The sequence below is a fragment of the Eumetopias jubatus genome, unplaced genomic scaffold, assembly GCF_037043125.1.
Source record: "Eumetopias jubatus isolate StellerSeaLion01/CBP00866 unplaced genomic scaffold, mEumJub1_p1.0 scaffold_1, whole genome shotgun sequence".
In the NCBI taxonomy this organism is placed as follows: Eukaryota; Metazoa; Chordata; class Mammalia; order Carnivora; family Otariidae; genus Eumetopias; species Eumetopias jubatus.
Genome location: NW_028274807.1, coordinates 85,283,493 through 85,527,285, shown reverse-complemented (window position 1 = coordinate 85,527,285; position 243,793 = coordinate 85,283,493). Strand labels below are relative to the sequence as shown.

The following is a 243,793-nucleotide window of genomic DNA, read 5'->3' as shown; positions in this document are numbered from 1 at the left end:
AAAGGGAATGAATTTGAAATTATTTTACAAAGTTGAAATCATGTGTGTGCATGTTTAATAATTTCTAAAATATGAGGCCTCAAAAAGATGGCACACGAATTAAGCCTTCAGAATACCCTGTTTCTAGAGTGCTTTTAGAGTCATTTCAAGGCATAAAACAACAGCAACAACTAACTTAAAGTGCAGTCCAGTCTTGTGGAATGATTTCAGGGGCAAATGAGGAAGGGACACAAAATGACCATCTTGTTTTCTCTCTATTCCCAAAGAACTCATGGATAAAGGTTATGGGACAAAGTTTAGGAGCTCCTGTTATATGTGGGACTAGCTATAGTTGGGTTCAAGTCTTGCTTGGATGGCAAGAATATGCCAGAAAGATTTCTCTAGTTTGAGTATCTAGACATGGACTCAAGATTCAACACAATAGTTCTCTTTACAGTAAAGAAGAGTGGCATAAAACTCTGAAAGTGAGTGTGTCCTGGACATTCCAACCTGGTTAAGTATCACTAATTGGCCATTCTAGTTGAAAGGCAGATTGGCTGAGAAAGCAGAGCTCCTAGTTTTCGGTTAAAGTTTCCTGGTGGACAAGATCTGCCTTTCTTTCCAGGAGTCGTGGGAAATGATCTTCAGAGAAAGCAAAGGGAATGATGACTCAGTGTGACAGACCCAGTAGGGGGAATGCTTTACTCCTTCTTCTCTTCCTTATCCCTCTAGCTCCTCCCCACTGTTAAGGTACAGCAGCAGCACATGGAAATAGCGCACTAGACATAGCTATAACATATTTTGAAATTCAGCAACGAGCACTGGCTTTCTAAGCCACTGAATGGCCATTCTAGTAAAAGAGTAGCACCTCTAAGACATCTTGGGCTTGCTTACTTAGTAATACAAGAAAAAAGAAACTCCGAGCATTCCCAGGTGCCTCAGAAAGGAATCCAGGACACCTTGCCCTTTGAAATGGAAAGAAGTAATTTAAATGTCAATTTCACACCACCGGGGTGAAATACCCAAAACAGTTCTGCCTTAAAAGAATGTGTGTATACTTTAAAAACGTATACAATAAAGACTGTTCTATAATCTTACTAATTTTTGGTGGTGCTCTGATTTCTATAAACTTTCACTTGCTTTTTAGTAACTGTTTTTACTTAATTTTATTTGAAAATATTGTTGATGTTGAAAAACGTGTTGGGCAATAGCTCTGCACTTCCTGACAGGCAACTGACTATGAAAATCTTGGTTCCGATGGATACTAGATATACCGGACAAAGTCCTACTGAATGTTCTGCAAATTATCAAATTATGATGGGAATGGAAAATTGTCTACTCTCCCCTGAAGTCACTTGGTCTTCTGACAGCAAAATAAAACTCAGTCTGCTAAATTTTCCACCATCTTATCGACAATCAAATTAAATCAAAGTATCCTAAGAAAAGAAAGTTACGAAAACAGCCTGTTGTTACTACTGCAAGTTCAGTTACTGTTGAAAGTATAGAACAGCATCATAAACAGAAACCTGTAAAGTTTCCTTTGAATCCTGTGTTCGGAGGCTCCTAATGGACTATGATGGATGCCAATCAGCTCGCCAGCCAGTGAACGCACAGAACTTGGGAGGACGAACATGCAGAGAATGGATGCTCTTCTACTGGGGATATCTAAGCAGGCAGCTGCCATGAACCTGGAGGCTGGCCCCCAGAGTCCTTCCTAGACTGAATTCTAGGATTCTAAAATTCTAAAGAATATTCTTGAAAATACAGTTGAACTTTGCTTCTGAGACTGGAGGGAAGTAGGCAAAGGCTGGGTTGTCACTATTGCCCCATGGTGGATGCCTTAATGTGTCTCTGCCTCCTGCTGTCCAGCCGGGGGCATCACTTTGCCAAGTGAGTGTTGACAATGAAGACGAAAGCTTGGCACACCATTGGACCCTCAACTCTTTGTCCTTATAAACTTTATAAACTCCTTGTCCTTGTAAGCTTTATAAAAACTCTCTGTTGTTATAACGTACTAAACTTCAAAGACCTGTGGCTTTGTGTTTCCTCAAGGCCCCTTCCTACCCGAGGGACTTGGAGGTAACAGAGGAGAAGATTTCCACCTGCACATTTCCGCCCCCAGGCGAAGCTAACTCCCCAGTCAATTAAACCGTCTTGACTCAAATGCTGTTTGCTTGGTAACTATCATCATGAGAGTAATCAGCTACTACTAACCAAAGACCGTGAAGAAAACTTTGGGATCAGATTGCTTTCTGGAGGAAGGAAGGAGAAAAGACAAGGAGGAGTGGGACCACTTACTAGGACCAATTGTTAGAATTGGACACTGCTGATACTATATTTTGGTTAGCATTTTGCAAACACTTTTTCTAAATCTTTAAAAAATGATATCATTCCAAATAATCACCAAGCCCCAACAGGCACAACACACTGTGAAGTGAGCAGAATGTAATCAATTAAATAAAAACACCACCACCAAGAGAAAATTCCTGATCCTTGATAAATATTCAAAATGAGAGCCAAAGGGGCATGCATCTTTCATATTAAACCTCCGACATTCAGTGAGAGAAAATATTGATCTTTTATCACTTAGAATGCAAAAGGGTGAGCAGTGCAGATTATTATGGAACTAAGAAAACACTTAATTTTTAGGAAAAAAATGTATCACTCTTATGAAATACTATTTAAAATGTTAATGGTTTAAAAGGAATATATTGGTGTGCAGGGCAGTTAGAAAGCAAGTAAAATATGACATTTAAGCAAGTTAATGTTAACTCTATAGAAATCACATTATCATCAAAATTCCTCCCTGCAGAGAATGCATGACAGGACGGTACGTTTTCTCTTGCTTAAGTTCATACAGTCCCAGAAAGCATGTGAGTAAGATCTGTGTTTGACATATTTACACCCTATGTCATACCTGCTTTGAGAAAAACTCCTTCAAAACTCTACACTATGAAAAACTATTTTCAGGAATTTTTATTTGGTCCAGGGATCTAGCAAGGCCGAGTTCTCAAGTCTTTTACCCCTAAGTTAAAAATTGGAGCAACGAAACAAAACTCCAGCAAGGCATAAATAAGATATTAAAGTGCATATATACAGTCCCAGAAAAGTTTTGATTGGGAACAGCAAAAATTTCTAGTGCAAAAACTGCTTTTGCCAGCAAAGCTCCCTCTCTGGAATCGAAGGGCTACGGTAGAAGTTAAAATTGGAATAGGTTTAAGCAATGCCTCTCTTTAGTCAAGAGTTAATATACGTGCATGCACCTTGGCCCAAACTATGTTGTAAAAGGGGGAGTTGCAGGGGATAGTTCAGAAACAGTCAGAATTCCCTGATCAGAGGCAGTGCTTTCTTTCTCCACGTGTCCCATGAGCAAGGTCCTTATATGTGTATCAGCTGCCAGTGGGGACAAAAACCCCCAAAGGACATGTTTTGAATATGCGTGCAGCTCGTGAAGAGTATTCACACACAGTTATTTCATCTTGGTTTGTCCTTGTGTCTCTCAGTTCTTCTTTCGAGCCCAACCTTGACTCTATATACAACATTTTGTGCTTTTGGAATCTGAACAGAGCCTGGGCATTGTCTGTAGGAATTCCCTGTGTTATCTCACCATGGCCTTTTGGACATCTGGTTTGTCCTTTTCTTTTTGGAATTCATAATAAAATAGTTTTGTGTTTCTCAGTACAATTACACAGACAGGATTTATTATTTTTAATTGTTTTCTTTTCCTTCAAGGATCCAAGTTGAAAGCTCGTAGGAGGACATCCAGGTCACCGAGATTAGCCGCCTGGAAGAGTTCCGGTTGGTCCATCAGAGAGAGTGCGATTCTGAGGGCGGCCCAGATGTTCCCGGAGATCGCAGGATGAGGGACTTGCTGTTGATTCCTGCTCTTTCTTTGCAAACTGAGGGCAGTGAGAAAATTGCTGACCGCTTCTCTAAGAGGGTAGAAAAACAGACATTTAAAAATGCCACAAATTTCAGAGTTAGCAACTTAAAAATAAAACGAAAATGGATTAATCTCTCTTAGTCGTAAAAGCTAAATCACCCCTCTGTGGTGCTTTAGATCATCGGGTGAACAACCTTCTGAGTCTTTCATTATTCTTTTGTGAAAAAAATCATTGTTCAGCATAGTGAAATCAGAAAGAAAAAGGAAAGCAAATTTTATTTTAGGACTGTGTTGTGGGACAGAAAGTAACAGCGAAACCATTGCTAACTTATTAATGCATCTGCTTTCCTCCACCTTCAGGGATAATTTAAAGACTTAATCCTTTTGCAAATGTGATTTATATAATAAAGGTTGAAGAAGAAGCATCTGGCCCTACTCAGAAACAAAGTGGTTTAAGGGACGCCTGGTGGCTCAGTCGGTTAAATGTCTGCCTTCGGCTCAGGTCATGATCCCGGGGTCCTGGGATGGAGCCCTGCATCGGGCTCTCTGCTCGGTGGGGAGTCTGTTTCTCCCTCTGCCTGCCGCTCCCCTTTCTGGTGCTCTCTCTCTGACAAATGAATAAAATCTTAAAAAAATAAAGAAAATAAATAATTTGAGAGAAAATAAGAAAAAAACAAAGTGGTTTAACTTTTTGCATTGGTGATAGAAATATGAGAGGTTGCTGGGACTGAGTTGATTTGTTACCAGAGCATCTGGGCTTAAATCCTAATCATTTAGCCTGAGGCGAATTTCTTATCTTTTCAACCTCAGTTTCCCCAACTGTGTAATAGGGAGAATAGAAGTCATTTTAAAACCTTGTAGTGTAAGGTGCAGTTGGATCAATTTATGTGAAAGCTCTTATTAAGTTAGATCAATAGTTCTCCAAGTGCAGTCTGGGGAACTCCGGGGGTCAGTGAGGTCAAAATCATTTCTACAATAATCCCCAGATGTTATTTTACCTTACTCTCATTTTCTCACAAGCGTACAATGGAATTTTCCAGTGATTACACGACGTATGAAATCCCAATAGGTTAAATGCGGAGGCACATATGAGAATCTGTCTCTACTAAGCAAGATACTTAAAAGATTGGCAAAAATGATAAAACAATACCACTCTTCTCACTAAGCACGTTTTTGTTTTGGGGAATCATTATTTTTCATAAAATAGATAATGTCATCATGTGGTTAATTCTTACGTTTAAATGAATCTTTTAAACTTTTCTCAGTTTAACATCTAAGAGGGTAAATATCGGTAGAACCCACATAAAAGCCTCTGGAGGTCCTCAACAATTGTTAAAAGTGTAAGGGAGTCCTGAGAACACGAAGTCTGAGACCTGCTGAGTCAGATGCTGTCCACAGGCCTTCCCGCTTCTCCCGGCCCCAGCTTGCTTGTGGGTCCCCAGGGGCTGCTGGGTCTGCCCTCTCAGGACCCCTGCACTGGAAGCACGTATTCTGTATCTGACAAACTGGGCTTTGCTGAGAGTAATGACACTGCTTTCATTTGTATCTGCTTCACTCTTCTTAAAAGCTTCTCACACATTCGATCCCACATACTCCTGCGAGGAGGTCATTAGTAAGCATCTGGTGAGAAGATTTCAGGTGAAGCTGGACTTCTGAGTCCACTGCACATAGTCCAAGCATTTGTTCATCTGTAGGGTTAGACCCACTGGGAAATAAAGGGCGATCGGGGAATGGTGGCACTGTGCATGGTGACCTGGCTGATTGATGGAAGGCAGTGGGGTTCTAACGGTCCTCTCTTCTGGGTGGTTAATAATCAAGCGAGAGAAGAGGGTTTATAAAGAGATGCACGTGTGGAGTTTTCTTTGGAGGCCCTTTCTGGCTTCCTTGTCACAGGGTGCCCGCTTAAATGATAATGACTCCCTTTCCTCTCGTCATCCTAGGCCTGTTAGAACTCCGAGGGGAGGAAGATCCTGGAATCCCCACAGGCACAGGCTGCTCCACGCTCCCAAGTGTGTGGCAGTGGTCTCTGAGGGACATGGAGCGCAAGAGAGTAGTCTCACTAGCCAGCCCTGCCAAGCAATGTGAGGTTTTCCCCATGAAGTGAGTCTAAATCCGTTCTCCACCTTGGGAACACAGAGTCCTTTTGGGGAACTCAGAAGATTTTGCATGTAGATGTTTTCAACTGTTTCACACATATGTGTATGAATAAGCTGTTTGTGTATGTCTTGATTAATAATGTGCATTCACGTAAAAGCATTCCTTATTTTATAGTATCTTTCCCTCATTATATTAATACTAACAAATTACCACCAAAGGGGATGTGATCTATGTTTTCATTAAAAAGAGGTCCTCATTTTTTTAAAATTCACTTTTTATTTTTTAAAGATTTATTTATTCATTTGAGAGAGAGAGAAAGCCGGGGGTGGGGGGCAGGGGCAGAGAGAGGGAGGGAGGGAGGGAGGGAGAGTCTTAAGCAGACTCCACACTGAGCAAGGAGCCCTACTCGAGGCTCAATCTCAGGACCCTGAGCCGAAACCAAGAGTCAGTTGCTTAACCAACAGCACCACCCAGGCGTCCCATGAGGTCCTCACTTTTGAAAAGGTTAAGATTCTTTGGTCTAAATTCTACTCTGGAGCTTCTACTGACAGAAGGGTAGCATCTTATGCTACACCCAGGTTTCACGCCAACAATTTCCTCTCCTTATTTCAATGGTATACAATACTGGGGAAGGGCTTGCCTTTGACTTTTTATAGAAAATGTGCAATGACAAACAACCAGGGTTATAGCCACATACACAGACATCTGCGGTTCTTGAGGGAGCTCTCCCGAGACTCTGGTGGACCTGAAAGTATATGAACCAGCTCATGGCTTTTTTCTGAGTCACAGCTCTACTGAGGGTTATTATTTCCTAACTATCCATTTACACCTCAAGTTAAACTTATTTTCAGAATTCATTTAAAGTTTATGTCTCACTCGATGGTCTTTTTTCCTCAGGAAAAAAAAAAGCAAAATATTTAGTACTATAATAAGATTTTCCACATCTGGCATGACAATAAAAGACCCACAAATCTCAGCTGAGATGTTTTGAAACTTTGAAATAGTCATGCGGTCAAGGTTGCCAGATTTACCCAGTAAAAATACAGGATGTACAGTTAAATTTGAATATCAGATGAACAGTTCAGTATGAGCATGTCCCATGCAATATTTGGGAAATACTTATCCTGAAAGTGTATTTGCTGTTTTTCTGAAATTGAAATTTAACTGGGCATTCTGTATGTTATTTGGCAACTCTAAAATTGACTTGCGCCTGTACAGGATTAAAATTTCTCCCTCAGTAGATGTGCCCATTTCCACCTATCACGGGCCTTCCCGGCCTCCTGCAAACGGTTGCCCTACTGAGCCTTACACCTGTGAATGCCAAGAAACGATTTTATTGGCCTCTCAAGTATTGTTTTCTGCACTGTAATGAGGAGTTCCAGTTAAGAAAGACTCACCTAGAAAGATGTATATCATATGATCTCACTGATATGAGGAATTCTTAATCTCAGGAAACAAACTGAGGGTTGCTGGAGTGGGGTGGGTAGGAGGGATGGGCTGGCTGAATGATAGACATTGGGGAGGGTATGTGCTATGGTGAGTGCTGTGAATTGTGTAAGACTGATGAATCACAGACCTGTACCTCTGAAACAAATAATACATTATCTGTTAAAAAAAAAAAAGAAGAGAGAGAAGATAGTAGGAAGGGAAAAATGAAAGGGGGGGGAATTGGAGGGGGAGATGAACCATGAGAGACTATGGACTCTGAGAAACAAACTGAGGGTTCTAGAGGGGAGGGGGGTGGGGGAGTGGGTTAGCCTGGTGATGGGTATTAAGGAGGGCACATATTGCATGGAGCACTGGGTGTTACATGAAAACAGTGAATCATGGAACACTACATCAAAAACTAATGATGTATGGTGACTAACATGACATAATAAAATTAAAAAAAAGACTCACCTAGAAGCTTTATAAAAGCCTCCTTTAATTGAATTTATTTACTTATTTATTTTTAAAGATTTTATTTATTTATTTGAGAGAGAGAATGAGAGAGAGAGAGAGCACATGAGAGGGGGGAGGGTCAGAGGGCAAAGCAGACTCCCTGCTGAGCAGGGAGCACGACGAGGGACTCGATCCCGGGACTCCAGGATCATGACCTGAGCCGAAGGCAGTCACTTAACCAACTGAGCCACCCAGGCGCTCCCTTTAATTGAATTTAATATGTCTACATGTACATACGTGTTTATTTCCATCTCTCCTTGTTCCAAACAAAGAACGTACGGTATATCATAAAATACATACATACAACATAGTGAGAAAATAAGTGACTAAAAGGGGTGAAGATAAAATCAGTTTAGGAAAATGAGACGAGACCAGGAATGAACTTAGTATACAAAACGGACCTGGTCAGCCTTAGCCAGCTGGTGTGGGGGTGGCTGCGCAGGCTTCCCTGGGCCCTCTGCGGGCTGGTGTAAGGCCGGCCTCCACAGAGGCTCCCTTCACAAGGTCCAGAAAATAAAGCAAATCAACTGCTCCGGAGTCACTCAGCTATTCCCGGCTTTAGCCTGAGCTAAGTCCTCTTAGAGGACTGGTGTAGTCCAGTGACTAATGTTCTTTCTAAGATTCTTTTAGTATAAACGAAGCAACCAGTTTCTGAAACCTCAATATTTGCCAGTGGCACAGCCCCCAAATGCAGTTCAGAAACAGCGGCTCTTCAGATGTCAAAGGGATGCTCTCTGATGACTTATCTGAATAAATAATGATAAGGATCCTGATGATGAAGGCACTGATCATAATCATAATAACAAGTGCCTACTACTGCTCCGTGCTTAGGCAATTTACATCTAATCTGTGCAATGATCCTGCAGGCTAAATATTATTTTACCACTTCTTTTAAAGCAGGTGAAGAAATTGAGGCTCAAATGTACGTGCCCAGAGTCACAAAACCAGTAAATGGCAGAGCTGTGATTTGAACCCAAGCTTTTCTGATTCTAAAAGCCTGGTTCTTTTTGAGAATGAGAAAAGGTTTATGTTTTTTGTGGGATTTAAAACTAACAGTTTTCTTTTTTCCAATTGTGAAAGTAATACCTATTTAGAAAGTATAAAAAGAAGGAAAAATTACCTATACTTTCTTTCTTCTTTTTTTTAAAGATTTTATTTATTTATTTGAGATAGAAGAGAGAGAGAGCGAGAGAGAGCACGAGCAGGGGGAGGGGCAGAGGGAGAGGGAGAAGCAGGCTCTCTGTTGAGCAGGGAGCCCGACATGGGACTCAGTCACAGGACCTGGAGATCATGACCTGAGCAGGAGGCAGACACTGAACCAACTGAGCCACCCAGGCGTCCCTTACCTATACTTTCATCACCCCCCAAAAATAAAGGTCGTTCATGGGTTCTGTTGATGAGGAAAAAATAGGATATAGGATATAGACCGGATGATGAGGAATAATGAGAAAACAAGAAAGACGTTTTAAACCATAAACCCACCATTTAAAAATTTTTTTAAAGAAAAATTTTTTTCTTTAAAAAAATTGTAACTAACCTTACAGGCAAAGTACTTTTAGACAACCTGGACTTTTGGTTGTGCTTTGCCCAAACCTGGCCCTAGACCTTCTTAAGTCATTTTGTTGGGTCCTCCTGCCCCACCCAAGGTTCTCTTTTTCTTTACCTGGGAAATGAAGGGTTGGATTGTTCAAGTTTCTCAAAGAGTTGCCCCAACCCAGGCTGACTGAATGGACATCTCAGGGGGAGGGGCCTGGGAATCTGTATTTCACACGATGCCACCACAATTGCTGCTCTCCAAAGACTGAGAAACACCAAAGCACTGTTCCCGCTTCAACAGGCCTCAGGATGCAATGGTTCAAATGTTCCCTTAACAAGAGGAGGAGGACTACTCCTACAAAAGGTGGTATTTTCACTCGCAAACCATCTTTCAGGTTATTTCACCTCAGCCCTGAGTGTGGCTCCTGGTTCTCAGCCTACAACCATACCGCACCTGTAGGCGCCCAGATTGATGCAGCTGATTCCCAGGTTGTATCTGGATCGGATGAAGCCTGGCTGAATCTCCAGGGCACGGGTGTAGGCCTCCACGGCTTCCTCACTGCGGTCTCCGTTCGCCAACGTTGCCCCGAGCCGGTTCCATAACGAATAGTCCTGAGGACAAAATCAGAGCTAACAACCGGCACGAGCCACAGTGACCGAGCATTCCCCTACTGCTTGCAGAAGAAGCATGGTGTGGCTAGAAGTTTATCCAGGGCTCATGGATAGGGACAATGACAGTGGAGAATTACTCAAAAAATAGTGTGGACGACTTTGTGAAATGACTTTTCGTTCATCAAAGAGCCGCTACCAGTGGATGCTGTCAGGCAATTCATGTTTCTGTTTGAGGTACTTGAGGATTAACAGCCACAGTAGCATATTATTAGTACTGATCACATTAAGCCATCGGATGCAGGGAATTAAGACGTAGCAGAAATGTGCAAAGTGTAGCCTGTGAGAAATTTTTAACAGAGAACCTTATGGTTTCTTGTTGTGCACTTACCTCCGGCCGAACAGTTAAGGCAGCGTTAAATGCATCTATTGCTCTATTAAATTCTCCGCTCAGGTGGAACAGTACCCCCAGACCTGTCTGTAGGTCTGGGTCAATCATATCTCCATTTTGGTGGGCGGCTTCCAGATATAATTCCTTAACTCCTTCCAAAACAGAGCTACAAGGGAAAAAATGGAGATGTGTATTCCAAATAGTCTGAACATATTTACTATTATGTCCTCTGTTCCAAGAGAACATCAAAGACTGGAAAAATCGTGCTTAAAATATCTTCGCTTAATGAGAAGGACTATTAATACTGCATATTAAAAAATACCTGCTGATTTTCATGAATTATTTCATCATACACAGAAACATACTGTGCTAAGTAAGGTCTTCACAAGGAGAGTTCCATTGACCCTATGAGTGCCAGTGTGGAAAACCCCAGGGTTCCCTGAGAATGAATTAAACATCGTGATTTATTGCTGATAGAAACAAAATCCCTAGAAGGAAGGACTTCCGTTTTCACTCATAGCCAATTCTCAGGCTTTATGAAACGTGGTGCATTTTATAATTTATTTGAGGTTAATTATATGTCCACAGCCTTTTGCTTTCAGTTATGGTACTTCAGTAAAATGTCTGTGAGTGCCCACAATCTTGATCATGTGTCCAGTCATTGGTTCTGGTCTCAGTATCAATCTTTGTCATCAGAGTGCTCTTCTAGCAGGAATGCATCCCGGAATGGCTGCTGGTGAGGCTTGTTTTTTTATTTTTATTTTTTTAAGATTTTATTTATTTTTTCAACAGAGAGAGAGACAGTGAGAGAGGGAACACCAAGCTGGGAGAGTGGGTAAGGGAGAAGCAGGCTTCCTGCTGAGCAGGGAGCCCAATATGGGAATCCATCCCAGGACCCTGGGATCATGACCTGAGCCAAAGGCAGACGCTTAACGACTGAGCCACCCAGGCGCCCTGGTGAGCCTTGTTAATTACCCTTAAAGTGCCTAATCATGTAAATGGGTGTTTACCGCCGACTGTAACTTAATTAGAAGGATACCTATCAACTGGAGACTTGGACATCCTCCGGGTAAGGCCTGGAGATCCCTTCTTGCTCTTCACAAGGTATTTGTACTTTGGATTTTGCTTAATCCAATTCTTTAGAGCTTCACAGGCATCCTGCTGATGGCCGGTGTTAGTGTAACTCACGGCCAGAGCCATCAAAGCTTTCAAGTTGTTGGGCTGTAATTCTAAGCACCTGCAAGAAGACATAAGTAAATAGGTAAATAAATAGCCAATTTCAGATTTTTTTCTGAGCCAGAATCTAACAGTTCTTTAGGAAATTTGAGGTCTTTATTAATTAAATGGTGCAAAAGCATGGCTAAGTTTATGTTAAGTCCTTGGAAAATACCATATTTATCTGTGTGAAAATTGGGACCTAAGTATGTTGGTAAGAAAGTTAAAACTCCTCTCGATGAGCGCTAGGTCTGGTTATTTAGTAAATTGTTTTAAGATAATAGAAAAGGTGGCTAATCCTTGCACAAGATTTATTAGGAGTTTATTTCATGAGGGGCTAGCATTGTTTTAGCGCTGCTCTATTATTGATGTATTAAATGTATCGGATCCACAAAGCAAACTGACCAGAGGTAAATTTGGATATGCAGAGATGAAAGTCTGTACAGTGTTTTATAAAGGAGAGGGAAATTCCTGTGTTTCTAGACTACCGATGTGGGTTTACACGAGGCACAGGCTATAGCTGCTTCCCCTCATGCTATCCCTCTGGCCTCTAGCAGGGGCCTTTCAAACTTTGAGGTGCCTGAGAATCATCTGGCATCTGGAAGTCGACTTGGTAGGGCTGATTTTTCCAGGGTTTACAGAGGGGCTTTAATGAAGTCAAGTGTGATGCTACATCCACCCAAAGCAGTCTAGACCTTTAGTCACAGGCTCACTAGTTATACTTGTAGGTCACTGAAACTATCTCAGGAGATTCTCTGTAGACACAAGGAGCTAAAATTACACTGAGGTTATTTTGAGCATGTTTTTCCTGATGAAAACTTTCAAATGTTGCAGAAGGCTGAAAGTTAAAAGGAACTATATATGTAATGAGTCTATTTTATGACCGCTTTTGACGTGGACACTTTTGTGCCAATGAAGGTCAACCGATTTGCGGATGACGAAACACTGCGATTTAGGAATATTATTTCTTTAGATTCTTGTTTCCTACAGGTAAGTAATATGTGGCCTCTCAGCACTTATCCTGGCCAAATTCTTTACAATGTACCTAAGGATCAAAAGACAAGATAAACAGGAAGTCTGCTTGGCCCATAATTTTGCACTTAGCTTCATCTACCTCTGGAGGGCGACAATAGCTGCTTGTTCGTTTTCATTCTCTGCCTGGGTTATCCCGAGGAACTGCCATGCCTACAAAAAACAACCAAGGTCAATATTGCAAGAGGAAGCAGATTTACTCTTGTGCTTTAGATCCCTCCATGCAGAACAACCTGTCTCGGATGCGAGAGTCTTGTAAAAGGGAAAAATATCACAAGCATTTCTTTATTCAAAGGCTCTTCTGACATCTGGGTCAAGATCCTCTGCCATTATTGACAAATTCTCAGTCTTTACTCTCCTGTGACACATGGAAACATTTGAGTATCTGAGATTTCATGGTATTAGGTGTCTTAAAACCAAAAGATAAATATATAAAAGTATGCATTTGTGAGGAAAGGGGATGGAAAATAACCCAGAAATGTAGCTAAAGAGTGCAGACTTTATATAGTAAGGAATCTCAAGATGTACAAAATGAAACCAGTTTGTATAGATGCAAGTCTGACTGTTACTATAAGAGCTAACAGAAAATTTAGGAACTAGGGAAAATAAAACAGAATCCTCCACTCTAATGAGCCATGAACATGGCTCTAATATCACTGTTAAAATGCATAAAGCACATATAAAATGCAATATAATACATACATAATTTTATAGCCTACACTTATACTTTATATTGCATCATGAGCACTTTTCATGTTTTTACAAAATCCTCATACTTATAATTTTTAATTTAAATTCTGTTGAGTGGATATCCTATTATTTACTCAACCAATTCCCTATTGCTCTCAGGTTGTTTCTAATCCTTTGCTATTGTCGACAATGTGAAGAATATCTTCAAGCAGATAACATTTTTCATATCTAGAACGAAAGTTTTTAATATAACAAATTTCTCCCTATATACTTAGAGGAACAATAATTCTCACACCATTACAAGAACAATCCACACGAACAAAACCTCTCATTACATACACTGTCCTCAAATTTGCTGGGGATGGGGGTATATCAGTCTTACGGATTTAAAAGGGTTTGGGGATTTTGGGGTGCCTGGGTGGCTCAGTTGTTAAGCCTCTGCCTTCGGCTCAGATCATGATCCCAGGGTCCCGGGATCGAGCCCCGCATCGCGCTCCCTACTAAGTGAAGAGCCTGCTTCTCCCTCTCCCACTCCCCCTGCTTGTGTTCCCTCTCTCGCTGTCTCTCTGTCAAATAAATAAATAAAATCTTTAAAAAAAAATAAAAGGGTTTGGGGAGTGCATATCTCTCCCACCCACAGACATTTTAAAGCAAAATTATATGAAGATACATAGAATCATCCTCAAGTGCTATAAAAATTGTATTGGCTTCATCATCCTGAGTTATTATTACCCATGCCATATAAACTCATAAAAAATACTGATTATTTTCCTCTCAAATATCAGTGATTCTTTTTATTCGTTCAAATGTACACAGAGCAGCCCCATCTTGATTTCACCTTCTACACATCTTAGAATGCTTCTTAAGTTTGATGAAACATTCCTTCTCTGGGGGCTTCTCACTAGCTGGCCTTTGAGCATGGTGTCATTTTCACTGTTCACAAATCGTCCTTTACCTGAATTTTGGGGTCTCCAAGATTCAGAAGCCCTGCGTCCTTGGTTGGGATCCATTAGTTACCCAGTGTCCTAATCTCTCATTTATGAATCTGATATAATAATGTATACTTCTTTTTTTAAGCTTCCAGGGTTGTTGTGTCAAACTATATAATACACATGAAAACATCATAGCATTTAGAAATGTAAATGATATTCTTTTGGGGGTTGGTCTACAGTTTTCTATTAATGTAATGACTTTCTCTTCCATAGTGATTCATATATCCTCTTAAAAATTCCAATATTTTGGTTCACATTCCAATTCTCAGCTCAATCTTGTTTCACTATCAACGTTTTGACTGACAAGATACCAGGGCTTTGACCTAGTGATCAGTTTACTCATCCTTCCTATACAAACTTTAAGTACAACCAGTAATAATAATGAAGGCTAATTATTGATGCACCAGGTACTGAACTAAGCACTTTATTTATATGAACTAATTTAATCCTCACAACACCCAATGAATAGTTATTATAATTGTGACTTCTGTTTTATGTATGAAGAAATGGAACTGAGACGGTTTAAATGACTTGTCTCTGATCACATGGCTCATGGCTCATGAGTGGTAGAGCAGGGATTTGAACCCACACAGTTAGGATGGCACAGCCCAGAACTTAACCACTCCTCTATACTGGCCTCTCAGCACCGTATATACCACTCCCTAAAATTTCTGCCAATTCCTTATGAGGAATATTCCTTATATAAAGATGATTCCTGAAAATTACTCCCAAACTAAAAGAGAAGACTTTACACCTGCCACTAACTTATTACAGGCCTCTGCAGGTTTAGAAACATAGTGGACCAAAGGAGGATGGCGAAGCCTCTCTGGGTGGTTTCCTGGCCTCAGGCTCCATCACCTTCCACACCTCAGAGAAAGGGGTTTTTCGAGGCAAATCGGATTGAATCCCTCTGCTGAGTAGAGTCCCCCTAGTGGTTCCCCTGGCTTTCATGAAGTTCAGACTCTTACCCACCTCTTCCTGCCTCCTCTCCCACCATTGTTTCCTCCCCTCTACCCTCTGGAACAATGTTTCATGGCCCACTGTCCACACACAAACCACTTGTTCTTTAACGCCTCTGCCTCCCCTGCTGTCTTTCTTTAAGCCCCGCCTCCTTCAAAACTCAGCTTTGGATTTCACTGTAGGGGAAGGCCCGCTCAGGAGCCTTGCTCTCTGCTCTCCTAGCATCCTGTGCATACTCTGACATTGCATTTATTACACTTGTCTTTCCAGGTAGAACACAAATATATCTTTTCAACAGTTCCATTTTCCCAGCTCTTCAATATTTGAAGCCAGTGCCTGGCACAATTCTTAGGACCCAGTATGCGCTCAGTAAACGTTGAGTGAGCGAACCAAGGGTGAGACACGGGGTGGCTCTAGTCCTAGACAAAACTATACACTGCCCCCTGAAAACTACTGCTGAGCCTCCAGGTTGACAATTTTGGTTTTTCATTTCTTGTCTTTTATCTTTGGGCACATTTGATTTGGTTAGCGAATAGGTACCTATATGTAACTTTTGAACACATAGCAGAGTAAGCCAGGTTAACGCCTTTGCGAGTCTTTCCTTGATGCAAATGCAGCTGAGGGGAGCTCTGTGGCGCCCCCTGTCGCTCACTCACACGCAGCCACTTTGTGAGCCGAGCAGGAAGAAGGGAAAATGTTACCTCTGCATCTCCAGGGTCCTGAAGAATCGCTGCTTCCATGAACAGGATGGTGACAGGCAGGTCCCCTTCCTTCAGTCTTTTTAAGCCTTCTTCAAATGCTCCAGGCCAATCCTTGAAGGGATTTTCAGTGTGAAAGTAATATCCCTACAACACGGAGAAGGGCGCTATGAGATCCGTCCATTTATCTCTTCCTTCTGATATTCAGTAAGCTCTTTTTGAATTTGAATTTGAATTTATTTGTTTAAGTTATTTAAATTAAATTGAAATTACTGTTTTTTTCCCCTTCCTATGAATGTAGGACATTTTCATTGTATAAATTTTGGATGATATTATTTGTTATTGAATAATACAAAAAGAAACAAAAGTTACCCATCATGCCACAACCCCTATCACTGCTAATATTTTGGAGTTTGTTTTCTGTCTATTACTCTTTTGCTCTTTTTGTTTTAGCCATTTCCCCCTGAGATTTAAAAAATGCAGGGTTTTAGACGTATTTTTGCTAAGTGCTACCATCCATTCCCCTGAAATGTTAATGCCACATTCTGTACATCTGTTTATGCGCTGTGACCCTCTGGAGGACTACAAACCATTCTACTATCTACGATTTTTTTTTACCTTCCTGCTCCTTGAACCAGTTTCTGTCCCATTGAGAATGCATGTTTTAAACTTATAGGTCTTTTCTTTCAAAAATTTAAATCGTACGTAATGTATAAATAATCTTTTTCTATGAATATATAAATTAAACAAATAAGCTCATACCATATGTGCAGTTTTGTAGCTTAAGCCCCACTTAGTTTTAGTTTTTAAAATTATTTGCATTGTGCCAAAACTTACTTAACCAAGCTCCTACTGATGGGCATTCAGGCTACTTTCCATTTTTTTGTCCTCATAAATAAAGTTACAGAGAAAACCTTGCGCTCAAATCTTTGTGTATGATTATTAACTTAGGATAGACTTCTAGAGGGCTTTTTTAGACTAAAGGCTATGAACTATTTTGAGGCCCTTGATATGTATAACTGAATTGCTTTTGAGAAAAATTTGTCCCAAGTTAAACTCTAATTGGAAATATCTGAGAGAAATGATTTGTTGCAACCTTACCAGCATAGATCATCATAATATCCTTCTAATTTGATAGATACAAATAAGCTAGTCTGTTAATGATGCTACTAAGGTTTAAAAATAGGTTAAATGGAGACTTTCATTCTCCGTTGTTGCTGAGAAAGACAAACCTGCTTATCAAAGCCACAGGGTATGACCAGTTTGAAACTGTGTAGTGCTGTTACAGGTATGGGGGTCCCAGGGGCGAGGAGCTCAGGGCCCCAGCCATGCCTCAGGCGCATGAATTACAGCCTAGAGTCGGCCAATCTATATCAATGTTTTCTCTTCTTGCCTAGCTTCGATTTCTTTGTAGAAGAGGGTTATATTTAATAAGATAGTTACTCTAATTTTATGAGATTGCCTGGCCTACTGAAGGGCAGAGAATACTGGCAGGAAGACATTTTAATGACTATGTAGATTGAAAATCCTCTAAGATTGGAGATTATTCATCATCATATCTATTGCTAGGCAGGCATTCAATAAATATTTGTTGATTGAACCAGTGGAAGTTATCCAGAACTGAATATCATTGAGACTTCCTCTACCACAAAAAATCCGTAATACACACATATTATATGTATATACATATACACATATATATAGTTTTCCCTTCAGTAAGAAAATTCCATATCTTTTTCTATCTTTCAAGTCCTTTAAATTTATTTCTCAAAAGTGTCCCTCCCCTCTTCACCAAGTGTTTTTATTTTTTATTATTTATTTATCTGTTTTTATTATTTTTTTTCACCAAGTGTTTTTAAAAGCATAAACCCAAGGGCAACTGGGGCTTCATGGGTAATTTGGCCAGTTGTTGACTGAACTCACACATTTGCTGGGGCTCCTTTCAGGGGAGTATCTTGGGATTGGGACTTGTCCCTGGTACTTGACCTGGCTGCGTGAAGCGTATCTTTTCCACCGTGTTTCTTTGTCAGCTGTGTAAGGACCACCCGGGAAATACAGCCCTAAGCCCCACCTCATTCCCCTGTCCACTGATACCATTTCTCTTAGCTCGTCCACATGGCTCACATGAATGACTGACAAAAAGCATTGTGAGATTAGCCAGTTCTTGTTCCAACCCACCCTGCACGCCAGTTAGTTCAGTAACTTGCCCAGCAGTCAAGAACGCAAGCTCTTGTTGGCTGTCAAACAGTATAAACATTGATAAAAATATTTAAGGATATTTCATTCTAGCTTTGCTGTCTTCACACATTGGATGATTATATTGTTTTCATCCACCAGAATTTCTTCTAGGTCAGGCTGACAGTAATTTGTCTACTTAATTCTCGAATTTTTTGCAAAATAGTTAATGACTAATTTATAAAAATATGATGCAAAGAGGTTGAGAAAACTGGTCAGCATATATAAGAACAGACTCAGTCACCTTCTCGCTAGCTGAGATTGTAACTTGGTTCTGAGCTTCTTGGTTCTCTGATATCCAGTTCCTCCGGGCCATTTCTTCCCATTCTGCTTGCATCTTATCCCAAAACTCTGTATCTGACTAGGAGACAGGAAAAACGAAGAAGAGAGATGGATTTAAGACCATGTTATGTCACCTGGTTTATTTCTAAAAAGACAGTTTTCCTCATAGATCAGAATGAGTTCTGAGGAGGAATAAAATGTTCACACTGGCCACATCCAATGACACTCATGGTTGAAGAGCTCCTGGAGGGTACTTAAGTGGTCAGAGTGTTAAATTGGATTAGTTGTGACTTTCTCCAGCAGGAAAATAGTTATCATCTGAAGGACGAGGATCATATATGCCAAATTCAGCTCAAAATCCATTACTTGAGCAGTTTCAAGTCTGGGCACCGGGCACATATGTTAGGAAGGATGGTCTTAGAGTTGCTCTCAGGATATGAGGAATTACAGCAATGGCTTTGGGACTGAATGGGTAGTGACTTGGGGAAGGAGCCGACCATGGACAAGGGAAAATATTAGTTGACCCTGCTCTGTGCCAGGCACCTTGCTAGGAGAAAACTGAGCATAGAGGATTATGGTCACAAAGCTAGGATTGCATAGCATCAGAACCCCAGTCTGGCTTCCAAGCCCTTGCTCATCACCTATGGCAAACATGGCCTCCTGGAGCTAAAGAATGAAGGACCTTGGCTTTTGGTGTGAACTTAATTGAGTCCTCTTAGTCAAGGTCTTGTCTATGGCAGGATGGTTTTTTGAAAAATATTACTTTGTGTTTTTCTCCTTATAATTTGCCTTTATGTTTTCCAAAAGGGAAACCAGGCCATTTGCTGCCTTTTACCTCAGGGGAGGACTGAAACGGAAATTTTCTGCAAGATCTGTCCCTGGTTGGCTTCTATTTTGTTAAGCCTAAAGAGAGTACTTTGGGTGTCCTGGTGTGAGGAAAAAGGGGCAAATATTTTAAAGAACTTAAGGGAGGAAGGAGGAAGGGGAACTTTCCAGGGGCGGGAAAGACAAGGAGGGTGGTGGATTCTGAGATGAGTGGGAGACTGGTGCTTAGCTTTTAGGTTTTTCCCTGCAAACTGGCCTAATTTCCAAGAGCGTGGCAGAGGGTATGACTGGGGGGCTGACTTCCACTCTTTTTCTGACATGGCAGGGACAGACAGAAACTGGATTTCAGTTGGGGCTTGTTGGCTGTTAGCCGTCAACATGACAGACAAGAGGGTAGAGACTCTGCCCTTGATTTCTGGCACCACATAATCCTTCCATATTTGGTGTCTGAGTCTAAGTTGGTAAGAGAGATGCTTGGAAACTACTTAATTTTCTTTAAAGAAAACAAGGGATGTTATTGCTTGAACACCTGAATCTGGGACTGAGATGCGTACTCTTATCTGCAAATCTCAATTTCTATGATTCTAAGTGCCGTGACTTGCTGACACGCCATCAAGGTTGTCCTTCACCTTTCCATCCTTCTAGTCTTACCTTCTACTCTATCCTCATGCCTGGTGGTGGTGGTTCTATGGGGGGAACTCCTCAAAGTTGCTCTGAATGATAACTATATGCTTATTTCTTCTGGATACAAATGTTCAAGAAATAAGGGCCAGCCCAATGTGATTAATCCTAGGCGGCTAAATAAATAGTAGGTCTTGTTATTCTCCTTTATTATGTCCACAATACTCCTTCCTACAACAGGAGTGGGTCCTGTCCCCTCAGCAGAGGCCTCCCCTTGATGAAGCCTCAGGGTAGCAGGCACCTTGATAAATCTGTGTTTGAGAGGCTAGAAGCACACGGAATGGCCACCACTTATCCAGGTTAAGGTTAGGAATAAAACTCAAAGTTTCTTTTTTAACAAGTCTTTTTAGCAGAATACCAAATTATGCAAAAGAGTGATCTCAGATATACAAAAGCAATGGCTTGATAAAAAACCAGAAGGAAATATGCTGCCACGTTAAGAGTAATCTGTCTTTGAATGAAGGGATGATGGGTGGTGTTTTTCCTGCTTCTTTATACTTTTCTGCACTTTCTGCATTTTCTATGAGTATGCATTGCTGTTCTAATTTTTAAAAAGGTTCAAAATGACAATAAAAGAGAACAATTATCTGTCCTTTTTTAAATACCATAAACCTGAATATTTAGATGCTGAGGAATTTGGAAAAAAATTTTTGAAAAAAATTTTTGGAGACTCGTTTTCTTGAATAGCTTTTCACAGTTCAGCTTGTCTGCATAGAAACTAAGATAAATCTATCGAGTGAATATAATTACTGATTTTCCCAGTTCTTCTGAATGAAAGAATGAAGATCACTTCATAACATGTACATCTGGATTACAAAAGGATGCATCACCTTTCCTGCAGTTTCAAATTAGAGCGTGGATGCAGAAACCAGACTGCTGTAGAAAACAGGACCTCAGTGGAGATGAGGCTGCCAGGCTCTTATTTAATGAGATACACCAGGACTTACTGTTACCACTTAGAATAAGTTCTGCTGACTAATTAAAGTGCACAGCACAGATTCATTTAATTACAGATGACTACTTTTAGCACAATCAATTTTCATCCAGTCTCAGAATCCAGATTTCATTCACATAACTGCAATTAACACTGCTTCTTTTTTTCTATTTCTAATCAATTTTAGAGAAACCTGAAACAAATCTGAATTTTAATGAATTGTAGACACGACTGAGGGGATTTTATGTATTGATGATTTTCTTAGCTGTTCTGGGATTTTGTAGACAGTTTTTTTTACACTCTACAGGTAATAAGTTATGTGCTTACACCAGAAATGAGCTATCTGCCATCCATTTTCATTTTTAAAAATAGCTTTCTGATTATAACAATGGTAGATATTCATAAGAAACTTGGGACATGTGGTAGAGTGGTTAAGAACAACAGCTCTCTTCTCAGATGGGCCTGGGAACAAATGTGGCTTCATCACTGACCTTTGGCAAGACCCTTGACTCCTCTAGGTCTCATTTTCCTTATCTTTAAAATGAACATACAGTAGTGATCTTGGTTAGTCATTATGAGGATTAAATAAGAAAATATATCTGTGGTAGGAAACATATGGAAAATGTTCAGTAAATGTAGGTGTGCTTATTAGTGTTTTTGTATCACTGAGAAAAAGGTAAAGAATGAAACAAAGATCACCTACAATCTCAAAACACAAATATACATCTAAGAGTATCTTGGTGTTTTAATTTGCTGTAAATATATATCCTCTTCTAGATACCTTTCCTCTCTTTATTTAAATCTTTCGCTTCTACCTAATTATTCAAAAATTGGACCAAAGTTAAGAAGATTATGGACAAAACAGACTGTTGTGTAGCCTAAAATGTTATTTAAGAAGAGTTATTACAACATGGAGCAGGCCTTGGGTTATACCAGTTCTTTATAAGTACTATGATCACAGTGATAGACAACAACAACATATAACGTGTTGGGAAAATAATGACTGTAGAAAAATGCACCAATAGCATTACTTTCATGGGATGGGATTATGAGTAATTGTCCCATCACGGTTCCTTGTATTTTACAGCATTTCCCAAATTTTCTATTGCTAACATGTTATTTTTGTGAAAATAAGATTTGGTTAAAAATACTTACTTCTGGGGTGTCTGGTTGACTCAGTCAGTTAAGTGCCCGACTCTTGATTTGGGCTCAGGTCATGATCTCAGGTTCGTGAGATCAAGGCCCCGACGGGCTCTGAGCTCGAAGCAGAGCCTGTTTGAGATTCTCTCTCTCCTGCTGCCCCTCCCCCAACTTGCACATGCTCTCTTACTCTCACTCTATCTAAATAAGTAAATAAGTAAATAAGTAAATAAGTAAAATAATAAGTAAAACCTTAAGAAAGTAAAACCTTAAGTAAACAAGTAAAATAAATAAATAAATAAGTAAAACCTTAAAAACATACTTCTTTTCAATTTCAATTCCTCCATGATGTTTCTCCAAAAACCCTAAACTAGAAGCATCTCTTGCTTCTCTCTGTTCCTTTGAACGAACATTGTGTAGTTAGGAAGAAGAGAGATATGTGCTAGAAGCTTCTATTATCCCTATAAACTTGAATAAGTCATTCAAACCCATCTGAACATTGTTTTTTGTCATTTGTAAACTAAGAAGACTAAATTGGCTACACAATAGCTCAGGTTTCTTTACGCAGATTGACTCAGAAGATCAGAATAAGTGGGATGGGAAGTGGGCTTCTAGCCTAAAAATTACATCTTAAAGCGTTTTCCTAAGAGTAAAACTGACATTTTCTCTTTACTTTTTGATTGTAAAGCTAGAAAATAAAAATTTCTATAAGAACCATGACAAAATTAAATACTAATTAAATTAAAATATAAAGAATAAAAAAATAAACAATTTAATTTAGAACCAGGGAATTTTAAGGAAGAACAGCATATTGCTAGTTCCCACTCACCAGTCTATTTTGGTTATCCTTGAGTTAAAATAGAGATACTTTCTATTTTGTGGCCAAACATAATTGTTGAGTAGAAGGATCCTGGGGTTGTGCTGTGAAAGAACTGTTTGATGTGAGATGATTTGCCCCTTGTGCCTGTGAGGAGTCTGACTTTCTTTTTGCTTCTTTAGACATCCATTGATTAACTGTCACTGGATCAAAACTTAAACAAACAATCCATTCTGTATATGCAAAAGAAAAAAGAGTAGCCCTTGCATGGCAAGGAATGAAAATCACTGTGCAAGTTTGGACAAAATATTTGCCACAACAGACAATTTTTGTTGAAGGGAAATTATGTGTAGATCAGTTAGACAGCTTATTGCCCAGGGACCCAGTAGCCCAGGCTAGCAAAACGTGGCTGAAACATCTCCACTCACATCTCGTATTGACGAAAAGCTAATATTAGTCAAAGATTCCATGTGGCTGCCCAAAGAACATATTCAACCTGGGGCTGTAAGAATAGATGTTCAGCACCCTGTTCAAGGACTGGATAGAATTTTGATGGGTCAGAATTAGTTTGAGCTCTGGGTGAGGTTCCGGGTGTCCCACGTAGTGACGGTCATTGGCAAACTGGAGTCTATTCAGGCAAGAGTGAATGGGCAAGAGTAACCCAGTTTATGAAGTGATTCACTGGTACAGCAAGGCTCAGAGGGGTGGTGGAGCTGGGCAGGAAGCCTTAGCCTTATCTTGCAGACAGAAGAACTAGGGTGAATGAATGGCAGTTCCTGGGGGACAGATTTTTATCAAATGCCTAAAAATGTAATGGGCTGTTTCCTCCTCAGGAGGATGGGTTCCCCAACATTAGAAGTCTTTTATTTTTAGAGGCAGGGCTGGGAGGTGGAGGTGGAGGGGTAGAGGGGTGGAGGAAGAGGGAGAGAGAGAATCTCAAGCAGGCTCCACGCCCAGCACAGATCCTGACCTGGGGCTCGATCTCACAACCCTGAGATCATAACCTGAGCTGAAATCAAGAGTCGAACACCTAACTGACTGAGCCACCCAGGTGCCCCAACATTAGAAGTGGAACGACCAATGTGAGGAGTGCTTGTAAAGATGATTCACAGATTAGTTTGACCGATGAATTCTATAATCTCTTATGACCCCGAGTATCAGATTACAACATGATTAATGAGTTGATTTATTGAGTCAAACAGGAAGGCTCAAAATATATAAAATCTCTGTGCGATAAGAAATGGGTCTGTCAAGCATGCCTCCTTCTCAATCTAAACAATATAGGGAAGAAGACTCACGGACTTTGGCGTCAGGTATAATGGGCCGCAATACTGGCCATGTCTCCTGTCACAAGACCTTTGACAATTTCGCTCACCTCTTTAACTTGGTTTCCTCATTTGTAAAATGTAAAAGTCTTGTAGAGTAGTTGTGCAGATGAAGGAAAACAATGTATGTAAAGTGCTTAAAACTTGTAACATTAAGAATGAAGGAATTGGGGACGCCTGGGTGGCTCAGTTGGTTAAGCGTCTGCCTTCAGCTCAGGTAATGATCCCAGGGTCCTGGGATTGAGCCCCGATTTGGACTCCCTGCTCAGTGCGGAGTCTGCTTCTCCCTCCCCCTCCACCCCTTTCCCTGCTCATGCTCTCTCTCAAATAAATAAAATCTTAAAAGAAAAAAAAAGAATGAAGGAATTGGCAGTTAATGTAATTTTATATTTGTAAATGAAAAAATGACTTTTTAGGATAGAGAGAGATTGCCATATCATAACCTGTAAACTGTGTGGTTCAGAAGTTTTGAAAAACAAAACTATTGGTACAAGCACTCAGCACAGATTTTCTGGTTGCCTCTGGGTTAGACATGCTTCCTTGTTTAATGAAATCGGACATCACTGCCCAAGTTGGCAGGCACCTGGGCAAATAGTCCGAGGCTTTCACCAAACAACATGGTAGCAGGTTGGTTGCAAAAAGTGGGGAGAAAAAATTGGAAATGATGGTAAGGAGAGAAAAGGGCACAGGAGTCTGGAAATAATACAATACAAGGCTTGAGCAGGATGTCAGAAGGCAACCAAGAGCCATTTCTAACAGAATCTAAGATATTTTCCTGTTCTTTCTCTTCTTCCTCCCAGGGCAAGGAGCAAAAAGGAATGGGGTATTAAAGCACAAGGAGCAAAACTTGTTGTGCAAATGGGCAGGGGTCATTTTTGAAAGAGCTTTTTAGCATATTCATTAGCAAATGAATGCCTTTGTGGAGCCAGAGTTTCACATGATTATAACCACGTGGCTCCTGTGGGGTCTGCATTCACAATGGAGAACTGCTCTCCAGGGGTACTGGGCCTGGAGGTTTGGAGACCCAAGTAATGGGTTTGCTGCTGCTTTGGGGATAAAGTTTTGTGGGGCCAATTTCTCAGCAGCTGTTTATGTTTTGCAGGCCTCCTGACTGCTCCCTGGGCAGCTGGTGACCGAGGGCTACAGGGCACAAGGAGATGGGAGGGCCCTTGGGTTTGAGCCTTGCCTCACATCCACGTGGTAACAAGCCCTGTGATAAAGGAAGTGGCTTGTGGCTAGTGGTAGTGGAAGCCCTGGCAGGTGGCTTTCTTTTTGTAAAAGGCAAGTGTGTGACTTAGGTTTTGATTGATGAGGCATCCACGTCAAAGATGGCTACCTTGAATAACCACATTGTGCCACTCACCCTAGATAAAGAGCCAGGTTGTGCGTGCCCTCCTCCTCCCCCCATTTTAGAGATCTTGGTTGATTTCAACAACTGACCATTTGGGTTGCTTGCTTTTTTCTCTTCCCATGCTTTAAATTCTTGCACTTACGTGTTAAATTCACCAATGAGGAGTGAGCCCACAAAACCCTAGGCCCCCACCCTCAACCCCCATAAAAACAGAACCCCAGGCCTGCTCTCTTTCTCTCTACCCATGACCTCACTGTGTGGCCCCAGGTGGGCCATGTAATTTCCAGGACTTGTAAGTAATACACTTTTTCTTTTTCAGAGTTTCCTTGTGGTTCTTGCTGAGAGCATCTTGAAATCATAATAAGAACCACAAGGGCCGGTCCAACCACAACACTGGTTCTTGATAGGCTGAGACCAACACAGAACAACCATGAACAACAGGCAGTGCGATTCAGTTCCAGAGGGGCTTTCTTCTTCTTTAGCCATGGCCACACGTGGTGAAAGTTACTGAGTAACTCCCTACTAGCTTTAATAAAATAAAGTATTAGAAATATTTACTAAACCCAAACTATGTGTTTGTGCTTTGCATTATAGCTATATTAAAGAATAAAACCAAACAAAACACCTAGATGTGGGTACTACTCTCAAGAAGCTCACTCTCCAATGATAAAATAAAAATCAAGGCAACCATAATTCAGGATAGGGTGAACAAATGATGTAAAAAGAGATGAAATTACTTGTTAAAGTCACACTAATTTTGGTAAATAAAAGAGCCACAATTCAAGATACTTCATTCTTTCTTTTTATGACAGATTGCATCTTCTAAGACGGCTAAAACAGTATTTTGGGCCCCTCATCCTCTCCAGAACCTTGCCACACTCCATTAAGAGGTGGAGTCCCTTGCCCATCTTTGAATACTTGCCTTGACAAATAGAATGCAATGGAAATGACCTGCTGTGGCTTTTGGGGCTAGATCCTACAAGGTGATATGGTTTCTGCCTGTCTCTCCCTCTTCCTCTCAGGACACTCACTCCTGGAATCTAGCTATCCAGATGGCTATCCATCTATCTAGCAAGGAAGCCCAGGCCACAAAGAAAGGCCACATATAGGCGTTCTAGCTGTCTGTTGCAGCTAAGGTGTCAGGTGACTACTGGCATAAGCCATCTGACATGGGAGTGAGAATGCCTTTGTTTTTGTTTGCTTTTTAAAGATTTTATTTTTAAGCAATCTCTACACCCAACGTGGGGCTGGAACCCACAACCCTGAGATCAGGAGTTGCATGCTCCATGGACTGAGCCAGCCAGGTGCCCCGAGAATGCCTTTGGATGACTCCCACCCCTCACCATCTCCGTGAGCCATTGAGCCACACTGACACATGGTGCAACAAAGATGAGCCATCCTCTCTGAGCCCTACCCAAATTACATATTGTTTGAGCAAAATAAATATTGCTTTTTAAAGCCACAAGTGTTGGAGTAATTTGTTACACAACCATAGTAACTGGAGCATACTTTAGGTTTGAAGATTGGAACACAGAAGGAAGACTAGGTGTAGAGAAAGGATCTTGAAGGATTGACAGGATAATGAAGTATGGTAGCATTTCCCCAAAGAGTATTCTAGAAACAAAGAGTTCTGTGGTCAAATGAGCTTAAGAAACTGTAGGTTAAAGCAGAGGCTGCGAATCGGTGGCCTATGAGCCTGATCTAGCCAAGAGACATGTTTTTGACCCCTCAAACTGGATGCAAAATTTTCCATCAAAACCCAGATTTCAGATATCTCATGAAGATCTGTTAATATTACATGACTAGAAGCAGCAACTCTCAGGTGATATGTGTGGCCTCCATCTCATCATGGCCATCGCCAGATCATTATCTTTATCTCCTGGAAGTAACTAGTTTGCAACTTCTGGACAAAAGTGAACATGTTCCTTACTGCATGACTTCCCAGGCTCTTCATATGTTAATGTATATTTTAAATCTCTGAGTGGGGATGTAAACAATAGTCCTTAAATGTATTCACCTTGAACCTCTGAGTGTGCATCTGTCATCAGGGTTCTCTAGAACACAGCTTGGAAAATGCTGATATAGAGACTCGGGGCATCTGAAGTTCCACAAAAACAGAACTCTTTGGTGGGATAAATTTGATGTATCCTGAGAAGCTACCAGGGACAGGAATTTACCACATATAGTTTGTTTTCATGTGATTGTTTCCAGTGAAACTCATCTCCAATTAGCCAGCAGGTTCTCTAATCCTCACATCTGTTGTGTGAGTCAGAATTCTTCAAGAATCTGTTGTTGTTATTGTTCTAGAAAAGGAAATGAAACCCAGAATGTGGAGGGAAGAATTAAAATAATTTTTGTAGGTTTTTAAGAAGACAACTCATTTGATGAATTTATCTTGTCAATGCTAGCTAGTCATTTAAAATGGCTTTGAAATTACATATAATTATGTATACAGATCGGACAAAGAATGGAAGAAACATTAAAAAATGAAAACAGTTAATTTATTAATGTCGTGGGAATTCTGGGTAATTTCTAGCCTTTCCTCCCCCAACTTTCTGATTTCCCTTATTGTTGTTGCCTTTAAAATAACTTTTAAAATTCTCTTAAATGAGAGAAAACCTTTGATAAAGGAATTATTTTTCTGGTGACCAACAACTTTTAAGTTCTGTGATTGGTTCAGGGTCTGCAAAAAATGTAAACATCCTTAGTATTAGAAATAGTGATTAAGAGCAGAAGTTTTGGAGTTAGTCTTGGTAGGAATCCCAGTCCTATCACTTAATTGTGGTGTGACCTTGAACAAGTGACAAAATCTCTCTATGTCCCAGTTTCTCCACATTAAAATGGTGTTGTTGGAGGAGGTAATTGAGAGGCTGTGACTACCGGGGGGCCCTCGAGCTAAACATGGGTAATTAGAGGCACCTCACCTCCTCCCCCAGTCTTTGAATGTCTGATCTGCCTACTGTTCCCACAGTGAAAGCTTTCTAAGGATGCAGCCTTGAGAGAGGAAGGTGTTGGGGAGACCATCTGGGTGGTATATGTGACTGAACCCAGTGAGGGCCTCTGTATAAACATTTTAAGATTCTGGTGGGCAGGTGTAGAGATCTCATCTTGCAGCCACAGAAGACAAGCCTCATATGTAAGTTCCCTTGCTTAAGAAACCTGCCACCTACCAATATGGTGTGGTGTGCCGCTTTCCTAGGTCTCTCCTTGCCTTCTGTGTATGGGCCCAGTTTATGAACCAACAACCGGCAAGCCAGCCAGGAGACCAAAGTAATGGGCCTTGGGAAAGTTAGGCATTCTCGGGGGCAATCTTGCTTTGGCCACTGACCTCTGTGTGGAGAGAGGTGGCCCCTATGTTAGATGCTTGTGGCTCACCATGCGAGTCTCGGGACATCCTGAAAACGAAAGCAGGTCTGATACACTTGTTTGAGAAACTACACATAGCACACTGTGACAAAGAAGGGAAATGGGTGGCTGCCCCCGAGGGCCCGCCTCTCATGTGGGCAGCTCATCTGGCCACTGATGCCCAGCTAGAGGCTGAAGCTCCAGTTAGAAAGTTGGAAGAACTGAGGCCACAGAAGGACATGCAGTTGTCCACTATTCCTTTGGGGCTGGCAGAGAGGATGGGAGAGCAAGATAATAGGTTAGAGGACTTAATGGTCAATTTTGCAAAGCTCTGAGGGTGCAAGATGCTTGCACCTTGGGTTAAGATCCAACAGCTTGTGACAAAGCCTGGTTGGGACCGTGGGAGGTGAAAGAAATACCTGGGAAAGTGAAGAGAGCCAAGAGCAAAGAGGGGGATGTTGTGATTGACAGTGACAACTGACAGCCTCATGCAGTCTGACCCCTAGCACAAAGGGAGAATTTAAATAGTAACTACCCCAGATTTCCGATAATAAAGAATGATACCCCAAAACTCTTAGTAGGAGAAACTTGCATTCTTTTTCTGTCTCTTGAAGTTGTAAATCTTATGTCCTTGAAATACAAGTACCCCAGGAGACAACGAAAGCCCTGCCGATTGCCTGATTCCGAAGGAAAAGAAGGGGAAGGGATGCTTTTTTAAAATACAGATTGTTGTAGAAGCTTCCTTGCCCCAACTCCTGTCTACAACCTCCATAAGATTACTAATAAAGGGCACATACAAATCTTAAAAGTCTTCTCTACAAATATTAATAAAAAGCTTTAGCCATGTGAGTGGGTAACCTTCACTTGTTCCATCTGCCAGAGACACATTTGGATTTAACTGTTTCATAAGCCAGTGAATTTTATATTGTACCAGATTAATGGCTAAAATTTTGGAATGAAAGCTATGGCATCTCTGTTTGTGTATGTTATGTATGCTTATAGATAAATATTACTTATGTGATGTTTTTCTTCCTCTGGAGGGTATTACCAAAATTAATTTGCAAAAGAGCTCCATTTAATTGGCTTAAAGAAAACTAAGCTTTGGGGTGCCCAGGTGGCTCAGTCGGTTAAGCATCTGCCTTCAGCTCAGGTCCTGATCCCAGGGTCCTGGGATAGAGCCCCGCATCAGGCTCCTTGCTTGTTGGGGAGCCTGCCTGTCCCTCTCCCTCTGTCATTCCCCCTGCTTGTGCTCTCTGGCTCTCTCTAGCTCTCTGTCAAATAGATAAATAAAATCTTAAGGAAAAAAAAAGGAGAGTAAGCTTTAATATCAATAGTGCACTTAGTTAAAACTGAAGCTTAATTTCTTTCATCCATTACAAGGACTATTGGTTTGTTCTTGATGAGATTATGAAAGGTTTTTCTCTACCTTTTAAGTAATCTGCCTAGAAAACAAAGATTCTGTGTTTTATCAAAATAATTTCCTGTGCTTTATACTGTCTTTATCAGTTCTTTGATTACTTATGGAAAACTGAGTCTTTTCCATTAAAAGAGATATGTTTTTTAGAACTATATAACTTTCTGTACTTGCCTTTGAAGTCTTTGTCACTTTGGTTACACTGATAATTAAGTATTGTTTCACAGTGACATTTTCAATCAAGTGTTTTAAACCTTTTGATATTTTTGACAAACTTCACCAAAATCAAATTTAATTTTTATTTATTTATTTATTTATCCAAAATCAAATTTTAAATGAGGGCTTGTGGACCTTGTCCTAATTTTGGGATTTTTCAGATTCCTGGAGCATCTCAAAAGATGTGTTCTCCCTCCTTATAAAGGAGAGATACTAAACTAATTAGACTTATTTGATATGTTAAATTAAAAAGAATGCATTATCAGATAAACTTTCCTTAGGGTATCTTTATATGGAATTCCTAAAAATCTGATAGGTCCTGGAATAATGTTATCAGTCATAATTTTAAAATGTATGCCACAGAAATAACCAAATTTCCTTGTCGATTGCATTGTAGTGAACTCTCATCGGATCTTTAGCTATGGTCACTTTCAAAGTCTTTTGTCATTTATAGACAGTTATTATCTTACTCTGATGCTTTTGCAAAAATCTTGCTGCAAAAGTGCTTCATCTTCAAAGACATTCATGGAAAAGACTCTGACAAGTACAGGGTTCTAATAATGGAGATTAATTTGCCTTCATGTGGGAGAGAAAAGAATGGACCTTTTAAGTGCTTCCCTAAGGCTACGGGCAAAGCTTCACACTATGTCATGGGATGGTAGCCCAAGATTTGTTACTGTTCTTCCCCACAGCAATACAATGGGCCCATTACACTGATGACATATCATGTTAACATACGAAGACCTGCTTCTGCTGTGGGACACTTTATAGGCTTTGCTGGAACATCTGTGAGGGAAAGACAGGCAGTAAACAGCCAGAAAATTCAAGGCCCAGGTGTTGCTGTAACATTTTCGGAAATTTTTTGGTTGCATAAGACCCACGTTATTCCAAAAGCTGTGATTGACAAGATGCAAGCCTATCCAACCCCTCAAAACATGAGAGAGAGGAAAACATTTGCAGGGATTTTGGGGTTTTGAAGGACTTTTATTCCCATCTGGCATAGTGCCTCTGCCTTTTATACCGCCTGTTAAGGGAAAGGATACATATGGACCTGGGGATCAAAACAATAAGTCACCTTTGAGAAGGCAAAAATACTAGTAAAGCGGATGAAAGCTCTGGACATTTCCCACACAGGGCTACCATTTAAATTAGATGTGTCTGTGATACCAGAAGGTAGGGGTTGGGCACTATGGAGGAAACAACAGAAGGTGAGAATCCCCCTAAAATTTTTGTCCCAGCTTTGGAAGGGGGCAGAAACCTGACGTACCCCATAGAGCCGCAGCTCTTAGCAGTGTACACAGTGCTCCTTCAGGTCGCGCCTCTCACAAAGGAACAGCATATCACGATGAGAACTGCCCTTCCTACCAAGGGGTGAATTAAAAATAGATTTCACTGACCTACCTCTGCCCTGGCTCAAATTCCCACTTTGACCAAATGGTATACCTATTTACAGCAGAGGAGCACCCTGTCCACCGGCCACTATCTCTAGAAATGGAGGTGCTACTGGGCCTCTTAGGGGATGTAGATCCTCCAAGTGCCCTGCCCCTATTCCTGTGAGGCCCCTGTGGCCTGTAGAGAGAGAATGGGGGACATTCTCATTGACACCTAGTATACAGATGCCTAGAAACAAGAATGAATCACAGCATCCAGTGGGCTGAACTCAGAGCATTCTGGGTGGTGATCACTCAGGAGCCCTGGCTGTTAAACCTTTACACCGACACTTGGACTGTTCTAAAAGGATTAACCCTATGGCTTAGACAACCAGAAGCCAGAGGATGGATGACCATGAATAAGCCCTTGTGTGGTCAAGGTATATGGAAAGACATTTGGGTTCATCTGCAAGAGCGTGAGGTGGTCCTCACTGTTATCCATGTCTTATCTCATAAGGCACTGATTCCCACTTGCAATCAGGAAGCTGATGCCCTAGCCTGGGTGCAAGTGCTAGCAACTAATTCTTTTTTTTTTTTTTTTAAGATTTACTAATTTATTTATTTGAGAGATGGCAGGGAGGGGCAGAGGGTGGGGGAATCTTTAAGCAGACTCTGTGCTGAGTGCGGAGCCCGACACGGGGCTTGATCCCACTACCCTGAGATCATGACCTGAGCTGAAACCAAGAATCAGATGCTTAACCATCTGCGCCACTTAGGCACCCCACAGCTGACTCTTTAGTAGATAGAAAAGATTGGAGGCATAGAAAAAATGGTCACTACAGCACTCAGGTGGAATGACATAGTGCCATGGATGCAGGATTGCCCTTGAAATACATTGACTTGGTTAATGCATTAATAGCATATCTTGTGTGTTCTAAATAATGCCCAAGGCAATTGCCAGAGAAGTCTGGGACCATCCACGGGAGTTCCCAACCTGTGAAAGATTGGCAAATTGATTATACTGGTCCCCTCCCTCAGAGTGAGGGTTCTAAATATGCCTTGTTTATGGGGACACTGCCTCTGGCCTAACCCAAGTTTTCCCATCACTGTGCAAACCAGGCTGCCACCAACAGGGAATTACCTTGTACAGATGAATACCATGCTGAATACCATGTACAGATACCCTTGTCGAAAAGACAGTGATCAGGGGTCACATTTCAAAGGTGATAATATGCAAGACTGGGCAAAAAGAATGTGACATTGAACAGAGGTTCCATGTCCCCTATAACTCACAAGTGGTAGAGTTAATGGAAAGGAAAAATAAAGTATTAAAACAAAGGTTAAATTACTTATTTTAAAATTATCTTGGCTGGATAGACTAGAGTACTGTTCCAGGCTTTAATTCATTTGAATGATCAACCAATAGGGCCTGCTGCACTCTATGTCAAACTGGGGACCCCAGTTTTATATCTTTACAACAGTTGTAAAGATATAAAAGTCATGGGAAACAACCATTCCCCCGACTTTCACCATCAATCAATGTGCTACACTGCCCAGAACACCAAGCCCCATCATGCCTGGGAAAGGTGCCATCTATTGGACTTTGCAATGTCCTACTGGAATGGGTAAGTGACTTTGCGCCCCTGAGTGAGGGGGACTACTTCATCTCCACTGGGATCCATTGTCCTGTTATAAGCTGAACCTGTTGAAATGCACTATACCTGGAATGGAACATGCATCATTGGAAGAGGGGGAAAAAGGAGGGTTCTGTCTAGTATATCCCACCCCCAGTCTACCTCTTCATGCCTGACAGTGCTGTCTCCTTTGGCCAATATTTACGGTATTTACAACTGGGTCCAGTTTCTAAAGCTGCCAATCTCCCTCTTCTCAAGGCCAGGTGGGGAGGTTCTGTTTTCCACTGATAAAATCATTTGGTTGCCTTCTTTGTTTCCTCCATTGGCCTGGAGGACATTAAGGCACACACAGGAGCTCTTACTAAATCCACCAAACCAGAGGTTAAGTGATGGCTCGCAAAGCCTCTCCTTAATGAATATTGAAATGTCTCTAGTGAAAAAAAGCTGTCCTCCAAAATAGGATAGCTTTGGGCATTATTATTGCTTTGCAGGAAGGCACCTGTGCCATTATCCAAAGAAAGTGTTATATGTTCATACCTGATGAGTCTAGTATGTACCATTTCTATTAAATCACATAAAAACACAAAGGAATGCCCTGAGTGATCCGAACCCCAGTCTAGAGGACTTAGTAAGTCAGGGGTTTGGATCACGGGGTTCTTAATGGAGAAAATTGTTACTTATTTCGGGAATCATCTTAATCTACTTTCTTTTACATGTGCCTATATTGTTGCTATAGTATCTGTCTCCAGTGCAGCCAGACAACCACCAAACAAGCCACCTCCATGTTTAGTAACACCCTTTGCTGACCACTCAGGGTACATGGCAGAAGAGGGGGACACATACGATTGTGAGAGCCCATCAGGAGAGATAAAACATTTGAAGGGGTCATTAGGAGGAAGTGACCGCTGGTTAACCCTTGAGTTGGACCCAGGCAATTGGAGGCTCCTTACCGCTTCCCTTGTCCTTGGCATGTACATTCTGCCTACAGCTCCCACTGTGGGAGCCACTTTCATGGACGTAGCCTTTAGATAGTAAGGTTTTATTGCAATCTTCTGCACTGAATATGTGACTGAACCCAGTTAGGCTCTGGGTAAGGTAATGTGAAAAGGTAAACTCTTCACATTTGGCAGGTTGGTGGGGAGATCTACTCATCTTGCTGCCAAAGATAAGCCCCGGAATGAAGTTGCCTTGCTTCTTCTTCTTCTTTTTTTTTTTTGTAAATTTTTTAAAATAATTTTTTATTGTTATGTTAATCACCATACATTACATCATTAGTTTTTGATGTAGTGTTCCATGATTCATGGTTTGTGCATAACACCCAGTGCTCCATGCAGTACGTGCCCTCTTTAATACCCATCACCAGGCTAACCCATTTCCCCACCCCCCTCCCCTCTAGAACCCTCAGTTTGTTTTTCAGAGTCCATCGTCTCTAATAGTTCATCTCCCCCTCCGACTTACTCCCCTTCATTCTTCCCCTCCTGCTATCTTCTTCTTCTTTTTTTTTCTTAACATATATTGCATTATTTCTTTCAGAAGTACAGATCCGTGATTCATCAGTCTTGTACAATTCACAGTGCTCACCATAGCACATACCCTCCCCAATGTCTATCACCCAGCCACCCAATCCCTCCCACCCCCCACCACTCCAGCAACCCTCAGTTTGTTTCCTGAGAAGAAACAGTCAACAAAACCAAAAGACAACTGACAGAATGGGAGAAAATATTTGCAAATGACATATCAGATAAAGGGCTAGTATCCAAAATCTATAAAGAACTTATCAAACTCAACACCCAAAGAATAAATAATCCAATCAAGAAATGGGCAGAAGACATGAACAGACAATTTTCCAAAGAAGACATCCAAATGGCCAACAGACACATGAAAAAGTGCTCAACGTCGCTCGGCATCAGGGAAATCCAAATCAAAACCTCAATGAGATACCACCTCACACCAGTCAGAATGGCTAATTAACAAGTCAGGAAACGACAGATGTTGGCGGGGATGCGGAGAAAGGGGGAACCTTCCTACACTGTTGGTGGGAATGCAAGCTGGTGCAACCACTCTGGAAAACAGTATGGAGGTTCCTCAAACAGTTGAAAATAGAGCTACCATATGATCCAGCAATTGCACTACTGGGTATTTACCACAACGATACAAATGTAGGGATCCGAAGGGGTATGTGCACCCCAAAGTTTATAGCAGCAATGTCCACAATAGCCAAACTGAAGTTGCCTTGCTTTTTAAACCTGCCACCTGCCAATCTGGAGTGCTCTGACTCTTTCTTCAGTCTCTCCTTGCCCTCCTTGTACAGAGGTCAGTTTGCAAACCAACAAATGGGAGTAATGCTCACCTGATAGGGCTGCCGTCAGCACTGAGTGAAATGATGAATGGCCCCCGGACATAGAGCCCACCAGGGATAGCACTTATAGTTGCAACTAAAGCAACCTTAGAATGTCTGAGCATGGAGACAGGTTCTTTCCTCCTCTCCTTTCCTTAGCTAGAGGGCAAGGCCACCAGGGCATTGGTTTAGAAGCAGTTCCTTTGTAACATTTTTTCCTGGTGATAAAGAATTTAACTGCTATGTCTAATAACCATGTAGACACTGCTTTCCATGGTGAAAATCTTCCTCCTCTCACCCTTTAGGGATATTTAAAGGAAAAAAATGGGTCAGTTGTTTTTGCAAATTCAGAATAAAAAAATCCTTGGTATCATATTGATCATACTGTACTGATATTTTTGACTTTTTCCTTTTTCTTTTTGACTACATGATTGTTACAATGGTTGACCAGGTGTGAAGAGGGTCTAGATCCAGTTTGCTATCTGAGAGTATTGGGAAAGAAAATGGTTGAAGTTGTTTTCTTTGACACTGGAATCAAACTAGCTGACTCAGTGGTCAGACAAAGATTCTGAAAAGCCGTCAGGAGCTCCCCCGCCCTGGATCAGGTGCTGGTATCACATGGGGAGGGGAAAGTGCTCATGCTATCTTGAGCTAAGATCCAGATGTTCATTGCTACTGTGGAGCTAGGTAGTTTCTGCTATGTCCATCAATGCCTCAGAAAAATTCCAGATGGTCCAAATCATCACACATTCTCCTTGTGTAGTGATTTATTGGCCTGTGAGGATTAATTTGGATGGAACTGGAGAAATATTTTCTCTGCCAAGGATACTAGGCATTGAATCTAGTTTCTTGGCAGTGGCTGCCTAATTCCCAGTATCAAAACACAGAAGAGAAGCCCAATATAATGGCAGGCCAGAGACTCCACTGGCCCAGGAAAAAAAATCCACTGTTGGAACACTCTTTTCTACAGAACCTAACAAAAAATGGAAAGGAGGCTACGGATGGATTGACATTCCTCTATTTTCAATTGTTAGACTGTAGTGGCAAAATTTGCTGACTTTAACAAATGACATAGACCTGTACTGGTATTTGGAGCTATGTTATAATTAGAAACACATTTTGAAAAGCTGGCTACAATACTTTTAAAAGGAAATACTTAGATGTACAAGAGAGTAGTGCTTTTCTAATGTCTTTATAAAATGAATATTTTCCATACAGAATCTCTTAAAATCTTTCATAAAATTTGAAGGGTAGTATTTTCTCAAAATAATTTATTCTATATGCTTACACATTTAATACACTCATTTAGCAAAATTATTAACAAGCCTACTATGTAGCAGGCAATGTTCTAGTCACCAGGGTATAGCAGTAAACAAGACAGATGCTGAACCTGCCACTGGAGTGTGCAGTGTGGTGGGGGCAATCCAGTCCTGGAAGAAAGGGAGCAAAGAAGAGGGGAACCCAGCCTAAACTTGGGAGTTCGGGGATCTTCCTAGAAGCAGAGAAAGCCAACTGAGACTCTAAGGGTTAACAGAAGTTAGCCAGATAATGGGGTGAGGAAAGAACATTTCTGATAGGAGGAACAGCATGTGCAAAAGCTAGGAGGAAGATTACATAGCCTATTCTGGGAACTGATCATTTATTATGGTGCCAGTGTAGACATCACGGTGGGAGTCAGAGTTGAGGATGTAGAGGCAAGAATGGTCTAGACCATGAAGGACCTTATAAGGCTAGGTCAATGAGTTTGGACTTTATTCTAAGGATAAGTGGGAACTCATTACTCAGATCTGTATTTAAAAAGATTACTCTGACTGAAATGAAAAGAATGGAATAAGTAGGGCATTCTATCCACTCTGGAGGCAGCAAGACAAGTTACAAGGCTGTTAGAGTTGTCTGTATAAGAGATGATGGTGCCCAGAATAGAGTGTTGGCAGTGGAGGTGGTGACAAATGGGTGGATTCTAGAGCTAGAACAGGAAAGGTGAAGTAGTGTCATGGTAAAGACCTCAGATCTGGATATGTTCAGCCCGAAGTGCTTCTGGTGTATGTTTGAGCACAGATGTTGAGTAGGCTCTTGGCTACACGGCTTTGGTCTCAAGAAGAAAATCACAGCCAGAGCTGTGGATTTTCTGATTGCAGTGGTGACTGGAATCGCAGGAACCAGTGAGAGTGTGTCAGGAGGGAGAGCAGGCCGCCCGGCGTTGTGCTCTGGGGAACATCAGCAACAAGTCATAGGCAGAGGAGGAAGAACTCACTGGAGAGAAACTCCAATGGAAGAGGATCCTGAAGTGGAAGAAGTGTTTACCAGTGTGGAGTGTGTTGTGGCGGCAGCACCTCTGTGAGCATGAACAGCAATGGAGATGGGATGATTTTGTCCACAGCAACATCCGTGGGATAGAGATAGAAGTCAGGTTGCCACGGATTGAGGACAAATGAGAATAAAAAGACACTGTCGTACACTGTAACTGTAAACACAACCATCTTTGGAGTGTTTGTGGAGCTGCTGAAAGTATCTGAAGTATCTGACACATCTTGATCTTCACTTAACTGGCTCTTCCTCCTCCAATTTCATGCTTTTACCCCTACCCACCCACTTTCCAATCTACTTACCTATCTACCTAATCTTTAACCGATAAGCCAAGTGTCGTATTTGAATCTTAGCCAAGGCTAAGGATGGCAGTGGGGTAGGGAAAGGAACAGCCATGTTTTCTTTTCCTGTTCCTTGTCTGAAGGAATCTGAGCATCGCATCAAGAAGGAAGAGGCCTTACTTGCATTTGGTACAACCTCTCCCTGTGGGGATGAATTGTGGGGGTGGGGCAGAAAAGAGATAAGTTAGGAGGCTTTTGCAATAATCTGGGTTGAGACCAGGGTGATTGCAACAAAAGCAGAGAGAAAAGAGTGAAACAGAGATTTTCTGAGTGAAGAAATAAGAGGATTTAGTGGCAAAACTGAATTGCTTCTTACTAAGAGCAACAATGCTGTCACTTTGATTATGTATAACTTTTAAAGAGCTTTCAAGTGCATTAATTTATTTGACCTTCATAAGTGAGTTTTCCAAGGTCACCAGATAGTTAATAACTGAACCAGGCCCAGGCCCACACCTCCTAATTCCTGCTTTTTATAGCCTTTTCATTAATGCAGCCTTGTTTCCCTTGTCCCACTCTGCAGCTCTAACCTATCCTTAGCTTTAAGAATCAGTCAGTGTTGTTGCTTGGCAAATATTATCTTGGTAGGAGGAAAGAGCAGAACAGAGCCCTTCTGCTTGTCTTCTGTCACTTAATTTTCTGAGACAAACCAAGTTCATTCTGTTTAGAAATACAAGGTCATTGATACTGCTCTCAACTTCTTTTTTATCAGGAATGAAGGCAACTAGAGTGGAATGTTAAAATGGGAGTCTTTCAGTTTAAGCATTGGCTGCAGTTCCAAGAAAAGGAAAAAGGAAAGAAAAAAGAATGAACAATAGGTGCCTGACTATATATATAGGATTTGTTAAAAGAATGGTATATATGTAAATACATTTCCAACATTTTGCCTATCTCCTTATAAAACGGCTAACGTTGAAGGTGCCAGAGGAGAGCATTTCTAGGCAGTGAGTGGTCAAGGATGTGTGTTTCTCATGACCAGGTTTGAACCACCAAGGGGTGAGCCCACCTGGAGTTACCTTGAATTCTACTCAAGAGGATTTCCTGGAAACGTGAGGATTAGTGACCCTCTCACCAGAACTGAAGTTGGATCTTCCCAGCAGGAATCTCTGAGACACCCACAAAAGCAGAACATGAAAGAATATACTCACATTACACATCCCATTGAGCCCAGAGAGTGCTTATGCCAGGTTATGATTACACCTGCCACCTAGGGCTGGGTTCCTTCCCCTACTCCTCACTACTCTGGTCCTAGCCTGGAGGGCTCAGGAGCTGTGACTAATGAGAAGCGTGGGCAGAAGTGGAGCCAGGAGACAGAAGGTCCACCTGGTAACTTCCCAACCACAGAGGATCAGGCCGAATGGTGTTCTTAGCTTGGGGAGGTGAGAAGCTCTAAATTGTGAATATGGAAGGAGTCTTGTAATTATTATAGAGAAATGTATGTCTTAGTTATGGAAATAACACTGCTTTTGGGGCTGAAAGTGTCTGGAGGAATTTTTATTATCTTAGAGTGACTGGGAAAGCTATAGGTTGAATTGTGTTTTCCCAAAAGATATGGTAAAGTTGTAACCTCTGGTATCTTATTTGAATGTGATCTTATTTGAAAATAGGGTCTTTGCAGATGTAATCAAGTTCAGATGAGGTTCTTACGGTGGGTCCCTTTCCAATATATATCCAATATAAGGTGTCCTTATAAGAAGAAGGAAATTTGGACACAGGTGCACACAGAGTGGAGAACACCATGTGAAGACACAGACATGGAGGGAAGACAGTCATGTGGGGACTGAGGCAGAGACTGGAGTTAAGCTCCTACAAGCCAAGGAATGCCTGGGGCTACCAGAAACTGGAGGAGGCAAGGAACGGTCCCTCCCCACACCCCCAGAAGCTTTGGAAGGAGCATGGCCCTGCCAACAGCTTGACTTCAGATTTCTAGCCTCTAGAACTGAGATGATAAATTTTTGTTGTTTTAAGCCACCCAGTTTGTGGTCTTTGTTACAACAGCCATGGGAAATGAATGCAAAGGACCAACCCATGATTTCAGTCAGAAGCTGGGATAAAACTAGCTACAAATGGGGTTTGAATGGGCAGAAGATAACCTGAAATTTTCTTTTACTCTCACTCTGTCAAGTTCTGCCATTAAATGAAATGAGAGCCAAGAGACCTAATGCCTGATATGTGCTCAACAAATACTTGTGAGTGAATGATTTCTGAGCTTGCTGAGATGTACTCTTTCTCACATTCTATGTCATTTAATTTCTCAAATGAGCTTATGTGCATTATTTCCATTTTTATAATGATGAAGCTGATGTCATGGGAATTACATAACTTGTCCAAGGAAAATGGCTCATAGCACAGAACAGAGATTTGAACATAGGTCTTCTTGACTCCAGTAAATGCTTTTTCACTCCACCATGAGATTAGTCCAGAAAGCGCTGAGAAGATGTCCAATGGCCTGTGTCCTCTTATAGTTCATGTTCAGAGAACTATGCCTCTGGAAATGCGGAAAATATTTCTTAGAATCTGAATGTAAGAATACATTTTTGGGCAATTTTGATTCTTAAAGTGACTAACTGAAAAGTCTATCTAGAGGAAAACAGGCAGAGAATAGGTTGTGTAACTCAAATCAGTTCAACATGGATTAAAACCTAGACTCTATGTCTGTGTTATGTGGCTGGACCATGAACCTGAGAAAGGCAGTTCTTGACCTCAAGTAGCTCACAGTCACTTGGAAGGAAGTTTTTGGGGTGTTGAAAACTATTCTGGACCAGAAGTCAGAAGACGTGAACTCTTGTCTTGGTACCATTGCTCCTGAGGAATGTGATCTCAGCCGTATCAAATAACCTTTTTTTATTTCCAAATGTTTGGTAAATTTTCCCATAAACTGTGTAGAGTTACACTAGAATCAGGTGATGTTATTGTTTTTTTATAAAAACACTTTTCTTGTATGACTTAAATGTCCAAAGAGATGTGACACAATCAGTCAGTATAATGAGTGGTGCTAAGTAGCCGAGCACAAACAAGCCTGTTTAAGTTCTGTGAGGACAAAACCACATTAGGAGCTTTTTCTCCCCCCACTTGGAACCAGAGCTTGTGATTTATTTTTTAAAAGGATATTTAGAATCCTAGAACACTGCTGACTCAAGAGAAATATAAAGGTCAATTGTTACATCTAAGCTATGCTGTCATGACATCTGAATAATTAAAAGGCTGTTTTCAGAGATAATTGTAGTCCCACACTTTAACTAAGTATTTAATGACAATAAACTATAAACATGCTCTGTTTTCATATGGTGAACTCCCCAGAGCCCATTAACTGTCCAGATGGCAGAGAATAGAAGGATTAAAACAGATTTAAATTAGGGCTCACCTAAATCTTTCCAAGTAGACTTAAGTGAGTGTTAGGGGCATATTTTTAGAGATGTCCTAAACTCATTCAAAATTTGAGGGGACAAGGCCTTTGATTTAGGTATTTGCATTTGGGTTGATGTTTTTTGGTAAAATACTTTAAAAATTAAAAAAGTTAGGTCTTCCTTGTAGACAATTAAAAAATGGATGAATACAAAGAAAAATAATCCTATTAAATTTACTACTTATATAAAATAACTGGCAGTACTTTGGTGTATCTTATCTTGGGCTTTCCCTGTATATATACATATAACAACAATTGCTCATGAACTGAGAGTCAGGCCAGTTACTTCTTTCTCTGAGTTCCAGTATTCTCATCTATAAAAAGAAGTTAAAGCACTTACTTAAAGGATAGTTGTGTTTTTTGTTTTTTTTAAAGTAGGCTCCATGCCCAACATGGAGTCCAACACGCGGCTTGAACTCACAACCCTGAACTCACGAGACCTGAGCAGAGATCAAGAGTCGGATGCTTAACTGACTGAGCCACCCAGGCGCCCCTCAAAGGATAGTTGTGAGCAGATTTCATAATACTTATAAAATACTTAGCAGAGTAGCTGGAACATAATAAATGCTCAATAAGTTTTAACAGTTATAAGTATTACTTACTTGTGAAAGAAACCTTACTGTACATGTGGTTAGGTAGCCTTTTATAATGAACATATTTACATGTCATTAAATACATAGCACATCATTTTAATGGCCCTGGAGTATCCCATTACATAGATTTATGTTAATACATTTTAACTTCTCCTATTATTGCTATTATAAAAATTTGTACCCAATACCCTTGGGCATGTATGTTTATTGCACATGAGCAATTATTTCTTTAGCATTATTAAGGACTTGCTGGGTCAAAAGGCACAAACATTTTGAAGCTTTTGGTATGTATTGTGAAATTGCCTTTCAGAAATATTGTACAAGCATTCTCTTGCCAGCAGTGAGTATTGGTGTTTAAAACAATTAATTCTTTGCCACAGAGGCAACTAATGAAGCTAGCATTTTTTTCCCCCACATACACGTTTCTGGTAGAAAATTTGTAAAACTGTCTCTGGCTGATGAGAAGACTTTTAATGATTCACTTTATTTATTTATTTATTTATTTTAAAAGATTTTATTTATTTGACAGAGAGAGAGAGATCACAAGCAGGGGGAGCAACAGGCAGAGGGAGAGGGAGAAATAGGCTCCTTGCTGAGCAGAGAGCCGGATGCGGAACTCAGTCCCAGGACCCTGGGATCATGACCTGAGCCGAAGGCAGACGCTTAAACGACTGAGCCACCCAGGCGCCCCCATGATTCACTTTATTTAATGGACATGGGACTATTTGGGTTGCATATCTATTCTTGAGTCAGTACTGGTAAATTATATTCTACTAAGAATTTTTCCATTTCTCTAAACTTTTCAACTTTTGAATTTTTTTTTACTACCTTTAAGTCTGTGTTATCTTTAGATATGGCTCTCTTTTTACTTCTAATAGTATTTATATGTGTCTTTTCTCTTTTTAAAAAAAGATCAGCATTCTCAGAAATTTGTTCATTAGTCTTAAAAAAAGACACTCTTTTGTTCTCTATTATATCTTTGTTTTCTAGTTTATTAATTTCTGCTAAGGTTATTGTTTTGTTATTCCCATTTTCTTTGAGTTAATTGTTCTTTCTCTAACTTTTTAGATGTCTTAAGCTGATGCTTAATCTACAATGTTTAGTCTTCTTTTCTAATGTAAATATTTGAGAATATCTAGCACTCTTTTTTTAAAGTTTTATTTATATATTTGAGAGAGAGTGTGAGAAGGGGGAGGGGCAAAGGGAGAGGAAGAGAATCTCAAGGGACTCCCCACTGAGCATGGAGCCTCCCTTGGGGCTCAATCCCATGACCCTGAGATCATGACCTGAGCTGAAATCAAGTCGGACACTTAACCCAACTGAGCCACCCAGGCACCCCAAGAGTATCTAGTACTCTTGAAGTATTGCTTTATCTACATTCCACAAGTTTTATCTTGTAGCATTTTGGTATTACTCAGTTATAAGAATTTATTAATTTCCAACATAATTTCTTTTGAGGCTATGAGTTATTCTAAAGTGTGTTTTTAAATGACCAAATACATGGAGTTTTGCACTGTAGTCAGAAAACATTATTTACATTAAACTAATCCTTTGAAATATGTAGAGACTTGCAATATGGCATGAGTGATTTTGGTAACTATTCCAAACTTGGAAAGAATGTATATTCTGTAGTTTTTGTACACAGCATTTTATATATGTCCATTAAATTAAATCTTATTTCTACTGATCCCTTTGCATGATATTAATTTCTTAGGCATATTACAATATCCATTATGATGGTAGATTTAGTCACTTTGCCTTATAATTTTGTCCATTTTTCCTTTATATATTTTGAATATATCTTTTTAGTCATATAGTCATATACAAGTTTGGAATAGTTTTATCTTCCTGCAAATTGAATCTTTTAATATTAGTTAGAAATCCTTTTTGCTTTAAGGTTTTTTCTTTTTCCTTTCTTTCTTTTTTAACCTGATACTAATAGCCATGCCAGCATTCTTTGGTTTATCTGACATGCATTTTCCATAATTCTTCTTTCAGCATTTTTGTGTCCTTATATTTTAGATGTGTCTTGTATAAATAAATTTAACACACTTATTTAACAAAAGTCTGAAGTTAATAAATATGTTTATCCTCCCCTGAACAACACAAAACTTTAGACTCCAGTTATAATTTTTATTATATTTTTTTCTAAAAGTTCTATTTTTCCAAATTTGCCCAGTTATTTTTGCTAGTCATTTGTCCTTACTCATGCTTTGAATTCCCTCTTTTATTTATTTAAATATATTAAACATTCTTTTATATTCTATGTCTGATACTTCTCATGTCTTTGAGGTCTGATCTTTCTGTTTGTTGTTTCTGCTGACTTTCACTCATGGTTTCTTTTCTTAAGTGTTTTGAGGTATCTGATTTTGAACTTATATATTTTTGGAAGTTCACCTGTGAAAATATCTTGAGGCTTGGTTTAAGAAGTGTTCCGTTAGGGAGAATGTGTGTGTGTTTATGTATATATATGTTTATGTATGTATATGTGTTTATGTATACGTGTGTGTGTGTGTGTATGTGTGTATATGTGTGTGTGTGTGTTTGGCAGGCAGCTGTGGGTACTACCATGAGGGGCTGCTTCAAATTGAATTCTTGGCTTGATATATTTGGAACCATGCGGGTTGTATGAATTATAGCCTAACTTGCATGAAGACTGCTCATTGTTCCAAATTCTCTTAGACTATCCCCTGACTAACTCTGTATTTTTATAGAATTCTTCAAAGTTTCTGGTCTATTAATGCATTCTTATCTATTATTAATAACTTATACACATTTTCCCGTCTTTATTGAAGTGTGGCCCTTTAAGGCCTCTGGCTTTTTAAAAACTTTACTTCCCACTTTTTTGGGGGCTCAATATTTTGTCTATTATCACCATGTGTCTTAAAATTCATAGCTTCAGGATTAGCAGACATTTTAAGGTAGCTGCTAGTGTTAGTGCTTGTTTATACTTTGAATTTATGTTCCTACTTCAGTTTTGGATTCCAAGGATTTCTCTTGCTCTCTTTCAAGCTAACTCTCACATTTAAAAGATGATTTTAATATTTAATATCTGTATTTATATATTAATATTAAATATTTGTAGAAGTGCCAGAGGGTATCTATCTATTTTGTATTGCAGAACTTACATTGTACTTCTTTGTGTTTTCTATTATATCATCAATGTAAAATTTACCTTTAATCAATATAATATGTACTTTATATTCCCTTTAATCCTTTTTGGTTTGTATTCTACTTTATTTGGTAATGTGTCTAATATAGCTTTGCCCATCTCAGTATTAGGAATTTTTCTCTATAATTTTATTTGTATTTCTTTTGAAAACATTTAACTGTATTTTGTTTTTGAGACTGTGAGAGTATCTTTGTTTTCTAACAGAAGAATTTAACTCATTTATGTTTATTGTGAAAACTGACATACGAGGACTTACTTTTGTTCTTTCCCCTCATCATTTGCACTTTTCTCCACTTTTTTGTCCTTTATTAATTTGAAAGTAATAATTTTTATTGTATTAGTAGTTACCATTCAATTAAAAACAATTTTGATCTATTTCTCTATTGATTCAACAATAAATATCATATTGAATTCCCTTATTTAAGGTGAGAGATTTAATTATCCCTTTTACTCCTTTTCCACTTCTACCTTGTCCTCCCAGTGTTTGCTGACAAGTCAAGTTTTTAGACTCAAATTGTTAATAAAGACATTATGTGTTTTCTTTCAAGAATAGTCTTAACATAGTTTTAGAAATTCTTCAAAGTTTCTGGCATTCTAGTGGCACTCATTCCTATTATCCAGTACTGACTATGACTTTTTTTCACCTGTATCTGGCTTCTTTGATTATTTCAATAATAGTTTGAGACAGAATTAAGGGAAGGTTAACAACAGAGAAATAAAATCCAGAATTCAGAAAATTATATTTCCCTTAAATTGCATTTAATTTGGATGCTGGCACCAGGGCTGCCTCTACATATTGATATATCCTTAAAACACATGACTCCAACTTCAACTGTATTAAAGAATAATGGAGATCTTTGCTATAGCTTTTTTTGAAGAAGTGTTAACAATCCCTTTTCTTGAAGCCATAAATTCATTTGCTTCTGATAAGTTGTGTAAATTTCCCTGGGAATTAAAATATTTAGATTCTAGGTCCACTTCTGTTATTAAACTTGGGAAATTTTGCTTAAAATCTCTGGAGAGGGCAACATTTTGTACAGAAAATCACTGTCCTTGTTACTTCAAAGCTTGGGTTTGAATCCTGACTGTTGCTACTTGCTAATGTATTAATGTGTGCCTTTGAGTAATTTATTCATCTGCAAATGGATTGTTTCTATTTACCTCTTAGGATTATTTTGAAGATTAAGTGAGATAGCATATGTACAAAACTTAATACAAGTTTGACAAAAAATAGATACTTAATAATGTTATAGCATGGTAGGATAACAGCAATAAAGGTATTTCAGAATAAAGGATTTGAAAAATAAATAATTTAATCAATGTATTGATTCTTTTCACTAAGAAGAAAACACTTTATATATATTTAAAAAAATATTAGTTTCCTCCCTCAGTGTTCTGATGTAGTTTGCTCTCTAATGACAGGCTTTTAAGGAGAAAAAAGTTCCTAACACAGGCTGTTAATATTGGTTGTTATGGAAACCATAGCCTCTAAACTATTCAGCAAATCTAAAATCTGATAATCTTGTTGAAAGAGAGGCTTTCTCCTTTGAAAAGAGAAACTCTACTCTTTCTGGTAGAAGAGGTGGAGATTCATTCTGGCTGATGATATATTATGATGTAATGATACTGATTTTCCTTTCCCTTTTGCCTTGAGGTAAGGAAACATAAGTATCTGACCTTAAAATTCTAAATTCAGAAAAAATTCCAGTTTCAAGATTATTCAAATTTGTTTATAAAATCAGGTATAAATTAAAAAGCAACTGACATAAATTAATCATAAAGACTTAATTGTTCCTAGGCTTTTGTATTTTTTTTCTCTGAATATACTGTAATTCAGCATCAGCTTTTCAAATGGTGACAAACAATACTGGCTGTGTTCGTCATCTAAAAATTACATTAGAAAAATAAATGGGATACCCCTTAGTCAAGCTTTTGCAAAGTCATAAACATTGCCATTTGATCAAGTTTTCCTAAAGAAAATAGGGCAGAAATGTATAAATGAGTGCTAGACTATCAAATTATGCTATTGTGCTAATGTCTTATACTGAAGAGAATAAACAGGACTTTCCAGGTGCATTGAACAGAAGGTTGAATTCTATTTTCCAATGCCATATAAACTCGTATAACTTCTGTACTTTTCCTTCATTTGCAATTACAGTTTGTGATTATATTCTGTGCACCATTCTAGGGAGCAGAGATACAATAGGAAACAAGACAAAGTCTTTACTCTCATGCAGTTTCCAGTCTGGTGGAGGGATATACTAACAGAAAAAAGATAAATAAGTAAATGAATAATATGATTTCAGATAGTTATTAGCACTTAGAGAAATAGTTACATAGGACAATTATGGAAGGCTTCTTTTAGAAAAGGTGATGAAGGTAGACCTCTCAAAGGGGGTGACATATGAGCTGAGACCTAAACAGTCTGGGTAAGAGCATTCTAGGCAGATAATACGGAGATGGAGATGAGTTTGGAGACAGAAAAGTCAGTGTGGTGAGAATGGCCTGTGGTGTGCGGAGGAGGGTGGAGAGGGAATGATAGCAGGAGCCAATCATGTCCATGGGCCTTTGCATCTCATTTTATTTTGGCAGATTCTAACTGCCAATATTGGCAGGGAAGTAATAGGATCAGATGTAACCCTTGAGAAGAGAATATGGACTTCTCTAGGGGAGCAAGACTGGAAGCTGGGAGACAAGGTAGGAGGCTGTGGCCGTGGTTTGGGCCAGGGATGCTGTTGGTGTGAAGGAAGGTTTGAGCAAGAGAGATAATAGATATGATTTCTTTAGTCTGGAGGTTGCTTCCATAGGACCTCCTGCTGAATTGGCTGTGGGGTGATAGGGAAAGGAAGAAAGTTTTCCAGGATTTCTGTCTGCTATTACTGCACTGGGATAGGGACTGGTTTGGAATGGGAAATTAAGAGATCAGTTTTAGACATGTTAAGAATACAATAGATACTAGAACCCAAGTGGTAGTATCAGTAGGTAATTAGATATTCAATTTTGAATCTCTGGGGAGAGGTCAAGCCTGGAAAATCAGACGACAGTTATCAGGTTATAGGTGATATTTAAATCCATGGATTGAAAGAGTTGGCAACAGAGAATATGTAGATGGAGAAGAAAGGAGGATCAGGGGCTGTGTCCTGGGGCTCTGTACTACTCGGAAGAAAGATACAAGTGGATAAGCCAGCAAAAGAGACTGGGAAGGTAGGACCTGGGAGGCAGGAAAAAACCAGGGTCTAGCTAGTATAATGCATCACTTGGAACACAGTACACATTCCATACAAATCTGCTGAAGAATAGCATGAATGATCGATCTGGCTTCTGTCTCCTCCGCCTGCCTCTTCATGTCATTTCCCATCACCTCCATTCCAGCCTACATTCTAAGCAAAGCCGGTGACACCTGCAGGACTTCAGTACACAAGACACTCATCCATGCCTGTGCATTTGCATGTTTTCTTCCCTCTGCTTTGAACACATTCTTCCTTCTGCTCCCACTCCCTATTCCAACTGTGAGTGGTATGCCTGCTCTTGGGAAACCTCTGTCCCTGCCATGCAAGGTAAGTTTCCTTTCCATATGCCCTCAGAGGACCAGGGGCTTATTATAGTACTTAATATGCTATATTAGGATTCTTAGTTATTTATTTTATTATTATTATTTTTTAAAGATTTTATTTATTTATTTATTTGAGAGAGCGAGAGGGAGGGAGAAAGGGAACACAAGCAGGGGGGGGGCAGAGGGAGAAGCAGACTCCCCGCCGAGCAGGGAGCCCTGGTGCGAGGCTTGATCCCAGGACGCTGGGATCATGACCTGAGCCGAAGGCAGATGCTTAACTGACTGAGCCACCCAGGTGCCCCAGGATTCTTAGTTATTTTTATCTTCCATCAGATATTTGAGCAAGTTGAGGGTGGGGACAGTATCTCCCCTTTCGCTATCTCTATGCCTAACGTAGGGTCTGACAATAATAGTCACTTTTTAAACAAACAAACAAACAAATAAGTCATGTTTTTTAAACAAATAAATGAATGTATGATTCAATTTGTGAGGATCAATTCAACTTCCAACGTGACTTTAAGTTGTCCTCCCTCGCTTGTGTATTCCCCTCAGACTCCGTGGGCAGGTTTATGATTAGCTTATCAAACCCACAGAACAAGGAGGCCCAACATGCTCAGAGCTCTCTACTTGTGCTTGTGTTCCCGAAGCAGAAGATGCTTTCTGTTCCGCACATTTCACATCCACATTTTCTACAAGAGAAACCTCCTTTGACAAAGCTTTAGAAACATCCCCATTTCACCACAGAAACAATTTAGATATCACTGGTGTAGAGGAGATAAAAGGCATATAGCGTGGTTAAAGTCCTATCACAACGGTTCCTTAGCCGTTAAGTGGATTTATGTAAAATGCTCTTGTTCTTCTGAAGATATTTCAAAGATCCTGTAAAAATCATGAAGTCCAACGAACTGGAAAAATTTGACTGGATGGCACCGCTGCTCAATCTCATGTTTAACCATGAGGCGCTATCACACACGCACTGTCAATTTGTATCCTGCTGCTGCTAAGGCTCAGACTCGACACAGCTGTGATGCGCAACCAGGTCCCTCCACACAGTTCCGAGTTCATCAGCACTCTGTAACCAGAGTTCTGGAACCAGGAGAGGGGAACTATGTCTAGTTTCATTTGCAAATGAATGGGCAGAGCAAGACGCAAGAAAAGCTCATATTGAGTGGTCATAAATATATAAAGAACAAAGTTGGCTTTGGAGCTAGTGTGAAGAGCTAAAGCCAGAACCTATTTTTAATTAAAAAGAGGGCTCCTGCTTGTGTCATTCATCCTTCTTGAATCCTGGTACGGCTGTTAAGAGTGTCCAACCATATGTTTTCAGTGTGGGGTAGAATTATTTTGTAAATGGCACAGTATTTTTAGCCATTGTCATTGAACCTTGAGCATTTGCCCAGAATGTGTCTTGTGACATCTCTCTTGTAATTCCTTTTGTTGAAATGTGTTAACTTCAATAAGTATACTAATGAGGGGGAGAAAAACACTGAAGAGTGATAGAGAAAATTGGGGAAGAAGGCTCAGGAAAGCAATAAGGAACATTAAAAGAATATGCAACCAATAATAAAATACATTAAAACAAAATGTAAAAATATAATAAAATATATAATTCAGTGGCCAATTAAGATGATAAAGGACAGATAGAGATGAGAAAAAACTGCAAAGACAGATATGGTTATAGTAGGTAAGGAGGAAGATGACTGCCTATCTTTCAAAAAAATGCTTCAATCCTAGTGATATATTCTCTTTGAAATTATTATTCCCAGGTTGAAAAAAATTAAAAGATTGAAAATATATTATCCCTAAGAACTTCACAGCAAAATGGACCTAGAAATGATTTTGGCAGAAACTGGAAAATATAGTCTGGGAATATAGCAGTAAGTAAACTTGCTTTTCCCTCTCACTATTAGAACCTTGACAAGGAGCTTGTTAGATAAAGATCAGGTAATGAGAGAATTTAGTTAGCAGTGAAAGTGACCAATGCTGGTGATGTAAGTTCATGAGAGTAATTCAACAACAAATCCAGTCATAACTAGATGTTCTCTTTTCCCATCTTGGCTTAAACTGCTGCAGGAGGAATTTAGATAGATACCAGGAAAATATATTCTGATTGACACTATTGCAAGACATCAAAATGGGTCACTTAGGGAAGTTTTGGAATATTCTTTCTTATCAATTGCTAAAAATGGAACCGATATTCAGGGATAGATAGCCCTTGGCAAAAGTGAAGAATCAGAGACTTGAAGACCATCTCAGCAGGTGAAAGCCTTACAAATCTTGGAATCCAGAGATTCCCAAACTTGTCTGCACGGAGTCACCTGGGGATCCTTTCAAAAAGTCCAAGGCCACAGTCAGGGCCAAGGACATCACAGTCTCCGGGGGTGGGACACAGGCATCAGGCTTTCTGGAAGCTTCCCAGGTGGTTCCAATGGGCAGCCAAATTAGGGTACCATGGATATAATGTAATGGTCCATGTTACAAAAGTAGCAATTGAGGCCCAAAGAGGGAAAGGGACATGTCCAAGCCTCCCAGGGCAGACAGTGGCAGAGGAGAATTACAACCCAACTTTCTTGGCTCTGATCTGATACAAAAACAAACAACCTTATTTTATGTTTATGAAATCAATACATTTTCATTATAGATAACCTGAAAAAAATTGAAATTGCCAATGAAAATTAATAATCTCTCAATCTTACCATCCAGAGATACATTATTAATCATTGCTGATACCTTTGCCTTTCCTTCTGCTATTTTCTCAAAGTCCATATGTACTTTTAAATTTTGGTAAAAGTTAGGATTATGTTTAGGAGAATAACAGTAGGCTTTCTGGAAAGCCCAGAACTAGAGGTACAGATTGTGTTTGGGGCTACTGAGCCATATTTCTGCCATTTTTCTTCCCCTCCCTCAGCGAACATACAGCATGAGGCCCCATCTTTCCTGACACTGGCATCTAGTCTGACCACCAAATGGGCTCAGAATAGACCATGTAAGCTCTTCTTGAGTAATGACGCAAAGTCCAAGTATAAGAAGACTGCCTTGTGGAGTTAGTGTCACCTTCAGCTGCACACCCCAGTTAGGGGCTCTGGGGCTAGAGGAAGCTAGACTGAGAGCTGCATCTGTTACTGCTTATGTGGCCACTTCAGTTCCATTATGCTTGCGGGTCCTTTCCCAGAAGAAGTGAGGACCTCTACCTAAATTTATAGTGGTATGTGTGTATTTGTGTGTGTTTGTGTATATGTGTTTGTGTGTGTGTACATAAATGTACCTGTGTGTGTTCTCAACCATCCCAGGCAAACTGAAGGATGCAAAAACATTATATTGAATGGGGTATATTGTTGTTATTGATCAAAATAATCACTGTGATTTGGTGGGTCCACAAAATCAAACTTCTTTTTTTTAAGATTTTATTTATTCGACAGAGAGAGACACAGCAAGAGAGGGAACACAAGCAGCGGGGAGCGGGAAAGGGAGAGGCAGGCTCCCCGTAGAGCAGAGAGCCCGATGCGGGGCTCGGTCCCAGGACCCCAGGATCATGACCTGAGCTGAAGGCAGAAGCTTAACTACTGAGCCACCCAGGAGTCCCCATAAAATCAAAACTTCTCTAATAAAAAATTAATTCCAGTTTTGAAGACCATACTGTATTATTGCCACCTGGCCAGTTAAAGCTAAAACCAAATTTATGAGGTGATTTTTAAATCTGATGCTCACAATCCAATGTCTGTTTACTATAGGTAGAAACTAAATGCTTTAGTATTGGGTGCCTGAGTGGCTCAGTCGTTAAGCAGCTGCCTTCGGCTCAGGTCATAGTCCTGGGGTCTTGGGATCGAGTCCCACATCGGGGAGCCTGCCGGGAAGCCTGCTTCTCCCTCCCCACTCCCCCCTGCTTGTGTTCCCTCTCTCACTGTGTCTCTCTCTGTCAAATAAATAAAATCTTTAAAAAAAATGCTTTAGTATTAAAAAGCGGCTGATTTTGAAAAGGAAGACTATCCTCTGAAGACCAAATGAATCTTAAGAAATGATTTAGAAAAGGAAGTGGTTAACTTCAAATGTAGTTTTCTCAAGTGTGTTCTCTACTTTGGGGGCTGCATAAATGGCTTCAATAAACAACCTGTTCCTATCACAGAAACACACCTGAGTTTAACTGGGGCAAACACATTCGGATTGGTTTCACTTAGTCGATGAAAATAAAATCTTTTTTCACATTTAGGGTTAAGGATCGAATGATCTGTCTACTTCCCTTTGGCCATCAGCTCCAGTATTCAGTCTATATTGCATATGTCTGCATCTGCACTCCAGAACCGTGGAGGACACAGGAGCCAAATATTTGACCACTCATCCCTTTTCTGTGACTATCCAATCTTTTTGATATAGGAAGCAACTAGTGTTTAAGAGCCATAAAGTTCTGATTTGGGGGCTTGACTTCAGGTTATTTATTTATCCATTTATTCTCAGATTTCATCATGCAATTCAGCATTTCACAGGAAATCAAATTATTCTCTAATTATTTGGGTGTGGTTCATGTATGTTAACACCTCCAACAGGAGCTATGTTTTAACACGTCTCAGCCTTTAACTTACTCTCTGTCCATGCCTCCAGCCCTCTTGGTCTATTAAAGGTGGCTACCCTGGTCAGGGGCTGGTGTGTATTTCAAAGAACAAGTAGGTTTTTTTTTTTAAGATTTTATTTTATTTATTTGACAGAGAGAGAGAGAGAGAGAGACAGCGAGAGAGGGAACACAAGGAAGGGGAGTGGGAGAGGGAGAAGCAGGCTTCCCGCCGAGCAGGGAGCCCGATACCCGGCTCGATCCCAGGACCCTGGGATCATGACCTGAGCCTAAGGCAGAAGCTGAACCACTAAGCCACCCAGGCGCCCAACAAGTAGTTTGAATATAAATTAAAATCAGCATATTAATAAAAGAAATCTGATGTAAGGAAAAAATACATCTCCAAACCAAATTTCAAGTTCAATTAATTTTTAATATGGTTTATGATCTGAATTAAGAATTTCCTCCTTCTATCCATAGCTAATCCAACAGCAGGAAAAAAAAATAGATCCAAGGGAATATGTAAATGTGGGTTCTAGTTCTGCCTGCCAGTCATCAGCAGTGTATGCTTGGGCAAGTTCCTTAGCATCCCTGAATTTCACCTCCTCTATAGCAATGGGGTAGGCCCTATGAATCCGTGGTACAGGTACAAACTCTAACATGGCCTGCGACATCTCTCATAGGACAGTAACAGAGGTTCCAGAGAAGACTGGGGAACTCTGGGACCATCATTAGGATCTGTGATGCCTAATTTTATGTATCAAATTGACTTGGTCATGGGGTGCCCAAATTCTTGGTTAAACATTATTTCTGAGTGTGTCTGTGAGGGTGTTTTTAGATGAGATTAACATTTGAATCGGAATACTAAGTAAGACAGAGGGCTGTCTTTTCCACGTGTGGGCATCATTTATTAATCTGTTGAGGGTCTGAATAGAACAAAAAGGCCAAGGAAGGGAGAATTCTTCCCTCTGCTTGTCTGAATGAGACCGAAAGACATTGGTCTTTTCCTGTCCTTAGACAGGACTTACACCATCAGCTCTTCTGGTCCCTAGGTCTTTGGATTTGGACTGGAGCTCCACCACCAGGGTTCCTGGGTCTCCAGCTTACAGACAGCAGATTGTGGGACTTCTAGCCTCCATACACGTGTGAGCCAATTCTTTATAATAAATCATTCTCTCTCTTCCTTTATCTTTATATATCCTACTGATTCTGTTTCTTTGGAGAACCATGACTAATGCAAGATCTAAGAGACTGATGATTGGTCATTTGGATAGAAGACATAGAACTGGCTACCTTCATGAAAAAAGACTTCTTTCTTAATCAGTAGGAGGTACGTATGTATGTATGTATTTATAAAGATTTTATTTATTTATTTGAGACAGAGTGAGAGAGAGAGCACGAGTGGGGTGGGGGGAGGGGCAGAGGGAAAGGGAGAAGCAGGTGCTCCACTGAGCAGACAGCCTGAAGTGGGGCTTGATCCCATGACTTTGGGATCATGACCTGAGCCAAAGGCAGACGCCTAACCAACTGAGCCACTGAACATCAACTATGTATCCAGCATTATAAGATATATTATATACTTTAATCAAATGAATAAAAGAAATTCAAGATGTCACTTTGCTCATAGCAAGTTTACTGATTCTCCCCTGAACTCTGTATGGTTGTGTGCTTGATGTTCTACTTATTAAACCAATGCACAGCTTAAGTGTCATCAGAGAAGAGATGTCTTTCATCATTCAGGATTTAGATTTTATTTTATAAAAAGTCTTTCAAAACCAAAATGGGCAGATAACTCTCCTGACTTAAATATAGAACTAAAGACAGACCTATTTTAATCCCTGACTTCCATTATTTGACAAAAATAAGATTTTAATCTACAGATCTTATTTTTATTCCTTTTCAATCAACTGGGAATAATAATATTCAACATTACAGGATTTTTTTTTAAAGATTTTATTTATTTGACACAGAGACAGACACGGCGAGAGAGGGAACACAAGCAGGGGGAGTGGGAGAGGGAGAAGCAGGCTACCCGTCAAGCAAGGAGCCCGATGTGGGGCTTGATCCCAGGACCCTGGGACCATGACCTGAGCCAAAGGCAGAAGCTTAATGACTGAGTCACCTAGGTGCCCCAACATTATAGGATGTTTTATAGAATACTGATGATTGGTTTATATGGGGCAGCATTGTTATTCAAGAAATGGGGTTTTGAATATTCCAGAGAAATAGAATTACATTATTCTTCTTAGGGAAAAAAAGTTCTTAGAAAGTTATTTAATGACTGCCCCTAAAAGTAAAAGAAATCCAGAAGACAGAGAGAAAGAGAGGGAGGGGGAGGGAGGAAAGGAGGGAGAGAAACAGACAGACAAAGGCAGAGAGACAGAGAGAGAGAAGAGGGAGAGGTGTTCTAATTTTCCTACAAATATCAGACCTGGAAGGTTCCTGTGGCAGAGACTGCTAGCTGTCAGTCAAAACACCCTCTCCTTTCTTCTGTGGTGATAGAACTGTGGGCACTTCCTGGCCTCCCTTGCAGTTCGGGGAATGAGAGGTGGTGATGATGTAATGTGTCTGACTCAGCTCCAGCTAATGGAATGTGAGCAGATGAGATCTGGGCTGGAGCTTTTAGGAAGGTGGGCCTGCCTCCTCCAAAGTCTCTTTGGGGTGGAGCAAGAAGACACTTGCAACTTGGCTTTGACCATGCAGGTGAGGATAACACCCTAAGGAACTGGGGAGAAACAAGCTGCAAGGAACCTGGGTCTCTGAATGATGGCATGGAGCAGAGTTGCCTGCTAGTTTGGTACTTTAATTTTTAACTGAAGAAATAAGCTATTTTGTTTGTGCAATTGCATTTGGGGAATATTTTACAGCTATTAGTATTACCCTAACTAATACTGGACCTCACAATCATCAATCCCAGTATTACTTAAATTTAAGTCATTTGATTGTAGTAACTACAGTCATTTCCATATTCTATCATTACTTACTTAATATATCTTGTAATTGATACAGCTCTTTTACTTAAATAGGCCAAGTCTACTCTAGCCTTGCCTAAATTATATCCATGAAATCATGACTTTGAAGTTCTAGTTATATTTTTCTAATGTATATTAAAATAAATGCACAATTATTAAAATGCTCATCCATTTTCCACCTAATCTTAGATACCAAGTACATAAAACCTCAATAAAATTCAAACCTCTCATTTTACTGATGAGAAAGCTGGGGCCCAAATGGTAAGATGTTGGCAGGATTAGAACCAAGACCCATGTCCAGTTTGAGACTTTTCACACATACATTATTATGCTTCCTCAGCTTTTTCATGTAAGTTTAACATGTGATTCCTGGGTACAGAGCCTTCCAACAAATTGTTTAAATTACTTTCAACTATAGTCTCACTGATCTTTAGAGAATCTCTTTGAAGAGGAAGGGATAAAATTATTGTCCATGTCTTGTCAATGTTCAGAGTACAGAGCAGTCTGTAACCGCTCAGGCTGGCTCAGATGGAGTTTCTATCTTTTCATGTTCACTTTCTTATGCACTAATTTGCTCAGTAATGTTGATGAGATCATGTCCAGAATGCAGATCCTGTATTTCTCTGATTTGAAGTTAGGAGAATTTATCCAAGCTCCTTTTTTGGTCTGGAGCTTGTCTACAAATACAATGGTCTAGAAGACCAATCTGGGGATAACCAAAGTTTTGTTAGAATGTGTCAAGTCAAAGATTTTATTAGTTTAGTATTTACACAGTGGATATCAAGGAACAGTGAAAGAATATGGTAACTATTCATAGCACTAACTTTAAAAAATTAGAGCCAGACTCTAAATAACTCTCTTCCTTTAAATAGATCATTTACCCATAAATTTATTTAAGACCATCTTACACCTCTTTATATTTTCATCCATATCACCTATGAGGGTTTATCACAAGTCACTCTGCAATAATTCTTATCTATGCTTTATATTGTTTTAGAATCAACTTTTGTTTGTTTAAAATGAAAGGAAATTGAATCAGTATGAGAAAACAGGAACTTTGGCCAGTTTCCCAATGCACAGTATACTAAGTTTGCAGAATACATCTAATCTCTATGTAATCTATCTACAGTTTGACATGGGAAGCCTGTTAGCTAACATGACATTGTAAGCGTTGGGAAATCCGTATCCTGGCAGTTAATCTCAAGATTCCTTCAATGTTGTCCAAACAATGCTTTCAGATATTTTCAAAAGAGTATCTCTTTTCTGGATACCAAATCTAAGTCAGAATGATTTAAGTAGTGTTTGATCCATTAATCTCCTCTACAGACTTCAAAGAGCTGACACTGTCATACAAAGCAAAAGGAAGTACGAGGGTGTGGTAGAGGCGGATCATCTTCATGGTGGAACAGCCCCCAAGTCAGCAATATCTTACATAATTTTATGTTATTAAAAACAGTTTGAGAATGGTCTCCAATTTCCTTCAATCATTTACTGTTTCGGAGGTGCCTATCAGATCTATGGTACATACACACAGAATAACTTCAGGTGAAAACAAAACTATACGGAAAGACCTTTTTAGCTTACATCACTAGAACTGGATTTAGCTGTTGAGTTGTTTTGAATATGGCATCTCCTAGTTAAACTTAGCAGAGAGATAAAGAAGGTCACCCATGTTTCTAGAACAAGGAATACAAGTTAGCATTAAAGTCTTTAACTATTTATGTTCTTAAACAGTAATTACCAATTTGCCTGTAATTTATCATAAAGCACTGCTGGAAGAAAGGTAGCCCAAAGTCTGAAGAGAAGTTACCTTGAGGGCTGTGTCCTTTGTGTTAGGATATAGAAATGGAAAAATGCGGCTTGTCATAAAGGGAGGTCTCTGCACTGTGAAGAAGAAAAGGCAAGATGCTGACCAGGACCTCGGTGAAGGGATGAATATATCCCTAAGGAATGTGGACTGTCACAAAAAGGTCTTTGTTCATACTCCTTTGGTGACTGGGGAAGATAAGTTGAGGACTGGTAAAAAATGGGAGGGTTGTAGTCTGCACCAGACTCTGAAAAACTACATTCTAGGGTGAATGAATACCTTCTTTCTATGCTACAAGGGTAATCCTTCCATTTTTGAAGAACCAAGATGCATTGGGGATGGAGATGAGGCAAAGAGTATGGACTAGAACGAGGCTTGGAGGAGTAGGGCAATGCAATAATTATCTATCCCCTTAGCAAACTACCCCAACACACAGCAACTTTAAAACAACCAGACATTTGGTTGAGTCAGGCAGTCAGTGGAGGAAACTGTGGCAGCGACACTCAGACCTCGCCATGAAGACTCGCTTTAGCACCATTGACCTCCGCGCGGTACTCGCGGAGCTGAATGCCAGCTTAACAGGAATGAGAGTAAACAATGTTTGTGATGTGGGATAATAAGACCTATCTTATTCGTCTTCAAAAACCAGACTTTAAAGCTACACTTTTACTTGAATCTGGCATACGAATTCACACAACAGAATGTGAGTGGCCTAAGAATATGATGCCATCTAGTTTTGCCATGAAGTGCCGAAAACATTTGAAGAGTCGGCGATTGGTCAGTGCAAAACAGCTTGGTGTGGATAGAGTTGTAGATTTTCAATTTGGAAGTGATGAAGCTGCTTATCACCTAATCATTGAGCTCTATGATAGGGGGAACATTGTTCTTACAGATTATGAGTACCTAATTTTGAATATCCTGATATTTCGAACTGATGAGTCAGATGATGTTAAATTTGCTGTTCGTGAACACTATCCAGTCGATCATGTTAGAGCTGCTGAGCCTTTGCTTACCTTGGAAAGACTGACTGAAATAATAGCCAGTGCACCTAAGGGTGAATTATTGAAGAGAGTTCTTAACCCATTACTTCCCTATGGACCAGCTCTCATTGAACACTGTCTTATAGAAAATGGATTCTCTGGAAATGTCAAAGTGGATGAAAAATTTGAAAGCAAAGATATTGAAAAAGTACTTGTTTGTCTGCAGCAAGCAGAAGACTATATGAAAACAACATCCAACTTCAGTGGAAAGGGGTACATCATTCAGAAAAGAGAAATAAAACCAAGTTTGGAAGTCGATAAACCAACTGAAGACATATTCACGTATGAGGAATTTCATCCTTTCTTGTTTTCTCAACATTCGCAATGTCCATATATAGAATTTGAATCATTTGACAAGGTGGGTTTTCCAATTCTGTTTTTTTGACCAGTTAGCACGATATGAGTTATTAAATTAATACCAACTTGAAAAAAAAAAACAACAACCAGACATTTACTATGCCATACAGTTTCTGAGGGTCAGGCATTTGGGAATAGCTTAGCTGGGTGATTCTTACTTGGGGTCTCTCCTGAAGTTGGAATTAAGCTGCAGGCCCAGCCTGCAGTCATCCGAAGGCTTAATGGGGTTTGCAGGGGATCCGCTTACAAGATGGCTCACACACGTGGCTGTTGACAGGAGGCCTCAGGTTCTCCCTGGCTGTTGGTAGAATGCGTGGTTCCTCACCTGCTAAGGGCTCTCATGACATGGCAGCTGGATTTCCTCCAGGACAAGTGAGCCACGAGAGAGAACAAGGAAGGGGCCACTGTTCTTTTTATGACCTAATCTTTAAAGTTACACACCATGACTTCCACTGATTCTGTTTATTTTATTTTTCTAAAGATTTATTTATTAGAGAGAGAGAGGGAGAGAGATGGAGAATGCATGAGTGCACAGGGGGAAGGGGCAGAGGGCGAGGGAAGGAGAAACGTAAGCAGACTCCGTGCTGAGTGCAGAGCCGGAGTGGGGCTCTATCTCACACGCCTGAGATCATGACCAAGAGTGGGACGCTCAACTGACTGCACCACCCAGGCGCCCCCACTTTATTCTACTTATTAAAAGTGAATCACTAAGCCTAGCCCACACTCAAGGGGAGGAGAACTAAGCTCCACATTTCGAAGGGAATATCAAAGAATTTGTGGACGTTTTAAACTACCACAAGCAATATCACAAGTGAGGCTCAATGGGAAGAGAATCGGGGTCTGGGGATAAACCTGAGCTCTAGAATTTAGAGGTTTTAGTAGAATTTAATAGACTCAGTTAGCCAAAAGGATTTAAAATTATACTTCCTGCTCTTTTTCTTGCTTCTGACCACTGTACTTCCCTTTGTCTATGCATCTTCATTTTTCTTCATTCAAAATTTGCTCACAAGAAGATCTCCCTTTGGGTATAAGTAGAGCTGTGAAAACGTTGATTAAAATGCACACCACAAGCATTATAATAGCATTGGAGCCAAGTGAAACGTGACTTTGGTTTCAGGGACACAAGTTCATCTTCTTTCTGTTAGGAAGGTTGTGATATTTCTTAAGCACCATTAAAGAAGAGACGTTTGTGGAATAGATGCATTGGAGGAATCAGTTCCTACTTTGTCCCTTTATTTATCCAGCAAACATTTGTGGGGCTTGCTCTGCACCAGACTCTGAAAAGTGCTGAGAGCACAAAGAAGGATGCGACACGGTCCTGCTTGTGAAGAGGTCAAAGTCTAGTGTGGAGATGGCATGTAAACCCACAGTAACTGTGACACGTGATAAGCTCTACTTGCATGATCCCCGGAGCTGTGTGCATATACTTGTGATTCTTCTAGCTCTTTAAGGGCAGAGGCTGTCTTATTCAATTTTCTATTCCTAGCATCCAGCCCATAGAAGGAGCTTAATAAACATGTCTGATAAATTTGTTGTTAAATCCAGTTAACCTGAAGGCTGAGGCACCTAGAGAGACTAACTAGCTAAATACAATACTACCAGATGCTGGCTCTTTCCTGCCTTGCTAACAGTGATAAAGGATGTATTTTTCGAATGTGGTAGCAGGTGTGCTGACTGCCCACGTGACCTTCTCTCTCCTCCGCAGATGCAACACAGTTCTCTCTAGGGACCTCCATTCCTGGGAGGCAGCTTCAGGCCTCACTGAGCTCCCAGGGCTCCTTCCCTGCTTCCCACTTCTGAGACTCCTTGTGCATCCTTCCTAGGGAACTGCTGTAGCTGACAGAGCGTTTAGGATGCTGACTAGAAAGAAAATCCAAGAGGAAGCACAGAGTAAGCTCCTTTCCCTTTTTGTTCAGGGGGGATTTTTTTTTTAAAGCCTAGAATGGGAATATTTGGTTATTTGTCCTAAAATTACAATATTTTGAGCAGAGGTGAATTTTCAGTGATTTTTCAATAAAATGTAAGATATAGAGGCAAAAGCTACCCCCTACAAATCCTCACTAGATCTAACAGTTCCACTTGAGCCTGAGCAATGTCAGCCTTTGTACGTTAACAGGTTCCCAGCTCAGTGAAGCTATGCAATAAACGTGCGTGTGGCATTAGTTGTCTTTTCTCTCGTAGAAGAGACTGTATTTTAGGGCATTTTAGCACAAACATTAGTTGAATTGTGTATTGTCAGGGATTATGTAGTATATGTAAAAACTAGTTCATGCCATGTAAAATATAAAACATGTGTAGTATTACTCGGTGGCAAGGACTGGTGGGTGCTACCTGCATTGTTCTAATTATGTCCCACTGACTGATGTTGAGACCAAGACAAACACAGAGGACATCTCTGCATAGCCCCTGGCAGAAATCTGTATGCCACAGACAGAACTGTTTCCATCAACCAGGAACATGTAAATACTAAATATTAGGAGGTGATATCGCACTTTATATGCAACAACAGAGAGAAAGAAGTGCTGCCCACATTAGGTGATTAACAATCAGCCAGCTAGCCATTAATTCCACAAATATTTACTGAATACTCAAAGGTACCAGATATTGTTCTAGATATTGGGGTACAGTGGTGAATAAGAGACAAGGCCCCCTTTCTTAGGGAAATTACCTTTTAAAGTAAAAAGACAGACAACAAACAGACAAATAAAAACAAACAGGAAAAGACCCAGCGATAAATATAAGGATGAAAGAACTCTAGGTGCTCTGACGGCAACCGGGTGGCCAGGTTCGGCTTTTCCGGAGCAGTGGCACTCAAGCTAAAATTTGGATGACAAGAAGGAACCTGCCATGTGAAGATCTGGGGGAAGCATGTCCCTGCAGAAGACAGAGCAGGGACAGTGGGCAAGGAGGTCGTCCTGGGAGAGGACGAGAGAGAATCGCAATGCCGCTGGGGCTCATGAGGGGGCTGAGGAGCAGAAGGAGTTGGAAACGGGACCAGGCGTCAGGTCAAGAGGCAGGATGGTGACCAAAAAATAAAATAGGACTTAAAAATGGAATAAAATGTGAGATAGAAGGAATACCGGAATCAGATGATATAAAAATATAAGCAAGAGGCTTTGGGAAAAACTCTCCATGCTCCAGGCATGATTTTCATCTGAGTCTCACTAGTGTTTAGAACCATCTCTAATGAGGCCAATCTGCAGCACCATTCTTTACTTGTTTTGAAGTGAAGAATGAGGCACTTTGAGTTCTTTTAAGAATTTTATACCCCACTACAGCATCTATAACTTACCACTTTCTCCTTGATTACCAACATAACACATGTTTATGATGGAACATTTGGAAAATACAGATAAGCTAATGGAAGAAATAAGACCACTCCAAAGCCAGCCAGCTGATATAAGTACTGTCAACATTTGGGCATAGATTTTCTTTATGTTTAATGTAGTGCAGTGATTCAGAAGTAAATGGGCTCTGGAGTCTGGCTGAATATCATGGCTTTGAAACTTGCTAAATGAGTGCTACTCATTTTTCAATCAATCTTAATTGCTTATAAAATGCCACATAACTGAAATCTCTTTAAGCCTCAGTCTTCCTATCTGCAAAATGGGAATAGTAATGTTACCTTCTTCATAGGACTACTATGAAGATTAAATAAGTTCATCCATATAATGCTCCTGATTGGTACGCTGTATGTATTTTTAACATGTTAGGTACTATGCCATTATCATTTTACAAAGTTGGGACCATACTGTGAGACTGTCAGTAAATATATTCTTATTCCAATCATCCCTAGACGTTTTTACATGATCTTAAATATTTTTCTATAATGTAGTTTTTAATGGTTATACAGCATTTTCTTAGATATAATTCAGCTAATTCTCTGTTATGGGACAGTGGGGCTGTTTCCAAATTTTCACTATTTAAAAAAATACTATAAACTTTCCTGATTATTTCTCTAGGATAAATTGTAAGGAGTGGCTTATAAAGGTGTACTTGGGTGCATTTCATCCTATCTTCCACTGGGAATTAGATTATACCTTTGGATAAGAATAATGTTGGGAAGTAAATAGTCCACAAACATGTGCAGTTTTGTAGGTCTGATTTCCCATCAGCTTAGAAATACTCGCCTTTACCCCCTGCCTTTTTTCTCCGCATCTGTTCCTACCTTCTGGTCAGGAACATCCTCTCTCATTCCCTAAGGAAGCTTCTCAGTTCTAGGCTTGCCGATGAGTCGTTTTGCTTACAATTTTCTGATCTGTTGAGAATTCTGTACTTCCTATTCATTTCACTTGAAGCCATAAACTCAAAGGGTTTTAGTATATTAGAAATGCAAGCCCCTCATCTTAAAGATGAGGAAACTAAAGTAGACGGAGCAAGTGATTTGTCCAAGCTGGTCCTCGGGTCCATGCTATTAGACAGCTAGGCAGGATTGGCTCATTTCGTTGTCTCTGGTACCTGGTGCGGCAGTCAGCATGTGCAGACGGCCGGTATTGTTTGTTGAATGAATGACTACTTGAAGTAACTTATAGCCTCCAAGGATTCTAATTCTGCCTTGTTCCAGAGGGAGCAAAGCCAAGACTAAGGAAAACTGGAAGTTGCTGGTAGGCCAATGTTAGCATAATATAGGGAAGAGCTTTTTAATAGTTAGGACTGTCCAAAACAGAAGCAGGTTTTTCTTGAAAAGAAGTTGCCACTAATTTGAGGTATTCAAGTAGAAACAGGGTATGTTTGAATAAATAATTTATCAAGTACGTTTGAAAAGAAAACACATTTTATTTTATATGCCTGGTTGGGATAGATGACTTCTAAGGCCTCCACCAAAACTAAGATTAAATGATTTTATGAATATATGTATACACACACACAGATAAATGAATAATTTTTTTCCTTGTTGATACGTTACTTTGTAATTAAGTCTTCTGAGACTGAACCCATTGTGTTTCTGGGACCAGATAAATTCTAATGTCTTTACTGATTCAAGATTCTAGGATTCTAAATCATCTTCTATTTAGTGATAATTCAGTGTGCCACACATAGTAGGAGTTCAAAAGATGAATTTAAGTTAGCTCTGAAGTCTGGAAAAATCTACATTTAAGATAAATTCGGTTACAGGTTCCGTGTTGTTGAACAAGTTGATTGAACTCAGCTGGTCTCAATCAAATATATCAGTTGATTACATTCAAGAACACTAATGCATTAATTTTTTTTAAACTAAAAAAGGATAAAATTAAAAGAAGAAATTTGGATGGATTGTATTGTGATGAGATAAAGCTGTTTTCTTACTGGATTGCTGAATGATCATATGAAATTATGGCTAGAATAATTTCTAGACTATAAAGAACCCTTTTAATATGAAACTGCAAATGTGACTTAATTGCACTTCAAGTAGGGAGCTACTGAAAGACTGCTCACAGTATAATAATTTTATCCAAATCCTAGTGGCAAGACAGCCACATAAATGAACCGTATCACAGGAATACTTTCAATCTTCGAGATTTCATATCAGTGATAGAACTGGAGGTCCTAACAAGCTCATACTTGGGTTTGGTGAAAAGTAGCAATCTAGCAAAGCTTTGAGGAGTACGATAGATGGCATCTGTGATGTACTCTTTGTGATTCCAACCACGAATGGATCTTTTTAGAAGGCTAAATAAGGAAATTAATGTTCAGATTAAGTATTTAATTTGATTTATCAACATCGTCATTGTTTTGGACACTGTTAACAGTAAAAAAATTATGGCTCAAGTTAGGATGGGCTAGAATATATCAGCCATGCTTTTTATCCCACTCAGGAAAATGCGTATTTCAGGAGCAGCATGACCTTCTGTGTTTCAGGCGTTATGCTGGATGCCAGAGAGAGAAAAATGTCAGGCATGAACGTTGGCCTCACAGAGGCATAGCAAATGCATAGCATGGGTTCATCATGGAACCCGGATGAGGCTCAGATCTTTCTGAGCCAGGATTCCAGACAAATTGCAAATCCATCACAGAACTGGCAGAGGATTTAACATCTATTAATCACCCCTGGCAGCAAGTCAAAAATTCTCTGGTAACAAATCTCATTCTAACAATCATTATCATGGTTATTTCATATCTATAAATTAAGACTCATTTCATATGTTATCCTGTGGAAGTTTCTGTTTTTGAATTCCACTTCCAGAAACATGAAACAGGAAAATAATTTAAAAAGAAAAGTTACCTCCACTGCTGCTTTTGCCCTTTCAAATTCTTCTTCTAAGGAGTGGTTTCTGGAAAGTAATGCACTTCCCCAGCGCTGTTCTTTGGTCAGTCGAGCCTGAAATAAACCAAACACATGCTCTTACACTACCAGAATCACAGAACACAAAAATCCAAATATTTTTCCCTTTCTCATATTTCCCTAGAGTTCAAGAAGCATCTGCAAAGGATGTTATTTTTGGAGTACTTTGCAAACATGATGTTGTCCAAACTGGGATGGTGCCAAAATGTGTGTGAGCATGCATGCATGATTCTTCTAAGAGTGTGTCTCAGCCCCAGTTATGTTCAAACCAAAACCCAGGCCCAGGGACGCCTGGGTGGCTCAGTCGGTTAAGCGTCTGCCTTCGGCTCAGGTCATGATCCCAGGGTCCTGGGATTGAGTCCCACATCAGGCTCCTTGCTTGGCAGAGAGCCTGCTTCTCCCTCTACCTGCTCTGCCTGCCGCTCCCCCTTGTGTGCTCTCTCTCTCTGACAAAAAAATAAATAAAATCTTTAAAAAAAACAACAACAAAAAACCCAGACCCAGCCTCCCAAAGAGCTTACTTTAGTTGCTCATGGTTCCAGGCATTGATATTTTAGTGAGTTCCCCCCCAGAGGATTCTAATATGCAGCTAAGATGGAGAATCTCCATTCGAAGCCTCGACCTAGGAACTGATATTCAAGCTTCCACCTTGTTAGGAGGACTAAGCTCAGGTCAAACTGCAAGCTGCAGAGTTGGGAGGCGGCTGCTAGGCCCTTTCCTTATATACACAGCAGATCCTCATGCTGAATTCTCTTTCCTTTGCCTTCCCTCCTTTACCACACATCTGTCTCATGTCCCGTTTCCTCAGGACATTGTGCTGCTAAATAGTAGTCACTTAGATAAACTCATGTTTGATAATGCCGACTGGTTTGTCACAATCAACAGGCAACCTGATATACATTTTAACTTAAGCTAAAGGCAAATATTCCAGAAGGCCAGTCCCACAAAGAGTCTGCTGGAATTAAAAAAAAAAAAGTTATTCATTTTTAATTTCACAAACACTAAATGCATTCTTTTTGAAAAAAAGTAATCATGGAAAATAAGGGGTAAACCTCTAGAACTTCTCCTTTTCAGTTGTGTATATATTTACGTACCCTAGATAATAGTGTGTTTCAAAAGTTTTCGACACATAAATGGTATGCTATTCTGTAGCTTACTTTTATCCATTCAACAATATATCTTGGAGAGGTTCCACTGTTTTTATAGATCTTCCTCACCCTTTCCCAGGGACTTCCTAGTAAGTATATACTGTAGTTGGTTCAGACCTCTCTCCGTGAGCACTCGTGGTGTTTGTGTTTTTTCTCCATATAATTGCTTCTTTTCTTGTCTATCTTTTTGCTACACTGTGTGATCCATAAGGGTTGGATTTTGTCTGGTAACTTTTGTTCTCCCCTATACCTCGCCCAGGGCCTGACAGGTGATGTGTGCCCTAAGGATGTCTCTAGACTGCAGGATGAGGAATTGCACTGATAAGGCAGCCAGACCTTGGGGAGCAGGATGAGGGAGGCTTGTGGAGTGAAGCCCCCCTCTGCCCTTTTATCGCCTTTTATCCATGTGTTAGATTGCTCTCCTTTAGGGATGCTCAACCTCGGCTTCTGTGGGAATTACTTGAGCAGGCCTGGGCCCCACTCTAGACCAGTTGAAGAATTTCTGGGGGTAGGGCCTGGGCATTAAATGTTTGCAAAGCTCTTTGGGGGGCATCTGGGTGGCTCAGGTGGTTAAGCGTCTGCCTTCAGCTCAGGTCATGATCTCCAGGTCCTGGGATCGAGTCCGGAGTCGGACTCCCAGCTCTGCAGGGAGTCTGCTTCTCCCTCTGCCTGCCACTCCCCCTGCTTGTGCTCTCTCTCTCTCTTTCTCTCTCTCTCCCTCAAATGAATAAATAAAATTAAAAAAAAAAGAAAAGAAAAGCTCATTTGGTGATTTTGAAAAGCAGCCATATTTGAAAACCACTGTTCTATAGCAAAACTTTGGCCTTCACTCAGCACTTACCATCTATACAGCTCAGCTGCTTTTCATTTTTTTCTCCATCATCACTGGTCCTCAAGTGGACCCCCAGCCCCTTATATACCAGGGCTCACTACATGCCAGATGCTGTTTCAAGTCCTTTAGGGACTATAACTCACTTTGTCTTTTCAACAACCTGTGAAGTAGGTTATTACCATCAAGTCCATGACATTGAGGCACAGACAGCTAATTAACTTTCTGAACACCACACAGCTAGTCAGTGGTAGGGCTGATGCTTCTGGGCCGTGTTCATAACCACTGCACTATACTGCCTCTCATAGGAGGCTATGCTCCACTGGCCATTTCAGGAAGATGCAAAATCTAGAAAAGCTGTCTCTCAGAGGTTCATGCATGGTTGAGGGTGTCAACCAAGAAGCCCTCAAGAATACTGTGGGCTGAAAACAATAATGAAGTAATTGTTATGAACCCTTCTGAACACAAATAACAGACTGTGTTTTGCATTAATGAACAAGGAAGGTTAATTTATTGAAAGATTAATTTATGTTTCCTCCTCCTTGATGTATTCACTGCTGTATCCCTGGTATGTCCGATAAATAGTAGCTGCTCCATAAACAGTAAATATTTGTTGAAAATATGCTGTTGGGGAATATATGAATTGATGAATTAAAGGTATTCCTCTTCCCTACTCCCAGAAGGTAGCTATGTGTTCTCAGTCAAGGTTTCTTGGTTAGCCCAGGAGGCTAAGGAGAGTTTATAGGAAATTGAGATGGGACTTGTTTTTTTGTCCTGTGCCTGGAGCAGCAGAGGTCTGTGTTAGCAAAGCCCTACTGTCCTGGTTCTGGGGATGGGGACTGGCTGCATTCCCCATGCAGCCATTAAGGGGTGCATATGGGGAATGCAGCCATGCATTAATGGGGTGCCTAGTAAGGAGCTAGGCCTGTTAGCAGCCCAGGCGTAAGGCCTCTGGAGTTGTGTCTGCAGTCAGAAGAGGAAGAGGGTGATGAGGAAGTGTCCAGGTCTGCATAGGCATCAGTGCCTCATTCTCAATGGCTACCATGAACAGACACCATCTCTTATTCTCACGGCCCCGTGAAAGCTACTATTTTCTCCCAACCCAGATAACTGAGGTGGGGCTGCGGAGAGGGAGCTCCAAAAACATAAGTGAGATTGACTATCACAGGTTCTTGAGATTAGGGTATGGACATAACTTTTCGGGAGGCCACTATTCATCTCGCTACAACACTTATCTGACACTCTTGGGTCACAATATATTTGATTAACAAATATAAAGGTGAAGATGGGGGGCCTGGGTAGCTCAGGTCATGATCGCAGGGTCCTGGGACCGAGTCCCATGTCGGGCTCCCTGCTCAGCAGGGAGTCTGCTTCTCCCTCTGCCTCTGCCCCTCCTCCCTGCTCATGCTCTTTCTCTCTCAAATAAATAAATAAAATCTCTAAAAAAGAAAAGGGGCAGATGGTTTACAACCTTTCAAAATTGATAAGTTGTTAGGATGTTATAGCCTGGTAGAGATGTTAACCCCAAAGGCATTATGATCTTATTGTCTTGTAGAAATTAACCAATCCTGTATCAAACTTGGCAAACTTATTTTGGCATTTCTTTCCCAGCCAGCTCCATAAATCTCTGTTTCTTTACTTTGGAACTAGCTCTTTTGTCTTCCTGCTGGTTCCCTCATTAATGAAATAAACAAACAAATCAATTTTAAAAAATGTGGACAGATGCTAAGAAATAAACTGTGCATTTATATAATAATGTCATAAATGACCCATGAATGGCATGGGAAGAAAGAGAAAGCACTAATATTTTTGTCCCAAGTCACCTCCTTTTATTAGAGGCACTTTTCACCAGTGAAATACGACCTGTCTCTCCTGTGAAGCCTGACCTAACAGAACTCCATTACTGTCACTGGCTTCCCTTCATCAATGTTTCACAACCCAAGTGGGTTATGAATCACAGGATGCAAAGGGCACCATATATCAGGAAGAAGAGGCAAAAATCTCTCTCAGGATTTGACACTTAACAGTCATATTCTCTTTGCCACTTAAAACACCAAGTGTAAATAGAATCTTACTGTGCAAATGAACTTTTATTTTGGTAGAACAATTACTATTTAGGTAAGTGCTATTTCCCACATTGTTAGAAAGGCCTTAAGTTATTACTAAGACAAATGTTGTCTACCTCACATTTGAAAGCCATTTATTTTGTCCAAGGAAGCTAAGATAAATGTTATAAAATATAGGAACACACTGAATGTAAACAAAGGCAGTTTCCAAGCCAAGAGTAACAGGCCACTGAAAAGATTCTGAAACTTTTCAGCAACTTAGTAGCACACCCAGATATACTGGTTTAGGATTGAGGATGAAGTACAGATTGTAACACATAGTAAAAACAAACTTCCTTTCAGCCAAGACTTTTTTTTTTAACATCTAATTTCATTATAAGCGAAGACTGGAATACGGGAGACCATATATAAGCAATGCTGGTGAACTGTATATATTGCTTAGTACTTAACCGGAGGAGTGGTAAGCAAGACAATTAGAGCCATACATTTGAGTCGTGGCTGTTACGGTATCACAGTGGCTGTATTAGTCTAGTAGTTCTCAAGCGTTGAGTGGGCATCAGAAGCATTTGGAAATCTCGTCCAAACAGATTGCTGCACGCCACGCCTGGGGTTTCTGCTTCAGTAGGTGCAGGTGTGGGAGTGGGGGCCCAGAATCTGTATTTCTAACAAGTTCCCAGGTGATGCTGATACTGCCAAGGGAGGGACCTCACTCTGAGAGCTTCTGATTAGATGTTGACATCATGTGTTTGCAAGTGGAACTCTGGACTTCACAAATGCCTACTCTGATGTAGGCATTTCTTTGCTTCATTGCATGATTTTGAAAAATGCTCTACGGTTACAGCAACCTCCTGGAAGGGCCTTGGCTTTAAAAACAGCCCTTTTAATTGGTTTAAGCTAATTGGATTTTAGGGTATTACATTCTCTGAAGAAGAAAGCATTTTGTTCTCTCAGTTGTTGATTGTTCTGAATGATAAGCACTAGGCGAAAGATAAGAAGAATAACTTCAAGAATATTGTTTTAACGTCTCTATTCAAAATTATGATTGTGATCAAAGTTATGATTTGAAAATTACTGTATTTGTGGCTGTGGTTGTGCTAGCATAATAACTCTGTTGGCTAACTTCAATGTCAGTCCTTCATAACCCCTTATACAATTACCTTTACATTACTGCTGGAGGTCTCCCACCAAAACACATGTTTAAAAAGCTCATTATCTTTTCAGAAGAGATTGATGGGGAAAAGGGTGCTGCTTAACTATAGAAAAGAAAAATGTAACAACTAGCAGACTTTGGGTAACAATGTAACACGGTAATTAAAAGCATAATCTTTGGAGTCAGACTGCCTAGGGCCAAATCCTGATTGGATTTAATAGTAACTGGTGACCTTGGACAAATTACTTAATCTCTATAATCCCCAGTATTCATATCTGCAAAGTATATAGTCACTTACTGAGTCTGTATAAGAATCAAGTACAATAACTCATGTAAATACACACACAAAATGCTCAGTACACAGTAAGTGCTATAAAATTTGGCTTTTGTCATCTTTCTGGTTAGCACTTATTAGGTGTGACTTTAGAAATTCATTTAAAAATTATCTGTCAAATAAATAAATAAAATCTTCAAAAAAATAAAAATTATTTGTGTTTAGAGCACTTTTGTTTAGTGGTTAATGCAGACTGGTTGAATTCTTATATAGTACGGATAAACTCGTGCCTCTTTGAGCGGGTCATGATTTTTTTTTTCTTAATCAGTCCACAGACATTTATTGTTGAATGTGCACAAAAAAGTTGTACCTTATGTGTCAAAGAGCAAATTCCTAGAGCTTTGTGCAAGGTGGGTAGCATATGGTTCCCATCTCCATCCTACTATGAAATTCTTTTTTTTTAAACACTTTTTTTAATTTAATTTTTAAATTTTTTATTTATTTATTTGAGAGAGAGAGAGAGTACATGAGGGGGGGAAGGTCAGAGGGAGAAGCAGACTCCCTGCTGAGCAGGGAGCCCGATGCGGGACTCGATCCTGGGACTCCAGGATCATGACCTGAGCCGAAGGCAGTCGCCCAACCAACTGAGCCACCCAGACGCCCCTACTATGAAATTCTATGTTGTAGAACATCAAAGCAAATCAGTGCTGATTTTGAAAAGAGATGGACAGTCCATTACCATGCATAACTAAAAATTATTTGTGAAACTAGCTTCAAAAATGATAAAAGAATAAAATCTTGTCATTTTATTTTTATTTTTATCTGTCTTTTAGTTAACTATTAATTAGCCACTACTTTCAAATTGTTAAATTTGACAAGTGTTGTTGTTTCTCCTTTTTGTTAGTATTCTCTTATTTTTCCACTTCAACAAGTATTTGTTGAGTACCTACTGTGTGCAGATTGCCTACTATCCTGAAAGTGATCTTTCAGATTTCTTTCCTTCCTCCTTGCCTTCCCGTGGTTCTTGCCCTGCTGCCTTTCCTTTGCTCCTTCCTTCTGTCTTTGCTTGCTTCTTTCCTCATTGGTAGCCCACTGCGTACGGTCAGGAAGGGAAAAAGGATGTCGATGTGGCTCTTGTACTATCTTCCAACAAGCAAAATTGTATTAGAAAGTGTACTGTCTAATTGTTTCTAATAGACATAAAGGTCTTGATACTTCTTATAATTGAATTCCTCTTTCTAACCTTTTCACTGCTTCACTTATGGCTTGTGGATAGTAGACATTCAATCACATTTGCTGAACTGAAATAGAATGAAATGCAAGCCGTCAGTATTTCAAAGAGTTAGAGGTTCAGAAGGAATCTGGGAGGGGAGGCACAAAATTGTGTATGGCTGAAGATCTGACAACAGTCCTAATTTATCTTACAGTGTTTCTGGAAGAAAGTGATACTCTTTAAAATCACTTAACTCATATTAATCCTAGAAATGTAAGTACTAATCAGGGTTTGCAATGAGAAGGGAAATAGATGGTCTGTGAGTTCTCTCAGGTGAATAAGTTTGATGAGGCCGATATGAAGTGGTATGTGGTTAAAAACAGGGGCTTTAGAAGCTGATGGGTATGATTTGAGTCCTGGCTTTTCTGCCCCTTAGCTAATTCTCTCTAAGATGAATTTCTCATGTGAGAAACAGAGATATTAATTCCCAAGATTATTGTGAGAATTTCAAAAATGTCTTAGAAATACCTCCTATTATATGCATGAAGTATGTAATTGGCCAAGTATCAGCATGCCTTTCTTTTATTGGGCTCCTTTAAAAATTTAGAAAACATATCTGCACTTATATCTTAAAGTCTCAATTGTTCTGGTTTGGGATGCTGCCAACTTGATGGAATTATGACAGTATGGAAAGAATCATTTGCTGTGCCAAAGTCAGCAAAATCAGAGAGTTGCATGACTATGACCACATACTAGAGAGCCTGGTTCCTGCACCTTCTCATTAAGTCCAACTTAGGTTGGCAAGAACCTGTCTTGGAGCTTTCCTTCCAGTGTCCAGACGGGACAAAGAAATGTTTGAACCATCACTTTCCAGCAAAAGCTGGATTCATTTTCTTTTGCCTCACCACTATCTCAACCCATATATTAGAAAAAGCTCATTTTATATCATTACTTGTATTTTTCTTCAACTCTTCAAATGTTTTCTAATTTTTCAGATTGTACGATTCCTTTAAACGATTAACTCCAGGGAATATTAATTACAGAGTTGCAAAAGTGTCAAGAAACTTTATTCTTAAGTACATAGAGATTATATGATTTATTATAATCTCCTGCCACTCTGATTAGTGTATTTAAAACACTATTTGAAAGAGGACTAGACTACATTTTTCCTTTTCTCCATCTTGAAAAGAAAATGGGCTAACAGGAATTCACTCCATTTTCTTTGTGATTCTGAAATATGATTTTTTTTTGAAATGTGATTTTTAAATAAGGCTTGTAAATAGCTCCTCACCTATTGCACCCGAGATAGTTTATGTTGGCTTGAGAGAGAAGAAAACATTTCCTTGATTTTCCCATGAGCCATCTGTGTGATAGTGGAGCAGTGACAAGTTTTGGTAAGCTGAAGTTGTTTACTTGAATAGTTTGCAAGCCACTTTTATTTTATTTTATTTTTAAAAGATTTTATTTATTTAGTTGAGAGAGAGAAAGCGCAAGCATAAGTAGGGGAAAGGGGCAGAGGGAGAAGTGGACTCCCTGCTGAGCAGGGAGCCTGATGCGGGGCTCAATCCCAGGATCATGACCTGAGCCGCAGGCAGACACTTAACCGACTGAGCCACCCAGGCTTCCCTGCAAGCCAGTTTTAAGTTGAATTTTTATACCACCTTCATCATCTTATCTACCTAGAGAGATCATATATTTTTAAGGGCAGTATGTTTGTAACAGTAAAAACACCTTTCTGTCTTTTATTACAATTAATCAGTCTATTCTCTTGCTGTTTTATTTGAGTGATTTAGTATTTTAAATAATTAAATTTCCAATTCATTATATTGTCCTAATTAAACCATAGACTGGACTTAAAACTAGGGAATTGTGAATTTTCTTAGTTTAGGCAAATCTTAATAAACATACTGTGTAGTGTTTTTAAAAAATTTTTTACTTATTTATTTTGGAGAGAACGTGAGCAAGGGGAGGAACAGAGGGGGACCAATAAAGACTATCAAGTAGACTCCAAGCTGAGCGTGGAGCCGGACGTGGGGCTCGACCCCATGACCCTGAGATCACGACCTGAGCCAAAACCAAGAGTCAGAGGCTTAACCAATGGAATCACCCAGGTGCCTCAACATGCAATGTTTTTAAAAAAGCAAATTAAGTGACAAATTCTTTACAAATAATTGGTAACCCTCTAAAGGATTCATTACAATTTATCTAGACAGAGAACTGTCACAGTGCACTTTAAACTGTGTTTTGGATGACAATATTGGGAATCTCACACAAATTGTCCAGAGCACGATGTGTTTGCTTAAAGGCACACCAGTGGGCATGTGGAAGGACAATGTGGTGGGATGAAATCAGACAACCAGCAGGAGAATAATAAGATAAATGCATTGTGGGTCTCCACAGCAACCGAGGACCCCAGCTGATCCTCTGCCCCTCCAGCATTGTGTAGAACAGCCCACCTGTGCCAAATCTCCCCCTGCTGAAAAAACAAATGTTCTATTGCTACATTAAATTGTTCCAAGGATCCAGGTTATGAAACAGTACCAATTGCTTTAGCTGAATCTAAATCTCTAAGCACTTAACAAGAAATGTTTCTCTAATAAATGTTATCAATTAAAAAAAAGATACATTTAGAATGAACACAGAGGATGAAAGTATATTTTCATGCTACATTTACAATTCATTAAGCTTCCCAGGGTTATTTGTTCTGGAAGTGAGTTGACTTGTCTTCCAGCAGAGTCCTAGGAGCAGTAATGTCCACCCCTCTCCAGTTATTCCAGAAATGGGGAGGGGGGCAGTTCTCTTAGTGGCCTAGAAAAGTTTCCAGAGGACTTCCATTTCCGCAACATTTCCTATCTGTGTGTGTCCTCCTTCTCTATGCCACATACTGGTTCTGGGTGCATAGACAATTTTCTTAATGTCACTGTGCCTTAGTTTCCCATCTACAAAATAGGGGCAATAAATAAACTTACCTCATACAGACATTTGTAAGGATCAAATGAGCTAACATGTATTAGAAGACTTTATCATAGCACTCAGTAATATTTGCTATTATCATAATTAACCCTTTACTTCACCTCAGATAACATATCTTCTCTCTTAGTTTCAATATCTGATTTAGTAGACTCAAGAAAATTTTTCTTGCTCACTTCATCTCACTTATTTTCAACTAGATTGTAGACTGCATAAATGTGGACACATTTCTTCAGAGAGCTTTGTGGTTTTAGATCAAGGCTGTACCCTTATAAAGTGTTTGAGCGAATAAAAAAATTGAGACTGACTTTGGCCTTCTTGACAGTCTTACCCAAAGGAGATAATTAGTTATAGACAAGCCAGTTACACTGGAGTTCAGGGTCAAGCAGTGGACAGGCAGGTCTGGTTCATGCCATTCTTCCACCAGTGATTAGTTGGGTACTCCAGAAAAAAGATTTTGACTTCACCAAAACTTTTTAAAGGACCTTAAAATGAGGCTAATAAGGGGTGCCTGGGTGGCTCAGTCAGTTAAGCATCTGCCTTCGGCTCAAGTCATGATCCCAGGGTCCTGGGATTGAGCCCCGCATCGGGCTCCCTGCTCAACAGGAAGTCTGCTCCTCTGTTTCCCTCTGCCCCGTCCCCTGTTTGTGCTCTCTCTCTTAAATAAATAAATAAATAAATAAATAAATAAATAAATAAATAAACAAAATCTTTAAAAAAGTGAGGATAGGGGCGCCTAGGTGGCTCAGTCTTTAAGCATCTGACTTCAGCTCAGGTCGTGATCCCGGGGTCCTGGGATCGAGCCCCATGTTGGGCTTCCTGCTCTGCGGGAAGCCTGCTTCTCCCTCTCTCGCTCCCCCTGCTTGTGTTCCCTCTCTCGCTGTGTCCCTCTCTGTCAAATAAATAAATAAAATCTTAAAAAAAATAAAAAAATGAGTATAATAATAATTCATAGGATTATTTGAGTATTAGATATAACATATGAAAAGCACATAGTAAAGTCCCTAATACTTAGTGGCTACTCACAAATGGTTGCTCTTATCACTACTGCTAATACTGTAATTATTTATTCCTTAATGTAAAATTTATTTTAATATGACAGTCAGGATCCTGATATGTAAGCACCTGGGTCCACAGGGCATACATGTGAATGAGCACTTAATATGTAAGTTCCTCTTCTTGGTGTTTGCCTGTTGTATAAATATTGCTAATACTGGAGTAGGAGAGATTTTGTATTGCAAAATGATGGAACAGTAAATGGTAGAAAAAAGAAAAAGTGCTAAATATATAGTGATTTCATTAAGACATGTTCTAGCCAAATATATATATATATTTATCATCAGTTAACTAGCCAAATATATATGTATAAAAAATATATATCATCAGTTATCTCAAGCTTCAAGACAGATTATTGAGTGAGAAAGCATATGAAATACAGAATATAGAAAAATACTTCAAAATTTTTGTGAAAATCTAAATAAAATATTTAAGATATAAATTATCTATTAGAAAAGGTGGGTTTGGGATGCCTGGGTGGCTCAGTCGGTTGGGCATCACACTCTTGATTTTGGCTCCAGGCATGATCTCGGGGTTGTGAGGTCGAGCCCCCATTTGGGCTTCTTGCTGGGTGTGGAGCCTGCTTGGGATTCTCTTTCTCCCCCTGCCCCCCACCCCCACTCGCACACACACTCTCTCTCTAAATTAAAAAAAAAAGTAAAAAAAGGTGGGTTCATTAAGGAATGTCTCTCTCTCTCTCTCTCTCTTTTTTTTTTTACCTGTGTTGGAGGCACTAATTCCAACTCGGAAGCCGACTCGGAGTTCAGGGCACTTTTCCCACTGCTTAGTTCTGGTTGAGATCTGTGCTCTGAGGACCTATAGAGGATGAATAAAGATCAATGCATACCAAGAAACAAACTCAGCTAGAAAACCAGTCAAGAAACCTAGTTCATTTGAATCTTTGAGAGCCATGATAACAAAGCTCTTATCAGAATTTTGATGAAAAAGATAACTTCTATAATAATTTTATTACAATGACCACTTTTGAAATTTAAGGGGTTGCAATGTGCTAACTGTAATTATCTCTGATTTAGAATTCGGTTCAATTATGTACAAACAGTAAATAAATGGAATCCCAGTTTTGTTACCAACAGTTCTGCTTTATTGAAAGCATTGTGTTTTGGGGAGGGGAGCATCTCACAAAGTGTTCCTGGTGTGATTTGATCTTTATATAGAACTTGAAATGTCATAATAAATGGAGCTGTGCAAGGGGCAACAGAAGAATGAGACATGCTGCCCTTTAGGAAGCTCGAAAAGCATGGTAAAATTCAGGTAGCCAATTTTTTTCATGGGTATCCACAGGTTATTCTCAATTAGTTCATTAATCTGACAGTGATGATTAAGATAGTCAGAAAAGGTGACCTGTGGAACCAGAAACATTTACTTTAACTACCATTTATGTAATATATTGAATATGCCCATATATGTACATACATGTATGAACCTATTTTTATTGATCAGCTCAGTTACACATTCAAATAATTATCAACAAATACTGAACAAATATTGAATACTGAATTATGAGTCTACCCAAATCATTTTTGGCTTAATTTTTGACAATTCAGATGAAATACTTAGTTTTAGAAGCCATAACAATTAACATTGATACATAATTATATATGGCACCAAGTATTTGGATTGACTTAACTCATTGGCTATTTCAGCACCCAGGAGAAATACCCATACAGCTGACACACCATTAGCTATTTTCTGATATTAAAATATCTTACCATAAGAGTTCTTTTGATCCAGTTCTAGATGAGCATGATTTTCTCTCTGCCATTGGATGCCCTTTGCTATTTCGATCTCCATGAAACTTAACATCATCCCATTTTTCCAGTTGTGTTTGAATGTCTGTGAAGGAGATAGGAAAGGGGTAATGGGGACAGTGGATTATGAGGTGCAGAGAGAAGAAGAGAAATAAAGATTCAGAAGTCTTATATAAGTGAACTTCACTCAGCTGATGCTCCTAAACCCAAGACCAACTTTTTAAGATTCATGAAAATCAATTAAAACATGTTTAGCTAAATAAAAATGAGACCTAGTAAAAGAAATTGGATTGCTTTTAGTTAAACAATCAAATTGTTTACCTGAATTTATTTCAAGAACTATGTGCATTCTGAATTCTGTGTCTAAATCCATGGAAACCCATGGGAATGAACATACGGAGTACTATCCTAGCTGCCTCCAGCTAAGGAGGTGGCTTTGAGGCACTTCTGGCATGTTTCTAGAAAGAAATTCTGTTTAAAGAGATGAACCTCACTGTTAAAAAGAGGTGAGAAGGAAGTGGAACACTTTTCACAGCTTCTGTAAAACTGCTTAATTTTTCATCAAACGAGGGAATGAATAATGGGAATAGAAAGGAGGCGATGGAGAAAGCCAAGAGAATGCTAGAACCATTTTCTCCCTGTGGTTTAATTCTTACAGATAAGGAATTTGGCTGGGTTTGCTCTCATTAACAGGTGTGTGACTGTAAATAAATCACTTAAACAACTTTGGGGGCCAGTTTTTTCATTTCTAAAAAGATAGGTTTGCAGTTGGTGTCCTCCAAAGTTCTTTAAGTATTTTTATGACTTCTTCACAGGACATTTTCTCAAAAGGAGAGAAATGAAAGTTTCACTTTTAAGTTTATTGTGTTATATTGTAATGCATTTAATAATATATCCTTATATAAGTGTGTAAATTTCATTATTCATCTGTACAACTGAAAAAAACCTAGAACACATTGATAGTGAGGAAGTATTGGAGATAGTTATAAAGATTTCCTCTAAAGAGACAGGCCTTGGAGAGGGACATGGCAGGGGAGAGGGGACATGTTGCCCTTGGCTTTCTGAATTATCTGCCACTTTTCTTTCTCCTGAGAAAGGAGACCATAATTTGATTGGTTCCACGAGATGAAGCTAAGCTCTCCTTTCTCAGGAAGATGGATGGTAGATAAAAGTATGGGCTTTTGGAAGTTAATCAGAACATGCTCAGATTCTAGGTCTTCCTCATACTAACTGAGATCTTGGGCAAGTTATTTAAATTTTAAGTTTTCGCTGAATTAATGGGCTAATGCATGTGAATCATGTAGCATAGTCCTGGACGTGATAAGCCATCAATAAATGGTAGCTGTTATTCTTGTATCAGATATATCCCCATGCATGTTACATGTTCTGGCTGGCTGTTCCTGGACCTTGTGTTAAAGCTGTTCTATCCCTCTCTCTTTTTCTGTCTCTTGACTGGCTATCTCCCACTGTAGACTAAATGCTCCTAGAGAGCAAGATTCATGTCTCATTCTTACTTGTAACTCCAGTGCCTCATAGGGCACCTGCCATCTGTCAAGAATTCAACACAGGTAGGTTGAATAAATAAATGAATGGACCCACATAGTTATACAAAACTGAGCTCCCCAAATGCTATTTAATTCAAGCACAAAAGAAGTATGCGCTGCCCATATTCCTTCATGGAATTAATCTTTTCTACTCCTTTGCCCATGGTTTTCATGTCATTTGTTGAACTTCCTTGTATTAAGGCAAGGGCCAGCAGCAGCTGACATATGCTATTACCTTACCTAAATCTAAGGATGATGTCTCTGGGCCTCGGAGAGGCTGGGCTCTCTGCTCAGCATCTGCACTGATGAGATCAGATCCATCAGCCTTTTTCTTGAGGGATGAGGTTTTTGATGAGGCCTCCAACTTCTTGGCTTTGGTTTGGGTTTGAGAGACGGGTTCACTCAGGTCAAGGAGATCTAAGCCTGTGGTCAATACTATCAGAGATGGAAAAGGTTAAGATAAACTCACTCACTGCTCTGAAGTTATTTTTTAAAAATAAGTTTCAGTCGGGTGCTGAAGGATTTTGTGGTTGTAGTGTAGGTTAGAAGTATCAAATTACCCATTTGTCTGTTGAAAGGCATCTCAGTTCCTTCCACAGTTTGGCTATTGTGGACATTGCTGCTATGAACACTGGGGGGTACGTGCCCCTTCTTTTTACTACCTCTGTATCTTTGGGGTAAATACCCAGTAGTGCAATTGCTGGGTCATAGGGTAGCTCTATTTTTAACTTTTTGAGGAACCTCCTCCATACTGTTTTCCAAAGTGGCTGCACCATCTTGCATTCCCACCAACAGTGTAAGAGGGTTTCCCTTTCTCCACATCCTCTCCAACATTTGTTGTTTCCTGCCTTGTTAATTTTTGCCATTCTAACTGGTGTTAGGTGGTATCTCAGTGTGGTTTTGATTTGAAATTTCCCTGATGGCTAATGATGTTGAACATTTTTTCATGTGTCTATTAGCCATTCGTATGTCTTCTTTGAAGAAGTGTCTGTTCATGTTTTCTGCCCATTTCGAATGGGTAAAGATGTGGTCCATATATACAATGGAATATTACTCAGCCATCAGAAAGGATGAATACCCACCATTTGCACTGACATGGATGGAACTGGAGGGGATTATGCTAAGTGAAATAAGTCAAGCAGAGAAAGACAATTATCATATGGTTTCACTCATATGTGGAACATAAGAAACAGCATGGAAGACATTAGGAGAAGGAAGGGAAAAATGAAGGTGAGGAAATCAGAGGGGGAGACAAATCATGAGAGACTACAGACCCTGGGAAACAAACTGAGGGTTTCAGAAGGAAGGGGGGTGGAGGATGGGTTAGCCTGGTGATGGGTATTGAGGAGGGCACATATTGCGATGAGCACTGGGTGTTATATACAAATAATGAGTCATGGAACACTACATCAAAAACTAATGAAAAAAAGAAGTATCAAATTAACTTAGCTCACCAATGATTTCTAAAGATGGTCTGCATTTAGACTAAAAAGTTTGCTGTTTTCCTTTATTTTGGCACAGTGCACAAAATACGACTTAGACCAGCCTCACCAGTGATGAAAGTTTAAGTAAAATTAAAATAATAAAATCGAATATGAATTCAGGTACTATTTACTTTATTGCTTTGCCTTATTTATAGAGAGATATATTTTACAGCACCGTTTTTCCAGAGATGAGTCTACCATATTCAGAGATATGTTTGCAAAACAGTTATGAGGAAGATTTGGAAAAGTTTCTAATGTCTTTGTGTTTTAAATTTCGAACTACTAAAGTATACAGGATATAAAGGGATGCTGCTAATCATCTTTTATTTAATTAAGCAGTTCAATCAGAAAATGGCTTGCTATTTGGGCTCACACCAGAGAAGTATTTTACAATCCAGAGCTGATGAATAGGTACACATGTTAATGCCTTTGCTGCTTAATATGCAAATTTAAATTTCAGTGTAACAAACCATAAAATGGCTACACTTTAACTTCCTAGCAGGTTGATTACATTGTATTACATACGCTAATGAAGGCAGAAATAATTTGTTCAGATGTAAAGTAGGCAAATGAGAATGCAAAAGGCAAGCTTTGTAACTCTTCATCTTTCTTTCTCTTACAGTGCAAGTCACCAGGGTATGACTAGCTCATCGTGAGAAATGGAAAATTTCAATTAGGGAAGGTCCCTCCAGCCCTGCCTCTCCACCAGCTCAAGCACCTGAGAGCTGGCTTCTGGCCTGGCCTGGTGGCTTCCTGGCCTGGGATCTCTTAACCCAGATAGTTTAGGAAAGTCAACAAAGTGACAGAGAAATCCTGGTGTTAACACTTTCTGGCACCATCCACAACTATGACTGCACCATTCCTCCTCTCTGACCTCTTGGCTTATCCTCTTGGTCAGGAATGGATTTTTGTTGATATCTCAGCACTCTTTCCGTATGCTTCCTGCTTAAACTCAAGGCGGGGTCAGGGCTCAGTGGAGCTCACAATCTGGATTTCTTTAGTACCACACTGTCCTCATGAGCTAACCACCCCTACAGGATCCTTAAAATAGTTTGTTAGGCTGTATTCTCAATAATCTTGTTTTCTGATTTCAATTACAAATCACAGTGGTTGAATGTTAATGGGGAAGTGGAAAGACCTAGCTCTACCACTGCTTAGCTGTGTGACTCTGAGTAAGTTTCTTGACTTCACTGAGTTTCAGTTTCGTCCTCTGAAAAATGCAGGTTAAGTCGTTTAGGTATGATATGAAGATTAACTCATCTAATTTGTATATTGACTGTGTAAAGTGCCAGGCATACAGTAGGTACTCAATAAATTCTTTGGTGGCCAATTTGTGATGCTTTTCTTTCTTTTTTGTTGAGCTCCTCCTAGTCTCCCTCCCTGCCTTTTCTTTTTTTTTTTTTCCTATTTTGGGCAAGAAGCAGACCGGTACATTGACAGAAAGGAGAAACACCACTAGGAATAAAACAGAGAATGAGACAGAGATATTGGTCTACAGAGGACGCTATGAAGTAAATATATCAGAAAATGGCCTGAAAGCATCAGCTTATCTCATCTGAGTCTTCCTGAGGAGATGGGAGCCACTTTCCAGGGCAAAGATGCTCTGAGATATGAGCAGTGTTTTGGGGCCAGCAAGCACCTCAAAGTGGGGCGGAAAGAAGTGGCTTTTAGAGCTAAGCTGCCTGGCTTGGTGTCTAAAATTTAAGCATGGCAAGCAGCCGAAATAGGCTAGGATGTAACACATTTCATATTCTTTGAATGTTTAAACAGAAATTTCCAGGCCACTATTATGTTGGCAGAGATTCTAGGCCCACCAAGATTTCCTTATAATAGAAGGAAGGAAATGGGTAACAGTCTCTGGAATGCCATATATGTCTTTTTACTAATTGTACAAACGATTAGGAATTAGTCACTTGCTCCTATACTTCTTTTAGAAGCAAATTATATAGGACTGTCTACTCGTATATAGGAAGTACATTTGTTACAGAGTAATAAGTGGTGAGTATTAATTTAATTCTATATCTGCTTCTCACCATTCAGAATACATGAATTACTAAAAGAGTGAAATGCAAATTCAAACCTGGCTCAGCAACATTCTTTGCCTCTCCAGACTGGCCTGGGCACTTCCTGTGTTGGTTCTGAGCTCTCTGTTCCTTTGTTCTTTGCCCAGCAAATGTGAAACAAATGCTTGGCACACACAAAAAGCTCTATTTGTTCCCCTGTTGATGAAGGGGGTAGCTTGGAAGTTGAATGGTAAGCTTTGAAGCTGAGAGAGTCCTTAGGGACTACAATTTCAAAAGCATAGAAGGATGGGTGTAGCCTTTTACTTTCTGGAGAAAGACAAATAGCATTTTAGCAAGTGTGTGTGTGTGTGTGTGTGTGTGTGTGTGTGTTGTGTGTTGTACACATATGTGCTTCAGTTAAGACTTAGAAATAAAGGGTCTCACTGTTCCATATGGACTTTGAAGGGGGCATATCTTGGCGTGGAAGGGGATATTTGCTCTGCTGATCTTCTTAACCCAGTTTTAAAGATTCTCTTAGGCATATGAAAGTTTGGGTTCTGGAATCTGTGTGTCTACATTGTGATAACCACTTCTTACAGTGGATGTGAAAATGTGTGTATGTGTGTATGTGCATGTGTGTGTGTGTGTGTGTGTGTGTGAGAGAGAGAGAGAGAGAGAGAAAGACAGAGAGAGAGAGAGAGACAGAGGGACAGGCTTGAAGAAGCTACGTTGCTGGCTTTAGAGATGGAATGGGAGGAAGGGGACACAAGCCAAGGAATTCCAGGTACTCCCGGAAGCTGGAAAAGGCAGGGAGACAAATTCTCCTTTAGAGTCTCCAGAAGGAATGTGGCTCTGCAGACACCTTGACTTTAGGACTGGTGACTTCCAGAATTGTAGGATAATAAGTTTGTATTGTCTTAAGCCACTAAACTTGCAGGAATTTACTACAGCAGCAATAGGACAGATCGTAGGGCAGCGTCCATGCCAGGATGCAAACACAGGCCTTAACACTCCCAACCATGCGTTTGTCACCACTCTTTGCTAGACTTTATCTGAACCTGGATGCGATGTGCTGAACTCCTTTGATACGCCTTAGCTCCCATTCATCTGGCAGTTTGGGTAGTCTGAGGCATAATTTAAATAGTTGATAATCTCAGAAACTTTTTTTTGGATCACCTAATTTCATCGGTGGAACTTCCTGAAGATGGAAGCTGCAAGATGCTACGTAAGTATTTGTTTCCATTTATCTCAACGACACCTGACTGAAGATCACCTATTGAACTGGAAGGCTCCTATGGGGTGCTGAAGATGTTTACGAATGCTAGATTACTTGGGCTGTAGGAGGTGAGGCTGCTTAAAACAGTTAAAATAAAATAGCACCTATGATGAAGTTCTGATTTGATGCTTTGATGATAAGCACAATGCTATTTATACCACTATAATATAATGAGCCTCAGATTTGTAGTGCATTTCTTTTAAGGAATAAATTGTACATTGAGTGGTTAGAGAGGACAGATCAAGGGACAGCTCTGACTGGTGCAGTCACAGAATGTGCCACAAGGAGCTGATGGGATCTCTGTTCTGTTTTGTAAGCTACCCTGGCATTCTAGAAACCTGGTATTCTTTAATACAGCGGCTACAAAGCAAAGTCCCTTAGGAAGGATTTTGCTAGTGATGTCGAATATTGGACTTAAATAATTCAACGAATTTTTGCTTATTTTATTGAATTATGTAATTAAAGCTACTTCCCAAATTTTCTTTTTTTTAAGATTTTAAAGATTTTATTTATTCATTTGACAGAGAGAGAACACAAGCAAGGGGAGCAGCAGAAGGAGAGGGAGAAGCAGGCTGCCCACTGAGCAGGGAGCCCAATGTGGGACTCGATCCCAGGACCCTGGGACCATGACCTGAGCCAAAGGCGGACCCTTAACAGACTGAGCCACCCAGGCACCTCAATATTACACTAATTTTGCAATTAAAATATTTAATTAGGTGGCTGTGACAGGAGTGTGAACTTTGTTAAGGGTAGCTCTTCCCATCCATATATGGGTCTCTTATAGAGGTATTCAGGTCCCATATCAAGGAGTGAAATTATTATTTTTTAAACCATGTAAAATGTTTCTTCTATAGTAACTGTCCACCTAGTGGCTCAAGTTGAGGGATAAAATTCTTTTAGATCATACAGATTGATAAATACAAACCAAGGACCTCCTGTTCTACTTGGTCTTTAGGAAAGAATCTTTCCTGTACTTTGACATATGTTAGATTTTTTGGGAGATTAAAGACCAACAAGTTATTATTGCAAATTTTATAGTAAATAGTTGTCCTATAATGTAATCATGATCTTAAAACATCCATTGTCTAGTAACGTTCCGAGCATTTGATATATGCATCTGTGATAATATACACTTATTTGTCATTTTAAAATCAAGGATATTAGCAATGATTTTAGCCTACCTACCGTCTAGGGATACAGTCTGAGAGGGTCAAGGAATTAGCTATCATCTAGATTACAGATGAATTAAAAGATAATTTAGGGTGTTAATGGCAAAGAGATTAAAAACATCCTTATTTGATCTGCTTGATATTATCATTATGGGATGACAAAAAGTTAACCCTAAAGAAGAAACGAGCAGAAAGTAAAAAAGATAATTAAAATACTTAAGAAAAAGATTATAATTTAGAACTTCTATGAGACAGAAGATTGATATGTTCTCTTAAAGTCAGTAGAGGAAAAAACCCTATCATCTGAGTGACATTTGGAAGAGATAAATATTATCTATATTGCATTCTGTGCTAATTTATATAAGAGCTATATTCCTTAAATATTTAAGTAAATGTTATGATGGTGGCACACTAGCTTTATTTTTTCATTAGAAGAAAATGCCAAGTATAAATGCCTCTCAACATAAGGTTCTTCAAATTTCTTCTTGATTGATCTGGTACAAACTTGAAGCAGGTTTTCTTCCATATTTTACTCCAAGATTGTTTAATATCCATTCTGTAAGTGTAGAGATATAAATAATACCTGGGATGTAACAGACACTTAAAGTTCAATGGCTGTCCTGATTTCTCAAAGTAATTTTGAACTATTCTATAAAATGACAATGCTCTATTTAAAATTACTATTTTTTTATTAAAAATTTGGACAGAAAATGATAACTATATCCTTTGTCCAGAAACCTTAGCTATAAAATCATTGGACCAGATTGGAATTCTTTCCAAGGTATATGTATGATAAAATTTTTCCTGTTTAAAGATGTATAATAATATTGCATATTGAGATACCAAGTAGTGGGTTCTGTGATATTTTTTAAAAAGTATATTTCTTAGGTATTAAAAATATATAGTTTGTGCCTTGAGATATACTTTTAAGATTAAAAAACACTATCAAACAAGAGTATTCCTTCAGGATAAAAATCTGTGTGACCCAGATGTACTGAGTGCTGAGGACAGTCTCAAAATACCATTTTTGTTGAACCTCTGCTTTGGAGGGTGTTGTGGACTGAACTGTGTTCCCCCCCATAATTCATATGTTGAAGTCTTAACCCTCTAGTACCTTGGGATGTGACTTTATTTAGAAATAGGGCTGTTGGAAGTAGAATTAGTTAAGATGAGTCATATTGGAGTAGGTGCCTAATCCAATATGGCAGGTGTCCTTATGAAAAAGGGAAATTTGGATAAAGAGACAGACACACACAGGAAGACATGCACACAGGGAGAATGTCATATGAAGATTGAAGTCATACTGCCATGAGCCAAGGGACTACCAGAAACTAGGAAAGAGGCCTAGGACAGTTTCTTCCTGAGCACCTTCAGAGAGAGAACGGCCCTGCTACTGACACCTTAATTTTGGCCTTCTAGCTTCCAGAATTGTAAGACAATAAATTTCTGTTGTATAATCCACTCAGTTTGTGGTATTTTGTCACGAAAGCCTAGAAAATGAATACAGAAGGCAATTCTGTAGTATTGCAATCATAAAAAAAATTACATATTCTTTTAAATTTTTTCCTCCAATATTTTGTAAGTCTCTTTTATATGTTAGAAAAATCAAGGTGAAAAGTGACTTTTGAATCAAATATCATGTTGCTCTTTCTGGTAGGCCCTTCTTAAATGATTTAGTTTTAACATCAGTGGGAGTTGGAAAGTGCAGAAGGTACTGGAGTCAAGATCTGAGAATTCTATGCTTTGCAACTTTTTTTTTTTTTTGAACAGTGGGAACTTCTCCATGTATCCAATTCTCATGGATTTTCCTGAAATTAGAGACACAAGTCTGTTCTGTATTTTTCTAAGGGTAGCTCTCCAGTTTTGGAGGGGTGAGCTCCAGTTTCATAGATAAGGGGGATAAATCTGATCTGGTAGGATCTGAACTTAGTTAATTTCCTGCTTAAATGTACAAAATACAATTTTATTTGCTTGATCACTCAAAGTGAGAGATGAATTTAGGAAATGATTGCTTTTGTGTGGTAGAAAGAAAGTTAATGCATCTGAAAAGGGAAGTGCTGGGTATACTGTTTTTGTAACCTGATAACTAACAGTAATGGTAACATCTGTTAGAGCTTACATAGATTGCTTCATTTCATCTTCCCAAGTAACCCATGAGATATAGATGTTGCTATTGTAGATGAGGAAACAGACTTGGTTAAGCAACTTGCCCGAGGACAAGAGCCACTAAGTGGCACAGCTGGGGCTTGACGTTGCCAAGTTTGACCCCAGAGACCATAGACTACACTCCTGCATTAACTGCCTCTATCTTGTGTTAGTTACTTTTGCTGTTGTAATTTTTAGCATTTAAGAAAAAAATTACAATTCCTTCCCATCCTCCCCCCCACCGCCCCGGTGATTTTCTTCACTTACTTAAAAGTATAATGAAAATATAGCAGGCAACAGCAAGCTGAGGACATGATGGGGATATGGAATGCGCTGAACAAGACAGTACATAATCGTTCTCTCCTTTCTCCATTAAACCCTCTTGCAATCCAACATAGCCTTTGTTCTTTGACTCCGAACAGCATTTTTTCATCCTTATTTGAACAACATGCCTTTGAATGTGAACGCTGACTGAATAAAATCAATGCAGAAAGGCTGCCTCTGATACAGAAGGTGAAAAGTAGTGTTTGCATCAGATCTTATGTAGCTCCGTCAGGGTGAACCCTGACTAAGTGACTTAGTTTTAGCATCAGTGAGAATTGGAAAATGCAGAGGGGACTAGGGGAGGTATGATTCATCCCAGTGGCATCCTGCATCCACTCACTGGATGAATACTTACTAGTGCCTACAGGTACGTGCCTATACAGATGAGAGTTCACTATTTGGGTAGGTTTAATTCCAGAAGAACGTTCAAATGAATTGTCTTTGTTTTTTAAGATTTTATTTATTTATTTGACAGAGGAAGAGAGAGAGCACAAGTAGGCAGACAGGCAGGCAGTGGGAAAGGGAGAAGCAGGCTCCCTGCTGAGCACAGACCCCCCCCCCCATGCGATGCGGGGCTTGGTCCCAGGCGCTGGGATCATGACCTGAGCCGAAGGCAGACGCTTAACTGACTGAGGCACCCAGGTGCCCAATCAAATAAATTGTCTTAAGAGGAAACAAGTAACACATTTACGTGACAGAAAAATGAAATTGGCTCTATAACATTTCCAATCTCTAGGACTTTTAATTTGGTCATTTCAATCCACTCGAAGGGGCTGCCTACATTTTTATTTTACTGGTCTTTGGTCAGACAGAATATTTTCAGCCAGAACTTTGAAAAACCTTACTCTGAAATAGATGCTTTTGTTTGAAAGATTCCTTGTAATGTGACTTGAGATGCAAAGATGTAAATATGCATAGAGAAATGATTCATTGCTGATAGTGGTGTGCCATTGTTCAGCCAAGTTGGTTGGATAAAATACGTTCCGGGTTCTTGTAGAATACAAAGCGATGTATTAGTTTATGTGAAATAGTGTATGTCCTCAACTTTCGTTTGGTTGCAAACATTATTCTCCACTTAAGACGCATTACAGAGAGAAAATATGCATTTCACTGTAGTGAAAATTAGCTCTACTTGAGGATCAGTTAAAAGTGAAAGAATTACCGGCTGTGTTGGACGTTACTGGCCTTGCTATTGCCTCCGATTTGGTTTCACAGAGAAAGTCATCGATGGAGGGACTCAAGAGGGGTCTGCTTTCTTGCTGCTCATTCACCAGCTGAGAACAAATGAACACAGGTATCAAAGGGCTTTGTTAAACTGCAGAATCAGATGAATTACAATGCAGCCTTGCAACAAAATGAGAATAGCAAGCCTACCAATAAATACATAAATAAATAAATAAATAGGGAGGGGCGAGAAAGAAAAAAAATACCAAGGGATGGGGAATGAGCCTTTTAGCGCTGTCAACATATTTTTGATGCAGCCAACTTCAGTTTTTAAAGCTCAAGCCTTTTTTTTTTCTCCTAGAACCATTTTAGAATTATTCTCTAAATTTCAATAGGTAGAAAATGACACCTCTTGCATCACAGTTCCTACTGTTTACATGGACAAAACATTACTGAGACCCGGAAGAGTGGCCTCAGACGTTGAGGTGGCACATTCTGGTTAGGGTGGGCAGTCAGCGTTATGTGATTAAGTGCACACACACAGATCTGTATGTATGTGGATAAATGTTCTCCTCTCCTCTCTCTCTTAAAAAGCTCAAGTCATCTATGGGCACATATCCTTCCTTACATTTCCTTGGGATGCTTTTGTGGTGCATGACAAGCATTATTTGGGGGAGAGTAGGAAATACTTATATTACCTGTGCGGGTATCCAGTAGATATATTTCTGAAAATCTATACATAAAATAGATTTCTATCAATTCAGTTGTCTTGTCCCATTGGCTTGTTCTCTAATTTCAGAAATCCTTCAGTGCGATTTTTGGTTGGTCTCTAGTTATCAGTGGCAGCGAATTATTTACTTTCAGTTATTTTGCATCTCTTAGAATCCAGACTTCCTTAGGTCCTGTTTCCATGGTTAAGGGAAGAACTATACTCATGATATGCAAGTGGTTAATTCCTAAATTAACTGTCTTAGTTTTTCAGGAGCTTTTAGATTAGCCTTTCTTAAAATGGGCATAGCCATCTAGTTTTCTACTTGTTCTAAGAAAAAGATATGCCTTAAAAATCTCCAGATTTGTAAGGCAATATTTTGAGAGAAGCATAAAATGAAAATTAAGTGTTATTTTCTTTATTTGTTTCTTCATTTTGGATATTCTTAAATTCCTTTGTATAAACAGGGACTAATAATTTATTCCTATATCACAGCTCTGTGAGTAGATATGCGCAACGGGCCTAAATTAGCTATAGTTTTAGAAGACCAGGGTGTTAGATCTCTACAGATAATTTTAGTTGTAAACACTAAAAAATTATAGTCTGAATTTGATAAAAGATTTCTAGAAGGGCCCTTGTCGACATAGACATCTAAATGGAAAGACAAAGGAAAAGGCACAGTTCATTGAGAGGCCTTGTCCTTTTAGGCAGGTCTGTCAAAGGCAATAGGATTTCTTTGGAGCCTCTCTCTTCATGAAACTTCAGACTTATTTTCTGGAGAAAGCACATGTAGCATTCTCAGATTTTCTCAGCACAGGAAGAAAGACATACTAAAGGGAAGGTTGTTCGGAGGGACCCTTGGGAGCCCAGGACCGAGGCACGGCTTCTCCTCTGCCTCATAAGGCCTGCATCTCTTCCACACCTACTGTCTAGTTTCCCAGCACACGTCATTCCCAGACTGAGGGAGTTGTTAGGTCTGCCCAATTCCCATAACTGAGCTGTTTCTGTGGCTTTCTTACATAGTTACAGATCAAAGACGAAATAGCAAACTACTTTCTGAGTCCGTGTTTTTCGCACAGTCTGTTGGGAAATGCTGGGGTTGGCGTGGGGGATGGTGGCAGGTCTCTGGGGTGAAAAAGATGAAGGGTCAGATTTCAGAGATCATGGAAAGCTAATTCGGGAACTAAAAGTTTTTTGGTTTTGATGGAAATATGGAAGATGAAACAAGAAATATCATGAAACCTTTTCTTATAAGCTCTGAGGTCAGAGACTAGGTCTTACTCATACTTATATCCTTCACAACTTCGAACAGAATGTTTTCATATAAGAGGGGATCAATAAAGGCCTACCAAATGGGACAGTGACTTTGCAGAAACTGAGGATATAAAAATATCTATCTCAAACATTCCAATTTTGAATTGTTTCTTCAGGTGGATGAGTTTGGGAATCATTATTTTAGCCAGACTAAGTCTCATTTTATTTTTATTTGTATAGATAGGAATAACTTTTCACATGGACCCCTCCTCATTTTCAAACAAATTTATGGTTTTCCTATGGTGACTGGAGAATAAATAAATCTTTTAGGTCATAAAGGACAATTGCAAACTGAACGAATCCCCCAAAGAATTCCCCTCAGCTTTGCTTCCAAATTGTATGCCATTTATTCTCTCCTTATTCAGTGGTAGGATATGACTTATTGACTTTCTCTTAGAATTACTTCCTTCCATTTGAAAATGCTTTATGAACTTACCTCATTTCACCCTTTGAGTACAGAGTATATTGATGTTATAAAAATAATAAAAGGTGAGTCAAAACGTTGCCACTTTTTTAAATAATTAAGTTAGAATGATTGCAATTTGGATCAATCAGATTATCATATCTGAATTAAAATGACCCACTTCATTAGTTTGTAGGGCCTTTGTCTCCTCACTTTGTTTACATTTAAAATTTTCATTTCTTATCCTCCTCTGTTCCTCCTCTCAATATTTAAATCAGTTCAAGCCTTTCTAATGGTGACAGATTCTTACTTCTCTTCCAGAACCCCATTCCACTGGCACATCGTCTGGGAACCTTCTTCAGCACTAGGCAGTGAGGGCCTTCTTACGGCATCTCCACGTTCCCAGGTTTTATCCAGTCTTAGACTTTAGTGTTACCTGTTTTTCCCCTACTAGACTATCACCTCTTTGAGGGTACAGATCTTATCCAGTTAACTTTTGTATCTCATAGCAGCAGTTTAATAAATATTGACCGATTTATTGTCAAACTGAATGCTAAATTGTACAAAAGAATTGGAGCATCCTCAATTTCATACTGGGTTTCATACTGGGTTTCATACTGGGTTTGATCAACTCACTGAGAGGCCGGTGGTCCTCAGAAATGTTTACCAATTCCCTGGCAGGCTTTAAACCATAAATCTAAGCCCATTTTCCCCCAGCGTCACATCATTTAAAAATTTGGAAAACTAGAGTTACTAAAGGTTCATTTCCAAATGCCAGGCTTCTACCAAACAGTCAAGGATGCAAAGAGTGAAGGCCTAATGAGAAAAATAAGGGCATAGGTCTGCCTTACGCCATCCTTGGAAGAAGGAAATGGACCAAGGTATATGGGAGGCCAGTGACACTTCAAAACAACACTACCACCTCACTCGGGGATTTTAAATCAGAGATCCAAATTTGAAGACTTCGAGGGAAAACCCTTACACGGTCAGTGGGCATGGAAACAAAAGGAAACCGCAGGAGTAAAAAGACAGTTGAGCACTTACATGGAGGGGTTTCCTGGTCATGGAGAATTCAACAGACTATTGAACCTTTACACTTTCCTTGTAATCATAGGATGTGAATGAAATATTCAGTCAAATGCCTTCAATTTACTTATGACTTAGACAGTGGCTAATATTAGCCACCACATGACCAAATTTGTTCTTATTTTATTATCAGTACTGTGTTTAGTATTGCGCAGAAATGCAGACGATCACATCCAGCTTTAATAAATTATTGTCTATTTTAAAACTTTATCTAAAAATGCATTTGCCTTAGTTCAACTTGAATTTCTCTAATTGCAGTGTTAAAAAATTACATTATTATGTCATCTAAGCTACAGGGGAATATTTAACCAAGATGAAAGTAGAGTATTTTGCCTTTAAATACTGCCTGTTACTTAAACTCCAGTGTATGTTTATATAGTTTGTTTTGTGACTTCAATCTAAGTTTATTTACCTTTAAACAATGTATTGCTTAGGTATTTCATTAAAAAATACAGAGCTAAGGGTTTGTGATAACCTCTATCACTAAGAATTAACTCCAAACCAAAATACATTTTACATGATAAAACAAGGTCTGTCAATGGTAATAATCCATTATCCCATACTTTTACACTTCAGGTTGATGATCTCAAACTGTTGTTTTAGTTTAAAGTAAATATTCTGTGTTTATTTTTAAACATTTTAGTACTTAAAAATAATTTTAAAAAGTTAAAACACTGAAGCTAGTAAGTTGAAAAACAGTTGACAAGTATCTCATAGCTGAACTGTTGACTTAAAAAATTTGTAATAATTTACCATGTCTCTTACCTCATCTAAATAATAGAAAAAAATTAAGATTTTTTTCTATGTAAAATATAAATATGATTTTAATAGGTACATTTTAATGCATTTTGAATATTCCCTCATTATTTGTGACATTGTTGATTAAAGTATGTGTCATTTTTAAGTAGGTTTTCATCCATAATTTTGTAATTGCACTACTTGTTTGTGGCTTTATTAGTCCTATGCAAGTTTAGAAATTTGTGTGATGCCCATCAAAATAGTGACCCTATCAAAACTAATGATGAGTTTTGTTAACTGACTCAATCCATTGAAAAGACGAGACGACTGACTAAATCATTAGCATGCCCTCCTTTAAGTATTCAGACTTTGAGAGTTTTGTCATAGTAGACTCTGACACCCGAGAGAATTAATTTCTTGTGAGCTGGTAATAGTACTAATGGTTCTGTTCTGCTCCCCTCCCGCCACCCCATTTCCTACACATGGGTCCCAGGGGGGCTTCTAGTGAAGGATAGACATGCAATCACTTTCAACTCTTTGACTTGATCTAAATGTCAATCTACTCTATCTATTTTCTTGACAGAAAAGTTAGACTTAAAAAATGTGAATCTCTTCATGGGGAAATGAACAGATATTACTGTTTACAGCTTGGGTAGTACTAACATTGTGGCAGGCAGGAGAACATAAAGCAGTTGTTTCAGGTTGGTCATAGAAATCCAAGCAAGGCTATATTTAGTAGCCTTGAGAATGTTTTTCCAGTCAAGGTCGTTACTCTTTTTATGTTTATCAGACACAAAAATAATTTCAGTATCAAGGTATAAGGAGTGGGGGCAGATAAAAACACAAGGCTGAGTTTGCAAGAAAAAAAAAAAAATTCCCTTAGCGAGAAGACATCCGAAACAAACAGTTTTAAGATACGGTGCTCTACAGCAAAAAATGAATGATATATATCTTGCTAAAAAAAACCCACCTACCAGGGGAGGTGGTTAAAATGGAAACTTTTGATGGTTCCTTATGAGAAAAAAAATATTCGTTAACATAATTTTATTCTCATAAAGAATAATAATTTTTTTAATGATATAATCAATCCTTTGGCACATAGCTGTTCCTTCTATCTTCAAGTTGGATTAACTTATATTATTACAGTCTTTATGCTGTACAATAGAACTACCATGAGAAACTGATAATTTAAAATTTTCTAGTAGCCACTTACAAAAAATGGAAAAGAAAGAGTTGAAAAATAATTTTAAGAATGTATTTTTTTTTTTTTGCCCAGTGTATCCAAAAATGATCATTTCAACATGTAATCAATGTAAACATTATTAATGCCATAGTTTATATTCCTTTTCTTGGGGCTAAATCTTCAAAATCAAGTGTGTATTTTGTACGTTGAGCCCATCTCAATTGTGGGGACCCACAAAGCTCTCAATAGCCACGTATGACCAGCTGCTCCTGTGTTGGACAGCCCAGGCCTAGAGAAACTTTTTCCCCCAAAGACTTGAGGGCATACTATTTTTCCTTCAGACCTTTCATCAATGCACTCTTGTTTACATACGCTTGTCTTAAAGTGTTAGTCTAGGACAGCATGAACCTGAGCTTCTATGAAGTGCTTGACATATTGTTTGTTAATATAGAATTAATAATTAAATTAAACAAAAAGCAACTTTCAGGGGCCCAGAAATTTCTGAATTCAGGTCACCCGGCCAACCCTTCTGTTTTAGTTCAATTCATTCAGTGCACTATAAACGACTTCACTGGAGTATGTTTGGGCCAATCCCTCTGAAAGTGATTGTAATCATCATATAATACAAAAAAAATGCTTCAATATAAACTATTCTACACTTACAACCTGTTGACTGAACACAGTTATTAAATGAGTTGGGGACCCAGGGTTTCAAGAACTGGTTTCGTATTTAACCAGTTATGATTGTCCTAAGGACATTATTGAGAGAGCAGCAATGAGCTTCAGACATATCTGGAATCTATGAATGAGCCACTGGCATCGACGTACCAGTGATGAAGATGAGTCAATGTATTCAGTTGTATGTAGCGCCATGTCATAAGGGGCTTTACAGGAGATGCTGGGACAAACATATTTCAAGACACTGATACATTCACACAGGATAACAGGTAAGAATGTGGTATGGTACACAGATTGGATGCTATGGTTGCTATGAGGAGTACTCACTTTTTTGGATCATTCGGCTGCTTTTTGGCTTGTGCACACCACTGGTGCATAGTAGGGAAGAAGCCACTTGTATACAGTGGAAAAAGTATGTCAACTAGTAAAGCGTCATTTGACTGAGAAATCATTGTATCACAGCTGTCACTGATTTAGTTCCATAAAATTATCAACACAACAGGTGCATTGCATTTTATGAATCAGAACTCTGTTTGCTGATTCATAAACTAGCCAGTACGCAACAAGAATAGGATGCATCAAAGAAAGCATTACATAATCTTCATGCAGTAAAATTGTAACTCGTACCTCAAAAATAGTCAATGCAACATTAGATGGGGATTAAAGAAGGAACTTGCTACACACAAATGTTCTGAATATGAAAAATGGTAATAATCACAATTTCTTTTCTAAGTTAAAAAATCAAAAATAATATTTTGCATTATTTTTCAAATTCAAGCTTAGGTTATAATGGCAATTTTGGACCTTTGAAAGGGATTAGTGGAAAGCACATAGCAATGCATGGTTTAGGGAAAAGAATTTTGGGTACTGGAACCTGTCCTAACTTGTGATATTCTGAATGATATGTTATAGCACAACTACACCAATGGCAAATCTGGGTAGCTCTTATCTACTGATGAACACGGCTGTCATTAACCAAGGACTCCCAGCTAGTTCTCACCTCCCATAGCATTTACCTGAGGAATTGTGAGCTGAATATTTTGGACATGGATTCTACAAAGGGCAGGAGATCAATGTAAAACTGTATATGTTTTACTATGTAAATTAAGTAAAGAATGGAGACCTTGGTATATATAAAGCAAATTTCTTTCTAACTACTACTGTGTGTGATTGGAAAGAAGCCTCTCTTCCTTATGGATAAAAAACTCACAATATAAAATTTATCCCAAAGTCCTAGGAATCTTTGATAACTTTTTTATTATTCAATTTCGATTGTTGTATGTTGTTATGATTTTCATTACTTACAACACAGTGTTTAGAATAAAATAAAACCACACATGTTGGCAGCAGCTGGGGATGTGATCTGATGATATTCTAAAAATAAGTTGCCATAATTTAGCTTTTGATATAAATGCCTTTCATGAGGACTGTAAATGGACATGTTTCTAATTCTAGACATGTTCATATAATTGGAAATGAATCACTGCATTTACTATTGCATTATAGAGAAAAAATGTTTAAGATAACAATCTAATCTAAATTATAAGATAAATGCAAGTAAAAATATTTTTCATTTAAGAATTTAAAACTGATAGTTCCACAGAGTGGTGATGAGTATATTATACATATTTATGTGGATTTTACAGGGTGTTTCAAAAGTCCCTGAGGACATACAGGATTCACAGTCTCAGCGTGTCTTTGCATACAAATGCAAACTTTTTTCTATCTTTGTTATAATAAATGCTGAAAATGGCTCTCATGCGCTTTATAGTAGAGATGATATTTTTGTTGTCAAGGTCACTAAGTATAAGAGGGGTCACAAATGCCATTTTCTGCATGGGGACTCAGGGACTTCTGGCTCATTCCTGTAAATTAGTTATCCACATAAATATGTATAGACATATATGTAGTATGCATAGTCACAACATAAATATATTTAACATTTAAGAAAATTTAGATAGTCTACTGGTAAACTGACATATGTATACAATAGAACTTGTATTTATTCACAGGAATTTGATTTTTTTTTTTTTTTGGTTGTTGTTGTTCAAATGTACCATTAGCTTAATTGTTATTTCTTTCCCAAAGTTGTTAACAAGATTCCTTTATAAAGAAGCAACATGGTTTACTTGCACATACATTTTTTTTAAACTAAAGTTGAGTAATGAAAATTAATATCCACAAATAACTAAATGATGGAATTTTCCTTTTTTTTAGCAATTTTGGTTTTCATTTTATATTGTATAATTGTTTCATTGAAACTGTGTTTTTTAAAAATTGGTTCAAGTTAATGTTTTTTTTTCTAGTTAAAAATCACAATGTCTGATATATTAACATATGTCAGCTTCCTACAGGAACCCTATGGGTCTGCCCACCTGTGATGTCATAGTAAGGAGGGGCTTTTCTTCAGCAGACTCCTCCCTCGGTATCTCCTTCATCACCATGGCAACAGCCTTATCTGCCGCCCTAGAGCCTTTTCCCTATAACAGTGAAATCAACAATGACTTGTGTCAGGAGAAATCTTTAACTTATTATTACAAGATATTCTAATGTTTAAAGAGCAATCCAACATAAATGAAGAGGTAGGCTGCTGCAAGTGAATCTTGAGGCTTTTGGCTGAGGAGAAAACACACAAAATCTGAAAAGAGATTATTTGTGAACTTTTAGTTAGCTAATTTTTCACCTTTACAGCTGACATATTATATTTAATTTTAACATAGTATTTTATATGTATATTTTAAGGCAATTTACATGACATGAACATAATTTTTTAGTATCAATTTAAAAACACTATGGATTGCCTATTATGCTCATTTACTAACTGTACCTATAACATCCTTAAGTGTTTTGCATGACACTGAGGAGTCTTGAGATAGGCATCAGGATCAGTGTCTGACTCCCACAGAGGGATATTGCTGGGTGGTCCCTGGCGTCTGTCATTTTTGAGTGCATCGGGCATAAAAAGAGTAAAAGTGTCATAAAACCTCTAAAAATCCTTCAATGGCCTAACATCCCAGAAATTCACCCAGCTTGTGTATTTTGTGGAGATGATATGACCTTGGTGAAAAATTTTTCAACTCTCAATGTTTTTGAGACCAAAAAAATTTTAGTAGAGTTTTAGAAATGCCTTTTAATTGGAGAATCCCAAAAATCTAGGTATAAATAAAGGATGATTAATAATTGAAACACTGATTATATATCCCATTTTTTTTGTATCATACAAGCATAATTTTGGACTGTAAAGGGGTATGCTGGCTATCTGTCTTTTTAGTTTACCATATTATAAGTTTTTGTGAGTAGATGTGGCATAATGGAAAAAACAAAACAAAATATCACCTTCCCAACCCAATTAGAAACATCTTATACTATGTAAAAATTAAGTAATCTTTAAACATTTTAAAAACAAAACTTCCATTTTCTCAGGGCTCTGGGCAAAGCCTCCTTAGAGAAACTAATTTTATACTAAGAGCACATATAAGCATCTGTGTTGTAAATCTACTTAAAATACAAATGTAGCATATAGGGATATCATAGGCAAAGATACAAAAATGGACATATGGGGGCTTGTTAACTGAAAGGGAATTAAGAGCTAGGGTCAATATTAACTCTAGAGATTGATAAATCTTGATAGTTTCCATGCAGCAAAAAAGGATGGAATTACATTATGATCTTGGGCTCCCACAGGGATTTAAGTATTTAGAAGGTAGGTTTATTCTAGGAAGCAAAACTGTCTATTTTCTCTGGCATTGACTTTCTAAAATGTAATGAGTGGCAGGCTTTTTTTAATGAAAACAAAGAAACACTTTCTCTATAGTTACTAGATTTTAAAATGTGTGAATCTCTTTACGATGCTGAAAGTTTCTTTGGTTTATTTTGACTCAACAGAACTAGCATTATTGATTGATAATGTGTTATCTCCACGATAGAATATCAACTACTGAGCTTTTATTTAGCACATATAACATAGTAATTTCCATTTGTGTTCTGAAAAGTGTATATGGCCACAATTCTTAGAATAACTGACTTCTGGAAAAATAAAGAAAAACAATGATCTACTGCATAACAAGTTGGGGTGCATAACGATCCCAAGTTTTTTCTTTATGAAGCAATGTGAACCTCTTAAAACAGAGATGCATACAATTCTGAATTCTGGGGAAATATTTATTATGGCACTATGAAACTATTTAACATTTTTTCAAAATATAAAAATTATTTGGATGAAACATTACATACTATAAAGTGATAAAGCTTTAAAAGCTATGCTCATTTATAGACTAAATATAGTTTAACAAATATCTTTGCAGCTTATTTTTTGAAAAAGAGCAAAATCATTTGTGAGGAATTCTTTCCATGCTCCAAGAAGTTCTAATAATATAGCAATAAACAAAGTGGCATGCTTATATTTAATTCCTAATATATTTAAAAGAACAAATCTAATATTACAAGGTATAATTTTATAATAATAATAATAATTCAGAATCTGTTCTCGGGCTAAGAAAAAAAATGTCAATTGGTAAGCATCTCAAAAAATTTCAGGTCAATATTTCAATATACCATTTATTTGAAATGCTACCAATCATAAACTATATATAGATATTTTTCACATGTGCAACTATTATAGCTAGAATTAGCAACGGACATGCCATTTCACTAAAACAAAAAACAAAAACAAAACAAAAATTAGTCCTTTCATGCTGAACTCTAGAACAAAGCAGTGGTCAGCTAGAAAGGATGTATAATAAACACATGCGGTGCTTTTTATTTCTTGCAGAAAAACCCACCAAAGCCAGGGTCAGGTCACTTTTTTGAAGACAGTGCCACTTTTTCTTCAAGGTTACACCTACTACCTGAAAAGAGTCATGACACCCATGTTAGTGCCTGCTAGCAAATTTTTTTCTTTATAGCCTTTTGGCTTTTGAGTTATTACCCCATGAGCCTCGCTGTTTTACAAGTGTGGTACAGTCTGAGAACAGAAGGGGAAGGTCTGCCACAATGACATCTCCATGGTTCCAGATATAGTGTCTAAAACCAATGCCAAATCAAATGAATACACTCATATACCAAAGCATTATTTCCCTTAGACCATATTGCCACCTCCACCTAGTATCTTAGAATCAAACTGTGTTATTTCTGACTTGTCCATTTATCTTGTGGGGTAACACTTCTAGAATTCAGAACCTGGCTAATAATTGATTTGCCAATTCATGGAACTATACAACTTTTGCTTATCAGCAGCTCTGTAGGGCCTACAGTAATACAACCCATGCAAGTTTTTTCCTTTTTGAAGTCAGTGGCTTAATACATTGTAACAACTATATGTGCATAATTATCCAGACTTCAAGCTCAATTTTCTAAATATAACCACACCAAAGACTCAGTATTAATTTATTATCTGAAACAACACGGAGACAGCAACAATGAAATACACACTCAAGCATATAAGTGGATTTAGATTCCATCAAGCCTGTATGCTTCTATGTAATTCTTAGTAACAACAGAAAAGAACAGAGAAACATTACAAGTCGATTGTCACATTGGGACACCCGCCAGGAATTTATTTCAGCCATTTTCTTTCCAAGTAATACTTCACAATCACCTTTCCCCACTTCCTTATTGAATTTCTTGAGATGGTTTTGACTGTTTGGAAAACATCACCATATGGAGAAATTTCCGTTTTTCTTGGTGATTTGCTGTAGGAAATTCTTCAATACTTCTTGGTTTCTTTTATCATTTTGTTTCCTCACCAGTGAAATATATAAAGTGATAGCTGTTCTAACAAATAATAATTCTTGAAAATAATCTTTTTATTAACTTCCATTATAAGACCAGGCATAAATGAATGAAACACAGGTAGTATAGTGAGTGATACTAACATTTATTAAGAAAACCCAATTTTGGCTCACTTTTCTCTGTTAATATAGTATATAAACAACAGAATATAAAGTACTGAAATCACAGGATCTTCTCAGGCTGTGAAGCTACCAGATGTCTTTGGATGAGGAGGTATTGGCTGCAGGCTGGTCTCATAGGGAGGGGAACTAAATTATTTGGAGAAGCTGCTATGTGCTAGGCACTCTGGCTAGCTGTTTTACTTATTTTTATTTATATGATTGCATGAAAGCTCTGTGGGGTACAAAATATCTTTGCTAGGTAGATGGTGAGGCTCAGAGATGGTGTGATTTAGCCACGGCCTCAAAGCTAGCATGTGGCTGAGCTGCCTCCCAGCCTGTGTGCTTCCTTCTCTCCCAGGTCCCCCTCACTGATGGCCATAAAAGCAGGTTGTTTATATCACTTAAGTTTTTATTGTATTTATTTATTTATTTTATATCATTTAAGTTTTGAGAAGCAGTCACTTCTCAGTATAATCACAGAGTCTGGATCTAAGTAAACTATTTGAGCAATGTTTTCTTCAGTGTGTAATGGTCAGTAAGACTCAGTCATCCATAACTTCACTCATGAGCATACTGGGAACAAATGTTTTTGTTCCTTTTATCTTTGTGGAAAACTAACCTACAGATTTCATGTATATGCACTTCTTTTTATTCTGTAGGTCTTATTAGGATTATAAGCTGTAGCATCACTCTAATTCTTATTAAATGTTAACTCAATGCTATTAAATGACATCTTTGCTAGGATTTTTCCGAGATTAATTTTGGGTGCATGAAATACTTAAAGTATGCAATTCCAATAAGCAATTTTCTAGTTACAGATTCTATTACTGCTATTATGGAGATTGTAATTTAAAAATTATGTTTATTATTCTTAATCTATCAACAATAATCCAGAGTGTCTTCCTTAGAGATATTCAAAAGAAGAAATGGAAAAATAGTAAATTAGGGGAAAAGTAAAAGACTACAATACTAAACATTACTGCTAACCCCAAATTATCTAATATATGAATTTAAAAAATAGACTTCCTTTTGTTCTAATTATAAAAATTGATACGTGCTGTTGCCAAAAATTAAAAGAAAGCAGGCATAAAAAAATAAAAATAACAATCCTGACATTTTCATGCATTTCCCCAAAGCTTCATATTTACATATTGGAGATTAAACAGTGTTTTAGGATGAATGTTATAAGAATAGGCAAACTACCATCAACTTTACAAGTACGAATATATTACATATATTTCCTCTTATATACATATATGCAAGCAAATCCCTGCCATTGACATTATTTTAGCAACACTGTTTGAAATGAAATGCTTTCAGTTTTGCATCTAGTTGAAAAATTGTATATCTCATAAATTCTGGACTCTGGACTTAAACGCACCTGCAGGAAACTGGCCACAAAAAAAAAAGGATAATTTCTGACGGCTGTCTTGTCTCTCATGTGCAGAGCCAGGATAACCTTCTTTCACTTGGAAAGGTAAATGTCATGGTAAGTGTCATGCTGTCTTCAAACTCCCAATATGGGAAAATGTCAGAGCAATGCTTCCTAGTATCCCCTGAACACTGGCGATCCCTGCCTACATATTGTGTCCTTTCCCATTTTGTGTGTTCCTGTAGCTTTCTTCCAACATAGAGGAGGGCTCAGACAATGCTGATTCTATCAGAGTTACAGTCAACTCATCCCCATTCCCCTCCTCCAACAGAATATTCTCTAAATGAGAAAACGGGTACAAATAGAACTAAATCTGGGCATACTGGTCCCATCCTTGTTTCTGATCATACAGAAGGAAGCACAGATTTAGATGTGTTTACATCTAAATGTAAATTAGGAAGCATGGGCAGAATTCTCTTAACTAGACATTCATACGTGGAATTCACAAATCATAATGAATTCACTATTGGTCCGGGGATCTGTTTGTAGCTAGAAATAATGTGATTTCTGATTCCTTAATAAGAAGAGTCAAGTTGCAGTGAAGAAATTGCCTCTCTGTTTAAAATAATGACACAGGGCATTTAAAAAGAGGGCTTCCAATCTAAACTCTGTTTAGTTCTTCCTTACCATCTTGTTTTTCTTCCACAGCATTGTTTTTCCAGATGACAGGTGCACACTTCTCCAATCACCTATCCTAGGAACTCTAGGAAGTCTTTCATTCTACCGTATCACTGTTGTGCCCCTCATGTCTGTCATGTCAGTGTTTAACTGGCACTTTCTGTTGTACCCTTCCAGACTGCAGGTGGTGGGGAGGGGGAAGACGAGGTGGGAGAAAGCCACGGGTAACAATCTCTGTGGTCTATTTTTTTTTTTTTTTAAACAATCTCCACGGTCTTTTACTCTAAACCTCTACCTACAAAAGTCACCAAGATTCCAAGCCCACCATATCCACATTTACTTTCTTTGGCCTGAGTGATTGGTGCAGGGGATATGATGACTTTCCCAGGCCCTAACACTTTTGCCTTCACGGTCCCCTTTCTCCATAAAAGTTAAAAATCATGTCTTAGGACTGTGTTGGTATAAAGACAAATATAGTCCAGACTGGATTTATTGTACATTTGTTATTCTAACAATCATTTTTGGGGTTCTGTTTTTAAGAGAGATTGAAATTAAAACATTTTTTTATGGGCTCTTAAAAGTAGCTTGGGCCCTACGTACTGTGGCCACGGTGCCTAATGTCTAAATTGATCCTGGGTTGTCTCTTCTCAACATTCGGTGTGGTGTCCCCAGGCCTGTGGTCCTGTCCCTGCAGCGCTCTCCGTCATCCCCGGCTGCTCTAGTTTTGGCCGGGGCGCTTCCCCCCCCGCCCCCGCCCCCCCCCCCCAACGGCACATCCATCATAACTGTGCCCGCCCTACCAGGCAGGCCCCTTTGCTACTGCAGCTGCTCTCTCTACTTTCGTTAGGATTCAGGGAGTCTCCCCTCACATTCCTTACAAATCTTCCTGGGTGCCCGATCAGTAGCTTTTACCTCAGTAGTTCTTAAAACACACTCAGAAAACCTGGAACGTTTAGGCCTGAGGCAGAAGACACTGGCATGCCCAACTGACGTGACTCTGAAAATGTAATCTCTTCACCAGACAACAAGGAGAAGCACTTCATTCTCTCCTGTCTCAGGGTGTGTTCCTGACCATCCAGGAGTACTCCTGAGGAAGTTGAGTCAACCTGTGTCTCTACTTTTATTTAAAAAACAAAAGACAAAAAACAAAAAACCAGCCCTCAATGCCCAGAGTCACCAGCTGGTTCCCAAGTATTCCTCGCCATTTTTTCCAATTTCTGTTCCTCAAGCGAGGAGCAGAATTGCCTGGTACTCCAAATTCCTGAGTTGTGCATGAAAATTAAGCTCCTCCCAGGGACCTGGTTATAATCCTTGTTTTACAAAATGTTTTTTGATTGTGTGTCATCAATGAAACTGCCTTGAGTGGGCAGAGGTCATGCTTCTTTCTTTTGAGCCATTTTGCACGATTAGGTATAGCAATAGACACTCAAGTTTACTTAATAAATACAAGTACTGGAGGCCTTTTTCAAATTATTTAAGATACTGTAATCACATAATATGGCCAACTTTGACAGGAAGTAAATTCTGAATTAGATAAAAAGCCTTAAAGATTTAAATAAATAAAAGTTTCAAGCATCTAAAAAAATTCATTAATATTAATAAAGTGTTGCCAAGTAAAGATGCCTAGAATTTGCTTTGAAGGACAGATAAGACTTATTTTTAATTAAAGAGATCTATTTGTCCACAATTTGTCATTTATTTGTTCTGTTGAGAAGGTTAAACATTCTCCCATCTCACTATCACTGTGTCCCTGAGGCTTATGTACTCTGTGAGCTTCGCAAGCTTTCTTGACAAATGGTCAAGGTAACAACACTCAGTTCTCATTCATCTATAACTAGGTATGAATTAGTGAAGTCTACTACAGGTTTATTCTGATTGATGTGGTTCTAAATTACTTAGAACCTAGTTTATCTCTATATTGAGCTTCTCTATTATGCACCTAAAAGCAACTTTTTGCTTCTTACACTGGTCTGGCTTAAAAAAATTGTTTTCTTTTGGCCTTGCTTAGCCTTATACTGAGGAAGGCCTAAATAATACAAATTTGATAATTATGAAATAAATGTAGAATGAGGTGTTGTTTTCTTTATTTTATGATAAATCCCAGGTTTGTTATTTAAAATTATATTTTTATAAATATATTTGTATCTGAGAGGCTTTTAATGATTGTGTGAAATATGTAAATGAAAATGTAACCTTAATTAAAGGTTACCTTTGTTATTTTCAGTTCCTTATTAAATATCTCAAACAATTTGCAAAACAAGGTACTTTTCTGGGGAAAACAACTAGAAACACAAAGTCCTAAAGATTACTTCGTTATTATTTTCTTTTCAAAAAATGTCTCCCCAAATACAAGTACTCCAGACTGCTTGAATCTTACCTGCACAAATAGATGAATGTTCCAAACTCAAAAGAAAGTGAAGTGTTATGATCATTCATCACCAGTATGGGTAGTTGCTTAGACTAGTCTGAATCAATGGTACTTTAGGGGTAGGGAAGTTGAGACCTGCCTCTTTCTGGGAGGAATTAGAAGTCTTGAGGTCTAGTTTCTAAGTGTATGCAAATAGTCAATTTGGTGTAGTATATAAGATCTTAGAATGTTGAAGGTAGGTGGTAAGGAAATTTTGGAGGAACCATGCACAAAAATTTGGTTTCTTTATCATTCCTGTCTTTCCCAGGTTTTCTAAGACTGGAAAAATTTCCAAAATAAATACAATAAATAAGAATCCCTATAGGTAAATATGTGGTTAAGACCATGAAACAGTTTCTGTGAAACTTACTTATCAGGAATTAGATGCATCCCCCAACTTCTTGCCAACTTCTTAAAATAAATGGAAAGACCACATAATAAGTATATTGTTACCAAATTATTGGATTTGAGATAGCAAATTTACCCAGATGTCCCAAGGTAGAATTATACTGCTCTGTTTTCATTCTAGGGGAGGACTGTTAGCTAGTGAGCTGGAATTCATCCCCTTTATTAATGTTTCAGGTAAACTCTATTACTAATTTATGAACAAGAGTTGCGGCTCTGGAGCCCAAGTATTCAGTAGGCTTCTTTGTGGCTTTCCTCATTTTCTGGCAGGTGCAGCATTTTTTACCAGCTTGTTCTTCAGTCACCAAATGCCCCAGTTTTGTTGACATAACGTAAGAAAAGAAAATTATAGAAACTAGGCCAATTCTAGCCAAAAAAGTCTCAGCTAAGGTATTCCATCTGCCTGACTTGCCTGAAACAGCTCTAAGAGAGAAGCTGAGGCTTTGGGAATTCCTATTCTGAATTCTGGATCTGACTCTGGCATCTCTGCTTGTCTAGATGGTCCTCTGCGAGTCATCGGCAGTGGGTGGATTGGCTCCTCCCTCATGCTTCCTCCTTCTTTGAAGGGGAATGAATAGTCTCTCTCACCTTATGGACAAGGGTTAGGGAAAGTCTGGAGAGATCTTGGGGCTGTGAACTCCAGTGAGTGTGTAGCCAGGTGCGGTGGAGGCGATTACCAGCTAAGGGACCCAATGCAGCCTCCACGATCAGTGGAGGAGAAAGACGGATGGCCAGGAAGCATGTGGGCACCAATACACGGACTGGAGTCAGAAGACAGGAGTTTTAATCCCAGCTCTCTCTTTTATAAATTATTCTCTCTAAGCCTTCATGTTACTTTCTGAAAATAGGATAGAAAGATTATCTATCTACTTCATAAATTTGTGAGAGTTAAATAAGAATATCTGTAAAAACACTTGCACGATGCCCATCACTGGGCATCCATTCATCACTCAATGAATTTGAGTTTAGAAGCCACAGAGAACATAAGAGGGGCAAAGAGCTGGAAAATAGACGTTTGAGTGAACAGACTTCAATAATAGCAACAGGGACAGAGAATAGTCACAGAATGGATAGAAGGTCTTACCCATGAGCCAATAAGTCTGAATCTCTGCAGTGAACAAGCAAAGACCAGGGTTGGGGTGACTTAAACCAAAAGGGTCTAATAATAAGGCACAGAAATCAAGGATCAGAAAGCAAGACGGGGACACTGATTCTAGCAACCAGTGGATAGTGAGAAACCAGTTTCTAATCAGTTGGGATTAATAACTGTTATGGGCTGAGTTGTGCCCCCCCCATTCATATGTTGAAGGCCTGTTTCCCAGTACCTCAGAATGTGACTCTGTTTAGAGATACGGTTTTTATTAAAGAAGTAATTAAGTTAAAATGAGGTATTGGGGGATATGAATGGTGTTTTTTTTTTTTTTTCCCTAGGCAAAGAACTTTATTAACCTTGTTTCTAACTTTATTCCCAGGCTTCTTCAGCTTAAATAGCTGCAAAGAATGAATTGTGTATAAGCAAAAACTGAAAAGAGCTGCAGTGTCCAAGGGGCTTGGGCTTAAAAATATTAGAGATCTAGATTTTATCAGATCCATGAACAAAATTTTAAAAAGCAGTCATAATATAAAATAGCAGCTCCCAGTAACTTCTTCAAGTTTTATGTTCTTCAGAAGTTGACTCAATTCAGTTTGCTTCATTCTTAGAAGCTTCATCAAAATTCTCCACAAGATCTGGAACTTCATCATCATCCTCTCCGGTAGCAAGTGGTGCTTTTTCATCCACAGATTGTTTGGGCAGAGCTTCAGCCAGTCTTCTTAAACTAGTCAGACTGTCTGCACCAAGTTGGTTTAAGATACTGGGTAGCATTTCTGTCAGCTGCTTTGTCTCAGCATGGCCTGTAATGGTGAAAGTGTTTGCTGCCAGTGATGCCTGAACTTTGGGGTTGTTAAAATGGATCACTGTTCCTTGGTTTGTGAACATATTCACTTCTTCAATACCAGAGATATTGTTTACCCCTAACTTCTTTAAGGAGAACTGAAGTTTTTTATCATCTGCTGTAGCCGTTCTATGAACCACCTTCTTTCCGCGAGCAGTTCCTTTCCCACCAATGCGCACTTGTGCTTGCAGTTTGGCGAGTTTCTCCTGGTTCATGATAGTTTCTTTCATCTTGTTGGAGCGGAAATGGGACCGCGCGGGGGAACAGGGTTGCGCTCAGGGGGTCTCAGGCGGACCAGCTGAGATTAGGTGCACACACACGGGGATGCAAGATGGCAGCTAAAGCTGAATGGTGTTCTTTTAAGAAGAGGAAATTAGGGTGCAGAAGGAAGACCATGTGAACACGTAGAGGAAACACAGCCATCTAGAAACCAAGGAGAGGGGCTTCAGATGAAGCCAACCCTGTCAACCCCGTGATCTCAGACTTCTAGCCCCCAGACTGTGAGAAAATAAATTTCTGTTGTTTAAGCCACATAGGCTGTGGTACTTGTTATGGAAGCCCCAGTAAACTAATAGAGTAACTAAACAAGTACTTATAAAAGATCACACAAAAGGGTCTTACTTTGGTACTTCAGTAAATTGTAGAAATATCCAAAGACAATTCAGTAAGTAACAAGGGTTATTACAAAGCCGTCTCAGCTAATTCCTTTTGTTATTTCTAATCTGATCAAAAGGACTTCTAGATACTGAAAACTAGAAATTCTGAACCCAGGTGGCCACAGTTGGCTACCATGGTAGTGTCCTGCCAGGGACTACGACCTGCTTGTCAGGGAAATTTGCCTAAAAGAAATTCCAATGAAGATTGTGCCTGGAGTGGTCAGCCCGTGCCAGCAGGAACTGTGCCTTTTCAAACTGAATTGAAGTTTTAGCCACATGACCTCAAATTATAGTTTGGAGCTTCTTGAAAAGAATTTTCTGGTGAAAAACATTTTTTTTAAGGATTTCAAAATCTGAATGCTTCAAGGAAGTTGTTTATTCCCAACTGAAAGCTTATTAAATTATATATATCTTAGAGACTTCGATTAATTCATATGTATATCAAATAAAATAATTGAATATAGAACAATTGAAAAAATAAAACAACTGGAAAGTAATCATGTATCACAGGTAGTTTTTTGTTTTTCAAAGGCTCTTGCTAACACCTCTGCAGTTTATTTTGGGGGCCGAGCTTACAGCTTGTCTCTGGCTGTCAGAGATAGTGGGGCCTGTTTTGTATGAAGATATCCGCTTGGGATGATATCCACAGGGGGCTTTAAAGGAATCAGGATTCCTGGAGTGCTTGAATGTTTTAAATAAAGCCAGTTTTCCTCTTTCTAATCACCGGAAATCTGTAACTCACATTTCCATTATTATGCAGGTGATGTACCAGTTCATTTTACTCTTCTGTCAAACTTTCTGGCTAAAACACGGTTCCGACTAATTCCAAATATGGGACACGGTTATAAATATCAATAGATGCCTGGAATTTGTTCTTGAAGCTACCATTGAAAGGCCTATTAAAAAAGAAAAAAACACCTCTCAATTCTCTCACCCACCATGTATTGACACCCATGAACACGAGAGGCTGGTCTCAGAGGACAGCCAGGTGGGCCATTCAGCTAGTTGGTATTCTAGTGGGTTTGAAGCCCGCGTCTGTATTGTGTCTAGACTCATGTCCCACTCTCTATAGTACATATTTCTTTTTTGGAGGTTCTCCTTTGACTGACAAACCAGAGAGGGAAGGAAATGGTTCAAGTTTCTACCTTTTCACTGGTATTAGTCCATTTGCCTATTTTCTCCGGTATTATTCCATTTGCCTATCAACTCCAAGTTGCCAAGGGATACCCTAACCCTCTGCTGTGTGGCAACATGGCTTTATAGACATGTGGTTACTGGGGCTCGTAGTAACTAGGGGTCTGTGTTGACAGAGCATGGGACATGAAGTTGTAAACCCAGGGTTTGAGACCCAGAAACAACACTTCACATTTTTCTGTGACCTACGGCGCAGAATTTTGTTTTCTCGAGGTTAAGAGTGAGAATGGTACTAATAACTGCTTCACTGACTTTGCAGGGTTTTTGTGATGATCAAATAGGGAATATGTATAAGTAAGCATTCAATAGGCTCTAACAATTCTATAAATCAGTCAAATCCCAATAGCTAAGTAAATTATTTTCCATACGCATCTGGGTGTCTGTAGTACCTGAAAGAACTATTTATTACCTTGAGAGTAATTTGATAATGCCACACCGTAATGAAATGAAAAAGTTAATGAACTTCCCCTAATAATAGAAATCCAAGGCAAGTCTATATCTGGCTCATTCGAGCAGCAATCGCAAAACTCCAAGGTACCATTAGATTGTTAATGAATTCACAGAGTGTTTTACGTGCTCTAGGATTGACAAATATAGAACTGTATCAGGAAATGTATTCAACTAAAGTTATATAATCACAATAACAAAGATGACTGTCAACTTTCAAAGTCTAAAAGAGGATTCAACATGGAGGACCTTGAGATTATTGAAACATTTCCAGCAGTTCCAAGAGTATGTATTTCTACTAATTAGTTCATTGGTTTGTCTGGTGAGTTATAAATATGCATCATATTCATATCTTGTTTCTAATTCTGCAGAACTAAAACAGTTTGGTGGACCATTTAGTTCATGGAGGTGTTGGGTCATATTTATACTCTGCTTCAGGCATATTGTGTGTCTCCTCTAATGGAAATATGTTCATAATCTGTGTCTCAAGTCACTATAAATAGGCAGAAGAGTAATTTGATAATGCTAATTTTAAGTTGCCTATGAAGTTTTTCCAAATCTCCTAAAAATAGATTCTCTGCTATCCTCTACATTTTCTTCCTCCGAACTCTCAGATATATATCAAAATAGATTAAATTAACATTTAAAAGAGATTTGGCCTAAACTCATTTCATCCTGCTAAATAATGCATTATGGTCTTTCAGGTTCAAAGATAAAAGCAACTACATGATACAGATATTTCATTAGACAGACTGGAATTAATACTAACTGTAGGTTGATGTTATATGTACAGAAAAAAGTTAATTTCTTTAACTTGAAGATCCTAGTGGTTCCCATTTCAACATATGCCAAATTTTATTAAGCTTTTAAAATTTTCCCAGAAAATATAAGAGGGCTTAGATTCTCTACTTAAGCTATTCCTATAAACACTGAAGAAAGCTCCAAAGTGAATTGACGAAAGCTCCAAATGGTTTAAACACCTATGAAAATCAATTTGTCTAAAAATTTATAATTACCCCCCCCACATTAAGAATACCACTTTATTTCCTTCTGGCCGATTAATCTGTTCAAGTACAGTAAAACAAAAACCTAATTAACTAGCTTTCTCAATTAATTTTCCAGAAAATTTCATGTTTAAAATAAAAATTAACTTATAAGCAAATAAGCTCGTTTGAAGGATTCTGAAGATTCCCAGTTATGTCCACGGTCACTCTCTCTTCATCCCATCTATGACGCCTGAGGACTACTCAGTCAAGAAAGATGCACCAAATAATAGCACTGAGGCTTCTAATATCCCCATTCTTCAGAGAAAGAATTAGGTATAGTACATTGTACTCAGTGATCTAGAAAGAAGCAGTAATACGGTTTGGAAACATTGCCACTTTAAAAAAAGTTTTTTCCCCCCTTTAGTCAATCTTGATGTGATGAAAAATTCCAATTAATTGAAGGACACTCAAATGGCCCTGAGTGTTCTGGTTAATTGAAACTTTGTGGTATTTCACTAGACTAAAAACACAAAGACTTCTTTTTAATTTCTGGTACTTATACACTGCTTTTCCTCAAATGTTACCATCAAGAAGATCACTTATTTTAAAGGCCTACTTCCTGTTTCTCCCCCTAGTTCATCACAGATCTCAGTTGCTTTTAGGTATAACATATATACAGTCTATCATCCTTAAATGTATGTATTGTGTATCTGTCCACATTTATGTCTATATCCATATCCATATCATGGTCAATTTAATTCAACAGTATAAAAAAGTGAGATTCATTTTCTAGTGTTATTTCCACCTACAATGAATGTTTATAAAGACCTCATTGCAAATGTGCTTTAAGGGATTTTAAATTTCAGTGAAAATACAATGTACTCTGTTGTAGAACTTTCTGTGTTAAAAACATCAAGATTTAGAAATTCCAGAAATATTTTTTTTCTGCCTGACCTTTCCAACAACTTAAAAAGCAATTATTTCAGTAGGCTTTGAGTTACTCTGACCTTTTCTTTGGAAAGTGAAAATGAAGTTATTTGCATTTTCCCCCTCATTAAAAAAATGCTCATTGTCTTAGAAAAGACTTAATTGGAAATAGAAATGTATTTCTTGTCTTTGGATATTTTAATATCATAGTGATTTCAGTTATGACAATGACAACAAACTATGTCACAGTAAAAGAAATTGACTGACAGTTTTTGTAAGAAATTAACTTGGACTCATCCATTATGGAACTTATTGTCCATTTAGGTCTCTCTTAATTAGTACCATAGAATTTTACTCAACTGTTTTCAGTTTTAAATTCTGCGAAGGTTTATAGTTTTATTTCAAAATCATATGGTACCATATTAATATTTTTATCTCTTTCCTCTTCTCCGAATGAACAATGAAATTATGTACTTCAGGACTCTGGGATCCTTTATAAATAAGGTTTCTCTCCATATGATACTGCACAGGCAAGAGCAAGGGTTTACAAAAAATACATGGACTGGATCTTTCCTTTTATTAACCTGAGTTTCAGAAAGTTGATGTCTCATTAAGTGCAAACATGGCTTTTAGAATGTCCATCTTCCTCAGGGCCTCAAACCCCCGCAGAAGACAGTCCAAACAGTAAGAGTTGCCTGGCATCATGGAATGTTCTTGAGGGAAGGGGCCCTTTGTGCCTGTATCTCCACTTAGTTCAGTGGGATCCTCTTCCATCACTTCTTCTCCTGTAGTTCCTCACTCGCTAGCTCTTCTGTACCACTCACCATGCTAATTAAGGCTGTATGGACGCAAGTTTCTGGTCTCTGCAGAACCTGTTTCCTTCATTTGGAATTCCCGTCTCCTCACCTCTACCTGTTGAAGTCCATGTATTCTTCCAGATCCAGCTCAATCACCATTCTTCTTTGTTGAAGTCTAGACTGCGATGTCCTTGAAGTTATACACCGAGTCTCACATTCTGTTTTGTGTTGCCACAAGCACAGTGTCTTGTGAGTCCAGGGGTGTTAAGTGAAAAGCTTGTTGAATGAATGAATGAAAGCATGAATGGATGAATAGATGATATATAGTCCTGCCTACCGAAGACTTCTTGAGGTTTCTTCCAAACCTCTCCTTCCCAAACCATTCCATCAATATCCCAGGCAGACTAGGAATGGCTCCTGGCTAAGAATTCAATGGAGTTCTTAACAGTGATAATTTAAAACCTTTTGATCTTATTTTAGTTGCCAAGGGAAAGGCTATTATGAGTTTATGGCTCATGCATGAACTTTTCATATTTTCTGCAAAGCCATTTGTGGGGGTGGTAGAAATCACATTTTCTTTGGACTAAAATTTAGTAGCAGTTTGGAAGAGGGAGAGAAGAGAGAAAGAAGATTGGCTTAAAAAACTGCATAATTAGGGGTGCCTGGCTGGCTCAGTTGGAAGAGCATGTGACCCTTGATCTTGGGGTTGTGAGTTCGAGCCCCATGTTGGATGTAGAGAATGTTACAAGAAAAAATAAACAAACTTTAAAAAAAACCCTGCATAATTAAAAGAAATTTTTGGTGGCAAGTTAGTCCTCTCCTCAACCTCCCTCCCCTTCCAGTTATATCCCCAGACCTCAGTGATATCTGCTGGAGATACAAACACCTTCTGTGAGATGCAGGCTTTTTGCTTGTAATTGAGGAACTGAGTCAAATTCCACATTCATCTGACAAGGTGTGGAAGAAGGAGAGAAAACAGAAGAGTGACTTTGTATGTTTTGCTCAGTGCCACTTATGAAGAGCCCATAATAGTGACTGACACAGAGTGGGGGATTAAATATTTGCTGAATGAATTTTTAAAAATCCACAAACCCAACACTGATAAAACAGAAGCAGGAGCTCAGAGCCAGAGAATCTAGTATACCCCAAATTTGAAGAAATCTTGTGAAATGGTGCTGGATGGAGAGGTGCTGAATTTCACACGCAGGAGTGCTTTGAGTCTATCTTACCGTGATGCTAAGATTGAGGGAGACCCAGCCTGCAGAGAGGTTAAATAAAACAAGGGAGAAAAAACTTTAACTTTAATCAAAGATGTCTTAAGAAAGGACTGGTACATTCATGTTCAGTGATTTTTGAAAACTAACACAAATTAACTTAGTGCTGAGAGATATGCAGAAGAGTCACACAATTTTGGAGGATTATTGGAAAAAGTTGAAAATTGCAATGATGTTTTATGTGGAGATACAGTGGTTATGTGTTCTGCCTGGAGGAAGGCAGAGAGCATTTTCTGACTTTCTGAGTTAAACAATTTCCTGAACAATATGAGAACAAAGGAGGCACAGGGAGAGTGTCATAGAGTCACCCCTGAAGAAGACGACTGTGTGCATTAGATGCATTTTGAAGCTGCCAAGAATAAAACAGTTCTTTACTTGACGTATAACAATGAACACAGCCATTACTACCTCTGAGGAAATCACTCAGAACTATAAACTCATTTGAAGAGCGTCATGGTCCAAAGAAGAAATGAACATCAGAGCATCTAGCTAATAAAAATAACTATGAAAATGGTATTAAGCAAGCTACAAAGTTTCCAACTGAATTGTTGTAAACACTTCTTTGAAGTGGATATGATTATATCCTCATTTTACAGAAGAAGTACTTGAAGCTCCCCGGGAATAACTTGCCCAAAGACAGGTACCTAGTAATAGCAGTGATGGTAATGAGCAGTAATCACTTACTGAGCATCCCAAACACACCACGTGCTGCGCTGAATACTGTACATATGTTTCGACAGTACGTAGGTCACAACAACTCCTTGGGGTGCATACTTTTATTACAAGCGTTTTCAGATGAAGAAATTGAGAGAGAGAGAGAGAGAGAGAGAGAGTGGGAAGAGCCGGTAAGTGTCAGAGCAGGGACAAGAGCCCAGAGTCTGTGTTTTTGACCACTACTATGTTTTATTGTCTACTAGAGCTGCCATTAGAAGGCAAGCCTGTCTGTCACGGGGACCCACACCCTGAGCCAGGCCTCTCTACCACCACTCGGTTCTGCTCAGTGATACTTCAGAACTGCCATCGCACTTTATATCCTCCTTGGACAAAAGCACTGGTCTGAAGGTGGCCATGTGTGGGTATCCAGGTCACATGGCTGGAGGGTATGGAGAGCCAGGATTTGGGCACAGGCATAGTCCACACCCAAGCGCACACTCTTTCTTCCGGATCGCACTGGATATCTTCATGGGAAAAACCCTGAAGACACCAGGGCGCACCAGTTTTTTCAGTCATTGAAGTGGATCGTTAGTGAACTCCCTTTCTACCTCCCTCTGGACAGACAGGCAGGAAGTTGAAGTTTAAATGACAGCCCTGCCACTTATAAGGCACGACTTTCGGTAAAGTTGCCTTTCTGAGCTTCTCTGTTCTCATCTGTTAAAATGGGAATAGTTATACCCACTTCACAGAGCTGTGGGAAAGAACTCAGTAAGGGGAGTGAGCACTGTGGGTGCTTGCAAGACAGCCATTCCCTTTTCTTCCTTCCTTCCTCCTTTCTTTCTCATCTCTCTCTTCTCTTGGGCAAGGCAAAAGATACCGCCATTTTTAAATGAGAGAAGCACTGGGACGATTGGTGTATATTTGTGTGTACTCAGGAGACTTCTCCACAGACAGTAGAGAAGAAAAGGGATCCTATGGCATGAAAACATTTGAGGATTTTTTCAGAGACTTCCAGCCTTTCTGAATTCTGCAACGGACTTTATATTTCAGGAGAGCTCAAGACCAGTGTGGATTTGGAAGCACATTGCACAGATCGAGTACCATCTCATTCTGTGTGCTCATGGCTTCACATCTGTAAATTCTGGATTGTCTTTTGTGTACACCACAGTCATCAGCACAAAAGGAAAGGCAAGGTCAGGGAAGTAACAAGACACTCTGCCGAATTCTTTATGTCAGAGATCAAATAGAATCCTTAAAACACTCCAGCAAAGTAGGTCCTAATACTTCCTTTAATAATGCTGAGGGTTAAGGTGGCAGCTGTGGGATTTAATCTGGGTTTGTCTAACTGTGAAGCTGAAGATCTTCCCACGACTAGAGCAAGCTGCCTTCCTCTAGGCACTTCAAAAGCATGAGCTAAATGGAAACAGTTTTTTTCGGCTTGTGAAAAGCTTTCCCAGCTGGAACTGCTCCTTGTTAGGAGATTGGTCTCCTACTTTGGTGAATGATCTTTCATGGGCATTCTCAGGTCACACTTGATGGAACTCAGGCTCCGTGCTTTTTACATGTAGAAGTTACAGGGTCAGCGTTTAGGAGAATGCTTATTTCCTCTTGAGTAATTGCCTGCAAACAGAATAGGCTGCCACTAGGGAGTAGTGGCTGTGCTTCGGGCAGGGGTTCACGGTTGGGCCATCCGGGCACATTTCTGCGATGAAGGAGAAGGCAAACTTAGCAGGGCTTTCACCCAGCTATCTTTAAAATGCAAAAAGAAAAAAAATCAAACAACAAATAACTTCCTTAAAATACTTAAGTGTAACTTCCTTAGTATAGCTAAGTGTTAGAAATATTTACCTTTCTTAGCTGAGAGGGACCTGACAGAATGTCCATCAGGAAAAAAAGAAAAAAAGAAAAAAAGAAATGGCCTCTCTAGGTTCCCTGCTCCAAATTTATTACATGGAGGCAAAACATAATGGATAGTAATGAGGGAGCCCTCCCCTTCTGATCTGGGTGGAAGCTCTATAATGTCTGTCTGTTGTCTCTCCTAATCAGAACAAGCTCTTTCTCCTTCAGATGGTATCTTCTTTCTTAATCCTTTTCTTTTTTAGAGGGAAACTCACTTAAGCACCCCCTTCCCTTCTTAACCATCTTTTGACTTAAGTTGCATCTTTAATAAAATGAAACTTGTGTTTGAGCATTCATTCCCTTGGCTTGGACAGAGAATCTGAAACATCCATTTTTCTGAGGCAGAGTTGGTTAAGCCAGAAGCATTTAAATAAAACTTATCATGGTTTTAATTTGGAAAAGGGAAAGGCATTAATGGAGAACCTGTTATATGATAGGCATACAATACATGTTTGATCTAATTTAATCCTTACAAAAATCTTAGAGAATGAAGGTTCTATTCTGCCCAAGCCTACTAAAAAGAAGAGCCTCAGAGGTTAATTTGCCCAAGATCACTGAGAGAATATATATCAATTTTTTAGACATGCCTTGATAAACTTTTCATATTTTCACAAACTTTAGTTCCATCAATATAGATAGGAACTACATCGGTTTTTTTTATTGTGGAATCCCTGTTACCTAGGAGAGTTCTTCATACTTAATAGATGCTCAAGAAGTATTTTTGAATGAACTTTTTTGCACCTTGCTACATAAATGGATATGTGGGCTTTCAAAATTAATAAAATAGAGAAAGAAAACACATAATAGATACGTATAGACTCAAGGAGAAAACAATGGTAGCATAATATAAAGCCAAAAGTAGGTCTAGTACTAAAATGGATATCATGAGTTCTGTTTTCCTAAGATATTTATTACTAATTAAGAACATTTAATCCTAATCAGTTATACGATTTCTAGTTTCTTTAAGACAGGCAACGAACCAATTGCTCCAGACATGTATAGATTTTCTAAAAAGAAATTTCCTCCTTCCTAGGGAATTCTGTCCTCAGAGAGAGTACTGGATAATATAATGAGTAGTGTCCTGAAAAATATCTTTATGGGAGACATGACAATGAATGCATTCTATTAGGCTGTTTCTTACTGGTCTTTCTACATTGGCCAATACCACCACACTGGAGCATACTCCGATAAACATCATCATTTCAATCGAACATGAACTTTAAAGCAGAATGAAGACTTTTACTTAGGGTCTCAGTTTGCACAGATGGTACTTATCTCTCTGATGCTGGCAACTCATATTTGAACTAAATTACAAATGTATTCTGTTTAATTATTTGCTTGGAATCCATCCAAAGTTTTTAATATCTATCTCCTCAGCCTTTATGATTGATTCTCCTAGTACTTTGCAACCCACCAAGTATCATCACAATTGCAATGAGAGTGAAGAAAGACATATGTGATCCAAGAATCTGAGAGAGATGACTCAGTCAGCATCCTCTTCCTTGGTGTACAAGAGTAGGGACTGCTACTGTGTCATCTGAAGCATGACAATGAGAACAGTCACTGGTTTTTCCTGATATAGCTTGCAATCCATCTGGGACATCCATTCTCATTCACATTCATGCACATCCCTTATTACTCCAACTCCCACACTTTTTGGCAGAAAATATCCACACAGCTGGATTGGGTTCATAGGATGTTTTTATTTTTTTTCCCCTCATTAAACTGTAGCTTTCTTCAAGCAATGTGTTTTCTTTACATTCCAGCCCAGATATCATTTAACAGGAAGAAGTCATCTCAGAGAGTGCTTCAGGAAAAGACTCAGGAATGGGCAACAAAATGTGTTGTTTCTGTTTTATGGAGTGTTCACACGATTTTTCTCCCTCTACTCCCTACAATACACAAGTATTTATTATATATTCTGTAGAAAGTTCTCTCTGGAGCTAGCTAGGCAGTGTTGTAACTGCTGTAGGGTTATGTCATATTATGGACTAGAGAGTGCAGTAAGTCAGCCAGTCCACAAGTTTTGCTGCAACTATAACAGGCTGGGGAGAGAGTGGTAAACAAGACAGACATGATTCTTAAAATTTGGAAGTGCTGAGTGACATTACACAAATATTTTCAAGTGTGATAAATGCCATCAAGGAGAAGCACAGGGTATTATGGGAAGAGACAATAGCAGGATGTAAGACAAATACCTCTTTCTTTATTTAGATGTGCCAGGAAAGTATCTCCTTCTCTTGACTACCCAGGACCACCTTTAGAATTTGAGAGCTTCCCTGCTTTTTTTTTTTTAAAGATTTTATTTATTTATTTGACAGAGAGAGACACAACGAGAGAGGGAACACAAGCAGGGGGAGTGGGAGAGGGAGAAGCAGGCTTCCCGCTGAGCAAGGAGCCTGATGTGGGGCTTGATCCCAGGACCCTGGGATCATGACCTGAGCCGAAGGCAGATGCTTAACGACTGAGCCACCCAGGCGCCCCAAGAGCTTCCCTGCTTTTAAAAAAATATTATTTTATTTTATTAAAAAAAAGATTTTATTTATTTATTTATTTTGGAGAGAGAGTGAGAGAGAGAGAGAGTGAGAGGGGCAGAGGAAGAGAATCTCAAACAGACTCCACGATGAGTGCAGAGCCCAACAAAGGGCTCAATTTCACCATGCTGAGATCATGACCTGAGCTGAAATCAACTCAGATGCTCAACGACTGAGCCATCCAGGTGTCCCTTAAATTTATTTTTTAATTCCAGTATAATTGACACACAGTGTTACACTAGTTTCAAGTGTATAATATAATCCTTTGACAATTTTATACATTACTCATTGCTCACACATTAAGTTCACTCTTAATCCTCATCACCTATTGGTGATGACCCATCCCCCTACTCACCTCCCCTCTAGTAACCACCAGTTTGTTCTCTATAGTTAAGAGTCTGTTTTTCTGTCCCCTTTTTTCTTTGTTCTCTTGTTTTGTTTCTTAAATTCCACATATAAGTGAAATCATATGGTATTTGTTGAAAGCTTCTCTGCTTTGACTTCTCATATCACAGCCCTGTTTGAAGGACAAAATATTCACTGAAACTATTATAAGTCGGTTAATAGAATGCTATTTGACTAATTTAAAAATCTTCATAATTCATGCAGAAAGACCAACCTTTCCCTTAATGAAAAAGAATTCCATATTCATTTCATAGGAAATGAGTTATTTAATTAGGAAATTTAATATATTGGTTATTTGCTTTAAATTCTCTGTGAGTCAGTCTGTTCAAAGATTTCAAGTGAATTTTTGATTATTCCAACAAAGGGAAAATTGGCATAAGTATTTATCCAGTGAAACTGGGTTCAAGTTCCTCCAAAGAACACTGGGCAAACTATCCTTGGTACAAGTGTAGCAGATTGCAGTGGTTCTCAAAAATGCAGCACCCGGATCAGTGTCAGCAGCATCACCTGGGAACTTGTTAGAAATGCAAATTCTTGGGCCCCATTTTCAACCCACTGAATCAGAGACTCCAGGGGTGAAGGCATCCAACTGTGTTTTAACAAGCCCTCTGAGTGATTCTGATACATCCTAAATTTTGAAAACCACTAACATAGTGGTGAAGATCATGGGTTTGGAATTGGACAGATCTGGATGCGACTCCTAGCTCTCCACCCCTTAGTAGCTGTGGGACTATAAATAACAACCTCTTTAAGCCTCCATCTCCTCATAGTAGAAATATTGGTAGGAATGTTAGAAACAGTAATACTAGTGTGAGGATTAAAAGTATGATGTGAGGATTAAAAGAAGCAATGCTTGTAAAGTAAGGTAAGTGTGGTGTTTAAAAAGTGTTGGCAGTTATTTTTAATGGAGTTCTAGCTGTGTTTCATCTATGGTATTGGACTAATGGGTTATTGATTTCACTTACTTGCAGGACAACGTGGGCTATATTTATTTCTAATCTGATGACATCATGTTCAAGTAGTCAGTGAATGTCAAAACTATCATCAGGTCTATTGATGTGTTTCAAAGACACAGAGAAAAACCTCCAAGTTCAGATATATTATCAAGAGGTACCCTCCATTGGGAGCACTGGGTAAAGAAGTGTCTCAGTCTAGGAGGTTTTCCCAGGCTTCAATTTTATCTGGGATTTGGTCTGACCCAGACCATATCAGGGTGACCTCTGCCTGGGGCTCCAGGTTGAGGTCTTTCTTGTTGTCTTGCCAGCTCAGCTGCTATCTCCCTTTAGAACTCTTTTTCTGAACCTCTCCTAAGGCACTGATCGTTTGTGCTGTGTCTTTCAGTTGTTTGTGAGCATGCCATTACTCACCAACTAGATCACCTTCTTGAGACAGGACCTAAATCTGAGTCATCTTCAGACCTCCCTCAGCTCCTACCATCATGCCTAGCCCCTGGGATGGGATCAGTGCCTTTGGAATGAATGAATGAGTGAATGAATGGTTTTTAAACCTAAGCACAAAGCTGAATAACTAATGTACTTCATACTCTCACCACAGTAGACAAGCACTCACTGTAAGAAAACAGACACTCTATCTTACCTTCCCCCCAAAGTTAAATTCGATTCCTATTATCACCTAGAAAAGAAATGGAATCAAATGGATTTTACTTCCTAGACCCAGTTGGCAAATGCATATCCTGCTCTTGCTGAGTACTGTGCGATTTCAGCTCAGCCACTGAATCTCTTAGGACCATGGAAATATCTGCAGCTGCAAAGAGGATGGCATTTCCTTGCCACCTTATAGTTTAAATATATGAAGAGAATCAATAAAAATTAATCTTTGTATTTCAGGATATAGTGCAGTACACTGCACACAGAAGGTGCTCACTCAATATTTGTTGAATAAATGAATGAAAGAAGAAGGTTTGTAAAGCACTGAACTTGGCAGAGTAAGAAGAAAGCATTCAAGCAAGTACAATAAAATGACTTACTTATCACTTTCATCTTAGAAGCCAGACATTCTGGCTCTTTTTAAACTCAGGTTGGAAGGCTATCTGCAAATCTGAGAGAGTAGGATTGGAAAGTCCAGTAAATGGAAGAGTTCACATTAGAAATTTATCTTTCCCTTCCCCGGGGAAGATGCTCAGGGGCCAGAGGAAGTGCGTGGCTTTAAACAGTTTTCATTGGGGGCAGTGTGTTTTCAATAATAATAATACTGGCCATTCTTTGAACTCGGCCACATGTTTATATTTCTTTCTTGTTAATTTAATTTTTTGAATAGATGTTACACGTCTCAAAAAGAAAAAAAATTAAAAAGGTATCCAGTGGAAAGTCTTTCTCCCGCCCCCATCCCCTCTTTCTCTAATTCATCCATCCATGGTGCCCCATCTGTACATAACTACTGTGAGGAGTTCGTTATTTGCATTTTCCCACCTTTTTAATGACAAGAGGTAACATCCGAATCCAATTATTCTGTACTTTGCTTTTACCACTTAATACATCTTTAGGGTTTTTCTATATCAGTACCCAGAGAATTACTTCATTTTTACTATATCTGTGTAATATTCAATTGTAAGAGTATACCTTAGTTTATTTATCCGGTACCTTATTAATGACTATTTGGATTATTTCCCATTTGTTTGCTGTTAAGAGCGTTGCTATTATAAATAACCTTGAACAAAATGCTACATATTTCCCAGGAGCAATATTAACTCACCATCTGTAAATTGAGAAAAATTATCTTGATTTCAGGCCAAATAGAAACAAACAAAAAACTATACCAATATTTATAAGAGTGTTAATGTTTCAGTTACTTGATTTTATGATTCTAATTCTGGCTCAATCTTCTCTTACATAATAACTAAACTATAGAACGAAATGTAAGCATAGATGCAGTTACCGAAGAAAATGTCAGCAGCATGAGGTTTCTGATGGATTATACTGAAACCCGTTTCCTCTCTGTGGCGTATAGTGTCAGCGTTATTTACGGCGCACCCAGCTTTACTCCGGATTTCCAGGCAATCCCTGCCCTCCAAAGGCCCCTCCCGAGTGTTCTAACATTCCTGTTTGGGGGGCCCTAGTTCTCACTCAGTTGCTCAAGTCAAACACCTAGCAATGATACTGAGCCCTCTCTTTCTCTCATCTCCAACATCCAATCTGTCAGCAAGTTGTCTCAACTCTACTTTCAGAATAAATCTTGAATATGACCCCTTAACAGCATCAGCAACGCCACCCTCTTCTCATCTTTCACCTGCACTGCTCCTCACTGATATCCTGCTTCCCCCCACCGCCCTGCCCCCCAGCATTCTCTTTAAAAATCCGACTGGTATTTTGAAAAGGCAAATCAGATCACGACACCGCCTTCAGCCCCAGTCAACCACGACTGGACCCCATTTACTGTTGCGAACTTGAGGTAGACCCTCTCCTGCTCATTCACTGCGCCTGGTTGCCCTTCCTGGTCTTGGGCCAGAACTAGACTCAGTCCCGCCCCACCACTTTGCAGTTGCTCTCCCTTTTGCCTCCCACAGACCCTTCTAGCTCCTTTTCATGTTCGGGTCTCAACTCAAGCGTCATCTCCTCAGAGTGGCCCTCTGATCACATCATAAAAAATAACACCTCCATCACTCCCTATCCTTTTATATTGCGCTGTTCTCTTCATAGGTCTTATTAACAATCACGGGCATTTTTCTACGTGTTTGCCGCGGTCTCTCCCACCGGACTGAGACTCTGCTTAGCAGAGCAGGCGCTTTCTCATTTGCTGTTTCATCTATGGCCCTTAGAGCAGTGCCCATGGTGGGTGTTCCGTAAACGTCTGTGGAATGAAGAGGTGGATGATCTGTACCTTTTTGGATAATTTAGGAAATGGGATAGTATTGAAAACTAGGCTTCAATTCATAGAAATGCTATCATCCAAAACAGCTTTCCTAATGTCTGCATAATGTCTCATTTTAGTATGTGTCATAAAAAAGCACTGGTGTGGAAGTTGGCAGATCTGTTTAGTTTTAAATTATATATATATATACACACACACACACACACACACACCCATATATATATAATTAAATAAATGTACATGTCTTTGGAAATTTGGGGCAAATTTCTTAAACGCTGTAGCTCTGTTTTCTCTTTTGTAAAACGGGGACTTGAATGATACGAATTCAAGTTATATTTTAATTCTCTATTAATTGAATAAGTATGTACTGAACATTTGGTATGTCCCAGCCACTGTGCTAGGCATTGGGATCATCGGTGAACAAGACGGATGGTAGCTACAGCTTAGTGGGGGCGTCCTATTTTTCCGAACGGTGCCAGAGTGGGATAAGGGAGGTATGGGATATGACAAGAGCGCAGAACATGGGCTCCGAGTAGGGGGAGGATGTCAGGATAGGCAGGGACAGGTGACTTGAGACCTGAGGGGTGGTTCTAGTTAGCTAGGCGCTGAGGGGTTGGGGAGAGGGGACTGCCCTGCCAGTGCAAGGAGAGGGGTACGTTTAAGAAGGGGAAGTGGGCAGGTGCAGCTGCCTGCAGAATGACAGGGATCGGAAAGGGCTCCACTGTGTTGCTCCAAGCCGGCTGTGCAGACCCGTGAACTGTCTGTTCCCATACTGTCGTGAGTATTAAAATTGACAGTATGCATTTAGACATTCTTATAGCAATTTCACAAAGTCCTTTAATGTTTGTTCAACTTCATAATAAAAAAGTTGGGCTTGCATTTTGCATAACTTCTTGTTTTTGTTTCATCTGAGTAATTAGCCTTTATCACATTTATAAAAGCATCGATCCACAACAGAGTGGATGTTAGAAAACAAAATAAAATGGAACTGGCCCTTCAAGAAAGATAGTTTGTGCAGCGCTGGGCCGAACTTTATGAGCTGAGTTAAAGGTTTTGGTCTTCATCTTGCGAGAAGTAGGTATAAAGCGCAGCAGGAGCTCATGCAGCTGGCAAACCAATGGACAGTTTGCACGGAAGGGAAAAGTTTCAGCTAACAATTTCCTTCACTTCACTCATAGCTGAGTAAAACCAACTGACATGCACTTGTAGGAAACTAAATTGTGGACCTCTAGATGTGACTTATTCATTCCTGGGTCTCCAGAGCCTACCAAAGAAAAGTTCAATAATATTTTCCAAATTGAGTTATAACTATAATTCAGAATAGTTTTCCTCAAAGTTTTCAGCCTGTGACCCAACTGGGAACACCCATACCACTCCTTTTGGGCCTCTGGTTTGTGCAAGGCTCACTGTGCTTGGAGAGGGAAGGGCCACCTGCAAATGGGGCAATGAGGCAGGGCTAGGGCCTCACGGGGACACACAGCTTCCCGACCCTACGCTTCAGAAGCAGTGTGTAGAGTGGCCTCCAAAACTAATTCAGAGCAAATGGTGGGTGGGGAAGGGGTGGCATTTAAACAGTTGTATATCTGAGTTACAGTCTCAATTTTCCAACTGATGCTGGATTGAATTTAAGTACTTTTGTCATTTCCTGCAAGCAGCCATCAGGTACCACCAGGAGCACATAGTTCTTTCTGTGTTAAATCTAAAGCTCAGTGATTCTTATAAAAACTCAGCGGTCCCTTTTGCTGTTACAGAGAAGAATTGAGGGCAAAGGACTGGAATTGGCTTATATACTTATTCAGTTTTATCACACGGAGAACAAAACCACCAGAGCACAAATCCCAGTTTTTGTGGAAGGTAATTAAATGCAAACTCACTCCAGCAAAATCACCAAGATCCAGGCCCGAAAACCCTTTATTCTATTACCTTTCACTACATCCTCTTTAGCCTGATGACTGAAATCTGTAAGCAGCTGTCCCTGTCATTAGTGTGAGTTATTGAGTCCAACTGTAATTCTACCTTCTTTTCTGACTCTAGGTTATATTCCAAAGGGGAATAGGTCATGTTAGTAGGGATCACATGATAATGACTTAACCCATCAAGTCTTAATAATCTTATAACGGAGAAAAGCAGTGGCAAGGATTATTTGAAACAATGGATAATCCTGAGTGACATGTTTTAGAAATCCTAAATTTTTTTTTTTTTTTTAAAAAGCTCTAGCCTCCTAAATAAAGTTAAAATCAGGTTGCTTCCCCACCTGACAGCAGGGGGCAGCAGATCGGAGTCGGCTCTGGCTCTCTGAAAGTAGTTTCAAGGATGAAAAAATTTGTAGTGGAAAAATCCTCAAAGTGCTTAAATCTAAATGTGGACAACCCAAGAGTCCATTCTTCATTTAAGTTTTTTTAAATAACAAAGTTAAGTATAAAGAATTTTGCATTTATTTTCAGTTCATATTCTAGTTTATATTAGGTTGAACCTCATAAAATTGCCCTTCTGTTGTGTGTGTGAGGCAACAGCTATTAAGTACTGGTAATTTCTACAGGTTAAATCTAATACTTCGGAGTAGAATTTAGATATAGACTCTTTAAGTATACACGAAAGACAGGCACATTGTTTGCACCTAGCAACAGCCCTTGGTTCAAAGAGTGGGTGATGAGTTATTGTGGAATGCCACCTCTGTCTCTCCCTGCCCCCCGCAGCTGGGACCGTGTGTATTTCCCAACACCCTATCTATGGTGTCTGTTCCAGGACCAAGTACCTCGTCAGCTTTGGGTCACACTGCCCCTGCCCACTCTGTTGCTGTCTCCATACCCAGGGAACACCCACCATGCTGTTGCAGTCACTCACTGCTCATCAGGTCAGGACACAGCTATGGCTAAAATCACAGGCTCCACGGTACTCTCCTTATTCCCAGACCCCCACTGGGAATCAAGGTTTCAGTGTCTGAGTTGCTGAGCCTTGAGTGAGTTCTTCTTGATCTGTTCTATCAGTGGTTCTCAAAGTGTGGTCCAAGCATCAGCATCACCTGGGAACTTGTTGAAAAAGCAAATCCTCAGCTCCCCTCAAACCTACTGACTCTGAAGTTCTGGGGGTGGGATCCAGCGATCAGAGTTTTATCAAGCCTTTCAGGTGATTCAGATGCATGCTGAAGTGTGAGAACCACTGGATTAGGTCATAAAACGGAGTTTCTCAGTTGATCTTTTCTATTATCCACAGCCTTTTATAAACTTTTTCTTTCTAGACAGTATCTATTTTCCTTCCTAGCAGCTTAAAGTTGAGCTGAATACCAATCTTTGTAGGTAGGCACTTGTTATACATGGAATGACTTCTCAGTTGCCAAATGCCATCCTCCTGGGATGCTAATATCAAACCTTCTGGGTTCTGAAATGTTAGTTTATGCCTATCTATTGGAACCCCAGGAAGCTGGCTATTATTGTCAACTGCATATTGGAGTTCCTGGTGCCCGTGAAGTTGGTGCTTTGTCTACCTGTATGAGTCTCCTATGGATGTGCTCTGCCCCCAAGACCTGTCCTGCCTTAGTAGGCAGGTCCCAGTAGTACATCTGGCCCTTCTCTAACTTACTAGGACCAAACAACCAGCTTTGGATGTGAGAGATGGTAAATGCTTTCTAGGTTGTTTATATTTGAGTGGTTAAAATAAGAGGAAATGTTAGGATCTGTTATTCAAAGTGGATAATTTAATCCCCCAAAAGCCCTGAATTTTTCCTTTTTTCCCCAAAAGCCATTTTATGCTACCTCAAACCTTTCATCATTTTCATCTCTGCAGTGAATGGAGGGAAAGGGAAATGCCACCTCATAAAAATGTGATTTTTAAGAAAGAAATGGTATTATTTAAGTATAACTTCAAAATTTCTTTCAGACAATACCTGCTTGCTTATTTGTCCACTTCCTCACTAGATGTTGAACTTTTTGAGGAAGGGATTTTTTTTTTTTTGTCTTGTTCATTCTAGTAGTCTAGCTTGCAGTGTAAGCTCAGGGAATGTTTGAGAAATGAATGACTGAACACACACAACACAAATGCACACACATTTATATGCAAAAATAAAAAGTATATTTCTCTGAATTATCTAGATTAATTATCTAGATCCACAATAAAAATGGATCATTTACAAAGATTTAAGCTCAATATCTACTGTCACGTTCAGGATAGAGGGATAGAGGTATATTAGTGCGAGGGTTGGGTAATTGTCAATAAAAGGCCTGGCAAAGCTACTCTCCTTAGAATGCAGGTCATTATCATATTTTAGGCTGTAAAGACCTCAAGGGACATCTATTTGACCCCTTTCATTTTTTGGAGGAGGAAACTGAGGCCTATAGAGGTGAAGTCAATTTTATAAGGTCACCAGGTTGGCTGATGGCGAACATAGAACAGAACCCAGACTTCCTGACTATCAATTTTTTCTCAGTCTGGTTTTGAAATCACGTTTGACAATTATTTATAATGATAGAATCATATTGGAAAGGATGACTTTTCCCCAAATACTGTTTTCAAGATTAAAAATATCTTAGAAAATGACGAGATGCCTGAAGCCGTATGCTCTGATGTATTTAAATTATTCTTATCTGTTTCTTCTAAGAGAAACTTGCTATGTGTTTTTCTTCCAAAGAGGTTCTAAGAAGTGTCGTTTCCAAGCTTATAAATGAAAAATTCCTTGGATACAGCATGGTCCAATGAACTCAGTTGCTAATCAGAGTTCACTTGAGTTCACGTGTGTCTTAAACTCAATTTTCTTTAACTTCACTTGTAATGAAAGAAATAGAAATAAAAATGAGATTTCAACTTTTGACTATCAGATTGGCAAAGATGAAAAAGAGTGACACTCTTTTGCCTGGAGTATAGGGAAATAAGATTCATACACTGTCAATGGGAGGGATATTAACATAGTCTTTTTGGAGGGCAATTTGTTGATAGAATCAAATTTTTAAGCCCATACAGTCTTCTATCAATAATTTTGCTTTGAGTTATTTATACTAATTATATAATCTGAAAAGTACAAAGATGCCCATATATGAGAATGCTTATCCCAATATTATTTCGAATTATAGAAAAATGAAAATTACCCAAAGTCCATGAATTGGTATTAGTTAGATACATGGTGCTAACCCATAAAACAAAATTCTCTGTAGTTGTTAAAAATATAAATCATACTTATATTTACCAAGATCCAAAGAACTCAAGGACATAAGGAGGAGGGGAAAAATAAGGTTCAAAATCTCAAGTAAATTATGATCATATTTATATAAACGTGTGTGTGTGTGTGTGTGTGTGTGTGTGTGTGTGTGTGATTACAGGGAGGTAACCTCCAAAATGTTGAAAGTGGTTACCTCAGAATGGTGAAGTTGAGCAGCTTTTTTTTTTCTCTTTATGATTGCATGAATTTTATACATGCAGGTATAAGAAAGAAAATTAGAAAGAAAAAAAACAGAAACAAAAGATCTATGTTTGTATTTTAAAAGAAATGAAGCAGAAAATGTTTTGGTTTTACCAAATTCTGCTTTATGATATTCTGAAGAATGTACACTAGGCAAGGACATTTCAGATGTTTCAAAAGCCACAAGTGATAGGGTTTCAAATATAATCTGATTTAATTCTTATTCCAAATTGGAGAAATAAAGTGAATTTCAGCTCCATTTATGTCCTTAACTTGTTTTATTAAGACACTTTTGATGACATAATTCATGACCCCAGACTTTCATCCACAAATATCTTGTATTGTTTCCAGCAGTGATGGCTATTCTGGACCGGTGTGTTCTTCCCGCTCACATAACTGGTGGCTCTTGTTACTGGGAAATCTACAGCCAGTCATGGAAATGACTGTGGCCACCTGCTGCAGAACTGCTCTGTGCACAGGCGCCTTCCACGCGGGAGCTGTCACCCACCACACCAGCCGATGCTGCTACCACTGACACATCACGGAGCTTGTCCTAGGTGAAGTGATTGGAGGCATGGAGCATGGCACAATCCCCTCTTCTGAGAAGCCTGATTTCAACACCAGCGAAATGTCTATTACTGAAAGGCAAGTGCTTCAAATGAATTTTTAACTGAAACTGGAGAATAGTCTGAAATTTGGAACCCGAAATGTTGATAAGACACAGGTAGAATTTTAACAGTTCTAATTCATTATGTTCAAGTCTTCGCTTTACTTCTTCCTGTTTCAGGTCCAGCAAGGAGGCCTGGTGTCAAGTGAGTGAGGGGGAGAGTGGTAGATGCTTAGAAAACATTTCTTGAATGAATGTAGTTCTACTTCATATTAAGCTTTCCTGAGCACCAGAGCCCCTGAAGAGCCCCATCCCCGGAGACTCTGATTCAGTAAGTCTTCGGGGAGCCCGTGAATTTGCATTTCTAATAAACTTCCAGATGGTGCTGATGGACAATCTTGAGTAGCATTGCTTTAGATTGCAGTCTGTTCCCTATAATTTCTGACACTTGAGAGTTTGAATTGCGGCCCATTTGGACATGCCTGATGGAAGAAGAGCACTCTCTATCTAAGAAGTTTGTTCCAGTATTCAGAAGGACCTAATGAGACACAAAAGAAGGGACTATCCTCCCAGACCAGCTGGGCAGATCTGCCAAATCCAGCCTGGCAACTGACAAGCACAGCAGATGCCCTGGCCAGCTTGCTTTCACATCCAGTCTGCACCAACCCTCTCCAGATTGAGCCGGTTGGCATAGAATTTGTGCACATGAATAGCTGCTACTCTGGAAGTTATCCTATATGTATTTGCACTGAGTAAAATTTGCATTTACATATAGCACATTTCTGTGCAAGTGCCTACGGCAGGATCTCTCTCTCTGTCATATATATATATATATATAAAGTTGTGTGGAACCAGGAATTAAGCTAAATGTCTGTTGAGTAAACCAGGCTATTTAAGGAGAATGAAGGGCAGTGAGAATTAGCATTTATGAAGCCTCTGTTATCTATCGCGCACTATTAAGAACCTTCACACAAAGTGTCTCGATTAATCATTAGCAACAATGACACAATGAGATGGGCCCTATGATGCTCATTTGGTGAATGAGGTCTCTCAATGTCAGAGGTGAACCACTTGCCTAGTAAAAATGAAATTAGTGAATGGTAGATCTGGAATTTGATTCAGTTACATCTGATTTCAAAGTCTGTATTGTCTCCACTCTATTCTCGTTGACACAACATGGAACAAATAAAAAATTATTTAATGAGAAAATAGTATTATGAATCTAATATCAATTTGTATTCCACAAACCATTTACTACTGTGATTGTGTGGGTTTTTGCTGAGAACACCAAAGGGAGCAAAACTGATACTCTGTTTGGAAAGTACCATCTCTAAATCATTGTCTTATGTAGTAGCATTTGATTGAATTAACGTACTTTTTATAAACATTATTTTATTACTAGTGCAATCTCGTAAGTTAGAGTCATTACGCTTGTGTGTGCCCCACATTATAAATGGTTAGATGTCAGTTTTAAAGCATTCTGGATAGCAGAGTACCAGATTTTGGCAGAAGTAATCTGGCTGTGAATCAAGGCCAGACAAGAAATCAAGCTTCTTAAAAGTCTTTTCTGATTTTCTTATTATACAAGAATTATTTTTTAAAAAGCATTGTGTGTGTGGAGGCAGGTGAGCTGGGGGTGGGGGGACTATCGAAGTAAAAAGACTTACATGAGCCCTAAGTTACAACAGTAAATATACTACTGTTCCCCAAAAAAGGATACCTTTGAAGAATTTATAACACAGGAAAAGGATAATGTATAATGTTGTGTGAAAAAAGCAGAAGCAAGGTGTATATGCAGTGTTATTTCAACTAAGGAAAGCCATATATACACAGAAAAAAGATTTGGCAGAACTGCAACAAAATAGCAGTAATGGATCTCTTCGGGATGTGCTTACAGTCATAAGCCTTTAATAAGAGGAAATGCATCATCTTTTTTTAAAAAAGAAATTAACCTATGGATTCTTCCCCTATTAAAGTTTAAAGCAGACAGAACAAATTATTTTGAAAGCTATAGTGGTGGCCCACCTTCTACCGTGTACACACCTGTGAGAGAGAGAGAGAGAGAGAGAGAGGGGAGAGAAAGAGACAATGAGAGGGAAGGAAATTGCATAGTAAGGGTGGAAGGGCTGGGCCAGCTAGTTTCTGAATGCTGATTTTTTCTTCTGCCATTATTTTCAGGTCTGTGGAATCAGGTGAACACTTTGGCAAGGTACTTCACCATCTTTCAGTATGAAAGATGCTAATACATTTCAAATGGGACTCATCTACTCATTTGAACATGTGGAGTAAGAAGGAGATGAAATTTCTGTCTGTGTTAAGAGAGCTTACTTCTTGGGTTCTTAAGGATAAAGTGAGTTAGTAAACTTCTTAGTACAGTGCTTGACATTTAGGAAATGTGAACTATTATTACTGAGTTGAAAGGAGTTACTTTTAGTTTCTAATTTAAGCTTTGGGTCTAATGATTTTCCCCTTTTTGTCCCTTCTAGGTAACCTAATTTTGCTCTGTTAACTTTCAGGAAAACCTTCAATTTGCAAAGAAACTTTGATTACCAAAAAATGAGGGCTTTGCTAGGAGGGCTGGACACAGTTATGTGTAGGTGCCGTTGACAGGAGGAGGGACAGGGTGTCATGTACCTTTCCGGAGTCTAGTCACCAAGAGAAGAATCAGGATGAGAGGTGATTTATAGGATCCTTGACCTACTAACCTTTCTCTCTTGTGTTGCTCTAAGATTGCCTCAAAAGGCTTACCCCATACGCCATGGCTACAAGCACCGTCTTTAGCACTGAGATGTGTCCTGGCCTGGGCTTCCTGAAAATAAAAGTTTAAGTACCCTGGACAGCTTGCATGATAGCATGCGTTTCCCTACTCAGCTAAACTCCAGGTGTATGAAACGATCACTGGACCGAGTGCATTATTGTGTATTAAAATGGAATTCATGGGATATTAGTCATTTGATCAGCCAACGCATGCTTATTGTGCCCCTAGTATATACTGGGTGCTAAAAGAAACATGAAGAAATGCATAAAAGTAGATGCTACCCTCAGAATCTTTGAGCTACTAGTGTGATGGTGTTTACTATGTGGCAATAGTAAAAAACCCATATTGTTTTACTTTTAGGGAAATACTAATAAAATACAAATAAAATGTGGAGTCTAGTTAATAGTAATGTACCAAAGAACCAGTGTTTCATTAGTTGTGATAAATGTCCCATAGAGACATGAGATGTTAACAATAGGGGAAAGTGAGTACAGGGTATATGGGGACTCCCTTTATTATCTTAGTAGTTTTTTGTAAATCTAAAACTATTCTAAAAGAGAAAGTTTATTTCAAAAAAAAATCAAATAGCTTTTGTTAAGCACTCAGTTTTGCTTGCAAGCACACTTACAATCTTTCAACCCTGGCTTCCTTTTATGTAACCATCTTCTCCAATCGCCTCATTTTATTTTCTCCAGGAAAGCCCAGTGTGCTCACCAGTTTTAGCTGCAAGTCTCAACTGCACAGAGTGTAGGCTTTGCCTTCGCCCTTGCAGTGGATATGACATATATTACCAGATGAGGTGGAGATCAGGCCAGCTCTTCGGCTTGGGAGAAGCTGGGTGTCCTTAGTGTTCCTGAATACCTGGTTCTAAGGATTTGGTCATTCTGGAATCTCAGTTCAAGGGTGCTAGTTTCATTTCTCAGGGCCATCCAACATCCACCAGGTTTCGTGCATTCGAAACAGGAAGGAGGCCAGAAGGTAAAGCTTCTCTTGTGTGAAATGATAATGCTGCCTCCTCTCTGGGCTTCAGTTTCTTCATCTGAAAGCCAGGGGTGAGATCTACCAGTTCTAGCATTGCTTGGTTCCTCCTGGCCCTGTCCAAACAGAGCAATAGCACCAGCCCCACCACCTCTATCACCACTGCCTCCCATCCCTCTACTAGCTTCAGCATTGCTTTCACCACATAAAGATGGCATCAGAAGACTGACTTAACATCAGGAAGATTGACTCTGAAGAGGCAAAAATCTTTGGGATAAAGTCTGCACAGGTGGATGTAAAAATGGGGATGAGCCCTCCTCAGTAAATCTCCATTGAGATGAAATTGCCCAGGACGTTAAGGGAAAAAAAATCCCTCCTTTCGCCTATTAAAATGTGGGCTAGCTGATCACCCTATTTCCCATCAGGTTCAAGGGAGCATAGATGCTAGAGAAGGCACCCAGCTCAGTCCTAACTTGGACGATGAGAAGTTAGAAGGTACTTAATCTGCTAACCCCTTCAAAATTGTGCCTCTGCGCGAAAGTCCTTCAAATCTGGTTACTCTGGAGATTCAACAAGAGCTGTCTAGTATAATTAGATCAGCATGATGAATTCAAACCTCTAAACCAACATTTAACACTTTGGTGGGTAAAGGAAACAGTGTGTTCAATAAAACTGTATCCATTGAGATTGGCATTTCAAGGTTCTTTAACATATTTACAAAAAAGAAAAGTTAAGGGGGAAAATACCACAGAGCAACACGATGAAGAAAAGGGAATACTTTAAGTGGGGAAAGGAGCCAAGGCAGACATGCCTCAAGGAAGACATGCAGGGGTAGGCTAAAAGCTCAAATTCCTTTCTTAGAGTGTTTTAAATTTTTGGAAACATTGTTCCATTTCTGAAACTGATTTGCAGAGCAAGCTGCATCTTGTAAATGCCCTGGGACCTGCAACTGTTCTTTCCCACAGATTGTGAGACCAAAGCTGGCCCGTCTTAAGCCATTAGACCCCAGTCTGAAATCTCCTCAGTAGTTGAACGTACAGTCACCTATTGCATTAGCGGGTAAGTTCCGATGCAGCAATTGTCAGAAGCGTTTTATGCATGGGGATCATAAGACATGAGCCCTGAACTGATGGCTAGGTCTAGTGAATGGCTCATGGACTAAGGAGAATGCTGCTTTGTGCTATTGGAATTCTGCCCCATGATGTGGTACCATTTGCATTCCTCTGGGAAATTCACTGCACCTAAGAATTACACTTCAGTTTCCTTGTCCTAAAATTAAGTTTCCTATCTGGCCTCCTTTTTATGAGGGTGGAGGGTCTAGGAAAAGGATTTTCGATTGAGTAGGCATCCTTTGAAATAAAGATACTTAAAACACAGGATTGATACTTCTCACTGAAAACTGTCGGTAAGACTTCTTGAAATTCTTAGTGCAGTGATTCTCAAAGTGTGGTCCCTAGACCAGAAGCATCCACATCACTCAAGAACTTGTTAGAAATGCAAATTCTCTACAAAATCAGAAACTCTGAGGGCGGGGTCCAGTAATCTGTATTGATGGTCATCCTTGAGGCTTTAAACTAAAGCAAGATATTCTAGAGAGTTCAGATGAGAGTAAATAAATTTTTTTGGTTTTGGGAAATAATAGCTTCAAAGGAAGTTGGAAGAAAGTGAAGGCTGGGGGTTAGGTTCTAATGCATGTTGCCTTTCGGTGTTAACTGCAGACACACTGACTTTTAGGTCTGGAATAGACCTCAGAACATACAACCTAGTAAGCCCCTTCATTTACACAAGTGCAGAGAGGTCCATGAGTTGATAATTCACGTTCCTTAACTTCTTTCATCACCCAGAGTCCAGAAACTCAACTAACATACCCATGAGTCATGAAGAGATTACAGGCTGGGCCAGGGCTGAATGACCAGGTAGCTTTGGGGCACAGGAAGGTCTGTGGTCAGCTGAGTCTCCTTGGAGAGTGGCCTGAGAAGAGCAGGGTCTGATGGTGCACAGCTGAAAAAGCTGGAAAGCACTTACCAGAGAAAGAATGAGTTTATATAATTTATTATCAACTTATCATTCTATAAAATGAGGGTGGATAAAAAAAGAAAACAAGAGTGGTATGATCATAGCCCAATTAGTTCTCCAGCAGTGCAGCCCAGAAATGTTTGGCACTGGGACTCCAGCTTTTCACAAGGGGCAGAATATTAAATTTATTCACCGAATTCCAGGGAGGGGAATGGAACACATGCCGATTCTTACTGGGTTCTAGTCAGAGCAGGGGACCTAACTAGCTTCCCAGGGACTGCCATAGAGGGAATGGTCAAGTCTGAGGAGCCTGGACTTTGGGCATGGATGAGCACAGATGGATGAGAACGAAGTATGGGGGAGGGGATGGGCAGGGTGGGAGGGCAGGAGGGAGAGAGAGAGACAGAAGGGGGGGATTGATGTTAGCAGCTCCTGCTAGTGGGAAAGTTTAATGAGAGGGAAAGAGATGCACAGAAGGCTTTGGGATGCTTTCTGTGTGAAGTGCTGTGGGACCCCTCAATCACCAATGTCAGGAAACTTCACTAATGATCTACAGTATTCTCCAAAGCTACGATATCTGGCCATTGTTTCTTTGAAATGACACTGTACACAGACTGGACCATGTGGGGTTCCGGTTATATGCAGGAAAGATACACTCTATTTAGTATTCATTTCCCTTTAAAGGAACAGCAACCTTAAGCTCCATTTTTGTTCTGCCTGTATTTTTAGAGCAAGATATAACTCCTTAAGAACAACATGGATTCAATCCACAGAGACCCAATTTAGAGAAATTTCCCCCTCATTTATTAAAGATTAAGGAACCTAATACATTTGTACAGTAGTATGAGCTCATTATTTTAGTGCAAATAAGGATCTTCTAGCATCCAAGAGAAATAATTGACCGACTACTGTGTTTGGTGGTTTTAAGATGTAAAATATAAGATGGAAGGGCATTTAGCAACTTTCTCTCTTCCCCCAAATCATTTAATGAGTGCTTACTATGTGCCAGACACTGTGGAGGCAGGAAAGATGAATAAGATAGATTCATTGGTCCTGTACCTCTGAAACAAATAATACACTATATGTTAAAAAAAAAAAAGAAGAAAGAAGAAGATAGTAGGAAGGGAAAAATGAAGGGGGGGAAATCGGAGGGGGAGGCAAACCATGAGAGACTATGGACTCTGAGAAACAAACTGAGGGTTTCAGAGGGGAGGGGGTGGGAGGGATGGGTTAGCCTGGTGATGGGTATTAAAGAGGGCACATTCTGCATGGAGCACTGGGTGTTATACGAAAACAATGAATCATGGACCACTACATCAAAAACTAATGATGTAATGTATGGTGATTAACATAACATAATAAAATAAAATAAAAAAAAGAAGTAAATGGCAAACCAAAAAAATTAAATAAATAAAAAACAAAAGATAGATTCAGTTGTCCTTTACATTCAGGGAAATTGAAGTATAACAGTCGCGACAACGCAGTGGATAAAATACAGTGTGAAACATGGCATATGATAGACGTATGCAAATGGTGGGACAGAAGATTACAAGTATCATTTATTACTGATTGTTTGCCAAGTACTATTGCAAACATTTAAAAAATTACTTACTTATTTTTATTATGGTAAAATATACGTAACACAAAACATACCCGTGTAGCCATTTCGAAGTGTCTAGTTCAGTGGCATTAAGTACGTTCACAGTGTTCTGCAACCATCAGCATTATCCATCTCCACAACTTTTTCATCTTCTCAAACTGAAAGTCTGTCCCCATGAAACACTAACTCACTATTGCCCACTCCTTCAGCCTCTGGCGACCACCATCCTTCTTTCTGTCTCTGTGAATTTGACCAGTGTATGTTCTTCATATATATGGAACCACATACTATTTGTCCTTTTGTGTCTGGCTCGTCTCACTGAGTATAACATCAGTATGCATTTAACATGCTGTCCTCACGTAATTCTCTCAACAACTCTGTCAGGTTGGTAGCATATCCCCCATTTTACAGGTGAAGTAACTGATGATCAGAGAAGTTATGGGCTCAAAAATCACAGTTAACAAGTACCATAGTCTGGATTTGAACCCTGGTCTGTGAGTGCTAAATCTCCAGCCCTTGCCACAACACCAGTGATTCTGGTAAGAAAGAGGGGAGTCAGGGTAGCTACAAAAATCTAAAAAAAGAAACGAAAACTTAAATCCTTTTGATATAGTTTACACTAGCTGTAGGAATAGGACATCTATTTTCTTTTAGAACCATGCTTAATTTTCTATTAATGGTACATGAAGCTTGCTCTGGATTTAAAGCAATATCTCTATATTAAGTCATCTCCACCATCAGCATTTGTACGGCATGAGCATTCACCGTATGCCCAGTGGTCACTTTGGCAGGGGGAAAACAAGTCATTCCATCTTTTAGCACAGAGAGCCAAGCCAATACTTATTCCTTGCATAAACAAGTGAACTGCTCATTTGATGCAAAATGAATTACATCTACTTCCTCATTTTCTAAAATGAAATCATCTGATAAACTGGATGAACGAAGATGAAAACTGGCTTTTAATTCATTTATCCAAAGTATTTAAATGTGTAACAATTAGCGTGCAGTAAATTATTCTGAGGAGAACAGAAACTCGTATTCAGTTAGTCAAATTCTTTGCTATAGCATTTAGATGTGGAAACTCAGTTTCTGCTCACTGGAAACTAATTCTCTGGGAAGCTGAATGCAATCTGAATTCTGTGAGCAAAGTTTCTTTTACCACATGAAGAATCACAAAAAGACAGATGAGGTGGTGCATGCAAAGTATGTGACATCTGGGGCCCACTGCTGTCATTATATATGAGAAAGAAAAACAAGGCTTGAATTCTTAGATGCTTAAGTCAGACAAAGGTCTCTTGAAGGGCTCAGTCACAATTCTCAACACAATGCTTGATTCTACCAACTCCACTCCATCTCCTTCTTCTTTTCTATGTCAACTCTTCAAATTCCCTGGGCAGAGCAGAAGGAAACAGGAACCAAATAAAGCTTCCTGGTAAAGCTGGATAGTTCAAATATTTAGAGCAAGAGATGCTTCATTTCCATGGGATTCTCTCAAAAACTTTCCAGAAGAATATATCCTCCCAAAGACACTATAAAGAATGTTTGTAAACTTATAGCCGCTCAAATTACAATTAGAACCATTGATGACTGCACAGATTATTTTTCCATACAAAAAACAGATCATAATATCAATATTTTCATCAGAAATTATCCCAAATCTTAGAGAGTAGAGAGAATACATCAGAGATTTTTGAAATATGTGCCCACAGGAGTTTCTGTTGGAAGAGCAACTATTAAATCAGATGATAGCAGATTGCTGGCTTCAGAGATGCATGGAAGATGAAAGGTTTATACTCGACCCAGCCTCCTAAGAAGAAACTTCTGTTCAACAAAAATCAAAAGACTGTCTGGTCCCTGCAAGAAGAGCTCAGGCAGTCTGGGAACTTCAGTTCAAATCCACTCTTGGATACTCAGGCAGTTTTCTTCACCTCTCGGTTTTAGGGTTCATCATTTGGGAAAATCAGGATAAAACTGCCTATCTCACAGTGCTGCTGTGAGGATTAAATGAACCGTCTGGAAAGGTCTAGCATGGCCTGGCATGTACCAGGAGCTTAATAAATGTCAGTTTCCCTTTCCCTTCTCCCTCTCTTCATCCAGCTCAATCAACATTTTTTTTTTAAAGACTTTATTTGAGAGAGAAAGAGTGAGCATGAGCAGGGGAGAAGAGGGAGGGGCAGAGGGAGAAGCAGACTCCCGGCTTAGCAAGGAGCCCCATGTGGGGCTCGATCCCAGGACCCTGAGATCATGACCAGAGCCGAAGGCAGACACTTAACTGACTGAGCCACCCCAGCGCCCCTTAATAAACATTTTTTACAAAACTAATTATTTTCCTTAAAATAAGCATATCACCTGTTCTACTATATTGAGTTTGTAAACCGATTCTTGTAAATATTGTAAGATTTCAATTTGTGCCCATTTTAAGGTACTTTTCACAGTTTTCCTAATACTGTTCAAGGAAGGAACACAAACACTTAATTGAGCACCTATGATATGCCAGTGTGTTTCCCCACAACAATCTGCAAGCCTCATTTCTATACATGCAGAAACAGAAATTCAGCGAGATGAAGCAAAATGCAAGATTACAAAACTAGTAAATGGCCAAATCAAGACTTAAACGCAGATCTCTTAAGTTTCCTGTATCCTCTTCACAAAGCAAGATTGCCTCTCGGTATGTTCATTTCTTGATATTTTGTTGTAACGTTAACCTCAAAGTCACATTTGGAATGAGAAAAGCTGTGCTGTGCTTGCCCTCAGAAAATCTCCTGTCTCACTGTCTGTTTTAGACACAGCAGAAAAAAAATTTAAGATAACCTGCAACTTGTGATCTGACTAGATGGAACCCAGCTAACTGCAGTCTGGGTATCACATCCCCAGTAACCAGGAAGGGGCTGGTGGATGGGCGTTCTTAGGCTGCTTTTTCGTGATATGGTTTAGAGAGTGTGCAACGGGCTGAAGCTTGAGCACCAGGACACCAGGGCCGGGACACACTTCCCGAAAGATGACTCAGGATTCCAAGCCGGTATCCCCACCGAGGGAGAGGATATTTGGCACGGTCATTAGCAGCACAGACTCTTCATCCCAGGGAAAGTCCTCTTTCTGTCACTTACTATCTTGTGTCCTTGAACAACTTTCTCAACCTCTCTGCCTCAATATCCTAATCTTTTAATTGGGGTTAATGGCACCTGCTTCTCTAGGTTATGACACAGGTGAAAGAAATAAGGTCTATTCACTTCTTGGCATGACGGCGAGCTTCCTAGGGCTGAAGCCTCCACAAGGGGTCTGCAGCGGGACAGCTCCCAGCACTGTGCATGGCACATTCTAGAGGCTCGGTAAATGTTTAACAGAAGCATACCTTCCAACCAGGGAAAGAAAGCTTTTCTTAGGAGTGCTACGGTATTTATTTAGCTCAGTGCCCTGTTCTCCTGATGCAAAGCACAGTGCTTCACTGCATCCCGTTTCTCTGCGGGGCAACTCTGATGGAAGGCTGTTACACAGTTCAGAGCAGAGCGCTCCTCCTTCTGCGTGCACTCATTCATCTCAGCTTTTCCACTCGACGTCTACCCAGGAAGTTCTCTGCCTCTTCTATGTGGTTGCAGAGTGGAACTGTATGACTTTGGAAGTTTCCAAAATTGGAAAAGAAAAAAAGAAAAAGCTTAAAAGCTTGTGGCCTACAAGTTGCCAAATTCAGTGTATACTTAGATGTGTCTTGCGAACCTACAACACTGAAAAATGTATCTGAACATTCTCATCGGGGCATTCATTCGCTAGTTGGCCACAGACCTTACCTCTCTCCACTTCACTCTTTTATGTGGTCTTCTCCCACCCCCATCCTCTGGTTTTGGTGACCTATGGTGAGCACAAAGAGGAAGGGCTTTGAAACATGAATGATCTGAACTTGAATCCAGGCTCTTGCTGGCAGGACGGTACAGGCTAAGGGACCAGCCTCTGTCAATCAGTTTCCTCAGTGGTAGCTGGGCTTCTCTCACCTGCCTTCTAAGATTGCTGTGAAGATTAAATGAAATCAAGTGCTCAGAACAGTGCGGGGCACAGGGCGCTGACTTAGGAAGTACAAATTCATTGCACAACAGCCCTTATTTTTCCACTGAAATGCCTTGTTTACATCCCATGTGGAGACCAAGGAAAGATCAACGTCAGAGATGAAGACATTAGGTGAGGAATTACAATAGACTAGAAGTGGCGAGGAGAACAAAAAGCAAGTAAGAAGATAAAACAACCAATTCGCAAAGCACACATGGGCTCAACTCCGACGGGAGTCAGTAATAGTTTCTTTTTCTTAAAGATTTTTATTTATTTATTTGAGAGGGAGAGTGAGAGAGAGGGATCATGCGCAGAGGGGAGGGGCAGAGGGAGAGGCAGATTCCCCGCAGAGCAGGGAGCCCGACGCGGGACTCAATCCCAGGTCCATGGTATCCTGATCTGAGCCAAAGGCAGACAACCAACTGAGCCACCCAGGCTCCCCCAGTAACGGTTTCAGTGTGTAGTGACGGGGCGGAAGCCTAGGGTGAGGTGAGCTACAGCTGAGCCCAACTGCAGGCCAATTAAATCAGAATTCCTGGGGGTGGGGCTGTTTTTTCAAAGTGCTCACATTGGTCCTGTGTGCGGCTCTGATGGGGCACCTGGGAGCTAGAGGCTCTCCCACCAACACAGCACCCAGCTACAGCACCAGGAAGCCTTCAGTGAGTGGAGGCAGCGTTTGTGGGTTCAGGCTTTCCTGCACACCAAAGGCCCACCTCCAAATGTTATAAAAGAGAGCTGGGATCTGCAGGGGTTTTTGCACTGACAGAAAGTGAATGAGAGATCAATGAGCAATATCTGATGGGTCTTACTAACTCTGGGGGCCAATGTCAGTGGGCAGTGGGTGTGTATCGAGCAGCTACTGGCTGCGCAGGGTTTCATAGTATATGAGACATGGACCCCTCCCTTTGGGTAATTTTCTATTGAACGGGGGCTCTCCCAAACTAATGAGCAGGGCAGATGTGGCAAATCCCTTACTGAAGCACTGGGAAAGTGTACTCATCAGAGAAACTGGTAGTGGTCTTTCTCAGTTCCATAGACTAGGTACGTTCATCTATCAGAAGCGGGATTGCAATTATGAAGCATTAAAAAAAATGCTGTAAAAAAAGTTTAAATTTTAACTCTTAAACTTAAAAGGTAATAATAATTATTATAGTTGCCATTAGCTGACCGTTTACTATGTGCCAAGGATACTTATTTCTAATTCTCATGCCAACTACATGAGCAGGTGTAACTATCCTCATTTTTAGCCAAAGAAAAGAGTATCAGGGAGGTTAAGAATTGTCTGTAATCACAGCTAGAGAGTGGCAGAGTTCTGATTAAAACCCGGGTATGTTTGAAAGGCTCATTCTGTTACAATAGCTTGATTCTCCAAAGCAAAGCAGAAACAATATAAAGACAGCACCCACATGAAGGAAATAGTATTCTTTGTTTGTAGCTTCCAAAGTGTTTACAATAACCATATTTTATATGTTATAATCAAAAGTTACTTTGAAAGGGGGAAAAGTGAAGGGTAAAAAAAGAGGAATCAGAACTATTATTTAGGACACTGTTACTAATTAGATGTTTTTTCTTAATTAAAAAGCATTGACATCCAGGAATAAATAAAAATGTGTTTGACTTTCCATAATTATAAATTTTATGGACTCATATTTCAAAGCGGGGGACCTGGAGGTGCAGTCCACATTTTCATATTAAGGTCTTGGCATTTGAGGGACAGACACCTCCTAAAGCTATTAAGTGATCAAACCTCACAAAAGAAGTGGCAGCCGTAATCCTGAGGCAATCCTCACTTAGCAACTTGTCTTCCTTCCTGCAGGATTTTAGCTTGTGTTGGGTCTCTATCTAAAGCATCTGCCAAAAACAGCTCAGCTCCTCTCTCTTGTTTGACTGTGGTCAGCAAGGTGAGAAATTACGAGGGGGAAAATTAGAATTTGGAAACGGGTACTGACAGACCTGTCATCTCACCAGAGAAGATGAATGAGGAGACAAATAGGAACGCAGCGCGGGAGAAGCACAGGTAGGGCTGTGGAGCCAGGGAGAGAATTAGGGCTGGGGGAAATGTCCTCCCTGCAGGAGTGACTGAATCAGTCCTGGGAAATTATAGATGATACTACCACTTTTAAAGCCTGGTAGGTGTTTCTTCGCTTCTCCCTCAATCCCCCATTCCCGGCAGCCACTGAAAAACCAAAGTCCCAGAGAAGCGCAAGGAATGCCTACCTCAGATGTTCTCTCTATGGAAGCACAGGACTCGCTTATTATTCTGAAGCTGCTGAAGCTATTAATGCTCATTGTTACATGCACTTTTAACACAATTATGTAAACTGTGAACTAAGTTTTTCAGACCATTTTTGCTGATGTTGATTTTAAACACGAGCAATCAGCATATCTACATCACGGGAAGAGACTTTAATAATATTTAGTTAAAGGCCACACCGCCAACAAGCAGATCCCAGTTCCAATTCCACTGCATCCCTTCTATTTACACGAAACGCATGGCTGTCTCTGTAGCTGGTGTTTAGAACAGCATTATTTCTGGTCTGATTGACTGTATCGGTCTTTCCCGTTATTTTTTACTTTCAGTCAGTTTTGTACTATTTTATTTTTAAAAATTGTTCTTGGAAGAATGAATGAATTGCAAAATACAGAACTGAAAAGAACAAATAAGGAGTTTAAAAAAATCACTTATTCTAGCATCCAGAGATAATTACGGTTAATATTTTAGAACATTTCCTTAGTGTCTTTTTTGCTAATTATGTTTTAACAGCTGGATCTCTCCAAATTGTTATCTTGCCTTTGTGTTTTGCTTAATATGTTGTATTTTTTTCCATATCAGTATAAACTCTGTCAGCATGATTTCAAGTGAAGTAGGTAGTAGTCTCTAACATGGAACCATCAGAAGTTATTTCCCTTTTTTAAAATATGAAAGGCCAACCAATTGCTATCTTTTGCATTTAGAGCCCAGGAAGTCTCTACTTTTATATAACACATCTGGTAGAATTGCACACAAAGTTGGCCTGTGGTTTTTGTTTTTTTTTTTAGATTTTATTTATTAATTTGAGAGAGAGAGAGAGAGCACGAACAGGGGGAGCGGCAGGGAGAGGGAGAAATAGACTCCCCACTGAGCAGGGAGCCCGATGAGGGGCCCCATCCCAGTATCGCAGGATCATGACCTGAGCCAAAGGCAGATGCTGAACCAACTGAGCCACCCAGGAGCCCCCAAACTTGGCCTGTGTTAATGCTGGAGTGCCGTCTACAACAGGGAGTATCATGTTTTATTCCCAAGCACAAACAAAGAACCTGAGCGGTGGCCGGTGGCCTTCTGACCCCACTACCACATGCTCCCTTCCTCGCGCAAGGCAAGACCTACTGAGTTCGCACGGGTGGAAGGAATAGGTAGCTTTATTCCACCAGCAGGTAGAGACCACCAGCAGGTTGTGGTCGTGGATAAGGGATCTAGAGGAACAAAACCTCCTGTGAGCAGGAGAGTGTTGAGTGCTGGAAACACAAAGATGAATGAGATGCTGTTTCTTCCTCATAAGGCCTGGCAATATTGGCCTAATCCATACGACTGGGGTTCACCTTCCCTTGCTCTGCACCCTGTCTTCATTCGGCCTGAGACCCTGACACCCTGCCAACCACTGGACAGCTTCCTCCCCGGGACCATCAGCCCTTGCTGAAGGTCTGCTGTAAATGGACTGACCCCACAGTACTGGGAACGTGTGGCTGAGGCAGCACGCCCTGCCTGAAATCACACTTGCATTGTCCTGCCGGCGTCCCTATGCTCGGGTCAGCTTTTGCTTCCTTCCTACTGCCCGTGGTGTTGGGGTCTCAGCCTGCCTCATAGTCAAACCTGCTGGACAATGAGGGCAGCCTTGTGAGAAGAGGCCTCTTTCCCATCTTCTGACATATGTTCCTTGCCCCAGTAGCCTCTTCTGCGGGCCCGTTACACACACCACATGGCAGTAAGCACTCCGAGGGTGGATGGACGAGTCAAGACTGGACTCGGCTGTCAGGGCACAGAGAATCTAGTTGAAAATATACACGACCATCCATAGGAAACAAAAGTAAAATCATGCCGACATGCCCCTCACTGACACTGTATGTCCTGAGGGGGTCAAAGTAAGTAAAATGTGAGTGCAGGGGAGATTGAAGAATTCCTGAGGAAGTGAGTGATGAGTGAGGGGGACAGGCAGAGATGGGATTGGTGAGCTTCTGAAATTCAGACACAGGTGAAGTGGCTTGGAGCAAAACGTGTGCTGGAGGCATATGTGTGATGCCCAATGGCAAAGGGTATCAGATGGCATTATAATTACTTATCCCACAAGATCCAAGTACTGTTGGCCTTTTCTTAGTTTAGAATGTAAACAAGCGAGTCTATTTGCTTTTGTGCTGCTAAATGCTAAAGACTCTTACTACAGATACTTTGCATATTCCCTAAAAACAGTTCTTCCTGTTTTCCCCCACATGCTTAATTACGCAATAGCAAGCTTTGTGATTTTGTAAGATAAAATTGCTGACAAAAATCTGAAAAATGTGTGATGTTATGTTTATTTTCTCTTGGCATTGACTTGAGGGGTGAAATTTTTGATAGTTTTTGAATGACAATTATGGCTGAGGTTGCTAGTTTTCTACCCCGATAGCTTTCTTCCTTAGTAACATGCTTTTTAGGGGGACATAGTACCATGCAAAATAAATGACTCTATATTTCCTAGGAGCTACCCTCTCCACTAGTCAGTTGTGACCATATGACTAAGTTCTGGGCAAAGAAATATAAGCAAAAGGACTCTACAGAAATTCTGGGAAGTCTCCTTAAAAGGCAAGGTGGATAAAAGAAAAGGAAGAGGTAGATAAAGGAGGGGTAGATGTTCCTTGGCCTTTCTCTCTTCTCTGCTTCCTGGAACTCAGAGGTGATCGATGGGGATTCAGCAGCCATTCTGGGATATGAGGAATGGGGCCTCTTTCAAGGTATGCCAGAGAAGAGAGCTAGAAGAAGAAGCCCACATCCCTGATGACTTTGGGGTGCTCTTGTACCTGTCCTAAATAGTATAACTCCAGACTTCTGTTAACTTGGAGAGAAATAAACTTCTGCCTTTTAAAATCCACTTTGTTTAGGCATTAATTTCATAAATATACATAGAGCATAATTCTCAAGAGCAGGGACAATGTTTATGCTACATGGCCCATGGTGGGTGTTAAACAGTTCATGATGATGAAATTAAAAGCAATGAAATAAGGTGGCTAGAACTGTGCACAGTTATTTTTATTTAAAGATTCTGTTGTTGATACCATCCAATGTATTTGTATGCTGATGTAATCAAGGAGGTTTGCATTGTTTAATAAAAATTCTTGACCTATTTAACATTTAAAAATTCCATTTTGTTTTGAGATGCAAGAAGCCTGTAACATTTATAAATGTCTTTAAGTTGGCTTCCATTGTGCTGTGAGGAATGTTTTGAAATGACCCATCCTCAGTGATGGAGAGTGTGTGAGCTCTGGGAGTATCACCATGACTCAGGAAGGAAATAGTGGAATGATGTTAGGAAATCCATTCCACCAAAAGTGAAGGAAGATGGCCTCTCTGTGGAAGAGATTCAAAAGCCCAACGTGCAGCAAATCATGAAGGAAGTAGAGCTGGAAACCATGGTCTACCAACATGAGTACAGTGAGAAAGCAAATGTTTGGCAACTAATGGATAATGAGCTAAACGTGGGCAAGAGACTCAAAGTATCCCCAAAGGTGAAATATTTTGTTTAGGTAACCCCCTTTGTCTACTTTAGTCTTCCGAAAAAATTACAAAAATTTTTAACTCTGTGTTTCCCAACATCAGTTCTATATATCCCAGAAAGGATGCAAGGGTAATCTATCTGCTACTGGGAAATTTTTGTTGTTTCTTAAGTTCCAAAGAGATTCCTTTTTTGTTCTTTTGTACCTGCTTTGGATAGCTTTACTAACTTAAGATCTATAAGAACTAAGCTTAGGAATTAACTTTTAATGAAAAAAAAAAAAACTCTGCCATGAATGTAGAAGCTTTGGTGCTCAGAATGAAGAAAAGCCTGGTGAAATGAGCCATTTTTTCCAGTACAATTTATCTTTGGGCCAATTATGAGTGAAATATAGACATAATTATGTGCAAACTAGTTGATAGGACACCATATTTTTCATTTTTATTTGTTTCTTACAGTTCAGGAGAACCCTCTGCCTGCCCACTTCCATTATTCAGCATTCAGCTTCTTCCAAAGAATCTCTAGAAAGGGACAGGCAATTCCCCAGTAGGTGACCAGCAGGGGCTTTGCTTTGACCCTGACTCAGCCCCACCTTTCTCTTTGCTATCTGTGACTTTTTTTTTTTTTTTAAAGAAGACTCTTTTATTTAAACTCCCAAGGGTACTGGACAATATAGAGTAACTAAGGACCATGTCTTTAAATTAAACAAAATTAAAAAAAACAAAACAGTTTAAATTAAACTGTTTAATTTTCTTGATGGCTTATGGAAAGGCACTTGGCAGGAACAACATGGACTTTGGAGGCAGAACTCCAATTCCATTTTTGCCGCTTTACTAGTTATGTCACTCTTTTCAGGTTTCTCAATCCTTCTGAGCTTTGGGTTTTTTTTTTTCCCATTCTGAAAAATTGGCATAATAATAATATCTGTCAGGGTGTTGTCTAGCGCATAGTAGGTGCTTGACAATGTTAATTCCTTTTATTCTCACCCCCTCCACCGCTCTTGTCATAACGTAACTAAATTGGACAATTGGGGTTTAAAGTTTGATCCAACCACTTCCAACAATCTCATCTACAATGCTTACGCACGTGTTTAAAATGACCTCTGCACAAACCGATTTACCTAAATTTCTCTGCACCCTTCTTTCCCCTGTCCTCAGCTCTGGCCCCACTTTAAACTTATATATGTTCTTTTGGATTCTCTCCCCCCCACCCCCGCCCCAGTTCTGACAGGCTGGATGTTCTGTGGAAGCTGATTTGCAGGCCTCATTTGTGATGTCAGAAGCGGATTTCTAAATGAGGAAAAATAATAAGAATTCACTCGTGGTTACTAATCTTTTGTACCAGTGCACCCTGAAATAATTGTTCTGAAGACAGCTTATTGGTAAAGGGCTCAATTCCCTTCAAAGATATACAGGGCAGTTTTAAATGTCAACTTACTTTGTGGGAGGAAATTCTTTCTCTGGCACCTTGCTGAAGCTAATTTGGTTTCTCTGTGTTTTGAAAGATATTATGTGACTTCTCTGCTAAAGACTCATTATGAATTCTACATGCTTTCCTTTTCTTTCTTTTTTTTTTTTTTTTAAAGAAGGCTGAGGGGTTAAAATTCATCTGGGAGGCCTTTTTCTAGTCCCAGGGGACAGATAGTATATGTTGTTTTTACTTGGAATGTACTATTTCTTGACCACTAAATAAAGTTTAGAAGCCTCAACCTAAGTTCTGCTTTTCTAGGAAAAAAATTTTGTTCGTTTAAAAAAAATAAAATCAGTAGTGGATTTTATTTCCTTAGAACTATTTATAATATAAATCTTTTCGAGACAGTTGAAAGACATAAATATGAAAACTTACCCACTTTTTCTCTCATTATGATTTAGAGGGAAAATTATCAAAAGAATCACTCAAAAGGAAATGCAATGTAATTCTATCACTTGTAAATTCATAAAATTTAGCCACATTGCCTCCCTCCCTAAGCATCTAAAAGTAATAATCATGGATGTGTTCATTTTTCTACAGGGAATTTCATTTTTAAATTGCTCTTTAATCCAAGAGGTCGATCCATAACCCCAGGGCATTCGTGAGTGGCTTCCTTACAGATGATACCGTCTTGGATTTATTCACAGGAAGTAATCCTCTTGAGTGGCTCAGATGATTATTTTTTTAAGTTTTCTTAAAGAAAGTCTTCCAGAATTCTCGTGAGTTAGAAGTAAGGAAAATATTATCACTTTGCTGATAGGAAAGTCAAGGCTTAGAGATTTGTTCAAGGTCAAATAGAAAGTCATCGGGAGAGCCAGGAACTTGAATCTCAGAATCCTCACTTGTATTTTAGCTCTGTTAATGGACTTAATAACTTCCTGTACCCCTTGCGTCTGTAGGGTTTTGCATTTTAGGACCCTAGCAAAGATTTTTAAATTTAGAATGTTTACAAAAAAGACCATATATTCTAAAATGCATTCATAATTATTTATTTTTATCTTGCCTTCAATATGAAAAAGTCATAGGGCTTAATTCTATAACCCAATTCGTGGCGTCCCTTTCATATCAGTTGCTTAGATTTTCACTATGGGTCTTTAAGTCTCTATATTTTTTTGGCATAGGAATATCCTAGCGGGCCCATACATCTGTGTTCTCAATCCATATGGTACCAAAGTAAATTATATCCCGAGTTATTTATGGCTCTAACAATATTTAGTCAATTTCCCTTCTCAGCAAACTTAAAAATTCATGCAAACCAAATTTATGCAAATCCATGTTTGTGATTTATCTGTGGTCAGCCTCAGGAAGCAGAATCCCGTATAACTGCCACGTAGGTTGTGATTTAAACCTGAGGTTTTATGAGAGCAGTGCAACGTGCGTGGTGGCATTTCCAGTGATATTTAAAGGTGCAGGGATAGTAAAAGATGACACTGTGCCGATTCCCATAAACATCACGCATAATTCATGGTAAATCAGTACACGTCCGATCATAGTAACGTACAGGATTTTCTGGCTATCCTTTCCTTTCCTTTTTAATTTGATAACCTGCATCGGGAAAGAAGAAGGGAATGCTGTGGATGGTCACTGCAAAGCCAGGGAAAGTCACGGGGAAAAAAAATGCCTAAAGATCACCTTGAGTCAGAATAAGGCAACCACTAAAATGACATTTATAAAAACAAAATATCAATAGGGAAAATTAAGTGTGGCTTAATGTTACATAAAGAAGCAGATACAAAACAATGCATACTGACTGCAACTCTGCAGAAAATGGAAATTATGCTTGTGACCATGCAAAAAAATGAGAGAGTATGCACAATGAAGAGTCCTTGGGAGCAGGCTGATACTTTCTACTTTGTCCAAAGTTTCCGAAGGGGGTTTGGTATCCTCGTGATAAGCACAGTAAGCAGGGAGAAGGGACCCTGAGGGTGACCATCAGCCCTCCGGCGCTAAGAGGTAAGGGTCCCAAAGGGAGACTGGAGCGCTGCTTTTGGGAGGATGCAGGGATCATGAGGAGCTCAGAGGTGCAGAGGTGTTTTGGGTGAAAATCTGAAGGGGTGGCAGACTCTCAATCCTCAGACCACTTTTCCAAATGGGCGTGCAAAGAAACTGGAGATCTGCCAGTGATCTGGGATAAACTGGCTCTCCTGAACAGTTCAGCAGGGACTTCAGCCCGAGAAGAAAGGTCAGCCCCTGTAGGGCAGCTGTCCGGGTGACATTTTCAGAGCATGGCAATCTACTCCCTTAACAGAAAGTTATTCAACAAACGCTGAAGTGGTGAACTTTCTGGTTTTGTTCCAAGCATGGAATTTTTCAAATGTGGTGAGCACAGAGGTAAGTCTAGACACAAAATAAGGATTTAACTGATCATGAGAAGCACTTCTGATACGAGGACTTGAAACACATGTAGCAACCCAAAGGCAATATGTGCCTTTTACTGGCTCCTTTACAAGACTGGCTGGTCCCCTGGCCACATCATTCAGCACAGTGCAGTGGCCCATTTGCCCCAGAGGTGGGCATTTCTCCTAGGACTGGGCAACTGCCCCTTTTCATAGGTTTGCTTTCGGGTATGTGTGTTTATGGCCATGTATTCACACATTCTCTCTCTCTCAGTCACACACATACATATATATATATATGCTCAAGAATGCTTTTTTTTGAAGGGAAAATATTTCTTTTCCAATGTACCCATCTTAAATTATTTACACTTTTCTTTAACACATACATCTTTCCTTTACAAATGGAAAGGCTTTCTCAGATTCTACCATGGTACATTATTTTTCCAAGCATGGACAAGATAGTATTGTTACTAATCTATCTAGCTAATGTCTCCCTAAATAGTCAGGAAAGCATGATGGAAAGATAAGCTAACTGTGAACTCCTCGGACCCAGGGCTGCACATACTGCAGCTCATGGCCCAGCTCCTCGAGGTTGTGCAATGAAGCAGACCTGTGTAGAACTCTCTATGCCTTAGCGTGCATTCTGAAATGGGGATACCAGTACCTACATCACGGAGTTGTTGGGAGGATTAAATGAGTTAATATGTATATAAAGTGTTTGCAACAGGGTGTAGTATATAGTAAATGCTACGTGTTTATTATTAATCTTTTAATAAAAATGGTCTAAGATTAGACAAAGATCAGGTTATTAAGATATACCTCTTGGTCTCCATCATTTACACTTCCTTTTCGTAACAACCGGGGTCACAGGATTGATTACCGTGTAGGTTCACTTTAATAAATGAGGCTGGGAGGGAATATTTGAAATATTAGGGACATTCAGATAAAGGACTTAAGATACCTGTCTTAACTCCCTTTCTTTTGTTGGGCTAGGATATAAAAGTTTAATGTCTCTACTAAAATCATGATTGATCCTTTCTTGACCCCACAATTCGAATAATCTAAAACAGTGCTTCTCCAACTACAGTGTGCATAGAAATCCCCTGGAAAGCTAGTTAAAACAGATTTCTGGGTCCCACTCTCAGAAACACTGATTCAGTCTGGGACTCAGAGCATAAATTTTTAACAAGCTCCATGTGATGCTGATGTTGCTTATCCGTGAACCTCTCTTTGAGGAGCTGGGCTTCAAAAAACATCTTTGGCCATTGTTCCTAAATCCCAAGTCCTGTTATGGGAATATACTGAATGCTAGGAAGACTCTGGAACTCTTTCAAGACCATGACTAGGGAAATAATGCACATCTTAGTGTCCCAAATGCTCCCTGGAAGCACTCGGTTCCAGCTCAGCTCAGAACTGGCACCGTAAATGCCTACTGACAGAAGGTCCGCACTACACTGTTGGCTTCTTAAGGGCCATGAGTATGTTTATGTCATCTCTGTGTTCCAGCATCTGGCAAACACCTAGCTAGAAATACACTGCCGGGAAGTTTCTGTGAAATAAATGAGTGAACTAAAAGGTTAGATTATTTCTACTGAAATATGTATATATTTTAAAGCAGCATCCCATGTTATCTTCCTCCAGAAGTTATTTTATTAAGTTACCTCATAACAGATAAGAATAAAAGACAGTTTAATTTTGTTCATATAGTTTATCTTAGAACCAATTTTTAAACATATGATTCCCTGCTTAATTGTCTCCCATGAATACTGAAAGTTAAATGTCGCCAACATCCCCTGAGCTGGTTCTGCTCTGCTCCCCCGCATATCACACGGGGGGAAGGGACCTTGGGAAGAGGGTAGAATCATGCCCCCAATTTTTCAGAACCACAAAAGGTATAAATGTACAAAACACAATTAAACATTTTCCCCTAAAACAAAGCCCCAGAAAATACATAGCAGAATTGTTTAGATATCAAATTTCTATAAACAAAAGATTCTGAGGTTTTTCTGTTTCTCCATTTGCTCCCTCTCCTCTTCAGGAACAGGCTTTACTTTTGCTTTTCATTTTTTTCCCTCTTTCATCGCTGCCCCCCGCCCCACATTTTTAGGGCTTAAGAAGTCCTCGTCTACAGAGCCAAGAGAAACTTGTGCTTTCTCTCTCTCCTCTCTTAGCATTTGGATTCGCAAAGGGGAAAGCCACAATTGGAACCACGAGGAGGCCTCCTTCCCTCCAATCTACACCCTTTCACTCCTATGGGAGATATCAGAAGATTTGTGATACAGATGATATACATATACACATATACAGGGCAAAGGCAAAAAGGGAGGAAGAACATTACACACTTGGGATGCTTCACGTTGTTCAGTATGAATGGGGCGTGAGTGGAGGTGGCAATGAATGAGAATAACAGGGTGGTCAGGGGCTGAACTGCATATGGCCCGGAAGTCCAACTGAAGAGTTTGCATAATTCTGCCCGGTGAGAAGCATCGGTTCTCTCCAGTCTTGGGTGCCTACCACCTACGGGATGCATTCAGCCAAACAGCATTGGAGTCCATGGGGCATGTCTTGGATGGCTACTGTGGTTCATAGACCCACAGAGGGATGATTTTAAACCAAGTTCCTTGGAGTTTGGGTGGAAGGATAAGACTGCTCATTCTTTTAGTGAAAAACAAATTGTTTCCTTTTTCATAAAAGTGAAGTTTCCAAGGTTTTCCGTCTTTAGCATAAAATTGAAGAGTAAGCCTGTTCATGAGCTTCGATTTGTTTTATTCTGTACTAAATAACTTGATTAAAAAAATCCATCAACTGATGCACCATCACTCAGTAATTTTTTTTCAGAAACGATTCCCATAGTTCACAAAAATTAATGCATCAATTTTTGGGGCATATCTAAAGTTTAAAAATAAAAGCTGAGAGTCTAGGGAAGTGATAATTGGACAACCTTTGACTGGAAGAAAATGACTTCCATGCTTAGTGTTTTTCTACAACAAGAATTCATTAATTATTCACAAATTATACAAATGAGATAATTTTGTTAGAAAAAAAGGGATGAATGAGTGTTTTTTTCTATTCAGAACATCCAACACAAAGCCGAGATGGTACATTCTCTCACCATTTCTTTAATAAGTCACTTATTCATATATTTCAAGAATGAGATCATTTGGCCAAAAAAAAATACTATGGTGAGGAATAAATAACAATTGTATTGAATGATCATTTGTGTATGCCTGTGTTTTTCCTAGATCACGAGATAGGAAGGAAGTGGTACTCACTATGATTGGGGGTAGACCATGTTAAAAATTAATGACTTAAAATGGAAATGACAGAATTGCAGAGCTGTTTTGGAGAAAGGGAAGGAAGCAGTGGAGCATTAAAAAAAAAAAAGCAGGTTTGCAAGAACTACGTTTCTGTCAAAGCTTATATATGCAGTGTCTGAATAAGAGACACATTCCAGAGGCGGGGATCAGAGAGTGGGGCTGAGCAGAAAGGAAAAGACAGGGTACCGGAAGGCCTGGATGGGAGAGAAACCAAAGCACAAGCACAGAAATGACAAGGTTGGGGCAATGGCAGAGCACAGGCACCTGGGTCCAAAGTCAGAGGGGGAGGAAGAGAAAGTTAAGCTCTTAACTCTCTCTGCTATTTTAAGTTATTGAAATAAGAAAGATGGAAATCGGAGGGGGAGATGAACCATGAGAGACTATGGACTCTGAGAAACAAACTGAGGTTTTTAGAGGGGAGGGGGGTGGGGGGATGGGTTAGCCTAGTGATGGGTATTAAGGAGTCATGTATTGCATGGAGCACTGGGTGTTACACACAAACAATGAATCATGGAACACTACATCAAAAACTAATGATGTAATGTATGGTGATTAACATAACATAATAAAATTAAATTAAAAAAAGAAAAAAGAAAAAATATATATTTTTTTGGTCTGGTCTGTTCCTTTGTTATCTTTATTTATCAAATTTTGAATATGTAACATAAATCATTTCAGCATAAATATTTCCACCCACAACTGGTTTCCCAAGCCCTTATGCCAACAGCCGCTGATCCTCCCAGTAATCAGTGAGTTCACCTGCGGGATTCGCTAGGCCAAGACGCTGGCAGTGCCCCTCAAAGTGGACGGACTGCAAAGCTAGGTGTGGTACCCTGGACACAGTCCACAGTCCGCACCACCAGCTGAGAGGGCGACGATAAACTGATCCAGCTGGAGAAGACCCCACAAGAGCTGGAGAACCTGAATGCTGCAGCATGGAGGGAACATTTTGCTAATCTTGTTAGGAGTGCCTTAGGATGCAGATTCCACTTTTAAAATCTTGAATGCCGGTACACGGATATATACTAGGAAGTTGTCACAAAGTTGTGAGAACCTCTTTATGAAGTAGGAAGCATCTCATATAAACATCCTTTCACAAAGATCTATCAGACAAGTTTAATGGATTAAAAACTGTGCACTTGAAATACACACTTCTCTCGAGTGATTTTTCTGGCTTGCCTGATATATTTAGCTGACCAGCAGGAGGGAACATAGAAGAAAGGATAAGCAGCTTAATTTAGGAATGCAGTTATCGGGATAGATGAATGACCCCAAGACTGGGGGCTGCACACCTGACTTCTAATATTTCCTATGATATAAAATAACCTGGTGACACAGTCAAGCTACCTCCCTACTCTGAAACTCGTTTAACTTATTTTGATGGAAAGAGACCAATATAATTAAATTTCTTAGCAGCAGCACCCTTTCATCGAACAGCCTGTCTGTACACCTAGCGGCTGACTTGCTCTCAAAGGGGCACGCCTCATCATACACAGTGTCGCCCCCCACCCCCCATTCACAGTGTCCAGAACGGGTCCCGCAGAGCACAGTCTGAAAGCTACAGGATTCGATTATTTAAAGTTCCTAACAACTCTGATGTCTATGATTCTCCTACGGATCAGATGAACCTACTTAAAACACCACCAAAAACCCCAAACAAAACCAGAAACAAGCCAGTAAAAGCACAATAAATCTTCCACAGCAAAAGGCTGAATGGTTTCTTTTCAAGTTGTATTCCAAACGGCTGAGTCTCCTTTTAAATATTACCATCTCTGGCTGTTATTTTCATATATCACATCATTTTTACACTCAGCATGTCAGCTCATGTCATTTCAATTTTGCATTTATTTCCTCACTGACTAAACATGCTGCCAGCACTTTTCCCCATTAGATTCGAAAGAAAAAAAAAGGGCTATTTGAATATAACCGAACATCTATATTTTTCTAATTTGAAAGTCCAGTGTTTCACCTCACGTCACATGTAATGAACATAGGCTGCACAACAATACTTTAAAATAAAGATATATGGTGCATACATATTTGTTGAACTTGAGGTGGTAATTCATGGTCTCTCTCTTGGTGATTATAGTTTTTAACCGACGCCTGTGATTTTCATGACTGTTTAGAAAACTGGGGAAGATGAAAGCTGGTGCTTGCTATTCACCAATGCTGGTTACTTTTTACTCACTGAGATGCAAGCAAACGGGGCAAGAAAAGGTAGTAAAAGTCCTGAATAGGTGGAAATATCAGATTCAGAGAGGCTGGTTAATTTTCCCCAGGGAATAACACTATCATGTGACCATACATGTTTTCATTCAGATTTAATTCAGATTCTTGTCTGTGAAAGCCTTGCTCTTACCACCACGTAAGGACTCTGTTACATCCACCATCCAATGCTTGCCATGGCAGAGGGGCCAGCACTGCTGAAAATGTACCAGGCTAGGGCACCTGCACGGCATCTTCCAGAAGGTGTGTACAGTACTAGTAAGGTAGCAGGAAGAAGCAAAGTGAAAACGCGATGCAACAACCAGCTGGACATCTGGGAAGCAGGAGCTGCTGGTGAAAGAACATGAGACAAGGCAGAGGTGGCCCGGACAGGGCTCTCCAGGGGGGCGTCCCCATTTGAACCTCACAACAAACATCTGAGCCAGACGGTGTTATTCCATTTTATAGATGAAGAAACGGCAACTCAGAGAACTTAAATTGCTCACTCTAGTGTCTTCTGCTTCATAAGTGGCAGAGCCGAGACTAGAAAGTAGGAGGGCGGCCTCCTACTTCAGGTCTCTCTTGCTTGTCTCTGGGTCACTCTGTAGGGAGTGACTGTCTAGATCTTCTGGCTTTCTACCTTCACTTCTCTGTAACATGTCCGAAGACTACAAAATGAAGCAAGTAGGTCTACCCTTTTTGCTTTTCCTAGAGTCAGAGGTGAGACTTAGGCGAATTGGTACTACTGGATTGAAATGCATGAATTTAAACACACACAGATAAACTCACCATCGTGAGTTTACAAGGAAAAGATAAAGATATTCCCCTTGTCATGCTTTCCCCACTCCCGCCAAACTACCAGTAACTCAGAACTATTTTTATATTGCTTGACAAAATTAGGAAATATTTAGCAATAAAACGCAGGGTGAGCATGCCCCTCTTCCAGTAATTTTTCTACTTAACCTAGGGGAAAAACTTGTCCCCTTCCTTGTACGGTATTTATGATGATAAATCACTGCAGCTGAGATGGTACTGCTTGGACCACAGTAGTGAATCTTTTGTTTACTACAATGCTGATTTCAGAGAGACAGCAAATTTGAATGGCTTCGGTCTCTCCCATCACAAATAAGTATGTCTTATTTTCATTGAATCATTTCTCATGGATCAGTCTTGCCCAGGGAAAACGCTAATGAGCCTGTGTCTGCTCTGAGAAGAGTGAGGGCAACCGCAACTGCTTCGTCCTTCCAGTGTCTTGGAGTATCCTGCTTCAGAATCTCCAGGCTGACCGGATGGTCTCTCTTCTGCAACTCTAGAGGGGTTTCTGTTCTTGCTGACCAATACCGTCACCAAGAAGGTACTCCAGGAGAGTATTATACATGACACCAAGAGACAGGGTCTCATGCTTTATAAATCTCCTCAGAGGTAAATAGGATCTGAATTATATTTAAATTTAAGTCACTATATTGATATGGCAAAGAAAGCACTGGCCAGATGGTGCTGAGTACAAAGCAGTGACACATAACATCCCCATCCCTCTACTATTTATGGGTCCAAGGCTTGTGTCGGCTGCTTAGATGGTGATATGACCACACTATCTGTTAATACCAGAGGGAAGTCGAGTATCCTTTCCCGCTCATCCTTTTTTTCTTACTCTTCCGTTTTCATTTCATGATGGCCCGTATCTTCCTCTTTATGATTCATTCCCACACTGGCCACCAGGATAGAATTGCTATCCATCAAATGCCTCTGTGTTATTGAAAACACAAGGGGGTGGCTATATTTGGTTTCTTCTTTTTCTTTAGAGAAAAATCACAGAAATTCTAGTTTCCATTGCTTTCTGCTCAAGCTTCTATGAATTTAAAAAGGACATTCTCAGGCAGGTCTTGGGCTAAGAAAGGCATGTGTTGTTTCTCTCCATGGCGCTTTTCATGCCTCCTCCCTGGGGAGGCTTTGTAGGGAAGGGAAGAGGGACTGGATGTTAACAACCTTTTAGCTCTAATTCTGTATACATTTACTTTGAAGCCATTCCTCTCCTAACAGAGACATAGGGGTCAAGGGGGGAGTAAACAGTTAAGGAGTGTTTATGGAAAAGGTTATCCTTGTGGTGATTCAATAAATAAATATCGGCCAATTATGATACTTCCAGTATATGGTTATTTTATATAATTAGAACACTGGAGCAAAACAGCTGAAGATCCACCTATGGGATGACCAGTAATGGGCAACTGTAGGGAGCTATGTGGAGTCATAGAAAGAGCACTGGACCGAACGTCAGGAAGGAAGGCTGGCTTCCAGGGCTCTCTCTGTACCTAACCAGGACTCAGGGCAACTCGATTCACCTTTCTAGACCTCAATATTCCTCTTTGCTAAATCAGGATTGTGGGGTAGTAGGGACTGAATGTTGGTGTCCCTTCCCCACAAATTCATATGTTGAAGCCTTAACCCCCAATGTGACTGTATTTGGAGATAGGGCCTGCAAGAAGGTGGTAAAGGTTAAATAAGTCAGTAAGGGTATCCAGTTTTCCCAGCATCATTTATCGAAGAGACTGTCTTTTTTCCATTGCATGTTTTTTCCTGCTTTGTCAAAGACTATTTGACCATAGAATTGAGGGTCCATATCTGGGTTCTCTATTCTGTTCCACTGGTCTATAAGTCTGTTTTTGTGCCAGTACCATGCTGTCTTGGTGATCACTGCTTTGTAATATAGCTGGAAATCAGGCAAAGTGATGCCCCCAGCTTTGTTTTTGTTTTTCAACATTTCTTTGGCGATTCGGGGTCTTTTCTGATTCCATACAAATTTCAGGATTGTTTGTTCCAGCATTTTGAAAAATGTCATTGGAATTTTGATCGGGATGGCGTTGAAAGTATAGATTGCTTTGGACACATGCAGAAGAATGAAACTCGACCATTCTCTAACACCATTCACAAAGATAAACTCAAAGTGGATGAAAGACCTCAATGTGAGACAGGAATCCATCAAAATCCTAGAGGGGAACATAGGCAGTAACCTCTTTGACATCTCCCACAAAAACTTCTTTCAAGACACATCTCCAAAAGCTAGTGAAACAAAAGCAAATGAACTTTTGGGACTTCAAGATAAAAAGCTTCTGCACAGCAAAGGAAACAGTCAACAAAACAAAGAGGCAACCCACAGAATGGGAGAAGATATTTGCAAATGACACTATAGATAAAGGGCTGGTATCCAAGATCTATAAAGAACTTCTCAAACTCAACATCCAAAAAACAAATAACCAAGTCAAAAAGTAGGCAGAAGATATGAAAAGACACTTCTCTGAAGAAGACATACAAATGGCTAACAGACACATGAAAAAATGTTCATCATGATTAGCCATCAGGGAAATTCAAATCAAAACCACATTGACATACCACCTTACACCAGTTAGAATGGCAAAAATGGACAGGGAAAGAAACAACAAATGTTGGAGAGGTTGTGGAGAAAGGGGAACCCTCTTACACTGTTGGTGGGAATGCAAGTTGGTACAGCCACTTTGGAAAACAGTATGGAGAAGGTTCCTCAAAAAGTTAAAAATAGAGCTACCCTATGACCCAGCAATTGCACTTCTGGGTATTTACCCCAAAGACACAGATGTAGTGTAGAAAGGAAGGGCCATATGCACCCCAATGTTCATAGCGGCAATGTCCGCAATAGCCAAACTGTGGAAAGAGCCAAGATGCCCTTCAACAGATGAATGAATAAAGAAGATGTGGTCCATATATACAATGGAATATTACCCAGCCATCAGGAAAGATGAATACCCAACTTTTACATCAACATGGTTGGGACTGGAGGAGATTATGCTAAGTGAAATAAGTCAAGCAGAGAAAGTCAATTATCATATGGTTTCACTTATTTGTGGAACATAAGGAATGGCATGGAGGACATTAGGAGAAGGAAGGCAAAAATGAGGGGGCGGGGAATTGGAGGGACAGATGAACCATCAGAGACTGTGGACTCTGAGAGACAGACAGGGTTTTGGAGGGGAGGGGGGAGGGGGGATTGGTTAGCCCAGTGATGGGTATTGAGGAGGGCACGTACTGCATGGAGCACTGGGTCTTATACGAAAACAATGGATTGTGGATCACCACATCAAAAACTAATGATGTATTGTATGTTGACTAACATAACATAATAAAATTAAAAAAAAAAAGTCAGTAAGGGTAGAGCCCTAATAAGAGGAAGCAACTCCAGAGCTCTTTCTCCTTGCATATGAGAACACAGTGAGAAGCTGGCCATCTACAAGCCCAGAAGAGAGCTTTCATCAGAAACTGGCCATACCAGCACCTTGATCTTGGACTTCCCAGCCTCCAGAACTATGAGAAATGTCTGTTGTTTAAGCCATCCAGTCTATGATAGTTCATATGGTGGGCAAAACAGACCAATACAGTGGTTATGACTTGCTAATTAAAAATGGCATAATGATTTACAGTTTATAAAGTACTTTTACATATTTTATCCTCTCAGGAAAAACTCTAGGAGATGGTAAGAGCAGAATATTATTTTACAAAAAGAAATACCTCAGACCAATTCAAGATCACAAGGGTACGGAGTAGAATTTAGTCGAACTACAAATCTGGGTCTTTTAAAAGGCACCTCTGGGTATAAATGGCTGTGGTTTTCTTGTTTTCAAACATTTTGTTGGATGTCTATGAATTCTAGTTTTTAGATTTCCAGGTAATGCTCAGTTGAAGAATGTCGAATTTATCACAAGTCATGTATATTTTTTTCCCTTCAGAACTACAATAGTTGTTTCCTTTGACCCAGTGGTTCTCAAAGTGTGGTCTAGGACCAGCAGTGGGAGCTAAGGACTTAGAAATGCAAATTCTCGGGCCCTACCCCTGACCTATAGAATCAGAAATTCTGGGCGTGGCCCCCCTCCCTGCCCTGAAACCTATGTTCTAACAAGCCCTCCAGGGGATTCTGAGGCTGCTAGGATTTGAGAACCGCAGCTCTGATCTCTGTACACTTGCTCCCCTTGTAACTGGCTGACATTTGGCATTTCCCCACCTTATTGCACTGAAGGATATGCAGCTGCAACTCTGAGTCCTATAACCAACTGGATTCATGACAGACTGTTAAAACCACTTTTGAAATGTTTGAACCTGTGAGTGTATCCTTCATCTAATTATAATATTCCATAATTTTGTGTTACCCTTTGTTACATATATCTGTTAAGCTAACTTGGAATTTGAAAACATTTTAGAAGAAAGGTCATCTTGGTCCAGCATATCATAACTTGATACTAAGTTGACTCTATTCTAATTAAAAATAGTAATTTAAAATAGAATGAACTTATTATTTAAAGTAGAAAATGTTTTTAATCCCTTACTCAAGGTACTTGACCATCTACTCCCCCACTCCCATCCCTAAAATCTCAGTGACTTCAAAAGGAAATTCATTTGCACATGAAATCTATTCCTAAACAATATCTACCCCCCCTCCAATCAGGAAAGAACATTCTAATGAATAATAAAAATGATCTGAAATATATATTCAAAATTTCTCTTTTAATATTTGTTCTGGAAAGCCAAACACACAATTTATTAATTATATATATTTGTTATAATTATATGTAATAATTGTATAATTTTATAACATTATATAAATAATGAAATATATATATATATTTGTGTCAAATGTCTGGGGTTTAGAGGCATTAAGATTTTAATCTAATATGCTTCCTTTGATGGCTTTCCTCTGCTTGAAGTTTGAAAACTCTAGGGATTTCTGGTGGAAAATATGACTCCAATGCCAATGTCATACATCTATATTTAAATGACTATATATGAGTGTATATATATGTGATTATACCTGGCACCTGTTACTTTAGGACAGGTGAATTCTGTCTAGAGAATTCTGTGAATTCTCTAGAACATTTTCATATGAATTTCAAATAAATCTTGCCAATAACATTTGACAAAGAGAGAAGCACAATATTGCCTTTTAAGAATAAAACCTTACCCATTTCCAAAATTACTTTTTCTCGTGTAGAAATAACATAGAAATCACCTTTAACCCCCTTGAATGGAGCAGCCAGGGAGAACAAAATCCACATACTCTGTGCTGCTTCTGTTATTAGTTTGCTTATATAAGCAAAATTGTGAAATTTCTGTGGAAGTACAACTCTTGCAAGTCACACAACTGATAAAAAGGCATATAGCTTGCACAGCATTTGTAGAGCGACAGTTTCTGAATGACAGATTTAATGAGATTAGTAGACTTCTGCCCAGCACAGCACTCCAACTATTTTATTTATCTTCTCTAGATTTTCTTTTGGCAGCACTTACTGAAAAAGCTATTTGCAATTATATGAAGATTGACTAACAAATATCTACCATGTTTCTAAAAAGATACAGAAAGAATAAACTGAACATAAAGATTCCTCCCCAAATATATAATATCTATGAAATGAAGCAATAGTAGACGGATGTGTTTTACACACATAAACACATACACACTTTTAATGACGCTCTTTTAAGCGTAGAAAGAATTTTTTGTAGTATTATCAAGACTAATTAGAGTGTTATCCTAATATTTTACTTCGAGGTATCAACACTGACATTGTTTCAACCTAGGATTTGATCACAACATCATCAGCAGGTAAACCTTCCCCAAAAGGAAGGACTAGTCTTACTGCCAACAGCAAATGCGAAAGCCAACTCATATTCATAATGACTCGTCTTTTAAAATGTGTTTTGACATGAGTGACTCAGCAAAGCTGGGTCACTGCCAACTGGTGCCAACTGGTGCAGTGGCACTGGGGGAAACATGATTAACTACAGAGGCAAACAATGACTGGGCAAGTCAAATCCTTCCTCCTTTGATCCAGGTAAGAAAAGCATTATTTTCTGAAACAGAAGGAAAGTTGGTTCTCTTAGCAGTTAATAAAATGTGTTTGGGGACAACAATATAAATGTTGTGAAAGCTACCATGAGAAAAAAAGAACAACAACTCCCTTGGGCTTTCCATTCCAAAGATCTCAACATATACTTTTATGGTTTTCTCTATCCCAAAACTTAGTTAAAACAAACAAAAAAAGCTTTAGGCAAAAAAAAAAAAAAGCAAGGAGCCTTTGAGGGTAGGATGATACTAAGAAAGTGCAAAAAGGAATAAACGTTTAACTTCTACACGATTAAGGAAGAAATAAAAAAAAACTTACTTTTCCTTTTAATAGAGAAATGGATAGGTATGTGTGTTCTCATAATATACTCAATTTTATTTTACTAGTTCATTCACTGGGTGGGTCCCGTCCTTCAGTGAGAATGCCAGTCTAGGGATAGGATCTGTGTGAGATGGAGATCTCGTGCCCCAAGTAATTAATCTGGCATAGTTAAAATGATAGCTAATAGGCCCAGCAGAGCACTTGAGCTCTAGCTCCACTGATCTTATTAACCAAACTGACAATTTGGCGTTAAGCAGAAATACAGGGCCAAATTCCTCGCCGACCTCTGCCCCCCACCCCCCAATTCACTCAGGAGCAGGAGAGTGAAGATAAGGCAAGTAAAAAGAATTCAAAGGCAGTTTGAGTGGATAGTGTAAGATAACCTATTTTCTGCCTCTGGGGAGGTGCTTTGTTTGGTGAGTTCTCCCCCAGAAGACCACTTCAGTTACCCTCAGGTATTCCAGACCTAAGAAGCAAGTCTGTAACTCCCCTTTTTTCTGATTGCTCTCTTCTGATGGTCATTTTTCTTTTTTTTTTTTCTTTCCAGAAATAAACATGATGGCTCCTTTAATGCAATCGTCATGATGCAAAACAAACGATTATGAGATTGTCCAAATTCCACTTGCCTTTCTGCAACTTGCTGACTGCTTTCTTTCTAACCTCTTCATCTACGCAGACTCCTTTGAATTATTTCTCAGTCTCTACCTGAGCTTACATCACCCTCAGAATCGGTGTCACTTACACCTTAAATAGGTGTGCAGTTATCTTGTCTCCTTGATAATTAACAAAGACGTTGAGGACCAATGCCAATTCAGTGGCATTAGTTGGATACCTTCCATTACCTGATATCATTGTTTATGGTCTATTAAGCAGTTTTCATTTCACCTTATGGGCCCATATAAAATCCAAGCTAGCTGTTTCTCAAATTACAGGCAGTATTAAAGAGTATTAAGTAGCTTCTTCTTTTAATAGTCTTTAAATTTATTGCACATATTCTGATAAAGTAAATTGGGCAATATATATGTTTTTAGCTTCCTAGTTTTTTTAGTCTTTTACCCCCTCCCCTTAAAGCATACTCATTGTTTAACACTAACAGTAGCTTTCTCATTTCCAAAATAACTTACTTTCTGATTCTTGTTTAAATTTTTTTCTAACCAAATTATCACTGTATTGATTCATTTTTCGCTGGGGAATGTAATTTTCCCAAAGTTCTCTGATCTTGTTCTGCTTTATTTTTCATCGTTCTTACATACAGAACATGCATGTTGACAGCATGCAGAAGTCAGTGGGTCCGAGGGGTCATATAGTGAGGCTTAGCTGCTCTCAAAATCTATCTCGTTATGCAGGCCTCCGCTGGACAGGCTAATAATGTAGCCACCAGTGCAAGGCTGAACACTCACAGGACTTCAGCTGTCAAAGGTCTACAGTGCGACAGTAGAAAATGTATGGAAGCGTTCACTTACCTGCTTTTGATCAACAATTATTTCGAGGTCTTCATCACTGCTTAGTTTTCCATATCCTTTTTCTTTACTTTTCTTGTGAAAGAATAATTTTAAATGATCATTTAGTTTCTTTCCATTAATAAGGTTAACTCCCACTTAATACTTTTTAAAGATTAAAGTCTTTACTTAGCCTCGTTCACTAGTCATTATACATCATTCTCTATGTCAGTCTCTCACGGACAACAGCAAATTTTTGTTGTTAAATTGCGGGCTTATAATGAACTCATCAAGTATTTCTGCTTAGCCTCTCCCATCCAAATTATACCTTTAATCCTTTTCTAAATATTGTTTTTTTTTTCAATTTTGTAGTTTCAAAACAGATTCTTTAATACTTTGAGAGAGATAAACAATTCCCTTAAGAGTCCCAGCCCATTTTTCTTAAAGACTGAAACTGCTTTTAGTAATTATAGTATGCTTAAGACTTCAACTATTAAATGTTTATTTTAATCCCTTTTATATTTTAAAGAATAAGACAAGCATTATACAACTTAGATAATGAATGTTCAGACTTTCTACATTTGCTTATAAATCCGATGAAAACTAACACTGGAAAAAACAACTCAAATCATTTTCAAAAGATGAGTAAAATAATTTTCAAAATTAGGTAGTTTGAAAAGTTGGAAGAATACAGACCATTTTAAAAAAATGCACTCTACTGGCATTTTGTCTCCACCCCCCACCCCTGCCCCGTGACCTATCCCCATCTACCTTCCTCACAGAAAAAACTGTAAAGTTAGAAAAGGTCATAGATCATTTTAACCATTTCACTGTTGTGGTACAGGAGAAAGATAATACGTCTGAGTCTTTTTTTTTTTTTTTCTTTCTCCTAATGCGCTGGCTGAAAGGAATACCAGAAATGACAGATTCCTTCTTCATAATTTCAGAAATCATAGTACCTCTGTAGAGGACCAGTAAGAAAAGGAAAATAAAACCCACACATAGTTAGCTGTAGTCCAAGATTATTATTTAAAACAAACAAACAAACAAACAAAACCAAACGAACACAACACTTGCTTTAAGTATTAACTACATCAATGAGAATTAAGGGGACTAGGAAATATTTGTTTGCATCTATTATGCCATATTAGAATCCCCACCTCATTGAGGGAAGAACTATATCCTTCAGTGAACATGATGTAAGTCTTCTTTACCCTGTGGGACACAATTCTTGTCTATTTTTTCCCCTTCCTCCCCAATAAACATACCTCCTATTTTTTTTTGTATTTTTTTTCCTGTAATAAAGAGATTTCTGAATCTTCAATTGTTAGGATGCATAAATAAAATCTGAATTCTAATTCATATATTAATGAATTTAGCCACTTAGAAGAGAACAGATGTCCACAGTATTTCTCTCTATTACTCTTCTTCTCCTCATTTGAGGTTCCATTTCAGGATTGATGGAAAACAAAAAAACAGAGTTGGTTTCAATCAAGCTGACTTCCTTCCTATCACTTTGTTTTTGTATCCTCTTAGTGTACTGGTTGCCACAGGATATTGTGCAGAGGCCCTCTAATGCAAAACATTTAGAAATGCCTTTCCAAATATTGATCTGTATACGTACCAAGTAGCTCATTTGCATGACCCGATTTCTGGACAAAAGGACATTAAGTAGAGATGGAACGTGGGTCCTTCCATCCATTTCACTGTCAGACATCCCAGAATTCTTTGCACCAGTGGCAGTGGTTTCATTGCCAGAACTTGCTGACCAAAGAACCACAGATCTTGCCCAGCAACAGTATTTATAATGTATGACAATAATCGAGGTATCCCTGAATCATTGTCTTGACTTTGTAAACATTGTGAGATTTTTGGCTAGCATAAAAAAACCATTGGAAGTAAAATTTCTTCCTTTCTAACTTATTTTTATCCTAGCACTTCTAGGTTCCCTGACTACTGTTCTAGTTTAATGCTGTTGAAAATACCCCATCTATTATTAATTACATACATTTTTATATTTCATCCTACGGATATGGATTATTCAGCCTCTTTGTCATAAAAGCTCTCAATTTTCCCTTTTTAATGCCCCACCCCAGAATTTCTTTCTAAGTGATGAACAAATCACTGCTAACTGATATAACAATGTCGGCATTCACCGAACATAATTCAAGACTGCAATTCTACCACTACCAAATTCCACCCTTCCAATTTAATCCCAACTCCTTATCTGATTTAGGAGTATGTTTTCCTGGGAAGAGACTAGGTCAGGGAAGGAGATTATAACCACAACTACTCTAAGTAGAAGTTGGCATTTTCCAAGAATGGGAGGAGGCATTTAGAGCTCTGATTTTGTATTTAAGCCCCAGTCTCCAAACAGCACACAACTGTACACAGAGTCAGAAGCCATATAGTTTTACTCTAGAGTTAAGCAATATTTTCTAGTTCACCCCATAACCCCAGGGGGATTAATCCTTTTCTAAGCCATAATGGTTATTCGCTCACTTACTGCTTATTTCTAGTGCGAGCATAATCCTCTTTCAAGCACTCAGCTTCCCACTTTGACTGCTTAGCTCAGCCAGCCCAGGCAGAGATCTTCAGCTCTCCTCCCTCCTCCCAGCCAGGAATCCCTGTCTTCTATCTATGCACTTTTGTCAAGCACAGAAAGCAATTCCATAGCTCCTGCGTGGTCTTTCCCATTAGCCAAAGGACTGAACTAGAAGGAGAGAGAAAGCTAACCTCTCCACTGTCCAAGCGTGAAGGAGGCAGGGCTTCTGTGGGAGGAGAAGTGAGAGGGTAGTCACTTCCTGTGCCCCTCCCACCTCCCCTGGCCAACAGTGGAGCCGAGGATTTCAACTGAGGCCGTAAGGTCAGGCCCTCCCCACCTCAGCCTTAGCATGCTGCCTGCTGATGGTTGATTCTGCGCACTGCTCACCTGTGTGCAGCTAGGAAGAACATTGATGCAGTGGAGCTAAAATGGTGAGCACTTGGAAGTGGGAGAAGCCAGAAAAGAGAGAAGGAAAACAGTCCTTTGCCGAGAATACCTCACTCCTTGTAAGAAGCTTTCAGCTCAGGAGAAGTGTCCAATGTCAAACCCCAAATGCAGCATCTCCCATCTTCCCCACAGCATTCTGAATCCTTTCTGAGTAACTGCAAGGAGACCTCTCTAGTTCTTTGTTAGTGCTGATAACTTTTTTTTTAATACCATTGAATCAGACCTATAGTTTTCTTAAGAAGATTGAGTCTAACTGGTAACCTTTCCTCTCTGCAGACATCCCACCATCTTTCCTCAGCCCTATTTACCTCCCACTTCACCCTTTCATTCTCTCCTCCACAAAAGTAGAACAGTGAGGTGGGTTTACTCACTTGAATTAAACAAACCATAAAACTTAAGACACTGTATAGGAAAACAATACATTGCCACAGATTTGGAATGCATTATATAAGAAAATTTTGCGAGTAAGTAACAACAAAGCAAAATAACAACAACAAAAAAAACAAAACAAGACAAAAAAAATCTGATGAGATAAGGACCTGAAAAATGAAGCTCCCTATGTTCATTTTAGAATAGGAGTTTATTGAAAAGTAAGACTTTGAGTTGAGAGAAACTAGTTGTATATCGGTCAAATTAAACGGATTCTTCATACTTATTAGGAACGGAAAATATGAAGGAAATTTTGAAAAGGAAAAGAAACACATTATTTAGTTAATTGCACAAAATAGCCTCAGTTGCAATTTTTGCCTAACTACAGAATAATAATGTAAATAAATGTAAAGGTTAAAGATTATGTATAAAAATGCAAACTGGTGCAGCCACTGTGGAAAATAGTATGGAGCTTCCTCAGAAAGTTAAAAATAGAACTACCCTATGATCCAGCAATTGCACTACTAGCTATTTACCCAAAGGATACAAAAATACTTATTCGAAGGGCTATATACACCCTGATGTTTATAGCAGCATTATCAACAATAGCTAAATTATGGACAGCCCAAATGTCCATCAGCTGATGAATGGATAGAGAAGATGTGGTATACATACACACACACACACACACACACACACACACACACACACACACACACACTGGAATATTATTCAGTCATAAAAAGGAATGAAATCTTGCCATTTGCAACGATGTGGATGGAGCTAGAGAGTATTTTGCTGAGTGAAATAAGTCAGAGAAAGACAAACACCATGCGATTTCACTCACATGTGGAATTTAAGAAACAAAACAGATGAGCATGGGGAAGAAAAAGAGAGAGGCAAACCAAGAAACAGACTCTTAACTATAGAGAACAAACTGATGGTTACCAGAGGGGAAGGGGGTAGGGGACAGGTTAATAGGTGATGGGATTAAGGAGTGCACTTGTGATGAGCACCGGATGCTGTATGGAATTGCTGAATCACTAAATTATACACCTGAAACTAATATTATTACACTGTATGTTAACTAACTGGAATTTAAATAAAAACCAAAAAAATTACATATAAATATTTTAAAAATATTTTTACTATTATTTCTTTAATGATAAATAGTAAACCTGAATTTAGTAAAACAAATGTTACATGAAGAATATATATATATATAACAGAGACAAAAGAAACAAAGACTTCCCTACTCTTTTTTACGTGGTTGTCACTATTCAATTCCTATCTTCTTATCTTCCTTACCTTCTTCCCCGTCTTCTCCACCACCTTCGTCCCCCAGCCTGCAAAATTGCTTAGTTTTCCTTGTTCTAAAAGATGACTTCCTCACATCTCCTTTCCCCTAAAGACTTTCATTTAATTTCTCTTATCTCTTCACTGTCAAACTTGAAAGACTGGTCCATGCGCACTAGCAACAGCTCCTTCCTTTCTCTTCACTTTGAAGGCAATTACAATCAGTTTGCAAGTTACTCTAATTGTATTCACAGTCACCAATGGACTTCTAATTATCAGATTCTCTAGCAGTCCGATTTTAGAGGTAATAGTATGAATTAGCCCCCGAAGTAACTTGTGATTGACTGCGGATGTCAAGATGAATGTAAATATTACATCTTTCAGTGGTCAAGTATGCATTATTTTAAAAGGTTTCTCTGCTGTTATTTACACTACTACAGCTATTAAATGGTGTTGTCACCAACTGAATAGGGTCTCGATGAGAGGAAGGAGAATTGGGAAAAGAGATGATGTGCTGAAAAGATATGTGCTGAGTTTGTGATGTCTTTGGAAAGTTCGTCCGTGTGGAAAGATCCAGCTGGTCGTTCGATTATATAGGTCAATATCTCAGAAGAGAGAGAAGGGCAGGACATATGGATTTCTGGGGATAACTAAAATTGCAGGAGTGGATGAGCTCATTAAAAAAGAAAAAAGAGATAAGGACTAAGGCCAGCATCCTGGAGAATTTTTACTTTTAAAGAATGGGCCAAAGAAAAGAACCCAATGAAGGAGGCTGACTAGGAGTGGTCATACGTGTAAGAGGAGAACCAGGAGGACGCAGTCAAATAAGAAAAGAGCTCTAGACAGTGCCAAGTGCTGAGGAAAGGTTAAGTGAGGAGGCACCCTGCAAACTTTCATTGTGTTGCGCACGCTGGCAGCCATCGAGGACCTTAGGAAGAGAATTCCTGGAGCCAAAATTAGAGTAACTTCGTGACTACAATGGTCATAAGGGAGTAAAGATATTGAGAAAGGACTTCTTTTCCCTTACAAAAGCTTGAATGAAAAGAGAAAGAGGGAAAAATCAGTATTAAGATGGTAGATCTCCTGCTAAGTGTTCTCCCACAGTTTAAAAAAAAGGGTGGGAGGGACGTGGGAGTGGAATGAGAAAAAAACAGAGGGGAAGAATACTGGGAAAATGGTAGTTTCCCCCCTCCCTTGTGTAAAGGTCTTGAGTACGTTTATAGTTCAAGAGGTAACTAGTGAAGAAAGTGAAACTGGAGATGCCAGAGAATGAGGGGGTAGCATTCATTAGGCAAGAAAGTGAGAACAAAGTCCTTTTGGAAAACAACTGCATGCTTCTTTTTGAAAATTTAAATTATATGACATATATTTTTAGAAGAAAAATCTGTAAGGATACGTACCCAATATTAAAAGTCCTTTTCTCTGGGACTTTCATCATCTCTGCATGATCTATGTGTTCTCTTTATACTTGGGAGTACTCTTTGAAATAACAATGAATTTCTTTCATAATAAAAAAGAAAATAAACGAAGTGTGATTGCTTGAGAGATCCATAAAATTGCCATAGAAAAGACTCATATAAGTCTCCTTTGCAGAAAAACGACTGGGTCGGGGCTTTACCTTTCCTTTATTATGTTTCTGGAGGAATAAAAACTTGTTTTTAAAAAAAGGTGGAGATTCATGCTACTACAGTTATTGCTTCTGTCCCTTGTGGCAAGTGTGGTAGTACGGAGAAGTGAATGTTTTGTTTATTGCACTTAATATGCCTCTTTCCTCTTGACTCTCCTTTATAATATTAAGCTTCTCAGTTCTTTGACATCATTTGGGTCCCATGTTCCTTTTTCTTTTCTCTTTAAAGATCCACAGTATCAGCATAGCCAAAATACCACTGCTGTGGGAGCCAAAGAAACAAGGAAAAGAGAAAACAGGAACTGAGGGAGAAGGAGGCGTTTCTTCCCAAAGGCCTGGAATAAGAGCTCCAGAGAGTTTCCCTCTGCTTAGGACATAAACCTGACCTGGACAGACTTTTGCAATTAATAGATAATTTTTAGATCTTTTGTTTTTCTTCTATATGCAGAGGAAACCAACTTTCTAAAGGAAAAATTTCATCATTACAGAGAATCATTTGCGGAGGGACTTGTTAGGTCTGGCATTTTTCAAGAACTGTTTTTTTTCTTTTAAGAAGACATTTACAGTTGTGTCCCCCTGCCCCACCCCCAGCGTGGTATGGTAAAACATATATGGTAAAACACTGTTATGGTATGGCGAAACACACATATGGTAAAACAAAATAGGCACAGGATACAATTTTTTAGCTTTGGGTCAGGTTTGGGCAATCATCACCTATGGCAATCAAACTCAGCTCTAAATGCATATTGCTGGGTGGAAAAAGACATACAAGGACAACAAATATGTTGATGCATTTTAAGCCGTATTTTAAGTCATATGCATATGTCCAAATATTTAGTGATTTTTAAATTTTAAGTCAAATCTAATTGGGAAAATAAACATTCCAGTTACTAGTTGGATAATGAAATGGCAGTGACACACAATATAATTTTCCCTATAGCCTCAAAGTCCCTCCTTACTGTCTTTCCGTGTTTAGCGTAGCTGTGGTTTGTAGAAAATAAACTGAAGAGTTCATAAAGCTTCTTAAAAGTATTTTCTATTCTCCAAGTTTTCCAAAATGAAAATTCAACATAAATAATCATTGAGGCTACTCAGTCTTACGTCACTATGCAATGACATTTTCTTCGGTATACAAATGCAGTATCAGGTATATATGTCTTCTTATATATCTTTGCAATATTTTGCAAAGTTTCAAACACACAGCAAAGTTAAAGGAATTTTACTGTGAGCACCTGCATGCTTCCCTCCTAGATTCTACCACTAACATTTTATTATACTTGCTGTTTGGGGTCTGTATGCTGTGATACATTTTGAAAGTATAGTACATACTATTACATTGCTACACTGTCTTTCCACCAAGGTTTCTTTGATTTAATTTACTTTTAAAACTCAGGAAAGCAAAACCATTGGTTCAGTAAGCTTCCAAAATAAGAACACTAAAAGTTCAGGATTTGTTATTCCCCTACAGCGAATTTGTTGCTTTCATTTGAAAAGCAAATCAGTGAACTCCATTTCTAGCATGAAGTGCTAGTGATAGGTCCTATCACCAGGATTAGGGAAGAGAATTTCTGATCAAAGGGCTGGGGTTTTTATAGTTCTGTCAAAAGCAAGTGATCAAACAATTCAACTTTTTGAAGGGACAAATCCATGGTATGATAGGCAGTTCCGGTTGATATTAATCACCAGGTCCTCAATTTCATATCCTTTGATCATCAATGTTTTCTGCAAACGAGTTCCTTTACTCTGGGCTACATAGTAAGCCTTCACCTCTGGAACATGCAACAAAAGTAGCAAGCCTCAACAGGGCTAGGAAGGCTAACTCCTTCTCAGAAAGGTTACATACGGTCTGAGGAACAGTGCTTGGGTGGTTTATTGAGATTAAGTAGGCAGAAAACAAAGATTAAACTTGAAATTTCAGTTATGTGGGATTCAGCAATGTTCCCCATTACTTTGAGGACAATAAGTAAACTCTTCTTAAACGCTGCCTCAGTCCCCAAACCAAACAAAACCACATTCAAAGAAAAAACAAACAAAACATAATGTCCTTCTTCACAGGAAAATTCCAATTCTTTCACTTTGAAATTCTTATCTCTACAAAAATATTTTTTTGCATTTTCTCTAGACTTGGTTCTTAAAGGTATATATGTAGGGGTATGTATTTATGCAAGGACTGATATACAAAAATTGTTTTCTGGAGCGCCTGGGTGGCTCAGTTGGTTAAGTGCCTGCCTTCAGCTCAGGTCACGATCTCCGGGTCCTGGGATTGAGCCCCACATCGGGATCCCTGCTCAATGGGGAGACTGCTTCTCCCTCTGCCCCTCCCCCTGCTTGCTCTCTCTCGCTCTCTCTCTCTGTCAAATAAATAAATAAAATCTTAAAAAAATTGTTTTCCGTCCACTGAAGACAATGCCTGAAAAATGATGTGTTTTAATCTACTAGATATCTTGACATTATGTAGTCTTGGTGCTATTTCCAAAGCAAGGTGAAACTTGTTAGTTGCTTGTTAGCAGTCCCAGTTGACATTTTTACCGGTCACACGAACAGTAGGACCGGAGTGGTTGCTGGTCTAAGATAGGTAAAGAACCTGAGCAAACTGATATTAGTTTGGATCCTTGATTGGCAAATGAATACTACTATCACTTTAAAAAGTTTACCTACCCCTCCTCTTCCCCCACCACGCCCCGGCAAAGAAAACAAATAAAAGGGCAAACTATGTATTCAATATCTTGCCACTTGAGAAAAAAAAGAAATAATCTAAAACAAAGTATTACTTGATGTTCTGCTTCTGATCCCCGTTGACACGATTTCCTCTTTTTATATGCGTTGGCCCTAGCGGATGGGGATGGAACCGTGTTATTCAATCTCAAACACAGCTGTGCTTCTCATTGGCCTCTCCAGTGGCTCCTTTTCTCTCTCACTGGTAGTCAGTGCACCTGGCCTACACCTGCCACTGATTTCTTTCATAACAACTGATCAGAGCATGATGATTTTATGTCCTTGTGAAAGAAAACAGCAATCTTTTTATTTTAATAAAAATAAAGAAAAAAAACCCTAGTTGCTTCTATAAGCTTTCTGTTCCCCAATGTTATGCCTCTATTGTCATACGTTCTCTAAATGTGCACATTGTTTTGACACTTTGACACATGTTCAAGAAAAATTTGTTTATGAAGTTTTGTTTCCAAGAAGAGTCAGCCCAAAGTTTGTGCTTTGGCCATAAAATTCATGCAAAAAGTTAAAATTGTTTCCCGGTGAGCTACATCTATGGGACTGATTGTCTGAGAACGAGCTTTTCTGTTATGGCTCAAATTTAATTTTGAGGATTTTTTTCCCATGTGGATCTACACACAGACCTGACAGACAGGACAGTTTAGAATAAATCCCTTCTGTTCCTGAAAACAGCAACATTTCCTGGAAGCATAGCTATTATCCTCACCTCTGGGCTCTCCCACGGAGCCTCGATAACCTTAGGAATCCTAAATCAACACCACAATTCTCATCATCTCTCTATCAATCTCCGTGTGGCTTCTTTAATTCATCCCTTTTCTCCAGTGGCTTATAAATTCACTGACGACAACATTACAAATAAGACATGGCAATCCCTGGAGGGTGGGCAGGTCTGGGGTTCCTATCCATCTTCTTCATGGATAAAAGCTTCTGGGTAACTACTTGTTGAGGGAGCTCTTCTAAGTCACAGGGACAAGAAAGATCTGGGGCCACAGATAGCTCGTTTATCCACTGGACATGAAAAGTGAAAAGATTAAAACAGCAGAGTCTAAAGGCCATAGCCAATTGCATACACTACTTTATGACAAACAACAGCAAACACCTTGGTTGATGCAGAAAGTGTTACTTCTAATTAGGGGGAAAATACAACAGCTTACAATTGAAGGCACATTTTAAATAATTTCATTTATATAAAGCATTGTGACCAAAAACCTGAGCTCAAATATTCTGTGAATCCTTGGCTCAAGTAAAAAGAGGTTTAATGGCTAGAAAGTACCTATTTGGGTCATGAACGCAAAATTAGTTTGAGAAGATGCATAGTGGATTATGTGGCAATGTCGGACATTCAAGTACTTGAGTTTGTTTAGGCAAAATTACATTAGTTTGGAACAATGGCTGCTTCATATTGACACATGGTTTTAGCACTAGGGAAGCTAGATTCAGTCAGTATGGTTATGTGTTACCATTACAAAAAAAGTAATAGGTGGTGGATTACTTCTGACATTTTCACCAAATTTGATATTTCCATTACTGGAAAAAATAAGCACAAATGCATTTGAATACACAAGGTATCTTGGCACTTTAGTGATTCTTATAGGAAATTCTATATGACTTTATCAGCTGATAAGAAAGAAATGGTCTTCAAAAAAGAACAATTATAAAAAGTCTCTTATTTGGTGATCAGATAAGGGATACAGGAAGCTTCTTGAATATGGTTTTATTTTTCCACAGCATGAGTATGAAGTATATTCATTTTATTCTTGTGCCTTAAACATTTCATGCATTTTTTACTTTACAAAACATTGTAGAAGCTGTCTGGGTGGAAGACAAGGGCTGGTGTATGTGTGTGGGCCTGGGGAACAGGCACGTAGAAGAATGATGAGGAGGGAAGTACAGAAGCGGTAAGACCAAAGAGATGGCGGGGCCATCTAACATTTGAGAGGGGGCTGGTGGGGCTAGATTTGGGCTTGGGGGAGTGATGTCGGATGAGGCTGGAGAGGAAGACGGAGTCTTAAAAATCACATCTTTATGTTAAAGGCAATGTGCAGCCATTGCAGGGTTTTAAGCAGGAGACTGACATGACCAAATCTGTGCTTTAGGAAGCCCACCCTGGTTACAGGGTGAGAAATGTATTGGAGGAAAGAAGACAGCAGACAAGGAGAGAAACTGGGGGCTACTGAAGTGGTTGGTGGGTGACAGTCATGAAGACTGTTTAAACATAAGTTGAAATAGCCAAACACACCCCCCCCATTTATTAAGACATGCTAATTCATCACACTCTGTATCATGAAATTACTTCTTCAATACTGGCTACTGTAAGTAAGTAACACAAACATCCATATTTTCTGTAGTCAGGAATGAAATGAGCAGCAAATGGGCCGATAACTGACACACTCTAGGCACTCATGTAACTTGGTAATATGTAAAATCATTTTAGGAAAAATTCAATGAAACCCAAAGAAAAAAAGCTTTTGAGAGATATAGAGAGGATTGATAGCTAGAGACAGATATAATATACTTTGACTGAGATAGGAAAACATTTTGCACTCAGCAAAGGATACGTATTTTTGCATTTTGCAAAGTCCTAAAGCAATATCTAAACTTTTCTTTTTGTTTCTTGTTATTGGACAAAAACAAAGAGAGTCTGTTTAAAAAAATACAATGTGAAATTGTTCAGTGCTGCAGAACATCAGAAAGGACTTATTGTAATTTTTGACATCTTGATGCAAACCTAAGAACTGAACCAACCACCCGGGGAATAATAAAATATTGAAAAGATGTATACTTACTCAAGTGTATTTGGAATATCATCAAGCCTAATGTGTTTTTAAAAGAATTGAAATGGCATATTTAGAGCTTGGTTTTTAAAAAAACAAACAGTTGCTTCCATTGCATTTCACTTGTTTTTAACTTGTCAGAGAATAAAACTTTGTTAATAGAGGAAAGCTGGAGTAAGGTAAGGTAGAGTAAGGCAGAATCAACCACAACATTTATCTTCTTGCTCAAAGTCTGGGGATTCTTGTTACTTAAGGAGACATTATTTTGTGTTGATATTCAAAAATAATTACATGTTACATGAAAAATATTGAAGATATTCAGCTACAGGTAAGCTAACCTCAGGGCTACAGACTGGACTTCTTTCTACAAACCTAGAGCATCCCAGTGAGTATAGAGGACTACTGAAAGTCTTCTTCCAACTTTGATCTTTGCATTTTTCCTATTTTTCCTCTTTAGGAATCAAACCTCAAATCTCAGAGGCTTCTATTATGGAGGTCATCACAAAATTTTAAAGACAATGAGAAAGACTTCTTGAACAACAGAAAGCAGAGAAATTTCAGTGATGAAGAGCATGAAGCTCACTCATATCAACTTGACTGAGAACACTCTCAGAAGACTCTTCTTGCAATCTCAGATTAATGCCCCAAAGTGAACAATATATTGATAATATATTACTGAGAGACAGAAGAATGACTGATGCTAAATTACTTTCATATATCTTTGGAAGTAGATATACACTTTAATAAAGAGTCTTTAAAAACTCCTGCAATCTTAAAAAAAGAACAACACACAACTCTTGCACTCCTGTAAAACTGTCCTGGGTGAGTGAGTGTGGGGGTGTTAGAGAAAAGAAGCAAGGCTTTAGTAAGGAACAGCTAAATTGCCAATGGATAGTATGGTGTCCCAAATGGAAAAAGCTTTTTAAAATTATAAAAGCAACATCTTCTCCTTTGAAGAAATGCTAAAAAAATTATTTTTAAAGTGCAGAAGTAGGCCTATCACATTGTTGGTGCTCAGTAAATATTTAACGAAATACTTTGGCTTTGTGGCAAAAAAAAAAAAAAGATTAATTACTCCCATTAATTCTAACACCTCTTACTCTCTCTAGTTGATGCCATTCCAAAACAAAGTTTATACACCTACACGTATATAAATGTATGTATAAATATATGTTCATATATACATATGTATTTTTATGACATAAATGTGATTGTAGTACAAATACTAAACTACTCTTTTTACTCAACAGTATATTGTGAATATCTTTTCACATTAACACACACCCAAATCCACCTCATATTAACAGTTTTTGTTAAGAAAGTTTAAGAAATCCTGGAAACCATTAGAATGAAGAATGCATTTAACACATAAGAGAAAATAATACATAAGTATTGTCCATAGAACCCTAATGGTTTCCGAGATCTTTCAGGAGGTCTGTGAAGTCAAAACTATTTTCTAATAGTACCAAGACACTATTTATTCTTTTTTGTATTGTTTGTATTGATGGTGCAACAGCAGCAACAGTGGGTAAAACTACTAGCACCTTAGCATGAATCAAGGTGGCGGCACCAAAAGGAACTAGTTGGGAACAGGGCTGGCCACATAAAGATAACCATAATATTGTTTTTACTTAAAAATGATGGACAAACTACGCTTACACAAACTTAGGAATCCGGCATTTTTTCTTTCTTGAAAATAAATGAAGAGAGATTTTCATTTCAAGGAAAACAACCAACAATATATGTTGCCAAAATTCAAACTTGCAGCGAAAGCTAGAGTTTCGAAAAACACATCTGCCACTGTCAGCTTGATAATTTCTCAATAGATAAAGATGTTTCTGATGAGATCAGTGCTATTAATGAAGTATTTTTTGATATTGTATAATGAAGTATGACAACATTTGAAGATATGAAGAACTCAGTGAGCCAATATTTTCCAAATGACCAATGTATGGCAAGTTATCCAAACTATGCATGAGTTAAAGATCCATTCAAAATGTAGGGAAAAACCAATGGATAGTAATGTAAAAAATGCACAAAGTTCATTGATATCACTTCAGATTCTACACTGCTACTAAACTTTAAGAAATATCACCTGTTAAGTTTTGGTATAGAACCATAAGTATTTGAAAAGGCTTTGAAAATATTCCTTCCTTTCCCAACTGTGTATTTTTCTGAAGACAGATTTTTTCATCTAATATTTCTACTACTTCAACCAAAAAGAAAAAATTGCGACAGATTAGATGTAGAAGGAGGTATGAGAATTCCATTTTCTATTATGCTGTTCTATCAAAAAGACTTGCAAAAATGTAAAATAATGCTACATTTCTCACTAAAATTTCTACTTGTTTTGAAAACAGAGTTTTTACAAAAAATGTTATTGCTGTTAGCATGTAATATGTTTTATTGCTGTTTCTAAAGGATTAATAAGTATATAGTTAAAAAATTTTTTAGTTTTCTTTCCTAGCACAGTAAATGCCAAATGTGGACATAATCCACATAAACAAAAACTCTTTGGTGTCCTAAATATTTTTTAAGAATACAGAGGATCTCTGAGACAAAAGTTGGGAAACCACTGTTATATTAGAAAGACTATAAATTTGTTCTGAGGTGGTAGAACACTCTGCCCTTGGAAAATTAGTTTTTATTTTCCTTCTCTCTCTGAATGATAAACTAAGCCAATTTATCTCTTTTCCATTCTGGTGGAAAATTCCATAAGAGATCACATCAAAAATTATCCAATTAGTCTTATGACAAATTTCATTGTGTGTTACTTAATATATATCTGAATTATATTTAATGATTATAATTTTAGGCTTTACAAATACTCAGACATGGCTTATAGCCTTTACTTTTCTCTGGCCATTCCATGAAGGTAGGTATTATTCTCTTTTTTAAAGTTGAGGAAATGGATAATGAGAGACAAAAAGTGCTTTGTCCATCTAGAAAGTGCTGGAACACAGAATCAAATTCAGGTCTGTTGACCTTATGTTCCTGTGCTCTTTTTTTGGTTATCGTCAGCATAAACTATGCACTTCTGCTCTTGTATATTGGAAACAAGGGCTGGGTATTTTGAATTTGGTCAAAGATTTTGACTTCTCCCAGCTACGGCATGTGGAATAGTGCTTTGTATATATTAGGTCCTGTTATTATTATTTTTTGTACTTAGCATAGCAGTGTAACCCTGCACAAGGCCAGAGTAGCTTGGGTTTCACCCAACTCTTAGGTCAAATATGAAAGGGCTCAGTCAGTAAGACAGAAACAGATGAATGACATACAAAAAAAGCTTTAGAACAATTGCAGGCCTGAACAACAACAGAACAGTTTCCAAGTCAGAAGCCAGAGGTCATTCTATATATGCTGTTGACCTACACCTCAACTTAGCATTCAAATTTAGAGGTGACCAGATAAATCAATACATCCCTTTTCCGCTTACCAGGACTGGTTCAAACCAGCTTTGAGTGGCTGCTGAACAACATCCCGTTTCATGGCTTCTTCCCTATCCCCATCTCAGGCTGCTGGAGCCACATAAGAAGACTTGAGAATCTAGGCAAGATCATCCAACCTTAGCTTTAAACCCCATTCTCTCTGTTTTCCTAGTGTTGGTCCTGTTGGCTTCAGACCTGGAGCCCCTCTCCACCAACTTCCTTCAGAAAGATGCACCATTTGGATGACCCATCTACGTCTTGATTACTGTCTCTCTAGGGCCTTTCTGCCCCACCTCAGTCTCATTTTGATTGTACACAAGGCAACCTGCTTCTGAGCCCTACTTGCAGATGCAGGAAGATTCAGCACTAAAGGGCTAAAAAGAAGTCCCACAGGATGAAAGCACGAGTCAGACTTCCTGGTGCTTCCAGCAGAGCTCTTCAACTACCTGATGATGGGGCAATGCTGGTAAGATGAATCTGGGTATGGACATACAAGATGACCCAGATTTTGCAGTTAAGGGAGGTAAGAATTTCTGGAAAAAGTAGTTCATTAGCAGAGGAATATTAATGTATTAGTTTATCTGTCTTTGCACATGGATCTCAACACAGTACATGCACATATCAATACCAAATAAGAATAATGTAACAGCTAGCACTCACAGGAACAATCTCAGAATGTTTTTTCTGTATACATACAACTTCATGCAACAATAAATGATAATGACTCACTGGAATTTCAATTTGTTATGGTAAATTTACCTAGGGGAGGAGGGTTTTCTATTCATTAGAATTAAGACTTTACATATGCTATCTCATTTAATTCTCATAATACCGTAAGTTTGTTTATATTTTTCTTAGTTTTCAAGTGAGGAAATGGAAAGTTCTAAAGGTTCAGGATTTTTTTTTTCACAGTCATGTCCAAAGTCATACAGTCTATAAGTAGCAGAGCACAATTAGAACATAAGATTTTCTGACCAATTCAAAAGGTTGGATTCTTTTCAGCTCAGCCCCCTGCCGCTAGCATATTTCCATGTGACTGACAGCTGGGATGATATAATGCAAAAATGCATGTTTGATTAAGTAGAAAAAGCAAAAATTTAAGAAAAGTCGACATCCCTTTAGTGCTTTTTTTAGACAAACATCCAACTCAAAGACATATGGTGAAGAGCTAAGCGGTCAGTCCCTGAGGTCAGATTGCTTGGGTTAAAGTCACCTCTACCATGTACCAGCTGTAGAGCTTTGAGCAAGTTATGTCACCTTTCTATGCCTAAGTTTTCTCATTTGCAAATAATAACAGAAAATTTCTCCTTGAATTGTTGAGGGAAAAAATTTAATTCCTATATATAAAGTGCTGAGAACAGTGCTTGACACATTTAATACACTCAGTAAATATTGGCTATTATTAGCTGTTATCTTTCTCTCCCTTCTCTTCCTTCTTTCCGCCCTTCTTCCTCTCTCCCTCCCTCCTTTCCTTCCTTCCCTCTTCTAACAGGTTGAGTTGACAGTGTCTAAGCACTAAGGAATCTTTCTGGCAAGATGGCAAGACTCACCAAAGATGTCTCAGAAACTCAATCTTGAGGTTAAAAACATTTTTTTTTTTTGACTAGGATTTAAAAATAGAACCTGGTGAGAAGCAATTCTTGCTGTGTCAACTTTTAGAAGGCTGTACTGAGAAAACCCAGCAGAGCTTTATTTTAAGAAGACCCTGAATGGCTTAGCTGCATTTCATGGGTACATCAAAACATCCCCTTGACGGTTGGCTTTCCTGTGAACCTAAAACCAAGCAACATGAAGAGTTCTGGCCTGACCAACCTCCCCTCCCTTCAAAAAGCCAACTATACCGAACTCAGGTGCTGCTGTCAAGTAACTGGAGCAGAACCCCAGCAGCGAGCCTTCGTTGCTAACCCTTTTCAAGTCCATCTCTTTGTTAAATCTACTTTTAACACAAACTGGATTTTTTATAGTATGTTTCAGGGATGGTGCAAAATACAGAGAAAGAATGACTACAGATGGTGGATTTGCAAAGTAGGTAGAGAAGGACTTTTGGTCTTGTCAACATTTGGGGCCTAGCCTTGTTTTTATCCTTTTTTTTTTTCCCTGGAGGGCTGGTTATCGCAACTCTTTTGACCTGTGTTTCCATTTTCAAAGTCAGGGTTTATACCAGATGATCTTTAATGTTAATTCTATGATTTCTTTTTAAACTATTGGTCAGTCAGTTAATTAGTAATGGTGATTAAGAAAGAACAATTGTTAATTAAAGAAAGAAGCTGAGCCTATAAACTATAACATTAATTCAAATACCGAGGAGGATTTAGTGCCTTCTACAAGCTGCTGTGTATAGCTCCTTCATTTCTGTCAAAATCAATTTTTCCTAGCCAACTGAAAGGGCTGCAACAAGCTTAGGTCTCCATTCTAAAGCAACAAATAGAAGTAGTTGAAACTGGATGTGAAAATGTTTCTCCAGAAAGAATATGTTGGGGCTCAATTGTCTTTATGTGTATATGTAAACACTTGCTCAGAAAAACTAATCAAGCCACAAGGTATAGAATTCACTGAAGGGAGTGAAGAGTGGAGACACAAATGTATTTAGCAGCCAAATCACAGGTAAGAAGCCTGAATGAAGATATCAGCAGAAACTGCCTTGGTCTGGCAAGATGGTGTTTATATAGTAATCAACTTGGATGTATATTCTTTTTGCTTTTTGGAAGATTCCTCACTGAAAAATCAGTAAAATACCATTTTCAAGATAAAACCTTAAAAGACAAGTACACACATTATGTCATGAAGAATGGAGGATGGACTTGGAATGCTTTTTCTGGCATTGGTCTTGGAATTGACAGAATTCACTGACATTTTTTTTGCACAGGCCTTCAAGGAAACCAGCAGAACTCAGTGGTAAGTTTGAGGCTGTGGAACAGAACTGTTGCCTGGCTCTATCCACTATATGCAGCCAGGGACCGTAGCTCCTGCTTGCTTTGTCTGTCCACCCAGCACTGACTGTAGTTTCTGATACAGAGCAGGCACTCAGTGAATATTAGAAGTTAATTATTTGATTGATAAGGATCGGCGATTCTCACCACCCCAGCTTCAGTAGTACTGTTGTATCGATGAAATCAACAGAATTAATCTAAACCAACCCATCCTTCTAGCTCTCTGTTCTCTTCTCCACCATTGTACTAAAAGTTAAACTTTTAAAAAATGCATTTGAATTTTTAAAATCACATTGAACAGTTATACTAATTTGTATGCTAATATTAATATTAAAGATGAAACAACTGAATCACACAGAAAGGTGAAGTGTTCAAAACCCAAATTAATAAAAAGTAGATAATGTATATCCTTAAGAACATATCCCATAATATTTTTCTCTGGGTTCATAAATTAAACTAAGAAAGGTACACCCCTTCTGCCCTCACCTTCCAATTTCTTCCTTTTATTTATCAAGTTCCTAATATGGCCCAGTCACTGTGCAACACTCAGGAGACACAGAAATGAATTAGGCCACTACTCTATCCTCCACAATCTCACTATCTAGATAAAACTATTTCCAAAAAGTTCCCATTCCACTGTATCGTCAAGAGATTTTTAGTAGTCACTACAGAATTATTTCTCGTGGTTATAATCTTCTAAAATGCAACCAAATCAATTTTAAAATTTGAATTAAGCACACATGTTGTGCTTGGCATTATAGAAATGTAAAGTTTAAAATACACTTTAAATTTCTGCAATATTCAGACCTATACACCATATGCAATATAAGATATTGCAAATATTTTATATTTGAATAGCACATTAGTGTTTACAAAATTCTTTTATTCATCTGTTTAATACTTATTGAACACTTTTAGTCATTTTGTTCTCATGATAACCCTTCAAAATAATAATAATAACTAACACTTATTGAGTATTTGTGACGGGCCAGGCCATTCTAATTGTTTTACAGGTATTTATTCATCTAGTTCTCACTATAACCATATGAGAACTTTATTACCTTCATCGTACAGATGAGGAGACTGAGACAAAGACAAGTTAAGTAGCTTTCCCAAGGAAGAGTCAGGGTTTGAGTCTACACAAATGCCTAGATCCCACTCCCAGAGATTCTGATACAATTGGTCTAGAGTGGGCTTGGGCATCAGTATTACTTCAAAAAGATAATCAGTGAAATGAACTCCTCAGACGATTCCAGTGTGCAGCTCAAGGATGAAAACTACTTGAGTAAAGCCAGTGTCCCTAACTAAGCAGTGATTTACAATCAGAAAAATTGCATTTCTGACTAATGTAAGAAATGATTAAATTTAGGGCAATCTAGATCAGTCTGTAGACCCCATGAAATCCAAGAGTCTACTGTATTAAGGAATTGGCTGAATTACATAGGGCAGATTTATTAAGGTCTGCAGTGGAGAGGTAAAGCACTGGGACAAAGTGAGCTCATGGCCCATTAGCCTAAGTCCGTAGACTCAGCTGCTCCCTGTATTACAGCAGTCCGATAAAGTAAAAACTGATACACTGAAATCCTTCTTGACACAAATTTCTAAATCTGGGGCTGTGCAGTTAAAAGATTTCCCTCATCTGTTGCATAAAGTGCAATGGTCAAGTATAATCATCATCATAGGCCTGGTTGGGGTAAAGCTAAATCAAGTCAGCAGGATAGAAAATTGGAGCTTAGAAATTTAGGTAGAATGCCAAACAAAACCTGACTGTGTGGCAGGAAAAAGTTCCAGAGAGCACACGGAGAGGTAAATATCATCAGGAAAAACCAATGGGAAAGTGCATAAACAAGGTTATGGATTCAGGATTCAGGTATGGGGCAGTCAAGATTTCTTGAGACTAAAGTGCTTCTTACGTGTTTCCTATTTGAAGAACTGTGGCCAGCTTTCAAAAACTTAAACTTTGTTAACCTTAAAACTTAATGGTTTTATATTTAGGGCCAATAGGTTTTTGTCTTTGTTTTGTTTTGTTTTTAATTTATGATAGAGTGAGAGAGTTAATTACACATCACAGTAGAATATTTGGACAGACCAATGTACCGTAGACCAGCTTAGTCCACAGAGGGCTAAGTGGTAATTTCAGATTTCTTTGTCTTGAACTATGGGGATGAACTTCTTACTACACATCAGAGCAATTGAGCTCTGGCAAACTGAGTTTGAGGTAGCCATGATTATCTAGATATGGCTTCCAATCTAAATATTAAATGGAAGCTGAGTGGTACCACAGTTACCATTTTTCCTCAAGCCATCATACAGTCTATAAATGAGGTATCTCTCATATCACAAAAATTTTATAAATACTTTGAACTTTTAATTCCCACTATTCTAACAAGATGCCACCTTGTTATGAATAATTACTCAAGGATCTTCATATAAACACAATTTTTATGTAGTCATCTTAGCATAAAAACTCAGCATATTGGGCCTGGTATCACAAATGTATTCTTTAGCAAATCTTGGAAAGTGTAGATACTTTATAGATTACATAAGTAATCACCACAACCTAGTAGGAGAGAATAATAACACCTTAAATGGGACTTTCTCTACTAATCATTTGCTGCTTTAAACAGAGCTTCTAAATGTATAAAATTTTCAAAAATTTTAGAACATGGATATGATTCATGGGGAATAGTGACTTTTCCAGTAATAGTGACTTTGACAGAATCATTCCATGAAATTATTTGTAAAAAAAGTGGTCACCTAAAAGAATGCCATAAAAGAATCAAAACTTAGCTGTTTTTCACAGGTACATTTCAACTCAAATGATAAAAACATGATTCATGAATCATTATAGAGGTGCCTTGAAGTTAAAAGTATGTTTTTGGATATTATAAAATCACATTTTGTTTTGCCACTTTCTGATCAAACTCTTGCCATGTATTTCCCAACATTCACATGGAGGACAGTTATTAAATTATAGTATTAAGTATGGCTTAATTAAGCTAAAAATTACATGTAGGTGCTTTGGATACTGCTTTGTTGCTAAAAATCAGGATGTCTTGATTTTGCTTTTATGATCTAAATGCATAAGGCAAAGTTAATGAGAAACAAAAATTGCTCAATATGGTCACTAACACCTGTTATAAATATGTCAAGTATATCATTAAAAGATATCTTTGTTGATTTTTTTTGAGTTTTTATTTAAATTCCAGTTAGTTAACATACAGTGTAATATTAGTTTCAGGCATATAATGTAGTGATTCAACACTTAAATACAATGCCTGGTGCTCACCATAACAGATGCACTCCTTAAACCTCATCACCCACAGTGTTGCCACTGACAGTCAATACCATTTGACCTTGTGCCAGTTACTTAATGCACTTGAACCTTGGTTTTCTTATATGTTAAAATGACCAGATCAGATGAAATTATTTCTAATGTCTTCCAGCTCCAGCAGTCCATGTGTCTATGCTTATAAAAGAATGTTTCTTTGGCAATAGCATTTAGAAATCTCATGTAGATACTATTATCAATCATTTTCTTTCTTTTTTTAAAGATTTTATTTATTTATTTGACAGAGAGACAGCAAGAGATGGAACACAAGCAGGGGGAGCAGGCAGAGGGAGAAGCAGGCTTCCCGCTGAGTAGGGGGCCCAATGTGGGGCTCAATCCTAGGACCCGGGGATCATGACCTGAGCCGAAGGCAGACGCTTAACGACTGAGCCACCCAGGTGCCCCTCAATCATTTTCAATAGAGAAAAGATCTTGGCCCATATCTTACTTCAATATATTCCCTACATTTTAAAATAACATTAAATTCTTTTTTATTCCATCAGTTTCTATTTCTCATCATGTTCTGTCATTATGATAATATCTAAACTGTTGATTGTTAGTACCAATAATTTATTGCCTACCTTGTCCCAGGAACTCTGCTCAGCACTTCACTTTACTTCTATTATTTCATTTAATTTTAACAACCTCCTAGGACTGTCATCATACCTCCTTTATTAATGAGAAAACTGAGAGGTAAAGGTACAGGGTCCATTTCCATGAGCTCACTTGGCTAGTCATTTTTAAAGCTGAAATGTAAACCCATTTGTTTAATTCCCATCCTATGGCCTATTTTTCAGTCAAATTGTTTGTTTTCTTATTGTTGAGTTTTCAGAGTTCTTTCTATCTTTGGATAACAGTCCTTTATCAGATGTGTCTTTTGCAAATATTTTCTCCCAGTCTGTTGTTTAAGTCTCCTGACTTTATCTTTTGCAGAGCAGAAGTTCTTAATTTTAATGAAATCCAGCTTATCAATTGTTTCTGATTTTGCCCATTTTTCTACTGAGTTTTTTGATAGATACATAAATGATAAAAAAGGGATCATAGTATATATATATAATTTTGTAACTTGCTTTTTAATTTAATATATTAATGAACTTCCTTCCTGTAAATATGTGTATTTTCACAATGTCATTTTCAATGGCTGGGCAGTGTTACATAGTTTAACACTAATGGTGGACATTTTAAGTTTTTATTAAATTTTGTTGTTATTGTTCATAAAATAAGGCTTCAAACCATATTCTTGTAGCTAAAGCTATGTGCAAATCCTTTGGATGGTGGTCGATAAATAATATTAGTTACATTTATTTTTTTATTATGCTTTCAAGCAATGATGTGTGAATCTGATTTCAAAACATTAATGTTTTAATCATTTTAAATTAAATATTTTAAGCATATATTATGTATTATATACATAAATGCTTGGCATAAATGCTTTAATGGGTTTATATCATATGTATTATTTTTATAATCTAGTCTTTGTTTTGTTTTATTATCTTGCCTACTCCTCCTGCTTCCCAATATATTCATATCACTCTATCCATTTCATGCATAATTAACAATGTAATATGTATTTTCTCTATTTTAACCACAGTCATAATTAAACACACATATTTGTAGGTAAATACATTTAATCATATATATATATATATACATACACACACACACACACATTAGTTGGGATTGTCATTGTTTTACAAATACTGTGATATTATACTTCTTTCTTTGTGTCTTGTTTTCTTCTTACATAAACATCTCATAAACAATCACCTAAATCAACCTTCATAGTTCCATTTCATTCTTTTTAATGCTTGCAAGTTATTCTAGGCATGGATGCCCCATGACTTTTTCAATCTTTTTTAATGGGCATTCACTTGGTTTCCTTTCTCCTCCAAATCTGAACAGTGCTGTAATTAGCATCCTTGTGCATTTTTTCTTGTCTGATTGTTTTTCTGTGGGACAGAATCCTAGGAGTGGGATTGCTGAATAGAGAAATATACATAGTTTTAATTTTAAAATAGTTATTAATTGCTTTAAATTTTTTTTCTTGGACTGGTGGATGTAAAGTGATATCTTTCATTGCATTTCCCTATCAGTTCATTTGAACATCTTTTCATGTTTGTTGCCCATTTGAAGCTTCTCCCCTAGAAAAGTCCCACTTGTATCCTTTCCCCAGTTTTTAATTGGGTTGTTGGTCTGTTTACTGGCAATTTGTGAGAACTTTTCGCACAGTATGACTACTGACCCTTTGTCAACTGTGTTGCAGATATTTTTCCAAACCAATGCTTGTCTATCAATACAATCTTTCTTTGGTGTATATTCTTATTTTTTTGTCAAAAAATATATTTATGTCAGTTTCAACTGCTGAAAGTCAGCTCTCCTAGAATTGTGGAGAGACCACCTAACAAAGTCTTTTACAAGAGAAGACTGAGATAACAGCAAACATAATGAAACTCTTCCTTTCAGAAAAATTTCACAAGTATAGTCAATAATCTTGCTAAATCAGGGAACAATTGCAATAATGATATAGAATGTCCCATAGGAATCTAAATTATCTTGTATTTTCTTAGCATGTTAAATCTGGAGGGGATCCTAAATATTATTTTTGGATAAATCCTCATTCATTTCATAGGCTAGGAAACTGATAAATGAGACCAAAGAGTGATAAAAATCTAATCCATTCTGGGTTATCAGCGGAGATGTAAACTGACACAATTCAGGTGAGAGTTTGGGGCCTGGCTTCAAATACCCTATTGAGACTTTTCTAAATAAAGCCTGAAATCTTAGCAGCTCTGTAAACAAGTTGATTCAGAAAACTGTCTCCAAAGGGAGCTTAGCTCACTCTATTCTATCATGCAAAACACAGAAAACATCTGTGTCTTAATCCATTATTAGAACAATCTGTACTATGTCCCATGCTTATCTGTTACTGAATAAGGAGTATATTAGGTTTTTTTGTTAAAGAATTGTCTTATTTCTGTGGCCCAGACTGTGCGCTAAAAACAACAAAAACAAATAAGAAAAAAACCCCAAACTGCCATACATTTTAATACCAAACTGCAAGTGAGCCAAGATATAATTATTTGATCAAATTTATATTATTGATATTTTAATTCTTTAAATAAAGTGCCCAAACTTATATAAACTGGAAAACTATATATTTGCATCTTTATTATTTGAAAGGTTTAATACAAATATAAACTTCAATAAAAATAAAAACTTTTCATATCTAAAAGCTCCAGAGGCCTCAACTCTTTGATTCAAGTTTAGTTATGATACAACTGTTTTTCTATTTGGAAGATATTTTTACATATTTTATATGGAAATGTTGTGAATTTAACCTAAAAGTTTTTAAGAACAAAAGGCAAATAAATAATTACATCTTACCTAATGCTCCTTAAAACACTACTTTGGCTCCCTTTGATTACTAAAGTGGTATTATAAGAGAAATTAAATTTCTTAAAGTCTAATACAAATCTGTTGTGCTAGTAAGTGAAGAAGGCACAATCATGATTTGAATTTACAAATAAGGCATGTGTGGTAATGCTCTAGTAAGTGCTATCGACCACGGCTTTTATCCCCATCAATATCTCCCTTGACTAATCTATACAAGGAATCTAATATTTTTCCCTTCATCTGACAATTTCAGCTATAAAGAGAGATAGCCTTTCCAATTTGAAAGCAATATTATTTGAATAGTAAGAGTTTTAGAAAGGTCATCCTATAATTTATTTTTTTGCTCTTAAATGGAATAAACAAGCTTGGCTGGAAAATTAAATCCTGAACATATTACCAGTAGATTTCTATGTTCCTCAAATTTGATGTTTATAGAGACCTCTGTTGCTAGCTGTATAGATGGCCAAATTTAGTAAAAGCATTTTAGATTAAATCTTCACAGTTTTATAGTCACAATAGGCAGGCCAAATTAATTTTTTAGTTATTAAGAATATTTACTGTATGGTTTTTTGGTAAAATTTGGAAATGAGATAGAAAGGAGAGTCAAACTGCACATAAAACTTTTTTGTCAAGCTAAGGGGAACTTTATCTGGTTCATAAAATATTGAAATAATATCTAAAACAACTGGGTATATTAATATGAATGAAAATGCTATCAGTTCTATACTGGGACCCAAACACATACCAAACAAAATGAAATGGAAACTTGCTACTGAGCTATCTAACTAGTTGTTTTTTCGCAGAGGTTCAAAATCTTGCTGCATCAGAACTACCTAGATTTTTGTCAAAAATGACATTCCTAGGCTCTACCCAAGATACGCTGAAGTCAAATCCCTGGGATGGGGCCCAGGGAGTTGTGCTTTCAAAAGCACTCCACATGGACTCAAGTTTGAACATCACTGACTTTGACAAAGCAGAATATCTAGTTGACCTTGATCTGAATCACTCTGTAAGAACTTCAATAAAAGAAATATGAAATACATACAAATCCTAAGTTTTCATATGGATTTTCATATGAATCTGACTGGTGAAAATCTGCTTAACATTTTTGTAAATGCAGGATCTAGAACACATTAAAGTAACTTTATGAAATCTGCCAGAAGCTTTTTCTTTCTTTTTGTTTTTTGGAGAGGGAGAGAGGAGGGGAGGGGCAGAGAGAGATTTTTTTAATTTTTAATTGGGCTGTTCGTACATATTGGTTTTCCCTATTTTTTTTTTAAGATTTTATTTATTTACTTGAGAGAGAGAGAGAGTCAGTGAGCACTAGTGGGGGTGAGGGGCAGAGGGAGAAGCAGACTCCCTGCTGAGCAGGACTCGATCCTAGGGCCCTGGGATCATGACCTGAGCTGAAGGCAGATGCTTAACTGACTGAGACGCCCGGGTGCCCTGAGAGAGAGAGAATCTCAAGCAGTCTCCATGCCCAGGGCTGAGATCATGACCTGATCTGAAATCAAGAGTTGGATGCTTAACCAACTGAGCCACCCAGGTGTCCCTGCCAAAACCTTTTAAGAAGTATTTTTAAAATAAAATTTAGCCCATGAACATATTTTCTTATTATCTTAATGTTTAAGCATAAGACAGTAACTTTTTTTTCCCCACAATATATAGCAGGAGGATATAATCTTTCTGATTGGAAGAGAAATCATGTATTAAAAATAGACATTGAGAATGGTGAAATTCTAAGAAATTACTGTGCATCAAATTACTACTCTTTTTTTTAGAAAAGATTTTATTTATTTATTTGAGAGAGAGAGAGAGAGCGAGAGCAAAAGAGAGAGCACGAGCGGGGTGGAGGGCAGAGGGAGAAGCAGACTCCCCACTGAGCAGGGAGGCCGTTGCGGGGCTCGATTCCAGGACCCTGGGATCATGACCTGAGCCAAAGGCAGACACTCAATGGACTGAGCCACCCGGGCATCCCTCAAATTACTACTCTTAGAACAGAAAAATAAAATTGAAAATAACTAAGTGTAAATGAATTGATGAGTCTTAATTTACTCCTAGCATAGGTATGCTTTCCTTTCTTATCTGTTCAAAATGGGGATTTTTACAAATGTGATATGTTACTATTAGACATGCAATATCTAGGCATACGGGCATCCATCTTAATCATGTTTATCTTTGAGAAGTTTCCTGCTCTTGTTATTAATTCAAACTTATTCAATACAACTTCAATCAAGTGACACAAAAATCTACCCAGTTTTCCCTTGAAGTAATGCTCATTAATGGATTCATTGCTCTCAGGTTGTTCTGTGCTTCAACCTTGAGTAATTAACAAACCTCTCTGCTTTAATTGCTAATCCTTCCTTTAATGGCAGTCTATGACATTTTTAATTAATTACTTCAGTAACCTAATTTCCATTCATATCAAGGTCTTACATTCTCTTCACCATTTCTTTCCTTATTTATTATTTTTGTTTCAAGGGTACATTAACCCAACCTCTGTAGCAGTGAAGAAATATTCAAGGTCAAAAGGGTATCCTAAACCTGTGAAAGATATAACATACCATTTTTTTTTTAAGTACCAAAGTTAGGGGAAGATGGGGTGAGGGCCACCGGGAAGAATACAGAAAGGGAGAATGAACCCTCAAATCCCATTTACTAATGACCAGGCTCTCTCAGTGCCATACTCTGGCTTTTTCACTCAGCTCAAAAACTGATTTTTAGAATGGAATGTTTTGATTAATTTGTTTGCATACTTCAGATTAATCAAATAATTGCAGGAATTTATCTTCATTTCATTGTGTATAAACATAGCATTGATGGGTAAATGATAATCTTACTTATCATAGCTCTTTCCAATTGGTTAAGAAAATATCCAGTTTTTAAATAATTTATTTTCTCCATCCAACAGAATTAAACCTTTATATACTAGGCTCTCCTCTCCATATTTTGGTCACAAGAATTGAAACAGTCTGCGGATAGATAGCATTTCTTTATGGATTCATTTACTAAACAGATAATGAGCAGCTATAATGTGCAGATATAGGGGGCTGTTTCCAGGTCACATTCCATAACTATTTTTGTAATCTTTCAATTTTTGGTTCTATCTTGTTATATATCCTTATAAAGCACAAAAACTTAATTTTTGTAAGCAATCATTAATTAATGGAGTTATACCCACCTTTTACCATTTATTTACTTAGATTATGTTCATCCTTACTCCAAAAAGAATTTGAAACCGTTTCAAAAATCAAGCAAGCAAACAGTAATTAAAAAAAAAAAACCAAAAAACCCGAGGAAAGTCAGTTAAAAGGAGCAGGGAATTAAAGATCACAGAGACCCAGCATAAGTTATTTAGCTGAAATTCTCACTAGATTTAGATCTGATTTCCTACAATGGAGAGAAATATATTGGATTTTATTACTTTTACTGTCTTTAATTAAAGTTAAGGAGATCATGTCTTTCCTCTGCTTAAAATCTTCTGGTAGTTTTCTGTTGTATTTAAAATAAAATCCAAAGTCTTTATGGTGTAGACTTTCACTGTTCAATACAGTAGCTCACCACATGTGTCCATGTACATTTCAATCAATTAAAATTAAATAAAATTAAAAATTCAGCTCCTCAGTTATTTCAAGTGCTCGGTGGCCACATGTGGTCAGTGGCTACTGTTTGGGGCATTCTGTATACGGAACATTTCCATCATGGCAGCAAGTTTTACTGGGCAGTGCTAATCTAGAAGTTTGTATGATCTGACCCTTGCCTACCTCTCTGACCTTACTTACTCAACTCTAGCAACAACTGGCCCTCTGCTATTCTTAGACATTATAAACAGGTCCCATCTCAGGGCCCTTACGTTTGCTATTCTATCCATCTGAAACCCTGTTCCCCTAGATAGTCACATTTCACTTCAGATCTCTGCTCAAGACACCTCCTTAGCGAGGGCTCATCTAAATGCCATCCACATCATTTTTTAGGCCTTATTTTTCTTTTTAGCACTTGTCACTGCATTATATAGTTTAGTCTTTTTGTCTTGTCTCCCTCACTAGAATGCTAGTTCTCTGAGAACAGGGTCTTTGTTTCGGTCATTTCTGTATGCCTGGCCTTATATAGTAAGTGCTCAATAAATGCTTGTTTACTCCAGCAGTTCTCTGCAGGGGGTGATTTTTGCCCCCCTGGCCTGGGTACATTCGGTAATGTCTAGAGATATGTTTGATGGTCAGAACTGGGAGGGTGCTACTGGCATCTAGTGGGTGGACAAGGGGGATGCTGCTAAACATCCTGGAATACACAAGGCGGCCCCTGACAACACAGATTATCCAACCTCAAGTGTTAACTAGTGTCCATGTTGAGAAACTCTAGTCGACTCTTGATTTCAGCTCAGGTCATGATCTCAGGGTTGTGAGATCGAGCCCCATGTCAGGCTCTGTGCTGGGTGTGGAGCCTGCTTCAGATTCTCTCTCTCCCTCTGCCCCTCCCTGCACTGTCCCTCTCTCTCTAGTTGACTTTCTATATGAATTTTCCATGGAGAAAAGATAATTCGTCTAGAGAGGCAAAGCTGAATTGCAGGTGTGGCTTATCAAATTGCTCAACAACTGTTTCTCTTCATTTACTTACATTTAAGGCAAATGAAATGAAAATATGGGTAAAACGGACATTCTTCAGCTTTTTTCTCACCTTGTATCAGTCTTATATCTGTATAAAACTGTCATTTCATTTTAAAACTTAAAGAATGTCCTCTCTTTCCACCTGGGCCATACGCCATTGCCAGGCGACTTTTCTTGTGTACATTTTGTGGCATTAATTGTTATCAATTTTGTGTGATTCATTGAAAGTAAAAAATTTAAAAATTACTCTTTTTTAATCTCCCCTATGAAATGGCTTAAACAATAAAAAAGAATTGCTAAGGGGCAGTGGAAAATGTGGTCAGTAGGAGACCCGTGTTCAGTACGAGGTTCTCCACCGATTAGCTTATGTCGTCTTGGGCAAAATGTGCCATTTAAATGAGATGCAAAAGTTGACAGCCCCTCACACAGGGCCTGACACAGTAAAAGACTGCCTCTTCCTTTCCTTCCCGTCAATACTCTGTGAACTAATGAAACTAATACACCTTGAAAAATTTCCTTGGTGATCTCCACCTAAAAAAAAAAAAAAAGGTTGGTTGTCTATTACAGTGTATTACTGACATCCAAATCAAGATGATTCTAAAAATTCTCTGGGAAATGAAGCTTCAAGAGCAAAGTTGGATTAGGACTTGCTTTATATCTTCTTGTTGATGTTGAGAAAAGCTTTTCAGCGTTAATGGTGATTAGCTATTCAGAGCAGGTGGCTTCATTATCTTAAAATGAGTCAAATTACACTAATTACCAAAAAGGGCGGTGTAAGCTATATTGTAAGAAAACAGTAGCATCCTCTCCTGAAAAAATGACTGAGGAAATGGATGTGACTTTTGGTCACTAAGATACTTAATAATTCAGAAGGTGACAAGCATTTTGAAAATGTGACCTTCTTTTCCTTCCCATATTTTGCCATTACAGAAAATTATAAAGAGCATTGTTTAGTAGGTCTTTGTGATAATTTGCTTAAGTGAATTTAAAGGAAATGTTGGATTTTGAATGCAAATGAGATATAGTTGCTAATACAGTCCTTTACTCCTCATGACTGAACAAGGTTCAATTTAGTAAGGGATCCCTCACTTTTTCATTCTTGTCTTCCTTCTCTCTCTCTCTTTTTTTTTTAAAGATTTTATTTATTTATTTGATAGAGAGACACAGCAAGAGTAGGAACACAAGCACGGGGAGTGGGAGAGGGAGAAGCAGGCTCCCTGCCGAGCAGGGAGCCCGATGCGGGGCTCGATCCTAGGACCCTGTGATCATGACCTGAGCCGAAGGCAGACGTTTAATGACTGAGCCACCCAGGCGCCCCCTTCCTTCTCTTTTTATCCTTTTCAAAGAAATGACACCAAAACACATGTAAAGGGCTATTTTTTAAGTTCCAGAAGACTGAAAAGAGTAAGAGTTTTTCAAAGGCAGAAAACAACCAGGCACTGAACTTTGGAATGATGAGTATGGCTTCTTAGCACTGCCTAAGAAGAAACCATAAAATTCAGTATCTATCTTGGCAGCTGGAATACTTATAGAAATAAAACAAACCTGCCCCTTAATTTTATTTTCTCCTCTTATCATCTCATGGAAATTTGCCTAGTGGAAGGGAATCATGGAGCCTAAAATAACTTAATCCTTAATGGTTTTATATCCATCACCTTCATGGTAATCCCATTTACCCCTGGTTTGGTAAATAGCTCCTCACAGAGCAGTGATAGGATCTGTGACTAGACTTGTTAAAAACTACTCCTACTCTGAGATGAGCATGGAAGAAAAGGGAGTCCTAATTTAATCTATTTATAAATGTTATAATAGACAGATATTTTGCTTTATCCATATTTTAATGCTAGCATCTATCAACTTTGATCCATTTAGGGCTACTTGAACCGTGGCATAAAACAATATTCAACTAAGTAGAGTATTTCTGTACAATCTTTTTATGAGAAAGAGACAAATGATCCTCCTTTCCCATCATCTCTATCACAACAAACTAATAGAGATTTCATTTAAAATATAGAACTAACTAAATAAAAGGAAAGCAACAACCCCAAACTGTAGGTTTGTCTAAAGTCAGTGCGATTTAAGCCTAGTATCTTCCTTAGAAAGATTATATGCTAATAGCACTCAGCAAGGAGAATTGGTGTATAAAATGTTGATGCTGGTTCAGGCACTACAGAAAAAGGGTGAAATTGTGTTTAATTTTATGTTTAACATACTTTAATAAGGCAAGGACATATCGTAATAGACAAAAGATTTCAACAATAAGAAGGAAATAAAAAGGTTAATGATCCTCATTTTATGAACTATATATAAGCAAGAAAATGATAAATTCTAGTATATTGAATATATAATATACATATGAAGAATAAATTAAATTACTTATGATAATCCTTTTTTAATATTTTTATTTTAGTAAATATTTCCTGACTTTATATGATCAAACTATTCTTTGGGATGCAGAGTTAATTTTAAAATATATCTCTCTGAATTACACTGAAAAATCAAGAATTCATTCCATAAGCTAAAAAGAATAAAATGCTATTCACAATTATGTTACAATAACAAACTTTTTAATTATTCAGCAATCTTCAGTAAGAAATTGAAAATGGTTCTCAATTGAGCTTTCTGTAGTTTTCATAGCAATACTTTTTTCTAGATTATTTCCATTTGGGGAAAAAATGATCAGTTTTGTTTTCTTGAATATGTTAGTATTTATTGTTATATAATTAAACAAGCTTGAATTACTTTATACAAATACAAAACTATAAATGATTGGTTTCTATTAAGAAAATGCAGAACAGTGTACTGCCCATAACACATTAAGTAATTTAAATGCTAATTTAATGCTAATGTTAAAGGTTAACATAACACATATTAGTGTAAATCTCTATGTGTGTGCATGCAGGTGTATGTTTAACATTCTCAGTATTTAATTTTTCTCACTTTCTAATTAGGTCTCAGTAACTCAAAATGAACATTTTTTTGGATCACAATAGATAAGGTTAAGTTGAACTATGTTTAAAGTTCTTACTTTTATTACAAAGAAATTCTTTAGATCTATGTCTTAATCTTTATCATTTTAGTAGTTATTTTCCATAATTTTGGATCACTTGTGACTGAGACCATTCATCTTGACTTTACCTGTTGTCTTCAACCATGGTTTGGCACTACAAAGAACTTCAATTCCAGAGAGAATTAAGTTCAATAAAGTATGTGACCTATTTAGTAGAATGCCTGGTATATCCTATAAAATTTGGCCATTATGATTATTCTTCATATACCGGGTATAAAAGACAATTGGTATTTTATGGTTTCCTGAGTATATCCATCGCCACTTATAGAAAGAATAGTCCAGGAAAATGACACAAAAAATTAATAACTATTGTATTGTGGATGATTCTGTATTTATTTCTATCTTCATTATCCACATTTTCTACAATAAGCATGTAAGATTTTTATGATAAAAAAAATCAGATCTTAATTTTGTAATTGCTTTTTCAGTTTTGTTGAGCTTCTTCAGCAGATCTGTTTATTGCATTCCATCGTGAACTGCCAAATCTGCCAGTGTGGATTGATGGCATTGAGAAACCTTAGCACCATCGAATGGGAAGTATGATGATGCACCCCAGTTTATGCCCCTGAAGAGTTTGAGAGCGGCATGAAAATTAAGGAAGTGTGATTTATGTTTTCTGTGACATGTCAGTGGGTCTCTCTTAGGAAACTGTTATTTGAGAAAGGAACCATCCTTCTGAATTCTGTGCTTCAATGAAGGTACAATGTGCAACGTACATGACTTAAGGCCAAGAAAAGGCAAAGAAAGGAGACACAACAGTCCCAAATTACAGGCATGCAGAGCTAGTACTTTAATTAAAACTTTCAATTTAAACAAGCCAAGAGGTTATAGCTGCCAGAAAGCATGTCAGAAGTTTAAATCTGGGAACTTGTAAAAAACAAGACAAAACAAAACAAAAAAACCACACACACACACACACACACACACACACACACACACACACACACACACACACTAAACCACAGAAAGTAGTCTGAATTAACAGAAGCTAAACTCTTAAGTCACATAAGGATAGTCTTTTTTTTTTAAAGATTTTATTTATTTATTTGACAGAGAGAGAGAGAGCGAGAGCAGGAACACGAGCAGGGGGAGTGGGAGAGGGAGAAGCAGGCTTCCCACCGAGCAGGGAGCCCGATGTGGGGCTGGATCCCAGGACCCTGAGATCATGACCTGAGCCAAAGGCAGAGGCTTAATGACTGAGCCACCCAGGTGCCACATATAAGGGTGGTTTTAAAAATGCTTAATGAAAAGTGTACTCTATCTTATATGTACCTACTGAAAATATAAGCCAAATCTGTCTCCATTAAATTCTTTTCCTTCTGGTAGAGAAAAATCTCTATCACCCTGAAATCTGAATTGGGATTATTATCGTGATTTTTATCTTGCAATTGCAGCTTTTTCACCAAAGGTTCTTATTTCATCCTTACACTTTACTTACCATATGGTGTTTGCCACATAAAAACATCAGTGTATTATTTCCATTATTTTAAAACTATTTTATTCAGCACCAACATGGAGTAGTATTGCAAATAAGGTATATTCCTTTCAAGCAAGGGATCCGAGAGGTGAACACAAATAACAATAACCCACTTGTACAAATGCTGTGAGAAAGGAATGGATGAGATGCTGTAGGGATTCCAGGCAGAAAGGGCTCTGTCTTCCTCTTTACCAGAGCCTTAGAGAAATGCTTTGCTGAAGATGAGCTGGCTTTGCAAACCCCTTGAGGACAGGACCATACCTCATTCATCTTTACATCCGTCGCTGTTACCACTCAGGTTAATGCTTAAAACATGCTTGCTTAATAATAGTGGACACAAGTGGGTAAACCCTGGAGACAGACTTTGTGGGTTCAAACCCCACCTTTGTGAAGTTAGAGAATGAGCTACTGGAATTTAATTATAATTCACAAAACTTGTTTTCACTTGGGCTCAGACCCTACCTTTGTCAAGTTAGAGAATGAACAACTGGAATTTAATTATAATTTACAAAAAAACAAAAACTTGTTTTCTCCAAAGTAAGGGTTTTTTTTTAATTTTAAATTTTGATGTAGTGTTATACATTATCAGTTCTCAGTATAACAGAGGAATGAGCATCATTCATGGTACAAGCATCCATAGCAAAATGTTCTTAAAATTATCATAATCAATATTATTAAAAATCAAAACAAAGCAACATCCCTGATGCCTTATTGTTTTGACCCAGAATTTCAGAGTTGGAGGGACCCTCAGACCATTCTGTATGTTAATCTCCTTACTGTACATGTGAGGAGGCCAAATTGTAGAGAGGACCCAAGTTAGAAAATGGGAGGCAATGATGAGAGAGTTTTGAAATGAATTGTCTGGACTTTTGTCTTGACACATAGTAGGCACTCAATCAACATATAATGAATAAATAAAAGAGTAAAGGTGGAATGAATAATCAAATGTGAAATTATAGAAAAATACAATGGGAGTACTTGGGCTTAAATTTATAAAGACAGAAAAATAATGGCTAATAGTGATTTAGGCAACAACGAATGGACGTGACTACTTTGAGGAAAAAACATTTCTTTCCATACAAAGCAAGAAGTAAATGCTATTAACACCACCACCACCACCAGAACATGAAATATCCCATCTTTTTGTCCTTAATTCTATCCTTGATTTTATTCTTGTATCTCAATCTTATCCCCAGGAAAATGTGGCAGGTCATACCATGGAGAAGAATGACTTTGATGGATCGTTAGATAATAGCATTTGAAGTTTTATATAAATCCTTGCTGCTATCTCTAATGTTTAAGTTAACATCCTATTAACTAAATGTCAGCTCTGTGCTATGAAATATTTTTTATACCTATATTTATTTCTCTCTATATGTGAATGCTTAAGATCCTGATTCTGTCTTTAAGGAATTTCTAATTTAAAATAGATGAGACTTGAAAGGTGCCAACATGGAACTTCTATCCCCAGGGGAACTTTAATTTTATTGTTTAATTTGTCCTTGAATATATCTGCTTGGGTAATCTAAGGATGAAAAAGATAGAAAATTCTTGATGGTTTCTCTCTTCAAAGAAGTAGATGTATACTACCAGAGCATCTGGATCCAAGTTTAGCTCTGGAAGTGATGTGTTTTAATAAGTGCCTGGCCTTGACCTTCACCTCCAAGGTGAATGATGCTGAGCTTCCAAGGACGCAGAAGATTGCTGATAGATTTTTATCACTTTTAGGATATAAAGACTACATGTAGTCTTAAAGTATTATTCTTAAATGTTGCTATTTATAATGTAAATAATTCTGCATTTACTGTCCGGGTTGTTTGCTTTGCTAATCAATACACTTAAATCCATGGGAATTCTGAAGAATAAAGCATTACTGATTAAGTCAAATATTTAACTAATAATATTATTACTAAAATTTTTTATTGTAAAAAGAGTGAATAATGTTATTAACATGTTATATTTGTATATGAAGCTATAATTTCACACTGAAATTTTATACTGAGTTAATCTATAAAAGGTTCTCTCTAGTGGCTAAACTGCTGTGTCATGATAAAAGGAAAAAAGGTCTGTTTAGAAATCAGGAGAACCACTATAGCACTATATTTTTGACTTAGAATAGCTTGAAATGCCTATTTACCAAACTTAAATGTTTACCCATCCCCAGATGAAATATCTTTCATGATTTTCTTGCTACTGTTTTGGAAAAGGGACATTTTTCCTCACATAACATCTAGGCTATGAAATAATGCTGAAAAAAAGAATATATGGATTACTGATTCAAGCCCCAGGATGCCTTCACAGGTTTCTCTCCCTTTTTACATTCCTAAAATATATTTTAAACCTGTGGTCAGTTTGAACTATGTGAAAAGCTGCCATTTTCAATAGAGGAATTTTTAAACAACTACTCTATTTAATTGGGGACCATTTTTTGATACGTAATTCAATATAATATATACATGATTTATTAATTTACTCTCAAACTGAGTGTACTACTTCTATAAGTCCTGTGCAACTGAGCCATATTTTTAAATGCTTATTTTCCACATACTTCACATTGAGAATTCTTGGATTTCTTATTTTATTCAAATCAGATCTTAGTATATATATGTTTGCTTGTGTCTTTTCAGATAAATTTTACATTCTATAATGAGAGGGCTTATCATAAAGCTTTGCTTCTTTTTTTCTTAAGATTTATTTATTTGAGAGAGAGTGAGAGAGAGAGAGGGAGAATGAGGCAGAGAGGGGCAGAGAGAGAGAAGAAGCATACTCCTCACTGAGCTGGGAGTCCAGTGCAGGGGAGGGTGGGGGTGGGACTTCCATCCGAAAACCCTAGGATCATGACCTGAGCCTAAGGCAGAAGCTTAACTGACTGAGCCACCCAGGTACCCCTAAAGCTTTGTTTCTATAAAAAGAGGAGATGCTTAAAAATATTTGATAATAAATGAATGAATGAATGAATGAATGGGTATTTACTTCTATCAACATGACTTGGGTATGCACCTTTCAGAAATGAGTTAAGTACAGAGAAGGGGATCAGTATTCAAAATAAGGAAGGAAGAAGTAAGATGAAGCATGAGGACTCAGGTTGGGTGGGTATCAGATATGCAGAAGAGATCAGATCTATTTCTTATTCTGCTCTGTGTTCCTCAGATTTTATTTTAGCACCCACAGTTTGGAAATCAGATAAGCTTTCCTGGGTGTGGAGCCAGAAAATAAATAGGATTTCAATGATTTATATTTATTATGGCTGTGTAGTGTGTCAGGTGCTATATGGAACATATATATTACATGAGAATGTTCTTTCCCTCCAAAGGTAGTGTTCTGATTTTGCATCTGTATATCATATACCTTGTATGAATAAAAAATACATATTAATGATTGTTATGACTAGTTTTATACTTTCAATTTTTCCATCATTTGGTAGGTCTGTTAACCTTATTACTGAGTGGGCTGCAACGAATTTGGCCAGTGTGTAGCTCATGCAAGCATACTCAAAAAGAAATTAAGACTGAATGTAGCATTGAGAGGCTAGTCCTGGCTTTACCACTAACCAGTTGTAACTGACAATTACCAGAAATGCCAAGTAGCTAACAATCTGTACCTCTGTTGGTGGTATGACTTGTCCTTCTGACTTGACTGTGGTATCATGAATGTAAACTCTGATATAAATCAGAACATGATTTTTTTCTTTTTTGGTGAAAAGTTGTGGTTAAAAACAATGCAAACATTTGTGACTGTGCAGTTATTTCCAAACCTGCCTTTTGTTTGGTCTGTTTTTAGGGAGGAGGAGGAGAAGAGCTTCTGTTGGCCTGGAGGCCTTGTTCACTGTAATAGGAGATTGGCTTCTGCTCTGAAAAGCAGAACACCAATTCACAGAAGGCTGGAGGTACAACATTTAGACAGTTTCCAACAAACCTGTCATCCATGCCTGCCTGTCCTATTTGGTGACATCCAGTTGCTATGCTTCTCAAAGGGCTCCCCCTGCCTCTGGGATGGCTCATGGAGATTGTTGCAGATTCAGTTCAAGTTGTCGGGGAGTTTCACTGTGATCCAAAAGACCTGGGCTGGGGTTTCTGGACTGCTCTATTAGAGGCATTTTGGAGCCACAGAGATCAGTGCAACCAACTACATTTTACAGTCATGTATAAATAGTCAGTATGTAGAAAGCATTTCTTTTAGCTTTATGTATTAGTATGTCTATTTTAATTGTGTATATAGGGGTAGGATGTGAGAGAGAAGAAGTGACAAGTCATCTTTTCCATTACTAAGTGGGGTAGCATCAAACAAGCTGTGGATAGGGTCATGGAATGGTTCAAACAGGCTATTTAAGACCATATGTAATCATAGTTGAGGAAAAAATCAAGAATTTGAACTCTAAAGTCTCTGTGTTTTTGGAGCACAATTGTGATGATAAGTATTCCTTCCATTTGATCAGCTTTTTTTTTTTTTTGGTTCTCTAATAAAATTAATGTTAGTCAAAAACTTTCACTGCCCTGTGATATTAAATTTGCTAGCTTCCTATAAAAAGTTGCTCCTGGCTCTGGTTAGAGTTTTAGTTTCTGGTCTCCACTTTTGACTTACAAAGCCACCTTATTTTAAATTTTCAAAAAGATGATTTCAGTGATTTAAGGTAGAAACATACTTTAGGGTCTAGTTTCCCATTTCTGTTTATAATCATACTTGCTCTTCCAATTCTCTCTAAATGGGTATACTAAAGATAGTTTACAAAGGATCTGTGCTGTATCAGATGAGCAGCACACCCATACCTACATTTCTTTGGGGTTCACTGAGGAAATCAGAGGAATGAAAGGACATAGAAATACTTCTTATTGCAACCAACTTATTCCATTCATTAGTTTGAAGGTTTAATTTCCATTATGATAATCTTATTGTAGAATTTTTAAAAAGGGGAAGTGCTAGTCACTGTTTTATTGAGACACTGTATTAATTAAATACTGTGAACAACCCTTTTTTCACCCTCAATAATATAAAGGTATTTCTTAAGCAGATAATCCAGTATTAAAATTTGGCAACAAAGCTGTGTTCTTATTGTCAAAAGTCAGAAATCAATCAGGCTTTTGTATGACTTATTGCATGCTTCAATTTTCTATTTTGAGATGCTTGGAGAGGTTAAGAAATCTGTCCAAGGTCACACGGGTAGGGAATGCTATAACTTGAATACCTCACTCAAAAAATTTTCCCCTGTCTATGAAAACCATAAGGAAAATGTGAAGGTCATCTTCTCAAATAATGTTATGACATTCATTTCACTCATAATAATATAATTCATGGAGATGAATAACATATGATTACCATTTCATATAATAAGTGAGTCATGCAATTAACTGATAAAAGAAAAATTTAAACCCACATGACAAAATATTACAACTAAGTAGAAAAAAAGTAAGTATAATATTGGTTTAATGTTACGGTAAGTTGGATCAATAGTTTTTCTCCCTAAAATCAAGTTTCATATATATACATATAATTTATTTCATATATATACACATATAATTTATTGAAATTGCTTTTTTATTGCATTAATATCTCAAAATGCTAATTTACTAAATTTTGGTTTAGAATAATAAAATAATAGTACTGGGGAAAGATTAAAGTTCTATTTAGCTATTTTGTGGATCAGAAAACTGGGACTCCCAGAGATTCAGAGGTATTCCCCAAATCCTATAGTAGTTAGAGCAAAAGAGTCCTGGGATCCAATTTTTCTGCCTGCTGGCTCATATTATTTCTTTGGTTTCTCAACCTGCCCCACCCCTTTTCATTAATCAGACAGAAATCTGAAGGCATTACTCGGGATTAATGATTAATTGATTGACTCCTTTTTTATGAACAATTCCTCTGTAGCACACAATGCTGTTTAATAGCATTTTATCAAGGGTAGAACTTTTTTCAGAACTGGAGTCAATCTTCTCAAACCCTGCTGCTGCTTTATCAACCAAGTATATGTAAGCCCTTCATTACCATCTTAACAGTCTTCAAACATCTTCACCAGGAGTAGATTCTATTTCAAGAAACCACTTTCTTTGCTCTTCCATAAGAAGCAACTCATTATCTGTTAGTTTTATCATGAGATTGCAGAAATTCAGTCATATCTTCAGGTTTCACTTCTAATTCTTGTTCTTTTGCTGTTTCCACCTCATTTGCAGTTACTTCCTCCACCGAACCCCTCAAAGTTATCCATGAGGTTGGAATCCACTTCTTCCAAACTCTGTTAATGTTGATATTTTGAGCTCTTCCTATGAATCACAAATGTTCTTAATGGCATCTAGAATGGTGACTCTTTTCAATTTACTTTGCCCAAACCCATCTGAGGAATCACTATCTATGGCAGCTAGAACCTTATGAAATGTATTTCTTCAATAATAAGACTTGAAAGTAAAAATTACTCCTTGGTACATGGGCCGCATAATGGATGTTGTGTCAGCAGACACGAAAATAACATTAATCTCATGGTACGTCTTCATCAGAGCTCTTGGGTGACCCAAGTGCATTGTCAATGAGCAGGAATATTTTGAAAAGAATGCTTTTTCTGAGCAATAGGTTTCAATAGTGGGCTTAAAATATTCAGTAAGCCATGTTGTAAATAGATGTGCTGTCATCCAGGCTTTGTTGTTCCATTTATAGAGCAGAGGCAGAGTAGGTTTAGCTTAATTCTAAAGGGCCATAGGATTTCTGGAATGGTCAATGAGCATTGGCTTCAACTTAAAGTCACCAGCTGCACTGGCCCCTAATAAGAGAGCCAGCCTGTTTTTTGAAGCTTTGAGGTAAGGCATTGACTTCTCTCTAGCTATGAAAGTCTTAGAGGGCATCTTCTTCCAATAGAAGGCTATTTTTGCTACAATGAAAATTTATCCTTTAGTGTAGCCTCTCTCATTAATTATCCTAGCTAGATCTTATGGATAACTTGCTGCAACTTCCACATCAGTACTTGCTGTTTCACCTTGCATTTCTATGTTATGGATATGGCTTCTTTCCTTAAACCTCATAAACCAACCTCTACTAACTTTGAAATTTTTTTCTGCTTCTTCCTTGCCTCTCTCAGCCTTCATAGAATTGAGGAAAGTTAGGACCTTGCTCTGAATGAGGCCTTGACTTAAGGGAATATTATAGCTGGTTTGATCTTCTATCCAGACCACTCAAACTTGATTCATATCAGCCATAAGGCTGTTTTGCTTTCTTATTGTTCATGTGTTCACTGGAGTAGCACTTTTAATTTCCCTTCAGAAACTTTTTCTTTGCATTCACAACTTGGCTAACTTCTACCTCAGCTTTTGACATACCTTCCTCACTAAATTTAACCATTTCTAGCTTTTCATTTAAAGTGAGAGACATACGACTTTTCCTTTCACTTGAACACTTAAAGGTCATCATAGGGTGACTAATTGGCCTAATTTCAATATTGCTGTGTTTCAGGGAATACAGAGGATCAAGGAGAGGGAGACAGAGAGAGGGGAATGGCCAGTTGGTGGAGTAGTCAGAACACAAATAACATTTATTGATTAAGTTCACTGTCTTACATGAGCATGGTTCGTGGTGCCCCAAACAATTACAACAGTAACATCAAAGATTACTGATCACAAATCACCATAACAAATATACTAAAAATGAAAAAGTTTGAAATATTGTAAGAATGATCAAAATGTAACACAGACATGAAGTGAGCAAATGCTGTTGGAAAAAAGGTGCTGACAGACTTGCTCGATGCATGGTTACCACAAACCTTCAACTTGTAAAAAACACAATACCTGTGAAGTGCAATAAAGTGAAGTACAATAAAATGAGGTATGCCTATAGTCCATTTTCATAATTTAATTCCATCTTCAAAGTTCCCAGATAAGATGTTCAGTCTATACTGTTTTATGATGGTTTATGAGAATCTCCAGAACTAAACTGAATAGATGATTCAGGCATTGCTCACTCACCATAAGCAGGCTCTGTGCTAGGCACCAGGGTTGAAAAGATGAACAAGACAGCCAAGGGAACTCAGCAGAGAACAGGGTGAGGTGAGGTGAGACAGCAGTCTACCAAGGCACATGGCATAGGAGAGCATTGAGGACGGTATCTACCACAGCCCTGGCAACTCAAGGAAGACCCATTGTAGGAAATAACCCTTGAACTGAGTTCTGAAAGATGAAGGGGGTTAACTAAGCCAGTGAGATGGTGAGTGTTTTGGTCAGAGAGAACATTATTAGAGAAGGCCAGAGACATGGAAGCACAGGTGCAGTTGGGGAAGCACTAAAATTTAGCAAGGCTAGGGTCCAGAGTGCTTACAGGGAAGTTGTAAATGAGAAGGCCAGAAAGTAGGCCCACAAGTCATGTCTTATTCTAGAGGCCAGTGTTTTTGCACTTCAGTGTGCACTAAATTCACCGGCAGAGTGTTAAAGCAAACATTCCCAGACCTCACTTTCATGGAGAGCTGCAGCGGGGTCCAGGAATCTGGATTTTAAACAAATATTGTAGATACTTTGTGTAGTACAGGTGATAAAGTGATCTAAGATGGTACCTGTGAGGATGGAGAGATAGGGCAGAAGAGGAATGAATTAGGAAGTTGAGAGCTAGAGCATTTAGATTTGATTTGGGGAGTAAGAGAGGAAGTGGAGTGGATGAAGGAGAATAGATGAGAGGATGGATCCTGGTTTCTGATTTAGGTAATTGAGTAGGTGGTGGTGCTATTAAACAATCCTGGAAAACAGGAGAAGAGGCAGGCTTTACGGAACTGTTAGTGGTGATAATGAGTCAAGTTTGGAACATGGTGACTTTGGGTTGGATCGGGTAGAGGTAGTCAGTTAGTGATACTGGTATTTAGTTGGGAAAAAAAACTTGTTTGTAGCTATATATTTAGAATGAGCACAGATGCCAGATTAACTCTGTTTTCAGCTTAGCTACTTTAACATTTCCTTACCTGCAAACAGGCTGCCTATTCATGTAAACACTTATTTAAAATGGCAGAATTATTTTTAAAAAATAAGTAAAATAGCAGAATTATGTGAAGTACAAGCCTCAGGTAAAATAATAATTTTTGACAAACTAGGTACAGAAGACTATACTTTAACTCTTAAAACAGAACATTAATTAGCTTCCTCGATATAACACAGAACATTTAAATTCTCTTATCATTCATTCTGAAACCACTGATTCTGTGACATAATCATTTGAATGTGTTGGGAGTTGATTCCTGAAATCAACTATGAAAGAACACATGACTTTTATTTTGGTACTTTTAATTTTACATTGAGTTAGTTGATCAATACTATCACATTCTGAGTTTTATAATGTTAATTCTTGACCTTCTCCTCTTGAAGTAATGGAAAGTTCAAAATCAATTTTAAGAAATCAGGGATGAGTGGCTCCATTTTAAGCAGATATTTTAATACCAGTTGAGATCAATAAGATCTATGCATATTTCCTCCACATTATCTTGATCTGGCCATTTAGAAGTTCTCTTCCAACAAAGTTGGTATTTGCTCTTTCCCTGAAAAAATGGATCACTAAGAGCAGAAGAAATTAAGAGACCTCCCCCAAATAAACAGTGACTAATTTCTCAGTACTAAAGTCAGGTATTTAAAAGGTGGGTTTAATAGAGGTTAAAGCATTAGAGTAAAACATAAAACATTTGGTTCACCACCATATTATTTTTGAAATTTCTTATAATAGCAAAGTATAAAATAACACATAAAAGTAAATTATTTAGGTAAGTGACAGATTTTTTGGGAGGATATTTTGGCTTAGTTTATACATACCCAAGATTCTACTTCTACACATGCAACATTGGGCTTCTGAGCTCTAGTTAATCCCACAGACTCACTATTTTCCTGGCCTGTTGGGTATTTCTGATTTTAAGAAGGCTTTCTGCACAAAAATACAGACGTTTCACAGATGCTCTGTACTCCATTAGCAGAGTGCACCACATCGCACACAAGGGTACTCTCAAGGTACTAAGTTAACATGCCCAGATGCTGAGTTCAGAGAACTGATAAAGCTATATAGAGTTAGCACCTGTCCTGTGTAAATGATAGGAAGAATGCATCAGAGATTTCTACCTTCCAAGGCCATGCAATGTTCCAGAAAACTTGCAAAATCCTTTTTGTGCCCTGTTAGTTGAGTCAGTTTGCAATAGGTGAGGTACCGATGTGGAGACGTGGCTTGAATTTGCTACATGGGCTCAAGCAATAGAGTAAAAAAACCGTAAGACCCAGATTTTGGTCCCCCAACTGATTTGATGTGGGAGTTTGGGTGAGGCAGTCAAACCCTATCAGCTGCATTCTCTCAATCAGCATGATGAAGATAAAGTATCTATCCTTTGCCAACCTCACTAAAGAATTTTGAAGATTAACTTTTATGAGGCTCTCACAAAATGTGACTATTGTAGCAGAGACAATTAGTATTCTATCATAGCTGAGAGTTCTGGCATATTGGGGAGAGCTTTGTAGAAAAATATCTCTTGTTATTTGTAGAACAGGGGTAGGGGAAGAGCAAGATCCTCCCAAGCAGCACATTCCTTGAAGAATTAGGGGAGGTTGATCTTCAACTTCGTAAGAAATAACAAGTATCTTGACACTAGCAAAGCTTTTTTAAATTTATTTTCCAAGATATGGTTATTAGTGAACTGGGGAAAATCTGCCCTGACCAAACAGTCAGAGATATATTGTATTACTAATTAAGGACATGATAAAAATAGAATCCTAGAGCTGGAGGGAAAGCCAGTAATCCTCTAGGCCAACCATTTTCCATAAAGACTCTAGCAAACTCCCATCCAATCTGTGTTTGAATTATCTTTGATAAAATGGAGCTCATTTCTTCACCTTTCATCATACACCTTCACACACACACACACACACACACACACACACACACACACACACACGAATGTTAGTAGAGGAGACTCCCTTCAGAGTCATATGTATGGTTGTACATATTGGTTGTGCAAGGATATCTGGATGAGGGGGAACAAGGCAGGTCTGAAATCCAACCCTCTAACTTCACTTGCTAAATTATGTGCCTGGATGTGGGATTGTGACCTCCAGGGAAAAGGAGAGTCCATGTATTTGGCCCCCCAGAGAAGATCTCCTTTTATAGTCTGATCAGAAATGGCAGATATCACTGGCATAGTTATTTCCTCTCTATTAGAGAAAGCTTTGACATGTGATACTTGAATCTTTTTAACCTGTACCCTATAGGAAGAATTACTCCTCCATCTCTCAGGCTCCCATATTTTGGGAGTAACTGTGGAGACATAATAAGAAGATCTCCATATTCAGACAGGCTTACAAAATCAACATGTCTCCTGGACGGCCATTGTGAGTGCAGCTACTTCCTTTGATCCTTGGAATAGTGTGTGTGTGTGTGTGTGTGTGTGTGTGTGTGTGTGTGTGTGTGTGTGTAACTGGGGGAGGTCAGTTCTGGAGGTGTAAGCAACCCTTACACTAGGTGTAAGCAAAGAATGGACTCCTAGGGCAGTTCTAACTCTGATGTTCTGTCATCTCAGCATGTCTCATGGGTGTGTGTGTTAACAATATGATCAAAATCGCTGTTGACAACTAGTTGAGGTGGTGAAGTGGTGTCTAGAACCTTAGAGGCACGGATTCTAATTCCAAATGACCTGGGCCACTTAGAGATATAGTTAGAAACCATTAGGAGAGTCTATTATATTTCTAAATCTGTAGCTCCAGGGTGTCCTCAGGCTTTAAAGAGTTTGAACCCATTAAACTGCGTAGACTGCTTTGACAGCAGAGTGTTGGTTAATTACAGTGGCAATCTAATTATAAGGTTTATAAGGTTTCCCAGTAATTGATTCCCTTTCAAGTATGTGGAAACTTTACTTGATATGCATTTGCTTCTGAAACTCATGGGAATAGACCAGATTCTGGGATAGTGTGTCTTAGAATCAAGAAGACCATCCCAATTGCATTTGGAATCCTTATTCAGGGCAAAGGGACTCTTCTCAGTATTTTGTTCATTAATTCTTTCATCCGTTCATTCACTCACTCATCCATTCATTCATTCATCCATTCATTCACTCATTCATTCATTCAGTAAATACTACATTAATAGCATGTACCTAGCATTAGTAGTCTCCAGGGACACAAAGACATATTGGATATAGTCACCGCCACAGATGAGCTTATTAGTTGGGGAGATTGACAGAAATAAGTAATTAAAGCTATATGTTAATTATTGGTATTAGAAATGCATTTAAGGTACTAACAAAACATTGAGGAGGACATCCCTAATTCTGTGTGGGAGAACAGGGGAGAATGCTGGTGAGGGCACAGAGTAGCGCTCACTGAGGAGATGAACTTTAAATGTAATATTAAAGAATGGGTATATTCAGTGTACAGAAGGCAAGAATTTGGTATGGGGAAATGGAAAAAATGCAGAGCCGTGAGAGAATAAGAAAATCAAGCATCTGCCATCACTGTAGACAACCAATTATAACCAGCACTGCTATGGCTAAACCTCTTCTTCCACACACAATGTATATAAAACATTTTGCTAGTTCCATAAAAACAAAAGAGATAATCCTTACAAAGTCATCACAATGCATGAACACATTCTTGTCTCTATGTCACAGGTGAGGGAAGTAAGGTTTAGAAAGGGTGCGTTATTAGAGTGAGATCACACAGATAATATGTAGGGAAACCAGGATCTGAAACTTGGGCTATCTGATCCTGGAGCGCAAGTTCTTAGCCAATATGTTTTTATAGCCTCTTCAAATGTGAGGATTATGAAGCGATGCACGATACATGCCATCAAAAGTCTTTCAGCATATTATGTTTTCATTTTGAGGAGAGGCAATTAATTCTATCAAGATCTAGCCCTCAGTTTCCTCAATGTGAAATGACAAAGTTGTGGTATGTGAACTCCAAAGACCTTTCTATCTCTAAGCTTCTATTTTAATTTAATCTTGCCTCAAGCTTAAGAACACTTTCTTTTTGTCTTACATATATCTTCCTAAAGACTTATATAATAGATGGTATATCAGTATTAAAGACTCAAATGCACAGGGCATTTTGATTATAATCATCCTTTGGATGAATATGAAACAACAATGTGTCCAGCTTTTCACATTAAATTCTTGCATACGGAGGAAAAAAATGTTCTTATCACTAAAGTACATGATATGTATTTTAACTCCCTGATTAATTACTAAATTCTTCACAGAGTTCTTTACAATTTTTCAAAAAAGAATAGGAGTGAGCAGTAGATGGACTTTGATGAATGATGGAGGGGTTGTTCTGCTCTTCTTTGCTGCATGATTTAATAAACCAACATACTCTAGCTTTACTATATTCTCCTATAGGCCTGCATGTAATAGCAGGCAGTACCAAATACAGGCTTAAAGAAAATTATTTTCTTTTAACTATTTGCCCTGAAGGCAGACTGGACTTTCGTCAAGTCTAGAGAGGTGTCTATTTTACTTTTAAGCAATATCGATAACACATTACAGTGGGCATTGGCTTTTTTTTTTAACTCTCCCAAATCTAAACTCTGAATTTGGGAAATTGCCCATTTGTGGAGTCCTGGTGGTAAGCAGATATGTACTTTCCCAAACTATCTTTCAAATAGGATATGGATGTGTGATTCAGCTCCACCAACCAGCCACAGCTGTCCCCACTTTGAATTGGGCTTTGGGGGCATGCAGAAGTAGGCATGGTAGAGAATTCATCCTGGCAGTGGGTGGGGGAACAGATGAAGCTCCAACATGGGCTTTCCATGGCAGCGGCAGCAGTGGTGAGCAGCTGAACCAGTCTCAAGTCTGGGGTGTAGGGGGGTGCAAGCTCTGATGTTTCTTTTCTGTGAAGATACCAGTTGGGTCTGTACTAGCCTAGTTTGAGGTTTGACTGAGGTTGTGCCCTGCCTGCTGCCTAGTCTCTCCATCCCAAGCCAAGTTTGAGATATCTGTGAGTGCCCCACTGTACTTAAAAAAAATTTAGAAACTTTTTATTTTGAAAAAAATACCTAGCCTACAGAAAAATTGCATGTATAGAACAATGGACTCCCATAATTTACCAATTTCCCCAGATTTACCAATTTTTAACATTTTGCTGTTATTTTCCTCTCTCTCTTTTTGTCTCTGTTTCTGTCTTCCTTGTCTCACTCACTCTCTCTCTCTATGTAATTATATTATACATAGTATTATTTCCATTATTCCAAATCACTTGAGAATAGGTTACATACACTATGCCCCTTTACCCCTTCATACTGTCCTATAAACAAGGCTAGTCTCCTACATAGCCATAGTTTAGTTATCAAATTCAGGAAACATAACACTAATATTAATCTAATTTCCAGTCTATATTCAAGTTTCAATTATGCCAAAAGTCTGCTCTATCACAATTTTCTTTCCCAGTTCAAGATCCAATCCGGGAACATGTATTGCATTTAGTTGTCATACCTGTTAAGTCTTCTTTTAATGTGTAAACATCTCAGTTTTTCCTTGTTTTTCATGACATTGACACTTTTAAAAACATAATCTGTTTACTTTATAGAATATCCCTCATTTGGGGTTTGGCTGATATTTTTCTCATGATTAGATTTAAGTTGTGCAGTCTCAGCAATAATACTACATGAGTGATGTTGCCTCCTTCTCACGGCCTCATATCCAGAGATGGGCAGGCGGATGATTACTGTATAGGTGATGTTGATTTTGATTACTTAATTAGGGTGTTGTCCAATTTCTCCATTGAAAAGTCATTTTTTTCTCTTATAACTTAGATGGTTGCTATACATATTTTTAAATATTTTCTTTATTTATTTTGAGAGAGCACGCAAGTGAGGAGTGGGGAGGAGCACAGGAAGAGGGAGAGAGAGAATCCTAAGTAGGCTCCACGCTCAGTGCAGGGCTGATGTGGGGCTTGATCTCACCACCTGAGGTCATGACCTGAGCTGAAATCAAGAGAAATCAACTGACTGAGCCACCCAGACACCCTGAGATGGTTGATATTTTGACGTTATATAAATATCCTGTTTCTTCTCAAACTGCCCCCTTCCTCGGATTTAGCATCCATTTGTCATTTTTGCTTGAATCAGTTTTTACTATGATGAACTGCAAAATGGTGATTTTTCTATTTTCATCATTCCTCCTATGCCTATTAATTGTCCAAATATACTTTTAATAAATCCCCTTTCTACTTAAATAAGACGGAGTTGGTCCCCATTGCTTACAGTGAAGAACCCTGGGGTTTGATTTACTTGTATATTTAGGCAGCTAGTTCCAAGAACTTATCCAACCAGCTCACTCAAATGGTTAATCTAGCCAGTCCAAGGAGAGACAGTGAGGAATATTCTTAGGAAAATAAATAATACAACTTTTCATGGTGCCTCATTCCATTTTTAAAACACACTTACAGACCAGACTTTCTTCCACTGCCAGCCAAATGACTATCAAACTGAATACATAAAATATCAAATCGTTATACTAAAACCGAAAAGCAGGAAAATATCAACTTTTGTGACTAAATGCCAAACACCTAGATATTTGGGAATATCTAGCAGATCATTATAACGTTTGCTTTTCACTTAGATTTTTGTTTGTAATAAACATCAAAATAAAGAATAATAGCATAATGGAAATAGCACACTGGGGTAAGGCAGCCTTCATTCCAGTGCTAGCTCTGCTAACTAACCTACATGGGACTTTTTGAGCAAATCTCTTACTTTTCTGAACCTTAATTTCCTCATCTGTGAAATGAGATGGTTGAATAGAATACTTTCAAGAGTCTTTCAAACTCAGGATTCTATGACCTCAAAACTGAACATTAGTGTACTTGTTGGAGACATAAGGAACTGTTAACCTAGAATATTCTAATGAGCACATTTGGATCCAAGATTATTCTGGTATAAAGATTAGCAACTGTGAGATAACTCCCAAGTTATTCAAAGAATAGAAACATCAACACAATTTAGAGAACAACTTATAGTCTAGAGATGCTAAAGCAGTCTTAGGCTGTCTGAATAGATGTCTTTCCCAAGAGATAAACAGTCTCACGGTGCTTAGCATTGGTGAGATCACATCTTGAACAGTGTGTCTTGCTCAGAGGGCCATACTTTCATGGAGGCATTAAAACATCAAAAATGTCATTATGAAAAAAATGATTGAGTGAACTGGGCTGTTTATCTTGGAGAAGAAAAGATTTAATAGGATGAGGACATGATAATTCTCTAAATACTTGAAGGTTTGTTTTATTCAGGTGGAACATAAAAGGTTTTTTGTGTTTTCTCCAGACATAAAAACTACAACCAACTGGGTGGAGGTTATGGTATGGAAATAAGGGAAGAAACTGTATTCAAACATAATTGTGATAGCTGCTTTTACCAGCCCCTCTGTCAGGGACATCATCATATCTCTGTGATCTTGAAAGCTACCCAAGAATCAAGCTTTTTGCTAGGGTCTCAGTGCAATAGATTAGGCCTTGTTCTCCATGTAGATGTTTTCAGACCATTACTTCTCAAATGTTAATGTACACATAAATCACTGGGTATCTTGAGAAATTCAGTTTCTGATTCAGTAGGTCTGGGATGGGACCTGAGATTCTGCATTTCCAGCAAGCTCCCAGATGTTTCACCTGCCCAATCAGATGTTACATCCCCACATGACCAAAGGATACCATTCAGTATAAGCATTCGTGTTACAATTAACACCCATGTGAAAAGGAAGTGAAAAGATGTTTTGCAATTCTATCAGCTTCTTCATCTCATGATGTTTAAATGTTTTCCTGTTTCTCATTTCCTTAAAGAGGTTCCATATTTTCTGACCTTTTACCTTTTTTGATTGCTTTGCATGATGGTACTGGCATGACCCTGTCTATTTCTAGGTAACCAGGAAACATTCTCCCAGGACATTATGAATTTTGCTTATTTTAGATCATTACTTCAGTTGACTACAACCATTTTTGGTAGGACACACAGACATGCACACACAAACATACCATCTCACGGTGCTTTTTGTTGGATTTTGTCCACAAGGCATGATGGTCTAGGAACAGAGGCCTGTGTGTGCACGGGGACTCTGCCCACCTTCAGCTCCCCCTTCACTCTAGGCTTTATCCATCTCCAAATAGGCATCTCACTCAGTGGGAACTGGCTAATGTATCTAGGGCCTTCTTGTTACTGCCTTGAGGAAATTTTTATCTCACCTTGAAACCATACCAGCTTTAACCCTCAAGGCTGTACAGAACATTCGTAGCCTCTTCCTATGTAGTAACCCTTCAAACATTTATATGGAGTCATCGTGGTCTCTTTGAGTCTTTACTTCCAAGCTAAACATCCTCAGTTCCTTCAATCATTACTCATATGAAATGGTTTGAATTCCTGTACCATACCAGTTGCTTTAAAAACTATATAATTTTTAAGAGGGTATGTAGGAGTGGGAATTTTGTGGCTCTTTAGGTAGATTTCTGGCATCATAACACCAATCATCTCTTGGAATCTTCATGACTTATACGTCACCATATGGCATTCTATTTGGGAAGAAAAAAGTTTGCACTACACCAATTCCCACTTGTAGGGTTTTTCTGTTTTTGTTTGTTTGTTTGTTTGTTTTTTCAGAGGTATATATACATGAGCAGGAGTTTTGGGGAGTTCTTTATGTACTTTCAATGCAAACTCTTCCACCTGGCACAGGTTCACCCTATTTCAGAGCTGCTGGAAGGGTTCTATGTGTTTTTCTTGCATGAAATGGTGGATAAGTAGCCTCTTCCTATCTAAATGAGTTCATTATTTTTCATCTGTGCAACTTCTAGCAGTGATGGTCTAAAAAAAATACACAAGAATGATCAGTTTAGTAAGATCTCACATGAAGAATAATAATGGTCATTTATCTAATGGAGTTTTAATAGGAGAAGTAGTACATTGGTACTAATAAAGATCAGTCAAAAATGACATAATAAGACAACATTGGCAGTGTGTTGTATTATACTCTGAGCTCTGAACAATCAGCAGTGATCTGGATATTTAACTAATAGGGTATTAACTATCTTCCTGTATATAATCTGTATGATATGCTAACATATAAGATATAAAAATCTTTCTTAATGGAATGAGGAAAGAAGTTTTCCATTTGGTTTCCCTAGTAAAAGGGATGGCACAGGTGAGGAGGGGTGGAAGTGGGGAAGGTAGAGATGAAGGTCATTAACAGAAATGTAACCCCTAATTCATAGCACTCTGGTGGTCTTGGTCCCTGATACATGGGTTACATGCTGTATAGTAAATAAATTCTGAATTATAAAAAGGTGATGCATATTCGGAAACTTGGCAACCTCATTTCCTTTATCAGTGTATTTGAAGTTACATCATGTTTAGATGTCCCTCAACACTCAGATTGGACTTAAGTCTCTTAATAAGGAAACATTAGGCGGGGGCTGACCGTCACTTTTAGTGCAGGAAATGCACACTAGTTATTCTATAAGTGCATCAAGAAGTTAATTCTAGAATATAAAACCTTTAAACAGCTCTAGCTTATGCCTGTGTCGGCAACATGTGATCTCAGTGAAAAGTGTAAAACAGCAGACTGCCAGATGTTTTGACTAAATGATACATCACATCTTAATGTTTCCTAGGTTGGCAGTAGTAATACTAGAGATTCAGGATTTTAAAATTAACAAGTTCTGTTCTAACCTTTTCTTAATCTTTACTTTAAAAATATCTTATACTCAAAACATTCATATGCTGGAATTTTTCTTTAAAACACATGTGTTTAGGAAGAATGCTTATAAACCATAAACAAAATCTAGGAAGAACATATTGTGTTTCTTACAGTAAATATATTATATAAGCTATTGGCCAGTATGACTGGGGAATGATATTTTCAGGTTAATCAAATATTCTGCAATATTATACCATGAGTATTATAATTTTTAAGTGTTAGGAGCTCAGTATTGCTCTCATATCAAGTGTGATTTGCTTGTAAATATATCAGAAGGCACTTCAAAATCTTACTGGAGCTTGTGTCATAATTTTGAGCACCAGCTCCACTGTACATGAATTTCCTTCAGGAGAGTTCTAGTTAGTACCATTTCAGACAATAAATTCATTCAGTAAATGAGTATTAATGTGATTATCATTCATAGGAAGACTTTGAGGAGAAGGGGCAGGTGCCATTTGAGATGGGGGGAGAGGGGAAGGCAGCAGCTACACCTGACCAAAACAACCAACCCCAGCCTCTCAGGAGCATTACCACATTCTCCTTAAAACATCTCCTCTACCAAACTAATCTTCAAAGAGTCTCCTCTGAAAATGCAGATACCCCTGCTGGGTGTGTGTATGTGTATATGTGGTGTACTGGTATTAATTATATCTTTGTTAGCAAAAGGTTGAAAAAAGGAAATGACAGGATAGAAAATAGTGCCATCAAGGAGGAGAAAATGGATCTTTCAGAGAAGTGAAAATACACATGACAAATATTACTTTTTTTACAGTTTTGCTTTAGGGTCTCAATTATGACAAACTACTGTTACAGATGTTGAAACAACATTTTATAATCTTATCTTGGATTGGCTTCTTATACTTGTTGTTTCCAGTGAACCTAAATGAATCCCCAGTGGCCAGATCTAATGTATTAACATAATTCACATTACTCAACTGTTCCCCTTCACGAAGATTTTTTTTAAAAGCTAAGTAAAGTCATAAATAAAGACAAACACAAAACACTTTTAGGGAAAGACAAATAAAATGGCTACTTTTAGAGCTGTTAATAATCTTATAATTTTTGTCACTTAAATTTTCTTTAGTTAATATCTTGTGAAGCCAGAGGGTATGAAATGTTTCCTCAGCCAGTTTAAATAAATCCATAAAGTCTGGTTTTGAATGCCCATAATGAAGATCAGTTACAATTACGCATAAATTTTTGGTTTGATTGCCTCCTGAAATAACTTTCTTTTATAACAAAAAACATTATTGAGGATGCTTCATTAAAAATAAAAAACAAATCTTAGTTCAAAACTGAAATTACACTGCTCTATATTTATACCGTCCCAGAAAAAAAAGTTCGGCTAAGGAAATATTCAGAGACACGTAATTATTTTGTTCTAATTGGCATTGTTAATTCACATGTACAAACAAGCATTGCAGTACAGAGCATATGGAGGTATTAAAGGGATTAGACTGTAGGTTATCTGATGGGAATAAAGAGTTTGGTCTGAACTGAATCTAAAATATATTTAATCGCCATTGGCCCCCTTGGTCAAAAGGAAAAAAAAAGTAAATCTAAAACAGTCACTAAAGAAACAACATTTGATTCAGTTGCTTGGGTGATAAATTCCCCTTGGAAATAAGTGGCAAGGCAATTGAAAAACAGCACAACTCTAGGGCCCTGCTCCTAAGAAATATACCTGTGGCATTTACTATGAAACCAAGAAATATATGTTCTATCTATCTGTAATGGATGTCAACTTTTCAAATGAACCAGCAGAGTGTGTTTTTGAAAGTCTGTGGCTTCTACAATGAATTCAGGTTCTATGGTAAATTGGATGAATTAGCTAGATGTAAAAGACTTAATAGACTTTATTTACAAAATCATTAAGTTGTAAAAACAAAGGCCCTACAGGAGTTTTAAATTTGACTATTTTTTAAGGCTTCTTGTGAACACCTCCCCCACTCCAGACTGCCTATTTACAAAACATTTTATTTTAGAATCTCTTGGATACAGAAAATAGAATTAGAAGGCATAGCAAATGACTGCAAATATTTTGTTTCATTTTCATTTTAAGGTATCAGCCAAGTAACACCAGTGTATCAAATGAACTCCAAAGTTGGCAGAAGTGTTAGTAAATCTGCTCATTCCTGGTCCATTTTACCAAATATGTATTCAGATTTTTAATAAATATTTTGGAATGTTTGGGCTATTTACCTTCTCCTTTGTGATTAAAGACAGGTACACACAGGAGGATGATGTGATCTCTTATAAGGAAGGATTCTTTATTTAACCTAAACATATCAACACAACAGAGATTTTATCTATAGGCTAAATTCTATTCTTTGGGAAAGAGCTTGGGCTTTTCAAATGTAAGCAAATAACTATATTATAAATCAGGTTGTAATAGGCATTATTTCTGAGGCAGGGGAAGTCCCACTGAGATGATCACATCATTTAATAGCTACTAAACTATTAAAGCCTTAGAAGTTTTATGTTTAACATTAATGGTCAATAGTAAATAGGAAAAAAAAGTATTATGCTCTGAAATTTTGGCAAGCATATTGATTACAGTCTTTATTTAGTAACGTTTTCAAGTTAAGCTTGGCAGCAAAGATTTGTGAGTTTTACTGCAAACCATCATATTTGCTGTTACAGCAGTGCACAAACAAAAAACATTAAGTTGGGAGCATATCCAGAATCTCACATTTTGTCTATTCTTTCAAAGTAAAATGAAACCCTCAGACATTGTTCTAGATGATCGATTCAAGTTTCAATAACATCCTCCCTTGAAATATTCAGAAAATTGGGTTAAATTGTTTTTGGGGGCCTGAATTTACCAGACTGTTGTTTTAATTCTTCATTCACAAAAAGATGTTTAAATAAAAATAACGTGGAAAGTTTTTGTAAATTGCCCAAGTAATCAATTATGAATTTTGTGTGAAAGTGCAATTTTCTGAAGATTGACTCTATTCAGCAAAACCTTCCTATTTTACTCCTGTGAAGAAACTGTTTAGGGATCATAAATAGATAATACATAAAATTGTAAGTATCATTCTTAGGTGCAGATGGAAACATAAAACTCCAGGAATAATCCTTTAATTTTTTCATCAGTCATTGTTGGAATGTTTCTTTGTTGCTAAACTTTCCAACTAATGTAGCTTTAATAAGAAACATGCAGATCACATCTATTATATATATTTAGAAATATACTTCAGTGACTAATTATTATCCATCAACTGTGATAGAATTCCATCAACAATTTTCAAAACAGGATGATGTCAGTAATATGGGAAATGTTTTTGGAATTCTGATAGTACTGATTCAGAAATCTTACAAAACTTATGAAATTGATTAATACCATCTTATATAAAAGTAAATTACAGTCTAAAAGAATTTGCTCACAGTCTTAGAAACTATTTGGTAATATTAAGTCATGAATGCAATAACATATTTATCAATTTTCAATTGCTCCAATGACACAAAAGCAACATCATCAATATTCACACATGTTACACACTAGTGTGAAGACACCACATATGATGACTGTATTTGACCATCTTTGGAATGGAAAGGAAGCCCAAACATCAAACCTGATGACTACAGCATTTTTAATAAGGAACAGGAAAAAAAAAAGCTCAGTTCATACTTTAAGAAGCTGAGTTAATATTTTGGTTTTTCCCCCAACGTGTACACCTGCCTTTTCAAGGAAGAACCAACCATGTGAGTAAGAACTGGAGTCAAGGTTAAAATAATTTTTCCCAAGAGAGTAGAGTGCATCTGAGAGAAGCAGAGGCTTAGCTCAGAGGAGCATTAATAACCAGAGGCAGCACCTCCCCTGAAAAACATTAGAGCCTCTTGGACATATGTTTGAAATTCATCCCCCCAAGTCATCCTATGACTGTAGGGATAGGTGACAATGTCCCACTATCTGATGGGGGAAAATACAGCACAGACCATTTAAAAAATTATCACTTTAAAAAATAATACAAAAGTGGCAAAGTGTTCTAACTGTCAAGAAACCTTTGCAGGTGATAAAAAAAAAACAAACCCTTTGTCTTTCCAATTATTGTTTGCCCTTCAGCTGACATACATGCATCAATAGGATTACAACGGAAACACAGTCATCTCCAGGTTTCCTCTGGATTCCTTGATCTTGTTTAAAGAAACAGGCTCAGGGAATGCACAGAAAACCAACTTCCCCAATCGAAGTTCTGAGGTCTCCACCCCCCCGCCCCCCGCTCCTTCTCCCACCCTCAGAAACCTGTCTAGTTTTACCCATAGCACCGGACAGAAATGTCATGGTCATGTTGCACCACTTCACTTGTTGAATTGTGTGAAGGCAGCGCTTGACCACAATAACTTAGTGAACCACCTTGCTTTTAAATTAGCCCCCAAGATTTCTTTCCTGTTCGATGGTAATGTCTTACCTGCATGTGTCCCTGGTACATTCTGCTTGGGCTTCTTCAAGGCTCCCTGAGGCCGCCGGATGCTTTCCCCCGTGCTTACTTGCACACCCAACAGAGGGGAGAAGGCGGCGTGCACACTGTGTTTTAGACGGTGCCCCTGAGCCCGGTGGAAGGCTCCAGGCAGCCCGGCCACGGTGGCCCCCTGGCCGCTCTGCGGGCTGCCGGGAACTGTTCTCCGCTCGGGGTGCTGAAAGCGGACACAGGAGAGAGAGCGGAGGAGACGAGGAACCCAGGCGGCCACGCTCACCCGCAGGCGCAGGTCCTGCTTCACCGGGCGTCTCTAAAACTCACTCCTTCTCCACCGAACTCTTTCTCGCTTCCTGCCGGGCTGCCTCATGTCTCTCTCACTATCTTCGTCGCGAACCCCCTCCTCCTCCCAATCCTGACGTGAGCGCCCACACCAGCGGCCGCCGCAGCTGCCGAGTGGGGCGCGCGCCGCCCTCCCGGCAGCGTCCCTGCCGAGAGGCCGAGGGGCCGGGCACGCGCGCGCGTCCCCGGCGGGCCCGGGAGCGGCCCGAAGGCGGTGCGCGCACGCGGCGGCAAAGTGCCCGCGAGTGGTGGTCGCGCAAGGCGTTCAGGTGCGGCAGCGGCAACCACGGAGATTCCAGCAGAGTCGTTGGTCAGATGCAAGAAAAGTGGGAGGAAAATGCATTGTCTCTCCAGGGGCCATCAATACCGACTGAGCCTGTCATCCTACAAACATTATAGGCTGAGCGTGGGGGTTTCTGAAGAGTTTACTTCTGTTCTGATTCAGCTCTCACAAGTTGCCTCCATGTCACTCCGTGAATAAAGACTCCCCACTCACCCCATCCTCAATTCATTGCTGAGCACCCTATTTAAAATCCCAAACCCCAGTCCCTAAGGCCTTCCATGATTTTCCTCCCTAGCACTTAACATCATCTAACATCGCATGTTTTACATATTTTATTTATTGTCTGTCTCTGTATATGCAATGTTATTTCCATGAAATCAGGGATATTTGGGGAGAGGAGTGTATCTGTTTTTGCACGGATGTATCAGCATAATATAGTACCTCCTGCCACATGGTTGGTACTCTAAAAATATCTGTTGAATGAATTGGTCTTTATAATATATAGGTAGAGTGCATTTAGATATGTCTCAAAGAGACTGGACAGTTTGATAGTCTTTATATTATAAATGTATATACATGCACATACACACACCATGTGCTGGCATATAGGTGTATACTGTGATTACCCAGCTTTGTTGGTAATAAGATCTCCAATTACACAATAACATGCCCTCCAAGTTATATACAGCATGATATAATCCCCCCAACAGTACATATAGCATGATATACCTTTCAAAAAGTTAATTTGTCAGCTCCCTAGGAAGATAAATATATATCGTATATAACTATATGAAAAGGAAAGCAGTAGAACAATGAATATAGTATTCAGAATGTTGGTAATTCTTGGTGAAGAGAGACAGGAGGAAGGGATGGGGAGGCATTTTATATGAAGGTTAATTGTCAATGTCTTAGCTATTAGCTTGGGTGGTGACTCGAGGATATGTATTACCTTATAAGAATTGCTATATAACTAAATAAAACAGAACTATGCATGGACTAGTGAGGAAAGGGTGAAATGAATCAAAGCAATGATTAGTCTAATTGAATACATCTGTGGTCCTATAACAACTGACTGAACAGCCAACCAACCAATCAACCACAAAATGAATAAGACTTGTAAAGGCAGGAGATGTGGATTCCTATTAGATTCCACCAATAGTTAACCTTGGAAATTTTCCTTTGCCATCTTTAGACTTCAGCTTTTCCATGTCCACACCCTGTGTGCTAAACTCATTTTTTATCCTGAAAATTGAGATATGTTCATAGAAACTATAAACTGTAAAGTATCACCCATTTTTCTTTCATTGACCTTTATAGGACAGAGCACTGGAATAGGAGTCAGCAGGCAGAAGGGCTAATTGTGTTTTACTACCTCACTGCTCTTTTGAGCAAGTAAACTAATTCTCTATTTCCTCATTTTTGAAGTAAGGCAAATATCTGGTCAGCCTGCTAAGGACTGAATGCATGCAAAGGGAATTGTAAATTATAAACCACCATATATGAGTATGTAAATAGACTTTTTTTCCAGTCCAGGAAAGATGGGTGATCATTTCTTGAGATCTCTTCAAGATCATTTTCTTGGCCTCTTGAGAGGTCAAGCTCTACAAATTTAAAAGAGGGGAAAATGAAGGTGGGGAAATTGGAGGGGGAGACGAACCATGAGAGACTATGGACTCTGAGAAACAAACTGAGGGTTCTAGAGGGGAGGGGGGTGGGGGATGGTCTAGCCTGGTGATGGGTATTAAAGAGGGCACATACTGCATGGAGCACTGGGTGTTATACACAAATGATGAATTATGGAATACTACATCAAAAACTAATGATGTAATGTATGGTGATTAACATAACATAATAAAATTAAAAAAAACAAGAAAACAAACAAACAAAAAAAACATTTTGACAATAACCAGTGAAATTGAAATCATCCAAATTTCCCAAGCTGTTAATTCCACTTCTTGGTAGACACCACTGAGGTATCCTTGAATGTGTATGTAGAAAAGAACTCACAACAACATTGGTCCTAGTAGCAATATCTGGAACGAATCTATCACCTGGAGAGTAGATAATTCAATTATGTATTCAGACATCAAAAAAAAAAAAAGAAAAAAAAGAAAAGAGGGGAAATATTCATGTAAAATACTAGCATATTGGTATAAAAATCTTGGAGAAATTCTACTGTTTGATTTGAAAGTGCTAGAATTCTATAAAGTAGCGGGGGGGGGGCAAACTTTTCCAATACATTATAAGGTTACCATATAATGGCAGATTCAAGGAGCCATCAACCATAAAAGCATTTGGACCAGCATGGCAACTACCTAGAGTTGAAGATAAAACTCAATATATCATTTTTTAAAAACTGGAGTAACTCATTTAGTTGCTCCCTACATTCAGAAAATACCAGGAACGTAAGTGCATCTGTGAAGATACCCTTGTCTTCATCCATATTTATTAAGAACTTAGTACGTGGGAGTGCTGTGCCAAGTGCTGAAATACATTGATAAATAAAACAAACATGGTCTCTACCTTCATTGAACCCATAGTTCAACTTCCGGACAGAGGTACATTTTAGCATCCCAGAGAGATAAATTTATCTAGATTTTTCACAAACAAACAAAAAAACCTCTATAGAGATTCTATAACTTCTCATTTCCTCTATCTAAAAATTTACATCTAACCTCTTCTAGTCCAACATTTCCCCTTCAGTTTTGAACTTTAATCCTTCCTATAGCACAAATACTTTCTTCAAAGCCTATAAATAAAAGCTTTGTGGCAAAAACACTTGGCTGACTATTAATTCAAATGTCAGTATCTTGAGATACTTTTGATTCACAGAACCATCTAGCAATTTATACATCTCATCTGGCTAGACCAAAAATTGCCATCCAGGTCTAGCTTTAAAGCTCAAGTAATATGGTGTTTTGGTGTAAAAAGAAACTTTTCACATGCAAATAGATATACCAATAGAAAATCCATAAGATAAAGCAGGTGTGAACTGTATTCTGGTGAACCCTAAGGATTTTATGATACACATAACAAAAGCTGAATCGTAATATAATTATGTTTGTGGACATCTTTTTTTAAAATTGCAAATAGGTTGTTTTTAAAAGATCTTGAAAGGAGAAAATGTGCATAACTTTCTCTATCCTCTGACTTCAGTAATGGTGAGAAAGCATTTCTTTGTGTAATTTCTGTTCTCCCCAGGGAATCATTAAGGTAAACTGGTATAAGGCAAACAAATCAGAGATGCAGCAGTTTGGAAAAGGTGTGGTTCTTTTGGAACAAAAGCAAGTGGCAACAGCTATGTGTCTGCTTCTCTGATACCAGAATTAAAATGGATATTAATGCCAAACATCTAAATGCTTTATTTGACCTTTCACAGTATTTTCTAGTTCTCATAGTAATAATTGGAATCATGGAAAAACAACTTTGAAGATGAATTGGTGATATATGTCAAACTCAAACAATTATATCTATGGTAGGAAGCAAAAGAAGAAAGTCTCTGTATATACTGTGCAAGGAATGGTTACTTATGAATCTTTTCTAACCAGACCTGCAAACAGGTATACAATTCACTGGCAGTAATACCACCATCAGCAACAGTCTGACTTATAAGTGGCTGGGCTATGATTGCCCAGCTAAACTTATAATTCACAATGTTAAGGCATACATTGCATCTGAGGAAAAGAAAGATAATCCATATCTCATTCCTTTCACACTGTTGTTTTGCAACCTAAAATGCGCATGATTTAATACCAGGTCCCAGCTCCTGAAAATATTTCTCATTTTAAATTTAAAGACCCTTCTTACTCAAAGTGGTCTACTGACCAGCAGCATCAGTCTCCTGGTTAGAAATGCTGACTCTCAGGCCCCATCCATGACCTATTGAATCAGAATCCACATTTTAACAAGATCCCCGAGTGCTTTGTATTCACCAACAAATTCACCAACTATGGCCTAGGTGGTTTATTTACTCATGTAAATATGTGGCAAAGCTAGCTCTTGCCTTTTGCAATGATAGCACATGAGCAACATCTATACCAAGAGAAAAGCACAATGCATATTCCCTTCCATTTATAAGGTAATTTCACTGTATTCTGAGTGGCCAGAGGACTTGACATAAAATCAGAGCACACTCAGCTTTCTTACAGCAAGAAATGTGCTAATATTGCTTTTAGTTTTAATCATTATAATTAAATTAAAGAGTTGAGTGGTAGCAAAATATATTTTGTATTGCTCAAGTTAAATTTTATTAATAAATGAATCCTCCTGCATTTTAAATGGCTATTGAAAATTCAGGATTTATTAAATCTTTTAAAAAGCTGAGTAATAATGATGATGTCAGTATGCTTGTGGATTTAAAAAAAATCATTAATAATAGACTTTTGGTGGTGATTCAACCATTCTTTTATAATCTGTACAATTCAAACCCTGCTGCTCAAACATGGTGTAGGAGAGAACAAAAGTCAAAAAAACTGTAGACCCAAATTAAAATGACTAATTGGTTTTTATTGTTCAATCAGAGGGAGGAACATTTTGTTAAAGTTTGCCCACTTGCTCTTTTTGTGTCTTTGACACATTGAATGGGATTAACTGGTGTTCAGGGCATTAGATCTGGAAAGAATTTTGGAAAAAATTTTGGAAACCCACACAGCAGACCCCAGGCTGTCAGGGGGGAATTATGATTGAAGAAAAGTACATGTGACTAGGAAATGGCAACAATGTTCTTCCAAATGAATAAACAAGCTGGAGGCTTCAGAGTTGGGCCTCCTATTAAACCAATTTAAGAAATTACACTAAAATAATTTACATTTGTTTTTTTCTTTATGACAATGTTCTTTCAGCAATCCAATATTGATTTTAATATTAAATGTCCCTTCTACACTTTCTCAGTCCTGGTGAAAAAATATTTGCAAACAAATATGTCTCTTGCTTTTAACTCCTCCTTACTACTCTTACCACCACCATCTTAGCAGACTCTTTAAGCCTGTTACTAATCTCAAAGCCAGTTTTATCACCTCTGCCCATCTCCATGCCAAGCAATCATATTCATTGCAGCCAGATCAATTTCATAAAGATGAGCACTGATCATATTTCTTCCCAGTTCAAAAATCTTAGTGGTTTCTTATTGCCTACTAATATCCAAAAACATAGCTTTTTATTCATAATCATGGAATATAGTTTGCCACTCAGAGCTGTATCTTCTACTAGTGGCAGGAAGAACTGTCTCTGCTTTGAGGAAGCATCTCTTCCCCACTTTTGCCCATTTGTGTGGTGGGAAACATTTTCCTACCAGGATTTGGGGGTGGAACATATGACCACGACTAATCCAGCAGTGCATTTAATCCCTATCGGTCACAGTTGGGAATGGACATATGACCCAAGTCAGCCAACAAGGGCAAATGGATTCAGTTCCAGGACTATTCTGGAGCAGACTCATTCTTCTTCCGGACTGGGTGCACTAATGATATAAGCTTGAAGCTGCCAGCATCTAGCACTCTAAAACTGGAAAGAAAATCACCATGGAGAAGAAATTGTCTAGTCAGGCTCTTGGGGACAAAATGTGAGCCATTAAATAAACCATACTTAAAGCTAGCCTGCTTCTGAATTTTAGTTATTTCAGTTAATACATTCTCTTTTCTGGTTGAGTTGAATTTTTCTGGCACTTGCAACCACAAGAATACTTATTAATACAATCATTTTCCACAAACTGGCTCCTGTCTTTTTTCAGTTCTGTGTATGTCCTAACTTTTATAATAACTGTCTTATTATATTAATCTCCAAACAATCCAAGTTATACTCATATTCTTTCCTTGTCTTAGAATATTCTTTGTTTTGCTAAACTAACTTACAACATCTTACATGTAAAAAAAGTCCCAATATTAACTGAATAACATAAATTATTTTGGAAGTATTTGGAACAGTATAGAAGCTTTGAAAATAATTTCAATATTACTTACTCTGAAGACACATTGCAGATACATATTTTCTAAATAAAATATCAAAGAAACTGTTGATTTTATGTTGAATCACACAATACTAAGGCTGGAAAAAAGCTTATAGCTTTTGTGGCCTGACTGCCTCTTTTTTCAAATAAAGATTGTGAGGATCAACAAGGTCAAGTGCCTTATTCTTGATGTGGTTTTACTGATGCAAAACAAGTAATTCTATTTATGACTGTATAAAGAAATTTGGGAGTATAATTACTCAAAGTACACTAGTAGTGATAACACTCAGTTCATGCCATAAAATGCTGCTATCTGAATTAAAAAAAAATGAATTAGTATCCTAAGGGCAGAAATGCAATGGATAAATAGTTAGACTTAGGAAAAACTAGCTATCCTCACAAAGGTATTTTAGGAATGTGACAGAAGCAAAAATTTACCTTATTTCAATGAAAATATCTTATTCTGTGCTCACAAACACAGGGCATTTGATTTTTTAAAGAGTTCACATTAGAAGGAGATAGACAACATTGAACAATTTTAGAGGTGATACAAGCTACAAGAAATGCATAATTATTTCTAAGGTAAATCCCTGGTTCTACTCCTAGTTCAGACAATTCTCTTTTCTTAGAATACCCTATTGCCACTTACCTACTGTTACAACGAACAGTTGTGTGGGGGAAAATTAAACCTTGAGGCTATTTTGAAAGAAGAAATAAGATTTTGATGTGATATATAATACCTATGGATAAATGCTTATAAAACTATAACTGTTTAAAAATAAAATAGTCTTGTATTTATTAAAGTCTATGGCATTTTGTAGCAGGATGGCAGAAACTAATTGTTTTTTAATTCCATGAAGAGTGAATCACTAGGATTACTAGAGTATTATATATTTAGAGTGCCTTAGTTTAGATTCTTATTATATACCTTCTGGACTAACTTATAAGAGCCTCCTAAATTTTTAAACATCCCCTCCTTCATTTTCTCTCCCTCCAACTTATTCTCTATAAAATAAGGAGAGTCAACATTTAAAAATAAATGTAAATTGAAGATGGCAGAATAGGAGGACCCTAAGCTCACCTTGTCCCATGGATACAATTAGATAATATTCATATCAGTGTAAACAACCCAGAAAACAACCCAGAGACTGGCAGAACAAACTCCACAGCTAAGTGTAGAGAGGAGACCACACCAAAAGGGTAGGAAGTGCAGAGACACAGTGGGGAGCTAAATGGAACTGCAGGACTATTCACAGAAGAAAGGGATGCAGAAAGTGCAGTGAGGGGTGAGAAACAGACTTTCATACCAGGAAGCCCACATGGGTAAGATGAATTCCCATAACATTTGGCTTTGAAAACCAAAGGGGCTGAATTCTATGAGTTCTTACAACTGGTAGGACTTAAAACCTGGAATTTTAAAAATCAGGCTTGGTTGGCTCTTTGAGAAACAGGAGGGTGAGAGGAAACTGAGTCCCCACTCTTATAGAAGTAGCACAACAAACAACCCATACCCAAGGGGAGACAGCATAGAAGCAGCAGTTTGAAAAAGCCTGGAGTATACAAGAGGGAGAATTATTTACTAACCTTAGAGCATGTGCCAGAGGGACAGAGATCCTGTGAGACATCTCCATGAAAAAAGCTGGCAGGTGCTATTTCCCTCCCCTACCTCCCATCATAAACACATAGCCACTTCTAGGAAACAGCATGGAGTTTCCCCTCACTAGTTTGGGGAAGGAAACAGAAATCCAGATCCAGGAAGCATATAAAGCCCTCAACAAAACCAATCCAAGGAGGTCCACACCAAGATACTTAGTAGTTGAAATGGCAAAAAGCAGTGATCAAGAGAGAATTTTAAAAGCAGCAAGAGAAAAATAAAACAGTTACATACAAGGGAAATGCCATAAAGCTATCAGCTGATTTTTAAGCAGAAACTTTGCAGGCCAAAAGGGAGTGTCAGAATATATTCAAAGTGCTGAAAGGAAAAAAATATGCAGCCAAGTATACTGTATCCAGCAAGGCTATCATTCAGAATAGAAGGAGAGATAAAGAGTTTCCCAGACAAAGAAAAGTTAAAGGAATTCATGACTAGTACACCAGACCTACAAGAAATTTAAAGGGGACTCTGAGTGGAAGGGAAAGACCATAAGTAAGAGTAAGAAAAGTAGGAAGCACAAAAGCAGTGAAAAGAAGTATATCTCTAAAAATCAGTCAAAAAACTCACAAAATAAAAAGATGTAAAATATGACACCATATACCTAAAACTTGCACTGGGGGAGGGAAAAGATACCATGCATCTTTTCTGATCACAACACTATGAAATAGAAATCAACCACAAGAAAAAAATCTTGTGGAGCACAAATGCATGGAGCACAAATGCATGGAGGTTAAAGAACACGCTACTAAACATTGAATGGGTCATCCAAGAAATCAAAGAGAAAAACCACAAAATACAGGCAGACAAATGAAAATGAAAACACAGTGACCCCGACTCTTTGGGATGCAGCAAAGCTGTTCTAAGAGGGAAGTTTATAGCAATATAGGCCTACCTCAAGAAGCAAGAAAAATCTCAAACAACCTTAGCTTACACCAAAAAGGAGTTAGAAGAAGAACAAATAAACCCCAAAACTGGTAGAAGAAAAGAAATAAATAGTTGAGCAGAAATAAAAGAAATAGAAATTAAAAGAAACAATAGAACACATCATTGAAACCAGGAACTGGTTCTTTGAAAAGATCAACAAAATTGATAAGCCAGGCTTATCAAAAAGAGAGAGGAAGAGGGAGAGAGAGAGAGAGAGAAGGAACTCAAATAAACAAAATCAGAAATGAAAGCAGAGAAATAACAACCGACACCACAGAAATATAAAGGCTTGTAAGAGAATACTCTCATATATAACCTCCCAAAACTGCATCAAGAAGAAACAGAAAATTTGAACAGACCAATTACCAGCAATGAAATGGAATCAGTAATCAAAAAGCTCCTAACAGGGGGACCAGGTGGCTCAGTTGGTTAAGTATCTGACTCTTGATTTCGGCTCAGGTCATGATCTCAGGGTCGGGAGAATGAGCCCTGCCTCAGGCTCTGTGCTCAGTGTGGAGTCCGCTTGAGATTCTCTGTCTTCTTCTCCCTCTGCCCTGCCCCCTGCTTGTGTGCACTCTCTCTCTAAATAAAATCTTTAAAAAAAAAAAAAGCTCCCAACAAACAAAATTCTAGGACTAGACAGCTTCACACATGACTTCTACCAAACATTTAAAGAGGAGTTAATACTTATTCTTCTCAAATTTTTCCAAAGTATAAAAGAGGAAGGAAAACTTCTAAATTCATTTTATGAGACCAGCATTACCCTGATTTCAAAACCAGATAAAGACACTACAAAAAAGAGAACTACAGGCCAATAACTCTGATGAACATAGATATGAAAATCTCAACAAAATATTAGCAAACTGAATCCAACAATACATTAAAAAAAACATTCACCAGGATCAAATGGGATTTATCCCTGGGATGCAAGGGTGGTTCAATAGTTGTGTATCAATCAACATGATATATCACATTAATAAAAGAAAGAATAAGAACCATATGATCATTTCAACAGATGCAGAAAAAGCATTTGACAAAGTACAACATCCATTCATGATAAAAACCTCAACAAAGCAGGGATAGAGGGAACATACCTCAACAAAATAAAAGCCATATGTGAAAAACCCACAGCTATCATACTCAATGGTGAAACACTGAGAGCTTTTCCTCAAAGGTCAGGAACAAGGCAAGGATATCCACTCTCACCACTTTTATTCAACATAATACTGGTAGTCCTAGCCACAGCAATCAGACAACAAAAAGAAAGAAAAAGCATCTGCATTGGTAAGGAAGAAGTAAAATGCTCACTATTTGTAGATGACATGATACTACATATAGAAAACCCTAAAGACTCCACCAAAAAACTGCTAGAACTGATAAATGAATTCAGTAAGGTCGCAGGATACAAAACCAATATACAGAAATCCATTGTATTCTATATACTAACAATGAAGCAGCCAAAAGAGAAATTAAGAAAGCAATCCCATTTACAATTGCATCAAAAATAATAAAATACCCAGTAATAAACTTAACCAAGGAGGTGAAAGACTTATATTCTAAAAACTATAAAACACATGAAAAAACTGAGGATGCACAAATAGAATGGAAGAATAGATATTGTTAAAATGTCCCTCCTTCCAAAAGCAATCTACACATTTAATGCAATCCCTATCAACATACCAACAGCATTTTTCACAGAACTAGAACAAACAACCCTAAAATTTGTATGGAATCACAGAAGACCCTGAATAGCCAAAGCAATCTTGAAAAAGAAAAGCAAAACTGGAGGCATCACAATTCCAGGCTTCAAGTTATATTGCAAAGCTGTAGCAATCAAGACAGTATGGTACTGGCACAAAAATAGACACATAGATCAACAGAACAGAATAGAAAGCCCAGAAATAAACCATGGCTGTATGGTCAATTAATCTTCAACAAATCAGGCAAGAATATCCAATGCAAGAAAGACAGTGTCACAACAAACAGTGCTGGGAAAACTGGACAGCTACATGAAAAGAATGAAACTGGACCACTTTCTTGTACCATACACAAAGACAAACTCAAAATGGATTAATAACCTAAACGTGAGACCTCAAACCATAAAAATCCTGGAAGAGAGCACAAGCAGTAATTTCTCTGACACTGACCATAGTAACATCTTTCTAGATATGTCTCCTGAGGCAAGAGAAACAAAAGCAAAAATGAACTACTGGGACTTGATCAAAATAAACAGGTTCTGCACAACAAAAGAAATAATCAAGGAAACAAAAAGACAGCCTACTGAATGGTAGAAGATGTATGCCCATGATATATCTGATAAAGGGTTAGTATCCAAAATACACAGAGAAGTTATACGACTCAAAACCAAAAAAAGAAATAATCCAATTTAAAAATTCTTTAGAGAAATATCTGTTGAGATATTTCTCTAAAGAAGACATACAGATGGTCAACAGACACATGAAAAGATGTTCAACATCACTTGCCATCAGCGAAATGAAAATCAAATCCACAATGAGATATCACTTTAACCTGTCAGAATGAATAAAATAAAAAACACAAGAAACAACAAGTATTGGTGAGGATGTGGAGCGAAAGGAACCCTTGTGCACTCTTGGTGGGAATGCAAACTGGTGCAGCCACTGTGGAAAACAGTATTAAATTTCCTTAAAAAATTAAAAAACTACCCTATGATCCAGTAATTGCAGCACTGGGTATTCACCCAAAGAATACAAAGGATATATGCACCCTTATGTTTATTGCAATATTATTTACAATATCCAAAATATGGAAGCAGCCCAAGTGTCCATTGATAGATGAATGGATAAAGAAATGTGGTGTATTTATACAATGGAATATTATTTACCCATAAAAAGGAGTGAAATCTTGCCATTTGCAACAACATGGATGGCCCTAGATGGTATAATGTTAAGCAAAATAAGGCAGCCAGAGAAAAATAAATGTCATATGATTTCATTCACATGTAGATTCTAAGAAAAAAAATGAACAAAGGAAAAAAAGACACAGACCAAACAATAGACTCATGGGGTACCTGAGTGGCTCATTTGCTTAAGCATCTAACTCTTGGTTTTGGCTCAGGTTGTGATCTCTGGGTTATGAGAGTCTGTGCTCAGTGTGGAGTCGCCTTGAGATTCTCTCTCCCCCTTTCCTTTTGCACCACCACCCCCTCCCCGCTCCTCTCTCAAATAAATAAATCTTTAAGTAAAAAAGTCTTTGAAAAAATAAATCTTTAAGACTCTTAACTATAGGGAACAAATAGATAGTTACCAGAGATGAGGTGGGTGGGGGAATAGGTGAAATATATGAAGGGGATTAAGAGTGTACTTATCTTGATGAGCACTGACTTACGTATAGAATTGTTGAATCACTATATAGTATACCTGAAACTAATATAACACTATATGTTAACTATCCTTGAATAAATTATTTTATTTTATTTTATTTTATTTTATTTTTAGAGAAAGAGAGAGAGAGAGAGAGTGTGTATGTGTGTGTGTGTGTGTGTGTGTGTGTGTGTGGGAGTGGGGAGGGGCAGAGGGAGAAGGAGAGAGAGAATCCTAAGCAAGCTTCATGCCCCGGCTCTGGCCCAATCCTGAGATCATGACCTAAACTGAAATCAAGAGTAGGCTGCCTAACCAACTGAGCCACCCAGGCACCCCAAATGTAAATTATTTTAAAAACAGTCCTTCAACTTTCTCCATTAGCAAGTAGATAAAATCCACATTACTTTTAGCACGAGTAAAACTCTTCACTATTTTTTACATCCAAGCTTCTTTTCCCACCTGTCCCCAGGATTATCCAGCTCTTTGCTGTCCACAGAATATGCCATACTGGATTATACCTCCAGGCCTCTATGCATGCTGTTCCCTCCATTTGTAGCTCTCTTGCTTCTTTCTTCTCCTTGATGTGCTAGGGAATCCATATATTGTTTCAGGCCTTTGTTCAAGTATCAGCTTTACTATAAAGTTTTCCTTTACTCCTGCATGCCTTGTCTGTGACCGCATACTAGTTTTATATGCATGTCTTCAGTGTTATTTTACAAGAGTATAATTATTTATTTACAAATCTGCCTCTTCCACCAGGTTATAAGGTCCTTGCAGGTAGAAATTGTTCTTACTCGTTACTGTTTCCTCACAGTTGAGCACAGTGCCTTGTACTCTCTGAGCTTACTAAATGTTTGTTGAATGAATAAATGTTCATCTTTTCATTAATAATACACCCTGAATTTTCCAAAGTGATGAAGTTATTTTTTTTTTTAGAGAGAGAGAGAGTGCATACACGCAAGGGGGGAGGTCAGAGGCGGAGAGAGAGAGAGAGAGAGAATCCTCAAGCAGACTCCCTACTGAGTGAGGAGCCCAACATCAGGTTTGATCTCACAACTGACATCATGACCTGAGCTGAAACAAAGAGTCAGACATTCAACCGACTGAGCCACCCAGATGCCCCTGATGCAATTAACTCTCAGTGAGGAAATATGCAAGAAACATGTCAATGCTAATCAAGAAAAGAAAATACAAATTTTATCCATTTGGCAAAATAAAGAATTGGGCATTCAAAACAAATGGAGTCTTTTAAGTCCTCTAATGATTCGTTATTTTCAGGCTCATGCAGTATTAACTAAATTAAGACCTACAGAAGGGTAGAGCTGAAAGGGATGCTGGTAATCACCTGGATCATGCACTTGATTTGACAGATGAAGAAACTGAGGCCTAGACAAATTAAGGGACTAACTTGATCAAGGCTTCAGCCCTGGTCAACCCTCTCTGCCTAGCTCAAATGCATTGATCTCAGGGCTTGACTGCTTCAGGAAAAAGAGTGTAAGAACTACCTCACCAACTTATTGGACCTTCTTGAAAATCAGGACAGGCCTAGGGATACCCAGACCAGCTTTGAAGATGTGGTACCCTACCCACTGTGAAAAAGAAAAGCTTTTGAGGTGGAGGTGGGGTAGGTGGGAAATTTGATAGATTCTCTGCTGTAATGAATTGATGAGGCTCATTTTTTACTAGTAAGTACTCCTAAGTGTGTTGATTTAATTTGGTAAATAAGAATATAGCTTGAGCTTTGGAATCTTTCAGACTTTGAAAAGATATTCACAACATAAAAGACAGACAATGGGCAATTATACTTAATATGTAAATACCTTTATGAATAAATTTTAAAAATAAGCAATCCAATAAGAACATGGACAAAACATGAATAGAACATTTCTAAAATAAAGAAGTATAAATGTTCAATAAATATAAATGATTAACAAATAAAAAAGTTAGCAAAAATAGTAATAAATATGGTACTTAAATACAGGAGCATCATTATCACTTACCATGTGGGCAATGCATTTTTTTAAAAGAAAATGCTCAGTATTGATTGGAGAGGTATTTGAAATGGATACATTCTTACATTGCATTAGGGTTCTGTCATTAGCACAACTCTCTTGGAGGATGGTTTGGCAATATGGATCAAGAACTTCAAAAATGTTTATACCTGGAGACTTAGTATTTCCACTTTTAAGAATTTAAAATTAATCACAAATTTACACAGAGATTTATAAATGAAGCATTGTTTATAATAATGGAAAATTAGAGACAACTTAAGTGGCTAACAATAGGAAGATGGTAAGTGATTAATCTGGATATGATGGAACACTATTCATCATTAAAAATGGATTTAGAAATGTGTGTGATTTGGAAACTAATGGCATGGAAAATGTTTTCATAAATATTAGTGAAAAAAGTGGTTATCTGTCATAATAGTATATATAGCACAATGTGTATGTATATTGTATATAGGGATTGTATGTGTTTGTGTACACATACATGTATGTATGTATACATAAATGTATATATACATATATCTATAATTCCTTGCTATCTGACTTTCACTATGTGAACATTCGTTGTAAGCACTTGTAAAAAAATCACTTGTAAACAAAAATTGACTAACCAATTCACTATCTAAACCCATTACCTAAATTAAAAACAAAACTATAAGGAATTTGCAAATACTGTCTAGAGAAGGCTCTTTGGCTGCCCTTGAGTCCTAGCAAGAGGATGATTGCACCTGCTCCCTACAGGAGTGTAAATATTATATGTGTTATCAGTATCATTTTCCTTCTCTCCCCCCTGCAGTCTAGGCATTGAACACTGCCAATGATAGCTCCTGTGAGGCACTAAAGGGCTCTACCAGCTCAGGTCCAATTCAGATGTTATTTTTATTACCTAATTATTTTATTGTTTATGTTACAATACATATTTCCTGAGGCATGAAGGAAAAATGTAATTTGTATAGGCTAATTACAGATTCCATGTGTACTGCATATAAATGCACCTGCTAATGAGTTCATTAAGAGTTTAATAATTAGGTCATTGTTGTTTTATATGCATTATACTATGCAGAAATTCTTGGTGGGTTGTTACATTTATGTTTAAGAGTATTTTAATGATACTTGGAGAAATCATTTGGAGGATTTTGATGGGCTGAGAACATTTTTTAAATTTAAAGTAATGAAATATGGCTTCTGTTAATTAAAAATTTGCTATCCAACACTTTCTGAGAAGCAGATTATATTCAGATAATGAAGATAATGAGAAATGCTTGTATGTGGGGATGTGTAGTTTTGATTTCTGTACTGTAATTAAGTGTCCCAGAAATGTGTCTTCTCTGTGATACTGTGAGTTTATGTTGAGTTTTACATTGTATTTCCATATTTTCTGCATTTTGTAAAATGAAGTTTTGCCATGAAGCTTTTCCAATGAAGCAAAAGAAAGAAGTGAAATAAATGAAGGTCTCAGAACTCCACTTTACTGACTTCAGTTGGGGAAGAAATTGAACCATATTTGTATAAGGGGTATGGGAAGAGTGGGGTTATTTTGCATAAATTTATCATGATTAGAACCTACATTTATGACACGGGTTCTGAGAAAAGAGTTTATGAATAAGTACTTAGCAGAATCCTCTCTTTTTCTCTTTTGGATCTGAGTTCATACTTGTGTCTCTTAAGTGGCATTGTGAGCAAGAAGGTAGGAACCAGCAACTCTAGGTGACAAATTCTAGGCATCTGACATTAGGAAGGATAACTTATAATTATATTATCTGTAAGAAGGAACATAAATATTTAAAAGTACTATTAAAACTGTATGGTAGGGAAAAATGAAGGGGAGGAAATCGGAGGGGGAGACGAACCATGAGAGACTATGGACTCTGAGAAACAAACTGAGGGTTCTAGAGGGGAGGGGGGTGGGGGGATGGGTCAGCCTGGTGATGGGTATTAAAGAGGGCACATATTGAATGGAGCACTGGTGTTATACGCAATAAATCATGGAACACTACATCAAAAACTAATGATGTAATGTATGGTGATTAACATAACACAATAAAAAAAAGGTAAAAAAACCCCAAACTGTATGGTAGGGAGGTCCAAACCACTTCTCAGCCATCCCCAAGTTCTCCAGCATTTATGAGTTCCCTTCTTTAGTAAGCAGTGGAGATTCTTTGTATCACTTGATTAGCAGGAAGTCCTGTTCATACTTATATCCCTCCTTCTGAGACTTCCCAAGAGTACTTACAGGTCCCTTGTTTATCCAGATGGCACTATTTAATAATAAAACATGTAAAAGTAAAAATCTCACTGGAAAAGGTAAATTATATAACAAAGATAGTGGATCAAGCACTTATAAGGCAAGCAAGAAGGTTAAAAGACAAAAGTAGTAAAATTAACTAAAATTACAATAATTAATTAAGGGAAGTATGAAATAAAAAGACGTGGAATGTGTCATCAAAGGTATAAATCATGGGGTGGGGAGTAAAAAGGTAAAGCTTTGGAATGCACATAAAATTAAGTTGCTATCAACTTAAAACAGACTGCTGCTATTTATATAGTATATTTTATATGGACCTCATAATAACTACTACAAGGAAAAAGCTTATAGTAAATACAAAAAATGAGAAAGGAATCTAAACATAATACCAAAGAAAGCTCTCAAACCACAAGGTAACAGAGAAAAAGGAGAAGAAAAGAACAGGGAGGAACTATGAAAACAGCCAGAAAACAATGAACAAAATGGCAATAAGTATATATTTATCAATAATTATTTTAAATGTATATGGACTAAATTTGCCAATCAACAGACATAGCATGGCTGAATGGATTAAAAAAACAAGACCCATCTATATACTGCCTACAAGAGACTCACTTCAGAAGTAAGGACACACAGACTGAAAGTAAAGGTATAGAAAATATATTCCATACAAATGAAAATGAAAAAAATCTGGAATAACTATACTTATATCAAAGAAAATAGACTTTAAACAAAAACTGTAAAAAAGATGAGAAGGGCATTACATAATGGTAAAGGGGTTAATCCAGCAAGAAGATATAATATTCACAAATATATATGCACCCAACATAGGAGCACCAAAATACATAAAGTAAATAAAACAGATCTAAAGGGAGAAATTTAAAGCAATACAATAATAATAAGAGATTTTAATACCCCCCCTTTCATCAATGGATAGATCATTCAGACAAGAAATCAGTAAAGAAACCTCAACCTTAAACAACACATTAGACCAGATGGATATATATATATATAACATTCCATCCAAAAGAAACAGAATACACATTCTTCTCACATGCATATGGAACATTCTCCAGGACAGATCACATGGTAGGCCACAAAACAAATCTCAATAAATTCAAGAAAACTGAAATCATATCAAGCATCTTTTCCAGCTACACTGATAAGAAACTAGAAATTAATTATAAGAAGAAAATGGGGAAAACTGCAAAAATGTGAAGATTAAACAACAAACTACTGAACAACCAATGAGTTATCAAAGAAATCAAAGGAGAAATAAAAAATACTAGATGTAAAAGAAAACAGAAATACAACATACCAAAATCTATGGGATGCAACAGAAGTGGTTGATTCTAAAAGGGAAGTTCACAGCAGCACAAGCTCACCTCAAGAAACAAGAAAAATCTCAAATAAACAATCTAACTTTGTACCTAAAGGAACTAAAAAAAGAAGAACAAATATAGCCCAAAATTAGTAGAAGGAAGGAAATAATAAAGATCAGAGCAGAAACAAATGAAATAGAGACTAAAAAGATAATAGAAAAGATCAATGAAATGAAGAGTAGTTTCCTTGCAAAAATAAACAAAATTGACAACACTTTACATAGACTAACAAAGAAAAAACAGAAAGAACTCAAATAAATAAAATCAGAAATGAAAGAGGACATTAAAACTGATACCATAGAAATACAAAAGATCATAAGAAACTACTACGAACAATTATATGTCAACAGATTGGACAACCTAGAAGAAATGGATAAATTCCTAGAAACTTATAATCCTCTAAGACTGAATCATGGAGAAATAGAAAATCTGAATGGACTGATAACTAGTAAGAAGATTGAAACAGTAATCAAAGACCTCCCAAAAAACAAAAGTCCAAGATCAAACCAAACATTCAAAGAAGATTTAATACCTATCCTTTCAAATTCTTACAAACATTTTTGAGGCCAGCATCCCCCTTAGTACCAAAACCAAAGACGCCACACACAAAAAAGAAAACTATAGGCTGGTATCCATGATGAACATAGATGCAAAATTTTTCAACAAAATATTAGCAAACTAAATCCAACAACACATTAACAGGATCCTATGCCATGACTAAGTGGGATTTATTCCAGGGAGGCAAGGATGGTTCAACATCCACAAATCAATCAACATGATATATTAACAGAATGAAGGATACAAATCATGATCATCTCAATAGAAACAGAGAAAGCATTTGACAGAATTCAATGTCCATTTATGAAAAAACTCTCAACAATGTGTGTGTAGAGGGAAGGTACCTCAACATAATAAGGTCCATATATGACACTCCTATAGCTAATATTATACTCAATAATGAAAAGCTGAAAACTTTTTCTCTAAAAATAGGAATAAGACAAGGATGCCCACTCTCACTTTTATTTAACATAGTATTGGGAGTCCCAGCCACAGCAATTAGGCAAGAAAAAGAAATAAAAGGCATCCAAATTGGAAAGCAAGAAGTAAAACTCTCACTATTTCAGATGACATATTATATGTTAAAAAAAACTCTAAAGAACACACCAAAAAACTGTTAGAACTAATAAACGAATTAAGTAAAGTTACAAGATACAAAATCAATGTATAAAAATCTGAGGCATTTCCATAAACTAATAATGAAATATCAAAAAGGGAAATTAAGAAAATAATCCCATTTACAGTTGCATCAGGAAGACTAAAATATCTAAAAATAAATTTTTTTTCCTAAAAATAAATTTAACCAAGGAAGTGAAAGACCTTGAAAATTATACATTGAAAATTGAAAGTAAACAAATGTGACTATATCAAACTCTAAAGATTCTGCACAGCAAAGGAAACCATCATCAAAACAAAAAGTCAATCTACTGAATTGGAGAAGATATTTGCAAACTGTGTATCTGATACAAGGCTAATACCCAAATATATAAAGAACTACACTCAACAACAAAAAACCAAACAACCCAATTTAAAAATGGGCAGAGAATCTTAGTAGAGATTTCACCAAAGAAGACATACAGATAGCTAACAGGTAAATGAAAAGATGCTCAACATCACTAATTACGTATCAAAGCACAATGATATATCACCTAACACCTGTTAGAATGGCCATTATAAAAAAGACAAGGAATAACAGTGTCAGAGAGGATGTGGAGGAAAGGGAAGCCTTATACACTATTGATGGAACTGTAAATTGGTGCAACCACTATGAAAAATGGTATGGAAATTCCTCAAAAAATTAAGACTAGACCTACCAAATGACCCAGATATTCCACTTCTGGGAATTTATCTGAAGAATACAAAAACACTAATTTGAAAAGGTACATGCACACTTATGTTTATTACAGAATTATTTACAGTAATTAAGATATGGAAGCAACTTAAGTGTCCATTGACAGATGAATGGATAAAGATGTGGTATATTTATATAGTGAAATACTGCTCAGACATAAAGAATGAGATCTGCCATTTGCAACAACATGGATGGGCCTTAAAGGTATTATGTTAAGTGAAATAAGTCAGATGAAGAAAAACAAATACTGTATGATTTCACTCATATGTGAAATCTAAAAAAACCCCACAAAATCATATATGAAATCTAGAAAAAAGAAAACAAATGAACAAACAAAATAAAACAAAAACTAACTCACAGATACAGAGAACAGACTGTTGGTTGCCAGAAGGGATGAAGGTAAGGGGATGTGTTACATGGGTGTAACCTGTATGGTGGGTCAACTGTATGGTGATGGATGGGAACTAGACTTGATGTGGTGATTACTCTGCGGTGCACACAGATGTCAAATTATAAAGCTATACACCTGAAACTTATGTAATGATAATAATAATAATAATAATAATAAAAGATGTGTTGCAAACATTGTAGGTAAGTTCTGTAGAACACTGAGCATGGTGTCTTGCACATCAGAGATGATTAATAAATTTTGACTGTTACGATTATAATTATGATGATAAGGATTACATCTTTAACTACCTTGCTCCTCTTTCCCTCTGTCACAATCACCTGGAAAACCCAAGTCTGATTAAATCCAGTCTTCTACTATTGCCATACCTGCTAAACATTGCTGGCCTCATCTTAAATTCAGGACCACAAATCTCATGCCGGTCCTTGGTGCTGCCCAGCAATCCTGCTTCACTTCCTTAGTCAATCCACTGTCTCATGCTCCTGATCCTAAATTCCTCTTTCCCTCAAATCACTCTCAGCTGGATCCTTCAATTTTTTATTTCACTGGGTAAATAGGAAAACCCAAAAAGATAATTTCCACACTCTCCTACCAAGGTGGTATTAGTTAACTTGCATCTGTGCCTGAATGTTTTATTTTTCTTCTGTTTCTAAAGACAAACTTCCTGCTCCTAAGGCCAAACTTTCCCCTTGTGAACTGGATCCCATTCTTTCTTGTCCCAAGAACTTCATGCCTGCACTTTTTCCATCTCTCTCTTATGTTATAATTTGTTCCCACTCTACTGCTCATTTCCATTGTTTCCATCAACCACACACTCCTGACTCCTCATTGTTCTCCAGCTATCAATCATTTTCTTTGTTCCTTTACAACTAAATTCCTTGAGAAATTTGCCTCTTCTAGATGTTTTTACTTCTCTTTCTTTAATTTCTCA

At 38.4% G+C, this 243,793-nt stretch overlaps 1 protein-coding gene across 6 annotated transcripts; it reads right to left on the bottom strand.

Annotated features, from left to right (window-relative positions):
• Nucleotides 1–3,706: 3,706 nt before the first annotated feature.
• PEX5L (peroxisomal biogenesis factor 5 like) lies at nucleotides 3,707–167,848 on the bottom strand. Of its 6 annotated transcripts, XM_088025306.1 has the most exons (17): nucleotides 167,827–167,848; nucleotides 166,945–167,084; nucleotides 165,345–165,416; nucleotides 100,757–100,822; nucleotides 98,351–98,455; nucleotides 89,863–89,974; nucleotides 80,540–80,734; nucleotides 78,717–78,840; nucleotides 77,706–77,802; nucleotides 66,221–66,316; nucleotides 18,503–18,619; nucleotides 16,027–16,170; nucleotides 12,766–12,836; nucleotides 11,476–11,673; nucleotides 10,437–10,602; nucleotides 9,891–10,048; nucleotides 3,707–3,911 (listed from the first exon to the last, which is right to left on the bottom strand). In XM_088025306.1, the coding sequence occupies exons 1-17, from the start codon at nucleotides 167,846–167,848 to the stop codon at nucleotides 3,707–3,709; spliced, it is 2,088 nt and encodes a 695-aa protein (XP_087881432.1). The 6 variants fall into 6 exon arrangements, with proteins under 6 accessions (XP_087881432.1, XP_027956797.1, XP_027956800.1 ...); XM_028100996.1 differs by lacking the exon at nucleotides 100,757–100,822 and having other exon boundaries at nucleotides 166,945–167,104; nucleotides 167,823–167,848; XM_028100999.1 differs by lacking the exons at nucleotides 80,540–80,734; nucleotides 100,757–100,822 and having other exon boundaries at nucleotides 166,945–167,104; nucleotides 167,823–167,848.
• Nucleotides 167,849–243,793: the final 75,945 nt, after the last annotated feature.

Bases quoted from the DNA above. Each gene is read 5' to 3' on its own strand.
- PEX5L (XM_088025306.1), bottom strand. From the start codon at position 167,848: ATGCTCGCACTAGAAATAAGCA. The intron at 78,841-80,539 runs GTAAGGTAATAG...TCTCCTTCACAG, and splicing joins GACATCATCCTTAGATTTAG to ACATTCAAACACAACTGGAA. The intron at 10,603-11,475 runs GTATCCTTCTAA...TTTCCCTTGTAG, and splicing joins TCCAAGTCTCCAGTTGATAG to CTCTGTTTTGGAAGGAGTTA.